At 41.6% G+C, this 288,358-nt stretch overlaps 1 protein-coding gene and 1 long non-coding RNA gene across 2 annotated transcripts; both read right to left on the bottom strand.

Moving 5' to 3' along the window:
• Nucleotides 1-27,701: 27,701 nt before the first annotated feature.
• LOC141171842 (uncharacterized) lies at nucleotides 27,702-195,868 on the bottom strand. The gene is made up of 3 exons (XR_012252381.1): nucleotides 195,684-195,868; nucleotides 61,363-61,397; nucleotides 27,702-27,896 (listed from the first exon to the last, which is right to left on the bottom strand). It is a non-coding gene; the product is annotated as an uncharacterized lncRNA (long non-coding RNA).
• Nucleotides 72,666-167,039, bottom strand: LOC141172891 (uncharacterized). The gene is made up of 2 exons (XM_073657512.1): nucleotides 166,289-167,039; nucleotides 72,666-75,192 (listed from the first exon to the last, which is right to left on the bottom strand). Exons 1-2 carry the CDS (start codon nucleotides 167,037-167,039, stop codon nucleotides 75,104-75,106), a joined length of 840 nt encoding a protein of 279 aa, XP_073513613.1. The 3' UTR covers nucleotides 72,666-75,103.
• Nucleotides 195,869-288,358: the final 92,490 nt, after the last annotated feature.

The raw sequence follows: 288,358 nt of genomic DNA on the forward strand, positions 1-288,358 counted from the left end.
TATATAGGGGCAGTATTATAGTAGTTATATTCTTGTACACAGGGGGCAGTATTATAATAGTTATATTCTTGTATATAGGGGCAGTATTATAGTAGTTATATTCTTGTACATAAGAGCAGTATTATAGTAGTTATATTCTTGTAGCTAGGGGCAGTATTATAGTAGTTATATTCTTGTACATAGGGGGCAGTATTATAATAGCTATATTCTTGTACATAGGAGCAGTATTATAGTAGTTATATTCTTGTACATAGAGGCAGTATTATAGTGGTTATATTCTTGTACATAGGGGGCAGTATTATAATAGTTATATTCTTGTACATAGGAGTAGTATTATAGTAGTTATATTCTTGTATATAGGGGCAGTATTATAGTAGTTATATTCTTGTACATAGAGGGCAGTATTATAGTGGTTATATTCTTGTACATAGGGGCAGTATTATAGTAGTTATATTCTTGTACATAGGAGCAGTGTTATAGTAGTTATATTCTTGTATATAGGAGCAGTATTATAGTAGTTATATTCTTGTACATAGGAGCAGTATTACAGTAGTTATATTCTTGTACATAGGGGTCAGTATTATAGTAGTTATATTCTTGTACATAGGAGCAGTGTTATAGTAGTTATATTCTTATACATAGGGGCAGTATTATAGTAGTTATATTCTTGTACATAGTGGCAGTATTATAGTAGTTATATTCTTGTACATAGGAGCAGTATTATAGTAGTTATATTCTTGTACATAGGGGTCAGTATTATAGTAGTTATATTCTTGTACATAGGGGACAGTATTATAGTAATTATATTCTTGTACATAGGAGCAGTATTATAGTAGTTATATTCTTGTACATAGGAGCAGTATTACAGTAGTTATATTCTTGTACATAGGGGTCAGTATTATAGTAGTTATATTCTTGTACATAGGAGCAGTGTTATAGTAGTTATATTCTTATACATAGGGGCAGTATTATAGTAGTTATATTCTTGTACATAGTGGCAGTATTATAGTAGTTATATTCTTGTACATAGGAGCAGTATTATAGTAGTTATATTCTTGTACATAGGGAGCAGTATTATAGTAGTTATATTCTTGTACATAGGAGCAGTATTATAGTAGTTATATTCTTGTACATAGGAGCAGTATTATAGTAGTTATATTCTTGTACATAGGAGCAGTATTATAGTAGTTATATTCTTGTACATAGGAGCAGTATTATTGTAGTTATATTCTTGTACATAGGGAGCAGTATTATAGTAGTTATATTCTTGTACATAGGAGCAGTATTATAGTAGTTATATTCTTGTACATAGGAGCAGTATTATAGTAGTTATATTCTTGTACATAGGGAGCAGTATTATAGTAGTTATATTCTTGTACATAGGAGCAGTATTATAGTTGTTATATTCTTGCACATAGGGGGCAGTATTATAGTAGTTATATTCTTGTACATAGGAGCAGTATTATAGTAGTTATATTCTTGTACATAGGAGCAGTATTATAGTAGTTATATTCTTGTACATAGGAGCAGTATTATAGTAGTTATATTCTTGTACATAGGAGCAGTATTATTGTAGTTATATTCTTGTACATAGGGAGCAGTATTATAGCAGTTATATTCTTGTACATAGGAGCAGTATTATAGTAGTTATATTCTTGTACATAGGGAGCAGTATTATAGTAGTTATATTCTTGTACATAGGGAGCAGTATTATAGTTGTTATATTCTTGCACATAGGGGGCAGTATTATAGTTGTTATATTCTTGCACATAGGGGGCAGTATTATAGCAGTTATATTCTTGTACATAGGAGCAGTATTATAGTAGTTATATTCTTGTACATAGGGGCAGTATTATAGTAGTTATATTCTTGTACATAGGGGCAGTATTATAGTAGTTATATTCTTGTACATAGGAGCAGTATTATAGTAGTTATATTCTTGTACATAGGAGCAGTATTATAGTTGTTATATTCTTGCACATAGGGGGCAGTATTATAGTAGTTATATTCTTGTACATAGGAGCAGTATTATAGTAGTTATATTCTTGTACATAGGAGCAGTATTATAGTAGTTATATTCTTGTACATAGGAGCAGTATTATAGTAGTTATATTCTTGTACATAGGGAGCAGTATTATAGTAGTTATATTCTTGTACATAGGAGCAGTATTATAGTTGTTATATTCTTGCACATAGGGGGTGTGATGAACCTGTAGCCGCCATCTTGGTAATGATAAATCATATCCAGGGATGGCCACACTTCAGCAGCCCCCACCCTTGGGACCTTCTGTTAAAACGTCAACTAGATAGTTTCCCCCCATCCAGGCTCCTGTAAGATAAGAAGCCTACTTAACACTTGAATGCTAGGAGCTTCAAAGACTTCGAGAGGAAACACAGCCAGCAGGGGGGGGTGCTTCGTCTATCTGTACCTGACCATTTGTCCCATAGGACTAGTTTCTTTGTCTGTCACAAGCATGGAGGCATAAGATATAGAAACATGAATAGTACACGCATGTTGCGTGGGATGGGCCAATAAAAAAATATCACGGCGTCCCGGAGCCATTGCGCACACAAGCCTCCGCGGTAGACGTTTGTACGTGCTCTGGAAGCCAAGATATAGCGCGGAGCCATTCCTGAGGACCGTATGGTATCATAATTGATATCAAAAGGTCGGTTACGGCGGCCCGAATCCATGGGAACCCCTGGGGGTATCATGAGACCATCCCAGAAGAAGTTATTGGGTTCCATAGAATTTGGGCTTCTGATCGAAGTTAGACCTGAGGGTGGAGACTGAGCCAGCTGACCTCACCAGCAGTGGGCGGGACGGGGCAGGTAAGATAGCAGGACAGACAAGAGATAAGTCAGTCTTGACCCAAGAGTGGTGTGCTGAACATCTGAGCACCAGCTGAGGCCACCAAGGGGAGGAGCAGTTTGACCATGCGGTGGTAGGCCTCAGCCTGTAACAAAGAACCGTGCCTGCGACCGCAGAATCCTCTCCCTGCGTCACAAGAAAATCAAGAAACCGGTAACTGATATGCTGTGGTGATTCTGTGTGTTGTATTCCATTGTTGTATAGTTTAGCCTGACCTTATACCTGTGTATATTTAGTTGTATATCGTGTATCTAGTGTATTATTATAATCAATTACCTCAAGTAATTGTGGGCCTGCCTTTTATTCTGCATAACGAACGCACGTCCGTGTGAGCTCGGCTCAAGCCAAAAACGCTACCCAGGGTTGGTTCCTGACCCGATATAGGCCCATTCACGGACTGGGCGTATATCTAAAATAGGGACTGGTGGCAGCATACCAACTGGGGATTGGGGAAGGCTGGTAGTGACGGTCGGAGGTTCAGATATATATATTCCTGGCGCGGCCAAGGAAGATATATATACCACCCTCACTACAGAGGGCCCCGATACCCAGTAGGTTACAGGACAGTCTCTCTGGCGACCGCTTATCCTAGGTGCAGTTCCTTGACTGACCTGAGGCTAAGAGGGCGCTAGCGAGTTGTGCTGTGTAGTGACGTTACGGTTTAGTGACGTTGAAGGGGAACACTCTACCGTGTTCCCTGCGCTGGTTGCAGCTTCCTGGCACTACTTTCTCTAGGTGCAGTACCTTGACTGACCTGAGAGGTAAGGGGGCGCCAGAGAGCTGCACCCACCGGCCGGCTTTCATCACATTGGTGGCAGAGCGGTGGGATTGCAGAATAATAGTGTTGTGGGACCCCTACTCCCAGGCACTAAAGACTGCCAGTGGTAACTTCCACTGCTGGAGTCTTAAGGTCAGCCCAACGTTAGACGGTCAGGCTAAAAGTATAACAAGGTGTGTGCAAACTCAGGGTTGCAGCGGTGTCGGTTGCCAAGATGGCAGACGGCACCAGGAGCAAGACCCTGCAGGAGGCTAATGCTACGGTCCGTGTGGCAGGAGGGGAGGACATTGTTACTCATGGCGAGGAGGAGTCCAGCCCGGGCACCTCAGGGAGCCAGTCCCCAGTATACGGTCCCGCAGTGGGCTGCCCACCACCTACCCAGCCCAGCCTGTCCAGATCACAAGCCCTTTTACAAGCGGCTATGGCAAGTCTCCAGTCTCATGGCGATGCCGTCTACAAAACCCTCCTGGCAGCATCAGAGAAGGCAGCGGAGGAGGAGCGCGAAGCTGCAGAGCGCCGGGAGGCTGCGGAGCGTGAAGCTGCAGAGCGCCGGGAGGCTGCGGTGCGTGCAGAGCGAGCTGCGGAGCGCCAGCACCAACTGGACCTGGCCCAGCGGGGGCTTCCGCTAGAGCAACCAACCCATCAGGAGACCAAGTCGTCCAAAGTCCGAGCTGAGGACTTCCCTCTACTGGAGAAGGATGGGGACCTGGACTCCTTTCTGGTGGCATTTGAACGGACCTGTCTTCAGCACCATCTGGCCCGGGATCAGTGGGCCAGATACCTGACCCCCCGTTTGAGGGGTAAGTCCCTGGATGCCTTGGGGGACTTACCTGCCGGGGAGGTACAGAACTACGACTGCATCAAGCGGGCCCTGATCCGGCAGTACAACCTCACTCCCGAGTCGTACCGCCAGAAGTTCCGGAGCCTGCTGCGTGGCCCCAAGGACACCTGGACCGATCATATGCGGGCGCTGTTGAGAGCCGCAGAGCACTGGACCTCGGGTCTAGCGCTTACTACCCGCCAGGAGGTCCAGGAACTGTTCGTCACGGAGCAGTTCTTGTGGAACTGCCCAGAGGACCTCCGACAGTTCCTCCGTGACCGAAAACCAACAGGGGCTTCTGCTACAGCCGCCCTGGCAGACGAGTATGCCAATAACAGGGCGCCTGAGCTGAAGAAGTCTGCCAGCAGCACCTGGAGAGGGGGTAAGCCCAATCATGCCCCTGTTTCCCCGGCCCCTAGAACACAAGGGGTGTATCCCCCTGTTGCCCTCTCCAGGCAAGGACCAGACGTAAGACGTTGTCATCTATGCAACAAACCAGGACACTTTAGGGCTGAGTGTCCCCAGCGCCAAAAGACCCCATCCCAGTCCCAGAGAGCGCCCAATGTTTTGTGTGTGGGAGGGGGTGGTGGTAGGTCCCTGGACAACATCCAACCCGTCACCATAGGCCGTTCTGCGGTCATGGGACTGCGGGACACGGGTGCTGAACGAACACTGGTACGGCCTGAGGTGGTGTCCCCCCAGGACTTGGTACCAGGAAAGACTCTTTCCGTCTCCGGGGTTGGAGGCGTGGAGCCGGCACTTCCCGTTGCCATGGTGTATTTGGACTGGGGTGCCGGAAGGGGGATGCGGGAGGTGGGAGTAACGCCAAATATTCCCGCAAATGTTTTATTAGGGACCGACTTGGGGCGTCTAGTATCGCAGTATGTACCCTCTGAACCCCCAAGTTCGGCCCCCCAAGAGTGTATTGATTTGTCTGCTGCTAATGCCAACCATGTTGTATGTAGTGTGTGTCCTGCTGAGGAGGAGGGAGTGAAACCTGAGGGTAACACCTGCACAGACACAACACAAACAGGGTTAGTGAAAGCAGGTGGGGAGTGTGGGGATGCCCGCAGAGGTGCTCAGCCGGCGTGCCGTGACCTCTTGTCCTCCGGTGAGGGAGGGGGCGGGCAGGATTCTGTAGAGGGAAGCTCAGGGATGGAGAGGGGGGCAGCTACCGGCAGTGTAGGGCTCCCAGGGGTATCCAGGCTGCTGAGTATAGGCCCACTGCAGGGGGAGGAACAGGCCATGGGAGGTGGGGGTGTCCCAAGAGAGGAGCCGCCAGGTAAGACCCCAGGGCAGGAGTTCCCCACATCCGAGATGTCCAAAGGCCTAGGAAGCCTGCCTGATCGGGCGGCTTGGTCAGAAACAGAGGGGAAGCAGGCACTACCCACGGTCACAGCGGTCATAGCCGCTGTCACCAGGAGTGGGAGCGCCGGAGCCCAAGGAGCCTTGCAGAGGTCCGACGGCTTCCCCACTTCTGACCAAGTGTCTGCCGGGTCAGACAGCGGCCAGGTGACATGCCCGGAGGGGCTGACAGAGGATGTGGCAGTTTCGTCGATTCTGGCCACATCAAGTCAGGAATTTCAGGCTGCGTTGGAAGCAGACGACAGCCTGAAAGCTCTCAAGGAACAGGCGGCACAGCCTCCCATGGAGTCAGACTGCGAGCGGGTGGTCTGGGACCAGGGACGGCTGTACCGGGTAACGGTCCAGCAGGGTTCACCGGAGGCGTGGCCCAGGGACCGACAGTTAGTGGTACCCTATCCGTTCAGGGCGGAATTGTTGCGGATCGCACACGAGATTCCGATGGCCGGACACCTAGGGATCGCTAAAACCAAGGCCAGGATAGCTCAGCATTTCTACTGGCCTGGGATGGGAGCCGCGGTGGGTGCCTACTGCCGTTCGTGTGACACCTGTCAGAGGGTGGGGAAGGCGGGGCCGCGCCCCAAAGCCCCACTGGTAACTCTGCCAATCATCGAAGAGCCTTTCTCGAGGGTTGCTGTGGATCTTATTGGACCTCTGTCCACTCCCAGCCACTCCGGGAAATGCTTCATACTCACGGTAGTGGACTATGCCACCCGGTACCCGGAAGCGGTAGCTTTGTCGTCCATTCGGGCCGACAAGGTGGCTACCGCCTTACTGGAGATCTTCTCCAGAGTGGGTTTCCCCCAAGAAATGCTCACCGACCGAGGGACCCAGTTCATGTCGCGGCTGATGGAGTCCCTCTGTAAGCAAATGCAGGTGCAACATCTGGTGGCCAGCCCGTATCACCCACAGACTAATGGCCTGTGTGAGCGGTTCAATGGCACCTTAAAGCAGATGCTTAAGATGTTGGTCGACTCCCACGGGAGAGACTGGGAGCGTTACCTCCCACACCTCCTATTTGCTTACCGGGAGGTTCCGCAGGCCTCAACGGGGTTCTCCCCCTTTGAGCTCCTGTACGGGCGACGGGTACGGGGCCCCCTGGCTCTGGTGAAGGAAGCATGGGAAGGGGATTTGGCCACCCCCGAGGTGTCGGTCATCGAGTATGTCGTGCGCCACCGGGACAGGATGATGGCCTTGGCAAAGCTGGTGCAGGACAATATGGCCCAGGCCCAGGCCGACCAGAAGCGGTGGTACGACCAGAATGCTTGTGAGAGGACCTACCAGGTGGGTCAAAAGGTGTGGGTACTGGTCCCCGTACCACAGAACAAGCTTCAGGCAGCCTGGGAAGGTCCCTACTTCGTGCACCAGAAACTCAATGCCGTCACCTATCTGGTCACCCTGGATCACGCCCGTGGAAGGAGGAAGGCCTTCCACGTGAACATGATGAAGGCTCATCATGAGCGGGAAGCGACTGCCCACCCAGTGTGCAACCTTCCCGAGGAAGGAGAGGTAGAAACCCTCCTGGATCTGCTCACCCAAGCCAAGGCGGGTGGGTCCATCGAGGATGTGGGGGTTGGCCACCAGCTCACGGAGGACCAACGGTCCCAGCTGGGGACCACCCTGCACCCCTTCCGGGGGCTGTTCAGCAGCCTGCCCGGAAGGACTGAGATGGCTGTCCACGACGTGGACACTGGCGATCACCCGCCGATCCGGCGTTCAGCATATCGGGTCTCTTTCGAGGTGCAGGGAAACATGCGCCAAGAGATAGACGAGATGCTGAAGCTGGGGGTGATCCAGGCATCCAGCAGCGCGTGGGCCTCGCCTGTAGTCCTCGTACCAAAGAAGGACCGAACTACACGGTTCTGCGTGGACTACCGGGGGCTCAACGCTGTAACGGCCACCGATGCGTTCCCCATACCACGCATCGATGACCTGCTCGATCGGATGGCCGGGGCTAAGTACCTGACCATCATGGATCTGAGCCGGGGGTACTGGCAGATTCCTCTGACCCCCGCGGCAAGGGAACGCTCTGCCTTTATCACCCCTTTTGGACTGTACGAGTCCACAGTGATGCTATTCGGCATGAAGAATGCCCCTGCCACTTTTCAGCGGATGGTCAATACGCTGCTTGAGGGACTTGAAGGGTACGCGGCTGCGTACTTGGACGATATTGCAGTCTTCAGTCCCACTTGGGAGGATCACCTAGAGCACCTGCGGCAGGTGCTCGGTCGGATCCACCGGGCAGGCTTGACCATCAAGCCGGAAAAGTGCCAGCTGGGCATGAGTGAGGTCCTCTACCTGGGTCACCGGGTAGGCGGGGGGGTTCTGAAGCCAGAACCTGGGAAAGTGGATGCCATCGCATCCTGGCCCACTCCTAGGACCAAAAAGCAGGTGATGTCCTTCTTGGGGACCGCCGGGTACTATAGGAGGTTCGTCCCACACTATAGCACCCTGGCCAAGCCCCTGACGGACCTCACCAAGAAGAAGCTGCCCGTCGCAGTCGACTGGACAGTCGCCTGCGAGACAGCTTTCGGGGCACTCAAAGCCGCCCTAAGTAGCTCCCCTGTACTGCAAGCTGCCGACTTCGACCGGCCGTTTGTGGTACAGACCGACGCCAGTGACTTTGGCCTCGGTGCTGTGCTAAGTCAGGTCAACACGACAGGCCAGGAACATCCTGTCTTGTACCTGAGCAGGAAGCTACTGCCCCGGGAGGTGGCTTACTCCACGGTGGAAAAAGAATGCCTGGCAATTGTATGGGCCCTGCAGCGTCTGCAGCCCTACTTGTACGGGAGCCATTTCACCGTGGAGACGGACCACAACCCCCTCAGCTGGTTACACACGGTCTCTGGGTCGAATGGCAGGTTGCTACGCTGGAGCCTCGCTCTCCAGCAGTACCACTTCTCCATTCGCCACAGAAGAGGCCGTGACCACGGTAACGCTGACGGGTTATCCCGGCAAGGGGAGGGTGCAGAAGGACGCACGGGGGAACACAGGAATGTGCTACCCCCTCGCGCCCTCGTATAGGGGGAGGTGTGATGAACCTGTAGCCGCCATCTTGGTAATGATAAATCATATCCAGGGATGGCCACACTTCAGCAGCCCCCACCCTTGGGACCTTCTGTTAAAACGTCAACTAGATAGTTTCCCCCCATCCAGGCTCCTGTAAGATAAGAAGCCTACTTAACACTTGAATGCTAGGAGCTTCAAAGACTTCGAGAGGAAACACAGCCAGCAGGGGGGGGTGCTTCGTCTATCTGTACCTGACCATTTGTCCCATAGGACTAGTTTCTTTGTCTGTCACAAGCATGGAGGCATAAGATATAGAAACATGAATAGTACACGCATGTTGCGTGGGATGGGCCAATAAAAAAATATCACGGCGTCCCGGAGCCATTGCGCACACAAGCCTCCGCGGTAGACGTTTGTACGTGCTCTGGAAGCCAAGATATAGCGCGGAGCCATTCCTGAGGACCGTATGGTATCATAATTGATATCAAAAGGTCGGTTACGGCGGCCCGAATCCATGGGAACCCCTGGGGGTATCATGAGACCATCCCAGAAGAAGTTATTGGGTTCCATAGAATTTGGGCTTCTGATCGAAGTTAGACCTGAGGGTGGAGACTGAGCCAGCTGACCTCACCAGCAGTGGGCGGGACGGGGCAGGTAAGATAGCAGGACAGACAAGAGATAAGTCAGTCTTGACCCAAGAGTGGTGTGCTGAACATCTGAGCACCAGCTGAGGCCACCAAGGGGAGGAGCAGTTTGACCATGCGGTGGTAGGCCTCAGCCTGTAACAAAGAACCGTGCCTGCGATCGCAGAATCCTCTCCCTGCGTCACAAGAAAATCAAGAAACCGGTAACTGATATGCTGTGGTGATTCTGTGTGTTGTATTCCATTGTTGTATAGTTTAGCCTGACCTTATACCTGTGTATATTTAGTTGTATATCGTGTATCTAGTGTATTATTATAATCAATTACCTCAAGTAATTGTGGGCCTGCCTTTTATTCTGCATAACGAACGCACGTCCGTGTGAGCTCGGCTCAAGCCAAAAACGCTACCCAGGGTTGGTTCCTGACCCGATATAGGCCCATTCACGGACTGGGCGTATATCTAAAATAGGGACTGGTGGCAGCATACCAACTGGGGATTGGGGAAGGCTGGTAGTGACGGTCGGAGGTTCAGATATATATATTCCTGGCGCGGCCAAGGAAGATATATATACCACCCTCACTACAGAGGGCCCCGATACCCAGTAGGTTACAGGACAGTCTCTCTGGCGACCGCTTATCCTAGGTGCAGTTCCTTGACTGACCTGAGGCTAAGAGGGCGCTAGCGAGTTGTGCTGTGTAGTGACGTTACGGTTTAGTGACGTTGAAGGGGAACACTCTACCGTGTTCCCTGCGCTGGTTGCAGCTTCCTGGCACTACTTTCTCTAGGTGCAGTACCTTGACTGACCTGAGAGGTAAGGGGGCGCCAGAGAGCTGCACCCACCGGCCGGCTTTCATCACAGGGGGCAGTATTATAGTAGTTATATTCTTGTACATAGGAGCAGTATTATAGTAGTTATATTCTTGTACATAGGAGCAGTATTATAGTAGTTATATTCTTGTACATAGGAGCAGTATTATAGTAGTTATATTCTTGTACATAGGAGCAGTATTATTGTAGTTATATTCTTGTACATAGGGAGCAGTATTATAGCAGTTATATTCTTGTACATAGGAGCAGTATTATAGTAGTTATATTCTTGTACATAGGGAGCAGTATTATAGTAGTTATATTCTTGTACATAGGGAGCAGTATTATAGTTGTTATATTCTTGCACATAGGGGGCAGTATTATAGTAGTTATATTCTTGTACATAGGAGCAGTATTATAGTTGTTATATTCTTGCACATAGGGGGCAGTATTATAGTAGTTATATTCTTGTACATAGGAGCAGTATTATAGTAGTTATATTCTTGTACATAGGGGGCAATTTTTATTATAAAAACCAAACAAGTACAAAAGATTAACAAAATTCCTGCATTAATACAAAACTAGAGTCACTTGAATTGTACATACATTCGTTACATCTCTAGATTATACAGATAAAGTCAATATAAAGAGTCCACACCTGTGGTTGGAAAAATGAAAAATAAACACTTTGTAAAAAGAAACCATCATATTTCAGCACAGTTACACGTCCTTCCATAACTTTACACTTTTCTGACTCTTCCTAGTAGTTTCTCATGATTTTATCTGGGCTCGGACAATATCTGGTTGACGGTTCATAGATCTGAGTCGGAGTCATCCTGTCCACCACCGGTCTCCATACCAGTCTCTACCTGAGTGCCCACAGGTAAGGGCTTCCGCTTTGGCGGGGGACAGTCCTCTACATCCCTATCACACTCTGCGTCTATTTTTTTAAGTTCATCCTCAAAATCCCCGTTAGACAGAACATCAAACCTATTAGACACGACCATTACTCCTGCAGAGCTCTGGACCTTCCTCCTGGCACTCTGGCCAGTGTCATGCTCCTCCTCAGGTTTACGGGAGGTCTTGTCCTTTTTCTTCCTTTTACTCTGATTCTGGCTATTTCCTTCAGATACAGATGGTAATACTGAAGTAGCGCCTTCCTGTGACTGCTGCTCCTGAGGGACGACCTCCATGCTCCCCTGTGCCCCCTCTGAGCGCTGCTGCTCTGGTGGTACCTGAGTGGACCCCTGGTGGACCTCTGACAATAAAGCCTCCTCTTCCAGAACCTCTGCCCCCGCCACCAAATCCTCATCAGGAAAGTCCTTACAGATGTTGTGCCAGGCGTCTGGACAGTCCCGGTGAGGGTGGCCGATCTTACCACAGAGGTTGCACCTGATGTTCTGACAGTCTGCAGCTACATGGCCGACTTCCCCGCACAGGCTGCACTTCACCACTGTACAGGTATTCGCCAGGTGACCCGCCTTGCCACATTTGAAGCACTTTCGGGGCTGGCCGGGGTAGAAACATACACCCTTCTCCCTCCCAATAAAGAAGGAGTTGGGTAGGTGGGCAGTGATGTTATTACACTGGCGCAGCTTCACCTGGACCTTCCACCCACCCGTCCAGATACCATCGTTATCTCTGCTTCTGGTGAGGTCAGAGACGAGGTCGCAATGCCTCCGGAGCCACACCACAATGTCCTGCGGGGGAACAGACTCATTCCAGAAGATGACATTAACCGTAACCGTATCTGGCTTAGAGATGGGAATAAAGCTGAACTTACTCCAGCCCTCAGCGTCTCTGAACTTGGGGAAATTGGCCCAGAATCTGTCCAGATCAGACATGAGCTTAAAGCTGACATCATAGCCCTGCCTGTCTGGTAGATTAATTACCGCCCAGATGTTAACTGGCGCAAACCCCATCTGGTGGCACAGGAGCTCCCTGACCACAAACCTCCTGTCGGGCCGATCCTCCTTGGCACCTCTGTGCCTGAAACGCATGACGTTCCTCCGTTTAAACGCCTGGTCGGTATAATTAGCGCCAGAGGTAAAGGACGGAGCACCACGGCTCCAGGCATTACTGGGGGGAACTTGCGGGGTCACACTGGGCTGACTAACAGGATGAGGGTCTGCTGCAGGGGAACCCTGTGTGCTTGGAATCAAAGGAGGAAAATCACAGACATTATCATGCACATTATTATCATCATCATCAATGTCATTATCAGACTATGCCATGTCCACCACAGATTCTGTGCTCCCTCCAGCCCCCGACCCCACAGATACAGTATGATTATCCCCAGCATGAGAGCCCTGCTGGGCACCAACAGAAACTAATGACACATGTCCACTGTCTGGCTGCTGTGCTGGGCATCCTGGGACTTGTGGTACCACCGTTGTACCCTGCACTCCATGCTCCTGCTTGGGACCTGCCGCAGACTGTTGCGGCTCCTGGAGCAGCCCCTTTTGGAACAAGAAGCTTGCGGGTTGCAGCACTGGCTGCACCGGCTTCTGGGGCCCACCTGGAACAATGTCTGACTGTGAATCAGCAGAGTACGGCAGATTGAACATAAACGGTTTCTGGTTCCTGTAAGTCTCTGCCAGGGGCCCCATCCTCTCAAACACACAGTCTATGTCCTTCACCACATTTGCCAGCTCTACCCCCATTGAGTTCAGCTTCCGGTCATACACGGTGTGATCCCCGGGATCCTCAGCCTTTACTTTATATACACAGTCTATTGATACCTGTATTAGCTGTTCCTGCTGCTGTAACTCACCCAACCTCTCCACCAGTCCTGGGATGTCCTCTGCAATCTGCAGCCCTGCTGCACATAGAGTCTCCTGGGATCCTGCCTTCAGCGAGCTCTCTGGCTGCTTGGACCTAGATGCCTCCTTGGTTTTCACCACCGCTGGTTTCATGGCTCCAGGCTCCACAGCACTATTACTGCAGCCACCTGACTGCGACCTCGTGCGTCCAGAGCCCGCCATGCTGGTCACCACGTGCTTCTGCTGCAGGTTCTCCTGGAGGGTCTGTCTCTCCAGAGATGTCCTCCTCTGCCGGCTTGGAGTGAGCTGCACACCTGAGGCTGGTGATGGGATCTGCCTCACCTCCTGGCCAACAAGCTGCTTTCCTCCATTCAGCTTCCCAGCAGTAGATTCCTTCTGGATCTTTCCTAATTGCACTTCACTCTGCTTGCCTTGGCTGGCCGACTGCTTTACTGCGACCTTCTTACGTATGACCACGGCTTTTCCTTCTTCCTTTACTTTACTCACTTTCACAACTTCATCTTTCTTCTTGCTGCTGCTGCTACTTCCATTCGGAGCTTTCTTCTCCTCAGAGATCGCTTTGGGATTTGCATCCACATTAGAAAGAGCTTGGGAGTTTCCTCCCAGTGTAGGCCTGGAAGCCTGGGCCTAGCTTGGAGAGCTTACCCGCCCAGGGAGGCCCCTCCCCGGGCTTGCTCCACACATCAGGAGAACCACTGACACACGTCCTAACAGCTAGGAGGCAGTATTATAGTAGTTATATTCTTGAACATAGGGGGCAGTATTATAGTAGTTATATTCTTGTACATAGGGAGCAGTATTATAGTAGTTATATTCTTATACATAGGAGCAGTATTATAGTAGTTATATTCTTATACATAGGAGCAGTATTATAGTAGTTATATTCTTGTACATAGGGAGCAGTATTATAGTAGTTATATTCTTGTACATAGGAGCAGTATTATAGTAGTTATATTCTTGTACATAGGAGCAGTATTATAGTAGTTATATTCTTGTACATAGGGAGCAGTATTATAGCAGTTATATTCTTGTACATAGGAGCAGTATTATAGTAGTTATATTCTTGTACATAGGAGCAGTATTATAGTAGTTATATTCCTGTACATAGGAGCAGTATTATAGTAGTTATATTCTTGTACATAGGAGCAGTATTATAGTAGTTATATTCTTGTACATAGGAGCAGTATTATAGTAGTTATATTCTTGTACATAGGAGCTGTATTATAGTAGTTATATTCTTGTACATAGGAGCAGTATTATAGTAGTTATAGTCTTGAACATAGGGGCAGTATTATAGTAGTTATATTCTTGAACATAGGGGCAGTATTATAGTAGTTATATTCTTGTACATAGAGGCAGTATTATAGTAGTTATATTCTTGTACATAGGGGCAGTATTATAGTAGTTATATTCTTGTACATAGGAGCAGCATTATAGTAGTTATATTCTTGTACATAGGGAGCAGTATTATAGCAGATATATTCTTGTACATAGGGGGCAGTATTATAGTAGTTATATTCTTGTACATAGGGGCAGTATTATAGTAGTTATATTCTTGTACATAGGGGGCAGTATTATAGTAGTTATATTCTTGTACATAGGGGGCAGTATTATAGTAGTTATATTCTTGTACATAGGGGCAGTATTATAGTATAGCCCCCTAAAAAAATAACTTTTAATAGTAAATTCTAAAAAGGACTGTAGGCAATCCATAGACAAACAACAAAGATACTCATAATATTAAGACCTCAAAGATAAGGTAATACACCAAAAAAGGTGGGAATACAGATTATTTCTGTCCCTATTCTGTCCCTAATTTCTTTCCTTTCCTAGCAGCGGAGGTTGGCACCCTAATTTGTACTTCGTAGCTCCCCCGCTCAACGTCAGTGTCCCTAAAAGTACCTACAAAAAACCTTACTTAAATTAACCAAAACTACAATGGTGAAAAAGGGTAAGAAAAGAAGTGAACGTATAGATAAAGAAGCAGATAAGCCTCATTCCCCAGTTATAGATGGTCAAATACATATAGTAGAATATATATCAGTGCTCATAAATTTAGGAGTACAATCTATTCCCTGCCACAGCCAGATCCCTTAATTTATAGCCAGAACAGTTAATCAGTTTGTAGACACGTACTTAACATACTTGTACTTAGCATTGGCTGTCTAGCTAAATATGGTACCACATGTACAAGACCTCGCATCTATAACATAATGTCAAAACTACATTTTCTGACAAAGACATGGCAATCAAACATAGATACTCATTAGTAGATATTCATTAGTAAGTAGAAAATGACACTCATTATCGATAATCCCTGGTCCCTTACAGACAAATAGAGATAACACTCACAAATAAATATTCATTCATAAATAGAAAGTAACACTTATCGTTAGTAGTCCCTAGTCCCAACGAGTTTCCCCCTAGTTTCCACAAGGGTTCATCAGGGGACCTGGGGAGGACATCAATCCCTCTCCCCAGATTGCCAGTCAATGCTGCATGTATAAGAATTTGACCGTATACCCCCCTTATATCAAAGAAACATGACCCCCACAGGTGTTATTAATTAAAATAGCACATGTCCTGCTGCCATAGTATACATATCTGGCGTCTACAACCGGATACAGGTCCGTGAACCGCATGTGGAACGCACAGATCCGGAAGTGACAATACACTAAAGACACCTACCGGAAGTGACGTTGCCGGAATCCATACAGACCGGTGGAACGCACATGGAACGCAACACATGGAAGTGACGATGCACTAGTGACGCCAACCGGAAATTACGTCGCCAAAATAACGCAGCACATAGCTAAAGAGCAGAATTAACGCCCATGCACACACAATTGAAGATAATTATCGCGATAGCCAGTTAATGTTCACATCAGCCCAAGAAGTCCGTCCCACATCAGGATGCATCACACATTACATGCCACATGCTAAAAAAAATTGACAGTTGTTCAGAGCAAATGAATATAGATGCTGTGTATCAAGGAGGTGATGAAGATAGTAAGGGGGAATTGAGTATCCGATTATAGTATAACTAAAGTGTTATCCACATAATTCAGTGTCATTCACAGAGCATTCAAAGCTGTTTAGAATAGGGATTAGAAAGTCCCCAAAAAAAAACAAATATGCAGTTTTACACAATGGGCATATATGCATGGTGGTCCATACACCAGTACCATAAAAGGCTGGATCTAATTTGGCCCTTAATATCACATTATGGATTCAGACGAAGCTCGAGAAGCTCAACTGTTCATTAATGCCCCCAGGGGCCATTGATTCCATCCAAAAGATCCACCGGCCTTCCCGATGGAGTATTTTTTTATTCCAGTCCCCCTGTCTAACTGACTGTGCCACCACTTCCAGGACCCTAAAAGACATGCATCCCACGTCTCCTCCATGTTTAGATAATATGTGCCACATATTATCTAAACATGGAGGAGACGTGGGATGCATGTCTTTTTTAACTACTATAATACTGCTCCTATGTACAAGAATATAACTACTATAATACTGCCCCCTATGTACAAGAATATAACTACTATAATACTGCCCCCTATGTACAAGAATATAACTACTATAATACTGCCCCCTATGTACAAGAATATAACTACTATAATACTGCTCCTATGTACAAGAATATAACTACTATAATACTGCTCCTATGTACAAGAATATAACTACTATAATACTGCCCCCTATGTACAAGAATATAGCTACTATAATACTGCCCCCTATGTACAAGAATATAACTACTATAATACTGCTCTTATGTACAAGAATATAACTACTATAATACTGCCCCCTATGTACAAAAATATAACTACTATAATACTGCCCCCTATGTACAAGAATATAGCTACTATAATACTGCCCCCTATGTACAAGAATATAACTACTATAATACTGCTCCTATGTACAAGAATATAACTACTATAATACTGCCCCCTGTGTACAAGAATATAACTACTATAATACTGCCCCCTAGGGCAGCAGTATAGGGAGCAGTATTATAGTAGTTATATTCTTGTACATAGGGTGCAGTATTATAGTAGTTATATTCTTGTACATAGGGGGCAGTATTATAGTAGTTATATTCTTGTACATAGGAGCAGTATTATAGTAGTTATATTCTTGTACATAGGGGCAGTATTATAGTAGTTATATTCTTGTACATAGGGGGCAGTATTATAGTAGTTATATTCTTGTACATAGGGGCAGTATTATAGTAGATATATTCTTCTACATAGAGGCAGTATTATAGTAGTTATATTATTGTACATAGGGGACAGTATTATAGTAGTTATATTATTGTACATAGGGGGCAGTATTATAGTAGTTATATTCTTGTATATAGGGGACAGTATTATAGTAGTTATATTATTGTACATAGGGGACAGTATTATAGTAGTTATATTATTGTACATAGGGGGCAGTATTATAGTAGTTATATTCTTGTACATAGGGGGCAGTATTATAGTAGTTATATTCTTGTACATAGGGGCAGTATTATAGTAGTTATATTCTTGTACATAGGGGCAGTATTATAGTAGCTATATTCTTGTACATAGGGGACAGTATTATAGTAGTTATATTCTTGTACATAGGAGCAGTATTATAGTAGTTATATTCTTGTACATAGGGAGTAGTATTATAGTAGTTATATTCTTGTACATAGGGGGCAGTATTATAGTAGTTATATTCTTGTACATAGGAGCAGTATTATAGTAGTTATATTCTTGTATATAGGGGCAGTATTATAGTAGTTATATTCTTGTACATAGGAGCAGTATTATAGTAGTTATATTCATGTACATAGGGGGCAGTATTATATTTGTTATATTCTTGTACATAGAGGCAGTATTATAGTAGTTATATTCTTGTATATAGGGGCAGTATTATAGTAGTTATATTCTTGTAGGTAGGGGACAGTATTATAGTAGTTATATTCTTGTACATAGGAGCAGTATTATAGTAGTTATATTCTTGTACATAGGAGCAGTATTATAGTAGTTATATTCATGTACATAGGGGACAGTATTATATTTGTTATATTCTTGTACATAGGAGCAGTATTATAGTAGTTATATTCTTGTACATAGCGGGCAGTATTATAGTAGTTATATTCTTGTACATAGGAGCAGTATTATAGTAGTTATATTCTTGTACATAGGAGCAGTATTATAGTAGTTATATTCTTGTACATAGAAGTAGTATTATAGTAGTTATATTCTTGTACATAGGGTGCAGTATTATATTAGTTATATTCTTGTACATAGGGGGCAGTATTATAGTAGTTATATTCTTGTACATAGGAGCAGTATTATAGTAGTTATATTCTTATACATAGGGGACAGTATTATAGTAGTTATATTCTTGTACATAGGGTGCAGTATTATAGTAGTTATATTCTTGTACATAGGGGGCAGTATTATAGTAGTTATATTCTTGTACATAGGAGCAGTATTATAGTAGTTATATTCTTATACATAGGGGACAGTATTATAGTAGTTATATTCTTATACATAGGGGACAGTATTATAGTAGTTATATTCTTGTACATAGGGGGCAGTATTATAGTAGTTATATTCTTGTACATAGGAGCAGTATTATAGTAGTTATATTCTTATACATAGGGGGCAGTATTATAGTAGTTATATTCTTGTACATAGGGAGCAGTATTATAGTAGTTATATTCTTGTACATAGGAGCAGTATTACAGTAGTTATATTCTTGTACATAGGGGGCAGTATTATAGTAGTTATATTATTGTACATAGGGGACAGTATTATAGTAGCTATAGGCTTATACATGACAGGTAGTATTATTGTAATTTTTTGTCAACTTCTTTTGCATTTGTTTTTATCATAAGATTTTCATCACTTTTAGTAAAGAATAGATTTTTTCCATTTCATTTGTCTGTTATTCGGGTTTTATATATTTTTTCACTTTTTCTCGTTCCCGTTTTGTGGTGATGGGTGGACTCCCCGGATTTATAGGATGCTGATGCAGTAAATGTCTCCACACGAGTCTTTGAAATTGAAATGAATTATTTAGCAGAGCACAAAACTTAGCATTAAAAAGCGATCAAGCTTTCCCTGTCTGCACAACGCTTTATGAGGCTCGTTAATTAGGGTAACTGCCCCCACGAAAGAAGAAATTAGTAGTTAATTAAAAGCCTCTCATACTCTCCGACTAACAACTGGTTAACATGGAGCAACAAAGAGACTGCCATTTGTTCACCAAAATCAATGCTACACGGCTCAAATTAAATCGCTGCCTTTGGGCATGGTGAGCCGCTGAATGGAGCAATGCCAAGGTCTGCTGAATTACCAGCGGCCGGTATTCATCCTCAGCTGGCAACTAACTGGCTGACAACTGGTGCAGAATGTATTTCCCCTCCCAACAAGAAAAACCCTGGAAATGTAAATATGCGTTTAACGTAGATTGATGATCGATCAATATAACAGAGATCCAACGTGATGATATTACTACTATATCAGTGATGTCACCACCAGGGGGCAGATCTGACAACCTCTCACACATGTATACAGGCAGGTTGTCAGCAGTGATAGATGAGGAGCTGGTGCTGTAGTATAAGGGGTGTGGTCTCCTATTACTGATGTCACCACCAGGGGGCAGTTCTGACAACCTCTCATACATGTATACAGGCAGGTTGTCAGCAGTGATAGATGAGGAGCTGGTGCTGTAGTATAAGGGGTGTGACCTCCTGTTACTGATGTCACCACCAGGGGGCAGATCTGACAACCTCTCACACATGTATACAGGCAGGTTGTCAGCAGTGATAGATGCGGAGCTGGTGCTGTAGTATAAGGGGTGTGGTCTCCTATTACTGATGTCACCACCAGGGGGCAGTTCTGACAACCTCTCACACATGTATACAGGCTGGTTGTCAGCAGTGATAGATGAGCTGGTGCTGTAGTATAAGGGGTGTGGGCTCCTGTTACTAATGTCACCACCAGGGGGCAGAGCTGACAACCTCTCACTCATGTATACAGGCAGGTTGTCAGCAGTGATAGATGCGGAGCTGGTGCTGTAGTATAAGGGGTGTGGGCTCCTGTTACTAATGTCACCACCAGGGGGCAGAGCTGACAACCTCTCACTCATGTATACAGGCAGGTTGTCAGCAGGATCAGATGAGGAGCTGGTGCTGTAGTATAAGGAGTGTGGTCTCCTGTTACTAATGTCACCACCAGGGGGCAGATCTGACAACCTCTCACACATGTATACAGGCAGGTTGTCAGCAGTGATAGATGAGGAGCTGGTGCAGTAGTATAAGGGGTGTGGGCTCCTGTTACTGATGTCACCACCAGGGGGCAGAGCTGACAACCTCTCACACATGTATACAGGCAGGTTGTCAGCAGTATCAGATGAGGAGCTGGTGCTGTAGTATAAGGGGTGTGGGCTCCTGTTACTAATGTCACCACCAGGGGGCAGAGCTGACAACCTCTCACACATGTATACAGGCAGGTTGTCAGCAGTATCAGATGAGGAGCTGGTGCTGTAGTATAAGGGGTGTGGTCTCCTGTTACTGATGTCACCACCAGGGGGCAGATCTGACAACCTCTCACACACGTATACAGGCAGGTTGTCAGCAGTAATAGATGAGGAGCAGGTGCTGTAGTATAAGGGGTGTGGTCTCCTGTTACTGATGTCACCACCAGGGGGCAGATCTGACAACCTCTCACACATGTATACAGGCAGGTTGTCAGCAGTATCAGATGAGGAGCTGGTGCTGTAGTATAAGGGGTGTGGTCTCCTGTTACTGATGTCACCACCAGGGGGCAGATCTGACAACCTCTCACACACGTATACAGGCAGGTTGTCAGCAGTGATAGATGAGGAGCTGGTGCTGTAGTATAAGGGGTGTGGTCTCCTGTTACTGATGTCACCACCAGGGGGCAGATCTGACAACCTCTCATACATGTATACAGGCTGGTTGTCAGCAGTGATAGATGAGGAGCTGGTGCTGTCGTATAAGGGGTGTGGTCTCCTGTTACTGATGTCACCACCAGGGGGCAGATCTGACAACCTCTCACACATGTATACAGGCAGGTTGTCAGCAGTGATAGATGAGGAGCTGGTGCTGTAGTATAAGGGGTGTGGTCTCCTGTTACTGATGTCACCACCAGGGGGCAGATCTGACAACCTCTCATACATGTATACAGGCTGGTTGTCAGCAGTGATAGATGAGGAGCTGGTGCTGTCGTATAAGGGGTGTGGTCTCCTGTTACCGATGTCACCACCAGGGGGCAGATCTGACAACCTCTCATACATGTATACAGGCAGGTTGTCAGCAGTATCAGATGAGGAGCTGGTGCTGTAGTATAAGGGGTGTGGTCTCCTGTTACTGATGTCACCACCAGGGGGCAGATCTGACAACCTCTCACACATGTATACAGGCAGGTTGTCAGCAGTGATAGATGAGGAGCTGGTGCTGTAGTATAAGGGGTGTGGTCTCCTGTTACTGATGTCACCACCAGGGGGCAGATCTGACAACCTCTCACACATGTATACAGGCTGGTTGTCAGCAGTGATAGATGAGGAGCTGGTGCTGTAGTATAAGGGATGTGGTCTCCTGTTACTGATATCACCACCAGGGGGCAGATCTGACAACCTCTCACACATGTATACAGGCTGGTTGTCAGCAGTGATAGATGAGGAGCTGGTGCTGTAGTATAAGGGATGTGGTCTCCTGTTACTGATGTCACCACCAGGGGGCAAATCTGACAACCTCTCACACATGTATACAGGCTGGTTGTCAGCAGTGATAGATGAGGAGCTGTAGCATAAGCTGCACAGTGATAAGTATGGTGTAGGAGAGGTTTGAGTGTCGTGGTTGGATACATTTGGTTACTTTGCCTTTAATGATTCTGATAATGATTCTTTTCACTTTGTTACTTTGTTGCAGTCGTCGGATCTCACAATGGGAAAACTTCTCTCATTTCTACTTCCCGCTCATACAATTCTCGCAGAGGTGGAAAGATGGCGGTTTGTGCAGTCTCCATTGTGTGAAATCTGAAAACTTCACACGAGGATCCATCATTCTATCAATCGCCAACAAAACGTCCTGTGATTCTTGTGGATTTGGTGCGGGAGCTGCTGCTCAGGACCCGGCCGCCCTTTTGTGGTCTTATCCTCGCCAGTCTCTCGTGAAAAGAATCTATTGTTCCACATAATATCAGCCCGGATCTGCGCTCCGCTGCGCTGAGAAAATGGCAGTTGATTTAAAAAAAAAAATAAATAAAACCATCTTGTCTGGAGCCGGGATTAGCAGATTAAGAGAGAATGTCATTTTCTTTCTAATGTCACTTTACCTCTGCCCAAAAGAAACAAGAGGAAAATCTTATAACACAAACTTATAGCAACTGATCAAACAAAAATTGCTACATCTGCGCTCAACAACTGCTCCGCAAACTCCAGATGAAATCTACCCAATCAGAAACGTAGATTGAGATGATTCACGGGCGTACAAAGGTGTACTGTCACTTTAATTAGTGTTCAGCGTTCTACATCTAAAAAGTTCTTACGAAACGCCTAAATGTTCGCTGTCGCTTCAATAAACTTTCCATAAATCCGCAGCACGAGTGTTTAGAAAAAACTTCATCTTGTCAGAGAAATCTGCTCCTTTCTCCAGTTAGGAGCCACTTCTTCATCTCCTCCTGCCCCAGAACTCATCCGTCACTCTGAAAAATGATGAAATCTGTCCTTCTTGAGATAAGTGGGACTGCCAGCTCACTGAGGGATCAGATCACAGCTACCTAATGAAGTCTATAGGGGGGGGGGGGGAGGGGAAGTGGGAGGAGTGGTCTAAATAAAACAGAGGTACTCAAAAGTTTACATACTCCGGCAGAATTTTTCCTTTCTTGGCCTTGTTTCAGAAAATATGAATGATAACAAATAAACTTTTTCTCCACTCATGGTTATTGGTTGGATGAAGCCATTTTATTGTCAAACTACTGTGTTTTCTCTTTTTAAATCTTAATGACAACCAAAAAACATCCAAATGACCCTGATCAAAAGTTCACATACCCTGGTGATTTTGGCCTGATAACGTGCTCAGAATTTGTAACAAATGGGTTTGAATGGCTACTAATGGTAACATCCTCACCTGTGACCTGTTTGCTTGTAATCAGTGTGTGTACATAAAAGCTGAGTGAGTTTTTGGGATCCAGACAGACTCTTGCATCTTTCATCCAGCCACTGATGTTTCTGGATTGTGAGTCATGGGGAAAGCAAAAGAATTGTCAATGGATCTATGGGAAAAGGAACTGTATAACACAGGAAAGGGAAACAAAAAAATATCCAAGGAATTGATAATGCCAGTCAGCAGCGTTCAAACTGTGATTAACAAATGGAAAATCAGGGGTTCTGTAAAAACCAAACCACGGTCAGGTAGATGAACAAAAAATTTCGGCCACAACTGCCAGGAAAATTGTTCGGGATGCAAAGAAAAACCTACAAATAACATCAGCTGAAATTCAGGACTCTCTGAAAACTAGCGGTGTGACTGTTTCAAGATGCACAATAAGGAGGCAGTTGAAGAAAAATGGGCTGCATGGTCGAGTCGCCAGAAGAAAGCCATTACTGCGCAAATGCTACAAAGTATCTCTCCTACAATACGCCAAACAGCACAGAGACAAGCCTGAAAACCTCTGGAACAAGGTAATTTGGAGCGATGAGACCAAAATTGAAATTTTTGGCCACAATCATAAACGTTACATTTGGAGACGGGTCAACAAGGCCTATGATGAAAGGAACACCATTCCTACAGTAAAGCACGGAGGTGGATCGCTGATGTTTTGGGGATGTGTGAGCTACAAAGGCACAGGAACCTTCGTAGAAGTTGAAGGAAAGATGAATGCAGCACGTTATCAGCAAATACTGGAGGCAAGTTTGCAGTCATCAGCCCGGAAGCTGCGCATGGGACGTACTTGGACGTTCCAACATGACAACAATCCAAAACACAAGGCCAAGTCGACCTGTCATTGGCTACAGCAGAACAAAGTGAAGGTTCTGGAGTGGCCATCTCAGTCTCCTGACCTCAATATCATTGAGCCACTCTGGGGAGATCTCGAGCGCGCAGTTCATGCTGGACAGCCCAGGAATTTACAGGAGCTGGAGGCTTTTTGCCAAGAAGAATGGGCAGCTTTACCATCTGAGAAAATAAAGAACCTCATCCACAACTACCACAAAAGACTTCAAGCTGTCATTGATGTTAGAGGGGGCAATACACGGTATTAAGAGCTGGGGTATGTGAACTTTTGATCAGGGTCATTTGGATGTTTTTGGTCATCATTAAGATGTAAAAACAGAAAACACAGTAGTTTGACAATAAATGGCTTCACCCAATCAATAACCATGAGTGGAGAAAACGTTTATTTGTCATCATTCATATTCTCTGAAACAAAGTCAAGAAAGGATAAATTCTGCCGGGGTGTGTAAACTTTTGAGCACAACTGTATAAACACAAACCATTGCTGCTGTTTCATCTCACCTCAGAGCTGAATTCTGAGTTACTCTCTTCTACTGCTGTATAATGTCCTCCATGCTCCTGCTTTCCACTAAGTGTTTTATCTCTTCACAGAACTGACATCACAGCTACACTGCTCCATACTAATGAAAATGTCATCTATGCTGCTTTATAGTAATGGTTTTATCTCACCCCAGGGCTGGATTTAGAGCTACACTGCTGAGTACTGCTGTATATTGTCCTTCTTGCTGCTGCAGTTTTCTAAGAAGTTTTTTTTTATCTCATTCCAGAGCTCAATTCACAACTACTCTGCTCAGTGCTGGAGTATAATGTCCTCCATGCTGATGTTGTCTAGTAAGTGTTTTATCTGAACCTGGAGCTGGATTTCCTCCTATTCTTCTTGACACCACTTTATATTATCCTTCATGCTGCTGCATTCTAGAAAGTGTTTTATCTCACTCTCGAGATGGATTCTTGGCTACGCTGCTCAGTATTTTCTTATAATCTCCAGCATGCTGTTGTCTGGAAAGTTTTTTTTTAGCTCACTCTTGAAATGGATTCACAGCTAGATAGCTCAGTACTGATGTATAATGTCCTCCCTTCTGCTTCTTCTACCCATGTGCTGCACAGAGACAGGAGAGCAGGAGTCCCCCACCTCTGTATGTGCTGAGTATGGGAGACATCATTGTAGCTACACTCCACCCACTAGCTCAGAGACAACTGAAAATCAGAAATAAACCTGCAGAGGGGAAAACTGATGAAAATGCAGAATACAAGTCATCTAATGGCCAGAAATAATGATATTCCTCATGTGCACATAGGACGGCTTATTCTAAAGTCCCCTTTACAGATGTGGTATGACGGTGTTGTATGGACAGGAGTTGCTTTCCTGTCCGCTGTGCTTTGGTCAATGCTGTGTCTCCACCGATGTATATAATGTACAGGGTGGGCTGCTCTTCTCTCAGGTTCTTGTATACCACATTCCTGTGCAGGGAGATCACCGCAGGCAGCCGCAGCTTGATGAAGCGTATACCATTAGTCTGTACAGAGACATGCAGACAGTATACAGACCTCACTGCCTCCTGCTGTCAGCCCAGTAATACACAATATGTGCTGTGCAGCGCCCCCTGGCTGTATGCACGTGACTGGTGCTGCATCTTCTGTATAGGACGGATCTGCTGTTCTACATTTCATCCATATTTTAGGGGGTCTATTACGTGATAAGGCTCATTCAGACGTCCGTGCAAATCGGTCGGAGATCAGACCGCAGTGCACGGACTGCATTCTATGGGGTCTGGACAGCCGTGGCCAGTCCGTGCACTGCGATCTGATCTCCGACCGATATGCACGGCCGTCTGAATGAGCCCTAAGGGAGATGGTCTAGACGTGAGCTGTCTCATGTCCTGCCGAGCGCTCTGAGTGTCTGAGCAGTCTCATTCTGTAGCTGACAGGTGCGAGGTCTGTACGGATCTCTCACTGTCAGGCTATGTTCACACAAGCCTATGTTCTGTCCGGCTACTGAATGTCCTCGCAGCCTGGGGTCGGATGAGACTCGCCCACTCAATCTATGGGTTCTAAGATCCCAAACTGAGCCCCGAATTACAGCATCTGAAAGTTACCAAATACTGATAGTGGGGCCGTGGCCTAAGAAACAGGTAGAGCCACGAGTGCCCGTCTGTGCAGGATCGCCGCCCTGGAGGAGACAATGATCTTCTTGTTTTCTTTTGTTTTAAAGTTAAACATTAAAGAAAAAAAAGCAAATTTGTTAAATTCAGCGAACGTTTCCTGATACTCTTCGCCTTTAAGCTCGTGTCCTCCTTAGGACTGAAGGTTAATTAGATTTTGGAGGATGACGGGATCGCTAATTATCTGCTTTCATGGGCCTCGGACTGAAATACCTTCTTCACCCCCTTTATTCTGAAGACTTTCCCAGGTCTCTCTTGGCCGCAGTAGTTCGCTGTTGGCCGCGCTCCATCCTGCAACAAAGAGCCGGCATTCCTGCTGTCTGCATCTAATCTCCAGTGTCAGCCCTTGTTAATGTTTCAGCGTGAAATCAGCGGCTGAGGCTGACGAATATTAAAAGCAAATCACCATTCTAATGGTCCGGACATTCCGAGAGCAGCGTGATACAATGTATCGTACCTGAGCAAACCGGCCAATCAGAGACCGGCATGCGCAGTAATACAGCTCAGCCAATGGTGCTCAACACCCATCTCTCCAAATATCCATAGGAAAAATACTACAGAATGGCGCCAATATTTACCGCATCTTGATGGCAATTTGTTCACGTTTTCCGCATGCCAAAAAGTTTTCCGTTTGAGACTGTAGTTTAAAGAGGTTGTCCACCTATGGACGTTTCTTGTATTTTATTGAATGTATTTGGGGCTAAAAAAATCATTTTTGTTATTGGGTTTAATTAAAAATGTAGCACCGTTTGGCTTTTACAGGCTCTTTGTTTCCTGCACATTATACTTTGATGTGATCTGTGGTCAGGAGTTCAGAAAAAGAGAGAAAAGAGTCACAAACTTTCCTGTTAAGGCTGTCAAAACTAGCTCGCTGACAGATCCTCAGTTAACTCATTCTGCAGCCAGCAATAGACATTGCAAACCAAAGGCTATGGAAGGCAAATGGCGCAACATATTTAATGAAGCCCAATGGCAAAAATGATTTCTAGCTAAAAATATATGCATTTAAGTGAGAAAAATTAAAGAACCCCTTTAATTTGCTACCAATTTCCGCCCATTATGCAGCATCTATCCCCGAGCAGGCTGGATTTCTATCTTTGGTTGCATCATTTAATGATTTTTCCTTCTCTACAGCGTCCGCGCTATATAAAATGCCACCACTGCGTCACCAAGAAATGCTAATCTCTGTATAATGGGAAGTCGACAACTTTGAGTGAACTTTGGGAGGAGAATCCATTTGTTTTGCACCAGAATAGTTTGTAGCCACATTTATTGAAGGTTTGCGCCATTTATGAAGAATTTTGCACCAAGTCGGTCATTTTTATTTTGTGTTCGTCAATAGTGACGTGCTCCCCGGGACATTGTAACAGCTTAGCCGTATTTATGACGTGCAACTTTTTAAAGAATATATTGCACAAAATACTGCAAACTCTCTGAAGTCAAGGGGTGGAGAAAAAAAAGTGGCAAATCAGTTTTAGACAGAAGTTTTACATAAAGATGCGTCAACCGTATCAGATATTGTGCTTGGATGCAAATAACGACAACCAGAAGCAAAACGTGATAAATTCTCCCCTTTGTGTTTCAGTTCCTCTCCCGATCTCTTTGCTGTCAGTGATTGAAGACATTCTTGTCACATCTGCGGGGAGAAATGTTACCCCTTAGATACCGGTCTGACGCCTCTCATCCAGCCAAACCAGAGCTCACACATTGCACTGACGAGGGGCAGTACCCCGAAACACAGTGTCTGCAAATCGAGTTTCTGGTTCTGGCTTATATCCTAAGTCATGTGACAAGGCTCGTTATAGGGTCACTATTGACCTTTAGGATTGCTACTTCCTGTAGGTGACACTAGAGTTCTGGTCCTCTTCCTCTCTGAAGAGACAATTTGCATATTTCCCAGAGGAGCATTGTGGCTTTAAAAGTCTCCTCACCATGACATCCCTAACATGTACCTCTAGCTCTCTGCAAGGAGAAATGTTACCCCTTAAATACTTGTCACATCCAGAAAATTCACACTTTGCAATTTGCTACAATTATAGAGTAGACTCTTCCTGGACTCCAGATGACACTTTTTACCTGCACTGATACATTGCAGCACAGTGGCTCAGTGGTTAGCACTGTACTGTATATAGGGCAGCATGGTGGCTCAGTGGTTAGCACTGTACTATATACAGGGCAGCACAGTGGCTCAGTGATTAGCACTGTACTATATACAGGGCAGCACAGTGGCTCAGTGGTTAGCACTGTACTGTATATAGGGCAGCACAGTGGCTCAGTGGTTAGCACTGTACTACATATAAGACAGCAAAGTGGCTCAGTGGTGAGCACTGCAGCCTTGCAGCGCTGGGGTCCTGGGTTCAAATCCCACCACGGACGACATCTGCAAGGAGTTTGTATGTTCTCCCCGTGTTTGGGGGATTTCCTCTGGGTTCTCCGGTTTCCTCCCACACTCCAAAGACTGATAGGGAATGTAGATTGTGAGCCCCAATGGGGACAGTGCCCATAAGGTCTGTAAATTGTTACGTGCTGCAGAATATGTTGGCGCTATATAAATAAAAAGATTATTATTGTAACAAACTATCATAACAGGAGAGGAATCTGTGCTGCTGTGTTTAGCTGGCAAAGGATTATCTGGACTGGATACAAATGTAGCAAACCCTCAGCTGTTTCAAGTGTTGGTCAGGACAGGTTGTCAGCCTCTGGATGTAAACAAGTCGGGGTGGACATCTCATTGGTGCAACTGGTGCAGACGCACAGGGGCCCGGGAGGTCAGGGGCCAATAACACCTCCAAAGCAGGAGAAATTGTGCATTATGTTGATGGACTGCAGGGGCCCCTATACAGGTCTCTCATAGGGGCCCCTATACAGGTCTCTCATAGGGGGACCTATACAGTTCTATCACAGGGGCCCTTATAAAGCTCTATCACAGGGGCCCCTATACAGCTCTATCACAGGGGCCCCTATACAGCACAGCTCCATCACAGGGGCCCCTATACAGCACTATCACAGGGGCCCTTATACAGCTCTATCACAGGGGCCCATATACAGTTCTATCACAGAGGCCCCTATACAGCTCTATCACAGGGGTCCTTACACAGCTCTATCACAGAGGCCCCTATAAAGTTCTATCACAGAGGCCCCTATACAGTTCTATCACAGGGGCCCCTATACAGCTCTATCACAGAGGTCCCTATACAGTTCTATCACAGAGACCCCTATACAGTTCTATCACAGGGGCCCCTATACAGCTCTATCACAGGGGCCCCTATACAGCTCTATCACAAAGGCCCCTATGCAGCTCTATCAAAGGGGCCCCTATACAGCTCTATCACAGGGGTCCTTACACAGCTCTATCACAGGTTCCCCTATACAGCTCTATCACAGGGGCCCCTATACAGCTCTATCACAGGGGCCCCTATACAGCTCTATCACAGAGGCCCCTATACATCTCTATCACAGGGGTCCTTACACAGCTCTATCACAGGTTCCCCTATACAGCTCTATCACAGGGGTCCTTACACAGCTCTATCACAGGTTCCCCTATACAGCTCTATCGCAGGGGCCCCAACACAGCTATATCACAGGGGCCCCTATACAGTTCTATCACAGAGACCCCTATACAGTTCTATCACAAAGGCCCCTATACAGCTCTATCACAGAGGCCCCTATACAGCTCTATCACAGGGTCCCCTATACAGCTCTATCACAGAGGCCCTTACACAGCTCTATCACAGGGGCCCCTATGCAGTTCTATCACAGAGACCCCTATACAGCTCTATCACAGAGGCCCCTATACAGTTCTATCACAGGGTCCCCTATACAGCTCTATCACAGAGGCCCTTATACAGCTCTATCACAGGGGCCCCTATACAGCTCTATCACAGAGGCCCCTATACAGCTCTATCACAGGGGTCCTTACACAGCTCTATCATACAGGCCCCTATACAGTTCTATCACAGGGGCCCCTATACAGCTCTATCACAGAGACCCCTATACAGCTCTATCACAGGGGCCCCTATACAGCTCTATCACAGGGGCCCCTATACAGTTCTATCACAGAGGCCCCTATACCGCTCTATCACAGAGGCCCCTATACCGCTCTATCACAGAGGCCCCTATACAGCTCTATCACAGAGACCCCTATACAGCTCTATCACAGGGGCCCCGATACAGCTCTATCACAGAGGCCCCTATACAGCTCTATCACAGGGGTCCTTACACAGCTCTATCACAGGGGCCTATATACAGTTCTATCACAGTGGCCCCTATACAGATCTATCACAGAGGCCCCTATACAGCTCAATCATAGGGGCCCCCATACAGCTCTATCACAGGGGCCCCTATACAGCTGTATCACAGGGGCCCCTATACAGCTCTATCACAGAGGCCCCTATACAGCTCTATCATAGGGGCCCTTACACAGCTCTATGACAGGGGCCCCTATACAGCTCTATCACAGAGGCCCCTATACAGCTCTATCACAGGGGCCCCTATACAGCTCTATCACAGGGGCCCCTATACAGCTCTATCACAGAGGCCCCTATTCAGCTCTATCATAGGGGCCCTTACACAGCTCTATCACAGGGGCCCCAATACAGTTCTATCACAGGGGCCCTATACAGCTCTATCATAGGGGCAAAATACAGCTCTATCACAGGGGCCCAGAGACAGCTCTATCACAGGGGCCCCTATACAGTTCTATCACAGTGGCCCCTATACATCTCTATCACAGGGGCCCTATACAGCTCTATCACAGGTTCCCCTATACAGCTCTATCACTGAGGCCCCTATACAGCTCTATCACAGGGGCCCCTATACAGTTCTATCACAGGGGCCCCTATACAGTTCTATCACAGGGGCCCCTATACAGCTCTATCACAGAGGCCCCTATACAGATCTATCACAGAGGCCCCTATACAGCTCTATCACAAAGGCCTCTATACAGCTCTATCACTGGGGCCCCTATACAGCTGTATCATAGAGGCCCCTATACAGTTCTATCACAGGGTCCCCTATACAGTTCTATCACAGGGTCCCCTATACAGCTCTATCACAGGGGCCCCTATACAGCTCTATCACAGATGCCCCTATACAGCACAGCTCCATCACAGGGGCCCCTATACAGCTCTATCACAGGGGCCCTTATACAGCTCTATCACAGGAGCCCCTATACAGTTCTATCAGAGGCCCATATACAGCTCTATCACAGGGGTCCTTACACAGCTCTATCACAGGAGCCCCTATGCAACTCTATCACAGAGGCCCCTATACAGTTCTATCACAGGGTCCCCTATACAGTTCTACCACAGAGGCCCCTATACAGCTCTATCACAGGGGCCCCTATACAGCTCTATCACAGGGGCCCCTATACAGCTCTATCACAGGGGCCCCTATACAGTTCTATCACAGAGACCCCTATACAGTTCTATCACAGGGGCCCCTATACAGCTCTATCACAGGGACCCCTATACAGCTCTATCACAGAGGCCTCTATACAGTTCTATCAGAGAGGCCCCTATGCAGCTCTATCACAGGGGCCCCTATACAGCTCTATCACAGGGGTCCTTACACAGCTCTATCACAGGTTCCCCTATACAGCTCTATCACAGGGGCCCCTATACAGCTCTATCACAGGGGCCCCTATACAGTTCTATCACAGAGGCCCCTATACAGCTCTATCACAGAGACCCCTATACAGCTCTATCACAGGGGCCCCTATACAGCTCTATCACAGGGGCCCCTATACAGCTCTATCACAGAGGCCCCTATACAGTTCCATCACAGAGGCCCCTATACATCTCTATCACAGAGACCCCTATACAGATCTATCACAGAGGCCCCTATACAGCTCTATCACAGGGGTCCTTACACAGCTCTATCACAGGGGCCCCTATGCAGTTCTATCACAGAGACCCCTATACAGTTCTATCACAGAGGCCCCTATACAGCTCTATCACAGAGACCCTTATACAGCTCTATCACAGGGGCCCCTATACAGCTCTATCACAGGGGCCCCTATACAGCTCTATCAGAGGCCCCTATACAGTTCCATCACAGGAGGCCCTATACAGCTCTATCACAGGGGCCCCTATACAGTTCTATCACAGGGGCCCCTATACAGCTCTATCACAGGGGCCCCTATACAGTTCTATCACAGGGGTCCCTATACAGCTCTATCACAGAGGCCCCTATACAGCTCTATCACATGGGCCCCTACAGCTCTATCACATGGGCCCCTATACAGCTCTATCACTGGGGCCCCTATACAGCTCTATCACAGAGGCCCCTATACAGTTCCATCACAGAGGCCCCTATACAGCTCTATCACAGGGGCCCCTATACAGCTCTATCACAGAGGCCCCTATACAGTTCTATCACAGAGGCCCCTATACAGCTCTATCACAGGGACCCCTATACAGTTCTATCACAGAGGCCCCTATACAGCTCTATCACAGGGGCCCCTATACAGTTATATCACAGAGGCCCCTATACAGCTCTATCACAGGGGCCCCTATACAGGTCTATCAGAGGCCCCCAAACAGCTCTATCACAGGGGCCCCTATACAGCTGTATCACAGAGGCCCCTATACAGTTCTATCACAGAGGCCCCTATACAGCTCTATCACAGGGGCCCCTATAGAGTTCTATCACAGAGGCCCCTATACAGCTCTATCACAGAGGCCCCTATACAGCTCTATCAGAGGCCCCCAAACAGCTCTATGACAGGGGCCCCTATACAGCTGTATCACAGAGGCCCCTATACAGTTCTATCACAGAAGCCCCTATACAGCTCTATCACAGGGGCCCCTATACAGCTCTATCACAGAGGCCCCCAAACAGCTCTATCACAGGGGACCCTATGCAGCTGTATCAAAGAGGCCCCTATACAGTTCTATCACAGAGGCCCCTATACAGCTCTATCACAGGGGCCCCTATACAGATCTATCACAGAGGCCCCTTTACAGCTATATCACAGGGGCCCCTATACAGCTCTATCACAGGGACCCCTATACATTTCTATCACAGAGGCCCCTATACAGCTCTATCACAGAGACCCCTATAGAGCTCTATCACAGAGGCCCCTATACAGCTCTATCACAGGTTCCCCTATACAGCTCTATCGCAGGGGCCCCTATGCAGCTCTATCACAGAGGCCCCTATACAAGCTCTATCACAGATGCCCCTATACAGCTCTATCACAGGGGTTTTTACACAACTCTATCACAGGGGCCCCTATGCAGTTCTATCACAGAGACCCCTATACAGCTCTATCACAGAGGCACCTATACAGCTCTATCACAGAGGCCCCTATACAGCTCTATCACAGAGGCCCCTATACAGCTCTATCACAGGGGCCCCTATACAGTTCTATCACAGAGGCCCCTATACAGCTCAATCATAGAGGCCCCTATACAGCTCTATCACAAGGGCCCCTATACAGCTCAAACACAGAGGCCCCTATACAGCTCTATCACAGGGGCCCCTATACAGCTCTATCGCAGAGGCCCCTATACAGCTCTATCACAGGGGTCCTTACACAGCTCTATCACAGGGGCCCCTATACAGTTTTATCACAGGGGCCCCTATACAGCTCTATCACAGGGCCCCTATACAGCTCAATCACAGGGGCCCCTATACAACTCTATCACAGGGGCCCCTATACAGCTCTATCACAGGGGCCCCTATACAGCTCTATCACAGGGACCCCTATACAGTTCTATCACAGGGTCCCCTATACAGTTCTATCACAGGGTCCCCTATACAGCTCTATCACAGGGGCCCCTATACAGCTCTATCACAGATGCCCCATATAGCACAGCTCAGTCACAGGGGCCCCTATACAGCTCTATCACAGGGGCCCCTATACAGTTCTATCACAGAAGCTCCTATACAGCTTTATCACAGGGGTCCTTACACAGCTCTATCACAGGAGCCCCTATGCAGCTCTATCACAGAGGCCCCTATACAGTTCTATCACAGAGGTCCCTATACAGTTCTATCACATGGGTCCTTATACAGCTCTATCACAGGTTCCCCTATATAGCTCTATCACAGGGGCCCCTATACAGCTCTATCACAGGGGCCCCTATACGGTTCTATCACAGAGACCCCTATACAGTTCTATCACAGGGGCCCCTATACAGCTCTATCACAGGGGCCCCTATACAGCTCTATCACAGGGGCCCCTATACAGCTCTATCACAGAGGCCCCTATACAGTTCTATCACAGAGGCCCCTATGCAGCTCTATCACAGGGGCCCCTATACAGCTCTATCACAGGGGCCCCGATACAGCTCTATCACAGGGGCCCCTATACAGTTCTATTACAGGGGCCCCTATACATCTCTATCACAGGGGCCCTATACAGCTCTATCACAGGTTCCCCTATACAGCTCTATCACTGAGGCCCCTATACAGCTCTATCACAGGGGCCACTATACAGTTCTATCACAGGGGCCCCTATACAGTTCTATCACAGGGGCCCCTATACAGCTCTATCACAGAGGCCCCTATACAGCTCTATCACAGGGTCCCCTATACAGCTCTATCACAGGGGCCCCTATACAGCTCTATCACAGATGCCCCATACAGCACAGCTCCATCACAGGGGCCCCTATACAGCTCTATCACAGGGGCCCTTATACAGCTCTATCACAGGGGCCCCTATACAGTTCTATCACAGAGGCCCCTATACAGCTCTATCACAGGGGCACTTATACAGCTCTATCACAGGGGCCCCTATACAGTTCTATCACAGAGGCCCCTATACAGCTCTATCACAGGAGCCCCTATGCAGCTCTATCACAGAGGCCCCTATACAGTTCTATCAGAGGCCCCTATACAGTTCTATCACAGGGGTCCTTATACAGTTCTATCACAGAGACCCCTATACAGTTCTATCACAGGGGCCCCTATACAGCTATATCACAGGGGCCCCTATACAGCTATATCACAGAGGCCCCTATACAGTTCTATCACAGAGGCCCCTATGCAGCTCTATCACAGGGGTCCCTATACAGCTCTATCACAGAGGCCCCCAAACAGCTCTATCACAGGGGACCCTATGCAGCTGTATCAAAGAGGCCCCTATACAGTTCTATCACAGAGGCCCCTATACAGCTCTATCACAGGGGCCCCTATACAGATCTATCACAGAGGCCCCTTTACAGCTATATCACAGGGGCCCCTATACAGCTCTATCACAGGGACCCCTATACATTTCTATCACAGAGGCCCCTATACAGCTCTATCACAGAGACCCCTATAGAGCTCTATCACAGAGGCCCCTATACAGCTCTATCACAGGTTCCCCTATACAGCTCTATCGCAGGGGCCCCTATGCAGCTCTATCACAGAGGCCCCTATACAAGCTCTATCACAGATGCCCCTATACAGCTCTATCACAGGGGTCCTTACACAGCTCTATCACAGGGGCCCCTATACAGTTTTATCACAGGGGCCCCTATACAGCTCTATCACAGGGGCCCCTATACAGCTCAATCACAGGGGCCCCTATACAACTCTATCACAGGGGCCCCTATACAGCTCTATCACAGGGGCCCCTATACAGCTCTATCACAGGGACCCCTATACAGTTCTATCACAGGGTCCCCTATACAGTTCTATCACAGGGTCCCCTATACAGCTCTATCACAGGGGCCCCTATACAGCTCTATCACAGATGCCCCATATAGCACAGCTCAGTCACAGGGGCCCCTATACAGCTCTATCACAGGGGCCCCTATACAGTTCTATCACAGAAGCTCCTATACAGCTTTATCACAGGGGTCCTTACACAGCTCTATCACAGGAGCCCCTATGCAGCTCTATCACAGAGGCCCCTATACAGTTCTATCACAGAGGCCCCTATACAGTTCTATCACATGGGTCCTTATACAGCTCTATCACAGGTTCCCCTATATAGCTCTATCACAGGGGCCCCTATACAGCTCTATCACAGGGGCCCCTATACAGTTCTATCACAGAGACCCCTATACAGTTCTATCACAGGGGCCCCTATACAGCTCTATCACAGGGGCCCCTATACAGCTCTATCACAGGTTCCCCTATACAGCTCTATCACAGGGGCCCCTATACAGTTCTATCACAGAGACCCCTATACAGTTCTATCACAGAGGCCCCTATACAGCTCTATCACAGAGACCCTTATACAGCTCTATCACAGGGGCCCCTATACAAATCTATCACAGGGGCCCCTATACAGCTCTATCAGAGGCCCCTATACAGTTCCATCACAGAGGCCCCTATACAGTTCCATCACAGAGGCCCCTATACATCTCTATCACAGGTTCCCCTATACAGCTCTATCGCAGGGGCCCCTATACAGCTCTATCACAGGGGCCCCTATGCAGCTCTATCACAGAGGCCCCTATACAGCTCTATCACAGATGCCCCTATACAGCTCTATCACAGGGGTCCTTACACAGCTCTATCACAGGGGCCCCTATGCAGTTCTATCACAGAGACCCCTATACAGCTCTATCACAGAGGCCCCTATACAGTTCTATCACAGGGTCCCCTATACAGCTCTATCACAGAGGCCCCTATACAGCTCTATCACAGGGGCCCCTATACAGCTCTATCACAGAGGCCCCTATACAGCTCTATCACAGAGGCCCCTATACGGCTCTATCACAGAGGCCCCTATACAGCTCTATCACAGGGGTCCTTACACAGCTCTATAATACGGGCCTCTATACAGTTCTATCACAGGTGCCCCTATACAGCTCTATCACAGGGGCCCCTATACAGCTCTATCACAGGGGCCCCTATACAGTTCCATCATAGAGGCCCCTATACAGCTATATCACAAGGGCCCCTATACAGCTTAATCACAGAGGCCCCTATACAGCTCTATCACAGGGGACCCTATACAGCTCTATCACAGGGGCCCCTATACAGCTCTATCACAGGGGCCCCTATACAGCTCTATCACAGATGCCCCATATAGCACAGCTCAGTCACAGGGGCCCCTATACAGCTCTATCACAGGGGCCCCTATACAGTTCTATCACAGAAGCTCGTATACAGCTTTATCACAGGGGTCCTTACACAGCTCTATCACAGGAGCCCCTATGCAGCTCTATCACAGAGGCCCCTATACAGTTCTATCACAGAGGCCCCTATACAGTTCTATCACATGGGTCCTTATACAGCTCTATCACAGGTTCCCCTATATAGCTCTATCACAGGGGCCCCTATACAGCTCTATCACAGGGGCCCCTATACAGTTCTATCACAGAGACCCCTATACAGTTCTATCACAGGGGCCCCTATACAGCTCTATCACAGGGGCCCCTATACAGCTCTATCACAGGTTCCCCTATACAGCTCTATCACAGGGGCCCCTATACAGTTCTATCACAGAGACCCCTATACAGTTCTATCACAGAGGCCCCTATACAGCTCTATCACAGAGACCCTTATACAGCTCTATCACAGGGGCCCCTATACAGCTCTATCACAGGGGCCCCTATACAGCTCTATCAGAGGCCCCTATACAGTTCCATCACAGAGGCCCCTATACAGTTCCATCACAGAGGCCCCTATACATCTCTATCACAGGTTCCCCTATACAGCTCTATCGCAGGGGCCCCTATACAGCTCTATCACAGGGGCCCCTATGCAGCTCTATCACAGAGGCCCCTATACAGCTCTATCACAGATGCCCCTATACAGCTCTATCACAGGGGTCCTTACACAGCTCTATCACAGGGGCCCCTATGCAGTCCTATCACAGAGACCCCTATAAAGCTCTATCACAGAGGCCCCTATACAGTTCTATCACAGGGTCCCCTATACAGCTCTATCACAGAGGCCCCTATACAGCTCTATCACAGGGGCCCCTATACAGCTCTATCACAGAGGCCCCTATACAGCTCTATCACAGAGGCCCCTATACGGCTCTATCACAGAGGCCCCTATACAGCTCTATCACAGGGGTCCTTACACAGCTCTATAATACGGGCCTCTATACAGTTCTATCACAGGTGCCCCTATACAGCTCTATCACAGGGGCCCCTATACAGTTCCATCATAGAGGCCCCTATACAGCTATATCACAAGGGCCCCTATACAGCTTAATCACAGAGGCCCCTATACAGCTCTATCACAGGGGCCCCTATACAGCTCTATCACAGGTTCCCCTATACAGCTCTATCACAGGGGCCCCTATACAGTTCTATCACAGAGACCCCTATACAGTTCTATCACAGAGGCCCCTATACAGCTCTATCACAGAGACCCTTATACAGCTCTATCACAGGGGCCCCTATACAGCTCTATCACAGGGGCCCCTATACAGCTCTATCAGAGGCCCCTATACAGTTCCATCACAGAGGCCCCTATACAGTTCCATCACAGAGGCCCCTATACATCTCTATCACAGGTTCCCCTATACAGCTCTATCGCAGGGGCCCCTATACAGCTCTATCACAGGGGCCCCTATGCAGCTCTATCACAGAGGCCCCTATACAGCTCTATCACAGATGCCCCTATACAGCTCTATCACAGGGGTCCTTACACAGCTCTATCACAGGGGCCCCTATGCAGTTCTATCACAGAGACCCCTATAAAGCTCTATCACAGAGGCCCCTATACAGTTCTATCACAGGGTCCCCTATACAGCTCTATCACAGAGGCCCCTATACAGCTCTATCACAGGGGCCCCTATACAGCTCTATCACAGAGGCCCCTATACAGCTCTATCACAGAGGCCCCTATACGGCTCTATCACAGAGGCCCCTATACAGCTCTATCACAGGGGTCCTTACACAGCTCTATAATACGTTCCTCTATACAGTTCTATCACAGGTGCCCCTATACAGCTCTATCACAGGGGTCCTTACACAGCTCTATCACAGGGGTCCTTACACAGCTCTATCACAGGGGCCCCTATACAGTTCTATCACAGAGGCCCCTATACAGCTCAATCACAGGGGCCCCTATACAACTCTATCACAGGGGCCCCTATACAGCTCTATCACAGGGGCCCCTATACAGCTCTATCACAGGGGCCCCTATACAGCTCTATCACAGGGCCCCCTATACAATTCTATCACAGGGGCCCCTATACAGCTCTATCACAGAGGCCCCTGTACAGATCTATCACAGAGGCCCCTATACAGCTCTATCACAGAGGCCCCTATACAGCTCTATCACAGGGGCCCCTATACAGCTGTATCATAGAGGCCCCTATACAGTTCTATCACAAAGGCCCCTATACAGCTCTATCACAGGGGCCCCTATACAGTTCTATCACAGGGGCCCCTATACAGCTCTATCACAGAGGCCCCTGTACAGATCTATCACAGAGGCCCCTATGCAGCTCTATCACAGAGACCCCTATACAGTTCTATCACAGAGGCCCCTATACAGCTCTATCACAGGGGCCCCTATACAGTTCTATCACAGAGGCCCCTATACAGCTCTATCACAGGGGCCCCTATACAGTTCTATCACAGGGGCCCCTATACAGTTCTATCACAGGGGTCCCTATACAGCTCTATCACAGAGGCCCCTATATAGCTCTATCACATGGGCCCCTACAGCTCTATCACATGGGCCCCTATACAGCTCTATCACAGGGGCCCCTATACAGCTCTATCACAGAGGCCCCTATACAGTTCCATCACAGAGGCCCCTATACAGCTCTATCACAGGGGCCCCTATACAGCTCTATCACAGAGGCCCCTATACAGTTCTATCACAGAGGCCCCTATACAGCTATATCACAGAGGCCCCTATACAGCTCTATCACAGGGACCCCTATACAGCTCTATCACAGGGACCCCTATACAGTTCTATCACAGAGGCCCCTATACAGCTCTATCACAGGGGCCCCTATACAGTTATATCACAGAGGCCCCTATACAGCTCTATCACAGGGGCCCCTATACAGCTCTATCAGAGGCCCCCAAACAGCTCTATCACAGGGGCCCCTATACAGCTGTATCACAGAGGCCCCTATACAGTTCTATCACAGAGGCCCCTATACAGCTCTATCACAGGTGCCCCTATACAGATCTATCACAGAGGCCCCTTTACAGCTATATCACAGGGGCCCCTATACAGCTCTATCACAGGGGCCCCTATGCAGCTCTATCACAGGGGCCCCTATACAGTTCTATCACAGAGGCCCCTATACAGCTCTATCACAGGGGCCCCTATAGAGTTCTATCACAGGGGCCCCTATACAGCTCTATCACAGAGGCCCCCAAACAGCTCTATCACAGGGGACCCTATGCAGCCGTATCAAAGAGGCCCCTATACAGTTCTATCACAGAGGCCCCTATACAGCTCTATCACAGAGGCCCCTTTACAGCTATATCACAGGGTCCCCTATACAGCTCTATCACAGGGGCCCCTATGCAGCTCTATCACAGGGGCCCCTATACAGTTCTATCACAGAGGCCCCTATACAGCTCTATCCCAGGGGCCCCTATACAGTTCTATCACAGAGGCCCCTATACAGCTCTATCACAGGGGCCCCTATACAGCTCTATCACAGGGGCCCCTATACAGTTTTATCACAGGGGCCCCTATACAGTTCTATCACAGGGGCCCCTATACAGCTCTATCACAGAGGCCCCTATACAGCTCTATCACAGGGGCCCCTATACAGCTCTATCACAGAGGCCCCTATACAGTTTTATCACAGAGGCCCCTATACAGCTCTATCACAGGGGCCCCTATACAGCTCTATCACAGGGGTGCTTACACAGCTCTATCACAGAGGCCCCTATACAGCTCTATCACAGGGGCCCCTATACAGTTCTATCACAGGGGCCCCTATACAGCTCTATCACAGAGGCCCCTATACAGCTCTATCACAGGGGCCCCTATACAGCTCTATCACAGGGGCCCCTATACAGCTCTATCACAGGGGCCCCTATACAGCTCTATCACAGAGGCCTCTATACAGTTCCATCACAGAGGCCCCTATACAGTTCTATCACAGGGGCCCCTATACAGCTCTATCACAGGGGCCCCTATACAGCTCTGTCACAGAGGCCCCTATACAGTTCTATCACAGAGGCCCCTATACAGTTCTATCACAGAGGCCCCTATACAGCTCTATCACAGGGGCCCCTATACAGCTCTATCACAGAGGCCCCTATACAGCTCTATCACAGGGGCCCCTATACAGTTATATCACAGAGGCCCCTATACAGCTCTATCACAGGGGCCCCTATACAGCTCTGTCACAGAGGCCCCTATACAGTTCTATCACAGACGCCCCTATACAGCTCTATCACAGGGGCCCCTATACAGTTATATCACAGAGGCCCCTATACAGCTCTATCACAGGGGCCCCTATACAGCTCTGTCACAGGTGCCCCTATACAGTTATATCACAGAGGCCCCTATACAGCTCTATCACAGGGGCCCCTATACAGCTCTATCAGAGGCCCCCAAACAGCTCTATCACAGGGGCCCCTATACAGCTGTATCACAGAGGCCCCTATACAGTTCTATCACAGAGGCCCCTATACAGCTCTATCACAGGGGCCCCTATACAGCTCTATCACAGAGGCCCCCAAACAGCTCTATCACAGGGGACCCTATACAGCTGTATCAAAGAGGCCCCTATACAGTTCTATCACAGAGGCCCCTATACAGCTCTATCACTGGGGCCCCTATACAGATCTATCACAGAGGCCCCTTTACAGCTATATCACAGGGGCCCCTATACAGCTCTATCACAGGGGCCCCTATACAGCTCTATCACAGGGGCCCCTATGCAGCTCAATCACAGGGGCTCCAATACAGCTCTATCACAGGGGCCCCTATACAGCTCTATCACAGAGCCCCCTATACAGCTCTATCACAGATGCCCCTATACAGCTCTATCACAGAGGCCCCCAAACAGCTCTATCACAGGGGCCCCTATACAGCTGTATCACAGAAGCCCCTATACAGATCTATCACAGAGGCCCCTATACATCTCTATCACAGAGGCCCCTATACAGATCTATCACAGAGGCCCCTATACATCTCTATCACAGGGGCCCCTATACAGCTGTATCACAGAGGCCCCTATACAGCTCTATCACAGAGGCCCCCAAATAGCTCTATCACAGGGGCCCCTAAACAGCTCTATCACAGGGGGCCTATACAGCTCTGTCACAGAGGCCCCTATACAGTTCTATCACAGAGGCCCCTATACAGTTCTACCACATAGGCCCCTATACAGCTCTATCACAGGGGCCCTATACAGCTCTATCACAGGGGCCCCTATACAGCTCTATCACAGGGGCCCCTATACAGTTATATCACAGAGGCCCCTATACAGCTCTATCACAGGGGCCCCTATACAGTTATATCACAGAGGCCCCTATACAGTTATATCACAGAGGCCCCTATACAGCTCTATCACAGGGGCCCCTATACAGTTATATCACAGAGGCCCCTATACAGCTCTGTCAAAGAGGCCCCTATACAGCTCTATCACAGGGGCCCCGATACAGTTCTATCACAGAGGCCCCTATACAGCTCTATCACAGGGGCCCCTATACAGTTATATCACAGAGGCCCCTATACAGCTCTATCACAGGGGCCCCTATACAGCTCTATCAGAGGCCCCTATACAACTCTATCACAGAGGCCCCTATACAGCTCTATCACAGGGGCCCCTATACAGCTCTATCACAGAGGCCCCTATACAGTTCTATCACAGAGGCCCCTATACAGCTCTATCACAGGGGCCCCTATACAGATCTATCACAGAGGCCCCTTTACAGCTATATCACAGGGGCCCCTATACAGTTCTATCACAGAGCCCCCTATACAGCTGTATCACAGAGGCCCCTATACAGATCTATCACAGAGGCCCCTATACAGATCTATCACAGAGGCCCCTATACATCTCTTTCACAGGGGCCCCTATACAGCTGTATCACAGAGGCCCCTATACAGCTGTATCACAGAGGCCCCCAAACAGCTCTATCACAGGGGCCCCTATACAGCTCTATCACAGATGCCCCTATACAGCTCTATCACAGGGGCCCCTATAAATCTCTATCACAGAGGCCCCTATACAGCTCTATCACAGGGGCCCCTATACAGCTCTATCACAGGGGCCCCTACACAGTTCTATCACAGACACCCCTATACAGCTCTATCACAGAGGCCCCTACACAGCTCTATCACAGGGGCCCCTATACAGCTCTATCACAGAGGCCCCTACACAGCTCTATCACAGGGGCCCCTATACAGCTCTATCACAGAGGCCCCTACACAGCTCTATCACAGGGGCCCCTATACAGCTCTATCACAGGGGCCCCTATACAGCTCTATCACAGAGGCCCCTTTACAGCTATATCACAGGGGCCCCTATACAGATCTATCACAGAGGCCCCTTTACAGCTATATCACAGGGGCCCCTATACAGCTCTATCACAGGGGCCCCTATGCAGCTCTATCACAGGGGCCCCTATACAGTTCTATCACAGAGGCCCCTATACAGCTCTATCACAGGGGCCCCTATACAGTTCTATCACAGAGGCCCCTATACAGCTCTATCACAGGGACCCCTATACAGCTCTATCACAGGGGCCCCTATACAGTTTTATCACAGGGGCCCCTATACAGTTCTATCACAGGGGCCCCTATACAGCTCTATCACAGAGGCCCCTATACAGCTCTATCACAGAGGCCCCTATACAGTTCCATCACAGAGGCCCCTATACAGCTATATCACAGGGGCCCCTATACAGCTCTATCACAGAGGCCCCTATACAGTTTTATCACAGAGGCCCCTATACAGCTCTATCACAGGGGCCCCTATACAGCTCTATCACAGGGGTCCTTACACAGCTCTATCACAGAGGCCCCTATACAGCTCTATCACAGGGGCCCCTATACAGTTCTATCACAGGGGCCCCTATACAGCTCTATCACAGAGGCCCCTATACAGCTCTATCACAGGGGCCCCTATACAGCTCTATCACAGGGGCCCCTATACAGCTCTATCACAGGGGCCCCTATACAGCTCTGTCACAGAGGCCCCTATACAGTGCTATCACAGAGGCCCCTATACAGTTCTATCACAGAGGCCCCTATTCAGCTCTATCACAGGGGCCCCTATACAGCTCTATCACAGAGGCCCCTATACAGCTCTATCACAGGGGCCCCTATACAGTTCTATCACAGAGGCCCCTATACAGCTCTATCACAGGGGCCCCTATACAGCTGTATCACAGAGGCCCCTATACAGTTCCATCACAGAGGCCCCTATACAGTTCTATCACAGACGCCCCTATACAGCTCTATCACAGGGGCCCCTATACAGTTCTATCACAGAGGCCTCTATACAGCTCTATGACAGGGGCCCCTATACAGCTCTATCACAGGGGCCCCTATACAGCTCTATCAGAGGCCCCCAAACAGCTCTTTCACAGGGGCCCCTATACAGCTGTATCACCGAGGCCCCTATACAGCTCTATCACAGGGGCCCCTATACAGCTCTATCAAAGAGGCCCCCAAACAGCTCTATCACAGGGGCCCCTATACAGCTGTATCAAAGAGGCCCCTATACAGCTCTATCACAGGGCCCCCTATACAGATCTATCACAGAGGCCCCTTTACAGCTATATCACAGGGGCCCCTATACAGCTCTATCACAGGGGCCCCTATGCAGCTCTATCACAGGGGCCCCTATACAGCTCTATCACAGGGGCCCCTATGCAGCTCAATCACAGGGGCTCCAATACAGCTCTATCACAGGGGCCCCTATACAGCTCTATCACAGAGCCCCCTATACAGCTCTATCACAGAGGCCCCTATACAGCTCTATGACAGAGGCCCCCAAACAGCTCTATCACAGGGGCCCCTATACAGATCTATCACAGAGGCCCCTATACAGATCTATCACAGAGGCCCCTATACATCTCTATCACAGGGGCCCCTATACAGCTCTATCAGAGGCCCCCAAACAGCTCTATCACAGGGGCCCCTATACAACTCTATCACAGAGGCCCCTATACAGCTCTATCACAGGGGCCCCTATACAGTTCTATCACAGAGGCCCCTATACAGCTCTATCACAGGGGCCCCTATACAGCTCTATCACAGAGGCCCCTATACAGTTCTATCACAGAGGCCCCTATACAGCTCTATCACAGGGGCCCCTATACAGATCTATCACAGAGGCCCCTTTACAGCTATATCACAGGGGCCCCTATACAGCTCTATCACAGGGGCCCCTATGCAGCTCTATCACAGGGGCCCCTATACAGCTTTATCACAGGGGCCCCTATGCAGCTCTATCACAGGGGCTCCAATACAGCTCTATCACAGGGGACCCTATACAGCTCTATCACAGGGGCCCCTATACAGTTCTATCACAGAGCCCCCTATACAGCTCTATCACAGAGGCCCCTATACAGCTCTATCACAGAGGCCCCCAAACAGCTCTATCACAGGGGCCCCTCTACAGCTGTATCACAGAGGCCCCTATACAGATCTATCACAGAGGCCCCTATACAGCTCTATCACAGGGGCCCCTATACAGATCTATCACAGGGGCCCCTCTACAGCTGTATCACAGAGGCCCCTATACAGCTCAATCACAGAGGCTCCTATACAGCTCTATCACAGGGGCCCCTATACATCTCTATCACAGAGGCCCCTATACAGATCTATCACAGAGGCCCCTATACAGCTCTATCACAGGGGCCCCTATACAGTTCTATCACAGGGGCCCCTATACAGCTATATCACAAGGGCCCCTATACAGTTCTATCACAGAGGCCCCTATACAGCTCTATCACAGGGGCCCCTATACAGCTCTATCACAGGGGCCCCTATACATTTCTATCACAGGGGCCCCTACACAGTTCTATCACAGAGACCCCTATACGGCTCTATCACAGAGGCTCCTATACAGCTCTATCACAGGGGCCCCTATACAGCTCTATCTCAGAGGCCCCTACACAGCTCTATCACAGGGGCCCCTATACAGCTCTATCACAGGGGCCCCTATACAGCTCTATCACAGGGGCCCCTATACAGCTCTATCACAGAGGCTCCTATACAGCTCTATCACAGGGGACCCTATACAGCTCTATCACAGGGGCCGCTATACAGCTCTATCACAGGGGCCCCTATACAGTTCTGTCACAGGGGCCCCTATACAGCTCTATCACAGAGGCTCCTATACAGCTCTATCACAGGGGCCCCTATACAGCTCTATCACAGAGGCCCCTATACAGCTCTATCACAGGGGCCCCTATACAGCTCTATCACAGAGGCCCCTATACAGCTCTATCACAGGGGCCCCTGCACAGTTCTATCACAGGGGCCCCTATACAGCTCTATCACAGAGGCTCCTATACAGCTCTATCACAGGGGCCCCTGCACAGTTCTATCACAGGGGCCCCTGTACAGCTCTATCACGCCATGACTGACGCTGTGTATTTCTGGACCATGGCGGTGGTACCGGAAGGCGCAGAGCGGCACTGGGGGTCCCATCCCCCCGCACAGAGCCGCCGTCAGGTGCTCGGGTCCCACCTGATCCTTAGTTTCTTTCTCTTCGTAGATGAGAATCTCACTCATAAAATCAATTCTGAGGAGTAAAACGTCAGTAATGGGATAATTCTGCGCGTCCCCCTCCTCCCGGGGAGAATGGAGGAGCCGCCGGTGTTATCGCTGCCGACTGCAGGCTGTGCACTCTGTCAAGAGGGATCCTGTCCTGATGAATGACAAGGTGGAAGACTAGGCCGCGGTTCCCATGGTAACAGACAGCCGGGCCGCCGTATCCGCCATGTATCCGCCATGTATCCACCATGTATCCATCATGTATCTACCATGTATCTACCATGTATCCACCATGTATCTACAATGTATCCACCATGTATCCGTCATGTATCCGCCATGTATCCGCCATGTATCCACCATGTATCTACAATGTATCCACCATGTATCCATCATGTATCCATCATGTATCCACCATGTATCTACCATGTATCCACCATGTATCTACAATGTACCCACCATGTATCTACAATGTATCCACCATGTATCCGCCATGTATCCGTCATGTATCTACAATGTATCCACCATGTATCCGCCATGTATCCGCCATGTATCCACCATGTATCTACAATGTATCCGCCATGTATCCGCCATGTATCCACCATGTATCTACAATGTATCCGCCATGTATCCGCCATGTATCCGCCATGTATCCGCCATGTATCTACCATGTATCCATCATGTATCCATCATGTATCCGCCATGTATCCGCCATGTATCCACCATGTATCCACCATGTATCCGCCATGTATCCACCATGTATCTACAATGTATCCACCATGTATCCGCCATGTATCCACCATGTATCCACCATGTATCCCCCATGTATCCGCCATGTATCTACAATGTATTCGCCATGTATCCACCATGTATCCGCCATGTATCCGCCATGTATCCGCCATGTATCCATCATGTATCTACAATGTATTCACCATGTATCCGCCATGTATCCATCATGTATCTACAATGTATCCATCATGTATCTACCATGTATCCGCCATGTATCCGCCATGTATCCACCATGTATCCATCATGTATCCACCATGTATCCACCATGTATCCACCATGTATCTACAATTTATCCATCATGTATCGATCATGTATCCACCATGTATCCACCATGTATCCATCATGTATCCACCATGTATCCGCCATGTATCCACCATTTATCCATCATGTATCCACCATGTATCCACCATGTATCCATCATGTATCTACAATGTATCCATCATGTATCCACCATGTATCCGCCATGTATCAACCATGTATCCACTATGTATCCACTATGTATCTACCATGTATCCATCATGTATCCACCATGTATCCACCATGTATCCATCATGTATCCACCATGTATCTACAATGTATCCACCATGTATCCACCATGTATCCACCATGTATCCGCCATGTATCCACCATGTATCTACAATGTATCCATCATGTATCCACCATGTATCCACCATGTATCCATCATGTATCCACCATGTATCCACCATGTATCCGCCATGTATCCGCCATGTATCCGCCATGTATCCACCATGTATCCATCATGTATCTACAATGTATCCACCATGTATCCACCATGTATCCATCATGTATCTACAATGTATCCACCATGTATCCACCATGTATCTACAATGTATCCACCATGTATCCACCATGTATCCACCATGTATCTACAATGTATCCACAATGTATCCACCATGTATCTACAATGTATCCACCATGTATCCACCATGTATCTACAATGTATCCACCATGTATCTACAATGTATCTACAATGTATCCACCATGTATCCACCATGTATCTACAATGTATCCACCATGTATCTACAATGTATCTACAATGTATCTACCATGTATCCACCATGTATCCATCATGTATCCACCATGTATCCACCATGTATCCATCATGTATCCATCATGTATCCACCATGTATCCACCATTTATCCACCATGTATCCATCATGTATCTACCATGTATTCACCATGTATCCACAATGTATCCACCATGTATCCACCATGTATCCACCATGTATCCACAATGTATCCACCATGTATCCATCATGTATCTACAATGTATCCACCATGTATCCACCATGTATCCACCATGTATCCATCATGTATCTACAATGTATCTACAATGTATCTACCATGTATCCACCATGTATCCATCATGTATCCACCATGTATCCGCAATGTATCCACCATGTATCCGCAATGTATCCGCAATGTATCTACAATGCATCCACCATGTATCCACCATGTATCCACCATGTATCCACAATGTATCCACAATGTATCCACAATGTATCCACCATGTATCTACAATGTATCCACCATGTATCTACAATGCATCCATCATGTATCCACAATGTATCCACCATGTATCCACCATGTATCCATCGTGTATCCACCGTGTATCCACCGTGTATCCATCATGTATCCACCGTGTATCCACCATGTATCCATCATATATCCACCATGTATCCACAATGTATCCACCATGTATCCACCATGTATCCATCATGTATCCACCATGTATCCACCATGTATCCATCATGTATCCATCATGTATCCACCATGTATCCACCATTTATCCACCATGTATCCATCATGTATCTACCATGTATTCACCATGTATCCACAATGTATCCACCATGTATCCATTATGTATCCACCATGTATCTACAATGTATCCACCATGAATCCACCATATATCCGCAATGTATCCACAATGTATCCATCATGTATCTACCATGTATTCACCATGTATTCACCATGTATCCACAATGTATCCACAATGTATCCATCATATATCTACCATGTATCCGTAATGTATCCACAATGTATCCACCATGTATCTACAATGTATCCACAATGTATCCATCATGTATCCACCATGTATCTACAATGTATCCATCATGTATCCACCATGTATCCACCATGTATCTACAATGTATCCACCATGTATCTACAATGTATCCATCATGTATCCACCATGTATCTACAATGTATCCATCATGTATCCACCATGTATCCACCATGTATCCATCATGTATCCACCATGTATCCACCATGTATCTACAATGTATCCACCATGTATCTACAATGTATCCATCATGTATCCACCATGTATCTGCAATGTATCCACAATGTATTCATCATGTATCTACAATGCATCCATCATGTATCCACCATGTATCCACCATGTATCTACAATGTATCCAACATGTATCCGCAATGTATCCACCATGTATCCACGATGTATCCACCATGTATCCGCAATGTATCCGCAATGTATCCATCATGTATCCAACATGTATCCACCATGTATCTACAATATATCCACCATGTATCCACCATGTATCTACAATATATCCAACATGTATCCACCATGTATCCACAATGTATCCGCCATGTATCCACCATGTATCTACAATGTATCCACCATGTATCCACCATGTATCTACAATGTATCCACCATGTATCTGCAATGTATCCACAATGTATCCATCATGTATCTACCATGTATCCACAATGTATCCACAATGTATCCATCATGTATCCACAATGTATCCACCATGTATCTACAATGTATCCACAATGTATCCATCATGTATCCATCATGTATCCACCATGTATCTACAATGTATCCACCATGTATCCACAATGTATCCATCAAGTATCCACCATGTATCTACAATGTATCCATCATGTATCCACCATGTATCCATCATGTATCCACCATGTATCTACAGTGCATCCATCATGTATCTACAATGTATCCATCATGTATCCACCATGTATCTACAATGTATCCACCAAGTATCCGCCATGTATCCACCATGTATCTACAATGCATCCATCATGTAACCACCATGTATCCATCATGTATCTACAATGTATCCACCATGTATCTACAATGTATCCACCATGTATCCACCATGTATCTACAATGTATCCACCATGTATCCACCATGTATCCACAATGTATCCACCATGTATCCACCATGTATCCACAATATATCCACCATGTATCTGCAATGTATTCGCAATGTATCTACAATGCATCCACCATGTATCCACAATGTATCCACCATGTATCCACAATGTATCCACAATGTATCCACCATGTATCTACAATGTATCCACCATGTATCCACCATGTATCCACCATGTATCTACAATGTATCCACCATGTATCTACAATGTATCCACCATGTATCCACCATGTATCCACCATGTATCTACAATGTATCCACCATGTATCCACAATGTATCCACCATGTATCCATCATGTATCCATCATGTATCCACCATGTATCTACAATGTATCCACCATGTATCCACCATGTATCCATCATGTATCCACCATGTATCTACAATGCATCCACCATGTATCCACCATGTATCCACCATGTATCCATCATGTATCCATCATGTATCCACCATGTATCCACCATGTATCCACAATGTATCCACCATGTATCCACCATGTATCTACAATGCATCCATCATGTATCCACAATGTATCCACCATGTATCCATCGTGTATCCACCATGTATCCACCGTGTATCCATCATGTATCCACCGTGTATCCACCATGTATCCATCATATATCCACCATGTATCCACCATGTATCCATCATGTATCCACCATGTATCCACCATGTATCCACAATGTATCCACCATTTATCCACCATGTATCCATCATGTATCCATCATGTATCTACCATGTATTCACCATGTATCCACATGTATCCACCATGTATCCATTATGTATCCACCATGTATCTACAATGTATCCACCATGAATCCACCATATATCCGCAATGTATCCACAATGTATCCATCATGTATCTACCATGTATTCACCATGTATTCACCATGTATCCACAATGTATCCATCATGTATCTACCATGTATTCGTAATGTATCCACAATGTATCCACCATGTATCTACAATGTATCCATCATGTATCCACCATGTATCTACAATTTATCCATCATGTATCCACCATGTATCCACCATGTATCTACAATGTATCCACCATGTATCTACAATGTATCCATCATGTATCCACCATGTATCCACCATGTATCCATCATGTATCCACCATGTATCCACCATGTATCTACAATGTATCCACCATGTATCTACAATGTATCCATCATGTATCCACCATGTATCCGCAATGTATCCACAATGTATCCATCATGTATCTACAATGCATCCATCATGTATCCACCATGTATCCACCATGTATCTACAATGTATCCAACATGTATCCGCAATGTATCCACCATGTATCCACGATGTATCCACCATGTATCCGCAATGTATCCGCAATGTATCCATCATGTATCCACCATGTATCCACCATGTATCTACAATATATCCACCATGTATCCACCATGTATCTACAATATATCCAACATGTATCCACCATGTATCCACAATGTATCCGCCATGTATCCACCATGTATCTACAATGTATCCACCATGTATCCACCATGTATCTACAATGTATCCATCATGTATCTGCAATGTATCCACAATGTATCCATCATGTATCTACCATGTATCCACAATGTATCCACAATGTATCCATCATGTATCCACCATGTATCCACAATGCATCCACCATGTATCTACAATGTATCCACAATGTATCCATCATGTATCCATCATGTATCCACCATGTATCCACCATGTATCTACAATATATCCAACATGTATCCACCATGTATCCACAATGTATCCGCCATGTATCCACCATGTATCTACAATGTATCCACCATGTATCCACCATGTATCTACAATGTATCCATCATGTATCTGCAATGTATCCACAATGTATCCATCATGTATCTACCATGTATCCACAATGTATCCACAATGTATCCATCATGTATCCACCATGTATCCACAATGCATCCACCATGTATCTACAATGTATCCACAATGTATCCATCATGTATCCATCATGTATCCACCATGTATCCACCATGTATCTACAATGTATCCACCATGTATCCACAATGTATCCATCAAGTATCCACCATGTATCTACAATGTATCCATCATGTATCCACCATGTATCTACAGTGCATCCATCATGTATCTACAATGTATCCATCATGTATCCACCATGTATCTACAATGTATCCACCAAGTATCCGCCATGTATCTACAATGTATCCATCATGTAACCACCATGTATCCATCATGTATCTACAATGTATCCACCATGTATCTACAATGTATCCACCATGTATCCACCATGTATCTACAATGTATCCACCATGTATCCACCATGTATCCACAATGTATCCACCATGTATCCACCATGTATCCACCATGTATCCACCATGTATCCACAATGTATCCACCATGTATACACAATGTATCCACCATGTATCTACAATGTATCCACCATGTATCCACCATGTATCCATCATGTATCCACCATGTATCCATCATGTATCCACCATGTATCTACAATGTATCCACCATGTATCCACAATGTATCCACCATGTATCCATCATGTATCCACCATGTATCCGCAATGTATCCACCATGTATCTGCAATGTATCCGCAATGTATCTACAATGCATCCACCATGTATCCACAATGTATCCACCATGTATCCACCATGTATCCACCATGTATCTACAATGTATCCACCATGTATCCACCATGTATCTACAATGTATCCACCATGTATCCACAATGTATCCACCATGTATCCATCATGTATCCACCATGTATCTACAATGTATCCACCATGTATCCACCATGTATCCATCATGTATCCACCATGTATCTACAATGCATCCATCATGTATCCACCATGTATCCACCATGTATCCATCATGTATCCATCATGTATCCACCATGTATCCACCATGTATCCACAATGTATCCACCATGTATCCACCATGTATCCACCATGTATCTACAATGCATCCATCATGTATCCACAATGTATCCACCATGTATCCACCATGTATCCATCATGTATCCATCGTGTATCCACCATGTATCCATCATGTATCCACCGTGTATCCACCATGTATCCACCATGTATCCATCATGTATCCACCATGTATCCACCATGTATCCACCATTTATCCACCATGTATCCATCATGTATCTACCATGTATTCACCATGTATCCACAATGTATCCACCATGTATCCACCATGTATCCATTATGTATCCACCATGTATCTACAATGTATCCACCATGAATCCACCATATATGCGCAATGTATCCACAATGTATCCATCATGTATCTACCATGTATTCACCATGTATTCACCATGTATCCACAATGTATCCACAATGTATCCATCATGTATCTACCATGTATCCGTAATGTATCCACAATGTATCCACCATGTATTCACCATGTATCTACAATGTATTCATCATGTATCCACCATGTATCCACCATGTATCTACAATGTATCCACCATGTATCTACAATGTATCCATCATGTATCCACCATGTATCCACCATGTATCCACCATGTATCTACAATGTATCTACAATGTATCCACCATGTATCTACAATGTATCCATCATGTATCCACCATGTATCCGCAATGTATCCACAATGTATCCATCATGTATCTACAATGCATCCATCATGTATCCACCATGTATCCACCATGTATCTACAATGTATCCACCATGTATCCGCAATGTATCCACCATGTATCCACGATGTATCCACCATGTATCCATCATGTATCCACCATGTATCTACAATATATCCACCATGTATCCACCATGTATCTACAATATATCCAACATGTATCCACCATGTATCCACAATGTATCCGCCATGTATGCACCATGTATCTACAATGTATCCACCATGTATCTACAATGTATCCACCATGTATCCGCAATGTATCCACAATGTATCCATCATGTATCTACCATGTATCCACAATGTATCCACAATGTATCCATCATGTATCCACCATGTATCCACAATGTATCCACCATGTATCTACAATGTATCTACAATGTATCTACAATGTATCCACCATGTATCCATCATGTATCCATCATGTATCCACCATGTATCCACAATGTATCCATCAAGTATCCACCATGTATCTACAATGTATCCATCATGTATCCACCATGTATCCATCATGTATCCACCATGTATCTACAGTGCATCCATCATGTATCTACAATGTATCCATCATGTATCCACCATGTATCTACAATGTATCCACCATGTATCCGCCATGTATCCACCATGTATCTACAATGTATCCATCATGTAACCACCATGTATCCGCCATGTATCCATCATGTAACCACCATGTATCTACAATATATCCACTTTTTTTTTATCAAAAATAGTTCACTAAGTACCCTATATTTAATATGCAACTTTGCTTTACATTTATATATAATAATGGTAGGGTATGAGATATATTTTTTGTCTTTTGTATGTTTTGCTTCTTTTTGCTAGTGTGAACATGCTCCTATTTCTTGCATGTCTACCATCTTAGACCTCAGTTCACATTGCTTGGTAATATATCCACCATGTATCCACCATGTAACCACAATGTATCCGCCATGTATCCACCATGTATTCACCATGTATCTACAATGTATCCACCATGTATCCGCAATGTATCCATCATGTATCCATCATGTATCTACCATGTATCCACAATGTATCCACAATGTATCCATCATGTATCCACCATGTATCTACCATGCATCTACCATGCATCTACCATGCATCTGCCATGCATCTGCCATGTATCTGCCATGTATCTGCCATGTATCTGCCATGTATCTGCCATGTATCTGCCATGTATCTGCCATGTATCCGCCATGTATCCACATAGGATCGGTTACTCTTTATCACACAGGAGCTGCCTCTGCATCACTATAGTGCTCAGATACATTGTAACGCAGCTGCTACAGTGAGGTCACAAGATACCAGCCAGAAATACCCTGTACAGAAACAAACCTACATAAGCCAACAGCTTTCTCCACTGACCGTCCCATACACCGGCAGCTCGGACCAGTGTTCATGAGTTCCCAGTGGGGAGATTAGAAAGATTCCTCTGTCCTCCTCCAGACTATGTCCCCACTTCTCTCCAATCTCCCCTGTTCTTCTGCAGACACCTCTGGCCTCCTCCAGACTTCTTACTTCCTCCAGACTCCTCTGTCCTCCTGCTCCAGACTCCTCTGTCCTCCCCTCCCAACTCCACGGTCCTCCTCCTCCAGACTCCTCTGTCCTCCTCCTCCAGACTCATCTATCTTCCCTACTCCATTTTCCTCTGTCCTCCTCCATATATCTCTCTTCCTGCAGACTCCTCTGTCCTCCTCCTCTTCCAGACTTCTCTCTCCTCCTCCAAACACCTCTGTCCTCCCTCATCCTCTAGACTCCTCTGTCCTTCCTCATTCTCTGTTCTCTTCTGTCCTCCTCCTCCAGACTCCTCCCTCCTCTCATCCTCTAGTTTCCTCCGTCCTCCACCTCCTTCAGACTCCTCTCTTTCCTCCTCTTCCAGACTCCTCTGTTCTTACTCCTCCTCCAGACTCCTCTGTCCCCCTCCTCCAGACATCTCTGTCCTTTTCCTCCAGACTCTGTGCTCCTCTAGATTAGTTGGTTCTCCGGATCAAGTCCCCTCTGGCCTCCCCACTCCTTCAGACTCCTCTTTCCTCCCTCCTCTAGACTCCTCTGTCCTCCTTCTCCAGACTCCTCTGTTCTCCTTCTCCTGCAGACTCCTTTGTCCCTTTGTCCTTCTCCAGACTGCTCTGTCCTCTAGACTCCTCCATCCTCCTCTATCCTTGCTTTTCTAGACTCCTCTATCCGCCTCCTCTAGACTCCTCTGTCCTCTCCTTTTATCCTCCGCTGTCTGTTCTCATAACCAGAAAGATCAGACATGCTGAATTTCAGTCAGCCTGATCCTTATTTCTCCATGTCACATGTGATCGACGTGTGTTTGGCCTCCTGTAGCTTCTATGCACATTTTGACCATGTTCATATATATGGAGCTAAGCCCCCCAGGACGACATTGCTGCACATCGAGAAGACGCCATTGCCCCCCCCCCCCCCCTGCGGTTCTTCTTTATTCCGTCTGTACACATGGGTGACTTGTGCTACCCCCACTCTCCGGGATGGCCCCTTTACATAGCTGGTTACTTTACCTTTAAGTAGGGGCCCCCATGTCTATCGGCCCCTGTGCAGCTGCACACTTGGTAAGTCCTCCCCTAATAATGACTACATATATTATTGCAATCATGTAGCACCAACTTATTCTGTAGCGCTGTACAGAGGATACATTGTTTCCATCTCTCCAGAGCTGACAATCTAATCCTGCTCCATGCAGACACCACAGTCATAAGAGCCGAAGGAAGAGGTCGCAGCCGGCTCCTGATATCCTCCATATAATGTACAGGCAGCTATTATAAGCTGCAGATATTGCGGCAGTCGTGGGGCCGCGGCAGGGAGCTGATAACGGAAACGTGCGCGGTTTTCTCTAATAATACCGGCTGTGTTGTCATGTCAACCATCGCACTGGACACAGACCCTGAATTCATTACAGCAAAGTGTGGGGGAGGGGAGGACGGAGATGTTCGTAATAACACCTCTTATTACAGCTCCCCGGGATCTCAGGGAGCATCAGAAGGAAAACATCACCGGCATGCGGTCCACGCCGCCCTCGGTCCACGCCGCTCTCGGTCCACGCCGCTCTCGGTCCACGCCGCCCTCGGTCCACGCCGCCCTCGGTACACGCCGCCCACGGTCCACGCCGCCCTCGGTCCACGCCGTCCTCGGTACACGCCGCCCACGGTCCACGCCGCCCTCGATCCACGCCGCCCACGGTCCACGCCGCCCTCGGTACACGTCGCCCTCGGTCCACGTCGCCCTCGGTCCACGTCTCCCTCGGTCCACGCCGCCATCGGTCCACGCCACCCTCGGTCCTCGCCACCCTCGGTACACGTCTCCCTCGGTCCACACCTCCCTCGGTACACGCCGCTCTCGGTACACGCCGCCCACGGTCCACGTCGCCCTCGGTACACGCCGCCCTCGGTACACGCCGCCCACGGTCCACGTCGCCCTCGGTACACGTCGCCCTCGGTACACGTCTCCCTCGGTCCACGCCGCCCTCGGTCCACGCCACCCTCGGTCCACGTCTCCCTCGGTCCTCGCCACCCTCGGTCCACGTCTCCCTCGGTCCTCGCCACCCTCGGTACACGCCGCCCTCGGTACACGCCTCCCTCGGTACACGCCGCCCTCGGTCCACGCCACCCTCGGTCCACGTCACCCTCGGTCCTCGCCACCCTCGGTCCACGTCTCCCTCGGTCCACGCCTCCCTCGGTACACGCCGCCCTCGGTACACGCCTCCCTCGGTACACGCCGCCCTCGGTACACGTCGCCCTCGGTACACGTCTCCCTCGGTACACGCCACCCTCCGTACACGTCTCCCTCGGTACACGCCACCCTCGGTCCACGTCTCCCTCGGTACACGCCGCCCTCGGTACACGTCTCCCTCGGTCCACGCCGCCCTCGGTCCACACCTCCCTCGGTACACGCCGCCCTCGGTACACATCTCCCTTGGTACACGCCGCCCTCGGTACACGTCTCCCTCGGTACACGCCACCCTCCGTACACGTCTCCCTCGGTACACGCCACCCTCGGTCCACGTCTCCCTCGGTACACGCCGCCCTCGGTCCACGTCTCCCTCGGTCCACGCCGCCCTCGGTCCACACCTCCCTCGGTACACGCCGCCCTCGGTACACATCTCCCTCGGTACACGCCACCCTCGGAACACGTCTCCCTCGGTACACGCCACCCTCGGTACACGTCTCCCTCGGTACACGCCGCTCTCGTTACACGTCTCCTTCGGTCAACGCCGCCCTCGGTACACGTCTCCCTCGGTACACGCCGCCCTCGGTACACGTCTCCTTCGGTACACGCCACCCTCGGTACACGTCTCCCTCGGTACACGCCTCCCTCGGTACACGCCGCCCTCGGTACACGTCTCCCTCGGTACACGTCGCCCTCGGTACACATCTCCCTCGGTACACGCCGCCCTCGGTACACGTCTCCCTCGGTACACGTCTCCCTCGGTACACGTCTCCCTCGGTACACGCCACCCTCGGTACACGCCTCCCTCGGTACACGCCGCCCTCGGTACACGTCTCCCTCGGTACACGCCGCCCTCGGTACACGCCGCCCTCGGTACACGCCTCCCTCGGTACACGTCGCCCTCGGTACACGCCTCCCTCGGTACACGTCTCCCTCGGTACACGTCTCCCTCGGTACACGCCACCCTCGGTACACGTCTCCCTCGGTACACGTCTCCCTCGGTACACGCCACCCTCGGTACACGCCTCCCTCGGTACACGTCTCCCTCGGTACACGCCGCCCTCGGTACACGTCTCCCTCGGTACACGTCTCCCTCGGTACACGCCACCCTCGGTACACGTCTCCCTCGGTACACGTCTCCCTCGGTACACGTCTCCCTCGGTACACGCCACCCTCGGTACACGTCTCCCTCGGTACACGCCTCCCTCGGTACACGTCTCCCTCGGTACACGTCTCCCTCGGTACACGCCTCCCTCGGTACACGCTGCCCTCGGTACACGCCACCCTCGGTCCACGTCTCCCTCGGTCCACGTCTCCCTCGGTCCACGCCGCCCTCGGTACACGTCTCCCTCGGTTCACGTCTTTCTCGGTCCACGTCTCCCTCGGTCCACGTCTCCCTCGGTCCACGCCGCCCTCGGTACACGTCTCCCTCGGTCCACGTCTTTCTCGGTCCACGCCGCCCTCGGTACACGTCGCCTTGGGTAGTATCCACACTATCTGGGCAGAATCCACCAGTTCTGTGACGTCACTGGATGGATATCACCTGCAGTTCCCAAATGTGCGTATATAACACTGAGCTGACATTATATAAGGTCACAGGAGACCGGAAACTTGCAAGTGATCATTGGAATATTTTGTGTGATGTAATAACCCCCCCAGGCGCATTTACTGAAACCTCCATCTAAGAATATAACTTAACCTTATCCCAAACCCTAACCCTAGTCTTATCCACAGCCTTATCCTTAACCCTATCCCTAACTCTATCCGTAGCCTTATCCCTAATCCTATCTATAGCTTTTTCCCTAACCCTGTCCCTAGCTTTATCCCTAACCCTATCCAGAGCTGTATCCCTAACCCTATCCACAGCCATATCCCTAACCCTATCCACAGCCTTATTCCTAACCCTATCCACAGACTTATCCCTATACCTAGCTTTATGCCTAACTCTATCCTCAGCACTATCCTTAACCCTATCCAAAGCCTTATCTCTAACCCTATCCTTAACCTTATCCACAACTTTATCCCCAATCCTATCCACAGCCTTATCCCTAATTCAAGCCTTATCCCTTACACTATCCAGAACCTTATCCCTAACACTATCCTTAGCCTTATGCCTAATCCTATCTATAGCTTTTTCCCTAACCCTGTCCCTAGCTTTATCCCTAACCCTATCCAGAGCTGTATCCCTAACCCTATCCACAGCCATATCCCTAACCCTATCCACAGCCTTATTCCTAACCCTATCCACAGACTTATCCCTATACCTAGCTTTATGCCTAACTCTATCCTCAGCACTATCCTTAACCCTATCCAAAGCCTTATCTCTAACCCTATCCTTAACCTTATCCACAACTTTATCCCCAATCCTATCCACAGCCTTATCCCTAATTCAAGCCTTATCCCTTACACTATCCAGAACCTTATCCCTAACACTATCCTTAGCCTTATGCCTAATCCTATCTATAGCTTTATCCCTAACCCAAGCTTTATCCCTAACCCTATCCACAGTCATATCCCTAACCCTATCCACAGTCTTATTCCTAACCCTATCTGCAGACTTATCCCCATACCTAACTTTATCCTTAACTCTATCCACTGCACTATCCTTAACCCTATCCAAAGCCTTATCTGTAGCCCTATCCTTAACCTTATTCACAGCCTTATCCCTAACCCTATCCACAGCCTTATCCCTAACCCTATTCATAGCCTTATCCCTAACCCTATCCACAGCCTTATCCCTAACCCTATTCACAGCCTTATCCCTAACCCTATCCACAGCCTTATCCCTAACCCTATTCATAGCCTTATCCCTAACCCTATCCACAGCCTTATCTGTAACCCTATTCACAGCCTTATCCCTAACCCTATCCATAGCCTTATCCCTAACCCTATTCATAGCCTTATCCCTAACCCTATCCCTAGCTTTCATCTGGTAATAAATTTAGTTATCTAATTGATTTTTACGAGCGGTATATAGATGACATAATCACTATATGGAAAGGACCAGACAGTGAAATTAATCATTTAATATATTAATAATAATACATTTAATCTATCCTTTACATATAAATCATAATACACATAATAAGACGCCTAATAATAGCGGGACTATTACTTTTACTACCCAGTACTGTCCCCAATACCCGATTATTGTTGATATTATAAAAAAGTACTTACCTTTGCTAAATGACGATCCCAAGCTTACAGAAATCCTGAAAAAAAAAATGAAATTAGAAATGCAGCAAAGACGGCTCCTACTTTAGGAAATTTTCTTTCACCCAGCTTGTTTAATACACGTAAGCAAACTCCCTCAGCTACACGGCTTTCCCTGCCGGGATTTTATAAATGTGAACATCGCCCTTGTAAAGAATGTTTGCAAGCGGAAAATAAAAAAAAATGAAATTTAAATCTTTGGTTACAAACAGAGAATTTGCAATTAATACTTGCAGTTTTATTAATTGCAATACTACAGGTGTCATATACCTTGTAGAATGCACGCAGTGTGCGTTACAATATGACCCCTGAAGAAACGTATTCGTAGACATTTATCAGATACAATTAATCCCACAGCTGCAACATGTCAGCGGTATTTAAACATTTCTCCCATACGCACAGGGGAGATGTCAGTGCAATGAAGTTTTCAGGTATAGAGAAAGTTTTCAGACCAGTAAGAGGTGGGGATTTAAGGAGAAAGGTATTAAATAGAGAAACTTTTTGGATTTTTTAAGTTACATATTAGAGTACCGCAAGGTATGAATACCTGCCAGGATCTTATACTACAATATAATTAAAGGGATTCTTAATCTTCGCTGTAGATTTGTACTTCACATGGTAATTAATGTTTATGTTTTTGCTTGATTTTTAATCTCACTTTTTTTTCTCTCTCTGTCTATATCTATGGGCATTATGAGACCTTCTTGGAACCAATACACATAGAGTTAATTCTCAGGTGATATTCACTAATTTATTGACCTCATACCCTTGGAGCTTTTTGGATGTGTGCTTATTTAAGGAAACACCGAGGTCTCATTCACACACCATGAATAAGGCATCTCGATGAAACGCGTTGGTTTTTGTACCTTTGGATACTCCATGTGAACCGGTATATACAGATGTGAATATTTCTACAATAAAGATGGATTTTTAACTGTTCGTCATCGCTGGAAAACCCTTTTTTTTTCTTTTTGCATTTGTCTTCGCGTCCAAGGCTAGGACGACTCCTTGCGAGGCTTTACACCTGCTGGCAAACTTCAATGTGGTGAGCTGACATCCCTTCCCTACTCCCCTCCTTATATATCCCTAGCTTTATCCCTAACCCTATCCGCAGCCATATCCCTAACCCTATCTGCAGCCATATCCCTAACCCTATCCACAGCCATATCCCTAACCCTATCCACAGCCATATCCCTAACCCTATCTGCAGACTTATCCCAATAAGTAGCTTTAACCCTAACTCTATCCATAGCACTATCCTTAACCCTATCCAAAGCCTTGTATCTAACCCTATCTCTAACCCTATCCACAGCCTTATCTTTAACCTTATCCATAGCCTTATCCTTAACCCAATCTCTATCCACAGCCTTATCCCTTACCCTATCCACAGCCTTATCCCTAACCCTATCCACAGCCTTATCCCTAACCCTATCCACAGCCTTATCCCTAACCCTATCCACAGCCTTATCCCTAACCCTATCCACAGCCTTAACCCTATCCCTATCTTTATCCCTAACCTTATCCACAGCCGTATACCTAACCCTATCCATGGCATTTTCCCTAACCCTATCCATAGCGATATCCCTAACCCTATCCACAGCCATATCCCTAACCCTATCTGCAGACTTATCCCAATAAGTAGCTTTAACCCTAACTCTATCCACAGCACTATCCTTTACCCTATCCAAAACCTTGTATCTAACCCTATCCACAGCCTTATTCCTAATCCTAGCCTTATTCCTAACACTATCCATAGCCTTCTCCCTAACACTATCCCTAGCCTTATCCCTATCCACAGCCTTATCCCTAATCCTATCCACAGCCGTAACCCTATCCCTAGCTTTATACCTAACCCTAATCCTAGCTTTATCCCTAACCCTATCCACAGCCTTATCCCTAACCCTATCCACAGCCTTATCCCTAACCCTATCCACAGCCTTATCCCTAACCCTATCCACAGTCTTATCCCTAACCCTATCCACAGCCGTATCCCTAACCCTATCCACAGCCATATCCCTAACCCTATCTGCAGACTTATCCCTAACCCTATCCACAGCCTTATCCGTAACCCTATCCACAGCCTTATCCCTAACCCTATCCACAGCCTTATCCCTAACCCTATCCACAGCCGTATCCCTAACCCTATCCACAGTCTTATCCCTAACCCTATCCACAGCCGTATCCCTAACCCTATCCACAGCCGTATCCCTAACCCTATCCACAGCCATATCCCTAATCCTAGCCTTATTCCTAACACTATCCATAGCCTTCTCCCTAACACTATCCCTAGCCTTATCCCTATCCACAGCCTTATCCCTAATCCTATCCACAGCCGTAACCCTATCCCTAGCTTTATACCTAACCCTAATCCTAGCTTTATCCCTAACCCTATCCACAGCCTTATCCCTAACCCTATCCACAGCCTTATCCCTAACCCTATCCACAGCCTTATCCCTAACCCTATCCACAGTCTTATCCCTAATCCTATCCACAGCCGTATCCCTAACCCTATCCACAGCCATATCCCTAACCCTATCTGCAGACTTATCCCTAACCCTATCCACAGCCTTATCCGTAACCCTATCCACAGCCTTATCCCTAACCCTATCCACAGCCTTATCCCTAACCCTATCCACAGCCGTATCCCTAACCCTATCCACAGTCTTATCCCTAACCCTATCCACAGCCGTATCCCTAACCCTATCCACAGCCGTATCCCTAACCCTATCCACAGCCATATCCCTAATCCTAGCCTTATTCCTAACACTATCCATAGCCTTCTCCCTAACACTATCCCTAGCCTTATCCCTATCCACAGCCTTATCCCTAATCCTATCCACAGCCGTAACCCTATCCCTAGCTTTATACCTAACCCTAATCCTAGCTTTATCCCTAACCCTATCCACAGCCGTATCCCTAACCCTATCCACAGCCGTATCCCTAACCCTACCCACAGTCTTATCCCTAACTCTAGCCCTAAACATTTATTATAATGTTTGCGTTTTTCATTTTAGAATGGACAATGTGTTACACTTCGGACATGTCACTACCAGTTCTCTGTTTCTCCTTTCACAAAATGAGAAGTGAGAGAAGAGGCCGAAAACTGCAGAAGAGAAAAGTGTAGCACATGCGTATTGCACGTGATTCAGCTGTTTCGCTCAGCCTCTGTAATCTCTCTTGCTGTCTATGCAGAGTGCAGCAGTCGAGAGGAGGTTTTTTTCAACTGCTGCACTCTGCTCGGGCACTTTACTCGCATAGCTTACCCGCTATTGGGCAGGCACTTGCTGCGCCCATGTGCTGTGTATTTAATCGTATGTGATACTATGTACTGCGCCGATGTATCCAAGCCTGCTGTGTGTGGTACAGACTCATAGAACTACACTGGACTACAATCCCCAACATTCATACAGGTTTATTGAATATAAGAAAACCTCTTTATTGGGGTCCTTTTCCATCTCCGGCGTTCTCCTCGAGGTCGCCCCTCCGGGCATACTTGAATCATTTGCAGTGTTTCCTCTATGTCTTCTAAGTCTCAGAATATTCCACTCCTCTAAGTACGACTCAGCCCCAAAACCAACCTCAATATGAGTGTGAGTCAGGGTCAGAGAGAGTTTGATCTCGCTGACACGAGGCAGAGGGCCCCAGCCCTTTATGACGTGCCGCTATGAGACAGCCACAGGGAATAATGGCCCATTAGTCTTTATGGTTATATAGTTACAGCCTCAGCTTTCTCTGCTGTTCTGCATCTGTGTGTCAGTCTTCACTGAGTCTGGCATTCTGTTCATGACTCCGGTGGCTCAGGATGAACAAAGAAATGACAAGATGCTTCAAAAGTGGTGGGAACACTGTATCTGAGCCGACAGTGTCCTTCCTTCCAGGGTAGATAACAACATTTCTTCATCTGCAACTTCCAAAGCCAAAGATGTAGTGGGGAGAAGTCAGGAAGGGCGAGCGGAGGACGCAGCTTCTGAGTCATGGACCATTCATGGATGAATTCTGAACAAGACACAAGTGACTAGGTCAAAAGGTGCCTGTGGTCTCCAACCTGCAGCTCACAGGAAATGCTGAGGGTTGTAGTATCACACCTCTGAACATAGGACAGAGCAAGTATGGTGAGAAATGCCAGGAACAGGCCGCGGCTGCCCCCAGGGTGTACACTGCCACTGCCAGCAGCTGAGCATGACCGCCCTGTGATTGACAGCTCGTCTCCCCTTCAGCGCAGATACAGAGGTATATACGGACTTCTCGCCATAATTGTCTCCATGTCACAAAGTGAAAAATCGCTGCAGATCTGGAGCACAATGTGCATAAGAGCCATGGGATCTTCAATCTACCCCCGTGCAAGAGACTTTAGTAAAGCATCCTTAAAGGGAGTGTGTCAGCCCAAACCGGCAGTATACACTAAGCACATTGCCTTGTGGAGTATATCACTCATACAAAAATCCCACCCGTAGTGTCCTAATTGCTGCCTCCGTTCTGCAGAAACTGAAGATTAACTGAATATGTTAATTAGACTGATCTGTGCACCCTGGGCGTGGCCAAGAGGCTCAATGCACTGCTCCGCTCACTGGATTTGCATGCCCCGCCTTCCTCAATGGTGATTGACACTGACAACTTGTCTGGAGTGCACACTGTCTGCAGAGAGCGCTGTCAATCACCAGTGAGGGAGGCGAGGCATGCAAATCCAGTGGGTGGATGAGCCTCTTGGCCACACCCAGGGTCCATACATCATCCTAATTAACATATTTGAAAAAAACTTCAGTTTCTGCAGAACAGAGGCAGCAATTAGATCACTACAGGTGGGATTTCCATACAGTCAATATCCCCTACAAGGGGATGTGCTTAGTGTATATGATGCGCCCCCTGGGCCAGTGTTGTTGGGGATACCCGGAGCCGGATCAGATGGGGGTTGTAGTCTCCGAGTGGCTGTGACCCGGTCCGTGCCCAGGGTGTCAAGCTCAGTGTGTGGCAGTCCTTACTGATGTTACTAAAGTTCTTTATGTCGACTACGCCACCCGTTGAATTGCGGTCACTTCGGCCGCCGCTGCAGCAGGGTCCGCTGAGGCTGATGGTGTTTGTGCAGCTTAGGTAGTATAACCCCCAACGGGAGGGGTATAGCCTCAGGGGGTCAGGTGCAGAGGATGGTGGTTGTGGAAGTGCAGGGATGATGGTAATGAGAGTCAGAGTCGGGTTGTGCAGTTCAGGGTTCTTTACTTACTGCTGTTCTTGTACTGGTCACTCCGGCCTTGAGTGACCACCCGAGCCGTGCTGCGTCCACCAGGTCCTGGACTCGGCCAACCCCCAGGTGATTCTGGAGCGTGGTCCTGAGCTCCCTTTCTGTCCTGTCCTCGTCTCTGGCCTTCCCCACCAGGGATCCACCTATGTCCGGCTCCCTCGGGCCTCTTGTTGGCGAACCCTTGCCTCTGGGTTCCCTGACCCTATGCGTGGTCTGCCTTCCGGGTGGATTTGGTGGGTGGCCGTGGCAGATGCTGCCCACGGCCTCCGGTCTCTGGCTGAGGTATGCTGTAGCCCCCACCAGTTTGGGATCCGGTACCCTGTTGCCAACTCTTCACCCTGTGGTTGTATTTGGGCTCTCAGAGTTCCTTCTTTCTCCCCCTCTGGGTCTTTCAAACTTCTCTCTCACTCTGGGCCTGGGGCTGCTCTGCTCCTCTGCTTTCTTCCACTGCTCTGCAAAGTCTTCACTACAACAGGCTGACTTCTCACAGACTGACTGACTGACTGACCCTGATCTAAGATGGTTCCCACCTTATATACTCCCTCTATGTGTGAGCTCAGGTGACCAGCACCCAATGAGCTCCTAGCACTACCCAGACTGCTCCCCCTATCTGCCCCTACACTACTGGGATGTACCACCCCCCTCCCACTCCAGCCAAGGACAGACTCGGTCGTACCTGCACATTTCTAAGTGGGAGTACCGTTGGTCTGCCCTCCGGAAATGGGATGTGTGTAGTGCATGCAGCCTTCTGAGCTCAGTTCCACACGCCATCCTTACCCGGGAGTGGAATACCACACCTCTGGGTTGAGGTGCAATACCCCTGTAGCAGCCGAATCCTCAGGGTGCTACATTCCCCCCTGGTAAATCACAGCACGTCCTCGGGCTGTAAGATATAAACATCCACAAACATACATTTTTTTCATAAAACATAAACATAGAAAACATATAAAACATCATCAACAGCAATAAACTTTTCATATAAACATTCTTGTTTCTGGTTCCTCCGATCACGGTGCAACTTGTGACCGGGTAAAGTGCTACAGTCTCTTGAAGAAAACAGTTTCCTATAAAACCGGTAGGGGGCGCTTTAGGAAGCGCAACTATATACAAGGGGATATGGCCGCTCTCAGTCCTCGGCCAGGTATTAGGGAGGAATGACCGCTCTCAGTCCTCGGTCAGTGGGAATAGGGACACACGGGGTTAACAGTTCACTCTTGGCTGGTCCCAACGGGGACTATATTAGCAGCAACAGTTTTTGGTACCCTTACGGGTAACTATATACAGTCTCTTCACTACCGTACTCAACGACGGCGTCCTCCTGCTCTTTCTTGTTGGTTGGTTTCAGTTTCAGACCCGTCCGGGCCCTCTTGCTCCTCCTCACACCGCAGCTCCTCCTCCGTCAGGCGATGCACATGGAGGGCGTAGGGTCCTTTGGCACACTTGTGCCGGGTGAAGGTGACCTCGTCCCCTAAATACAGGTCACGACCTCTGTGTCCCTCCGGTAGGTGGGACTCAACGTCTCTCCTGGTCACGAAGACGTCGCCTGGGGTGCGGTGATCCCTGATGAAACCCCACCCATGCTGCATGTTGAATTTTATCACAGTCCCGGTGGAAGGGGGACCATGAGCTGCACGGGGATTCCTCCTGGTCCGGCTCTTCTGCTCCGCGCTCCTTATCTGCGCTTGTTGTTCCCGGACCCGCCTCTCTCTCCGCTCCCTCTCAAAGACCTCGAGCTGCTGGCGGCAGCACTCTGCACGCTCCGCTGCGGCTGCCCGAGTCTCCTGAGTGAACCCCATGAGGTCTTCTCCGGTGGGATCCCACTCAAACTGGGTCTCTTCTAGCGGGGGCGAGATCCTCTTCATGGGCTTTGGAGCCGGGATCAGGGGTTCGCACATGGCCCTTGCTTTTTGCAGCTCCAGCTGGATGTATTCCTGGGGCCATACGAAGGGCTGCCCATCCGGGCACGTATGCTGGGCGAACAGGTCCTCACCCAGGTGCGGCACTCTAGAGGTTGAGGGCGCGTTGATGGTAGCTGCGCCCGGGTCGACCAGGCCTTGCGACCAGGCTTGGGGCACCTTAAAGGCAAAGGGCACCGTAAGAACGGCGGCGCCCGTGGTTACTCGGTCCTGCGACCAGGCTGGTGGCTCCGCGGAGGTAGGGGGCGCTGTTGGAATTGCGGCGCCCGGGGGTACTAGACCTTGCGACCAGGCCGGTGGTATTTCCTGCTTGGCCACGCTCGAGGTCGAGGCGTGTGACGTCACAGGGGTCGCGGCCGCGGTTTCCGTTTGAGGCCTAGTCTGCGGCGGTGACGTTGCAGCGACGGGCACGGCAGGGGGAACTTCGGGCTCTGCGACGGGGAGCTGGGGCAGGCACGCGGTTTCCCAGCTCGGGGTAGTGACGTCCCCTTTACCTGCCTCCATTCGTTCGGCTCCCTTCTCGGCGCCGTCTCCGGCCTTCAGTCCTCCTGCGCCATCCTCAGAGGCGGTCTGTCTCCTCGTCTCGGGTGGCGTGCTCCGCTGACGAGTCTCGGTCTGCTGGGCCATCTCTCGGCTCCACTCCGCCAACGTCTCTCGCTGTACCCGGGCCATCCTCCGTGCGAGGCCCTCCAGCGCAGTCTGTGCACACTCCCGGTCTCGGGGGAGCTGTGCAAGGATCTCCAGCAGGCCTTCTGGAGTGGCGACCTGCAACAGGCTCCTGACCACTGGGTCGGTGCTGCCTGGAGTGGCGGCCCGCATCAGGCTCCTGACCGCTGGGTCGGTGCTGCCTGGCTCTCCCTCCATCTCCGGGTGGGCTCTCTCTGGACTCTCTTCCAGACGTCTTGTCTCCGGGTGCGCTCTCTCCAGACTCCTCCAGGCGACACCCATCTTTGTTCTCTTCTTCTGTCTCCGCCCACATCGAGGGTGGTCCCGGGGCAACTTGGTGCTTGTCAGTTCCAGGGGCAGTTCTCTCACGCTGATGGACACTTCCAGCATCACAGTCTCTGTTGGTGGGCGCGGTTTCCGCTTTTGGCGCCATTCTTCGACCTGGCCCACGATGGGAGGTGGCCTCTTGCCACCCTCTGGCACGCCCATAATGGCGTCCGCTCTTCCAAGGCGGGAAATCTTCAGAAATGGCGGGAATCGTCTCCCAGTGGCGGGAAACTCCATGGATGGCGGGAAAAAGCTGCAAATGGCGGACAACCGGCGGGAAACGACCTGTGATGGGGCCCGATGGCGGGGACCCTCCGGAACCGGCAGGAGACTTCTTTTTGAGGTAACGGTGAACTTTTCTTCAGGCACGCAGTACCCGGTTGTTGCGGGCACGTTATCCTGCCGACTACGCCAAAGTTGACGCGCCCCTGGGCCAGTGTTGTTTGGGGGATACCCGGAGCCGGATCAGATGGGGGTTGTAGTCTCCGAGTGGCTGTGACCCGGTCCGTGCCCAGGGTGTCAAACTCAGTGTGTGGCAGTCCTTATGATGTTACTAGATGTTCTTTTGTGTCGACTACGCCACCCGTTGAATTGCGGTCAGTACGGCCGCCGCTGCAGCAGGGTCCGCTGAGGCTGGTGGTGTATGTGCAGCTCAGGTAGTATAACCCCCAACGGGAGGGGTATAGCCTCAGGGGGTCAGGTGCAGAGGATGGTGGTTGTGGAAGTGCAGGGAAGATGGTAATGAGAGTCAGAGTCGGGTTGTGCAGTTCAGGGTTCTTTACTTACTGCTGTTCTTGTACTGGTCACTCCGGCCTTGAGTGACCACCCGAGCCGTGCTGCGTCCACCAGGTCCTGGACTCGGCCAATCCCCAAGTAGTTCTGGAGCGTGGTTCTGAGCTCCCTTTCTGTCCTGTCCTCGTCTCTGGCCTTCCCCACCAGGGATCCACCTATGTCCGGCTCCCTCGGGCCTCTTGTTGGCGAACCCTTGCCTCTGGGTTCCCTGACCCTATGCGTGGTCTGCCTTCCGGGTGGATTTGGTGGGTGGCCGTGGCAGATGCTGCCCACGGCCTCCGGTCTCTGGCTGAGGTATGCTGTAGCCCCCACCAGTTTGGGATCCGGTACCCTGTTGCCAACTCTTCACCCTGTGGTTGTATTTGGGCTCTCAGAGTTCCTTCTTTCTCCCCCTCTGGGTCTTTCAAACTCCTCTCTCACTCTGGGCCTGGGGCTGCTCTGCTCCTCTGCTTTCTTCCACTGCTCTGCAAAGTCTTCACTACAACAGGCTGACTTCTCACAGACTGACTGACTGACTGACCCTGATCTAAGATGGTTCCCACCTTATATACTCCCTCTATGTGTGAGCTCAGGTGACCAGCACCCAATGAGCTCCTAGCACTACTCAGACTGCTCCCCCTATCTGCCCCTACACTACTGAGATGTACCACCCCCCTCCCACTCCAGCCAAGGACAGACTCGGTCGTACCTGCACATTTCTAAGTGGGAGTACCGTTGGTCTGCCCTCCGGAAATGGGATGTGTGTAGTGCATGCAGCCTTCTGAGCTCAGTTCCACACTCCATCCTTACCCGGGAGTGGAATACCACACCTCTGGGTTGAGGTGCAATACCCCTGTAGCAGCCGAATCCTCAGGGTGCTACATATACTGTCAGTTTGGCATTGCCTTTAATTACTGTAAAGTGAAAACATCAACAAGGAAGAAGAGGAGGTGGAGGAGGAAGAGGCGGCGGAGGAGGAAGAGGTGGAGGAAGAGGAGGCGGAGGAGGAAGAGGAGGCGGAGGAGGAAGAGGTGGAGGAAGAGGAGGCGGAGGAGGAAGAGGCAGAGGAGGAGGCGGAGGAGGAAGAGGAGGCGGAAAAGGAGGCGGAGGAGGAAGAGGAGGAGGAAGAGGAGGCGGAGGAAGAGGAGGCGGAGGAGGAAGAGGAGGAGGAAAAGGAGGCGGAGGAGGAAGAGGAGGTGGAGGAGGAGGAAGAGGAGGCGGAGGAGGAAGAGGAGGTGGAGGAGGAAGAGGCGAAGGAGGAGGAAGAGGAGGAAGAGGAGTGATTTAATTTTCCCAAGGGGCCACATGAGAGGCTGTGACTGTTGTGGAGGCCAAACCAATAGGCTGAAATTATTTCTGCTGAATATTATCATATTATTATTTTTTATTAATTTTGTTGCTTATTATTAAGCAGATCAAAAATGTTAGTTTATAAGAACTAGTAAGTAATCTGCTCCAGTTACTCAGCTCTGGTACTATGATCAACAGCTCCCCCAAAAACAGTATAATATGCTCACAGCCCCCACACAGTATGACCCCCACACAGTATGACCCCCACACAGGCCACAAACACATAATGATGGCCACTGCTTCCAGCCCTTCTGCGGTCCCACTCCGCCGGCCACAGTTTGCCCAGGTCTGCTCCAGGACTTTACTAGTGGAAAATCAGGGGCCACTTTATCTTCACATACATTGAAATATCACGTGCACTTTTAGTCATTTCTTTTTTTCTTTAATGAAGTTCTATTCCTTTTTTTTCCCATTCGCACAAAGCAAGCAGAGATCTTATCAACATAGGAGCTCCCAGAGATCAGAATTGACAATTAGTAGGTTAGACACTCTCAGCCTGACACTCTGCACCGTCTACTTTACTTACAATATCCCTTTAGCTAATGGTGACACACTGTATAAAAGCAGCTTGGGAGATCAGCGGTGCCTCTGGCTTTATGAGACGCTTGTAGATAAATCTTGTGAATGATTTTATGGGAGTTTATTGTGATATCAGCTTTCCATGGGGCCTTGAATGGCACATACTTATGTAATGTACACTGCTACTCACCATTATTGGTACGCCTTCATTTTTTTCAGAGACTGTATAATATCTTCAGAAATAAATGGAAATGCACCAAAGTTATATCCTCAGGATTTTTTTACTTTTACCAAAGTAATACAACAATAAAACATTGTTTATCAACTTTCATGTTGCAATTTCAAAGAGAAAACAGAATAAACAGCATGTGCAGCAATAAAGGCCCCTAATTAATACTTGGTTGCCCACCCTAATTAATACTTGGTTGCCCCCCTAATTAATACTTGGTTGCCCCCCTAATTAATACTTGGTTGCCCCCTAATTAATACTTGGTTGCCCCCCTAATTAATACTTGGCTGCCCCCCTAATTAATACTTGGTTGCCCCCTAATTAATACTTGGTTGCCCACCCTTTGGCATTGCTGACGGCCTCCACATGTTTCTTGTAGCAGTCTATAAGCTTCTTGCTCTTCTCAGCTGGAGTTTTCTCCCATCATCCTTTGCAGTTTGTTCAGGCTCTTGAAAGTTTGCAGGTTCTTTTTCCCAATGGCAGATTTCTGCTCACCCCAAAGATTTTCAATGGGATTGAGGTCAGGACTCATTGTGGCCATTTTAAAACAGTCCATTTTTCTTTTTCAACCATTCCTGTGTACTTTTGGATGTGTGCTTTGGGTCATTGTCTTGCGGGAGGACCCATGATCTTCGACTCAAACCACGTTTTCTTACACTGGGTAGGACATTTTGCTCTAAAATCTCTTGATAATTCTCAGATTTCATGATTCCTATGATCAAGGCCTCCATTACCTGTTGCAACCCCACAGCATTATGGATCCTTCACCATGCTTAACTGTTGGTAAGGTGTTCTTTTCCTTATAAGCTTCATTGCGTCATCTATAAACAAACTGTTGCTTTGCATTGCCAAAAAGCTCTATTTTTGTTTCATCTGTCCACAGAACATTTTCTCAGAAGGATTTTGGTTTGTTAAGGTACTTTTCGGCAAAGATCAGTCGTTCCTTTTTATGTCTTTTCTTCAGCAATGGTTTCTTCATTGGCCTTCGCCCATAAAACACTGGTTTAGTGTGCGGCGTATGGTACTTGTTGAAACCATGACACCAGACTGTTCCACGTTGGCCTTTAGGTCTTTGGATGTTTGACGTGGTGTTTTTTTCCACCATTCGAACCAACCTTCGAAGACCTCTCGTCAGTTTTTCTCTTTCCCCCACGTCCAGGGAGGTTCTTGACGGTTCCATGCTTGGCAAATTTCTTAATAACATTGTGCACTGTTGAAACTGGGATACCAAGGTCTTTGGAGATGGCCTTATACCCTTCGGAAGTCTTGTGTTTGCTAATAATAGCAGTTCTGATGTCCTCAGACAGCTCCTTTGTCTTCACCATTGTGACAAAGGAACAGGACCTACCATGTGGCTTTTTAAAACACTGAAGTCATCATTCATTGGCTAATTCATGTCACATGGGCACCGTCAATTTATCACAGGTAAATCTCTTTTGTGATTTATCACAGGAGAGTCAAAATGTGTTTCCATACTAAATTAATGTGAAGGAGCCAATACCAGTGACAGCAGCTTTAGGGTTTTCTATTTTTCCCTCCCATTGTTTTTGGTTTTAAATTATTGTTTCTCATTTGCTCTTTTGTATTTAACACGAGTCTCTAAACAAAAAACTGTTTCACTGGATTCATTTTTTTCAGTAGATATTCCACATTATGTACTTACACTTCATGGGGCCAATAACGATGAGTAGGACTGTAGCAAACACGTCTTCTCTTCTATATGTGTCAGTCTTTACTGTAGTTTTTTTTTATGGTATTCATGAACCAGGAGGCTCAGGATAACTTTTCCTAACAATGGGGGACATGAGTTTATAGACTTGAGGGAGGATGCAAACAATTAATCCAAGAAGTTGGGTATATTTATCTACTTATTATCTGTAACTTATGGGGGCTCCATGTGGGTTGTGGGGGGTTCCTCAATGTAAATATCTGCATGCGTGCATCTCGCTGTGTGTTTTCTGTCATGTCACGCGCGCCATGACTTTCATGCATGTCACTTCAGGATATCGCTCCTTGTCCCCCCCATAAATCGTGGCCTCTTTGTGAACCGCGTGTGGAATTTCATGTGCTCGGCTCCCGGACTCCTTTGAAATCCTCACAGACATTTTTGGCCGCAGAGACCTTGTCACACAGATAGAGGAGGGAGCACTTTGGGGCGCAGAGACGTCCGGAGGTTGCTGCGGCCGGTACGTTCATGTGATCCGCAGAGGAAACAATGACGACACATGAGGAAAGCGATACATTTATGTACAATGTAACCAGTAAACATACAGACAGATGCACCGCCAGTAACGATGTACGCAGCCTCTTTCTGCGTCAACACTTCCGTAACCAATTCATCTGGAAAGAAAAACGAGGCGAATTTACAAACTCTTAATTAAAGATCTCCTATCGTTTTGTGTCTTCAGCTCCAATGCAGACTAATGTGTCTCCATGGTGACAGGCTTTAGGCAAATTCTGCAGTCAAGCATGACTCCATCTTTCTCCACTACTTTATATCTTATGATTCAAGACTAACAGATCAGATTCTGACCACACAGGAGACGTTTGTAGTCTGTAACCATGGAGACGGGGGAAGACGAGAGAAGAGACCACCATAAAATCAATCCAGATCCAACGACTCCAGAGTCTCATGGAGCGTTCAGTACGACACGTGATGTCACTTCCTGTCTGCATTGTGGCTGCGTGATGTCACTTCCTGTCTGCATTGTGGTTGTGTGATGTCACTTCCTTTCTCTCCTCCGTAATCAGGAGGCGACAGACCATTCTGATAACGCAATCTAATAATAGAAAGGATACAAAACGTTCATTAATAGTTAAACAGTTAGAGTTCTAAATACTTTACATATTAGCCTAAAATATAATTCACACCATAGAAATTACTACTGCATCTAAAGTTTCTGCTACAACCATGAATCTACACAAAAAGTAACATGAAGACATGTACTCACAGAATAGTGAGTGCAGCTCTGGAGTATAATACAGGAGGTAACTCAGGATCAGTAATGTAATGTATGTACACAGTGACTGCACCAGCAGAATAGTGAGTGCAGCTCTGGAGTATAATACAGGATGTAACTCATGATCAGTAATGTAATGTATGTATACAGTGACTGCACCAGCAGAATAGTGAGTGCTGCTCTGGAGTATAATACAGGAGGTAACTCAGGATCAGTAATGTAATGTATGTACACAGTGACTGCACCAGCAGAATAGTGAGTGCAGCTCTGGAGTATAATACAGGATGTAACTCATGATCAGTAATGTAATGTATGTACACAGTGACTGCACCAGCAGAATAGTGAGTGCAGCTCTGGAGTATAATACAGAATGTAACTCAGGATCAGTAATGTAATGTATGTACACAGTGACTGCACCAGCAGAATAGTGAGAGCAGCTCTGGAGTATAATACAGGATATAACTCAGGATCAGTAATGTAATGTATGTACACAGTGACTGCACCAGCAGAATAGTGAGTGCAGCTCTGGAGTATAATACAGGAGGTAACTCAGGATCAGTAATGTAATGTATGTACACAGTGACTGCACCAGCAGAATAGTGAGTGCAGCTCTGGAGTATAATACAGGAGGTAACTCAGGATCAGTAATGTAATGTATGTACACAGTGACTGCACCAGCAGAATAGTGAGTGCAGCTCTGGAGTATAATACAGGATGTAACTCAGGATCAGTAATGTAATGTATGTACACAGTGACTGCACCAGCAGAATAGTGAGTGCAGCTCTGGAGTATAATACAGGATATAACTCAGGATCAGTAATGTAATGTATGTACACAGTGACTGCACCAGCAGAATAGTGAGAGCAGCTCTGGAGTATAATACAGGAGGTAACTCAGGATCAGTAATGTAATGTGTGTACACAGTGACTGCACCAGCAGAATCGTGAGTGCAGCTCTGGAGTATAATACAGGAGGTAACTCAGGATCAGTAATGTAATGTATGCACACAGTGACTGCACCAGCAGAATAGTGAGTGCAGCTCTGGAGTATAATACAGGAGGTAACTCAGGATCAGTAATGTAATGTATGTACACAGTGACTGCACCAGCAGAATAGTGAGTGCAGCTCTGGAGTATAATACAGGAGGTAACTCAGGATCAGTAATGTAATGTATGCACACAGTGACTGCACCAGCAGAATAGTGAGTGCAGCTCTGGAGGATAATACAGGATGTAACTCAGGATCAGTAATGTAATGTATGTACACAGTGACTGCACCAGCAGAATAGTGAGTGCAGCTCTGGAGTATAATACAGGATGTAACTCAGGATCAGTAATGTAATGTATGTACACAGTGACTGCAGCAGCAGAATAGTGAGTGCAGCTCTGGAGTATAATACAGGATGTAACTCAGGATCAGTAATGTAATGTATGTACACAGTGACTGCACCAGCAGAATAGTGAGTGCAGCTCTGGAGTATAATACAGGATGTAACTCAGGATCAGTAATGTAATGTATGCACACAGTGACTGCACCAGCAGAATAGTGAGGGCAGCTCTGGAGCATAATACAGGAGGTAACTCAGGATCAGTAATGTAATGTATGTACACAGTGACTGCACCAGCAGAATAGTGAGTGCAGCTCTGGAGTATAATACAGGATGTAACTCAGTATCAGTAATGTAATGTATGTACACAGTGACTGCACCAGCAGAATAGTGAGTGCAGCTCTGGAATATAATACAGGAGGTAACTCAGGATCAGTAATGTAATGTTTGTACACCGTGACTGCATCAGCAGAATAGTGAGTGCAGCTCTGGAGTATAATACAGGATGTAACTCAGGATCAGTAATGTAATGTATGTGCACAGTCACTGCACCAGCAGAATAGTGAGTGCAGCTCTGGAGTATAATACAGGATATAACTCAGGATCAGTAATGTAATGTATGTACACAGTGACTGCACCAGCAGAATAGTGAGTGCAGCTCTGGAGTATAATACATGAGGTAACTCAGGATCAGTAATGTAATGTATGTACACAGTAACTGCACCAGCAGAATAGTGAGTGCAGCTCTGGAGTATAATACAGGAGGTAACTCAGGATCAGTAATGTAATGTATGTACATAGTGGCAGTGTAATTAATTATGTAAACTGTTTGATGGAGTCAAATGTCACAGTTTTTATCAGTATAAATCCTATTCCTGTAGCAGGCAGTCATACTTGCTTTAACTGTAAACACTTCTCCATTATTGTCTCAAAACATAAAGTTTCTATAATGACACATATAATATCATACATACAAATAACAATACAATTGTTGCAATTTTTCACACATGACTATTCTGATCCTGGACAATTTGCCGGGCTCTTGGTTTATATGAACATGGATTTTGATACTTCAATAAAATGAAGATAATAAAATCTTAACTTTCAGCTATTCAGAACCTGATCAGTCACAGATTTATGGGTTTTCTTAAAAGGGTTTTCTGATCTTCTTTCTTGAGGAGCACAGTGCTTTTCTGACTCCTGGTTTCTGCTTGACAAGGCAATGAGCTCCTGATGAGTAACCGTTTGCACCAGTCGCATGGTCGGCAGTGCCGCTGTTCTATTCTGAACTGTGCACTTTCTCATGCTGCAAGCAGAGGCAACTTTACCTTTGTAATACCGTATATAGGAAACCTAAGGGCACTGAAGCTGGTCGCATCCAGTAATGGAGAAACCAGGGGGCACTGAAGCTGGTCGCATCCAGTAATGGAGAAACCAGGGGGCACTGAAGCTGGTCGCATCCAGTAATGGAGAAACCAGGGGGCACTGAAGCTGGTCGCATCCAGTAATAGAGAAACCAGGGGGCACTGAAGCTGGTCGCATCCAGTAATGGAGAAACCAGGGGGCACTGAAGTTGGTCGCATCCAGTAATGGAGAAACCAGGGGGCACTGAAGCTGGTCGCATCCAGTAATAGAGAAACCAGGTGGCACTGAAGCTGGTCGCATCCAGTAATGGAGAAACCAGGGGGCACTGAAGTTGGTCGCATCCAGTAATGGAGAAACCAGGTGGCACTGAAGCTGGTCGCATCCAGTAATGGAGAAACCAGGCGGCACTGAAGCTGGTCGCATCCAGTAATAGAGAAACCAGGTGGCACTGAAGCTGGTCGCATCCAGTAATAGAGAAACCAGGTGGCACTGAAGCTGGTCACATCCAGTAATGGAGAAACCAGGGGGCACTGAAGCTGGTCGCATCCAGTAATGAAGAAACCAGGAGGCACTGAAGCTGGTCGCATCCAGTAATGGAGAAACCAGGGGGCACTGAAGTTGGTCACATCCAGTAATGGAGAAACCAGGGGGCACTGAAGCTGGTCGCATCCAGTAATAGAGAAACCAGGTGGCACTGAAGCTGGTCGCATCCAGTAATGGAGAAACCAGGGGGCACTGAAGTTGGTCGCATCCAGTAATGGAGAAACCAGGTGGCACTGAAGCTGGTCGCATCCAGTAATGGAGAAACCAGGCGGCACTGAAGCTGGTCGCATCCAGTAATGGAGAAACCAGGTGGCACTGAAGCTGGTCGCATCCAGTAATAGAGAAACCAGGTGGCACTGAAGCTGGTCGCATCCAGTAATGGAGAAACCAGGGGGCACTGAAGTTGGTCGCATCCAGTAATGGAGAAACCAGGTGGCACTGAAGCTGGTCGCATCCAGTAATGGAGAAACCAGGCGGCACTGAAGCTGGTCGCATCCAGTAATAGAGAAACCAGGTGGCACTGAAGCTGGTCGCATCCAGTAATGGAGAAACCAGGTGGCACTGAAGTTGGTTGCATCCAGTAATAGAGAAACCAGGTGGCACTGAAGCTGGTCGCATCCAGTAATGGAGAAACCAGGTGGCACTGAAGTTGGTCGCATCCAGTAATGGAGAAACCGGGGGGCACTGAAGCTGGTCGCATCCAGTAATGGAGAAACCAGGGGGCACTGAAGTTGGTCGCATCCAGTAATGGAGAAACCAGGGGGTACTGAAGCTGGTCGCATCCAGTAATGGAGAAACCAGGGGGCACTGAAGCTGGTCGCATCCAGTAATGAAGAAACCAGGAGGCACTGAAGCTGGTCGCATCCAGTAATGGAGAAACCAGGCGGCACTGAAGCTGGTCGCATCCAGTAATAGAGAAACCAGGTGGCACTGAAGCTGGTCGCATCCAGTAATAGAGAAACCAGGTGGCACTGAAGCTGGTCGCATCCAGTAATGGAGAAACCAGGGGGCACTGAAGTTGGTCGCATCCAGTAATAGAGAAACCAGGTGGCACTGAAGCTGGTCGCATCCAGTAATGGAGAAACCAGGTGGCACTGAAGCTGGTCGCATCCAGTAATGGAGAAACCAGGCGGCACTGAAGCTGGTCGCATCCAGTAATAGAGAAACCGGGTGGCACTGAAGCTGGTCGCATCCAGTAATAGAGAAACCGGGTGGCACTGAAGCTGGTCGCATCCAGTAATGGAGAAACCAGGTGGCACTGAAGCCGGTCGCATCCAGTAATAGAGAAACCAGGTGGCACTGAAGCTGGTCGCATCCAGTAATGGAGAAACCAGGGGGCACTGAAGCTGGTCGCATCCAGTAATAGAGAAACCAGGTGGCACTGAAGCTGGTCGCATCCAGTAATGGAGAAACCAGGTGGCACTGAAGCTGGTCGCATCCAGTAATGGAGAAACCAGGTGGCACTGAAGCTGGTCGCATCCAGTAATGGAGAAACCAGGGGGCACTGAAGTTGGTCGCATCCAGTAATAGAGAAACCAGGTGGCACTGAAGCTGGTCGCATCCAGTAATGGAGAAACCAGGTGGCACTGAAGTTGGTCGCATCCAGTAATGGAGAAACCGGGAGGCACTGAAGCTGGTCGCATCCAGTAATGGAGAAACCAGGGGGCACTGAAGTTGGTCGCATCCAGTAATGGAGAAACCAGGGGGCACTGAAGCCGGTCGCATCCAGTAATGGAGAAACCAGGGGGCACTGAAGCTGGTCGCATCCAGTAATGGAGAAACCAGGGGGCACTGAAGTTGGTCGCATCCAGTAATGGAGAAACCAGGGGGCACTGAAGCTGGTCGCATCCAGTAATGGAGAAACCAGGGGGCACTGAAGCTGGTCGCATCCAGTAATGGAGAAACCAGGCGGCACTGAAGCTGGTCGCATCCAGTAATGGAGAAACCAGGGGGCACTGAAGCTGGTCGCATCCAGTAATGGAGAAACCAGGCGGCACTGAAGCTGGTCGCATCCAGTAATGGAGAAACCAGGGGGCACTGAAGCTGGTCGCATCCAGTAATGGAGAAACCAGGGGGCACTGAAGCTGGTCGCATCCAGTAATAGAGAAACCAGGGGGCACTGAAGCTGGTCGCATCCAGTAATGGAGAAACCAGGGGGCACTGAAGTTGGTCGCATCCAGTAATGGAGAAACCAGGGGGCACTGAAGCTGGTCGCATCCAGTAATGGAGAAACCAGGGGGCACTGAAGCCGGTCGCATCCAGTAATAAGGCCAGCTTCAGAGCAGTGTTAGCTATAGTAAACAGTTCTTACTCCCTGTTTAGGACATCGACTACCTCTGATAGACCGCAGTGGTGGTAAGTATCTAGATACCGAGCACTGCACGCTAGAATTCAAAATCCTCCATTGCTGAGAATAGAGTGGATTTTTAATAACAGGTAAGTTGGAAAGTTCATTGCTTTTGACGCGCCCCCTGGGGCCGTGGAGTACTCGGCGCCGTGCTGGTCGGTTCTTTTGGGATAGTCACGGTGGCGTGACCTGGTCCGTGGCCCTGGGTGGTCAATAAGAGAGGGGAATAAAATTTTGGGGATAAAGTTTTGTGACACCACCCGTGGTATGCGGCTATAGGTGGCCGCCGCTGCTGTTCAAATCCACTGGGGCTGTTGGTGACGCAGCAGAGATAGTTCAGCTTTCCACGGGTAGAGCTAGGCCTCAGGGCAGTTAAAGAGGTAGCTTTGTTGTTGGTGTAGTGCAAGGCAGGTGGCGCAGCAATTAAGTCAAGGACACAGCGGGGTGCAGTCTTCAAGTTTTTACTCACAGTTCTTATGATGTTCCAGGTTACAACTGCCAGCAGGTTATAACAGCCCACCGAGTCCTGTGTCCTCCGGGGAAGTGATCCAGCCAACTCTCAGATAACTCGGGTGCACTTGATCGGACCCCCTTCTTGTGCATCTTCCTGGGTCGTCTCCCCGCGCTGGCTCTCGCCCTCCGGCCCTGGGCCTCACACACAGTGTCCCGAGCCAGTGGCCGCGGGCCTTGTCGGGCGACGTCCTCTCTGTCCCCCTGGTCCTATATGGGCACCTTTTCTGTGAATGTGTGTGGTTTTGGCTACGGCACATGAAGATACCGCAGCCTCCGGTTTGCTAGCTGAGTCTTGCAGTCCTCCACTAGTCTGGGGCCGGTCCCCTACTGCAACCTGATCCCTTCTCCCGACTACGGTCGGCGTGAATTCGGGCGCACGGGTGGACTCCGCACTTCCCGTGCCCCTAGGATCCCTTCTCTGACTCCCTCGCTCCTCTTGTTCTCTCTCCTACTGGGCCCCCCTGACTGGGCCCTCACTCTGTCTGGACCCTACTCCCCAATGGTCCTCACTCACTGGGCGCTTCTAGATGTTTCTACCTGTCTTTTTATACTGTCTGTCATGTGACCCACGTCACTAACTGTCACTCTACGTGGTCTCCTCTACCTTCAGTCCTTCCTTGTGTGCTCCCCTAAACTACTTCCTCCACCCACCTCGTCTAACTAGTTCCCTCCTCCAGACAGGGACAGGGACTGTGCTCTCCCTCAGGAGCAATCTCGCCCTTCCCTACTGGAGTGAAGTGGTGTTGGATGTGGGTGTGTGGGTCCCGGGTAGTGCTCCTTCCTTACCCGAGAGTGGGGTACCACACCTCTGGCTGAGATGCAGTACCTCTGTGGCAACTGGACCTGCAGGGGCGCCACACTTTCATAAACACTTTGCAATTGAACCCGCTTACACAGATGAGACAACACTTTTAGGCTGTGTGCCCACTATGTGTTTTTTAAGCGTTTCCGCAGCGGCAATGCTGCTGCAGAAACGCTTAAAAAACGCTTGGTAGAAGGTCTGCCATGTTCCCCAATGATAATCCGCATGTGCTGTGCACATGCTGCGGAGATTTCCGCTGCGGATTATCATTGCGGGAAAATCCGCAGCACTACCAATTATATTGCGGAAGCGCTGCGTTTTCGCCGCCATTGACTTGCATTGGAACGCATGTAATCCGCATCACTGCATCTGCGGATACCATGCGTTTCAATTGTGCGGATGGTACCTCGGTGTGGAGGACTGGAGACTCTCCTCCGGACCTGGGTACCATAGAACCTGTAAAAAAAAAGAATAAAATAAAAAATATACATTATACTCACTTTCTGGTGGCCCCCAGTGTCCTCAGCGATACCTCCTGGCTCCCCGGCAGCTCGCGATGGTCTAAGAAGGACCTTCCATGATGTCATTTAGTCATGTGACGGGTCATGCGACTGCTGACATCGGCGGTCGTGTGACCCGTCACATGACTAAATTACGTCACCACAGGTCCTTTTAGTCTACCGCGAGCTGCTGGCAAGCCAGGACGCATCGGAGAAGGACACCGGGGACCATCAGAAGGTGAGTATAGATTTATTTTTTATTTTTTACCATTCTTTCGGTCACTCTATATATGCTGGTTGCCGGTTGCATGGATTTATACAGTGTGACCGAGTTGTCAAGCACTTTCCAAGTGATGCTAAAATCGCTTGTCAACCCGCATGCGGAAATGCATGTGAAGAACGCTTCACATCCGCATGTCCCTGGCAGGAAAAACGCATGTACAATCCGCATGTACAATCCGCATGTACAATCCGCATGTACAATCCGCATGTACAATCAGCATGCACAATCCCCATGCACAATCCGCATGCACAATCCGCATGCACAATCCCCATGCACAATCCGCATGTACAATCCGCATGTACAATCCGCATGTACAATCCGCATGCACAATCCCCATGCACAATCCGCATGTACAATCCGCATGCACAATCCGCATGCACAATCCGCATGTACAATCCGCATGTACAATCCGCATGCACAATCCGCATGTACAATCCGCATGTACAATCCGCATGTACAATCCGCATGTACAATCCGCATGCACAATCCGCATGTACAATCCGCATGTACAATCCGCATGTACAATCCCCATGTACAATCTCCATGTACAATCCGCATGTACAATCCGCATGTACAATCCGCATGCACAATCCGCATGTATAATCCGCATGCACAATCCGCATGCGTTTTTTTCTGCCAGGGAGATGCAGAAACGCTCAGGAAAAAATCCAGAGCATTTCTGCATCGTGGGCACACAGCCTAAAGCTCATTTTTACTGTTCACCCGTCTCACACAAGTCAATCATTCCATCCAGGTACTAATGCTTTTGTGGCATGAGGTTGAAAGACTTTAAATTGAGGATTTTCCCAGCTGAGAATTAGGGGTTGGATATTTTCTTTATTGCAAACTATGGAGAGCATGGATGGCGCTGATTTCAGAAGGCATCGGGAGTGGAATTACCAATACTAGAGAAGGTTGTCACATGCAGAAAGCCCCTTTAAGCGTGATATAAGTATCTGCCTTGTGTTTCCAGCAGCAAAAGACAATGCAGGAACAATACAAGAACCTTTCTATGTATGTGTCCATTTATCAACAAATTGGAAAGTCGCTAAACTGCAGACAACATGGCGGGAACAGAGCATGGCAGATGTCGCAGACTCACGTAGGATGAAATAGGAGACTCGATATGATATTTTCCACACAATGTTGCAATATACTGTATTTATCAGCAACTTTTGCAAGGATTTACTTTCTATACCAGTATCATCAGGATCTCACAAATCAATAACTGGCATTCAGAGCAAAAAGGGCACAAAATCCATAAAAGAAATTTAACTAGCTAGTGGGAGAAACGTAAAACTACAAAAAAAAATATAAATTCAAGATATCTCTCCCATCATGCATCACGTGCCCAAAATTTCCCCTGCTGAGTAATTCAATTTGCCAAGCGGACGAAAGAAAGGGAAATAATATACAGTCTAAGCACGGTCCTAAATACCTGAATACTACTCCCATATCAATGGATATAACTACTACAATACTGCCCCCTATGTACAACAATATAACTACTATAATACTGCCCCTATGTACAAGAATATAACTACTATAATACTGCCCCTATGTACAAGAATATAACTACTATAATGCTGCTCCTATGTACAAGAATATAACTACTATAATGCTGCTCCTATGTGCAAGAATATAAGTACTATAATACTACTCCTATATACAAGAATATAACTACTATAATACTGCGCCCTATGTACAAGAATATAACTACTATAATACTACTCCTATACACAAGAATGTAACTACTATAATACTGCTCCTATGTACAAGAATATAACTACTATAATACTGCTCTCTATGTGCAAGAATATAGCTACTATAATACTGCGCCCTATGTACAAGAATATAACTACTATAATACTACTCCTATACACAAGAATGTAACTACTATAATACTGCTCCTATATACAAGAATATAACTACTATAATACTGCCCCCTATATACAAGAATATAACTACTATAATACTGCCCCCTATGTACCAGAATATAACTACTATACTACTGCTCCTATGTACAAGAATATAACTACTATAATACTGCCCCTATGTACAAGAATATAACTACTATAATACAGCCCCCTATGTACAAGAATATAACTACTATAATACTGCTCCTATGTACAAGAATATAACTACTATAATACTGCTCCCTATGTACAAAGAATGTAACTACTATAATACTGCTCCTATGTACAAGAATATAACACCTATAATACTGCTCCTATGTACAAGAATATAACTACTATAATACTGCCCCCTATGTACAAGAATGTAACTACTATAATAATGCTCCCTATGTACAAAGAATGTAAGTACTATAATACTGCTCCTATGTACAAGAATATAACTACTCCAAAACTGCTCCTATGAACAAGAATATAACTACTATAATACTGCTCCTATCTACAAGAATATATCTACTATAATACTGCCCCTATGTACAAGAATATAACTACTATAATACTGCCCCTTTGTACAATAATATAGCTACTATAATACTGCCCCTTTGTGCAAGAGTATAACTACCACAATACTGCTCCTATGTACAAGAATATAACTACTATAACACTGCCCCCTATGTACAAGAATATAACTACTATAATACTGCCCCCTATGTACAAGAATAAAACTACCACAATACTGCTCCTATGTACAAGAATATAACTACTATAATACTGCCCCCTATGTTCAAGAATATAACTGCTATAATACTGCTCCTATGTACAAGAATATAACTAGTATAATACTGCCCCCTATGTACAAGAATATCACTACTATAATACTGCTCCTATGTACAAGAATATAATTACTATAATACTGCCCCCTATGTAACAGAATATAACTATTATAATATTACCCCCTATATACAACAATATACCTACTACAATACTGCTCCCCATGTGCAAAAATATAACTCCTATAATACTGCTCCTATGTACAAGAATATAACTCCTAAAATACTGTTCCTATGTACAAGAATATGACTGCTATAATACTGCCCCTATGTACAAGAATATAACTACTATAATACTGCCCCCTATGTACAAGAATATAGCTACTATAATTCTGCCCCCATGTACACAAATATAACTACTATAATACTGCTCCTATGTAGAAGAATATAACTACTATAATACTGCTCCTATGTACAAGAATATAACTACTATAATACTGCTCCCTATGTACAAGAATATAACTACTGTAATACTGCTCCCTATGTACAAGAATATAACTGCTATAATACTGCTCGTACGTACAAGAATATAACTACTATAATACTGTCCCTATGTACAAGAATATAACTACTATAATACTGCTCCTATGTAGAAGAATATAACTACTATAATACTGCTCCTATGTACAAGAATATAACTACTATAATACTGCTCCCTATGTACAAGAATATAACTACTATAATACTGCTCCCTATGTACAAGAATATAACTGCTATAATACTGCTCGTACGTACAAGAATATAACTACTATAATACTGCCCCCTATGTAACAGAATATAACTCCTATAATACTGCTCCTATGTACAAGAATATAACTGCTACAATACTGCCCCTATGTACAAGAATATAACTACTATAATACTGCCCCCTATGTACAAGAATATAGCTACTATAATTCTGCCCCCATGTACACAAATATAACTACTATAATACTGCTCCTATGTAGAAGAATATAACTACTATAATACTGCTCCTATGTACAAGAATATAACTACTATAATACTGCTCCCTATGTACAAGAATATAACTACTATAATACTGCTCCCTATGTACAAGAATATAACTGCTATAATACTGCTCGTACGTACAAGAATATAACTACTATAATACTGTCCCTATGTACAAGAATATAACTACTATAATACTGCTCCTATGTACAAGAATATAACTACTATAATACTGCTCCTATGTACAAGAATATAAATACTATATTACTGCCCCCTATGTACCAGAATATAACTACTGTAATACTGCCCCCTATGTACAAGAATATAACTACTATAATACTGCCCCCTATGTACAAGAATATAACTACTATAATACCGCTCCTATGTACAAGAATATAACTACTATAATACTGCTCCCATGTACAAGAATAGAACTACTTTAATACTGCCCCCTATGTAACAGAATATAACTATTATAATATTACTCCCTATGTACAACAATATACCTACTACAATACTGCTCCCCATGTGCAAAAATATAACTCCTATAATACTGCTCCTATGTACAAGGATATAACTCCTATAATACTGTTCCTATGTACAAGAATATAACTGCTATAATACTGCCCCTATGTACAAGAATATAACTACTATAATACTGCCCCCTATGTAATAGAATATAACTCCTATAATACTGCTCCTATGTACAAAGATATAACTCCTATAATACTGTTCCTGTGTACAAGAATATAACTACTATAATACTGCCCCCTATGTACAAGAATATAACTACTATAATACTGCTCCTATGTACAAGAATATAACTACTATAATACTGCTCCTATGTACAAGAATATAACTACTATAATACTGCCCCCTATGTAACAGAATATAACTATTATAATATTACCCCCTATGTACAACAATATACCTACTACAATACTGCTCCCCATGTGCAAAAAAATAACTCCTATAATACTGCTCCTATGTACAAGGATATAACTCCTATAATACTGCTCCTATGTACAAGAATATAACTACTATAATACTGCTCCTATGTACAAGAATATAACTACTATAATACTGCCCCCTATGTAACAGAATATAACTATTATATTACCCCCTATGTACAACAATATACCTACTTCAATACTGCTCCACATGTGCAAAAATATAACTCCTATAATACTGCTCCTATGTACAAGAATATAGCTCCTATAATACTGCTCCTATGTGCAAGAATATAACTACTATAATACTGCTCCCTATGTACAAGAATATAACTACTATAATACTGCTGCCTATGTACAAGAATATAACTACTATAATACTGCTCCTATGTACAAGAATATAACTACTATAATACTGCTCCCTATATACAAGAATATAACTACTATAATACTGCCCCTATGTACAAGAATATAACTACTATAATACTGCTCCCTATATACAAGAATATAACTACTATAATACTGCTCCTATGTACAAGAATATAAATACTATATTACTGCGCCCTATGTTACAGAATATAACTACTGTAATACTGCCCCCTATGTACAAGAATATAACTACTGTAATACTGCCCCCTATGTACAAGAATATAACTACTATAATACTGCCCCCTATGTACAAGAATATAACTACTATAATACTGCTCCTATGTACAAGAATATAACTACTATAATACTGCCCCTATGTACAAGAATATAACTACTATAATACTGCTCCTATGTACAAGAATATATCTACTATAATACTGCTCCTATGTACAAGAATATAACTACTATAATACTGCCCCCTATGTAACAGAATATAACTATTATAATATTACCCCCTATGTACAACAATATACCTACTACAATACTGCTCCCCATGTGCAAAAATATAACTCCTATAATACTGCTCCTATGTACAAGGATATAACTCCTATAATACTGCTCCTATGTACAAGAATATAACTACTATAATACTGCTCCTATGTACAAGAATATAACTACTATAATACTGCCCACTATGTAACAGAATATAACTATTATAATATTACCCCCTATGTACAACAATATACCTACTACAATACTGCTCCACATGTGCAAAAATATAACTCCTATAATACTGCTCCTATGTACAAGAATATAGCTCCTATAATACTGCTCCTATGTACAAGAATATAATTACTATAATACTGCTCCCTATGTACAAGAATATAACTACTATAATACTGCTGCCTATGTACAAGAATATAACTACTATAATACTGCTGCTATGTACAAGAATATAGCTCCTATAATACTGCTCCTATGTACAAGATTATAACTACTATAATACTGCTCCTATGTACAAGAATATAACTACTATAATACTGCTCCTATGTACAAGAATATACATACTATATTACTGCCCCCTATGTTACAGAATATAACTACTGTAATACTGCCCCTATGTACAAGAATATAACTACTGTAATACTGCCCCCTATGTACAAGAATATAACTACTATAATACTGCCCCCTATGTACAAGAATATAACTACTATAATACTGCTCATATGTACAAGAATATAACAACTATAATACTGTCCCTATGTACAAGAATATAACTAATAAAATACTGCTCCTATGTACAAGAATATAACTACTGTAATACTGCTCCTATGTACAAGAATATAACTACTATAATACTGCCCCCTATGTGCAAGAATATAACTACTATAATACTGCCCCCTATGTGCAAGAATATAACTACCACAATACTGCTCCTATGTACAAGAATATAACTACTATAATACTGCCCCTATGTACAAGAATATAACTACTATAATACTGCCTCTATGCACAAGAATATAACTACTATAATACTGCCTCTATGTACAAGAATATAACTACTATAATACTGCCCCCTATGTACGAGAATATAACTACTATAATACTGCCCCTATGTACAAGAATATAACTACTATAATAATGCCTCTATGTACAAGAATATAACTACTATAATACTGCCCCCTATGTACAAGAATATAACTATTATAATACTGCCTCTATGTAGAAGAATATAACTGCTATAATTCTGCCCCCTATATACAAGAATATAACTACTGTAATACTGCCCCTGTGTACAAGAATATAACTATAATACTGCCTCTATGTACAGGAATATAATTACTATAATAATGCCCACTATATACAAGAATATAACTACTATAATACTGCCTCTATGTACAAGAATATAACTACTATAATACTGCCCCTATGTACAAGAATATAACTACTATAATACTGCTCCAATATGCAAGAATATAACTACTATAATACTGCTCCTATGTACAAGAATGAAACTACTATGATACTGCTCCTATGTACAAGAATATAACTGCTATAATACTTCTCCTATGTACAAGAATATAACTACTATAATACTGCTCCTATGTACGAGAATATAACTCCTATAATACTGTCCCCTATGTACAAGAATATAACTACTATAATACTGCTCCTATGTACAAGAATGTAACTACTATGATACTGCTCCTATGTACAAGAATATAACTGCTATAATACTTCTCCTATGTACAAGAATATAACTACTATAATACTGCCCCTATGTAAAAGAATATAGCTATTATAATACTGCCACTATGTACAGGAATATAACTACTATAATACTGGTCCTATGTACAAGAATATAACTACTATAATACTGCCTCTATTAACCAGAATATAAGTACTATAATACTGCTCCTATGCACAAGAATATAACTACTATAATACTGCCACCTATGTACAAGAATATAAATACTATAATACTGCTCCTATGTACAAGAATAACACTACTATAATACTGCTCCTATGTACAAGAATATAACTACTATAATACTGCTCCCTATGTACAAGAATATAACTACTATAATACTGCTGCCTATGTACAAGAATATAACTACTATAATACTGCTCCTATGTACAAGAATATAACTACTATAATACTGCTCCTATGTACAAGAATATAAATACTATATTACTGCCCCCTATGTACCAGAATATAACTACTATGATACTGCTCCTATGTACAAGAATATAACTGCTATAATACTTCTCCTATGTACAAGAATATAACTACTATAATACTGCTCCTGTGTACAAGAATATAACTACTATAATACTGCTCCTATGCACAAGAATATAACTACTATAATACTGCCACCTATGTACAAGAATATAAATACTATAATACTGCTCCTATGTACAAGAATAACACTACTATAATACTGCTCCTATGTACAAGAATATAACTACTATAATACTGCTCCCTATGTACAAGAATATAACTACTATAACACTGCTGCCTATGTACAAGAATATAACTACTATAATACTGCTCCTATGTACAAGAATATAACTACTATAATACTGCTCCTATGTACAAGAATATAAATACTATATTACTGCCCCCTATGTACCAGAATATAACTACTATGATACTGCTCCTATGTACAAGAATATAACTGCTATAATACTTCTCCTATGTTCAAGAATATAACTACTATGATACTGCTCCTATATACAAGAATATAACTACTATGATACTGCTCCTATGTACAAGAATATAACTACTATGATACTGCTCCTATGTACAAGAATGTAACTACTATAATACTGCCCCCCTATGTACAAGAATATAACTACTATGATACTGCTCCCATGTACAAGAATATAACTGCTATAATACTTCTCCTATGTACAAGAATATAACTACTATAATACTGCTCCTATGTTCAAGAATATAACTACTATGATACTGCTCCTATATACAAGAATATAACTAGTATAATACTGCCCCTATGTACAAGAATATAACTACTATAATACTGCTCCATTATGCAAGAATATAACTACTATGATACTGCTCCTATGTTCAAGAATATAACTGCTATAATACTTCTCCTATGTACAAGAATATAACTGCTATAATACTGCTCCTATGTTCAAGAATATAACTACTATGATACTGCCCCCTATGAACAAGAATATAACTGCTATAATACTTCTCCTATGTACAAGAATATAACTGCTATAATACTTCTCCTATGTACAAGAATATAACTGCTATAATACTGCTCCTATATACAAGAATATAACTACTATGATACTGCTCCTATGAACAAGAATATAACTGCTATAATACTTCTCCTATGTACAAGAATATAACTGCTATAATACTTCTCCTATGTACAAGAATATAACTACTATAATACTGCTCCTATGTTCAAGAATATAACTACTATCATACTGCTCCTATATACAAGAATATAACTACTATCATACTGCTCCTATATACAAGAATATAACTACTATGATACTGCTGCTATGTACAAGAATGTAACTACTATGATACTGCTCCTATATACAAGAATATAACTACTATAATACTGCCCCTATGTACAAGAATATAACTACTATAATACTGCTCCATTATGCAAGGATATAACTACTATGATACTGCTCCATTATGCAAGGATATAACTACTATGATACTGCTCCTATGTACAAGAATATAACTGCTATAATACTTCTCCTATGTACAAGAATATAACTACTATAATACTGCTCCTATGTTCAAGAATATAACTACTATGATACTGCTCCTATATACAAGAATATAACTACTATGATACTGCTCCTATGTACAAGAATATAACTACTATGATACTGCTCCTATGTACAAGAATGTAACTACTATGATACTGCTCCTATATACAAGAATATAACTAGTATAATACTGCTCCTATGTACAAGAATATATCTACTATAATACTGCTCCTATCTACAAGAATATAACTACTATAATACTGTTCCTATGTACAAGAATATAACTACTATAATACTGCTCCTATGTATAAGAATATAACTACTATAATACTGCTCCTATGTACAAAAATATAACTACTATAATACTGCTCCTATGTACAAGAATATAACTACTATAATACTGCCCCCTATGTACACGAATATAACTACTATAATACTGCCCCTATGTACACGAATATAACCAATATAATACTGTTCCTATGTACAAGAATATAACTACTATAATACTGTCCCTATGTACAAGAATATAACTACTATAATACTGCTCCTATGTATAAGAATATAACTACTATAATACTCCTCCCTATGTACAAGAATATAACTACTATAATACTGCTCCCTATGTACAAGAATATAACTAGTATAATACTGCTCCTATGTACAAGAATATAACTACTATGATTCTGCTCCAATATACAAGAATATAACTACTATAATACTGCTCGTATGTACAAGAATATAACTACTATGATACTGCTCCTATGTACAAGAATATATCTACTATAATACTGCTCCCTACGTACAAGAATATAACTACTATAATACTGCTCCCTATGTACAAGAATATAACTAGTATAATACTGCTCCTATGTACAAGAATATAACTACTATAATACTGCCCCTATATACAAGAATATAACTACTATAATACTGCCCCTATGTACAAGAATATAACAGCTATAATACTGCTCCTATGTACAAGAATATAACGACTGTAATACTGTCTCCTATGTACAAGAATATAACTACTATAATACTGCTCCTATGTACAAGAATATAACTACTATAATACTGCCGTCTATGTACAAGAATATAACTGCTATAATACTGCTCCTATGTACAAGAATATAACGACTGTAATACTGTCTCCTATGTACAAGAATATAACTACTATAATACTGCTCCTATGTACAAGAATATAACTACTATGATACTGCTCCTATGTACAAGATTATAACTACTATAATACTGCTCCTATGTACAAGAATATAACTACTATAATACTGCTCCCTAAGTACAAGAATATAACTACTATAATGCTGCTCCCTATGTACAAGAATATAACTAGTATAATACTGCCCCCTATGTACAAGAATATAACTACTATAATACTGCCCCTATGTACAAGAATATAACTACTATAATACTGCCCCTATGTACAAGAATATAACTACTATAGTACTGCCCCTTATGTACAAGAATATAACTACTATAATACTGTCCCTATGTACAAGAATATAACCACTATAATACTGCTCCTATGTACAAGAATATAACTACTATAATACTGCTCCTATGTACAAGAATATAACTACTATAATACTGCTCCTATGTACAAGAATATAACTACTGTAATACTGCTCCTATGTACAAGAATATAACTACTATAATACTGCTCATATGTACAAGAATATAACAACTATAATACTGTCCCTATGTACAAGAATATAACTAATAAAATACTGCTCCTATGTACAAGAATATAACTACTGTAATACTGCTCCTATGTACAAGAATATAACTACTATAATACTGCCCCCTATGTGCAAGAATATAACTACTATAATACTGCCCCCTATGTGCAAGAATATAACTACTATAATACTGCTCCTATGTACAAGAATATAACTACTATAATACTGCCCCCTATGTGCAAGAATATAACTACTATAATACTGCCCCCTATGTGCAAGAATATAACTAATAAAATACTGCTCCTATGTACAAGAATATAACTACCACAATACTGCTCCTATGTACAAGAATATAACTACAATAATACTGCCCCTATGTACAAGAATATAACTACTATAATACTGCCTCTATGCACAAGAATATAACTACTATAATACTGCCTCTATGTACAAGAATATAACTACTATAATACTGCCCCCTATGTACAAGAATATAACTACTATAATACTACTCCTATGTAGAAGAATATAACTGCTATAATACTGCCCCCTATGTACAAGAATATAACTACTATAACACTGCTCCTATGTACAAGAATATAACTACTATAATAATGCCTCTATGTACAAGAATATAACTACTATAATACTGCCCCCTATGTACAAGAATATAACTATTATAATACTGCCTCTATGTAGATGAATATAACTGCTATAATTCTGCCCCCTATGTACAAGAATATAACTACTGTGATACCACCCCTATATACAAGAATATAACTACTGTAATACTGCCCCTGTGTACAAGAATATAACTATAATACTGCCTCTATGTACAGGAATATAATTACTATAATAATGCCCACTATATACAAGAATATAACTACTATAATACTGCCTCTATGTACAAGAATATAACTACTATAATACTGCCCCTATGTACAAGAATATAACTACTATAATACTGCTCCAATATGCAAGAATATAACTACTATAATACTGCTCCTATGTACAAGAATATAACTATTATGATACTGCTCCTATGTACAAGAATATAACTACTATGATACTGCTCCTATGTACAAGAATATAACTGCTATAATATTTCTCCTATGTACAAGAATATAACTACTATAATACTGCTCCTATGTACAAGAATATAACTACTATAATACTGCCCCTATGTACAAGAATATAACTACTATAATACTGCTCCTATGTACAAGAATATAACTGCTATAATATTTCTCCTATGTACGAGAATATAACTACTATGATATTGCTCCTATGTACAAGAATGTAACTACTATGATACTGCTCCTATGTACAAGAATATAACTGCTATAATACTTCTCCTATGTACAAGAATATAACTACTATAATACTGCCCCTATGTAAAAGAATATAGCTATTATAATACTGCCACTATGAACAGGAATATAACTACTATAATACTGCTCCTATGTACAAGAATATAACTACTATAATACTGCCCCTATGTACAAGAATATAACTACTATAATACTGCCTCTATTAACCAGAATATAACTACTATAATACTGCTCCTATGCACAAGAATATAACTACTATAATACTGCCACCTATGTACAAGAATATAAATACTATAATACTGCTCCTATGTACAACAATGACACTACTATAATACTGCTCCTATGTACAAGAATATAACTACTATAATACTGCTCCCTATGTACAAGAATATAACTACTATAATACTGCTGCCTATGTACAAGAATATAACTACTATAATACTGCTCCTATGTACAAGAATATAACTACTATAATACTGCTCCTATGTACAAGAATATAACTACTATAATACTGCTCCTGTGTACAAGAATATAACTACTATAATACTGCTCCTATGCACAAGAATATAACTACTATAATACTGCCACCTATGTACAAGAATATAAATACTATAATACTGCTCCTATGTACAAGAATAACACTACTATAATACTGCTCCTATGTACAAGAATATAACTACTATAATACTGCTCCCTATGTACAAGAATATAACTACTATAATACTGCTCCTATGTACAAGAATATAACTGCTATAATACTTCTCCTATGTACAAGAATATAACTACTATAATACTGCTCCTGTGTACAAGAATATAACTACTATAATACTGCTCCTATGCACAAGAATATAACTACTATAATACTGCCACCTATGTAGAAGAATATAAATAATATAATACTGCTCCTATGTACAAGAATAACACTACTATAATACTGCTCCTATGTACAAGAATATAACTACTATAATACTGCTCCTATGTACAAGAATATAACTGCTATAATACTTCTCCTATGTACAAGAATATAACTACTATAATACTGCTCCTATGTACAAGAATATAACTACTATAATACTGCTCCTATGTACAAGAATATAAATACTATATTACTGCCCCCTATGTACCAGAATATAACTACTATAATACTGCCCCCCTATGTACAAGAATATAACTGCTATAATACTTCTCCTATGTTCAAGAATATAGCTACTATGATACTGCTCCTATGTACAAGAATATAACTACTATGATACTGCTCCTATGTACAAGAATGTAACTACTATAATACTGCCCCCCTATGTACAAGAATATAACTACTATGATACTGCTCCTATATACAAGAATATAACTAGTATAATACTGCCCCTATGTACAAGAATATAACTACTATAATACTGCTCCATTATGCAAGAATATAACTACTATGATACTGCTCCTATGTTCAAGAATATAACTGCTATAATACTTCTCCTATGTACAAGAATATAACTGCTATAATACTGCTCCTATGTTCAAGAATATAACTTCTATGATACTGCTCCTATATACAAGAATATAACTACTATGATACTGCTCCTATATACAAGAATATAACTACTATGATACTGCTGCTATGTACAAGAATGTAACTACTATGATACTGCTCCTATATACAAGAATATAACTACTATAATACTGCCCCTATGTACAAGAATATAACTACTATAATACTGCTCCATTATGCAAGGATATAACTACTATGATACTGCTCCATTATGCAAGGATATAACTACTATGATACTGCTCCTATGTACAAGAATATAACTGCTATAATACTTCTCCTATGTACAAGAATATAACTACTATAATACTGCTCCTATGTTCAAGAATATAACTACTATGATACTGCTCCTATATACAAGAATATAACTAGTATAATACTGCTCCTATGTACAAGAATATATCTACTATAATACTGCTCCTATCTACAAGAATATAACTACTATAATACTGCACCCTATGCACAAGAATATAACTACTATAATACTGCCCCTATGTACAGGAATATAGCTACTATAATACTGCTCCTATGTCCAAGAATATAACTACTATAATACTGCCCCCTATGTACAAGAATATAACTGCTATAATACTGCTCCTATGTACAAGAATATAACGACTATAATACTGCTCCTATGTACAAGAATATAACTGCTATGATACTGCTCCTATGTACAAGATTATAACTACTATAATACTGCTCCTATGTACAAGAATATAACTACTATAATACTGCTCCCTAAGTACAAGAATATAACTACTATAATACTGCTCCCTATGTACAAGAATATAACTAGTATAATACTGCCCCCTATGTACAAGAATATAACTACTATAATACTGCCCCTATGTACAAGAATATAACTACTATAATACTGCCCCTATGTACAAGAATATAACTACTATAATACTGCCCCTATGTCAAGAATATAACTACTATAATACTGCTCCTATGTACAAGAATATAACTACTATAATACTGCTCCTATGTACAAGAATATAAATACTATAATACTGCTCCTATGTACAAGAATAACACTACTATAATACTGCTCCTATGTACAAGAATATAACTACTATAATACTGCTCCCTATGTACAAGAATATAACTACTATAATACTGCTCCTATGTACAAGAATATAACTACTATAATACTGCTCCTATGTACAAGAATATAATTGCTATAATACTTCTCCTATGTACAAGAATATAACTACTATAATACTGCTCCTATGTACAAGAATATAACTACTATAATACTGCTCCTATGTACAAGAATATAAATACTATATTACTGCCCCCTATGTACCAGAATATAACTACTATAATACTGCTCCTATGTACAAGAATATAACTGCTATAATACTTCTCCTATGTTCAAGAATATAACTACTATGATACTGCTCCTATATACAAGAATATAACTACTATGATACTGCTCCTATGTACAAGAATGTAACTACTATAATACTGCTCCTATGTACAAGAATGTAACTACTATAATACTGCCCCCCTATGTACAAGAATATAACTGCTATAATACTTCTCCTATGTTCAAGAATATAACTACTATGATACTGCTCCTATGTACAAGAATATAACTACTATGATACTGCTCCTATGTACAAGAATGTAACTACTATAATACTGCCCCCCTATGTACAAGAATATAACTACTATGATACTGCTCCTATATACAAGAATATAACTACTATGATACTGCTCCTATGTTCAAGAATATAACTTCTATGATACTGCTCCTATATACAAGAATATAACTACTATGATACTGCTCCTATGTACAAGAATATAACTGCTATAATACTTCTCCTATGTACAAGAATATAACTGCTATAATACTTCTCCTATGTACAAGAATATAACTACTATAATACTGCTCCTATGTTCAAGAATATAACTACTATCATACTGCTCCTATATACAAGAATATAACTACTATCATACTGCTCCTATATACAAGAATATAACTACTATGATACTGCTGCTATGTACAAGAATGTAACTACTATGATACTGCCCCTATGTACAAGAATATAACTACTATAATACTGCTCCATTATGCAAGGATATAACTACTATGATACTGCTCCATTATGCAAGGATATAACTACTATGATACTGCTCCTATGTACAAGAATATAACTGCTATAATACTTCTCCTATGTACAAGAATATAACTACTATAATACTGCTCCTATGTTCAAGAATATAACTACTATGATACTGCTCCTATATACAAGAATATAACTAGTAAAATACTGCTCCTATGTACAAGAATATATCTACTATAATACTGCTCCTATCTACAAGAATATAACTACTATAATACTGCACCCTATGCACAAGAATATAACTACTATAATACTGCCCCTATGTACAGGAATATAGCTACTATAATACTGCTCCTATGTCCAAGAATATAACTACTATAATACTGCCCCCTATGTACAAGAATATAACTGCTATAATACTGCTCCTATGTACAAGAATATAACGACTATAATACTGGTCCTATGTACAGGAATATAACTACTATGATACTGCTCCTATGTACAAGATTATAACTACTATAATACTGCTCCTATGTACAAGAATATAACTACTATAATACTGCTCCCTAAGTACAAGAATATAACTACTATAATAGTGCCCCTATGTACAAGAATATAACTACTATAATACTGCCCCTATGTACAAGAATATAACTACTATAATACTGCCCCTATGTCAAGAATATAACTACTATAATACTGCTCCTATGTACAAGAATATAACTACTATAATACTGCTCCTATGTACAAGAATATAACTACTATAATACTGCCCCTATGTACAAGAATATAACTACTATAATACTGCTCCTATGTACAAGAATATAACTACTATAATACTGCTCCTATGTACAAGAATATAACTACTATAATACTGCCCCTATGTACAAGAATATAACTACTATAATACTGCCCCTATGTACAAGAATATAACTACTATAATACTGCTCCTATGTACAAGAATATAACTACTATAATACTGCTCCTATGTACAAGAATATAACTGCTATAATACTGCTCCTATGTACAAGAATATAACTACTATAATACTGGGCCATTTTGAAGAATTTGCTGAAAAAAGAGTTCAATGAATAGCACAAGACAAAAAAAGAAAAGTGATTTAAAAAAGTGCTGAGTCAGCCCAAAATACCTTACAGCGTAGTAGATACTGGAGAAATTTACTATATACAGTATAGACCAAAAGTTTGGACACATTCTCATTTAAAGATTTTTCTGTATTTTCATGACTATGAAAATTGTACATTCACACTGAAGGCATCAAAACTATGAATTACCACATGTGGAATTATATACTTAACAAAATAGTGTGAAACAACTGAAAATATGTCTTATATTCTAGGTTCTTTAAAGTAGCCACCTTTTGCTTTGATGACTGCTTTGCACACTCTTGGCATTCTCTTGATGAGCTTCTAGAGGTAGTCACCGGAAATGGTCTTCACTTCACAGGTGTGCCCTGTCAGGTTTAATAAGTGGGATTTCTTGCCTTATAAATGGGGTTGGGACCATCAGTTGTGTTGTGCAGAAGTCTGGTGGATACACAGCTGATAGTCCTACTGAATAGACTGTTAGAATTTGTATTTTGGCAAGTAAAAAGCAGCTAAGTAAAGAAAAATGAGTGGCCATCATTACTTTAAGAAATGAAGGTCAGTCAGTCCGAAAAATTGGGAAAACTTTGAAAGTGTCCCCAAGTGCAGTTGCAAAAACCATCAAGTGCTACAAAGAAACTGGCTCACATGAGGACCGCCCCAGGAAAGGAAGACCAAGAGTCACCTCTGCTTCTGAGGATAAGTTTATCCGAGTCACCAGCCTCAGAAATCGCAGGTTAACAGCAGCTCAGATTAGAGACCAGGTCAATGCCACACAGAGTTCTAGCAGCAGACACATCTCTTCAACAACTGTTAAGAGGAGACTTTGTGCAGCAGGCCTTCATGGTAAAATAGCTGCTAGGAAACCACTGCTAAGGACAGGCAACAAGCAGAAGAGACTTGTTTGGGCTAAAGAACACAAGGAATGGACATTAGACCAGTGGAAATCTGTGCTTTGGTCTGATGAGTCCAAATTTGAGATCTTTGGTTCCAACCACCGTGTCTTTGTGCGACGCAGAAAAGGTGAACGGATGGACTCTACATGCCTGGTTCCCACCGTGAAGCATGGAGGAGGAGGTGTGATGGTGTGGGGGGGCTTTGCTGGTGACACTGTTGGGGGTTTATTCAAAATTGAAGGCATACTGAACCAGCATGGCTACCACAGCATCTTGCAGCGGCATGCTATTCCATCCGGTTTGCGTTTAGTTGGATCATCATTTATTTTTCAACAGGACAATGACCCCAAACACCTCCAGGCTGTGTAAGGGCTATTTGACCAAGAAGGAGAGTGATGGGGGGCTACACCAGATGACCTGGCCTCCACAGTCACCAGACCTGAACCCAATCGAGATGGTTTGGGGTGAGCTGGACCGCAGAGTGAAGGCAAAAGGGCCAACAAGTGCTAAGCATCTCTGGGAACTCCTTCAAGATTGTTGGAAGACCATTTCCGGTGACTACCTCTTGAAGCTCATCAAGAGAATGCCAAGAGTGTGCAAAGCAGTCATCAAAGCAAAAGGTGGCTACTGTGAAGAACCTAGAATATAAGACATATTTTCAGTTGTTTCACACTTTTTTGGTAAGTATATAATTCCACATGTGGTAATTCATAGTTTTGATGCCTTCTGTGTGAATGTACAATTTTCATAGTCAAGAAAATACAGAAAAATCTTTAAATGAGAAGGTGTGTCCAAACTTTTGGTCTGTACTGTATGTCATAGGAAAGTATTGAAGTTGTAAATGACAGAATATGGAAAGGAAAACAAGGTACAAAAAAAAGCTAAAAGAAAAATAGTTTCCCTGATTTGAATTTTTAAGCAATTTTTTTGTCTTTTTAGAGCAGAAAGCAACTTGAATCTTTAAAATGTCGCCCGTGATTCTTCAAGTGCAGAGAAATAATACTGAGACAGTTGTTTTTTTACTTTCCATGGATACCTGTGTACAACTGTGCAAAATGTTTGTGACATTTCAAAAAGTCGGGAATGCTGAATTAAGTGAAAGCATCTGAATAACTCTGAACATGCCACATTGTCAAAACAAAAACACAGCTGAAACCAAATAAAAGGACCTTGAAAGTCGCAAATTAAATAATGAATGAGGTGCTAATAAAAAAAAAAAACAGTATTAGATCCATTTTTACTCCAGAATCAATGCCAAATGTTTCCAACGATGTTGGTCTGAAATTGAACTCTCAGCTCATCAGAAGCTCAAGCTACTGATCGCTATACTTTACACTGCATCTCTGCACATTATTTAGACGAGCCATTGTGCCTCTCGATTCAGGAGCAGCCATTCCATTGGTGCAACCTGTGCAGCCGCACAGGGGCCCAAGAGGTTAAGGGGCCCCATCCAAAATTGTGCGTCATGATGAGCTCATGTTCTTGCACAGGGACCCTTTTCTGTCTATGTCTCGATTCATACATATGTGGCTATTTCACTGGAAGCTGGGATTTAGGATAATTTTACATGGGGCTGCACCTTATTGTGGTCTCAATAATATCTGGAGATTCCCAACTATTTATGTGTGGGAAATATTATTACTTTGGCCGCCCCGACCCCTAAACACATTGGGGTCTGTGCGAAACAGGAGATATTATGTAACATCCACACCCGACCCTACAAATGTTATCTGCAAATAAATCCACAGAAGTGACCCCCTCAGCGCCAGAAATTCTCAAAATATTTAGCAGGAACCCTCCCCTCCCAGGTCAACTATTAAAGGGCAAGTCCAGTCTTTTGTAAATAAAGCACAACGAAAAGTCTAAGGAAAAGTTTTGCGACTTTCTAACAAACTTTGTGGTTCACTTCCTCAATATTTCCAAGATCTATGCTTGTTGTCAATGAATTGAGACGTTCTTGTTTATGTCTACAAGGTAAAAACCTGTGCTGACATTACGCTGCCAGTGCGGCACTTTCATAGTATGATTCTACTTACAGTCAAAAACATTCATTAATTGGACCAATAAACCTTTCTCCATTGGACAAAATGAGTGACTCCAAGTGTGAAATGATTGCTAAGCAGATTTCTGTATCATGGATATATAGGTATAAAGTACCAAATCCTTCAGTTGTAACCTAAGATTTTAGAAATGTTCCTTCTCTATCTGCCTCAATATTGCATGTGCTTTAGCAGCAGCTGCTTGACATTGATTGTACAGCTCTGTATATTAGAAAAAGGAGTAACCGAGGGGCACTGTCAAATACCTCGGGATCAGCCAAACATATACTTAAGAAAATGCAAATGTAGCACCCTGAGGATTCGGCTGCTACAGGGGTATTGCACCTCAACCCAGAGGTGTGATATTCCACTCCCGGGTAAGGATGGAGTGTGGATCTGAGCTCGGTAGGCTGCATGCACTACACACATCCCATTTCCGAGGAACAGGCCGACGGTACTCCCACTTAGAAATGTGCAGGTACGACCGAGTCTGTTCCTGGCTGGAGTGGGAGGGGGGTGGTACATCCCAAGTAGTGTAGGGGCAGATAGGGGGAGCAGCCTGGGTAAAGATAGGAGCTCATTGGGTGCTGGTCACCTGAGCTCACACATAGAGGGAGTATATAAGGTGGGCACCATCAGAGAACAGGGTCAGTCAGTCTTTGCAGAGAAGTAAGAAGCAGAGGAGCAGAGCGGCCCCAGAGAGAGAGAGAGAGGAGAAAGCAAGAGAGACCCAGAGGGGGAAACAGAAGAGAGGACTCTGAGACCCCAAATCCAATCCACGGGTGAAGAGTCGGCATCAGGGTACCGGAACCCAAGCTGGTGGGGGCAAAAACACACCCCAGCCAGAGACCGGAGGCCGTGGGCAGCGTCTGCCACGGCCACCCACCACATCCACCCCGAAGGCATACCACGTGGAGGGTCAGGGAACCCAAGGCCAAGGGTGTCCCAACAGAAGGCCCGAGGGAGCTGGACCTGGGTGGATCACTAGTGGGGACGGCCAGAGAAAGGACAGAAGGAGAGCTCAGGGTCACGCTCCGGACTCGCTTGGGGGTTGGCTGGATCCAGGACCTGGTGGATGCAGCACGGCTCGGGTGGTCACTTGAAGCTGGAGTGACCGGAACATCAGCAGTGAGTAAATACCCTAAACTGCACAACCCGACTCTGTCTTCATTTTACATCTACGCTGCACCACCACAACCCCCATCCTCTGCACCTGACCCCCTGAGGCTATACCCCACCCGTTGGGGGTTATACCATCACAAGCTGCACCTACACCATCAGCCTCAGCGGACCCTGCTGCAGCGGCGGCCATAGTGACCGCAATACAACGGGTGGCGTAGTCGACAATAAAGAACTTAATAACATCTGTAGGACTGCCACATACAACTGAGTTTGACACCCTGGGCACGGACCGGGTCACAGCCACTCGGAAGACTACAACCCCCGTCTGATCCGGCTCCGGATATTCCCCCTAAAAGAATATGGCCCAGGGGGTGCGTCAACTTTGGCGTAGTCGGCAGGATTACGTGCCCACAACAACCGGGTACTGCGTGCCTGAAGAAAAGAATGAGTTTACCTCAAAAAGAAGTCTCCTGCCGGTTCCGGAGGGTCCCCGCCATCGGACCCCATCACCAGTCGATTCCAGCCGGTTGTCCGCCATTAACAGCGTTTTCCCGCCATCTGCAGAGTTTCCCGCCAAGGGGAAGCGATTCCCGCCATTTCCAAAGGTTTCCCGCCTTGGAAGAGCGGACGCCATTATGGGCGTGCCAGAGGGTGGCGAGAGGCCACCTCCCATCGTGGGCCAGGACCGAAAATGGCGCCAAAAGTGGAAACCGCCCCCACCAACAGAGACTGTGATGCTAGAGGTGTCTGTCAGCGTGAAAGAACAGCCCCTGGAGCTGACAGTCACCAAGTGGCCCCGGGACCGCCCTCGAGGTGGGAGGAGACGAAAGGAGAGAACAAAGATGGGTGCCGCTTGGAGCAGTCTAGAGCGAGCGCACCCGGAGGCAAGAAGCCTGGAGAAGAATATCGGAGGAGCTTACCCGGAGATGGCGAGAGAGCAGAGCAGCACCGGCCCGCTGGCCAGGAGCCTGCTGGAGACAACTGTAGGAGAGCAGAGCAGCACCGACCCGTTGGTCAGGAGCCTGCTGGAAACAACGACCCCACTAGGACTAGTGGAGGTCCTAGCACAGCTCCCCCGAGACCGGGAGTGTGCACAGACCGCTCTGGAGGGCCTCGCAAGGAGGATGGCCCGGGTGCAGCGAGAGACGTTGGCGGAGTGGAGCCGTGAGATGGCCCAGCAGACCGAGACCTGTCAGCGGAGCACGCCACCCGAGACGAGGAGACAGACCGCCTCTGAGGATGGCGCGGGAGGATTGAAGGCCGGAGACGGCGCCGAGAAGGGAGCCGAACGAGTGGAGGCAGGTAAAGGGGACGTCTATACCCCAAACCGGGAAACCGCGTACCTGCCCCAGCTCCCCGTCGCAGAGCCCGAAGTCTATCCTGCCGTGCCCGTCGCTGCAACGTCACCGCCGCAGACTAGGCCTCAAACGGGAGCCGCGACCCCTGTGACGTCACACGCCTCGACCCCGAGCGTGACCAAGCAGGAAGTACCACCAGCCTGGTCGCAAGGCCTAGTACCCCCGGGCGCCGCAATACCAACAGCGCCCCCTACCTCCGCGGAGCCACCGGCCTGGTCGCAGGGCCAAGTAGCCCAGGGCGCCGCCGTCCTTACGGTGCCCTTCACTTTCCAGGTGCCCCAGGCCTGGCCGCAAGGCCTGGGCAACCCGGGCGCCACCACCACCGCGCCCATAAAACCAAGAGTGCCGCATCTGGGAGAAAATCTATTTGCCCAGCATACGTGCCCGAACGGGTCTGAAGCCAAAGGTAACCATAAAGCAAGAGCAGGAGGACGCCGTCGTTAAGTACAGCAGAGTACAAGCTGTATATAGTTGCCCGTCGGGGCACAGTGAACTGTTGCTAATATAGTCCCCGTTGGGACCAGCAAGTGTGAACTGTTACCCGTATTTCCTTAAATCCCACTGACCGAGGACTGAGAGCGGTCATCCCTTTCCTAAATACCTGGCCGAGGACTGAGAGCGGCCACATCCCTTGTAAATAGTTGCGCGTCCTAAAGCGCCCCCTACCGGTTTTATAGGAAAGCCACGAGTTCCAAAGACTGTCGCACTTTACCCGGTCACACGTTGCACAGTGACCGGAGGAGGAGCCAGAGGCGACGAGAATGTTTTATAAGAATGTTTTGCTGCTAATGTATGTTATTTTATATGTTTATACGATGTTGTTGATATGAAAAAAATTTTTGTATGTTTTGGTGTTGTTTATGTCTTACAGCCCGAGGACGTGCTGTGATTTACCAGGGGGGAATGTAGCACCCTGAGGATTCGGCTGCTACAGGGGTATTGCACCTCAACCCAGAGGTGTGATATTCCACTCCCGGGTAAGGATGGAGTGTGGACCTGAGCTCGGTAGGCTGCATGCACTACACACATCCCATTTCCGAGGAGCAGACCGACGGTACTCCCACTTAGAAATGTGCAGGTACGACCGAGTCTGTTCCTGGCTGGAGTGGGAGGGGGGTGGTACATCCCAAGTAGTGTAGGGGCAGATAGGGGGAGCAGCCTGGGTAAAGATAGGAGCTCATTGGGTGCTGGTCACCTGAGCTCACACATAGAGGGAGTATATAAGGTGGGCACCATCAGAGAACAGGGTCAGTCAGTCTTTGCAGAGAAGTAAGAAGCAGAGGAGCAGAGCAGCCCCAGAGAGAGAGAGAGAGGAGAAAGCAAGAGAGACCCAGAGGGGGAAACAGAAGAGAGGACTCTGAGACCCCAAATCCAATCCACGGGTGAAGAGTCGGCATCAGGGTACCGGAACCCAAGCTGGTGGGGGCAAAAACACACCCCAGCCAGAGACCGGAGGCCGTGGGCAGCGTCTGCCACGGCCACCCACCACATCCACCCCGAAGGCATACCACGTGGAGGGTCAGGGAACCCAAGGCCAAGGGTGTCCCAACAGAAGGCCCGAGGGAGCTGGACCTGGGTGGATCACTAGTGGGGACGGCCAGAGAAAGGACAGAAGGAGAGCTCAGGGTCACGCTCCGGACTCGCTTGGGGGTTGGCTGGATCCAGGACCTGGTGGATGCAGCACGGCTCGGGTGGTCACTTGAAGCTGGAGTGACCGGAACATCAGCAGTGAGTAAATACCCTAAACTGCACAACCCGACTCTGTCTTCATTTTACATCTACGCTGCACCACCACAACCCCCATCCTCTGCACCTGACCCCCTGAGGCTATACCCCACCCGTTGGGGGTTATACCATCACAAGCTGCACCTACACCATCAGCCTCAGCGGACCCTGCTGCAGCGGCGGCCATAGTGACCGCAATACAACGGGTGGCGTAGTCGACAATAAAGAACTTAATAACATCTGTAGGACTGCCACATACAACTGAGTTTGACACCCTGGGCACGGACCGGGTCACAGCCACTCGGAAGACTACAACCCCCATCTGATCCGGCTCCGGATATTCCCCCTAAAAGAATATGGCCCAGGGGGTGCGTCAACTTTGGCGTAGTCGGCAGGATTACGTGCCCACAACAACCGGGTACTGCGTGCCTGAAGAAAAGAATGAGTTTACCTCAAAAAGAAGTCTCCTGCCGGTTCCGGAGGGTCCCCGCCATCGGACCCCATCACCAGTCGATTCCAGCCGGTTGTCCGCCATTAACAGCGTTTTCCCGCCATCTGCAGAGTTTCCCGCCAAGGGGAAGCGATTCCCGCCATTTCCAAAGGTTTCCCGCCTTGGAAGAGCGGACGCCATTATGGGCGTGCCAGAGGGTGGCGAGAGGCCACCTCCCATCGTGGGCCAGGACCGAAAATGGCGCCAAAAGTGGAAACCGCCCCCACCAACAGAGACTGTGATGCTAGAGGTGTCTGTCAGCGTGAAAGAACAGCCCCTGGAGCTGACAGTCACCAAGTGGCCCCGGGACCGCCCTCGAGGTGGGAGGAGACGAAAGGAGAGAACAAAGATGGGTGCCGCTTGGAGCAGTCTAGAGCGAGCGCACCCGGAGGCAAGAAGCCTGGAGAAGAATATCGGAGGAGCTTACCCGGAGATGGCGAGAGAGCAGAGCAGCACCGGCCCGCTGGCCAGGAGCCTGCTGGAGACAACTGTAGGAGAGCAGAGCAGCACCGACCCGTTGGTCAGGAGCCTGCTGGAAACAACGACCCCACTAGGACTAGTGGAGGTCCTAGCACAGCTCCCCCGAGACCGGGAGTGTGCACAGACCGCTCTGGAGGGCCTCGCAAGGAGGATGGCCCGGGTGCAGCGAGAGACGTTGGCGGAGTGGAGCCGTGAGATGGCCCAGCAGACCGAGACCTGTCAGCGGAGCACGCCACCCGAGACGAGGAGACAGACCGCCTCTGAGGATGGCGCGGGAGGATTGAAGGCCGGAGACGGCGCCGAGAAGGGAGCCGAACGAGTGGAGGCAGGTAAAGGGGACGTCTATACCCCAAACCGGGAAACCGCGTACCTGCCCCAGCTCCCCGTCGCAGAGCCCGAAGTCTATCCTGCCGTGCCCGTCGCTGCAACGTCACCGCCGCAGACTAGGCCTCAAACGGGAGCCGCGACCCCTGTGACGTCACACGCCTCGACCCCGAGCGTGACCAAGCAGGAAGTACCACCAGCCTGGTCGCAAGGCCTAGTACCCCCGGGCGCCGCAATACCAACAGCGCCCCCTACCTCCGCGGAGCCACCGGCCTGGTCGCAGGGCCAAGTAGCCCAGGGCGCCGCCGTCCTTACGGTGCCCTTCACTTTCCAGGTGCCCCAGGCCTGGCCGCAAGGCCTGGGCAACCCGGGCGCCACCACCACCGCGCCCATAAAACCAAGAGTGCCGCATCTGGGAGAAAATCTATTTGCCCAGCATACGTGCCCGAACGGGTCTGAAGCCAAAGGTAACCATAAAGCAAGAGCAGGAGGACGCCGTCGTTAAGTACAGCAGAGTACAAGCTGTATATAGTTGCCCGTCGGGGCACAGTGAACTGTTGCTAATATAGTCCCCGTTGGGACCAGCAAGTGTGAACTGTTACCCGTATTTCCTTAAATCCCACTGACCGAGGACTGAGAGCGGTCATCCCTTTCCTAAATACCTGGCCGAGGACTGAGAGCGGCCACATCCCTTGTAAATAGTTGCGCGTCCTAAAGCGCCCCCTACCGGTTTTATAGGAAAGCCACGAGTTCCAAAGACTGTCGCACTTTACCCGGTCACACGTTGCACAGTGACCGGAGGAGGAGCCAGAGGCGACGAGAATGTTTTATAAGAATGTTTTGCTGCTAATGTATGTTATTTTATATGTTTATACGATGTTGTTGATATGAAAAAAATTTTTGTATGTTTTGGTGTTGTTTATGTCTTACAGCCCGAGGACGTGCTGTGATTTACCAGGGGGGAATGTAGCACCCTGAGGATTCGGCTGCTACAGGGGTATTGCACCTCAACCCAGAGGTGTGATATTCCACTCCCGGGTAAGGATGGAGTGTGGACCTGAGCTCGGTAGGCTGCATGCACTACACACATCCCATTTCCGAGGAGCAGACCGACGGTACTCCCACTTAGAAATGTGCAGGTACGACCGAGTCTGTTCCTGGCTGGAGTGGGAGGGGGGTGGTACATCCCAAGTAGTGTAGGGGCAGATAGGGGGAGCAGCCTGGGTAAAGATAGGAGCTCATTGGGTGCTGGTCACCTGAGCTCACACATAGAGGGAGTATATAAGGTGGGCACCATCAGAGAACAGGGTCAGTCAGTCTTTGCAGAGAAGTAAGAAGCAGAGGAGCAGAGCAGCCCCAGAGAGAGAGAGAGAGGAGAAAGCAAGAGAGACCCAGAGGGGGAAACAGAAGAGAGGACTCTGAGACCCCAAATCCAATCCACGGGTGAAGAGTCGGCATCAGGGTACCGGAACCCAAGCTGGTGGGGGCAAAAACACACCCCAGCCAGAGACCGGAGGCCGTGGGCAGCGTCTGCCACGGCCACCCACCACATCCACCCCGAAGGCATACCACGTGGAGGGTCAGGGAACCCAAGGCCAAGGGTGTCCCAACAGAAGGCCCGAGGGAGCTGGACCTGGGTGGATCACTAGTGGGGACGGCCAGAGAAAGGACAGAAGGAGAGCTCAGGGTCACGCTCCGGACTCGCTTGGGGGTTGGCTGGATCCAGGACCTGGTGGATGCAGCACGGCTCGGGTGGTCACTTGAAGCTGGAGTGACCGGAACATCAGCAGTGAGTAAATACCCTAAACTGCACAACCCGACTCTGTCTTCATTTTACATCTACGCTGCACCACCACAACCCCCATCCTCTGCACCTGACCCCCTGAGGCTATACCCCACCCGTTGGGGGTTATACCATCACAAGCTGCACCTACACCATCAGCCTCAGCGGACCCTGCTGCAGCGGCGGCCATAGTGACCGCAATACAACGGGTGGCGTAGTCGACAATAAAGAACTTAATAACATCTGTAGGACTGCCACATACAACTGAGTTTGACACCCTGGGCACGGACCGGGTCACAGCCACTCGGAAGACTACAACCCCCATCTGATCCGGCTCCGGATATTCCCCCTAAAAGAATATGGCCCAGGGGGTGCGTCACAAACATCAAAGAAAAAGAAGTAGGTGAATGGACTGGGATCGCTATATAGCTTTGTACCGTGTTCGCCAGTAGATAGAAAAATATTAAGATTTGAGAGTCCTCAGTGGTTGATACCTTTAATGGCGAATTGAAAAGATGGTAACAAATTGTAAGCTTTGGAGACTACTGAGGTCTCTTCATCAGGCATAGTATAAGACATAGAACAGATTTTGTGTTATACTATGTCTCCAAAGCTGCAATTTGTTACCATCTTTTCAATTCGCCATTAAAAGGTATCAACCTCTACCCGGGTGACCTGGTGTCCTACACCCGCCACCATGGGGAGCATGGGTGGTACGCCCTGGATGTCCACAGGGTGTTTAAAGAGGATGCCCCCACACATCTGCCAACAGAGGATCGGTCAGGCTCTGTCGGCAAAAATGAGCCTTTTCCCCGGTGGGGATACTTTGGGTGAAGGTGGAGGACACACTTTTAGGCAACACTTATTCTTTCATATATAACCTACGGCCATCTTAAGTTCAAGGTCTTTTGATTGTGATCTTCATCTCTGATTGTGGTCCTCTGCTAGAGTCTGCAGCTGACTGAAGATACACGGTCCTCAATCTCTGGCCTTGAGACGAGGAGCGGGTCAGAGTTAACCACTGTCTTTACCCGGTCAAGGTCCTGACCTAAGAAGGCCTGGAGGGGAGCGGAGGAGACAAGCTCCACAGGCAAAAGGATCCCAGGGGGATACGGACGGAGCGGAGTCGCCACCTGTATTTCTTACTCTGGCCTAGTCAGAGGGATTCCTGCTGCAAGAGGGGTGACCGGATATCTGACTTTGTCACTTCACGTCTCAGTCAGAAAAGCCCGGAGGCTTACTGGATCCCAGGAGAGATACGGACGGAGCGGCCTACGCCACCTGTATCTCTCACACTGTGTTCATCCAGTGGGACCCGGCCTTACACCTTGTTCTAACCACATACAGTCAGGAGAAGACTTAGTGGGGAAAACTCAGCAAGGAGAGGAACACACACCAGAGGGGTCTCGACAGGTGCTCCTGATCTACCTGGAAAGTGCTGGACCCCCTTCCTGGTGGCCACAGTGTGCCGCGAGGAACAGAGGGAAGCTTTGCGGCTAAAGTACATCTGAATGTGAGTAAAAAAAAACCCTGGATGACTTCACACCCCACCTGAGCCTGTTATTTCCTGCGCGGCACTGCACCCACCATTCCTCCTCACACTGCCCTGAGGCCTGCTCCGCCTGCGGGGAGCCGTCCCATCTTAGCTGCCTGTAACACCGGCCTCAGTGGACTGAAGCAGCGCTGGTGTCCATCACCGGAAACCGTAGGTGGCGTAGTCGAAAAATACCACTCAACCCTGAAAGCCCATTAAACATCTTTTATGTGCCCGCCCTGGGCACGGACCGGGTCCAGGCCACGACTGCATCCCCCGCTATCCCTCACACCGACCCGGCTCCGAGTAAACCCATTTCCCAGGGAGGGCCTCACACTTGTGCTTTTGGTTGGTAACCAGGTTCTGTAATATTGCAGTGGGCTACAGGGAGCTTCCATATTTGGGGGTTATTTCAGCGGTCAACTGACCATAAAAATGAAAGAAAGCACCTAAAGATTGAGGTCCATAATTCCGCTTATGGAACGAAGGTGCTCAGCTGTGGACCCCAGGAGACTGCCCGACCCCCCGCAGCTCAGTAGACCCCAGTGCTGGTTCCCCACAGACCAGGCCTGTCTAAATTTGCAGTGATACATTTCCTGGGAATTCTAGAGACATAAGGAATATTGTAGCGGGTTTACGGTTTGTAAGGTGCCTCCCTCCTCCCCGGCTGCCGTGTTCAGGTGGCGGTTTTCATTTAATACGTAATAGTGGTAGAGTTCAGTCAGTGTTTTATCGCACCATTTGCTGCATTCAGGGAGCTTTGCTGCAAGGAGATATCAAACGGAGACGCTCAGCGAGCGAGAGATTCAGACAACCAATGTCCTCAGTGAACTCGAGGGGAAGAAGGAGACGCATTCTTGTCTCTGCTCCCCGCAGGCTCCAGGACAGGTTTTATTCCCCGGCCATTGCTACATGTCGATGTTAGACGATTGGGCACAGGGACCGGATTATGTCTCCCACAATTATCATGTGTTAGGAATAAATAATAATACGGAGCCCCCTTTAATTGGTGAGACCCAGCCAAGGCGACGTGCTCTGATGGAAGCCGCTGCTAATTATTCATTTCATGGAGCTCCACTGAAAAACAACTCACAGCAGAAAGCGAGCCGAGAGCAGGGGGGGAAGGGAAGGGATGGCGGTACTATATGTAATCTGCCCTCCACTGACAGTAATAAAAGACAGGGAGGTGAAGAGAACAGGGGCAGCACAGGGCAAAAGTCACATGGACCGAAGGCCAGAGTGTAGCGCACCAACACAGAAGAAAGAGGGCGGAGGAGAGCAACTGCATCACCACACTGACCGAATACAGAATATCTACTTATATACATATGGGGCAGTAATATAGTAGCTATATTCTTGTACATAGGAGCAGTATTATAGTAGTTATATTCTTGTACATAGGGGGCAGTAATATAGTAGTTATATTCTTGTACATAGGAGCAGTATTATAGTAGTTATATTCTTGTACATACGGGGCAGTATTATAGTAGTTATATTCTTGTACATAGGAGCAGTATTATAGTAGTTATATTCTTGTACATATGGGGCAGTAATATAGTAGATATATTCTTGTACATAGGAGCAGTATTATAGTAGTTATATTCTTGTACATACGGGGCAGTATTATAGTAGTTATATTCTTGTACATAGGAGCAGTATTATAGTAGTTATATTCTTGTACATAGGAGCAGTATTATAGTAGTTATATTCTTGTACATGGGGGGCAGTATTATAGTAGTTATATTCTTGTACATAGGGGGCAGTAATATAGTAGTTATATTCTTGTACATAGGAGCAGTATTATAGTAGTTATATTCTTGTACATAGGAGCAGTATTATAGTAGTTATATTCTTGTAAATAGGGAGCAGTATTATAGTAGTTATATTCTTGTACATAGGGGGCAGTATTATAGTAGTTATATTCTTGTACATAGGAGCAGTATTATAGTAGTTATATTCTTGTACATACGGGGCAGTATTATAGTAGTTATATTCTTGTACATAGGAGCAGTATTATAGTAGTTATATTCTTGTACATAGGAGCAGTATTATAGTAGTTATATTCTTGTACATAGGAGCAGTATTATAGTAGATATATTCTTATACATAGGAGCAGTATTATAGTAGTTATATTCTTGTACATAGGGGCAGTATTATAGTAGTTATATTCTTGTACATAGGGAGCAGTATTATAGTAGTTATATTCTTGTACATAGGGGCAGTATTATAGTAGTTATATTCTTGTACATGGGGGCAGTATTATAGTAGTTATATTCTTGTACATAGGGGGCAGTAATATAGTAGTTATATTCTTGTACATAGGAGCAGTATTATAGTAGTTATATTCTTGTACATAGGAGCAGTATTATAGTAGTTATATTCTTGTAAATAGGGAGCAGTATTATAGTAGTTATATTCTTGTACATAGGGGGCAGTATTATAGTAGTTATATTCTTGTACATAGGAGCAGTATTATAGTAGTTATATTATTGTGCATAGGGGCAGTATTATAGTAGTTATATTCTTGTACATAGGGGCAGTATTATAGTAGTTATATTCTTGTACATAGGAGCTGTATTATAGTAGTTATATTCTTGTACATAGGGAGCAGTATTATAGTAGTTATATTCCTGTACATAGGGGTAGTATTATAGTAGTTATATTCTTGTACTTAGGAGCAGTATTATAATATTTATATTCTTGTACATAGAGGGCAGTATTATAGTAGTTATATTCTTGTACATAGGGGCAGTATTATAGTAGTTATATTCTTGTACATAGGGGGCAGTATTATAGTAGTTATATTCTTGCACATAGGAGCAGTATTATAGTAGTTATATTCTTGTATATAGGAGCAGTATTATAGTAGTTAGATTCTTGTACATAGGGGGCAGTATTATAGTAGTTATATTTTTGTACATAGGGAGCAGTATTATAGTAGTTATATTCTTGTACATAGGAGCAGTATTATAGTAGTTATATTCTTGTACATAGGGGGCAGAATTATAGTAGTTATATTCTTGTACATAGGGGCAGAATTATAGTAGTTATATTCTTGTACATAGGGGACAGAATTATAGTAGTTATATTCTTGTACATAGGAGCAGTATTATAGTAATTATATTCTTGTACATAGGGGCAGTATTACAGTAATTATATTCTTGTACATAGGAGCAGTATTATAGTAGTTATATTCTTGTACATAGGAGCAGTATTATAGTAGTTATATTCTTGTGCATAGGGGGCAGAATTATAGTAGTTATATTCTTGTACATAGGAGCAGTATTATAGTAGTTATATTCTTGTACATAGGAGCAGTATTATAGTAGTTATATTCTTGTACATAGGAGCAGTATTATAGTAGTTATATTCTTGTACATAGAAGCAGTATTATAGTAGTTATATTCTTGTACATAGGGGCAGTATTATAGTAGTTATATTATTGTACATAGGGGGCAGTATTATAGTAGTTATATTCTTGTACATAGGGAGCAGTATTATAGTAGTTATATTCTTGTCCACAGGAGCAATATTATAGTAGTTATATTCTTGTACATAGGGGCAGTATTATAGTAGTTATATTCTTGCACATAGGGGACAGAATTATAGTAGTTATATTCTTGCACATAGGAGCAGTATTATAGAAGTTATATTCTTGTATATAGGGGGCAGAATTATAGTAGTTATATTCTTATACATAGGAGCAGTATTATAGTAGTTATATTCTTGTACATAGGGGCAGTATTATAGTAGTTATATTCTTGTACATAGGGGACAGAATTATAGTAGTTATATTCTTGTACATAGGAGCAGTATTATAGTAATTATATTCTTGTACATAGGGGCAGTATTATAGTAGTTATATTCTTGTACTTAGGAGCAGTATTATAGTAGTTTTATTCTTGTACATAGGAGAAGTATTATAGTATTTATATTCTTGTACATAGGAGCAGTATTATACTAGTTATATTCTTGTACATAGGGGGCAGTATTATAGTAGTTATATTCTTGTACATAGGAGCAGTATTATAGTAGTTATATTCTTGTACATAGGGGGCAGTGTTATAGTAGTTATAATCTTGTACATAGGGGCAGTATTATAGTAGTTATATTCTTGTATATAGGGGCAGTATTATAGTAGTTACATTCTTGTACGTAGGGGGCAGTATTATAGCAGTTATATTCTTGTACATAGGAGCAGTATTATAGTAGTTATATTCTTGTACATAGGGGGCAGTATTATAGTAGTTATATTCTTGTACATAGGGGCAGTATTATAGTAGTTATATTCTTGTATATAGGGGCAGTATTATAGTAGTTATATTCTCGTACATAGGGGGCAGTATTAAAGTAGCTCAATTCTTGTATATAGGGGGCAGTATTATAGTACTTATATTCTTGTACATAGGAGAAGTATTATAATAGTTATATTCTTGTACATAGGGAGCAGTATTATAATAGTTATATTCTTGTACATAGGAGCAGTATTATAGTACTTATATTCTTGTACATAGGGGGCAGTATTATAGTAGTTATATTCTTGTACATAGGGGGCAGTATTATAGTATTATATTCTTCTACGTAGGAGCAGTATTATAGTAGGTAAGTTCTTGTACATAGGGGCAGTATTATATTAGTTATATTCTTGTACATATGAGAAGTATTATAATAGTTATATTCTTGTACATAGGGAGCAGTATTATAGTAGTTATATTCTTGTACATAGGAGCAGTATTATAGTACTTATATTCTTGTACATAGGGGGCAGTATTATAGTAGTTATATTCTTGTACATAGAAGTATTATCGTAGTTATATTCTTGTACATAGGGGGCAGTATTATAGTAGTTATATTCTTGTACATAGGAGCAGTATTATAGTAGTTATATTCTTGTACATAGGGGGCAGTATTATAGTAGTTATATTCTTGTACATAGAAATATTATCGTAGTTATATTCTTGTATATAGGGGGCAGTATTATAGTAGTTATATTCTTGTACATAGGAGAAGTATTATAGTAGTTATATTCTTGTACATAGGGGCAGTATTATAGTAGTTATATTCTTGTACATAGGAGCAGTATTATAGTAGATATATTCTTGTACATAGGAGCGGTATTATAGTGGTTATATTCTTGTACATAGGGGGCAGTATTATAGTAGTTATATTCTTGTATATAGGAGCAGTATTATAGTAGATATATTCTTGTACATAGGGGCAGTATTATAGTAGTTATATTCTTTTATATAGGGGGCAGTATTATAGTAGTTATATTCTTGTACATAGAAGTATTATAGTAGTTATATTATTGTACATAGGAGCAGTATTATAGTAGTTATATTCTTGTACATAGGAGAACTATTATAGTAGTTATATTCTTGTACATAGGGGCAGTATTATCGTCGTTATATTCTTGTACATAGGGGCAGTATTATAGTAGTTATATTCTTGTACATAGGGGCAGTATTATAGTAGTTATATTCTTGTACATAGGGAGCAGTATTATAGTAGTTATATTCTTGTATATAGGAGCAGTATTATAGTAGTTAGATTCTTGTACATAGGGGGCAGTATTATAGTAGTTATATTCTTGTACATAGGAGCAGTATTATAGTAGTTATATTCTTGTACATAGGGGGCAGAATTATAGTAGTTATATTCTTGTACATAGGAGCAGCATTATAGTAGTTATATTCTTGTACATAGGGGCAGTATTACAGTAATTATATTCTTGTACATAGGAGCAGTATTATAGTAGTTATATTCTTGTACATAGGAGCAGTATTATAGTAGTTATATTCTTGTGCATAGGGGGCAGAATTATAGTAGTTATATTCTTGTACATAGGAGCAGTATTATAGTAGTTATATTCTTGTACATAGGAGCAGTATTATAGTAGTTATATTCTTGTACATAGGAGCAGTATTATAGTAGTTATATTCTTGTACATAGAAGCAGTATTATAGTAGTTATATTCTTGTACAAAGGGGCAGTATTATAGTAGTTATATTATTGTACATAGGGGGCAGTATTATAGTAGTTATATTCTTGTACATAGGGAGCAGTATTATAGTAGTTATATTCTTGTCCACAGGAGCAATATTATAGTAGTTATATTCTTGTACATAGGGGCAGTATTATAGTAGTTATATTCTTGCACATAGGGGACAGAATTATAGTAGTTATATTCTTGTACATAGGAGCAGTATTATAGAAGTTATATTCTTGTACATAGGGGGCAGAATTATAGTAGTTATATTCTTATACATAGGAGCAGTATTATAGTAGTTATATTCTTGTACATAGGGGCAGTATTATAGTAGTTATATTCTTGTACATAGGGGACAGAATTATAGTAGTTATATTCTTGTACATAGGAGCAGTATTATAGTAATTATATTCTTGTACATAGGGGCAGTATTATAGTAGTTATATTCTTGTACTTTGGAGCAGTATTATAGTAGTTTTATTCTTGTACATAGGAGAAGTATTATACTAGTTATATTCTTGTACATAGGGGGCAGTATTATAGTAGTTATATTCTTGTACATAGGAGCAGTATTATAGTAGTTATATTCTTGTACATAGGGGGCAGTGTTATAGTAGTTATAATCTTGTACATAGGGGCAGTATTATAATAGTTATATTCTTGTATATAGGGGCAGTATTATAGTAGTTACATTCTTGTACGTAGGGGGCAGTATTATAGCAGTTATATTCTTGTACATAGGAGCAGTATTATAGTAGTTATATTCTTGTACGTAGGGGGCAGTATTATAGTAGTTATATTCTTGTACATAGGGGCAGTATTATAGTAGTTATATTCTTGTATATAGGGGCAGTATTATAGTAGTTATATTCTCGTACATAGGGGGCAGTATTAAAGTAGCTCAATTCTTGTACATAGGGGGCAGTATTATAGTACTTATATTCTTGTACATAGAAGTATTATAATAGTTATATTCTTGTACATAGGGAGCAGTATTATAATAGTTATATTCTTTTACATAGGAGCAGTATTATAGTACTTATATTCTTGTACATAGGGGGCAGTTTTATAGTAGTTATATTCTTGTACATAGGGGGCAGTATTATAGTATTATATTCTTCTACGTAGGAGCAGTGTTATAGTAGGTAAATTCTTGTACATAGGGGCAGTATTATATTAGTTATATTCTTGTACATATGAGAAGTATTATAATAGTTATATTCTTGTACATAGGGAGCAGTATTATAGTAGTTATATTCTTGTACATAGGAGCAGTATTATAGTACTTATATTCTTGTACATAGGGGGCAGTATTATAGTAGTTATATTCTTGTACATAGAAGTATTATCGTAGTTATATTCTTGTACATAGGGGGCAGTATTATAGTAGTTATATTCTTGTACATAGGAGCAGTATTATAGTAGTTATATTCTTGTACATAGGGGGCAGTATTATAGTAGTTATATTCTTGTACATAGAAATATTATCGTAGTTATATTCTTGTATATAGGGGGCAGTATTATAGTAGTTATATTCTTGTACATAGGAGAAGTATTATAGTAGTTATATTCTTGTACATAGGGGCAGTATTATAGTAGTTATATTCTTGTACATAGGAGCAGTATTATAGTAGATATATTCTTGTACATAGGAGCGGTATTATAGTGGTTATATTCTTGTACATAGGGGGCAGTATTATAGTAGTTATATTCTTGTATATAGGAGCAGTATTATAGTAGTTATATTCTTGTACATAGGGGCAGTATTATAGTAGTTATATTCTTTTATATAGCGGGCAGTATTATAGTAGCTATATTCTTGTACATAGAAGTATTATAGTAGTTATATTATTGTACATAGGAGCAGTATTATAGTAGTTATATTCTTGTACATAGGAGAACTATTATAGTAGTTATATTCTTGTACATAGGGGCAGTATTATCGTCGTTATATTCTTGTACATAGGGGCAGTATTATAGTAGTTATATTCTTGTACATAGGGGCAGTATTATAGTAGTTATATTCTTGTACATAGGGAGCAGTATTATAGTAGTTACAGTTATATGAAAAAGTTTGGGCACCCCTATTAATCTTAAGCTTAATGTTTTATAAAAATTGGTGTTTTTGCAACAGCTATTTCAGTTTGATATATGTAATAACTGTTGGACACAGTAATGTTTCTGCCTTGAAATGAGGTTTATTGTACTAACAGAAAATGTGCAATCTGCATTCAAACAAAATTTGACAGGTGCATAAGTATGGGCACCCTTATCATTTTCTTGTTTTAAATACTCCTACCTACTTTTTGCTGACTTACTAAAGCACTTTTTTTGGTTTTGTAACCTCATTGAGCTTTGAACTTCATAGCCAGGTGTCTGCAATCATGAGAAAAGCTACTTAAAGTGGCCACTTGCAAGTTGTTCTCCTGTTTGAATCTCCTCTGAAGAGTGGCATCATGGGCTCCTCAAAACAACTGTCAAATGATCTGAAAACAAAGATTATTCAACATAGTTGTTCAGGGGAAGGATACAAAAAGCTGTCTCAGAGATTTAACCTGTCAGTTTCCACTGTGAGGAACATAGTAAGGAAATGGAAGAACACAGGGACAGTTTTTGTTAAGGCCAGAAGTAGCAGGCCAAGAAAAACATCAGAAAGGCAGAGAAGAAGAATGGTGAGATCAGTCAAGGACAATCCTCAGACCACCTCCAGAGAGGTGCAGCATCAACTTGCTGCAGATGGTGTCACTGTGCATCAGTCAACTATACAATGCACTTTGCACAAGGAGAAGTTGTATGGGAGAGTGATGCGAAAGAAGCCGTTTCTGCAAGCACGCCACAAACAGAGTCGGCTGAGGTATGCAAAAGCACATTTGCAGAAGCCAATTTCTTTTTGGAAGAAGGTCCTGTGGACTGGTGAAACCAAGATTGAGTTGTTTGGTCATACGAAAAGGCGTTATGCATGGCGGCAAAAAACACAGCATTCCAAGAAAAACAATTGCTACCCACAGTAAAATTTGGTGGAGGTTCCATCATGCTTTGGGGCTGTGTGGCCAATGCCGGCACCGGGAATCTTGTTAAAGTTGAGAGACGCATGGATTCCACTCAGTATCAGCAGATTCTTGACAATAATGTTCAAGAATCAGTGATAAAGTTGAAGTTAAGCAGGGGATGGATCTTTCAGCAAGACAATGATCCAAAACACCGCTCCAAATCTACTCAGGCATTCATGCAGAGGAACAATTACAAAGTTCTGGAATGGCCATCCCAGTCCCCAGACCTGAATATCATTGATCATCTGTGGGATCATTTGAAGAGGGCTGTCCATGCTCGGCGACCATCAAACTTACAGGAACTGGAATTGTTTTGTAAAGAGGAATGGTCAAAAATACCTTCATCCAGGATCCAGGAACTCATTAAAAGCTACAGGAAGCGACTAGAGGCTGTTATTTTTGCAAAAGGAGGATCTACTAAATATTAATGTCACTTTTCTGGTGAGGTGCCCATACTTATGCACCTGTCAAATTTTGTTTGAATGCAGATTGCACATTTTCTGTTAGTACAATAAACCTCATTTCAAGGCAGAAACATTACTGTGTCCAACAGTTATTACATATATCAAACTGAAATAGCTGTTGCAAAAACACCAATTTTTATAAAACATTAAGCTTAAGATTAATAGGGGTGCCCAAACTTTTTCATATAACTGCATATTCTTGTATATAGGAGCAGTATTATAGTAGTTAGATTCTTGTACATAGGGGGCAGTATTATAGTAGTTATATTCTTGTACATAGGGAGCAGTATTATAGTAGTTATATTCTTGTACATAGGAGCAGTATTATAGTAGTTATATTCTTGTACATAGGGGGCAGAATTATAGTAGTTATATTCTTGTACATAGGAGCAGCATTATAGTAGTTATATTCTTGTACATAGGGGCAGAATTATAGTAGTTATATTCTTGTACATAGGGGACAGAATTATAGTAGTTATATTCTTGTACATAGGAGCAGTATTATAGTAATTATATTCTTGTACATAGGGGCAGTATTACAGTAATTATATTCTTGTACATAGGAGCAGTATTATAGTAGTTATATTCTTGTACATAGGAGCAGTATTATAGTAGTTATATTCTTGTGCATAGGGGGCAGAATTATAGTAGTTATATTCTTGTACATAGGAGCAGTATTATAGTAGTTATATTCTTGTACATAGGAGCAGTATTATAGTAGTTATATTCTTGTACATAGGAGCAGTATTATAGTAGTTATATTCTTGTACATAGAAGCAGTATTATAGTAGTTATATTCTTGTACATAGGGGCAGTATTATAGTAGTTATATTATTGTACATAGGGGGCAGTATTATAGTAGTTATATTCTTGTACATAGGGAGCAGTATTATAGTAGTTATATTCTTGTCCACAGGAGCAATATTATAGTAGTTATATTCTTGTACATAGGGGCAGTATTATAGTAGTTATATTCTTGCACAGAGGGGACAGAATTATAGTAGTTATATTCTTGTACATAGGAGCAGTATTATAGAAGTTATATTCTTGTACATAGGGGGCAGAATTATAGTAGTTATATTCTTATACATAGGAGCAGTATTATAGTAGTTATATTCTTGTACATAGGGGCAGTATTATAGTAGTTATATTCTTGTACATAGGGGACAGAATTATAGTAGTTATATTCTTGTACATAGGAGCAGTATTATAGTAATTATATTCTTGTACATAGGGGCAGTATTATAGTAGTTATATTCTTGTACTTAGGAGCAGTATTATAGTAGTTTTATTCTTGTACATAGGAGAAGTATTATAGTATTTATATTCTTGTACATAGGAGCAGTATTATATTAGTTATATTCTTGTACATAGGGGGCAGTATTATAGTAGTTATATTCTTGTACATAGGAGCAGTATTATAGTAGTTATATTCTTGTACATAGGGGGCAGTGTTATAGTAGTTATAATCTTGTACATAGGGGCAGTATTATAGTAGTTATATTCTTGTATATAGGGGCAGTATTATAGTAGTTACATTCTTGTACGTAGGGGGCAGTATTATAGCAGTTATATTCTTGTACATAGGAGCAGTATTATAGTAGTTATATTCTTGTACGTAGGGGGCAGTATTATAGTAGTTATATTCTTGTACATAGGGGCAGTATTATAGTAGTTATATTCTTGTATATAGGGGCAGTATTATAGTAGTTATATTCTCGTACATAGGGGGCAGTATTAAAGTAGCTCAATTCTTGTACATAGGGGGCAGTATTATAGTACTTATATTCTTGTACATAGGAGAAGTATTATAATAGTTATATTCTTGTACATAGGGAGCAGTATTATAATAGTTATATTCTTCTACATAGGAGCAGTATTATAGTACTTATATTCTTGTACATAGGGGGCAGTATTATAGTAGTTATATTCTTGTACATAGGGGGCAGTATTATAGTATTATATTCTTCTACGTAGGAGCAGTATTATAGTAGGTAAATTCTTGTACATAGGGGCAGTATTATATTAGTTATATTCTTGTACATATGAGAAGTATTATAATAGTTATATTCTTGTACATAGGGAGCAGTATTATAGTAGTTATATTCTTGTACATAGGAGCAGTATTATAGTACTTATATTCTTGTACATAGGGGGCAGTATTATAGTAGTTATATTCTTGTACATAGAAGTATTATCGTAGTTATATTCTTGTACATAGGGGGCAGTATTATAGTAGTTATATTCTTGTACATAGGAGCAGTATTATAGTAGTTATATTCTTGTACATAGGGGGCAGTATTATAGTAGTTATATTCTTGTACATAGAAATATTATCGTAGTTATATTCTTGTATATAGGGGGCAGTATTATAGTAGTTATATTCTTGTACATAGGAGAAGTATTATAGTAGTTATATTCTTGTACATAGGGGCAGTATTATAGTAGTTATATTCTTGTACATAGGAGCAGTATTATAGTAGATATATTCTTGTACATAGGAGCGGTATTATAGTGGTTATATTCTTGTACATAGGGGGCAGTATTATAGTAGTTATATTCTTGTATATAGGAGCAGTATTATAGTAGATATATTCTTGTACATAGGGGCAGTATTATAGTAGTTATATTCTTTTATATAGGGGGCAGTATTATAGTAGTTATATTCTTGTACATAGAAGTATTATAGTAGTTATATTATTGTACATAGGAGCAGTATTATAGTAGTTATATTCTTGTACATAGGAGAACTATTATAGTAGTTATATTCTTGTACATAGGGGCAGTATTATCGTCGTTATATTCTTGTACATAGGGGCAGTATTATAGTAGTTATATTCTTGTACATAGGGGCAGTATTATAGTAGTTATATTCTTGTACATAGGGAGCAGTATTATAGTAGTTATATTCTTGTATATAGGAGCAGTATTATAGTAGTTAGATTCTTGTACATAGGGGGCAGTATTATAGTAGTTATATTCTTGTACATAGGAGCAGTATTATAGTAGTTATATTCTTGTACATAGGGGGCAGAATTATAGTAGTTATATTCTTGTACATAGGAGCAGCATTATAGTAGTTATATTCTTGTACATAGGGGCAGTATTACAGTAATTATATTTGTGATGAAAGCCGGCCGGTGGGTGCAGCTCTCTGGCGCCCCCTTACCTCTCAGGTCAGTCAAGGTACTGCACCTAGAGAAAGTAGTGCCAGGAAGCTGCAACCAGCGCAGGGAACACGGTAGTGTGTTATCCCTTCAACGTCACTACACAGCACAACTCGCTAGCGCCCTCTTAGCCTCAGGTCAGTCAAGGAACTGCACCTAGGATAAGCGGTCGCCAGGGAGACTGTCCTGTAACCTACTGGGTATCGGGGCCCTCTGTAGTGAGGGCGGTATATATATCTTCCTTGGCCGCGCCAGGAATATATATATCTGAACCTCCGACCGTCACTACCAGCCTTCCCCAATCCCCAGTTGGTATGCTGCCACCAGTCCCTATTTTAGATATACGCCCAGTCCGTGAATGGGCCTATATCGGGTCAGGAACCAACCCTGGGTAGCGTTTTTGGCTTGAGCCGAGCTCACACGGACGTGCGTTCGTTATGCAGAATAAAAGGCGGGCCCACAATTACTTGAGGTAATTGATTATAATAATACACTAGATACACGATATACAACTAAATATACACAGGTATAAGGTCAGGCTAAACTATACAACAATGGAATACAACACACAGAATCACCACAGCATATCAGTTACCGGTTTCTTGATTTTCTTGTGACGCAGGGAGAGGATTCTGCGATCGCAGGCACGGTTCTTTGTTACAGGCTGAGGCCTACCACCGCATGGTCAAACTGCTCCTCCCCTTGGTGGCCTCAGCTGGTGCTCAGATGTTCAGCACACCACTCTTGGGTCAAGACTGACTTGTCTCTTGTCTGTCCTGCTATCTTACCTGCCCCGTCCCGCCCACTGCTGGTGAGGTCAGCTGGCTCAGTCTCCACCCTCAGGTCTAACTTCGATCAGAAGCCCAAATTCTATGGAACCCAATAACTTCTTCTGGGATGGTCTCATGATACCCCCAGGGGTTCCCATGGATTCGGGCCGCCGTAACCGACCTTTTGATATCAATTATGATACCATACGGTCCTCAGGAATGGCTCCGCGCTATATCTTGGCTTCCAGAGCACGTACAAACGTCTACCGCGGAGGCTTGTGTGCGCAATGGCTCCGGGACGCCGTGATATTTTTTTATTGGCCCATCCCACGCAACATGCGTGTACTATTCATGTTTCTATATCTTATGCCTCCATGCTTGTGACAGACAAAGAAACTAGTCCTATGGGACAAATGGTCAGGTACAGATAGACGAAGCACCCCCCCCTGCTGGCTGTGTTTCCTCTCGAAGTCTTTGAAGCTCCTAGCATTCAAGTGTTAAGTAGGCTTCTTATCTTACAGGAGCCTGGATGGGGGGAAACTATCTAGTTGACGTTTTAACAGAAGGTCCCAAGGGTGGGGGCTGCTGAAGTGTGGCCATCCCTGGATATGATTTATCATTACCAAGATGGCGGCTACAGGTTCATCACACCTCCCCCTATACGAGGGCGCGAGGGGGTAGCACATTCCTGTGTTCCCCCGTGCGTCCTTCTGCACCCTCCCCTTGCCGGGATAACCCGTCAGCGTTACCGTGGTCACGGCCTCTTCTGTGGCGAATGGAGAAGTGGTACTGCTGGAGAGCGAGGCTCCAGCGTAGCAACCTGCCATTCGACCCAGAGACCGTGTGTAACCAGCTGAGGGGGTTGTGGTCCGTCTCCACGGTGAAATGGCTCCCGTACAAGTAGGGCTGCAGACGCTGCAGGGCCCATACAATTGCCAGGCATTCTTTTTCCACCGTGGAGTAAGCCACCTCCCGGGGCAGTAGCTTCCTGCTCAGGTACAAGACAGGATGTTCCTGGCCTGTCGTGTTGACCTGATTTAGCACAGCACCGAGGCCAAAGTCACTGGCGTCGGTCTGTACCACAAACGGCCGGTCGAAGTCGGCAGCTTGCAGTACAGGGGAGCTACTTAGGGCGGCTTTGAGTGCCCCGAAAGCTGTCTCGCAGGCGACTGTCCAGTCGACTGCGACGGGCAGCTTCTTCTTGGTGAGGTCCGTCAGGGGCTTGGCCAGGGTGCTATAGTGTGGGACGAACCTCCTATAGTACCCGGCGGTCCCCAAGAAGGACATCACCTGCTTTTTGGTCCTAGGAGTGGGCCAGGATGCGATGGCATCCACTTTCCCAGGTTCTGGCTTCAGAACCCCCCCGCCTACCCAGTGACCCAGGTAGAGGACCTCACTCATGCCCAGCTGGCACTTTTCCGGCTTGATGGTCAAGCCTGCCCGGTGGATCCGACCGAGCACCTGCCGCAGGTGCTCTAGGTGATCCTCCCAAGTGGGACTGAAGACTGCAATATCGTCCAAGTACGCAGCCGCGTACCCTTCAAGTCCCTCAAGCAGCGTATTGACCATCCGTTGAAAAGTGGCAGGGGCATTCTTCATGCCGAATGGCATCACTGTGGACTCGTACAGTCCAAAAGGGGTGATAAAGGCAGAGTGTTCCCTTGCCGCGGGGGTCAGAGGAATCTGCCAGTACCCCCGGCTCAGATCCATGATGGTCAGGTACTTAGCCCCGGCCATCCGATCGAGCAGGTCATCGATGCGTGGTATGGGGAACGCATCGGTGGCCGTTACAGCGTTGAGCCCCCGGTAGTCCACGCAGAACCGTGTAGTTCGGTCCTTCTTTGGTACGAGGACTACAGGCGAGGCCCACACGCTGCTGGATGCCTGGATCACCCCCAGCTTCAGCATCTCGTCTATCTCTTGGCGCATGTTTCCCTGCACCTCGAAAGAGACCCGATATGCTGAACGCCGGATCGGCGGGTGATCGCCAGTGTCCACGTCGTGGACAGCCATCTCAGTCCTTCCGGGCAGGCTGCTGAACAGCCCCCGGAAGGGGTGCAGGGTGGTCCCCAGCTGGGACCGTTGGTCCTCCGTGAGCTGGTGGCCAACCCCCACATCCTCGATGGACCCACCCGCCTTGGCTTGGGTGAGCAGATCCAGGAGGGTTTCTACCTCTCCTTCCTCGGGAAGGTTGCACACTGGGTGGGCAGTCGCTTCCCGCTCATGATGAGCCTTCATCATGTTCACGTGGAAGGTCTTCCTCCTTCCACGGGCGTGATCCAGGGTGACCAGATAGGTGACGGCGTTGAGTTTCTGGTGCACGAAGTAGGGACCTTCCCAGGCTGCCTGAAGCTTGTTCTGTGGTACGGGGACCAGTACCCACACCTTTTGACCCACCTGGTAGGTCCTCTCACAAGCATTCTGGTCGTACCACCGCTTCTGGTCGGCCTGGGCCTGGGCCATATTGTCCTGCACCAGCTTTGCCAAGGCCATCATCCTGTCCCGGTGGCGCACGACATACTCGATGACCGACACCTCGGGGGTGGCCAAATCCCCTTCCCATGCTTCCTTCACCAGAGCCAGGGGGCCCCGTACCCGTCGCCCGTACAGGAGCTCAAAGGGGGAGAACCCCGTTGAGGCCTGCGGAACCTCCCGGTAAGCAAATAGGAGGTGTGGGAGGTAACGCTCCCAGTCTCTCCCGTGGGAGTCGACCAACATCTTAAGCATCTGCTTTAAGGTGCCATTGAACCGCTCACACAGGCCATTAGTCTGTGGGTGATACGGGCTGGCCACCAGATGTTGCACCTGCATTTGCTTACAGAGGGACTCCATCAGCCGCGACATGAACTGGGTCCCTCGGTCGGTGAGCATTTCTTGGGGGAAACCCACTCTGGAGAAGATCTCCAGTAAGGCGGTAGCCACCTTGTCGGCCCGAATGGACGACAAAGCTACCGCTTCCGGGTACCGGGTGGCATAGTCCACTACCGTGAGTATGAAGCATTTCCCGGAGTGGCTGGGAGTGGACAGAGGTCCAATAAGATCCACAGCGACCCTCGAGAAAGGCTCTTCGATGATTGGCAGAGTTACCAGTGGGGCTTTGGGGCGCGGCCCCGCCTTCCCCACCCTCTGACAGGTGTCACACGAACGGCAGTAGGCACCCACCGCGGCTCCCATCCCAGGCCAGTAGAAATGCTGAGCTATCCTGGCCTTGGTTTTAGCGATCCCTAGGTGTCCGGCCATCGGAATCTCGTGTGCGATCCGCAACAATTCCGCCCTGAACGGATAGGGTACCACTAACTGTCGGTCCCTGGGCCACGCCTCCGGTGAACCCTGCTGGACCGTTACCCGGTACAGCCGTCCCTGGTCCCACACCACCCGCTCGCAGTCTGACTCCATGGGAGGCTGTGCCGCCTGTTCCTTGAGAGCTTTCAGGCTGTCGTCTGCTTCCAACGCAGCCTGAAATTCCTGACTTGATGTGGCCAGAATCGACGAAACTGCCACATCCTCTGTCAGCCCCTCCGGGCATGTCACCTGGCCGCTGTCTGACCCGGCAGACACTTGGTCAGAAGTGGGGAAGCCGTCGGACCTCTGCAAGGCTCCTTGGGCTCCGGCGCTCCCACTCCTGGTGACAGCGGCTATGACCGCTGTGACCGTGGGTAGTGCCTGCTTCCCCTCTGTTTCTGACCAAGCCGCCCGATCAGGCAGGCTTCCTAGGCCTTTGGACATCTCGGATGTGGGGAACTCCTGCCCTGGGGTCTTACCTGGCGGCTCCTCTCTTGGGACACCCCCACCTCCCATGGCCTGTTCCTCCCCCTGCAGTGGGCCTATACTCAGCAGCCTGGATACCCCTGGGAGCCCTACACTGCCGGTAGCTGCCCCCCTCTCCATCCCTGAGCTTCCCTCTACAGAATCCTGCCCGCCCCCTCCCTCACCGGAGGACAAGAGGTCACGGCACGCCGGCTGAGCACCTCTGCGGGCATCCCCACACTCCCCACCTGCTTTCACTAACCCTGTTTGTGTTGTGTCTGTGCAGGTGTTACCCTCAGGTTTCACTCCCTCCTCCTCAGCAGGACACACACTACATACAACATGGTTGGCATTAGCAGCAGACAAATCAATACACTCTTGGGGGGCCGAACTTGGGGGTTCAGAGGGTACATACTGCGATACTAGACGCCCCAAGTCGGTCCCTAATAAAACATTTGCGGGAATATTTGGCGTTACTCCCACCTCCCGCATCCCCCTTCCGGCACCCCAGTCCAAATACACCATGGCAACGGGAAGTGCCGGCTCCACGCCTCCAACCCCGGAGACGGAAAGAGTCTTTCCTGGTACCAAGTCCTGGGGGGACACCACCTCAGGCCGTACCAGTGTTCGTTCAGCGCCCGTGTCCCGCAGTCCCATGACCGCAGAACGGCCTATGGTGACGGGTTGGATGTTGTCCAGGGACCTACCACCACCCCCTCCCACACACAAAACATTGGGCGCTCTCTGGGACTGGGATGGGGTCTTTTGGCGCTGGGGACACTCAGCCCTAAAGTGTCCTGGTTTGTTGCATAGATGACAACGTCTTACGTCTGGTCCTTGCCTGGAGAGGGCAACAGGGGGATACACCCCTTGTGTTCTAGGGGCCGGGGAAACAGGGGCATGACTGGGCTTACCCCCTCTCCAGGTGCTGCTGGCAGTCTTCTTCAGCTCAGGCGCCCTGTTATTGGCATACTCGTCTGCCAGGGCGGCTGTAGCAGAAGCCCCTGTTGGTTTTCGGTCACGGAGGAACTGTCGGAGGTCCTCTGGGCAGTTCCACAAAAACTGCTCCGTGACGAACAGTTCCTGGACCTCCTGGCGGGTAGTAAGCGCTAGACCCGAGGTCCAGTGCTCTGCGGCTCTCAACAGCGCCCGCATATGATCGGTCCAGGTGTCCTTGGGGCCACGCAGCAGGCTCCGGAACTTCTGGCGGTACGACTCGGGAGTGAGGTTGTACTGCCGGATCAGGGCCCGCTTGATGCAGTCGTAGTTCTGTACCTCCCCGGCAGGTAAGTCCCCCAAGGCATCCAGGGACTTACCCCTCAAACGGGGGGTCAGGTATCTGGCCCACTGATCCCGGGCCAGATGGTGCTGAAGACAGGTCCGTTCAAATGCCACCAGAAAGGAGTCCAGGTCCCCATCCTTCTCCAGTAGAGGGAAGTCCTCAGCTCGGACTTTGGACGACTTGGTCTCCTGATGGGTTGGTTGCTCTAGCGGAAGCCCCCGCTGGGCCAGGTCCAGTTGGTGCTGGCGCTCCGCAGCTCGCTCTGCACGCTCCGCAGCCTCCCGGCGCTCTGCAGCTTCACGCTCCGCAGCCTCCCGGCGCTCTGCAGCTTCGCGCTCCTCCTCCGCTGCCTTCTCTGATGCTGCCAGGAGGGTTTTGTAGACGGCATCGCCATGAGACTGGAGACTTGCCATAGCCGCTTGTAAAAGGGCTTGTGATCTGGACAGGCTGGGCTGGGTAGGTGGTGGGCAGCCCACTGCGGGACCGTATACTGGGGACTGGCTCCCTGAGGTGCCCGGGCTGGACTCCTCCTCGCCATGAGTAACAATGTCCTCCCCTCCTGCCACACGGACCGTAGCATTAGCCTCCTGCAGGGTCTTGCTCCTGGTGCCGTCTGCCATCTTGGTAACCGACACCGCTGCAACCCTGAGTTTGCACACACCTTGTTATACTTTTAGCCTGACCGTCTAACGTTGGGCTGACCTTAAGACTCCAGCAGTGGAAGTTACCACTGGCAGTCTTTAGTGCCTGGGAGTAGGGGTCCCACAACACTATTATTCTGCAATCCCACCGCTCTGCCACCAATGTGATGAAAGCCGGCCGGTGGGTGCAGCTCTCTGGCGCCCCCTTACCTCTCAGGTCAGTCAAGGTACTGCACCTAGAGAAAGTAGTGCCAGGAAGCTGCAACCAGCGCAGGGAACACGGTAGTGTGTTATCCCTTCAACGTCACTACACAGCACAACTCGCTAGCGCCCTCTTAGCCTCAGGTCAGTCAAGGAACTGCACCTAGGATAAGCGGTCGCCAGGGAGACTGTCCTGTAACCTACTGGGTATCGGGGCCCTCTGTAGTGAGGGCGGTATATATATCTTCCTTGGCCGCGCCAGGAATATATATATCTGAACCTCCGACCGTCACTACCAGCCTTCCCCAATCCCCAGTTGGTATGCTGCCACCAGTCCCTATTTTAGATATACGCCCAGTCCGTGAATGGGCCTATATCGGGTCAGGAACCAACCCTGGGTAGCGTTTTTGGCTTGAGCCGAGCTCACACGGACGTGCGTTCGTTATGCAGAATAAAAGGCGGGCCCACAATTACTTGAGGTAATTGATTATAATAATACACTAGATACACGATATACAACTAAATATACACAGGTATAAGGTCAGGCTAAACTATACAACAATGGAATACAACACACAGAATCACCACAGCATATCAGTTACCGGTTTCTTGATTTTCTTGTGACGCAGGGAGAGGATTCTGCGGTCGCAGGCACGGTTCTTTGTTACAGGCTGAGGCCTACCACCGCATGGTCAAACTGCTCCTCCCCTTGGTGGCCTCAGCTGGTGCTCAGATGTTCAGCACACCACTCTTGGGTCAAGACTGACTTGTCTCTTGTCTGTCCTGCTATCTTACCTGCCCCGTCCCGCCCACTGCTGGTGAGGTCAGCTGGCTCAGTCTCCACCCTCAGGTCTAACTTCGATCAGAAGCCCAAATTCTATGGAACCCAATAACTTCTTCTGGGATGGTCTCATGATACCCCCAGGGGTTCCCATGGATTCGGGCCGCCGTAACCGACCTTTTGATATCAATTATGATACCATACGGTCCTCAGGAATGGCTCCGCGCTATATCTTGGCTTCCAGAGCACGTACAAACGTCTACCGCGGAGGCTTGTGTGCGCAATGGCTCCGGGACGCCGTGATATTTTTTTATTGGCCCATCCCACGCAACATGCGTGTACTATTCATGTTTCTATATCTTATGCCTCCATGCTTGTGACAGACAAAGAAACTAGTCCTATGGGACAAATGGTCAGGTACAGATAGACGAAGCACCCCCCCCTGCTGGCTGTGTTTCCTCTCGAAGTCTTTGAAGCTCCTAGCATTCAAGTGTTAAGTAGGCTTCTTATCTTACAGGAGCCTGGATGGGGGGAAACTATCTAGTTGACGTTTTAACAGAAGGTCCCAAGGGTGGGTGCTGCTGAAGTGTGGCCATCCCTGGATATGATTTATCATTACCAAGATGGCGGCTACAGGTTCATCACAATATTCTTGTACATAGGAGCAGTATTATAGTAGTTATATTCTTGTACATAGGAGCAGTATTATAGTAGTTATATTCTTGTGCATAGGGGGCAGAATTATAGTAGTTATATTCTTGTACATAGGAGCAGTATTATAGTAGTTATATTCTTGTACATAGGAGCAGTATTATAGTAGTTATATTCTTGTACATAGGAGCAGTACTATAGTAGTTATATTCTTGTACATAGAAGCAGTATTATAGTAGTTATATTCTTGTACATAGGGGCAGTATTATAGTAGTTATATTATTGTACATAGGGGGCAGTATTATAGTAGTTATATTCTTGTACATAGGGAGCAGTATTATAGTAGTTATATTCTTGCCCACAGGAGCAATATTATAGTAGTTATATTCTTGTACATAGGGGCAGTATTATAGTAGTTATATTCTTGCACATAGGGGACAGAATTATAGTAGTTATATTCTTGTACATAGGAGCAGTATTATAGAAGTTATATTCTTGTACATAGGGGGCAGAATTATAGTAGTTATATTCTTATACATAGGAGCAGTATTATAGTAGTTATATTCTTGTACATAGGGGCAGTATTATAGTAGTTATATTCTTGTACATAGGGGACAGAATTATAGTAGTTATATTCTTGTACATAGGAGCAGTATTATAGTAATTATATTCTTGTACATAGGGGCAGTATTATAGTAGTTATATTCTTGTACTTAGGAGCAGTATTATAGTAGTTTTATTCTTGTACATAGGAGAAGTATTATACTAGTTATATTCTTGTACATAGGGGGCAGTATTATAGTAGTTATATTCTTGTACATAGGAGCAGTATTATAGTAGTTATATTCTTGTACATAGGGGGCAGTGTTATAGTAGTTATAATCTTGTACATAGGGGCAGTATTATAGTAGTTATATTCTTGTATATAGGGGCAGTATTATAGTAGTTACATTCTTGTACGTAGGGGGCAGTATTATAGCAGTTATATTCTTGTACATAGGAGCAGTATTATAGTACTTATATTCTTGTACATAGGGGGCAGTATTATAGTAGTTATATTCTTGTACATAGAAGTATTATCGTAGTTATATTCTTGTACATAGGGGGCAGTATTATAGTAGTTATATTCTTGTACATAGGAGCAGTATTATAGTAGTTATATTCTTGTACATAGGGGGCAGTATTATAGTAGTTATATTCTTGTACATAGAAATATTATCGTAGTTATATTCTTGTATATAGGGGGCAGTATTATAGTAGTTATATTCTTGTACATAGGAGAAGTATTATAGTAGTTATATTCTTGTACATAGGGGCAGTATTATAGTAGTTATATTCTTGTACATAGGAGCAGTATTATAGTAGATATATTCTTGTACATAGGAGCGGTATTATAGTGGTTATATTCTTGTACATAGGGGGCAGTATTATAGTAGTTATATTCTTGTATATAGGAGCAGTATTATAGTAGATATATTCTTGTACATAGGGGCAGTATTATAGTAGTTATATTCTTTTATATAGGGGGCAGTATTATAGTAGTTATATTCTTGTACATAGAAGTATTATAGTAGTTATATTATTGTACATAGGAGCAGTATTATAGTAGTTATATTCTTGTACATAGGAGAACTATTATAGTAGTTATATTCTTGTACATAGGGGCAGTATTATCGTCGTTATATTCTTGTACATAGGGGCAGTATTATAGTAGTTATATTCTTGTACATAGGGGCAGTATTATAGTAGTTATATTCTTGTACATAGGGAGCAGTATTATAGTAGTTATATTCTTGTATATAGGAGCAGTATTATAGTAGTTAGATTCTTGTACATAGGGGGCAGTATTATAGTAGTTATATTCTTGTACATAGGAGCAGTATTATAGTAGTTATATTCTTGTACATAGGGGGCAGAATTATAGTAGTTATATTCTTGTACATAGGAGCAGCATTATAGTAGTTATATTCTTGTACATAGGGGCAGTATTACAGTAATTATATTCTTGTACATAGGAGCAGTATTATAGTAGTTATATTCTTGTACATAGGAGCAGTATTATAGTAGTTATATTCTTGTGCATAGGGGGCAGAATTATAGTAGTTATATTCTTGTACATAGGAGCAGTATTATAGTAGTTATATTCTTGTACATAGGAGCAGTATTATAGTAGTTATATTCTTGTACATAGGAGCAGTATTATAGTAGTTATATTCTTGTACATAGAAGCAGTATTATAGTAGTTATATTCTTGTACATAGGGGCAGTATTATAGTAGTTATATTATTGTACATAGGGGGCAGTATTATAGTAGTTATATTCTTGTACATAGGGAGCAGTATTATAGTAGTTATATTCTTGCCCACAGGAGCAATATTATAGTAGTTATATTCTTGTACATAGGGGCAGTATTATAGTAGTTATATTCTTGCACATAGGGGACAGAATTATAGTAGTTATATTCTTGTACATAGGAGCAGTATTATAGAAGTTATATTCTTGTACATAGGGGGCAGAATTATAGTAGTTATATTCTTATACATAGGAGCAGTATTATAGTAGTTATATTCTTGTACATAGGGGCAGTATTATAGTAGTTATATTCTTGTACATAGGGGACAGAATTATAGTAGTTATATTCTTGTACATAGGAGCAGTATTATAGTAATTATATTCTTGTACATAGGGGCAGTATTATAGTAGTTATATTCTTGTACTTAGGAGCAGTATTATAGTAGTTTTATTCTTGTACATAGGAGAAGTATTATACTAGTTATATTCTTGTACATAGGGGGCAGTATTATAGTAGTTATATTCTTGTACATAGGAGCAGTATTATAGTAGTTATATTCTTGTACATAGGGGGCAGTGTTATAGTAGTTATAATCTTGTACATAGGGGCAGTATTATAGTAGTTATATTCTTGTATATAGGGGCAGTATTATAGTAGTTACATTCTTGTACGTAGGGGGCAGTATTATAGCAGTTATATTCTTGTACATAGGAGCAGTATTATAGTAGTTATATTCTTGTACGTAGGGGGCAGTATTATAGTAGTTATATTCTTGTACATAGGGGCAGTATTATAGTAGTTATATTCTTGTATATAGGGGCAGTATTATAGTAGTTATATTCTCGTACATAGGGGGCAGTATTAAAGTAGCTCAATTCTTGTACATAGGGGGCAGTATTATAGTACTTATATTCTTGTACATAGAAGTATTATAATAGTTATATTCTTGTACATAGGGAGCAGTATTATAATAGTTATATTCTTGTACATAGGAGCAGTATTATAGTACTTATATTCTTGTACATAGGGGGCAGTTTTATAGTAGTTATATTCTTGTACATAGGGGGCAGTATTATAGTATTATATTCTTCTACGTAGGAGCAGTGTTATAGTAGGTAAATTCTTGTACATAGGGGCAGTATTATATTAGTTATATTCTTGTACATATGAGAAGTATTATAATAGTTATATTCTTGTACATAGGGAGCAGTATTATAGTAGTTATATTCTTGTACATAGGAGCAGTATTATAGTACTTATATTCTTGTACATAGGGGGCAGTATTATAGTAGTTATATTCTTGTACATAGAAGTATTATCGTAGTTATATTCTTGTACATAGGGGGCAGTATTATAGTAGTTATATTCTTGTACATAGGAGCAGTATTATAGTAGTTATATTCTTGTACATAGGGGGCAGTGTTATAGTAGTTATATTCTTGTACATAGAAATATTATCGTAGTTATATTCTTGTATATAGGGGGCAGTATTATAGTAGTTATATTCTTGTACATAGGAGAAGTATTATAGTAGTTATATTCTTGTACATAGGGGCAGTATTATAGTAGTTATATTCTTGTACATAGGAGCAGTATTATAGTAGATATATTCTTGGACATAGGAGCGGTATTATAGTGGTTATATTCTTGTACATAGGGGGCAGTATTATAGTAGTTATATTCTTGTATATAGGAGCAGTATTATAGTAGTTATATTCTTGTACATAGGGGCAGTATTATAGTAGTTATATTCTTTTATATAGCGGGCAGTATTATAGTAGCTATATTCTTGTACATAGAAGTATTATAGTAGTTATATTATTGTACATAGGAGCAGTATTATAGTAGTTATATTCTTGTACATAGGAGAACTATTATAGTAGTTATATTCTTGTACATAGGGGCAGTATTATCGTCGTTATATTCTTGTACATAGGGAGCAGTATTATAGTAGTTACAGTTATATGAAATAGTTTGGGCACCCCTATTAATCTTAAGCTTAATGTTTTATAAAAATTGGTGTTTTTGCAACAGCTATTTCAGTTTGATATATGTAATAACTGTTGGACACAGTAATGTTTCTGCCTTGAAATGAGGTTTATTGTACTAACAGAAAATGTGCAATCTGCATTCAAACAAAATTTGACAGGTGCATAAGTATGGGCACCCTTATCATTTTCTTGTTTTAAATACTCCTACCTACTTTTTGCTGACTTACTAAAGCACTTTTTTTGGTTTTGTAACCTCATTGAGCTTTGAACTTCATAGCCAGGTGTCTGCAATCATGAGAAAAGCTACTTAAAGTGGCCACTTGCAAGTTGTTCTCCTGTTTGAATCTCCTCTGAAGAGTGGCATCATGGGCTCCTCAAAACAACTGTCAAATGATCTGAAAACAAAGATTATTCAACATAGTTGTTCAGGGGAAGGATACAAAAAGCTGTCTCAGAGATTTAACCTGTCAGTTTCCACTGTGAGGAACATAGTAAGGAAATGGAAGAACACAGGGACAGTTTTTGTTAAGGCCAGAAGTGGCAGGCCAAGAAAAACATCAGAAAGGCAGAGAAGAAGAATGGTGAGATCAGTCAAGGACAATCCTCAGACCACCTCCAGAGAGCTGCAGCATCAACTTGCTGCAGATGGTGTCACTGTGCATCGGTCAACTATACAATGCACTTTGCACAAGGAGAAGTTGTATGGGAGAGTGATGCGAAAGAAGCCGTTTCTGCAAGCACGCCACAAACAGAGTCGGCTGAGGTATGCAAAAGCACATTTGCAGAAGCCAATTTCTTTTTGGAAGAAGGTCCTGTGGACTGGTGAAACCAAGATTGAGTTGTTTGGTCATACGAAAAGGCGTTATGCATGGCGGCAAAAAACACAGCATTCCAAGAAAAACAATTGCTACCCACAGTAAAATTTGGTGGAGGTTCCATCATGCTTTGGGGCTGTGTGGCCAATGCCGGCACCGGGAATCTTGTTAAAGTTGAGAGACGCATGGATTCCACTCAGTATCAGCAGATTCTTGACAATAATGTTCAAGAATCAGTGATAAAGTTGAAGTTACGCAGGGGATGGATCTTTCAGCAAGACAATGATCCAAAACACCGCTCCAAATCTACTCAGGCATTCATGCAGAGGAACAATTACAAAGTTCTGGAATGGCCATCCCAGTCCCCAGACCTGAATATCATTGAACATCTGTGGGATCATTTGAAGAGGGCTGTCCATGCTCGGCGACCATCAAACTTTACTGAACTGGAATTGTTTTGTAAAGAGGAATGGTCAAAAATACCTTCATCCAGGATCCAGGAACTCATTAAAAGCTACAGGAAGCGACTAGAGGCTGTTATTTTTGCAAAAGGAGGATCTACTAAATATTAATGTCACTTTTCTGGTGAGGTGCCCATACTTATGCACCTGTCAAATTTTGTTTGAATGCAGATTGCACATTTTCTGTTAGTACAATAAACCTCATTTCAAGGCAGAAACATTACTGTGTCCAACAGTTATTACATATATCAAACTGAAATAGCTGTTGCAAAAACACCAATTTTTATAAAACATTAAGCTTAAGATTAATAGGGGTGCCCAAACTTTTTCATATAACTGTATATTCTTGTATATAGGAGCAGTATTATAGTAGTTAGATTCTTGTACATAGGGGGCAGTATTATAGTAGTTATATTCTTGTACATAGGGAGCAGTATTATAGTAGTTATATTCTTGTACATAGGGGCAGTATTATAGTAGTTATATTCTTGTACATAGGAGCAGTATTATAGTAGTTATATTCTTGTACATAGGGGGCAGAATTATAGTAGTTATATTCTTGTACATAGGAGCAGCATTATAGTAGTTATATTCTTGTACATAGGGGCAGAATTATAGTAGTTATATTCTTGTACATAGGGGACAGAATTATAGTAGTTATATTCTTGTACATAGGAGCAGTATTATAGTAATTATATTCTTGTACATAGGGGCAGTATTACAGTAATTATATTCTTGTACATAGGAGCAGTATTATAGTAGTTATATTCTTGTACATAGGAGCAGTATTATAGTAGTTATATTCTTGTGCATAGGGGGCAGAATTATAGTAGTTATATTCTTGTACATAGGAGCAGTATTATAGTAGTTATATTCTTGTACATAGGAGCAGTATTATAGTAGTTATATTCTTGTACATAGGAGCAGTATTATAGTAGTTATATTCTTGTACATAGAAGCAGTATTATAGTAGTTATATTCTTGTACATAGGGGCAGTATTATAGTAGTTATATTATTGTACATAGGGGGCAGTATTATAGTAGTTATATTCTTGTACATAGGGAGCAGTATTATAGTAGTTATATTCTTGTCCACAGGAGCAATATTATAGTAGTTATATTCTTGTACATAGGGGCAGTATTATAGTAGTTATATTCTTGCACATAGGGGACAGAATTATAGTAGTTATATTCTTGTACATAGGAGCAGTATTATAGAAGTTATATTCTTGTACATAGGGGGCAGAATTATAGTAGTTATATTCTTATACATAGGAGCAGTATTATAGTAGTTATATTCTTGTACATAGGGGCAGTATTATAGTAGTTATATTCTTGTACATAGGGGCAGTATTATAGTAGTTATATTCTTGTACATAGGGGCAGTATTATAGTAGTTATATTCTTGTACTTAGGAGCAGTATTATAGTAGTTTTATTCTTGTACATAGGAGAAGTATTATAGTATTTATATTCTTGTACATAGGAGCAGTATTATAGAAGTTATATTCTTGTACATAGGGGGCAGAATTATAGTAGTTATATTCTTATACATAGGAGCAGTATTATAGTAGTTATATTCTTGTACATAGGGGCAGTATTATAGTAGTTATATTCTTGTACATAGGGGCAGTATTATAGTAGTTATATTCTTGTACATAGGGGCAGTATTATAGTAGTTATATTCTTGTACTTAGGAGCAGTATTATAGTAGTTTTATTCTTGTACATAGGAGAAGTATTATAGTATTTATATTCTTGTACATAGGAGCAGTATTATACTAGTTATATTCTTGTACATAGGGGGCAGTATTATAGTAGTTATATTCTTGTACATAGGAGCAGTATTATAGTAGTTATATTCTTGTACATAGGGGGCAGTGTTATAGTAGTTATAATCTTGTACATAGGGGCAGTATTATATTAGTTATATTCTTGTATATAGGGGCAGTATTATAGTAGTTACATTCTTGTACGTAGGGGGCAGTATTATAGTAGTTATATTCTTGTACATAGGGGCAGTATTATAGTAGTTATATTCTTGTATATAGGGGCAGTATTATAGTAGTTATATTCTCGTACATAGGGGGCAGTATTAAAGTAGCTCAATTCTTGTACATAGGGGGCAGTATTATAGTACTTATATTCTTGTACATAGAAGTATTATAATAGTTATATTCTTGTACATAGGGAGCAGTATTATAATAGTTATATTCTTGTACATAGGAGCAGTATTATAGTACTTATATTCTTCTACGTAGGAGCAGTATTATAGTAGGTAAATTCTTGTACATAGGGGCAGTATTATATTAGTTATATTCTTGTACATATGAGAAGTATTATAATAGTTATATTCTTGTACATAGGGAGCAGTATTATAGTAGTTATATTCTTGTACATAGGAGCAGTATTATAGTACTTATATTCTTGTACATAGGGGGCAGTATTATAGTAGTTATATTCTTGTACATAGAAGTATTATCGTAGTTATATTCTTGTACATAGGGGGCAGTATTATAGTAGTTATATTCTTGTACATAGGAGCAGTATTATAGTAGTTATATTCTTGTACATAGGGGGCAGTATTATAGTAGTTATATTCTTGTGCATAGAAATATTATCGTAGTTATATTCTTGTATATAGGGGGCAGTATTATAGTAGTTATATTCTTGTACATAGGAGAAGTATTATAGTAGTTATATTCTTGTACATAGGGGCAGTATTATAGTAGTTATATTCTTGTACATAGGAGCAGTATTATAGTAGTTATATTCTTGTACATAGGGGCAGTATTATAGTAGATATATTCTTGTACATAGGAGCGGTATTATAGTGGTTATATTCTTGTACATAGGGGGCAGTATTATAGTAGTTATATTCTTGTATATAGGAGCAGTATTATAGTAGTTATATTCTTGTACATAGGGGCAGTATTATAGTAGTTATATTCTTTTATATAGGGGGCAGTATTATAGTAGTTATATTCTTGTACATAGAAGTATTATAGTAGTTATATTATTGTACATAGGAGCAGTATTATAGTAGTTATATTCTTGTACATAGGGAGCAGTATTATAGTAGTTATATTCTTGTACATAGGGGCAGTATTATAGTAGTTATATTCTTGTACATAGGGGGCAGTATTATAGTAGTTATATTCTTGTACATAGGGGCAGTATTATGGTAGTTATATTCTTGTACATAGGGGCAGTATGATAGTAGTTATATTCTTGTACATAGGGGGGCAGTATTATGGTAGTTATATTCTTGTACATAGGGGGCAGTATTATAGTAGCTCAATTCTTGTACATAGGGGGCAGTATGATAGTAGTTATATTCTTATACATAGGGGGGCAGTATTATAGTAGTTATATTCTTGTACATAGGAGCAGTATTATAGTAGTCATATTCTTGTACATAGGGGCAGTATTATAGTAGCTCAATTCTTGTACATAGGGGGACGTATTAGAGTAGTTATATTCTTGTACATAGGCAGCAGCATTATAGTAGTTATATTCTTTTACATAGGGGCAGTATTATAGTAGTTATATTCTTGTACATAGGGAGCAGTATTATAGTAATTATATTCTTGCACATAGGAGCAGTATTATAGTAGTAAAATTCTTGTACATAGGGGCAGTATTATAGTAGTTATATTCTTGTACATAGGAGCAGTATTATAGTGGTTATATTCTTGTACATAGGGGTAGTATTATAGTAGTTATATTCTGTACATAGGGGCAGTATTATAGTAGTTATATTCTTGTACATAGGGGCAGTATTATAGTAGTTATATTCTTGTACATAGGAGCAGTATTATAGTAGTTATATTCTTGTACATAGGGGCAGTATTATAGTAGATATATTCTTGTACATAGGAGCGGTATTATAGTGGTTATATTCTTGTACATAGGGGGCAGTATTATAGTAGTTATATTCTTGTATATAGGAGCAGTATTATAGTAGTTATATTCTTGTACATAGGGGCAGTATTATAGTAGTTATATTCTTTTATATAGGGGGCAGTATTATAGTAGTTATATTCTTGTACATAGAAGTATTATAGTAGTTATATTATTGTACATAGGAGCAGTATTATAGTAGTTATATTCTTGTACATAGGAGAACTATTATAGTAGTTATATTCTTGTACATAGGGGCAGTATTATCGTAGTTATATTCTTGTACATAGGGGCAGTATTATAGTAGTTATATTCTTTTATATAGGGGGCAGTATTATAGTAGTTATATTCTTGTACATAGAAGTATTATAGTAGTTATATTATTGTACATAGGAGCAGTATTATAGTAGTTATATTCTTGTACATAGGAGAACTATTATAGTAGTTATATTCTTGTACATAGGGGCAATATTATCGTAGTTATATTCTTGTACATAGGGGCAGTATTATAGTAGTTATATTCTTTTATATAGGGGGCAGTATTATAGTAGTTATATTCTTGTACATAGAAGTATTATAGTAGTTATATTATTGTATATAGGAGCAGTATTATAGTAGTTATATTCTTGTACATAGGAGAACTATTATAGTAGTTATATTCTTGTACATAGGGGCAGTATTATCGTAGTTATATTCTTGTACATAGGGGCAGTATTATAGTAGTTATATTCTTGTATATAGGGGCAGTATTATAGTAGTTATATTCTTGTACATAGGGAGCAGTATTATAGTAGTTATATTGTTGTACATAGGAGCAGTATTATAGTAGTTATATTCTTGTACATAGGGAGCAGTATTATAGTAGTTATATTCTTGTACATAGGGGGCAGTATTATAGTAGTTATATTCTTGTACATAGGGTCAGTATTATCTATATATATAATCGTCTTATCCCGTCTGTCTGTCTGTCTTTCTGTCTGTCTGTCTATCTGTCCAGGAAATCCCGCATCGCAGATTGGTCAGGCAGCGGCCAATCAGCAACGCGGGATTTCAGAAAAAAGATGGCAGTCGTTAGCGGCTCATCTGCGGGACGGAGCTCAGCGGCGATGCAGCCGGGAGATGACCGGCGCAAGGCGCTCATCTCCCGGCCGCTAGCAGCAGAAGTATCCCGACCGCCGGCGCCGCTGACCTCCATGCGGCTAGGGTGTGAAGGGAGGACAGGGGAGCGGCGCTGCGGGTCGGGATACTTCTGCTGCGAGAAGCCGCTCATCTCCCGGCTTCTTGCAGCGGAAGTAGCCGCACAGGCAGCGGCGCTCCCCGGTCTTCACCAATACAATTCCGCACCCCGGTCTTCACCAATATGATTCGCTGATTGGTCGCGGTCTCCGCCCACGACCAATCAGTGATCTTGGCGCAAAACTTAAACATCGCTGTGCTGATTGGTCACGGCCGCTGCCCACGACCAATCACCGATTTGGGCGCCACATTTAAATAGCGGCCGCGACCAATCACCGATCTTGGCGCCACATTTAAACACTGCTGTGTTGATTGGTCGCGGACGCTGCCCGCGACCAATCAGCGATTTTGGCGCCACATTTAAACCCCGCTCTGCAGATTGGTTGCGGCTGGAGTCCGCGACCAATCAGCGAGACTGGCACCAAATTTAAACAACGCTCTGCTGATTGGTCGCGGACGCCAGCCGCGACCAATTAGCGAGATTGCCGCCAAATTGAAACCCCGCTCTGCTGATTGGTCGCGACCGCCATCCGCGACCAATCAGCGATTTTGGTGCCAAATGTAAACCCCGCTCTGCTGATTGGTCGCGATCTCCGGCCGCAACCAATCAGAATTATTGGCGCCAAATTTAAACCCCGCTCTGCTGATTGGTCGCGATGGCCGGCCGAGACCAATCAGCGATTTTGGCGCCAAATTTAAACACCGCTCTGCTGATTAGTCGCGGTCGCCGGCCGCGACCATTCAGCAGTATTGGCGCCAAATTTAAACCTTGCTCTGCTGATTAGTCGCAACCACCGGCCGTGACCAATCAGCGATATTGGCGCCAAATTTAAACACCGCTTCGCTGATTGGTCGCGATTGCCGTCCGCGACTAATCAGCATTATTGGCGCCAAATTTAAAACCGCTTTACTGATTTGTCGCAGTGGCTGGCCGCGACCAATCGGCGATATTGGCGCAAAATTTAAACACCGCTCTGCTGATTGGTCGCGGTTACCGGTCGCGAATAATCAGCATTATTGGCGCCAAATTTAAACACCACTCTGCTGATTGGTCGCGGCCGTGACCAATCACCATTATTGGCGCCAAATTTAAACACCGCTCTGCTGATTAGTCGCGACCGCCTGCCGTGACCAATCTGCGACATAGGCGCCAAATTTTAACACCGCTTTGCTGATTGGTCACGGTTTCCGGCCTCGACCAATCAGCGATTTTGGCGCCAAATTTAAACACCGCTCTGCTGATTGCGCCCGGTCGGCCGCATACCTATTCTAGAACACCCGATGCATTAGAATCGGGCCACCATCTAGTAGTAGTTATATTCTTGTACATAGGAGCAGTATTATAATACTTATATTCTTGTACATAGGAGCAGTAATATAGTAGTTATATTCTTGTACATAGGGGCAGTATTATAGTAGTTATATTCTTGTACATAGGGAGCAGTATTATAGTAGTTATATTCTTGTACATAGGAGCAGTATTATAGTAGTTATATTCTTGTACATAGTTTACAGTATTATAGTAGTTATATTCTTGTACATAGGGGCAGTATTATAATAGTTATATTCTTGTACATAGGGGGCAGTATTATAGTAGTTATATTCTTGTACATAGGAGCAGTATTATAGTAGTTATATTCTTGTACATAGGGGCAGTATTATAGTAGTTATATTCTTGTACATAGGGGGCAGTATTATAGTAGTTATATTCTTGTACATAGGAGCAGTATTATAGTAGTTGTATTCTTGTACATAGGGAGCAGTATTATAGTAGTTATATTCTTGTACATAGGGGGCAGTATTATAGTAGTTATATTCTTGTACATAGGGAGCAGTATTATAGTAGTTATATTCTTGTACATAGGGGCAGTATTATAGTAGCTCAATTCTTGTATATAGGGGGCTGTATGATAGTAGTTATATTCTTGTACATAGGGGCAGTATTATAGTAGTTATATTCTTGTACATAGGGGGCAGTATTATAGTAGTTATATTCTTGTACATAGGGGCAGTATTATGGTAGTTATATTCTTGTACATAGGGGCAGTATGATAGTAGTTATATTCTTGTACATAGGGGGGCAGTATTATGGTAGTTATATTCTTGTACATAGGGGGCAGTATTATAGTAGCTCAATTCTTGTACATAGGGGGCAGTATGATAGTAGTTATATTCTTATACATAGGGGGGCAGTATTATAGTAGTTATATTCTTGTACATAGGAGCAGTATTATAGTAGTCATATTCTTGTACATAGGGGCAGTATTATAGTAGCTCAATTCTTGTACATAGGGGGACATATTAGAGTAGTTATATTCTTGTACATAGGCAGCAGCATTATAGTAGTTATATTCTTTTACATAGGGGCAGTATTATAGTAGTTATATTCTTGTACATAGGGAGCAGTATTATAGTAATTATATTCTTGCACATAGGAGCAGTATTATAGTAGTAAAATTCTTGTACATAGGGGCAGTATTATAGTAGTTATATTCTTGTACATAGGAGCAGTATTATAGTGGTTATATTCTTGTACATAGGGGTAGTATTATAGTAGTTATATTCTGTACATAGGGGCAGTATTATAGTAGTTATATTCTTGTACATAGGGGCAGTATTATAATAGTTATATTCTTGTACATAGGGGGCAGTATTATAGTAGTTATATTATTGTACATGGGGGCAGTATTCTAATAGTTATATTCTTGTACATAGGGGCAGTATTATAGTTGTTATATTCTTGTACATAGGGAGCAGTATTATAGTAGTTATATTCTTGTACATAGAGGGCAGTATTATAGTAGCGCAATTCTTGTACATAGGGGCAGTATTATAGTAGTTATATTCTTGTACATAGGGAGCAGTATTATAGTAGTTATATTCCTGTACATAGGGAGCAGTATTATAGTATTTATATTCTTGCACATAAGGGGCAGTATTATAGTAGTTATATTCTTGTACATAGGGTGCAGTATTATAGTATTTATATTCTTGTACATAGGAGCAGTATTATAGTAGTTATATTCTTGTACATAAGGAGCAGTATTATAGTAGCTCAATTCTTGTACATAGGGGGCAGTATTTTAGTAGTTATATTCTGTATATAAGGGCAGTATCATAGTTATTATATTGTTGTACATAGGGGCAGTATTATAGTAGTTATATTCTTTTACATAGGTGCAGTATTATAGTAGTTATATTCTTGTACATTGGGAGCAGTATTATAGTAGTTATATTCTTGTACATAGGGGCAGTAAGATAGTAGTTATATTCTTGTACATGGGGGGCAGTATTATAGTAGTTATATTCTTGTACATAGGGGGCAGTATTATGGTAGTTATATTCTTGTACATAGGGGAAGTATTATAGTAGTTATATTCTTGTACATAGGAGCAGTATTATAGCAGTTTTATTCTTGTACATAGTGGCATTATTATAGTAGTTATATTCTTGTACATAGGGGGCAGTATTATAGTAGTTATATTCGTGTACATAGGTGCAGTATTATAGTAGTTATATTTTTCTAAATAGGGGGCAGTATAATAGTAGTTATATTTTTTTATATAGGAGCAGTATTATAGTAGTTTTATTGTTGTACATAGGGGCAGTATTATGGTAGATATATTCTTGTACATAGGTGCAGTATTATAGTTGTTATATTCTTGTACATAGGGAGCAGTATTATAGTAGTTATATTCTTGTACATAGGGGGCAGTATTATAGTAGTTATATTCTTGTACATAGGGGCAGTATTATAGTAGTTATATTCTTGTACATAGGAGCAGTATTATAGTAGTTATATTATTGTACATAGGAGCAGTATTATAGTAGTTATATTATTGTACATGGGGGCAGTATTCTAATAGTTATATTCTTGTACATAGGGGCAGTATTATAGTAGTTATATTCTTGTATACAGGGGGCAGTATTATAGTAGTTATATTCTTGTACATAGGGGGCAGTATTATAGTAGTTATATTCTTGTACATAGGGGTAGTATTATAGTAGTTATATTCTTTCACATAAGGGGCAGTATTATAGTAGTTATATTCTTGTACATAGGGGCAGTATTATAGTAGTTATATTCTTGTTCATAGCGGCAGTATTATAGTAGTTATATTCCTGTACATAGGAGCAGCATTACAGTAGTTATATTCTTGTACATAGGGGCAGTATTATAGTAGCTCAATTCTTGTACATAGGGGCAGTATTATAGTAGTTATATTCTTGTACATAGGGGGCAGCATTATAGTAGTTATATTCTTGTACATAGGGGCAGTATTATAGTAGTTATATTCTTGTACATAGGGGCAGTATTATCGTAGCTATATTGTTATACATAGTGGGCAGTAATACAGTAGTTATATTCTTGTACATAGGGGCAGTATTATAGTAGTTATATTCTTGTACATAGGGGCAGTATTATAGTAGTTATATTCTTGTACATAGGGGGCAGTATTATAGTAGCTCAATTCTTGTACATAGGGGCAGTATTATAGTAGTTATATTCTTGTACATAGGGGGCAGTATTATAGTAGTTATATTCTTGCACATAGGGGCAGTATTATAGTAGTTATATTCTTGTACATAGGAGCAGTATTATAATAGTTATATTATTGTACATGGGGGCAGTATTATAGTAGTTATATTCTTGTACATAGGGGCAGTATTATAGGAGTTATATTCTTGTACATAGGAACAGTATTATAGTAGTTATATTCTTGTACATAGGGGGCAGTATTATAGTAGTTATATTCTTGTACATAGGGGGCAGTATTATAGTAGTTATATTCTTGTACATAGGAGCAGTATTATAGTAGTTATATTCTTGTATACAGGGGCAGTATAATAATACTTATATTCTGTACATAGGGGCAGTATTATAGTAGCTATATTCTTGTACATAGGGTCAGTATTATAATAGTTATATTATTGTACATGGGGGCAGTATTCTAATAGTTATATTCTTGTACATAGGGGCAGTATTATAGTTGTTATATTCTTGTACATAGGGAGCAGTATTATAGTAGTTATATTCTTGTACATAGGGAGTAGTATTATAGTAGCGCAATTCTTGTACATAGGGGCAGTATTATAGTAGTTATATTCTTGTATACAGGGGGCAGTATTATAGTAGTTATATTCTTGTACATAGGGGGCAGTATTATAGTAGTTATATTCTTGTACATAGGGGTAGTATTATAGTAGTTATATTCTTTCACATAAGGGGCAGTATTATAGTAGTTATATTCTTGTACATAGGGGCAGTATTATAGTAGTTATATTCTTGTTCATAGCGGCAGTAATATAGTAGTTATATTCGTATACATAGGAGCAGTATTACAGTAGTTATATTCTTGTACATAGGGGGTAGTATTATAGTAGCTCAATTCTTGTACAAAGGGGCAGTATTATAGTAGTTATATTCTTGTACATAGGGAGCAGTATTATAGTAGCTCAATTCTTGTACATAGGGGCAGTATTATAGTAGTTATATTCTTGTACATGGGGGCAGTATTATAGTAGTTATATTCATGTACATAGGGGCAGTATTATAGTAGTTCTATTCTTGTACATAGGGGCAGTATTATCGTAGCTATATTCTTATACATAGGGGGCAGTAATACAGTAGTTATATTCTTGTACATAGGGGCTGTATTATAGTAGTTATATTCTTGCACATAGGGGCAGTATTATAGTAGTTATATTCTTGTACATAGGGGCAGTATTATAGTAGCTCAATTCTTGTATATAGGGGCAGTATTATAGTAGTTATATTCTTGTACATAGGGGGCAGTATTATAGCAGCTATATTCTTGTACATAGGGGCAGTATTATAGTAGTTATATTCTTGTACATAGGAGCAGTATTATAGTAGTTATATTATTGTACATGGGGGCAGTATTATAGTAGTTATATTCTTGTACATAGGAGCAGTATTATAGTAGTTATATTCTTGTATACAGGGGCAGTATAATAGTACTTATATTCTGTACATAGGGGCAGTATTGTAGTAGTTACATTCTTGTACATAGGGGGCAGTATTATAGTAGTTATATTATTGTACATGGGGGCAGTATTCTAATAGTTATATTCTTGTGCATAGGGGCAGTATTATAGTTGTTATATTCTTGTAAATAGGGAGCAGTATTATAGTAGTTATATTCTTGTACATAGGGGGCAGTATTATAGTAGCGCAATTCTTGTACATAGGGGCAGTATTATAGTAGTTATATTCTTGTACATAGGAGCGGTATTATAGTAGTTATATTCTTGTACATAGGGGGCAGTATTATAGTAGTTATATTCTCGTATATAGGGGCAGTATTATAGTAGTTATATTCTCGTATATAGGGGCAGTATTATAGTAGTTATATTCTTGTACATAGGATAAGTATTATAGTAGTTATATTCTTGTACATAGGGGGCAGTATTATAGTAGTTATATTCTCGTATATAGGGGCAGTATTATAGTAGTTATATTCTTGTACATAGGAGCAGTATTATAGTAGTTATATTCTTGTACATAGGGGGCAGTATTATAGTAGTTATATTCTTGTACATAGGAGCAGTATTATAGTAGTTATATTCTTGTACATAGGGGCAGTATTATAGTAGTTATATTCTTGTATATAGGGGGGCAGTATTATAGTAGTTATATTCTTGCACATAGGGGGCAGTATTATAGTAGTTATATTCTTGTAGATAGGGAGCAGTATTATAGTAGTTATATTCTTGTACATAGGAGCAGTATTATAGTAGTTATATTCTTGTACATAGGGGCAGTATTATAGTAGTTATATTCTTGTACATAGGAGCAGTATTATAGTAGTTATATTCTTGTACATAGGGGGCAGTATTATAGTAGTTATATTCTTGTACATAGGGGCAGTATTATAGTAGTTATATTCTTGTACATAAGGGCAGTATTATAGTAGTTATATTCTTGTACATAGGAGCAGTATTATAGTAGTTATATTCTTGTACATAGGGACAGTATTATAGTAGTTATATTCTTGTAAATAGGGGGCAGTATTATAGTAGCTATATTCTTGTACTTAGGGGGCAGTATTATAGTAATCATATTCTTGTACTTAGGGGGCAGTATTATAGTAATCATATTCTTGTACATAGGAGCAGTATTATAGTAGTTATATTCTTGTACATAGGTGCAGCATTATAGTAGTTATATTCTTGTACATAGGGAGCAGTATTATAGTAGTTATATTCTTGTACATAGGAGCAGTATTATAGTAGTTATGTTCTTGTACATAGGGGCAGTATTATATTAGTTATATTCTTGTACATAGGAGCAGTATTATAGTAGTTATATGCTTGTACACAGGAGCAGTATTATAGTAGTTATATTCTTGTATATAGGGGGCAGTATTATAGTAGTTATATTCTTGTATATAGGGGGCAGTATTATAGTAGTTATATTCTTGTACATAGGGGCAGTATTATAGTAGTTATATTCTTGAACATAAGGGCAGTATTATAGTAGTTATATTCTTGTACATAGGAGCAGTATTATAGTAGTTATATTCTTGTACATAGGGGCAGTATTATAGGAGTTATATTCTTGTACATAGGGGCAGTATTATAGTAGTTATATTCTTGTACTTAGGGGCAGTATTATAGTAGTTATATTCTTGTACATAGGGGCAGTATTATAGTATTTATATTCTTGTACACAGGAGCAGTATTATAGTAGGTATATTCTTGTATATAGGGGGGCAGTTCTATAGTAGTTATATTCTTGTACATGGGTGGCAGTATTATAGTAGTTATATTCTTGTACATAGGAGTAGTATTATAGTAGTTATATTCTTGTACATAGGAGTAGTATTATAGTAGTTATATTCTTGTACATAGGAGCAGTATTATAGTAGTTATATTCTTGTACATAGGGGCAGTATTATAGTAGTTATATTCTTGTACATAGGGGGCAGTATTATAGTAGTTATATTCTTGTATATAGGGGGCAGTATTATAGTAGTTATATTCTTGTACATAGGAGCAGCATTATAGTAGTTATATTCTTCTACATAGGGGCAGTATTATAGTAGTTATATTCTTGTACATAGGGAGCAGCATTATAGTAGTTATATTCTTGTACATAGGAGCAGTATTATAGTAGTTTTGTTCTTGTACATAGGGGCAGTATTATAGCAGTTATATTCTTGTACATAGGAGCAGTGTTATAGTAGTTATATTCTTGTACAAAAGGGCAGTATTATAGTAGTTATATTCTTGTACATAGGAGCAGTATTATAGTAGTTATATTCTTGTACATAGGGGCAGTATTATAGTAGTTATATTCTTGTACATAGGGGCAGTATTATAGTAGTTATATTCTTGTACATAGGAGCAGTATTATAGTAGTTATATTCTTGTACTTAGGGGCAGTATTATAGTAGTTATATTCTTGTACATGGGACAGTATTATAGTAGTTATATTCTTGTACATAGGGGCAGTATTATAGTATTTATATTCTTGTACACAGGAGCAGTATTATAGTAGTTATATTCTTGTATATAGGGGGGCAGTATTATAGTAGTTATATTCTTGTACATGGGTGGCAGTATTATAGTAGTTATATTCTTGTACACAGGAGCAGTATTATAGCAGTTATATTCTTGTATTTAGGGGGGCAGTATTATAGTGGTTATATTCTTTACATAGGTGCAGTATTATAGTAGTTATATTCTTGTATATAGGGGGGCAGTATTATAGTAATTATATTCTTGTACATAGGGGGCAGTATTATAGTAGTTATATTCTTGTACATAGGGGCAGTATTATACTAGTTATATTCTTGCACATGGGGGCAGTATTATAGTAGTTATATTCTTGTACATAGGGGGCAGTATTATAGTAGCTCAATTCTTGTACATAGGGGCAGTATTATAGTAGTTATATTCATGTACATAGGGGGCAGTATTATAGTAGTTATATTCTTGTACATATGAGCAGTATTATTGTAGTTATATTCTTGTACATAGGGACAGAATTATAATAGTTATATTTTTGTACATGGGTGGCAGTATTATAGTAGTTATATTCTTGTACATAGGGGGCAGTATTATAGTAGTTATGTTCTTGTACATAGGAGCAGTATTATAGTAATTATATTCTTGTACATAGGGGCAGTATTATAGTAGTTATATTCTTGTACATAGGGGGCAGTATTATAGTATATTCTTGTACATAGGGGCCAGTATTATAGTAGTTATATTCTTGTACATAGGAGCAGTATTATAGTAGTTATATTCTTGTACATAGGAGCAGTATTATAGTAGTTATATTCTTGTACGTAGGAGCAGTATTATAGTATATTCTTGTACATAGGGGCCAGTATTATAGTAGTTATATTCTTGTGCATAGGAGCAGTATTATAGTAGTTATATTCTTGTACATGGGGGCAGTATTATAGTAGTTATATTCTGGTACATAGGGGGCAGTATTATAGTAGTTATATTCTTGTAGATAGGTGGCAGTATTATAGTAGTTATATTCTTGTACATAGGGGGCAGTATTATAGTAGTTATATTCTTGTACATAGGGGGCAGTATTATAGTAGTTATATTCTTGTACATAGGGGGCAGTATTATAGTAGTTATATTCTTGTACATAGAGGGCAGTATTATCGTAGTTATATTTTTGTACATAGGGGCAGTATTATAGTAGTTATATTCTTGTACATAGGAGCAGTATTTTAGTAGTTATATTCTTGTACATAGGGGCAGTATTATAGTAGTTATATTCTTGTACATAAGGGCAGTATTATAGTAGTTATATTCTTGTACATAAGTGCAGTATTATAGTAGTTATATTCTTTTACATAGGAGCAGTATTATAGTAGTTATATTCTTGTATATAGGGGGCAGTATTATAGTAGTTATATTCTTGTATATAGGGAGCAGTATTATAGTAATTATATTCTTGTACATAGGGGCAGCATTATAGTAGTTATATTCTTGTACATAGGAGCAGTATTATAGTAGTTATATTCTTATACATAGGGGCAGTATTATAGTAGTTATAATCTTGTACATAGGGGGCAGTATTATAGTAGTTATATTCTTGTACATGGGTGGCAGTATTATAATAGTTATATTCTTGTACATAGGGGGCAGTATTATAATAGTTATATTCTTGTACATAGGGGGCAGTATTATAGTAGTTATATTCTTGTACATAGGGCAGTATTATAGTAGTTATATTCTTGTACATAGAGGTCAGTATTATAGTAGTTATGTTTTTCACATAGGGGCAGTATGATAGTAGTTATATTCTTATACATAGGAGCAGTATTATAGTAGTTATATTCTTGTACATAGGAGCAGTATTATAGTAGTTATATTCTTGTATATAAGGGCAGTATTTTAGTAGTTATTTTCTTGTACATAAGGGCAGTATTATAGTAGTTATATTCTTTTACATAGGAGCAGTATTATAGTAGTTATATTCTTGTATATAGGGGGCAGTATTATAGTAGTTATATTCTTGTATATAGGGGGCAGTATTATAGTAGTCATATTCTTGTACATAGGGGCAGTATTATAGTAGTTATATTCTTGTACATAAGGGCAGTATTATAGTAGTTATATTCTTGAACATAGGAGCAGTATTATAGTAGTTATATTTTTGTACATAGGGGCAGTATTATAGTAGTTATACTCTTGTACATAGGGGCAGTATTATAGTAGTTATATTTTTGTACATAGGGGCAGTATTATAGTAGTTATATTCTTGTACATAGGGGCAGTATTATAGTAGATATATTCTTGTACATAGGGGCAGTATTATAGTAGTTGTATTCTTGTACATGGGACATTATTATAGTAGTTATATTCTTGTACATAGGAGCAGTATTATAGTAGTTATATGCTTGTACATAGGGGCAGTATTATAGTAGTTATATTCTTGTACATAGAGGGCAGTATTATAGTAGTTATATTCTTGTACATAGGAGCAGTATTATAGTAGTTATATGCTTGTACATAGGGGCAGTATTATAGTATTTATATTCTTGTACACAGGAGCACTATTATAGTAGTTATATTCTTGTATATAGGGGGCAGTATTATAGTAGTTATATTCTTGTACATGGGTGGCAGTATTATAGTAGTTATATTCTTTACATAGGAGCAGTATTATAGTAGTTATATTCTTGTACACAGGAGCAGTATTATAGTAGTTATATTCTTGTATTTAGGGGGGCAGTATTATAGTGGTTATATTCTTTACATAGGTGCAGTATTATAGTAGTTATATTCTTGTATATAGGGGGCAGTATTATAGTAATTATATTCTTGTACATAGGGGGCAGTATTATAGTAGTTATATTCTTGTACATAGGGGCAGTATTATACTAGTTATATTCTTGCACATAGGGAGCATTATTATAGTAATTATATTCTTGTCCACAGGAGCAGTATTACAGTAGTTATATTCTTGTACATAGGAGCAGTATTATAGTAGTTATATTCTTTACATAGGTGCAGTATTATAGTAGTTATATTCTTGTATATAGGGGGGCAGTATTATAGTAATTATATTCTTGTACATAGGGGGCAGTATTATAGTAATTATATTCTTGTACATAGGGGCAGTATTATACTAGTTATATTCTTGCACATAGGGGGCAGTATTATAGTAGTTATATTCTTGTACATAGGTGCAGTATTATACTAGTTATATTCTTGCACATAGGGGGCAGTATTATAGTAGTTATATTCTTGTACATAGGGGGCAGTATTATAGTAGCTCAATTCTTGTACATAGGGGCAGTATTATAGTAGTTATATTCATGTACATAGGGGGCAGTATTATAGTAGTTATATTCTTGCACATAGGAGCAGTATTATAGTAGTTATATTCTTGCACATAGGGGGCAGTATTATAGTAGTTATATTCTTGTACATAGGAGCAGTATTATAGTAGTTATATTCTTGTACATAGGGGCAGTATTATAGTAGTTATATTCTTGTACATAGGGACAGAATTATAATAGTTATATTCTTGTACATGGGTGGCAGTATTATAGTAGTTATATTCTTGTACATAGGGGGCAGTATTATAGTAGTTATGTTCTTGTACATAGGAGCAGTATTATAGTAATTATATTCTTGTACATAGGGGCAGTATTATAGTAGTTATATTCTTGTACATAGGGGGCAGTATTATAGTATATTCTTGTACAAAGGGGCCAGTATTATAGTAGTTATATTCTTGTACATAGGAGCAGTATTATAGTAGTTATATTCTTGTACATAGGAGCAGTATTATAGTAGTTATATTCTTGTACATAGGGGCAGTATTATAGGAGTTATATTCTTGTACATAGGTTATAGTAGTTATATTCTTGTACATAGGGGGCAGTATTATAGTAGTTATATTCTTGTACATAGGGGGCAGTATTATAGTAGTTATATTCTTGTACATAGGAGCAGTATTATAGTAGTTATATTCTTGTATACAGGGGCAGTATAATAGTACTTATATTCTGTACATAGGGGCAGTATTATAGTAGTTATTTTCTTGTACATAGGAGCAGTATTATAGTAGTTATATTCTTGTATACAGGGGCAGTATAATAGTACTTATATTCTGTACATAGGGGCAGTATTATAGTAGTTATTTTCTTGTACATAGGGGCAGTATTATAATAGTTATATTATTGTACATGGGGGCAGTATTCTAGTAGTTATATTCTTGTACATAGGGGCAGTATTATAGTTGTTATATTCTTGTACATAGGGAGCAGTATTATAGTAGTTATATTCTTGTACATAGGGGGCAGTATTATAGTAGCGCAATTCTTGTACATAGGGGCAGTATTATAGTAGTTATATTCTTGTACATAGGGAGCAGTATTATAGTAGTTATATTCCTGTACATAGGGAGCAGTATTATAGTATTTATATTCTTGCACATAAGGGGCAGTATTATAGTAGTTATGTTCTTGTACATAGGGAGCAGTATTATAGTATTTATACTCTTGTACATAGGAGCAGTATTATAGTAGTTATATTCTTGTACATAAGGAGCAGTATTATAGTAGCTCAATTGTTGTACATAGGGGGTAGTATTATAGTAGCTCAATTCTTGTACATAGGGGGCAGTATTTTAGTAGTTATATTCTGTATATAAGGGTAGTATTATAGTTGTTATATTGTTGTACATAGGGGCAGTATTATAGTAGTTATGTTCTTGTACATAGGAGCAGTATTATAGTAATTATATTCTTGTACATAGGGGCAGTATTATAGTAGTTATATTCTTGTACATAGGGGGCAGTATTATAGTATATTCTTGTACATAGGGGCCAGTATTATAGTAGTTATATTCTTGTACATAGGAGCAGTATTATAGTAGTTATATTCTTGTACATAGGAGCAGTATTATAGTAGTTATATTCTTGTACATAGGTTATAGTAGTTATATTCTTGTACATAGGGGGCAGTATTATAGTAGTTATATTCTTGTACATAGGGGGCAGTATTATAGTAGTTATATTCTTGTACATAGGAGCAGTATTATAGTAGTTATATTCTTGTATACAGGGGCAGTATAATAGTACTTATATTCTGTACATAGGGGCAGTATTATAGTAGTTATATTCTTGTACATAGGGGCAGTATTATAATAGTTATATTATTGTACATGGGGGCAGTATTCTAATAGTTATATTCTTGTACATAGGGGCAGTATTATAGTAGTTATATTCTTGTACATAGGGAGCAGTATTATAGTATTTATATTCTTGCACATAAGGGGCAGTATTATAGTATTTATGTTCTTGTACATAGGGAGCAGTATTATAGTATTTATACTCTTGTACATAGGAGCAGTATTATAGTAGTTATATTCTTGTACATAAGGAGCAGTATTATAGTAGCTCAATTCTTGTACATAGGGGCAGTATTATAGTAGTTATATTCTTGTACATAGGGAGCAGTATTATAGTAGTTATATTCCTGTACATAGGGAGCAGTATTATAGTATTTATATTCTTGCACATAAGGGGCAGTATTATAGTAGTTATGTTCTTGTACATAGGGAGCAGTATTATAGTATTTATACTCTTGTACATAGGAGCAGTATTATAGTAGTTATATTCTTGTACATAAGGAGCAGTATTATAGTAGCTCAATTGTTGTACATAGGGGGTAGTATTATAGTAGCTCAATTCTTGTACATAGGGGGCAGTATTTTAGTAGTTATATTCTGTATATAAGGGTAGTATTATAGTTGTTATATTGTTGTACATAGGGGCAGTATTATAGTAGTTATGTTCTTGTACATAGGAGCAGTATTATAGTAATTATATTCTTGTACATAGGGGCAGTATTATAGTAGTTATATTCTTGTACATAGGGGGCAGTATTATAGTATATTCTTGTACATAGGGGCCAGTATTATAGTAGTTATATTCTTGTACATAGGAGCAGTATTATAGTAGTTATATTCTTGTACATAGGAGCAGTATTATAGTAGTTATATTCTTGTACATAGGTTATAGTAGTTATATTCTTGTACATAGGGGGCAGTATTATAGTAGTTATATTCTTGTACATAGGGGGCAGTATTATAGTAGTTATATTCTTGTACATAGGAGCAGTATTATAGTAGTTATATTCTTGTATACAGGGGCAGTATAATAGTACTTATATTCTGTACATAGGGGCAGTATTATAGTAGTTATATTCTTGTACATAGGGGCAGTATTATAATAGTTATATTATTGTACATGGGGGCAGTATTCTAATAGTTATATTCTTGTACATAGGGGCAGTATTATAGTAGTTATATTCTTGTACATAGGGAGCAGTATTATAGTAGTTATATTCCTGTACATAGGGAGCAGTATTATAGTATTTATATTCTTGCACATAAGGGGCAGTATTATAGTATTTATGTTCTTGTACATAGGGAGCAGTATTATAGTATTTATACTCTTGTATATAGGAGCAGTATTATAGTAGTTATATTCTTGTACATAAGGAGCAGTATTATAGTAGCTCAATTCTTGTACATAGGGGGCAGTATTTTAGTAGTTATATTCTGTATATAAGGGTAGTATTATAGTTGTTATATTGTTGTACATAGGGGCAGTATTATAGTAGTTATATTCTTTTACATAGGTGCATTATTATAGTAGTTATATTCTTGTACATTGGGAGCAGTATTATAGTAGTTATATTCTTGTACATAGGAGGCAGTATTATAGTAGCTCAATTCTTGTACATAGGGGGCAGTAAGATAGTAGTTATATTCTTGTACATGGGGGGCAGTATTATAGTAGTTATATTCTTGTACATAGGGGGCAGTATTATAGTAGTTATATTCTTGTACATAGGGGAAGTATTATAGTAGTTATATTCTTGTACATAGGAGCAGTATTATAGTAGTTTTATTCTTGTACATAGGGGCATTATTATAGTAGTTATATTCTTGTACATAGGGGGCAGTATTATAGTAGTTATATTCGTGTATATAGGTGCAGTATTATAGTAGTCATATTTTTCTAAATAGGGGGCAGTATGATAGTAGTTATATTCTTTTATATAGGAGCAGTATTATAGTAGTTTTATTGTTGTACGTAGGGGCAGTATTATGGTAGATATATTCTTGTACATAGGTGCAGTATTATAGTTGTTATATTCTTGTACATAGGGAGCAGTATTATAGTAGTTATATTCTTGTACATAGGGGCAGTATTATAGTAGTTATATTCTTGTATACAGGGGGCAGTATTATAGTAGTTATATTCTTGTACATAGGGGCAGTATTATCGTAGTTATATTCTTGTACATAGGAGCAGTATTATAGTAGTTATATTCTTGTACATAGGAGCAGTATTATAGTAGTTATATTATTGTACATGGGGGCAGTATTCTAATAGTTATATTCTTGTACATAGGGGCAGTATTATAGTTGTTATATTCTTGTACATAGGGAGCAGTATTATAGTAGTTATATTCTTGTACATAGGGGGCAGTATTATAGTAGTTATATTCTTGTACATAGGGGTAGTATAGTAGTTATATTCTTTCACATAAGGGGCAGTATTATAGTAGTTATATTCTTGTACATAGGGGCAGTATTATAGTAGTTATATTCTTGTTCATAGCGGCAGTATTATAGTAGTTATATTCGTATACATAGGAGCAGTATTACAGTAGTTATATTCTTGTACATAGGGGGCAGTATTATAGTAGCTCAATTCTTGTACAAAGGGGCAGTATTATAGTAGTTATATTCTTGTACATAGGGAGCAGTATTATAGTAGCTCAATTCTTGTACATAGGGGCAGTATTATAGTAGTTATATTCTTGTACATAGGGGGCAGCATTATAGTAGTTACATTCTTGTACATGGGGGCAGTATTATAGTAGTTATATTCTTGTACATAGGGGCAGTATTATAGTAGTTATATTCTTGTACATAGGGGCAGTATTATCGTAGCTATATTCTTATACATAGGGGGCAGTAATACAGTAGTTATATTCTTGTACATCGGGGCAGTATTATAGTAGTTATATTCTTGTACATAGGGGCAGTATTATAGTAGTTATATTCTTGTACATAGGGGGCAGTATTATAGTAGCTCAATTCTTGTATATAGGGGCAGTATTATAGTAGTTATATTCTTGTACATAGGGGGCAGTATTATAGCAGTTATATTCTTGTACATAGGGGCAGTATTATAGTAGTTATATTCTTGTACATAGGAGCAGTATTATAGTAGTTATATTATTGTACATAGGAGCAGTATTATAGTAGTTATATTCTTGTATACAGGGGCAGTATAATAGTACTTATATTCTGTACATAGGGGCAGTATTATAGTAGTTATATTCTTGTACATAGGGGCAGTATTATAATAGTTACATTCTTGTACATAGGGGGCAGTATTATAGTAGTTATATTATTGTACATGGGGGCAGTATTCTAATAGTTATATTCTTGTGCATAGGGGCAGTATTATAGTTGTTATATTCTTGTAAATAGGGAGCAGTATTATAGTAGTTATATTCTTGTACATAGGGGGCAGTATTATAGTAGCGCAATTCTTGTACATAGGGGCAGTATTATAGTAGTTATATTCTTGTACATAGGAGCGGTATTATAGTAGTTATATTCTTGTACATAGGGGGCAGTATTATAGTAGTTATATTCGTGTACATAGGAGCAGTTTTACAGTAGTTATATTCTTGTACATAGGGGGCAGTATTATAGTAGTTATATTCTTGAACATAGGAGCAGTATTATAGTAGCTCAATTCTTGTACATAGGATAAGTATTATAGTAGTTATATTCTTGTACATAGGGGGCAGTATTATAGTAGTTATATTCTCGTATATAGGGGCAATTTTTATTAGTAAAAAACAAACAGTACATATTACAATACAATCCGATCAAAAAAACAAAAGCAAAACCATAATCATTCAACAGAAACAAAAACAATAAAAATCTAATAACATAAAAATATTACAGTAAATTTAGCTCAAGTCCATTGCTTTCGAAATCGGGCGAGAGGAAAAAAAAAAAAAAAAATGAAACGATTAACCAATAAAAATTGATTTGTTATTGTATATCAACATTAATCCATGTGTACATTCCTCCATAATGTTTTGTTTTTACCATTTTTCCTGATCTCTAGACATTTTATACACCTCAATTCAGACAGGATCAGGCTCACGGCTGCGGTATGATGGAAGGGTTCACTGCTGATGGAGACGCGGGTTCTCGTAGGCCAGTGATAGTATTTTATGACTGTTATTATCAGATACATGGTCCCCCGGTCAATGTTACTTACAGGAGATGGGACACCATAGATGATATCTGGGTATTTTAGGGTCAGCAATCTTGGGACTTTTAACTTACAAGATATTTCCTCCCATATTTTCCTCCCGCCCCAGCACTCCATTATAAAATGTGCCATTGTCTCTTCTTGCTGACAGCCCAGGGGACACATTCGATCTGACACACTAAGGTACTTAAGGTTACCCCGAACATATAGTCTTCCATGTAGCGACAGCCAGGCGTTGTCAAAAAACTTAGCTGGGAGTCTCGCTGCATTGAGAAACCTCAGACTTTCCAGCAAGGTGGTAGTTGTGCCGTCTCTCAGTGCAGGCTGCACACAAAAGAAAGTCCGGCATATCCTGACATACAGGTCCTTCCTGGTCTTATTCTCAATTTCATACTTTTCTGCTCCCCACTTCTTCAGACACCTGAGACCATATTCCAGATACTGGGGGAGGTGGTCACCTGTCCATCTCCTCCTCTTGAGACTGCCGCCTCGCACCCAAGACTCTGCAAAAGGCAATATCCAATCCCTGATACTATTTACCCACAGGGCACTTGAATCCAGGTTACCAAAATTAACTTTCAGAAACATGGAGTCAAAGAAGACCCTCGGATTTAGCATATCCAGCCCACCCTCTCTCCGCTGCAGGTAAGTAATCCCTCTTTTTACTGGGTTCAACCTATTCCCCCACAAGAGTTGGAAGAACAGGCTGAGGAGCCTCGCCGAGAAAGATTCTGGCAAAGGAAAAATGACAGAGACGTACAAGAAGACGGGAACCAAGTAAGTCTTCAACATAGCGACCCTATCTCTGTAGGTCAGCCTCCAGTTCTTCCATCGCTGAACCTTTGCATTTCCGGTTTCCAATTTCTCTTCCCAATTTAGCTTGCCATTATCATCCCTCCCAAATTTAACCCCTAGGATCTTAATATGGGTGGAGGCTTTGGCAAACTGTGGCAGATCAAAGCCTGGTTCAGAATCCAATGTCCACAGAGCTTGACTCTTTTCAAGATTGACCAGAGACCCAGAGGCCTCCGAGTAGCTTCTGATTGCCGCCGATAACATCCGCACCTCATGAGGATCAGATATCACCAACGTCACATCATCCGCGTAGGCGACAACAGTCAGAGGCAAGCAGTGGGGGACCGGCACCCCCTGAAAGTCACACTCCTGTAGTGACCTCAAAAACGGGTCTATGGCAAAAACATACAGGAGCGGACTGAGCGGGCAGCCCTGTCTCACCCCTGCCTCAACTCCAAAAGTATCACCCTGCCAACCATTAATCAGAGGAAAGCTCACCGCCTCTCTATACAAAGTCTTCAGCCAATCCACGAATTGTCCCGGAACACCGTACTTTGACAAAGTGGCCCACAGATAATCGTGATCAACCCTGTCAAAGGCTTTAGCCTGGTCCAGACTGACAACATATCTCCCACACCGCAGAACTTTACATCTCTCAAACATCTCCCGTATCGAGATGACTGCTCCAGAGATATTCCGCCCTTTTACTGTGCCAAACTGAGAGCCTGCCAACAATGCCGGGGACAAACAAACTAACCTAGAAAACAGGATCTTTGCCAGAATCTTCCTGTCCACATTCAAGAGGGCAATCGGCCTCCAGTTCTTGATGTCGCTTGGCTCTTTACCTTTAGACAGGAGAATTAACGAAGACACTCTCATGGATGGAGGCATCAGGTGATTTTTCTAGACAATTTTTGTAAACATCCACAAGAATTGGAGCCAGGAGGTCTCTGAATTTCTTATAGAATTCTGCTGTTAAACCATCTGGACCTGGTGCCTTCTTCAGATGTAACTTATTAATGGCCTCCTTAACTTCCTGCACCGTTAATTCTGCCGTCAAAGGAGAAAAGTCCAGATCGTTAGTGTCAGGCATTGGAGTTGCCTCCAAGAATTGAGCCATCTTGTCTTTATCCAAAACTTTCCTCTGAAACAAGTCAGTATAATAAGATCTCACAACCCCCAGGATACCCTCCCGAGATTCCAGCAATACGCCCTGGGAGTTGGTGAGACCTGTGACCAATTTATTAGCCACCCGCTCCCGGCAATTCTCAAAGGGATCAGGTGCCCCCAAGGTCCCATAATCCCGCTCAAGAACCAGGGAGGTATACCTGCTGTACTGATACTGCCTTATCTCAGATTTCAGCCGGTCAATCCTCTCTTTGTCATCCCCGCCCGCCGAATAGAGTGACTCCAATTCCTTACGCAGTCTTAGGTACTGGCTGTACTTGTTCCTCCCTTTATTAACTGACAGTCTCTTCAAGAGGGATCTGATATCATCCTTGACGTCCTCCCACCAGTCGGCCATGTTGTCATAGAAATCTACCCTCTGTAAATGACCCTGAAAAAGGAAGTGGACACAACTCCGAACATGCATGTCATCCAGGAGGCTGGAGTTTAGCTTCCACAACCCTCTACCGATGTCAGGACGGTTAGTGGCCCCCAGGCAGAAACACAAGGCAAGGTGATCAGAGAAAGGAACGGTTTTCTCACTGATGGCACTGACAACTTCAGTAGGACTCACAAAAGCCAAATCTATCCTACTACTTCTGTTGGAACATGAGTAAGTAAATTTTGGCGTCCGACCTCTTTGCGTAAAAGCGTCAGTCAGTCCAGTCTGCAAAATTATGTTTTTTAAGACTTTGCCATCCCTGGTCACTGTCCTGCCTGAGATACTGTCACCAGATGTCATTATGGCATTAAAGTCACCCGCCATCACCACCGGGAGAGAGGTGAAGAGATATGGCTTCACATTATTGAACAGCTGGATCCTGTCAGTCACTGTCTGAGGCCCATAGATGTTAATAAGCCGGAGCCGTCTACCCTGAACAGTGGCTTCCAGGACCAGACACCTTCCCATAACCACCTCCGTCATTCTATGTAAAGTCACATTATTGGTGTTAAACAGGATAGCGACCCCGGCATAAGGCTCCACAGCCAGTGACCAGAATGACGGACCAGATCTCCATTCCCTCTCAGCCTCTCTCATAAGCCCCAGAGATGTCAATCTTGTTTCCTGTAGGAAAAAGACATCTGCATCAAGGTATCTCAGATGGTCATACACCGCATGTCTCGTCCTCCTCACCTTAATGCTGTTCACATTACTTGATGTAAATTTTAGGGAAAATCCGGCCATAAGAACACAGTATAAGAGGAGCAGAGAAGTAGAACCCGTCATCATAACTCAGAGGTGTTCTGTCCACTACTGGTCTCCATGTCTGACGCTACATTAGAGTCTATAGGTAAGGGTTTCCGCTTTGTAGGCGGAGGGTCCTCTGTTTCCCTCTCACACTCGGCCTCTATTCTTTTCAATTCCTGATCAAAATCTCCATCTGACTCAGATAGAACTTCATATCTGTTAGATACGACCATCACACCAACACCACTGCTGACTTTTTTCTTGGCTTTATGGTCAGCATCATATTGTTCCTCGGGTTTACGGGAGGACGTGTCTTTTTTCCTCCTTTTGGTCTGCTTGCTGTTACTATTATCAGGTAGAGATGCTGATACAGATGTGCAGGCCTCTTGGGGCGGCTGGCCTTGAAGGACAACCTCCATGCTCCCCTGTGCACCCTCTTCACACTGCTGCTCTGGTGTTACATGGTCTGACCCTTGGTGGACCTCTGATCTAGTGAGTATCTCCCCTGACATTAAGGCCTCCTCCTCCTGAGCCTCTGCTCCTACCACCAAATCCTCATCAGGAAAGTCCCTGCAGATGTTATGCCAAGCATCGGGACAGTCCTTGTGAGGGTGGCCGATCTTCCCACACAGGTTACACCTTATATTCTGGCAGTCTGCAGCTACATGGCCGACTTCCCCACACAGACTGCACTTGACCACAGTACAGGAATTTGCCAGGTGACCCGCTTTGCCACATTTAAAACACTTACGAGGCTGCCCAGGATAGAAGCAAACACCTTTCTCCCGCCCAATGAAGAAGAAGTTGGGTAAGTGGGCAGTGACATTGTTACACTGGCGCAGCTTCACCAGGACCTTCCACCCTCCCGTCCAGATACCATCAACGTCACGATTCTTGGTGAGGTCAGAGACGAGGTCACAATGCCTCCGGAGCCACACCACAATGTCCTGCGGGGGAACAGCCTCATTCCAGAAGATGATATTTACAGTGACTGTATCTTGCCTGGAAATGGGAACAAAGATAAATTTGTTCCATCCATCCGTGTCCCTGAACTTAGGGAAATTAGCCCAGAATCTGTCCAGATCAGGCATGATTTTAAAACTGACATCATATCCCTGTCTGTCTGGAAGATTAATCACTGCCAAGATATTTAATGGCGCAAACCCCATCTGACGACACAGTAGCTCCCTGACCACAAACCTCCTGTCCGGCAGATCCTCCTTGAGACCTCTATGCTTAAATCGCACCACGTTCCTTCTTTTGAAGGCCTGGCCGGTATAGTTGGTGCCAGAGGTGAAGGACGGAGCACCACGGCTCCAGGCATTACTGTGGGGTACCTGTGGGGTCACACTGGGCTGACTAACAGGGGGAGGGTCCGCTGCAGGGGGACCTGTCACCTCTTGTGCATTAGGTATCAAAGGGGGAAAATCACACACATTATTATCAACCACAATATCTTTATGAGGCAATGTGACATCCACCGCAGACTGCGAGCCCCCTCCAGCCTCAGAGCCCCTGGGTACAGCGGGGTCATCCCCAGCCTGTGCATCAGCATTAGGGCTGTGCTGTGCACCATCAATACACACAGTCATACATGCAATGTCCTGCTCTTGTGTTGAGCATTCTGGGACTTGTGGTGCCTCTACTGGATTCTGAGGTACATGTTGCTGCTCAGGCTCAGCTACAGTCTGCTGCTGCTGCAGTATTTGTCCCTCCTGGAAACAGAAACGTGCAGCTTGTAACACAGGTCGTGTCTGCTGCTTCAGGGGTTCATCCTGTACAGTCTCTGACCCTAATCCAGCATCAGAGGTCCTGGACTCCACAACAAAGTCCTGCTTATGAGAGGTGAACCGCTCCCGGTTTCTGTAGGTCTCTGCCAGGGGCCCCATCCTCTCCAGGATACAGTCTATGTCCCTGACCTCATTCGCCAGCTCCACACCCAGTGAGTAAAGTCTCTGGTCACACATAGCATTACTGTCAGGATTAGCAGCCTTCAGTTTATAGATAACATCAATCTCCATTTGCAGCATTTGTCTTTGCTGCTGTAACTCACCCATCTTCTTTACCAGGCCAGGTATCTCCTCTGCCAGCTGCAGCTCGGGTGCACGCGCCGTCTCCTTCTGAGGCTTGGACAATGGCTCTGGGTTTTTGAACACAGAGGTCTCCTTTGGTTTTACCACAGATGACTTTATGGTACCACTGCTGGCTCCGGGCTCCACAGCACTCTTACTGCTGCCACTCGCCTGTGCCCTTGTGCGTCCTGAGCGCGCCATGCCGGTCACCGTGTCTTGCTGCTGCAGGTTTTCTTGCAATCTCTGCCTCTCCAGAGATGTCCGTCTCTGCCTGTGTGGGGGAGTGAGCTGCACACCTGAGGCCGGTGATGGGAGCTGCACACCTGAGGCCGGTGATGGGAGCTGCACACCTGAGGCCGGTGATGGGAGCTGCCTCACCTTCTCTGCACCAGGCTGCCTCTGTTTGCTGACAGAAGATTCCTTTGGTGAATTACTTGGTTTTGGACTTTGCTGCATTTCTTTACTTACTGACAGTTTCACTTCAGGTTTCTTTGCTGTAACTGGAGCTGCTGTTCCTTCCATAACTTTACTCACATTCACTCGGCTTTCTTCCTTCTTGGAAACAGTGGAGCTTTGGCTTGTTGCTTTGCATTGCTTAACGATGACTCTGGGATTTGTATTCCCATTAGAAGAAGCCTGGGTGTTGTCTCCCAGTGTAGGCCGGGAAGCCTGGGCCTTGCTTGGGGAGCTTCCCCACCCAGGGTGGCCCCTCCCCGGGCTTGCTCCAGACATCAGGAAAACCACTGACTCACAGCTAGGAGGCAGTATTATAGTAGTTATATTCTTGTACATAGGGGGCAGTATTATAGTAGTTATATTCTTGTATATAGGAGCAGTATTATAGTAGTTATATTCTTGTACATAGGAGCAGTATTATAGTAGTTATATTCTTGTATGTAGGAGCAGTATTATAGTAGTTATATTCTTGTATATAGGAGCAGTATTATAGTAGTTATATTCTTGTACATGGGGCAGTATTATAGTAGTTATATTCTTGTACATAGGGGCAGTATTATAGTAGTTAAATTCTTGTACACAGGAGCAGTATTATAGTAGTTATATTTTTGTATATAGGGGGGCAGTATTATAGTAGTTATATTCTTGTACATAGGAGCAGTATTATAGTAGTTATATTCTTGTACACAGGAGCAGTATTATAGTAGTTATATTCTTGTTTATAGGGGGGCAGTATTATAGTAGTTATATTCTTGTACATAGAGGGCAGCATTATAGTAGTTATATTCTTGTACATAGGAGCAGTATTATAGTAGTTATATTCTTGTATATAGGAGCAGTATTATAGTAGTTAGATTCTTGTACATAGGGGCAGTATTATAGTAGTTATATTCTTGTACATAGGGAGCATTATTATAGTAGTTATATTCTTGTCCACAGGAGCAGTATTACAGTAGTTATATTCTTGTACATAGGAGCAGTGTTATAGTAGTTATATTCTTTACATAGGTGCAGTATTATAGTAGTTATATTCTTGTATATAGGGGGGCAGTATTATAGTAATTATATTCTTGTACATAGGGGGCAGTATTATAGTAGTTATATTCTTGTACATAGGGGCAGTATTATACTAGTTATATTCTTGCACAAAGGGGGCAGTATTATAGTAGTTATATTCTTGTACATGGGTGGCAGTATTATAGTAGTTATATTCTTGTACATGGGGGCAGTATTATAGTAGTTATATTCTTGTACATAGTGGGCAGTATTATAGTAGTTATATTCTTGTACATAGGGAGCAGTATTATAGCAGCTCAATTCTTGTACATAGGGGCAGTATTATAGTAGTTATATTCATGTATATAGGGGGCAGTATTATATTTGTTATATTCTTGTACATAGGAGCAGTATTATAGTAGTTATATTCTTGTACATAGGGGCAGTATTATAGTAGTTATATTCTTGTACATAGGGGCAGAATTATAATAGTTATATTCTTGTACATGGGTGGCAGTATTATAGTAGTTATATTCTTGCACATAGGGGGCAGTATTATAGTAGTTATATTCTTGTACATAGGAGCAGTATTATAGTAATTATATTCTTGTACATAGGGGCAGTATTATAGTAGTTATATTCTTGTACATAGGAGCAGTATTATAGTAGTTATATTCTTGTACATAGGGGCAGTATTATAGTAGTTATATTCTTCTACATAGGGGGCAGTATTATAGTAGTTATATTCTTGTACATGGGTGGCAGTATTATAGTAGTTATATTTTTGTACATAGGGGCTGTATTATAGTAGTTATATTCTTGTACATAGGAGCAGTATTATAGTAGTTATATTCATGTACATAGGGGACAGTATTATATTTGTTATATTCTTGTACATAGGAGCAGTATTATAGTAGTTATATTCTTGTACATAGGGGCAGTATTATAGTAGTTATATTCTTGTACATAGGAGCAGTATTATAGTAGTTATATTCTTGTACATAGGGGCAGAATTATAATAGTTATATTCTTGTACATGGGTGGCAGTATTATAGTAGTTATATTCTTGCACATAGGGGGCAGTATTATAGTAGTTATATTCTTGTACATAGGAGCAGTATTATAGTAGTTATATTCATGTACATAGGGGGCAGTATTATAGTAGTTATATTCTTGTACATAGGGGCAATATTATAGTAGTTATATTCTTGTACATAGGGGAAGTATTATAGTAGTTATATTCTTGTACATGGGTAGCAGTATTATAGTAGTTATATTCTTGTACATAGGAGCAGTATTATAGTAGTTATGTTCTTGTACATAGGGGCAGTATTATAGTAGTTATATTCTTGTACATAGGGGTAGTATTATAGTAGTTATATTCTTGTACATGGGTGGCAATATTATAGTAGTTATATTCTTGCACATAGGGGGCAGTATTATAGTAGTTATATTCTTGTACATAGGAGCAGTATTATAGTAGTTATATTCTTGTACACAGGAGCAGTATTATAGTAGTTATATTCTTGTACATAGGAGCAGTATTATAGTAATTATATTCTTGTACATAGGGGCAGTATTATAGTAGTTATATTCTTGTACATAGGAGCAATATTATAGTAGTTATATTCTTGTACATAGGGGCAGTATTATAGTAGTTATATTCTTGTACATAGGGGGCAGTATTATAGTAGTTATATTCTTGTACATGGGTGGCAGTATTATAGTAGTTATATTTTTGTACATGGGGCAGTATTATAGTGGTTATATTCTTGTACATAGGAGCAGTATTATAGTAGTTATATTCTTGTACATAGGGGAAGTATTATAGTAGTTATATTCTTGTACATAAGGGCAGTATTATAGTAGTTATATTCTTGTACATAAGGGCAGTATTATAGTAGTTATATTCTTTTACATAGGAGCAGTATTATAGTAGTTATATTCTTGTATATAGGGGGCAGTATTATAGTAGTTATATTCTTGTATATAGGGAGCAGTATTATAGTAATTATATTCTTGTACATAGGGGCAGTATTATAGTAGTTATATTCTTGTACATAGGAGCAGTATTATAGTAGTTATATTCTTGTACATAGGGGCAGTATTATAGTAGTTATATTCTTGTACATAGGGGGCAGTATTATAGTAGTTATATTCTTGTACATGGGTGGCAGTATTATAGTAGTTATTTTCTTGTACATAGGGGGCAGTATTATAGTAGTTATATTCTTGTACATAGGGGGCAGTATTATATTAGTTATATTCTTGTACATAGGGGCAGTATTATAGTAGTTATATTCTTGTACATAGGGGCAGTATTATAGTAGTTATATTCTTTTACATAGGAGCAGTATTATAGTAGTTATATTCTTGTATGTAGGAGCAGTATTATAGTAGTTATATTCTTGTATATAGGAGCAGTATTATAGTAGTTATATTCTTGTACATAGGAGCAGTATTATAGTAGTTATATTCTTGTATGTAGGAGCAGTATTATAGTAGTTATATTCTTGTATATAGGAGCAGTATTATAGTAGTTATATTCTTGTACATGGGGCAGTATTATAGTAGTTATATTCTTGTACATAGGGGCAGTATTATAGTAGTTATATTCTTGTACACAGGAGCAGTATTATAGTAGTTATATTTTTGTATATAGGGGGGCAGTATTATAGTAGTTATATTCTTGTACATGGGTGGCAGTATTATAGTATTTATATTCTTGTACATAGGAGCAGTATTATAGTAGTTATATTCTTGTACACAGGAGCAGTATTATAGTAGTTATATTCTTGTTTATAGGGGGCAGTATTATAGTAGTTATATTCTTGTACATAGAGGGCAGCATTATAGTAGTTATATTCTTGTACATAGGAGCAGTATTATAGTAGTTATATTCTTGTATATAGGAGCAGTATTATAGTAGTTAGATTCTCGTACATAGGGGCAGTATTATAGTAGTTATATTCTTGTACATAGGGGCAGTATTATAGTAGTTATATTCTTGTACATAAGGGCAGTATTATAGTAGTTCTATTCTTGTACATAGGAGCAGTATTATAGTAGTTATATTCTTGTACATAGCTTCAGTATTATAGTAGTTATATTCTTTTACATAGGGGAAGTATTATAGTAGTTATATTCTTGTACATGGGGCAGTATTATAGTAGTTATATTCTTGTACATAGGGGCAGTATTATAGTAGTTATATTCTTGTACACAGGAGCAGTATTATAGTAGTTATATTTTTGTATATAGGGGGGCAGTATTATAGTAGTTATATTCTTGTACATGGGTGGCAGTATTATAGTAGTTATATTCTTGTACATAGGAGCAGTATTATAGTAGTTATATTCTTGTACACAGGAGCAGTATTATAGTAGTTATATTCTTGTTTATAGGGGGGCAGTATTATAGTAGTTATATTCTTGTACATAGAGGGCAGCATTATAGTAGTTATATTCTTGTACATAGGAGCAGTATTATAGTAGTTATATTCTTGTATATAGGAGCAGTATTATAGTAGTTATATTCTTGTACATAGGGGCAGTATTACAGTAGTTATATTCTTGTACATAAGAGCAGTGTTATAGTAGTTATATTCTTTACATAGGTGCAGTATTATAGTAGTTATATTCTTGTATATAGGGGGGCAGTATTATAGTAATTATATTCTTGTACATAGGGGGCAGTATTATAGTAGTTATATTCTTGTACATAGGGGCAGTATTATACTAGTTATATTCTTGCACATAGGGGGCAGTATTATAGTAGTTATATTCTTGTACATGGGTGGCAGTATTATAGTAGTTATATTCTTGTACATGGGGGCAGTATTATAGTAGTTATATTCTTGTACATAGTGGGCAGTATTATAGTAGTTATATTCTTGTACATAGGGAGCAGTATTATAGCAGCTCAATTCTTGTACATAGGGGCAGTATTATAGTAGTTATATTCATGTATATAGGGGGCAGTATTATATTTGTTATATTCTTGTACATATGGAGCAGTATTAAAGTAGTTATATTCTTGTACATAGGGGCAGTATTATAGTAGTTATATTCTTGTACATAGGGGCAGAATTATAATAGTTATATTCTTGTACATGGGTGGCAGTATTATAGTAGTTATATTCTTGCACATAGGGGGCAGTATTATAGTAGTTATATTCTTGTACATAGGAGCAGTATTATAGTAATTATATTCTTGTACATAGGGGCAGTATTATAGTAGTTATATTCTTGTACATAGGAGCAGTATTATAGTAATTATATTCTTGTACATAGGGGCAGTATTATAGTAGTTATATTCTTGTACATAGGAGCAGTATTATAGTAGTTATATTCTTGTACATAGGGGCAGTATTATAGTAGTTATATTCTTGTACATAGGGGCAGTATTATAGTAGTTATATTCTTGTACATGGGTGGCAGTATTATAGTAGTTATATTTTTGTACATAGGGGCTGTATTATAGTAGTTATATTCTTGTACATAGGAGCAGTATTATAGTAGTTATATTCATGTACATAGGGGACAGTATTATATTTGTTATATTCTTGTACATAGGAGCAGTATTATAGTAGTTATATTCTTGTACATAGGGGCAGTATTATAGTAGTTATATTCTTGTACATAGGAGCAGTATTATAGTAGTTATATTCTTGTACATAGGGGCAGAATTATAATAGTTATATTCTTGTACATGGGTGGCAGTATTATAGTAGTTATATTCTTGCACATAGGGGGCAGTATTATAGTAGTTATATTCTTGTACATAGGAGCAGTATTATAGTAGTTATATTCATGTACATAGGGGGCAGTATTATAGTAGTTATATTCTTGTACATAGGGGCAGTATTATAGTAGTTATATTCTTGTACATAGGGGAAGTATTATAGTAGTTATATTCTTGTACATGGGTAGCAGTATTATAGTAGTTATATTCTTGTATATAGGAGCAGTATTATAGTAGTTATGTTCTTGTACATAGGGGCAGTATTATAGTAGTTATATTCTTGTACATAGGGGTAGTATTATAGTAGTTATATTCTTGTACATGGGTGGCAATATTATAGTAGTTATATTCTTGCACATAGGGGGCAGTATTATAGTAGTTATATTCTTGTACATAGGAGCAGTATTATAGTAGTTATATTCTTGTACACAGGAGCAGTATTATAGTAGTTATATTCTTGTACATAGGAGCAGTATTATAGTAGTTATATTCTTGTACATAGGGGCAGTATTATAGTAGTTATATTCTTGTACATAGGAGCAATATTATAGTAGTTATATTCTTGTACATAGGGGCAGTATTATAGTAGTTATATTCTTGTACATAGGGGGCAGTATTATAGTAGTTATATTCTTGTACATGGGTGGCAGTATTATAGTAGTTATATTTTTGTACATGGGGCAGTATTATAGTGGTTATATTCTTGTACATAGGAGCAGTATTATAGTAGTTATATTCTTGTACATAGGGGAAGTATTATAGTAGTTATATTCTTGTACATAAGGGCAGTATTATAGTAGTTATATTCTTGTACATAAGGGCAGTATTATAGTAGTTATATTCTTGTACATAGGAGCAGTATTATAGTAGTTATATTCTTGTACATAGGGGCAGTATTATAGTAGTTATATTCTTGTACATAGGGGGCAGTATTATAGTAGTTATATTCTTGTACATGGGTGGCAGTATTATAGTAGTTATTTTCTTGTACATAGGGGGCAGTATTATAGTAGTTATATTCTTGTACATAGGGGGCAGTATTATATTAGTTATATTCTTGTACATAGGGGCAGTATTATAGTAGTTATATTCTTGTAAATAGGGGCAGTATTATAGTAGTTATATTCTTGTACACAGGAGCAGTATTATAGTAGTTATATTCTTGTACATAGGGGGCAGTATTATAGTAGTTATATTCTTGTACATAGGAGCAGTATTATAGTATTTATATTCTTGTACATAGGAGCAGTATTATAGTAGTTATATTCTTGTACATAGGGGACAGTATTATAGTAGTTATATTCTTGTACATAGGAGCAGTATTATAGTAGTTATATAGTTATATTCTTGTACATAGGGGGCAGTATTATAGTAGTTATATTCTTGTACATAGGGGGCAGTATTATAGTAGTTATATTCTTGTACATAGGAGCAGTATTATAGTAGTTATATTCTTGTACATAGTAGCAGTATTATAATAGTTATATTCTTGTATATAGGGGGGCAGTATTATAGTAGTTATATTCTTGTACATGGGTGGCAGTATTATAGTAGTTATATTCTTGTACGTAGGAGCTGTATTATAGTAGTTATATTCTTGTACATAGGGGCAGTATTATAGTAGTTATATTCTTGTACACAGGAGCAGTATTATAGTAGTTATATTCTTGTACATAGGGGGCAGTATTATAGTAGTTATATTCCTGTATATAGGGGGGCAGTATTATAGTAGTTATATTCTTGTACATAGGGGCAGTATTATAGTAGTTATATTCTTGTACATAGGAGGCAGTATTATAGTAGTTATATTCTTGTACATAGGGGCAGTATTATAGTAGTTATATTCTTGTACATAGGGGGCAGTATTATAGTAGTTATATTCTTGCACATAGGGAGCAGTATTATAGTAGTTATATTCTTGTACATAGGAGCAGTATTATAGTAGTTATATTCTTGTACATAGGAGCAGTATTATAGTAGTTATAGTCTTGTACATGGGTGACAGTATTATATTAGTTATATTCTTGTACATAGGAGCAGTATTATAGTAGTTATATTCTTGTAAATAGGAGCAGTATTATAGTAGTTATATTCTTGTACATAGGGGCAGTATTTTAGTAGTTATATTCTTGTACATAGGGGCAGTATTATAGTAGTTATATTCTTGTACATATGGGCAGTATTATAGTAGTTATGTTCTTGTACATAGGGGCAGTATTATAGTAGTTATATTCTTGTACATGGGGCAGTATTATAGTAGTTATATTCTAGTACATAGCGGCAGTATTATAGTAGTTATATTCTTGTACAGAGGAGCAGTATTATAGTAGTTATATTCTTGTACATAGGAGCAGTATTATAGTAGTTATATTCTTGTATATAGGGGGCAGTATTATAGTAGTTATATTCTTGTATATAGGGGGCAGTATTATAGTATTATAGAAGTTATATTCTTGTACATAGGGGCAGTATTATAGTAGTTATATTCTTGTACATAAGGGCAGTATTATAGTAGTTATATTCTTGTACATAGGAGCAGTATTATAGTAGTTATGTTCTTGTACATAGGGGCAGTATTATAGTAGTTATATTCTTGTACATGGGTGGCAGTATTATAGTAGTTATATTCTTGTACATAGGAGCAGTATTATAGTAGTTATATTCTTGTACACAGGAGCAGTATTATAGTAGTTATATTCTTGTATATAGGGGGGCAGTATTATAGTAGTTATATTCTTGTACGTAGAGGGCAGCATTATAGTAGTTATATTCTTGTACATAGGAGCAGTATTATAGTAGTTATATTCTTGTATATTGGAGCAGTATTATAGTAGTTAGATTCTTGTACATAGGGGCAGTATTATAGTAGTTATATTCTTGTACATAAGGGCAGTATTATAGTAGTTATATTCTTGTACATAGGAGCAGTATTATAGTAGTTATATTCTTGTACATAGGTTCAGTATTATAGTAGTTATATTCTTTTACATAGGGGAAGTATTATAGTAGTTATATTCTTGTACATGGGGCAGTATTATAGTAGTTATATTCTTGTACATAGGGGCAGTATTATAGTAGTTATATTCTTGTACACAGGAGCAGTATTATAGTAGTTATATTCTTGTATATAGGGGGGCAGTATTATAGTAGTTATATTCTTGTACATGGGTGGCAGTATTATAGTAGTTATATTCTTGAACATAGGAGCAGTATTATAGTAGTTATATTCTTGTACACAGGAGCAGTATTATAGTAGTTATATTCTTGTATATAGGGGGGCAGTATTATAGTAGTTATATTCTTGTACATAGAGGGCAGCATTATAGTAGTTATATTCTTGTACATAGGAGCAGTATTATAGTAGTTACATTCTTGTATATAGGAGCAGTATTATAGTAGTTAGATTCTTGTACATAGGGGCAGTATTATAGTAGTTATATTCTTGTACATAGGGGCAGTATTATAGTAGTTATATTCTTGTACATAGGGAGCAGTATTATAGTAGTTATATTCTTGTATATAGTGGGGCAGTATTATAGTAGTTATATTCTTGTACATAGAGGGCAGCATTATAGTAGTTATATTCTTGTATATAGGAGAAGTATTATAGTAGTTATATTCTTGTATATAGGAGCAGTATTATAGTAGTTAGATTCTTGTACATAGGGGTAGTATTATAGTAGTTATATTCTTGTACTTAGGGGCAGTATTATAGTAGTTATATTCTTGTACATAGGGAGCAGTATTATAGTAGTTATATTCTTGTCCACAGGAGCAGTATTACAGTAGTTATATTCTTGTACATAGGAGCAGTGTTATAGTAGTTATATTCTTTACATAGGTGCAGTATTATAGTAGTTATATTCTTGTATATAGGGGGGCAGTATTATAGTAATTATATTCTTGTACATAGGGGGCAGTATTATAGTAGTTATATTCTTGTACATAGGGGCAGTATTATACTAGTTATATTCTTGCACATAGGGGGCAGTATTATAGTAGTAATATTCTTGTACATGGGTGGCAGTATTATAGTAGTTATATTCTTGTACATGGGGGCAGTATTATAGTAGTTATATTCTTGTACATAGGGGCAGTATTATAGTAGTTATATTCTTGTACATAGGGAGCAGTATTATAGCAGCTCAATTCTTGTACATAGGGGCAGTATTATAGTAGTTATATTCATGTACATAGGGGGCAGTATTACATTTGTTATATTCTTGTACATAGGAGCAGTATTATAGTAGTTATATTCTTGTACATAGGGGCAGTATTATAGTAGTTATATTCTTATACATAGGGGCAGAATTATAATAGTTATATTCTTGTACATGGGTGGCAGTATTATAGTAGTTATATTCTTGCACATAGGGGGCAGTATTATAGTAGTTATATTCTTGTACATAGGAGCAGTATTATAGTAATTATATTCTTGTACATAGGGGCAGTATTATAGTAGTTATATTTTTGTACATAGGAGCAGTATTATAGTAATTATATTCTTGTACATAGGGGCAGTATTATAGTAGTTATATTCTTGTACATAGGAGCAGTATTATAGTAGTTATATTCTTGTACATAGGGGCAGTATTATAGTAGTTATATTCTTGTACATAGGGGGCAGTATTATAGTAGTTATATTCTTGTACATGGGTGGCAGTATTATAGTAGTTATATTTTTGTACATAGGGGCAGTATTATAGTAGTTATATTCTTGTACATAGGAGCAGTATTATAGTAGTTATATTCATGTACATAGGGGACAGTATTATATTTGTTATATTCTTGTACATAGGAGCAGTATTATAGTAGTTATATTCTTGTACATAGGGGCAATATTATAGTAGTTATATTCTTGTACATAGGGGCAGAATTATAATAGTTATATTCTTGTACATGGGTGGCAGTATTATAGTAGTTATATTCTTGCACATAGGGGGCAGTATTATAGTAGTTATATTCTTGTACATAGGAGCAGTATTATAGTAGTTATATTCATGTACATAGGGGGCAGTATTATATATGTTATATTCTTGTACATAGGAGCAGTATTATAGAAGTTATATTCTTGTACATAGGAGCAGTATTATAGTAGTTATATTCTTGTACATAGGAGCAGTATTATAGTATTTATATTCTTGTACATAGGAGCAGTATTATAGTAGTTATATTCATGTACATAGGGGGCAGTATTATATTTGTTATATTCTTGTACATAGGAGCAGTATTATAGTAGTTATATTCTTGTACATAGGGGGCAGTATTATAGTAGTTATATTCTTGTACATAGAAATATTATCATAGTTATATTCTTGTGTATAGGGGGCAGTATTATAGTAGTTATATTCTTGTACATAGGGGCAGTATTATAGTAGTTATATTCTTGTACACAGGAGCAGTATTATAGTAGTTATATTCTTGTACATAGGGGCAGAATTATAATAGTTATATTCTTGTACATGGGTGGCAGTATTATAGTAGTTATATTCTTGCACATAGGGGGCAGTATTATAGTAGTTATATTCTTGTACATAGGAGCAGTATTTTAGTAGTTATATTCATGTACATAGGGGGCAGTATTATATTTGTTATATTCTTGTACATAGGAGCAGTATTATAGTAGTTATATTCTTGTACATAGGAGCAGTATTATAGTAGTTATATTCTTGTACATAGGAGCAGTATTATAGTATTTATATTCTTGTACATAGGAGCAGTATTATAGTAGTTATATTCATGTACATAGGGGGCAGTATTATATTTGTTATATTCTTGTACATAGGAGCAGTATTATAGTAGTTATATTCTTGTACATAGGGGCAGTATTATAGTAGTTATATTCTTGTACATAGGGGTAGTATTATAGTAGTTATATTCTTATACATGGGTGGCAGTATTATAGTACTTATATTCCTGCACATAGGGGGCAGTATTATAGTAGTTATATTCTTGTACATAGGAGCAGTATTATAGTAGTTATATTCTTGTACATAGGAGCAGTATTATAGTAGTTATATTCTTGTACATAGGAGCAGTATTATAGTAGTTATATTCTTGTACATAGGAGCAGTATTATAGTATTTATATTCTTGTACATAGGAGCAGTATTATAGTAGTTATATTCATGTACATAGGGGGCAGTATTATAGTAGTTATATTCTTGTACATAGGAGCAGTATTATAGTAGTTATATTCTTGTACATAGGGGCAGTATTATAGTAGTTATATTGTTGTACATAGGGGTAGTATTATAGTAGTTATATTCTTGTACATGGGTGGCAGTATTATAGTAGTTATATTCTTGCACATAGGGGGCAGTATTATAGTAGTTATATTCTTGTACATAGGAGCAGTATTATAGTAGTTATATTCTTGTACATAGGAGCAGTATTATAGTAGTTATATTCTTGTACATAGGAGCAGTATTATAGTAATTATATTCTTGTACATAGGGGCAGTATTATAGTAGTTATATTCTTGTACATATTAGCAATATTATAGTAGTTATATTCTTGTACATAGGGGCAGTATTATAGTAGTTATATTCTTGTACATAGGGGGCAGTATTATAGTAGTTATATTCTTGTACATGGGTGGCAGTATTATAGTAGTTATATTTTTGTACATAGGGGCAGTATTATAGTGGTTATATTCTTGTACATAGGAGCAGTATTATAGTAGTTATATTCTTGTACATAGGGGCAGTATTATAGTAGTTATATTCTTGTACATAAGGGCAGTATTATAGTAGTTATATTCTTGTACATAAGGGCAGTATTATAGTAGTTATATTCTTTTACATAGGAGCAGTATTATAGTAGTTATATTCTTGTATATAGGGGGCAGTATTATAGTAGTTATATTCTTGTATATAGGGAGCAGTATTATAGTAATTATATTCTTGTACATAGGGGCAGTATTATAGTAGTTATATTCTTGTACATAGGAGCAGTATTATAGTAGTTATATTCTTGTACATAGGGGCAGTATTATAGTAGTTATATTCTTGTACATAGGGGGCAGTATTATAGTAGTTATATTCTTGTACATGGGTGGCAGTATTATAGTAGTTATTTTCTTGTACATAGGGGGCAGTATTATAGTAGTTATATTCTTGTACATAGGGGGCAGTATTATAGTAGTTATATTCTTGTACATAGGGGCAGTATTATAGTAGTTATATTCTTGTACATAGGGGCAGTATTATAGTAGTTATATTCTTGTACATAGGAGCAGTATTATAGTAGTTATATTCTTGTACATAGGCGGCAGTATTATAGTAGTTATATTCTTGTACATAGGAGCAGTGTTATAGTAGTTATATTCTTGTACATAGGAGCAGTATTATAGTAGTTATATTCTTGTACATAGGGGACAGTATTATAGTAGTTATATTCTTGTACATAGGCGGCAGTATTATAGTAGTTATATTCTTGTACATAGGAGCAGTGTTATAGTAGTTATATTCTTGTACATAGGAGCAGTATTATAGTAGTTATATTCTTGTACATAGGGGACAGTATTATAGTAGTTATATTCTTGTACATAGGAGCAGTATTATAGTAGTTATATTCTTGTACATAGGGGGCAGTATTATAGTAGTTATATTCTTGTACATAGGAGCAGTATTATAATAGTTATATTCTTGTATATAGGGGGGCAGTATTATAGTAGTTATATTCTTGTACATGGGTGGCAGTATTATAGTAGCTATATTCTTGTACATAGGAGCTGTATTATAGTAGTTATATTCTTGTACATAGGGGCAGTATTATAGTAGTTATATTCTTGTACACAGGAGCAGTATTATAGTAGTTATATTCTTGTACATAAGGGGCAGTATTATAGTAGTTATATTCTTGTATATAGGGGGGCAGTATTATAGTAGTTATATTCTTGTACATAGGGGCAGTGTTATAGTAGTTATATTCTTGTACATAGGAGGCAGTATTATAGTAGTTATATTCTTGTACATAGTGGGCAGTATTATAGTAGTTATAGTCTTGTACATGGGTGACAGTATTATAGTAGTTATATTCTTGTACATAGGAGCAGTATTATAGTAGTTATAGTCTTGTACATGGGTGACAGTATTATAGTAGTTATATTCTTGTACATAGGAGCAGTATTATAGTAGTTATATTCTTGTACATAGGAGCAGTATTATAGTAGTTATATTCTTGTACATAGGGGCAGTATTTTAGTAGTTATATTCTTGTACATAGGGGCAGTATTATAGTAGTTATATTCTTGTACATATGGGCAGTATTATAGTAGTTATGTTCTTGTACATAGGGGCAGTATTATAGTAGTTATATTCTTGTACATGGGGCAGTATTATAGTAGTTATATTCTTGTACATAGCGGCAGTATTATAGTAGTTATATTCTTGTACAGAGGAGCAGTATTATAGTAGTTATATTCTTGTACATAGGAGCAGTATTATAGTAGTTATATTCTTGTATATAGGGGGCAGTATTATAGTAGTTATATTCTTGTATATAGGGGGCAGTATTATAGTATTATAGAAGTTATATTCTTGTACATAGGGGCAGTATTATAGTAGTTATATTCTTGTACATAAGGGCAGTATTATAGTAGTTATATTCTTGTACATAGGAGCAGTATTATAGTAGTTATGTTCTTGTACATAGGGGCAGTATTATAGTAGTTATATTATTGTAGATGGGGCAGTATTATAGTAGTTATATTCTTGTACATAGGGGCAGTATTATAGTAGTTATATTCTTGTACATAAGGGCAGTATTATAGTAGTTATATTCTTGTACATAGGAGCAGTATTATAGTAGTTATATTCTTGTACATAGGGGCAGTATTATAGTAGTTATATTATTGTAGATGGGGCAGTATTATAGTAGTTATATTCTTGTACATAGGGGCAGTATTATAGTAGTTATATTCTTGTACACAGGAGCAGTATTATAGTAGTTATATTCTTGTATATAGGGGGCAGTATTATAGTAGTTATATTCATGTACATGGGTGGCAGTATTATATTAGTTATATTCTTGTACATAGGAGCAGTATTATAGTAGTTATATTCTTGTACACAGGAGCAGTATTATAGTAGTTATATTCTTGTATATAGGGGGGCAGTATTATAGTAGTTATATTCTTGTACATAGAGGGCAGCATTATAGTAGTTATATTCTTGTACATAGGAGCAGTATTATAGTAGTTATATTCTTGTATATAGGAGCAGTATTATAGTAGTTAGATTCTTGTACATAGGGGCAGTATTATAGTAGTTATATTCTTGTACATAGGGGCAGTATTATAATAGTTATATTCTTGTACATAGGAGCAGTATTATAGTAGTTATATTCTTGTACATAGGGACAGTATTATAGTAGTTATATTCTTGTACATAGGAGCAGTATTATAGTAGTTATATTTTTGTACATAGGGACAGTATTATAGTAGTTATATTCTTGTACATAGAGGGCAGCATTATAGTAGTTATATTCTTGTACATAGGGACAGTATTATAGTAGTTATAATCTTGTACATAGGGAGCAGTATTATAGTAGTTATATTCTTGTACATAGGGGCAGTATTATAGTAGTTATATTCTTGTACATAGGAGCAGTATTATAGTAGTTATATTCTTGTACATAGGGACAGTATTATAGTAGTTATATTCTTGTACATAGAGGGCAGCATTATAGTAGTTATATTCTTGTACATAGGAGCAGTATTATAGTAGTTATATTCTTGTATATAGGAGCAGTATTATAGTAGTTAGATTCTTGTACATAGGGGCAGTATTATAGTAGTTATATTCTTGTACATAAGGGCAGTAATATAGTAGTTATATTCTTGTACATAGGAGCAGTATTATAGTAGTTATATTCTTGTACATAGGTTCAGTATTATAGTAGTTATATTCTTTTACATAGGGGAAGTATTATAGTAGTTATATTCTTGTAGATGGGGCAGTATTATAGTAGTTATATTCTTGTACATAGGGGCAGTATTATAGTAGTTATATTCTTGTACACAGGAGCAGTATTATAGTAGTTATATTCTTGTATCTAGGGGGGCAGTATTGTAGTAGTTATATTCTTGTACATGGGTGGCAGTATTATAGTAGTTATATTCTTGTACATAGGAGCAGTATTATAGTAGTTATATTCTTGTACACAGGAGCAGTATTATAGTAGTTATATTCTTGTATATAGGGGGCAGTATTATAGTAGTTATATTCTTGTACATAGAGGGCAGCATTATAGTAGTTATATTCTTGTACATAGGAGCAGTATTATAGTAGTTATATTCTTGTACATAGGGGCAGTATTATAGTAGTTATATTCTTGTACATAGGGGCAGTATTATAGTAGTTATATTCTTGTACATAGGGAGCATTATTATAGTAGTTATATTCTTGTCCACAGGAGCAGTATTACAGTAGTTATATTCTTGTACATAGGAGCAGTGTTATAGTAGTTATATTCTTTACATAGGTGCAGTATTATAGTAGTTATATTCTTGTATATAGGGGGGCAGTGTTATAGTAATTATATTCTTGTACATAGGGGGCAGTATTATAGTAGTTATATTCTTGTACATAGGGGCAGTATTATACTAGTTATATTCTTGCACATAGGGGGCAGTATTATAGTAGTTATATTCTTGTACATGGGTGGCAGTATTATAGTAGTTATATTCTTGTACATGGGGGCAGTATTATAATAGTTATATTCTTGTACATACGGGGCAGTATTATAGTAGTTATATTCTTGTACATAGGGAGCAGTATTATAGCAGCTCAATTCTTGTACATAGGGGCAGTATTATAGTAGTTATATTCATGTACATAGGGGGCAGTATTATATTTGTTATATTCTTGTACATAGGAGCAGTATTATAGTAGTTATATTCTTGTACATAGGGGCAGTATTATAGTAGTTATATTCTTGTACATAGGGGCAGAATTATAATAGTTATATTCTTGTAAATGGGTGGCAGTATTATAGTAGTTATATTCTTGCACATAGGGGCAGTATTATAGTAGTTATATTCTTGTACATAATGGGCAGTATTATAGTAGTTATATTCTTGTACATAGGGGCAGTATTATAGTAGTTATATTCTTGTACCTAGGAGCAGTATTATAGTAGTTAAATTCTTGTACATAGGGGCAGTATTATAGTAGTTACATTCTTGTACATAGGAGCAGTATTATAGGAGTTATATTCTTGTATATAGGGAGCAGTATTATAGTAGTTATATTCTTGTACATAGGAGCAGTATTATAGGAGTTATATTCTTGTACATAGGGAGCAGTATTATAGTAGTTATATTGTCGTACATAGGGAGCAGTATTATAGTAGTTATATTTTTGTACATAGGGGGCAGTATTATAGTAGTTATATTCTTGTACATAGGGGGCAGTGTTATTGTAGTTATATTTTTGTACATAGGGGGCAGTATTATAGTAGTTATATTTTTGTACATAGGGGGCAGTATTATAGTAGTTATATTCTCGTATATAGGAGCAGTATTATAGTAGTTATATTGTTGTACATAGGGGGCAGTATTATAGTAGTTATATTCTTGTACATAGGGGCAGTATTATAGTAGTTATATTCTTTTACATAGGGGCAGTATTATAGTAGTTATATTCTTGTACATAGGAGCAGTATTATAGTAGTTATATTTTCTACATAGGAGAAGTATTATAGTAGTTATATTTTTGTACATAGGGAGCAGTATTATAGTAGTTATATTTTTGTACATAGGGGCAGTATTATAGTAGTTATATTCTTGTACATATGGTGCAGTGTTATTGTAGTAATATTTGTGTACATAGGGGCAGTATTATAGTAGTTATATTTTTGTACATAGGGGGCAGTATTATAGTAGTTATATTTTTGTACATAGGGAGCAGTATTATAGTAGTTATATTCTTGTATATGGTGGCAGTATTATAGTAGTTTTATTCTTGTACACAGGAGCAGTATTATAGTAGTTATATTCTTGTACTTAGGGGCAGTATTATAATAGTTATATTCTTGTACATAGGACCAGTATTATAGTAGTTATATTCTTGTACAAAGGAGCAGTATTATAGTAGTTATATTCTTGTAGATAGGGGGCAGTAAGATAGTAGTTATATTCTTGTACATGGGGGGCAGTATTATAGTAGTTATATTCTTGTACATAGAGAGCAGCATTATAGTAGTTATATTCTTGTACATAGTGGGCAGTATTATAGTAGTTATATTCTTGTACATAGGGGCAGTATTATAGTAGTTATATTCTTGTACATAGGAGCAGTATTATAGTAGTTAAATTCTTGTACATAGGGGCAGTATTATAGTAGTTACATTCTTGTACATAGGAGCAGTATTATAGGAGTTATATTCTTGTATATAGGGAGCAGTATTATAGTAGTTATATTCTTGTACATAGGAGCAGTATTATAGAAGTTATATTCTTGTACATAGGGAGCAGTATTATAGTAGTTATATTGTCGTACATAGGGAGCAGTATTATAGTAGTTATATTTTTGTACATAGGAGCAGTATTATAGTAGTTATATTCTTGTACATAGGGGGCAGTGTTATTGTAGTTATATTTTTGTACATAGGGGGTAGTATTATAGTAGTTATATTTTTGTACATAGGGGCAGTATTATAGTAGTTATATTCTCGTATATAGGAGCAGTATTATAGTAGTTATATTCTTGTACATAGGGGGCAGTATTATAATAGTTATATTCATGTACATAGGGAGCAGTATTATAGTAGTTATATTCTTGTACATAGGGTGCAGTATTATAGTAGTTATATTCTTGTATATAGGAGCAGTATTATAGTAGTTATATTCTTGTACATAGGGGGCAGTATTATAGTAGTTATATTCATGTACATAGGGAGCAGTATTATAGTAGTTATATTCTTGTACATAGGGAGCAGTATTATAGTAGTTATATTATTGTACATAGGAGCAGTATTATAGTAGTTATATTCTTGTACATAGGGGGCAGTATTATAGTAGTTATATTCTTGTACATAGGGGGCAGTATTATAGTAGTTATATTCCTGTACATAGGAGCAGTATTATAGTAGTTATATTCTTGTACATAGGGGGCAGTTTTATTGTAGGTATATTTTTGTACATAGGGGGCAGTATTATAGTAGTAATATTCTTGTACATAGAGGGCAGTTTTATTGTAGTTATATTTTTGTACATAGGGGGCAGTATTATAGTAGTTATATTCTTGTACATAGGGGGCAGTATTATAGTAGTTATATTCTTGTACATAGGGGGCAGTATTATAGTAGTTATATTCTTGTACATAGGGGGCAGTATTATAGTAGTTATATTCTTGTACATAGGGGGCAGTTTTATTGTAGTTATATTTTTGTACATAGGGGGCAGTATTATAGTAGTAATATTCTTGTACATAGAGGGCAGTTTTATTGTAGTTATATTTTTGTACATAGGGGGCAGTATTATAGTAGTTATATTCTTGTACATAGGGGGCAGTATTATAGTAGTTATATTCTTGTACATAGGGGGCAGTATTATAGTAGTTATATTCTTGTACATAGGAGCAGTATTATAGTAGTTATATTCTTGTACATAGGGAGCAGTATTATAGTAGTTATATTCTTGTACATAGGGAGCAGTATTATAGTAGTTATATTCTTGTACATAGGGGTCAGTATTATAGTAGTTATCATTGATAATTCTGTTCTCTTTTTTGACAGAAGGGACTTTGCAGTACAATCTATCATTTCGCCTGTAGTTTGGGGGTATCTGAGGAGGGTTCTTCCGTGTTTGGTGAATAATGTACAGGTGAACTGACATTAGCACACAGTTCACATTCACATACTGTCTGAGGGGGATGTATTTTATCCTACATTTCTTCTTATTCTTAGCTGTTCACAATGGAGCAGTTCTATTCTATTGCAGTGAATGACATGGGACAATTAACATGTGGGGGCTTCGTGCTGCGTTCTCATCCAGCCTCATAATTGCCCCTTATATAAAAGCTGCATCAATGGAAACTCCTAACTTGTCCTGAGATTTCTCACAATTACGTGATATTCACCCGACCACCGAGCTCGGATGCGGAGGCCTCTGCACACAGTCGCTGCCTTTTACAAGAATCGTCTGTATTTAACCCTTGTGCTTCCTGGATTTTAAGGACGTGAATTATATTAAAATCAAAATCCTGGGAACCCATCATTATCAGACCTGGGGGGCTACATCATCTCTAGAACTGTATATGATCACCCTATATATATACTGGAGGGCAGCCACTTACACCCCCTCCCCCAAATAGGAAAATACCCCGAGTGTCAGTGTCATTATCATGTTCCCCGAGTGTCATTATCCTGTACCCCGAGTGTCATTATCCTGTGCCCCGAGTGTCAGCGTCATTATCCTGTACCCCGAGTGTCAGTGTCATTATCCTGTACCCCGAGTGTCAGTGTCATTTTCCTGTTCCCCAAGTGTCAGCATCATTATCCTGTACCCCGAGTGTCATTATTCCGTACCCGAGTGTCAGTGTCATTATCCTGCACCCCGAGTGTCATTATCCTGTACCCCGAGTGTCATTATCCTGCACCCCGAGTGTCAGTGTCCTTATCCTGTACCCCGACTGTCATTATCCTGTATCCCCGAGTGTCAGCGTCATTATCCTGTACCCCGAGTGTCAGCGTCATTATCCTGTACCCCGAGTGTCAGCATCATTATCCTGTATCCCGAGTGTCATTATCCTGTACCCCGAGTGTCAGCGTCATTTGTCTGTACCCCGAGTGTCAGTGTCATTATCCTGTATCCCGAGTGTCATTATCCTGTACCCCGAGTGTCAGTGTCATTATCCTGTACCCCGAGTGTCAGTGTCATTATCCTGTATCCCGAGTGTCAGTGTCATTTGTCTGTACTCCGAGTGTCAGTGTCATAATCCTGTACCCCGAGTGTCATTATCCTGTACCCCGAGTGTCAGTGTCATTATCCTGTACCCCGAGTGTCAGTGTCATTTTCCTGTTCCCCAAGTGTCAGCATCACTATCCTGTACCCCAAGTGTCATTATTCCGTACCCGAGTGTCAGTGTCATTATCCTGCACCCCGAGTGTCATTATCCTGTATCCCGAGTATCAGTGTCATTTGTCTGTACTCCGAGTGTCAGTGTCATTATCCTGTACCCCGAGTGTCAGTGTCATTATCCCCTGTACCCCGAGTGTCAGGGTCATTATCCTGTACCCCGAGTGTCGGCGTCATTATCCTGTATCCCGAGTATCAGTGTCATTTGTCTGTACTCCGAGTGTCAGTGTCATAATCCTGTACCCCGAGTGTCATTATCCTGTACCCCGAGTGTCAGTGTCATTACCCTGTATCCCGAGTGTTAGTGTCATTATCCTGTATCCCGAGTGTCAGTGTCATTTGTCTGTACTCCGAGTGTCAGTGTCATTATCCTGTACCCCGAGTGTCAGTGTCATTATCCCCTGTACCCCGAGTGTCAGGGTCATTATCCTGTACCCTGAGTGTCTGTGTCATTATCCTGTTCCCTGAGTGTCAGTGTCATTATCCTGTATCCCGAGTGTCAGTGTCATTTGTCTGTACTCCGAGTGTCAGTGTCATAATCCTGTACCCCGAGTGTCATTATCCTGTACCCCGAGTGTCAGTGTCATTACCCTGTATCCCGAGTGTCAGTGTCATTATCCTGTATCCCGAGTGTCAGTGTCATTTGTCTGTACTCCGAGTGTCAGTGTCATAATCCTGTACCCCGAGTGTCATTATCCTGTACCCCGAGTGTCAGTGTCATTACCCTGTATCCCGAGTGTCAGTGTCATTATCCTGTATCCCGAGTGTCAGTGTCATTTGTCTGTACTCCGAGTGTCAGTGTCATTATCCTGTACCCCGAGTGTCAGTGTCATTATCCTGTACCCCGAGTGTCAGGGTCATTATCCTGTACCCCGAGTGTCGGCGTCATTATCCTGTATCCCGAGTATCAGTGTCATTTGTCTGTACTCCGAGTGTCAGTGTCATAATCCTGTACCCCGAGTGTCATTATCCTGTACCCCGAGTGTCAGTGTCATTACCCTGTATCCCGAGTGTTAGTGTCATTATCCTGTATCCCGAGTGTCAGTGTCATTTGTCTGTACTCCGAGTGTCAGTGTCATTATCCTGTACCCCGAGTGTCAGTGTCATTATCCCCTGTACCCCGAGTGTCAGGGTCATTATCCTGTACCCTGAGTGTCTGTGTCATTATCCTGTTCCCTGAGTGTCAGTGTCATTATCCTGTATCCCGAGTGTCAGTGTCATTTGTCTGTACTCCGAGTGTCAGTGTCATAATCCTGTACCCCGAGTGTCATTATCCTGTACCCCGAGTGTCAGTGTCATTACCCTGTATCCCGAGTGTCAGTGTCATTATCCTGTATCCCGAGTGTCAGTGTCATTTGTCTGTACTCCGAGTGTCAGTGTCATAATCCTGTACCCCGAGTGTCATTATCCTGTACCCCGAGTGTCAGTGTCATTACCCTGTATCCCGAGTGTCAGTGTCATTATCCTGTATCCCGAGTGTCAGTGTCATTTGTCTGTACTCCGAGTGTCAGTGTCATTATCCTGTACCCCGAGTGTCAGTGTCATAATCCTGTACCCCGAGTGTCATTATCCTGTACCCCGAGTGTCAGTGTCATTATCCTGTACTCCGAGTGTCAGTGTCATTATCCTGTATCCCGAGTGTCAGTGTCATTTGTCTGTACTCCGAGTGTCAGTGTCATTATCCTGTACCCCGAGTGTCATTATCCTGTACCCCGAGTGTCACTGTCATTATCCTGTACCCCGAGTGTCAGCGTCATTATCCTGTACCCCGAGTGTCAGTGTCATTATCCTGTACCCCGAGAGTCAGCGTCATTATCCTGTACCCCGAGTGTCAGTGTCATTATCCTGTACCCCGAGTGTCAGTGTCATTATCCTGTACCCCGAGTGTCAGCGTCATTAGCCTGTACCCCCAGTGTCAGTGTCATAATCCTGTACCCCGAGTGTCAGTGTCATTATCCTGTACCCCGAGTGTCAGTGTCATTATCCTGTACCCCGAGTGTCATTATCCCGTACCCCGAGTGTCAGTGTCATTATTCTGTACCCCGAGTGTCAGTGTCATTATCCTGTACCCCGAGTGTCATTATCCCGTACCCCGAGTGTCAGTGTCATTATCCTGTACCCCGAGGGTCATTATCCTGTACCCCGAGTGTCAGTGTCATTATCCTGTACCCCGAGTGTCATTATCCCGTACCCCGAGTGTCAGTGTCATTATCCTGCACCCCGAGTGTCAGTGTCATTATCCTGTACCCCGAGTGTCAGTGTCATTATCCTGTACCCCGAGTGTCATTATCCCGTACCCCGAGTGTCAGTGTCATTATCCTGCACCCCGAGTGTCAGTGTCATTATCCTGTACCCCGAGTTTTAGTGTCATTATTCTCTACCCCGAGTGTCAGTGTCATTATCCTGTACCCCGAGGGTCAGTGTCATTCTCCTGTACCCCGAGTGTCATTATCCCGTACCCTGAGTGTCAGTGTCATTATCCTGTACCCCGAGTGTCATTATCCCGTACCCCGAGTGTCAGTGTCATTATCCTGTACTCCGAGTGTCAGTGTCATTATCCTGTATCCCGAGTGTCAGTGTCATTTGTCTGTACTCCGAGTGTCAGTGTCATTATCCTGTACCCCGAGTGTCATTATCCTGTACCCCGAGAGTCAGCGTCATTATCCTGTACCCCGAGTGTCAGCGTCATTATCCTGTACCCCGAGTGTCAGTGTCATTATCCTGTACCCCGAGAGTCAGCGTCATTATCCTGTACCCCGAGTGTCAGCGTCATTATCCTGTACCCCGAGTGTCAGTGTCATTATCCTGTACCCCGAGTGTCAGCGTCATTAGCCTGTACCCCCAGTGTCAGTGTCATAATCCTGTACCCCGAGTGTCAGTGTCATTATCCTGTACCCCGAGTGTCAGTGTCATTATCCTGTACCCCGAGTGTCATTATCCCGTACCCCGAGTGTCAGTGTCATTATTCTGTACCCCGAGTGTCAGTGTCATTATCCTGTACCCCGAGTGTCATTATCCCATACCCCGAGTGTCAGTGTCATTATCCTGTACCCCGAGTGTCATTATCCCGTACCCCGAGTGTCAGTGTCATTATCCTGCACCCCGAGTGTCAGTGTCATTATCCTGTACCCCGAGTGTCAGTGTCATTATCCTGTACCCCCAGTGTCAGCGTCATTAGCCTGTACCCCCAGTGTCAGTGTCATAATCCTGTACCCCGAGTGTCAGTGTCATTATCCTGTACCCCGAGTGTCAGTGTCATTATCCTGTACCCCGAGTGTCATTATCCCGTACCCCGAGTGTCAGTGTCATTATTCTGTACCCCGAGTGTCAGTGTCATTATCCTGTACCCCGAGTGTCATTATCCCGTACCCCGAGTGTCAGTGTCATTATCCTGTACCCCGAGTGTCATTATCCCGTACCCCGAGTGTCAGTGTCATTATCCTGCACCCCGAGTGTCAGTGTCATTATCCTGTACCCCGAGTGTCAGTGTCATTATCCTGTACCCCGAGTGTCAGCGTCATTAGCCTGTACCCCCAGTGTCAGTGTCATAATCCTGTACCCCGAGTGTCAGTGTCATTATCCTGTACCCCGAGTGTCAGTGTCATTATCCTGTACCCCGAGTGTCATTATCCCATACCCCGAGTGTCAGTGTCATTATTCTGTACCCCGAGTGTCAGTGTCATTATCCTGTACCCCGAGTGTCATTATCCCGTACCCCGAGTGTCAGTGTCATTATCCTGTACCCCGAGTGTCATTATCCCGTACCCCGAGTGTCAGTGTCATTATCCTGCACCCCGAGTGTCAGTGTCATTATTCTGTACCCCGAGTGTCAGTGTCATTATCCTGTACCCCGAGTGTCATTATCCTGTACCCCGAGTGTCAGTGTCATTATCCTGTACCCCGAGTGTCATTATCCCGTACCCCGAGTGTCAGTGTCATTATCCTGCACCCCAAGTGTCAGCGTCATTATCCTGTACCCCGAGTGTCAGTGTCATTATCCTGTACCCCGAGTGTCAGTGTCATTATCCTGTACCCCGAGTGTCATTATCCCGTACCCTGAGTGTCAGTGTCATTATCCTGCACCCCGAGTGTCAGTGTCATTATCCTGTACCCCGAGTGTCAGTGTCATTATCCTGTACCCCGAGTGTCAGTGTCATTATCCTGCACCCCGAGTGTCAGTGTCATTATCCTGTACCCCGAGTGTCAGTGTCATTATCCTGCACCCCGAGTGTCAGTGTCATTATCCTGTACCCCGAGTTTTAGTGTCATTATTCTCTACCCCGAGTGTCAGTGTCATTATCCTGTACCCCGAGTTTTAGTGTCATTATTCTCTACCCCGAGTGTCAGTGTCATTATCCTGTACCCCGAGTGTCAGTGTCATTATCCTGCACCCCGAGTGTCAGTGTCATTATCCTGTACCCCGAGTTTTAGTGTCATTATTCTCTACCCCGAGTGTCAGTGTCATTATTCTGTACCCCGAGTGTCAGTGTCATTATCCTGTACCCCGAGTGTCATTATCCCGTACCCCGAGTGTCAGTGTCATTATCCTGTACCCCGAGTGTCATTATCCCGTACCCCGAGTGTCAGCGTCATTATCCTGTACCCCGAGTGTCAGTGTCATTATCCTGTACCCCGAGTGTCAGTGTCATTATCCTGTACCCCGAGTGTCATTATCCCGTACCCCGAGTGTCAGTGTCATTATCCTGCACCCCGAGTGTCAGTGTCATTATCCTGTACCCCGAGTGTCAGTGTCATTATCCTGTACCCCGAGTGTCAGTGTCATTATCCTGCACCCCGAGTGTCAGTGTCATTATCCTGTACCCCGAGTTTTAGTGTCATTATTCTCTACCCCGAGTGTCAGTGTCATTATCCTGTACCCCGAGTGTCAGTGTCATTATCCTGCACCCCGAGTGTCAGTGTCAGTATCCTGTACCCCGAGTGTCAGTGTCATTATCCTGCACCCCGAGTGTCAGTGTCATTATCCTGTACCCCGAGTTTTAGTGTCATTATTCTCTATCCCGAGTGTCAGTGTCATTATTCTCTACCCCGAGTGTCAGTGTCATTATTCTCTACCCCGAGTGTCAGTGTCATTATCCTGTACCCCGAGTGTCAGTGTCATTATCCTGCACCCCGAGTGTCAGTGTCATTATCCTGTACCCCGAGTTTTAGTGTCATTATTCTCTACCCCGAGTGTCAGTGTCATTATCCTGTACCCCGAGTGTCAGTGTCATTATCCTGCACCCCGAGTGTCAGTGTCATTATCCTGTACCCCGAGTTTTAGTGTCATTATTCTCTACCCCGAGTGTCAGTGTCATTATTCTGTACCCCGAGTGTCAGTGTCATTATCCTGTACCCCGAGTGTCATTATCCCGTACCCCGAGTGTCAGTGTCATTATCCTGTACCCCGAGTGTCATTATCCCGTACCCCGAGTGTCAGCGTCATTATCCTGTACCCCGAGTGTCAGTGTCATTATCCTGTACCCCGAGTGTCAGTGTCATTATCCTGTACCCCGAGTGTCATTATCCCGTACCCCGAGTGTCAGTGTCATTATCCTGCACCCCGAGTGTCAGTGTCATTATCCTGTACCCCGAGTGTCAGTGTCATTATCCTGTACCCCGAGTGTCAGTGTCATTATCCTGCACCCCGAGTGTCAGTGTCATTATCCTGTACCCCGAGTTTTAGTGTCATTATTCTCTACCCCGAGTGTCAGTGTCATTATCCTGTACCCCGAGTGTCAGTGTCATTATCCTGCACCCCGAGTGTCAGTGTCAGTATCCTGTACCCCGAGTGTCAGTGTCATTATCCTGCACCCCGAGTGTCAGTGTCATTATCCTGTACCCCGAGTTTTAGTGTCATTATTCTCTACCCCGAGTGTCAGTGTCATTATTCTCTACCCCGAGTGTCAGTGTCATTATTCTCTACCCCGAGTGTCAGTGTCATTATCCTGTACCCCGAGTGTCAGTGTCATTATCCTGCACCCCGAGTGTCAGTGTCATTATCCTGTACCCCGAGTTTTAGTGTCATTATTCTCTACCCCGAGTGTCAGTGTCATTATCCTGCACCCCGAGTGTCAGTGTCATTATCCTGTACCCCGAGTGTCAGTGTCATTATCCTGTATGAGAAGTGAGTATATTTCTATATACTGTGTATATATATAGCAGAAGGGGGTGTAGAGCAGGTATATACCTGTGTTTACTTATAGGTATATATCTATTTAGGTATATATATATATACAGAGCTCCGTGGTATACGGGGTCCCCTACGTCCAGCCTCTATAGACCACCCATATAATATCCCGTTGCAGGCGTCCTCTATCCCCCCATGACCGGAGTATACGGGGGTCCGCTGCTGTACCCTCCTGTCTAGACGGCCCCCAATACCCAGCGGCTCTGTATTCTCCATTCTGCTCCGTGTATTAAGGGACAAGTACAAGCAGAAGACGTGGAATATTAAAGGGACGGAGCACAGACAGAGGATCGGCCGATGGCCTCGTCTTATGGAACAAAGAGCGGCCGCATCGTTCAGCAATGCAATCAGACGATTAATAAGCGGAGACAAAGGAGGATGCGGGCCCGCACCGGCCGCGCACGCCTCTCCAGCTGCAGGTAGCATTGCCGGCGACCGGCACCACACCGCTGGATTCTTAAACATGAGGCAGGAGGCATGCTGGGAATCTAGATGAGACGCTATGAGGTCAGGCTGCAATGTACTGAGCTGCTTTTGATACGCCCCGGGGTACTCTGCGCTGCTCTCAAAGGAAGAAAGGTTTAAAAAAAAAAAGAAAGAAAGGAGGAAAAGGAAATATATTCACTGATCATTGTCTGCACGATCCTGCCATCGTCAGCCTAAATTATTCAGCCTCGCTCTGTCCCTTTAATTGTATGAAAGAGGGAGGAGCTCCGACAAGTACCATGCAAATGAATGCAAGTATTAATCCTCTGCAAAGTGCACAGGAGGTTAGGGTGCAGCAGAGCCCTGCGCCCCCTGTGCTGGCAGCCCACCCGGCTGGCACATACCGGGGGGCCGCCAGAGGTGAGGAGGGGTCCTCCTTGATACCTTTTAATGGCTGACTGAAATAGATTGTGTCCTGGAGCCTATGACAGATGCAGAAAGCACAACTCCCAGCTCCCGAGAGCCCAACCCGTGGATATCACAAGCAAAACATCACAAGTTAGGGTCTCAGGGAATGCGAGGGGTGCAGAGAGGAACAAGACAGTAAATCACCCCCCCCCCTGGGCTGCAGCAATGCAGGGGTTAAGGATGGAGCCACTCAGAGATGCTGAAGAACTAGACATGGGGTGCAGCCCCCGCATTCACCAGTGTGGGGGGATGGGAGGACCAAATGGTGGTCCGGCTCGCCCCCGAGAAGGTCCAGTCTGGAGCCTCAGCCCCATTCATTGTCATCGCTGCTTGCGGGTGTGAAGAAAATGGCAGTGGGTCCAGAGCCGCTGACATCCATGGCCTGGACACTGGGCCGCACGCCTCCTTGGCTGCTCGTCAAGGGGAATGATCAGAGCATCTGTATCCACTAAACTCAAAAGAAGAAATAGGGGGGAGGGTGAAAGCTCGCATCCCACCCTCCATGTACAGGCACCTCCATCCTTAGTGCCCGGCGGTGGGTGCATGCCCACCACCTCTCCTGGCCCCTTACACATAGGGAGGTAGCTCTTCTTTCATGCTGTCTCGGGGGGCCCCTGTGTGGGGCGTCTTCCTACCTGGAACTATAAGGGGCAAAAGTGGAAAACAAGAGGGAAACTAGATAATAAAGGCAGCGGCGGCGGCAGAAAAGTCATTTGTGTGGACAGGTTACAGCGAGGTGCGCATGGGGACAGTACGGTATCATACGGCATCATAGGGTGCCGTGTGTGCGGCTCCTCCGGGGCCGGTGCCACCGTCTCGCAGTTCCTCCGGGGCCGGTGCCACCGTCTCGCAGTTCCTCCGGGGCCGGTGCCACCGTCTCTCGGGGAATTGGAAAGTCTCAGTAGGAGAAACAAAATAATAATCTTGTAGATATGATACCTTTTAATATTCAATAAATGGTAACAGTCGGCGAGACCTGCCCGGGTGGTTTTCCCTGTCCGCAGCCCCTTCCTTACCTTGAGCATCCCCCTCTTGTTCCATCCATGGCACCTGAGCGCTCCCCACTATTCTCCGCGCCCCGGCTTTATGTGGGTCCCCCTTATTCTGGCTCCTGTAGACATTAGCACCAGTCCCTTGCCTTGCAGAAAGAACATTTAATCTTCAATGCCTCCCTTATGCTCCAGCAGAAAGAGGTAGAGAGGGTGGTGGGGGGGGGGGGGAGAGGCGACGAAAAATAAGGGGGCTGCCGAAGGACAGCGAAATAAAGCACAAATCAACGACAAGTTGAAATTTCGCAGCCTGCACTGCCCCCTCTTCTGCTCCTGGAAGGCTCCAGGCTCTGGTTACACTGCATCTATTGCCAGTCAGATTCCAGGCATGCCTCCTGATCTCCAATGATCCTGCGCCTCTTCCTGAGACCCCAGCTGCACCCCCTTCTCCATTGTCATTTATCAATTTCTTTTTCTTTTGCAAATGCTGTAGGGATGTGATTGCAGGGTGCAGGGGGCTCAGCAGGCTCCATATCAATGGTGCAATTCATGGCCATGGCTGCGGAGACCAGGTGGTCAGATACAAGTGTAATTAAAAATACTTGCAGAGCAGACACCGATCAGGTGTCCAGAACCAGGGGCTGTTATATAAAGAAACGGAACACCGAGTCCCTCGTCTCGTGGTGAGACGCCGCCACCGCCGCCAATCTCACTCTTTCCACCGATAGTTCATAACACAAGCTCAGAGGTTTACCCAATATGAAGCCCCCGACGACCCTAGGACTCCGCTTATTCCACTGCTATGGGCATTTGGTTGGCACAGTGCAGTCATCTCTTCCGCTAGGGGGCGCTTTAGTTTGGGATGTGAAGGGACCCATTCACCATCATGTCTATGAATTGCCAACCTGACTTGGGTTACAAAGGGTGACGCTGATCAGAGATAGGGAGTCGGTGTCGGTTACATGGGGACGACATTGAAACCTTGTTCCGAGCTCATCTGTCCTGAGAGACCTGCCATAACCAGGGAACATGCCGGAGAAGGAATTCCAGAGATACGGATGACACGGGAAGCAGCGATGTAACAATGTATCAATTATCGCTCAGTGGTTACATGTTTGTAGCAGGAAGTTGTAACAATCTGGCTACAAGATTCTCTACAAAGAGGAGATTACCAGAAAGCTCTCCAGAAGACCCCCTCGACACGGGGACGTCCCCCCTACTCCAGAACAGACTTTCAGTTCCACCATACATGTTACATACTGATCATCTTTGACAAGAGCACTAGAACTGATATAAATGGAATAAATGGCGCCATAATAATAAATAATAATATTTTCAGGCCATGGCTGGAGGAGCCCTACACACGTGCCGGCGGCATCCCCGGCTCCTCTTCTGTTTAGTAGGCCCAGCGTGATGTCATTATTGCAGCACTATGGTTGTATGGCGCCGCACCGGTCCAGGATGCTGGTAGGTGGGGGCAGGTTGTAGGGTCCTGTAACCATGGACTAGCAATATGACCACTGACTGGACCAGGGTCCTGGAATCTATGCTCAACTCTAAAGTCCATTCCCTAGAAGATCGATCAACGCAATTTTGGATGGTTGTTTCCAAGAGGTTTCAGTCAATTAGGTTTACTGTTTAACCCCCTCCATCCCATCTTCATGGTGGGGCAAAAAAAGGTAATGGACCTTAACATGGAAAAAATCTTGGTCATAACCCAAACACAGGTGAGACCATTAGTGCGTTTACAGTTCACGGGCAAAATGTGGGGTTTTATTTATTTTGCTGTAATTGCAGCAAAAATGCAATTTAATTGCAATGTGTAAAGCACCATATTTATGGAGAACCTTGAGGAATAGAAGTGGATGTTCTTCATAACCAGATTTTGAATAAAATAAATAACATTTGTTACAAAGTCAGGTAGGAGAGCGTTTAAATCCTAGAACTGCAGGCCTTAATGAGATGCACCTGGCTGGCTTTGACTAAGAACCAGGAAATGGATTCACCTTGGTGTGTCATTCTGCTGGATGTTGAGCAGAGTCGAGAGTTCTGAAGCTGGTAAGTGACCAGCCAAAATGTGATCTGTAGCTGAGTGAGAGACATGCTGGGGTCTCCCTCTGAAAAGAGACTGACGGGAGTCAGCAAGGAAAGCTGAGCAGTCTGTGTGTTGGACCTGCAGAGTAACATGTAGAAGCTGCAGCCTGTTCAGTGTGAACTGTGCCCGGACTTGAAGACTTCTGTTTGGCGCGTGAAGCTGCTGGAGCTCAGACTGAAGGGGATACCAAAAATGGTAGGGCCATACCTCTTCTATATATGAAGTTTGCTCTGGGAGAAAGGACTGTAATCTGTTGGGGTGAGCCACACTGACATATATGTGCCGGAGGAATTAACTGGTTATTTGGTGTGATACCTTTGTGCACTGAAGAGGCTACTTTTAGTTTTGAATCCCTTGAAATTTTATGAATAAAACTGCACCTGTTTGGACCAAACCACATTGCCTGTGTGAATGCTGCCTAATGCCTACCTGAGAGCGTGAATCCCTGCAATAGGTGGAGTATGAGGGCAGAAGTCCCAGAGATCACAGGCAATTGCAGTCCTGGGTAAAGGCAGCTACAGCATTGTGAACACTGTCTGAAAGCATGGAGGAGCTGTCCTGCCAGAAGATAAGATTGCTGCGGTGTCATGGCGTCACTGGTGCTGCACTGAGAGCTGGGGGCTGTCTCGTTAGTGGAGTTGTGCAGAGGAGAACGGGGGTCCGCAATGTCGGGGGGGTGGAGGGCAAGGTTCACATAGCACCTCAGTACAAACAGATGGGGGAACTGACCGAGTCCCAGAACCAATGGACTGCAGTGATGGCCGGCGCTGCTACTGCTTCACCTGCTCTCCCTGCAGCGCTGCTCCTCAAAATGTGTTTTCACTCAAACTACAATATTTCTGTCCATTTGCTTTATTATTTTCTAGATAAAAACCCCACAGAGAGTTACAATACGACCAGAGTTACAGTCAATATCATCTGATACATCAACATCATAGGTATATAAGTATACACTGTGTGCAGAATTATTAGGCAAGTTGTATTTTAGAGGATTATTTTTATTATTGATCAACAACTATGTTCTCAATCAACCCAAAAGACTCATAAATATCCAAGCTTAATATTTTTGGAAGTTGGAGTGGTTTTTTTTTTAGATTTGGCTATCTTAGGAGGATATCTGTTTGTGCAGGTAACTATTACTGTGCTAAATTATTAGGCAACTTAATAAAAACCAAGTATAATCCCATCTCACTTGTTTATTTTCACCAGGTAAACCAATATCTGCACAAAATTTAGAAATAAACATTTCAGACATGCAAAAACAAAAACCAAAAAAATTAGTGATGAATATATCCACCTTTCTTTATGATGACACTCAGCAGCCTCCATCCATAGATTCTGTCAGTTGCTTGATCTGTTTTCGATCAGCATTGCGTGCAGCAGCCACCACAGCCTCCCAGACACTGCTCCCAGAGGTGTACTGTTTTCCCTCCCTGTAGATCTCACCACAGCCTCCCAGACACTGTTCCCAGAGGTATACTGTTTTCCCTCCCTGTAGATCTCACATTTTATGATGGACCACAGGTTCTCTATCGGGTTCAGATCAGGTGAACAAGGGGGCCATGTCATTATTTTTTCTTCTTTTAGACCTTTACTAGCCAGCCACGCAGTGGAGTAGTTGGATGCATGCGATGGAGCATTCTCCTGCATGAAAATCATGTTTTTCTTGAACGATACCGACTTCTTCCTGTACCACTGCTTGAAGAAGTTGTCTTCCAGAAACTGGCAGTAGGTCTGGGAGTTGAGCTTCACTCCATCCTCAACCCGAAAAGGTCCCACAAGTTCATCTTTGATGATACCAGCCCATACCAGTACCCCACCTCCACCTTGCTGGCGTCTGAGTCGGAGTGGAGCTCTCTGCCCTTTACTGATCCAGCCTCTTGCCCATCCATCTGCCCCATCAAGAGTCACTCTCATTTCATCAGTCCATAAAACCTTTGAAAAATCAGTCTTAATATATTTCTTGGCCCATTCTTGACGTTTTATCTTATGTTTCTTGTTCATAGGTGGTGGTTTTTCAGCCTTCCTTACCTCGGCCATATCCCTGAGTGTCGCACACCTTGTGCTTTTTGATACTCCAGTAACGTTGCAGCTCTGATATATGGCAAAACTGGTGGCGAATGGCATCTTGGCAGCTTCACGCTTGATTTTCCTCAATTCATGGGCAATTATTTTGCGCCTTTTTTGGCCAACACGCTTCTTGCGACCCTGTTGGCTATTTGCCATGAAACGCTTGAATGTTCGGTGATCACGCTTCAAAAGTTTGGAAATTTCAAGACTGCTGCTTCCCTCTGCAAGACATCTCACAATTTTGGACTTTTCAGAGCCGTCAAATCTCTCTGCTGACCCATTTTGCCAAAGGAAAGGAAGTTGCCTAATAATTAAGCGCACCTTATATAGGGTGCCGATGTCATTAGTCAACACCCCTCCTCATTACAGAGATGCAATCACCAGATTTACTTCATTGGTAGTTGGCTCTCAAGACTATGCAGCTTGGAGTAGGACGACATGTACAAAAAGTATCATGTGATCAAAATACGCATCTGCCTAATAATTCTGCACACGGTGTACAATATACCAACAAATGGCTAAAGTGGGCTAGCCACTAAGACACTACCAAAGCAGATACATCGTATAAGAGCCATGGAGTCATAAGTCCGTAATAGTAAAAATGTCAAAATTTATTGAGTGCATTTACTGAACAGACATTTCAGATTTTAAAAAACATTTTTCAAGCTGTTGTTATAAAGTATTCTAATTTACTGAGATAATAACCTTTGTGTTTTCATTGGCTGTAAGCCATAATCATCAACATTAACAAAAATAAACACGTGAAATAGATCCCTCTGTGTGTAATGACTCTATATAATAGATCCTTCTGCGTGTAATGACTCTATATAATAGATCCCTCTGTGTGTAATGACTCTATATAATAGATCCCTCTGCGTGTAATGACTCTATATAATAGATCCCTCTGTGTGTAATGACTCTATATAATAGATCCCTCTGCGTGTAATGACTCTATATAATAGATCCCTCTGCGTGTAATGTCTCTATATAATAGATCCCTCTGCGTGTAATGACTCTATATAATAGATCCCTCTGCGTGTAATGTCTCTATATAATAGATCCCTCTGCGTGTAATGACTCTATATAATAGATCCCTCTGTGTGTAATGTCTCTATATAATAGATCCCTCTGTGTGTAATGACTCTATATAATAGATCCCTCTGTGTGTAATGTCTCTATATAATAGATCCCTCTGCGTGTAATGACTCTATATAATAGATCCTTCTGCGTGTAATGACTCTATATAATAGATCCCTCTGCGTGTAATGACTCTATATAATAGATCCCTCTGCGTGTAATGACTCTGTATAATAGATCCCTCGGTGTGTAATGACTCTGTATAATAGATCCCTCTGTGTGTAATGACTCTGTATAATAGATCCCTCTGCGTGTAATGACTCTATATAATAGATCCCTCTGTGTGTAATGACTCTCTATAATAGATCCCTCAGCGTATAATGACTCTATATAATAGATCCCTCTGCGTGTAATGACTCTCTATAGTAGATCCCTCTGCGTGTAATGACTCTATGTAATAGATCCCTCTGCGTGTAATGACTCTCTATAGTAGATCCCTCAGCGTGTAATGACTCTATATAATAGATCCCTCTGCGTGTAATGACTCTCTATAGTAGATCCCTCTGCGTGTAATGACTCTATATAATAGATCCCTCTGCGTGTAATGACTCTCTATAGTAGATCCCTCTGCGTGTAATGACTCTATATAGTAGATCCCTCTGCGTGTAAGGACTCTATATAATAGATCCCTCTGCGTGTAATGACTCTATATAGTAGATCCCTCTGCCTGTAATGACTCTATATAATAGATCCCTCTGCGTGTAATGACTCTATATAGTAGATCCCTCTGCCTGTAATGACTCTATATAATAGATCCCTCTGCGTGTAATGACTCTATATAGTAGATCCCTCTGCCTGTAAGGACTCTATATAATAGATCCCTCTGCGTGTAATGACTCTATATAGTAGATCCCTCTGCCTGTAAGGACTCTATATAATAGATCCCTCTGCGTGTAATGACTCTATATAGTAGACCCCTCTGCCTGTAAGGACTCTATATAATAGATCCCTCTGCGTGTAATGACTCTATATAGTAGACCCCTCTGCCTGTAATGACTCTATATAATAGATCCCTCTGCGTGTAATGACTCTATATAATAGACCCCTCTGCCTGTAATGACTCTATATAATAGATCCCTCTGCGTGTAATGACTCTATATAATAGACCCCTCTGCCTGTAATGACTCTATATAATAGATCCCTCTGCGTGTAATGACTCTATATAATAGATCTCTCTGCCTGTAATGACTCTATATAATAGATCCCTCTGCCTGTAATGACTCTATATAATAGATCCCTCTGCGTGTAATGACTCTATATAATAGATCCCTCTGCCTGTAATGACTCTATATAATAGATTCCTCTGCCTGTAATGACTCTATGTAATAGATCCCTCTGCCTGTAATGACTCTATATAATAGATCCCTCTGCCTGTAATGACTCTATGTAATAGATCCCTCTGCCTGTAATGACTCTATGTAATAGATCCCTCTGCCTGTAATGACTCTATGTAATAGATCCCTCTGCCTGTAATGACTATGTAATAGATCCCTCTGCCTGTAATGACTCTATGTAATAGATCGCTCTGCCTGTAATGACTCTATATAATAGATCCCTCTGCCTGTAATGACTCTATGTAATAGATCGCTCTGCCTGTAATGACTCTATATAATAGATCCCTCTGCCTGTAATGTTTCTATGTAATAGATCCCTCTGCCTGTAATGACTCTATATAGTAGATCCCTCTGCCTGTAATGACTCTATATAATAGATCCCTCTGCGTGTAATGACTCTATATAGTAGATCCCTCTGCGTGTAATTACTCTATATAATAGATCCCTCTGCGTGTAATGACTCTATATAGTAGATCCCTCTGCGTGTAATGACTCTATATAATAGATCCCTCTGCGTGTAATGACTCTATATAATAGATCCCTCTGCGTGTAATGACTGTATAATAGATCCCTCTGCCTGTAATGACTCTATATAATAGATCCCTCTGCGTGTAATGACTCTATATAATAGATCCCTCTGCGTGTAATGACTCTATATAGTAGATCCCTCTGCCTGTAATGACTCTATGTAATAGATCTCTCTGCCTGTAATGACTCTATGTAATAGATCCCTCTGCCTGTAATGACTCTATGTAATAGATCCCTCTGCCTGTAATGACTCTATATAATAGATCCCTCTGCCTGTAATGACTCTATATAATAGATCCCTCTGCCTGTAATGACTCTATATAATAGATCCCTCTGCGTGTAATGACTCTATATAGTAGATCCCTCTGCCTGTAATGACTCTATATAATAGATCCCTCTGCGTGTAATGACTCTATATAGTAGATCCGTCTGCGTGTAATGACTCTGTATAATAGATCCCTCTGCGTGTATTGACTCTATATAGTAGATCCCTCTGCATGTAATGACTCTATATAATAGATCCCTCTGCGTGTAATGACTCTATATAATAGATCCCTCTGCCTGTAATGACTCTATATAATAGATCCCTCTGCGTGTAATGACTATATAATAGATCCCTCTGCCTGTAATGACTCTATATAATAGATCCCTCTGCGTGTAATGACTCTATATAATAGATCCCTCTGCCTGTAATGACTCTATATAATAGATCCCTCTGCGTGTAATGACTCTATATAATAGATCCCTCTGCCTGTAATGACTCTATATAATAGATCCCTCTGCGTGTAATGACTCTATATAATAGATCCCTCTGCCTGTAATGACTCTATATAATAGATCCCTCTGCGTGTAATGACTCCATATAATAGATCCCTCTGCCTGTAATGACTCTATATAATAGATCCCTCTGCGTGTAATGACTCCATATAATAGATCCCTCTGCCTGTAATGACTCTATATAATAGATCCCTCTGCCTGTAATGACTCTATATAATAGATCCCTCTGCGTGTAATGACTCTATGTAATAGATCCCTCTGCCTGTAATGACTCTATATAATAGATCCCTCTGCCTGTAATGACTCTATGTAATAGATCCCTCTACCTGTAATGACTCTATGTAATAGATCCCACTGCCTGTAATGACTCTATGTAATAGATCCCTCTGCCTGTAATGACTCTATGTAATAGATCCCTCTGCCTGTAATGACTCTATATAATAGATCCCTCTGCCTGTAATGACTCTATGTAAAAGATCCCTCTGCCTGTAATGACTCTATGTAATAGATCCCTCTGCCTGTAATGACTCTATGTAATAGATCCCTCTGCCTGTAATGACTCTATGTAATAGATCCCTCTGCCTGTAATGACTCTATGTAATAGATCCCTCTGCCTGTAATGACTCTTTATAATAGATCCCTCTGCCTGTAATGACTCTATATAGCAGATCCCTCTGCGTGTAATGACTCTATATAATAGATCCCTCTGCGTGTAATGACTCTATATAGTAGATCCCTCTGCGTGTAATGACTCTATATAATAGATCCCTCTGCGTGTAATGACTCTATATAGTAGATCCCTCTGCGTGTAATGACTCTATATAATAGATACCTCTGCGTGTAATGACTCTATATAGTAGATCCCTCTGCGTGTAATGACTCTGTATAATAGATCCCTCTGCGTGTAATGACTCTATATAGTAGATCCCTCTGCGTGTAATGACTCTATATAATAGATCCCTCTGCGTGTAATGACTCTATATAATAGATCCCTCTGCGTGTAATGAGTCTATATAATAGATCCCTCTGCGTGTAATGACTCTATATAATAGATCCCTCTGCGTGTAATGACTCTATATAATAGATCCCTCTGCCTGTAATGACTCTATATAATAGATCCCTCTGCGTGTAATGACTCTATATAATAGATCCCTCTGCCTGTAATGACTCTATATAATAGATCCCTCTGCGTGTAATGTCTCTATATAATAGATCCCTCTGCGTGTAATGACTCTATATAATAGATCCCTCTGTGTGTAATGTCTCTATATAATAGATCCCTCTGTGTGTAATGACTCTATATAATAGATCCCTCTGTGTGTAATGTCTCTATATAATAGATCCCTCTGCGTGTAATGACTCTATATAATAGATCCCTCTGCGTGTAATGACTCTATATAATAGATCCCTCTGCGTGTAATGACTCTATATAATAGATCCCTCTGCGTGTAATGACTCTGTATAATAGATCCCTCGGTGTGTAATGACTCTGTATAATAGATCCCTCTGTGTGTAATGACTCTGTATAATAGATCCCTCTGCGTGTAATGACTCTATATAATAGATCCCTCTGTGTGTAATGACTCTCTATAATAGATCCCTCAGCGTATAATGACTCTATATAATAGATCCCTCTGCGTGTAATGACTCTCTATAGTAGATCCCTCTGCGTGTAATGACTCTATGTAATAGATCCCTCTGCGTGTAATGACTCTCTATAGTAGATCCCTCAGCGTGTAATGACTCTATATAATAGATCCCTCTGCGTGTAATGACTCTCTATAGTAGATCCCTCTGCGTGTAATGACTCTATATAATAGATCCCTCTGCGTGTAATGACTCTCTATAGTAGATCCCTCTGCGTGTAATGACTCTATATAGTAGATCCCTCTGCGTGTAAGGACTCTATATAATAGATCCCTCTGCGTGTAATGACTCTATATAGTAGATCCCTCTGCCTGTAATGACTCTATATAATAGATCCCTCTGCGTGTAATGACTCTATATAGTAGATCCCTCTGCCTGTAATGACTCTATATAATAGATCCCTCTGCGTGTAATGACTCTATATAGTAGATCCCTCTGCCTGTAAGGACTCTATATAATAGATCCCTCTGCGTGTAATGACTCTATATAGTAGATCCCTCTGCCTGTAAGGACTCTATATAATAGATCCCTCTGCGTGTAATGACTCTATATAGTAGACCCCTCTGCCTGTAAGGACTCTATATAATAGATCCCTCTGCGTGTAATGACTCTATATAGTAGACCCCTCTGCCTGTAATGACTCTATATAATAGATCCCTCTGCGTGTAATGACTCTATATAATAGACCCCTCTGCCTGTAATGACTCTATATAATAGATCCCTCTGCGTGTAATGACTCTATATAATAGACCCCTCTGCCTGTAATGACTCTATATAATAGATCCCTCTGCGTGTAATGACTCTATATAATAGATCTCTCTGCCTGTAATGACTCTATATAATAGATCCCTCTGCCTGTAATGACTCTATATAATAGATCCCTCTGCGTGTAATGACTCTATATAATAGATCCCTCTGCCTGTAATGACTCTATATAATAGATTCCTCTGCCTGTAATGACTCTATGTAATAGATCCCTCTGCCTGTAATGACTCTATATAATAGATCCCTCTGCCTGTAATGACTCTATGTAATAGATCCCTCTGCCTGTAATGACTCTATGTAATAGATCCCTCTGCCTGTAATGACTCTATGTAATAGATCCCTCTGCCTGTAATGACTATGTAATAGATCCCTCTGCCTGTAATGACTCTATGTAATAGATCGCTCTGCCTGTAATGACTCTATATAATAGATCCCTCTGCCTGTAATGACTCTATGTAATAGATCGCTCTGCCTGTAATGACTCTATATAATAGATCCCTCTGCCTGTAATGTTTCTATGTAATAGATCCCTCTGCCTGTAATGACTCTATATAGTAGATCCCTCTGCCTGTAATGACTCTATATAATAGATCCCTCTGCGTGTAATGACTCTATATAGTAGATCCCTCTGCGTGTAATTACTCTATATAATAGATCCCTCTGCGTGTAATGACTCTATATAGTAGATCCCTCTGCGTGTAATGACTCTATATAATAGATCCCTCTGCGTGTAATGACTCTATATAATAGATCCCTCTGCGTGTAATGACTGTATAATAGATCCCTCTGCCTGTAATGACTCTATATAATAGATCCCTCTGCGTGTAATGACTCTATATAATAGATCCCTCTGCGTGTAATGACTCTATATAGTAGATCCCTCTGCCTGTAATGACTCTATGTAATAGATCTCTCTGCCTGTAATGACTCTATGTAATAGATCCCTCTGCCTGTAATGACTCTATGTAATAGATCCCTCTGCCTGTAATGACTCTATATAATAGATCCCTCTGCCTGTAATGACTCTATATAATAGATCCCTCTGCCTGTAATGACTCTATATAATAGATCCCTCTGCGTGTAATGACTCTATATAGTAGATCCCTCTGCCTGTAATGACTCTATATAATAGATCCCTCTGCGTGTAATGACTCTATATAGTAGATCCGTCTGCGTGTAATGACTCTGTATAATAGATCCCTCTGCGTGTATTGACTCTATATAGTAGATCCCTCTGCATGTAATGACTCTATATAATAGATCCCTCTGCGTGTAATGACTCTATATAATAGATCCCTCTGCCTGTAATGACTCTATATAATAGATCCCTCTGCGTGTAATGACTATATAATAGATCCCTCTGCCTGTAATGACTCTATATAATAGATCCCTCTGCGTGTAATGACTCTATATAATAGATCCCTCTGCCTGTAATGACTCTATATAATAGATCCCTCTGCGTGTAATGACTCTATATAATAGATCCCTCTGCCTGTAATGACTCTATATAATAGATCCCTCTGCGTGTAATGACTCTATATAATAGATCCCTCTGCCTGTAATGACTCTATATAATAGATCCCTCTGCGTGTAATGACTCCATATAATAGATCCCTCTGCCTGTAATGACTCTATATAATAGATCCCTCTGCGTGTAATGACTCCATATAATAGATCCCTCTGCCTGTAATGACTCTATATAATAGATCCCTCTGCCTGTAATGACTCTATATAATAGATCCCTCTGCGTGTAATGACTCTATGTAATAGATCCCTCTGCCTGTAATGACTCTATATAATAGATCCCTCTGCCTGTAATGACTCTATGTAATAGATCCCTCTACCTGTAATGACTCTATGTAATAGATCCCACTGCCTGTAATGACTCTATGTAATAGATCCCTCTGCCTGTAATGACTCTATGTAATAGATCCCTCTGCCTGTAATGACTCTATATAATAGATCCCTCTGCCTGTAATGACTCTATGTAAAAGATCCCTCTGCCTGTAATGACTCTATGTAATAGATCCCTCTGCCTGTAATGACTCTATGTAATAGATCCCTCTGCCTGTAATGACTCTATGTAATAGATCCCTCTGCCTGTAATGACTCTATGTAATAGATCCCTCTGCCTGTAATGACTCTTTATAATAGATCCCTCTGCCTGTAATGACTCTATATAGCAGATCCCTCTGCGTGTAATGACTCTATATAATAGATCCCTCTGCGTGTAATGACTCTATATAGTAGATCCCTCTGCGTGTAATGACTCTATATAATAGATCCCTCTGCGTGTAATGACTCTATATAGTAGATCCCTCTGCGTGTAATGACTCTATATAATAGATACCTCTGCGTGTAATGACTCTATATAGTAGATCCCTCTGCGTGTAATGACTCTGTATAATAGATCCCTCTGCGTGTAATGACTCTATATAGTAGATCCCTCTGCGTGTAATGACTCTATATAATAGATCCCTCTGCGTGTAATGACTCTATATAATAGATCCCTCTGCGTGTAATGAGTCTATATAATAGATCCCTCTGCGTGTAATGACTCTATATAATAGATCCCTCTGCGTGTAATGACTCTATATAATAGATCCCTCTGCCTGTAATGACTCTATATAATAGATCCCTCTGCGTGTAATGACTCTATATAATAGATCCCTCTGCCTGTAATGACTCTATATAATAGATCCCTCTGCGTGTAATGTCTCTATATAATAGATCCCTCTGCGTGTAATGACTCTATATAATAGATCCCTCTGTGTGTAATGTCTCTATATAATAGATCCCTCTGTGTGTAATGACTCTATATAATAGATCCCTCTGTGTGTAATGTCTCTATATAATAGATCCCTCTGCGTGTAATGACTCTATATAATAGATCCCTCTGCGTGTAATGACTCTATATAATAGATCCCTCTGCGTGTAATGACTCTATATAATAGATCCCTCTGCGTGTAATGACTCTGTATAATAGATCCCTCGGTGTGTAATGACTCTGTATAATAGATCCCTCGGTGTGTAATGACTCTGTATAATAGATCCCTCTGCGTGTAATGACTCTATATAATAGATCCCTCTGTGTGTAATGACTCTCTATAATAGATCCCTCAGCGTGTAATGACTCTATATAATAGATCCCTCTGTGTGTAATGACTCTCTATAGTAGATCCCTCTGCGTGTAATGACTCTATGTAATAGATCCCTCTGCGTGTAATGACTCTCTATAGTAGATCCCTCAGCGTGTAATGACTCTATATAATAGATCCCTCTGCGTGTAATGACTCTCTATAGTAGATCCCTCTGCGTGTAATGACTCTATATAATAGATCCCTCTGCGTGTAATGACTCTCTATAGTAGATCCCTCTGCGTGTAATGACTCTATATAGTAGATCCCTCTGCGTGTAAGGACTCTATATAATAGATCCCTCTGCGTGTAATGACTCTATATAGTAGATCCCTCTGCCTGTAATGACTCTATATAATAGATCCCTCTGCGTGTAATGACTCTATATAGTAGATCCCTCTGCCTGTAAGGACTCTATATAATAGATCCCTCTACGTGTAACGACTCTATATAGTAGATCCCTCTGCCTGTAAGGACTCTATATAATAGATCCCTCTGCGTGTAATGACTCTATATAGTAGACCCCTCTGCCTGTAAGGACTCTATATAATAGATCCCTCTGCGTGTAATGACTCTATATAGTAGACCCCTCTGCCTGTAATGACTCTATATAATAGATCCCTCTGCGTGTAATGACTCTATATAATAGACCCCTCTGCCTGTAATGACTCTATATAATAGATCCCTCTGCGTGTAATGACTCTATATAATAGACCCCTCTGCCTGTAATGACTCTATATAATAGATCCCTCTGCGTGTAATGACTCTATATAATAGATCTCTCTGCCTGTAATGACTCTATATAATAGATCCCTCTGCCTGTAATGACTCTATATAATAGATCCCTCTGCGTGTAATGACTCTATATAATAGATCCCTCTGCCTGTAATGACTCTATATAATAGATTCCTCTGCCTGTAATGACTCTATGTAATAGATCCCTCTGCCTGTAATGACTCTATATAATAGATCCCTCTGCCTGTAATGACTCTATGTAATAGATCCCTCTGCCTGTAATGACTCTATGTAATAGATCCCTCTGCCTGTAATGACTCTATGTAATAGATCCCTCTGCCTGTAATGACTATGTAATAGATCCCTCTGCCTGTAATGACTCTATGTAATAGATCGCTCTGCCTGTAATGACTCTATATAATAGATCCCTCTGCCTGTAATGACTCTATGTAATAGATCGCTCTGCCTGTAATGACTCTATATAATAGATCCCTCTGCCTGTAATGTTTCTATGTAATAGATCCCTCTGCCTGTAATGACTCTATATAGTAGATCCCTCTGCCTGTAATGACTCTATATAATAGATCCCTCTGCGTGTAATGACTCTATATAGTAGATCCCTCTGCGTGTAATTACTCTATATAATAGATCCCTCTGCGTGTAATGACTGTATAATAGATCCCTCTGCCTGTAATGACTTTATATAATAGATCCCTCTGCGTGTAATGACTCTATATAATAGATCCCTCTGCGTGTAATGACTCTATATAATAGATCCCTCTGCGTGTAATGACTCTTATAATAGATCCCTCTGCCTGTAATGACTCTATATAATAGATCCCTCTGCGTGTAATGACTATATAATAGATCCCTCTGCCTGTAATGACTCTATATAATAGATCCCTCTGCGTGTAATGACTCTATATAATAGATCCCTCTGCCTGTAATGACTCTATATAATAGATCCCTCTGCGTGTAATGACTCTATATAGTAGATCCCTCTGCCTGTAAGGACTCTATATAATAGATCCCTCTGCGTGTAATGACTCTATATAATAGATCCCTCTGCCTGTAATGACTATGTAATAGATCCCTCTGCCTGTAATGACTCTATGTAATAGATCGCTCTGCCTGTAATGACTCTATATAATAGATCCCTGTGCCTGTAATGACTCTATGTAATAGATCGCTCTGCCTGTAATGACTCTATATAATAGATCCCTCTGCCTGTAATGTTTCTATGTAATAGATCCCTCTGCCTGTAATGACTCTATATAGTAGATCCCTCTGCCTGTAATGACTCTATATAATAGATCCCTCTGCGTGTAATGACTCTATATAGTAGATCCCTCTGCGTGTAATTACTCTATATAATAGATCCCTCTGCGTGTAATGACTCTATATAGTAGATCCCTCTGCGTGTAATGACTCTATATAATAGATCCCTCTGCGTGTAATGACTCTATATAATAGATCCCTCTGCGTGTAATGACTGTATAATAGATCCCTCTGCCTGTAATGACTTTATATAATAGATCCCTCTGCGTGTAATGACTCTATATAATAGATCCCTCTGCGTGTAATGACTCTATATAATAGATCCCTCTGCGTGTAATGACTCTATATAATAGATCCCTCTGCCTGTAATGACTCTATATAATAGATCCCTCTGCGTGTAATGACTATATAATAGATCCCTCTGCCTGTAATGACTCTATATAATAGATCCCTCTGCGTGTAATGACTCTATATAATAGATCCCTCTGCCTGTAATGACTCTATATAATAGATCCCTCTGCGTGTAATGACTCTATATAGTAGATCCCTCTGCCTGTAATGACTCTATATAATAGATCCCTCTGCGTGTAATGACTCTATATAATAGATCCCTCTGCCTGTAATGACTCTATATAATAGATCCCTCTGCGTGTAATGACTCTATATAATAGATCCCTCTGCCTGTAATGACTCTATATAATAGATACCTCTGCGTGTAATGACTCTATATAATAGATCCCTCTGCCTGTAATGACTCTATATAATAGATCCCTCTGCGTGTAATGACTCTATATAGTAGATCCCTCTGCCTGTAATGACTCTATATAATAGATCCCTCTGCCTGTAATGACTCTATATAATAGATCCCTCTGCGTGTAATGACTCTATATAATAGATCCCTCTGCCTGTAATGACTCTATATAATAGATTCCTCTGCCTGTAATGACTCTATGTAATAGATCCCTCTGCCTGTAATGACTCTATATAATAGATCCCTCTGCCTGTAATGACTCTATGTAATAGATCCCTCTGCCTGTAATGACTCTATGTAATAGATCCCTCTGCCTGTAATGACTCTATGTAATAGATCCCTCTGCCTGTAATGACTATGTAATAGATCCCTCTGCCTGTAATGACTCTATGTAATAGATCGCTCTGCCTGTAATGACTCTATATAATAGATCCCTCTGCCTGTAATGACTCTATGTAATAGATCGCTCTGCCTGTAATGACTCTATATAATAGATCCCTCTGCCTGTAATGTTTCTATGTAATAGATCCCTCTGCCTGTAATGACTCTATATAGTAGATCCCTCTGCCTGTAATGACTCTATATAATAGATCCCTCTGCGTGTAATGACTCTATATAGTAGATCCCTCTGCGTGTAATTACTCTATATAATAGATCCCTCTGCGTGTAATGACTCTATATAGTAGATCCCTCTGCGTGTAATGACTCTATATAATAGATCCCTCTGCGTGTAATGACTCTATATAATAGATCCCTCTGCGTGTAATGACTGTATAATAGATCCCTCTGCCTGTAATGACTCTATATAATAGATCCCTCTGCGTGTAATGACTCTATATAATAGATCCCTCTGCGTGTAATGACTCTATATAATAGATCCCTCTGCCTGTAATGACTTTATATAATAGATCCCTCTGCGTGTAATGACTCTATATAATAGATCCCTCTGCCTGTAATGACTCTATATAATAGATCCCTCTGCGTGTAATGACTCTATATAATAGATCCCTCTGCCTGTAATGACTCTATATAATAGATCCCTCTGCGTGTAATGACTCTATATAGTAGATCCCTCTGCCTGTAAGGACTCTATATAATAGATCCCTCTGCCTGTAATGACTGTATATAATAGATCCCTCTGCGTGTAATGACTCTATATAATAGATCCCTCTGCCTGTAATGACTCTATATAATAGATACCTCTGCGTGTAATGACTCTATATAATAGATCCCTCTGCCTGTAATGACTCTATATAATAGATCCCTCTGCGTGTAATGACTCTATATAGTAGATCCCTCTGCCTGTAATGACTCTATATAATAGATCCCTCTGCCTGTAATGACTCTATATAATAGATCCCTCTGCGTGTAATGACTCTATATAATAGATCCCTCTGCCTGTAATGACTCTATATAATAGATTCCTCTGCCTGTAATGACTCTATGTAATAGATCCCTCTGCCTGTAATGACTCTATATAATAGATCCCTCTGCCTGTAATGACTCTATGTAATAGATCCCTCTGCCTGTAATGACTCTATGTAATAGATCCCTCTGCCTGTAATGACTCTATGTAATAGATCCCTCTGCCTGTAATGACTATGTAATAGATCCCTCTGCCTGTAATGACTCTATGTAATAGATCGCTCTGCCTGTAATGACTCTATATAATAGATCCCTCTGCCTGTAATGACTCTATGTAATAGATCGCTCTGCCTGTAATGACTCTATATAATAGATCCCTCTGCCTGTAATGTTTCTATGTAATAGATCCCTCTGCCTGTAATGACTCTATATAGTAGATCCCTCTGCCTGTAATGACTCTATATAATAGATCCCTCTGCGTGTAATGACTCTATATAGTAGATCCCTCTGCGTGTAATTACTCTATATAATAGATCCCTCTGCGTGTAATGACTCTATATAGTAGATCCCTCTGCGTGTAATGACTCTATATAATAGATCCCTCTGCGTGTAATGACTCTATATAATAGATCCCTCTGCGTGTAATGACTGTATAATAGATCCCTCTGCCTGTAATGACTCTATATAATAGATCCCTCTGCGTGTAATGACTCTATATAATAGATCCCTCTGCGTGTAATGACTCTATATAATAGATCCCTCTGCCTGTAATGACTTTATATAATAGATCCCTCTGCGTGTAATGACTCTATATAATAGATCCCTCTGCCTGTAATGACTCTATATAATAGATCCCTCTGCGTGTAATGACTCTATATAATAGATCCCTCTGCCTGTAATGACTCTATATAATAGATCCCTCTGCGTGTAATGACTCTATATAGTAGATCCCTCTGCCTGTAAGGACTCTATATAATAGATCCCTCTGCGTGTAATGACTCTATATAATATATCCCTCTGCCTGTAATGACTCTATATAATAGATCCCTCTGCGTGTAATGACTCTATATAATAGATCCCTCTGCCTGTAATGACTCTATGTAATAGATCCCTCTGCGTGTAATGACTCTATATAATAGATCCCTCTGCCTGTAATGACTCTATATAATAGATCCCTCTGCGTGTAATGACTCTATATAGTAGATCCCTCTGCCTGTAATGACTCTATATAATAGATCCCTCTGCGTGTAATGACTCTATATAGTAGATCCCTCTGCCTGTAAGGACTCTATATAATAGATCCCTCTGCGTGTAATGACTCTATATAGTAGATCCCTCTGCCTGTAATGACTCTATATAATAGATCCCTCTGCCTGTAATGACTCTATGTAATAGATCCCTCTGCCTGTAATGACTCTATGTAATAGATCCCTCTGCCTGTAATGACTCTATATAATAGATCCCTCTGCCTGTAATGACTCTATATAATAGATCCCTCTGCCTGTAATGACTCTATATAATAGATCCCTCTGCCTGTAATGACTCTATATAGTAGATCCCTCTGCCTGTAATTACTCTATATAATAGATCCCTCTGCGTGTAATGACTCTATATAGTAGATCCGTCTGCGTGTAATGACTCTGTATAATAGATCCCTCTGCGTGTATTGACTCTATATAGTAGATCCCTCTGCGTGTAATGACTCTATATAATAGATCCCTCTGCGTGTAATGTCTCTATATAATAGATCCCTCTGCCTGTAATGACTCTATATAATAGATCCCTCTGCGTGTAATGACTATATAATAGATCCCTCTGCCTGTAATGACTCTATATAATAGATCCCTCTGCGTGTAATGACTCTATATAATAGATCCCTCTGCCTGTAATGACTCTATATAATAGATCCCTCTGCGTGTAATGACTCTATATAATAGATCCCTCTGCCTGTAATGACTCTATATAATAGATCCCTCTGCGTGTAATGACTCTATATAATAGATCCCTCTGCCTGTAATGACTCTATATAATAGATCCCTCTGCGTGTAATGACTCCATATAATAGATCCCTCTGCCTGTAATGACTCTATATAATAGATCCCTCTGCGTGTAATGACTCCATATAATAGATCCCTCTGCCTGTAATGATTCTATATAATAGATCCCTCTGCCTGTAATGACTCTATATAATAGATCCCTCTGCGTGTAATGACTCTATGTAATAGATCCCTCTGCCTGTAATGACTCTATATAATAGATCCCTCTGCCTGTAATGACTCTATGTAATAGATCCCTCTACCTGTAATGACTCTATGTAATAGATCCCTCTGCCTGTAATGACTCTATGTAATAGATCCCTCTGCCTGTAATGACTCTATGTAATAGATCCCTCTGCCTGTAATGACTCTGTATAATAGATCCCTCTGCCTGTAATGACTCTATTTAAAAGATCCCTCTGCCTGTAATGACTCTATGTAATAGATCCCTCTGCCTGTAATGACTCTATGTAATAGATCCCTCTGCCTGTAATGACTCTATGTAATAGATCCCTCTGCCTGTAATGACTCTATGTAATAGATCCCTCTGCCTGTAATGACTCTTTATAATAGATCCCTCTGCCTGTAATGACTCTATATAATAGATCCCTCTGCGTGTAATGACTCTATATAGTAGATCCCTCTGCGTGTAATGACTCTATATAATAGATCCCTCTGCGTGTAATGACTCTATATAGTAGATCCCTCTGCGTGTAATGACTCTATATAATTGATACCTCTGCGTGTAATGACTCTATATAGTAGATCCCTCTGCGTGTAATGACTCTGTATAATAGATCCCTCTGCGTGTAATGACTCTATATAGTAGATCCCTCTGCGTGTAATGACTCTATATAATAGATCCCTCTGCGTGTAATGACTCTATATAATAGATCCCTCTGCGTGTAATGAGTCTATATAATAGATCCCTCTGCGTGTAATGACTCTATATAATAGATCCCTCTGCGTGTAATGACTCTATATAATAGATCCCTCTTCCTGTAATGACTCTATATAATAGATCCCTCTGCGTGTAATGACTCTATATAATAGATCCCTCTGCCTGTAATGACTCTATATAATAGATCCCTCTGCGTGTAATGTCTCTATATAATAGTTCCCTCTGCGTGTAATGACTCTATATAATAGATCCCTCTGTGTGTAATGTCTCTATATAATAGATCCCTCTGTGTGTAATGACTCTATATAATAGATCCCTCTGTGTGTAATGTCTCTATATAATAGATCCCTCTGCGTGTAATGACTCTATATAATAGATCCCTCTGCGTGTAATGACTCTATATAATAGATCCCTCTGCGTGTAATGACTCTATATAATAGATCCCTCTGCGTGTAATGACTCTGTATAATAGATCCCTCGGTGTGTAATGACTCTGTATAATAGATCCCTCTGTGTGTAATGACTCTGTATAATAGATCCCTCTGCGTGTAATGACTCTATATAATAGATCCCTCTGTGTGTAATGACTCTCTATAATAGATCCCTCAGCGTGTAATGACTCTATATAATAGATCCCTCTGCGTGTAATAACTCTCTATAGTAGATCCCTCTGCGTGTAATGACTCTATGTAATAGATCCCTCTGCGTGTAATGACTCTCTATAGTAGATCCCTCAGCGTGTAATGACTCTATATAATAGATCCCTCTGCGTGTAATGACTCTCTATAGTAGATCCCTCTGCGTGTAATGACTCTATATAATAGATCCCTCTGCGTGTAATGACTCTCTATAGTAGATCCCTCTGCGTGTAATGACTCTATATAGTAGATCCCTCTGCGTGTAAGGACTCTATATAATAGATCCCTCTGTGTGTAATGACTCTATATAGTAGATCCCTCTGCCTGTAATGACTCTATATAATAGATCCCTCTGCGTGTAATGACTCTATATAGTAGATCCCTCTGCCTGTAATGACTCTATATAATAGATCCCTCTGCGTGTAATGACTCTATATAGTAGATCCCTCTGCCTGTAAGGACTCTATATAATAGATCCCTCTGCGTGTAATGACTCTATATAGTAGATCCCTCTGCCTGTAAGGACTCTATATAATAGATCCCTCTGCGTGTAATGACTCTATATAGTAGACCCCTCTGCCTGTAAGGACTCTATATAATAGATCCCTCTGCGTGTAATGACTCTATATAGTAGACCCCTCTGCCTGTAATGACTCTATATAATAGATCCCTCTGCGTGTAATGACTCTATATAATAGACCCCTCTGCCTGTAATGACTCTATATAATAGATCCCTCTGCGTGTAATGACTCTATATAATAGACCCCTCTGCCTGTAATGACTCTATATAATAGATCCCTCTGCGTGTAATGACTCTATATAATAGATCTCTCTGCCTGTAATGACTCTATATAATAGATCCCTCTGCCTGTAATGACTCTATATAATAGATCCCTCTGCGTGTAATGACTCTATATAATAGATCCCTCTGCCTGTAATGACTCTATATAATAGATTCCTCTGCCTGTAATGACTCTATGTAATAGATCCCTCTGCCTGTAATGACTCTATGTAATAGATCTCTCTGCCTGTAATGACTCTATATAATAGATCCCTCTGCCTGTAATGACTCTATGTAATAGATCGCTCTGCCTGTAATGACTCTATATAATAGATCCCTCTGCCTGTAATGTTTCTATGTAATAGATCCCTCTGCCTGTAATGACTCTATATAGTAGATCCCTCTGCCTGTAATGACTCTATATAATAGATCCCTCTGCGTGTAATGACTCTATATAGTAGATCCCTCTGCGTGTAATTACTCTATATAATAGATCCCTCTGCGTGTAATGACTCTATATAGTAGATCCCTCTGCGTGTAATGACTCTATATAATAGATCCCTCTGCGTGTAATGACTCTATATAATAGATCCCTCTGCGTGTAATGACTGTATAATAGATCCCTCTGCCTGTAATGACTCTATATAATAGATCCCTCTGCGTGTAATGACTCTATATAATAGATCCCTCTGCGTGTAATGACTCTATATAATAGATCCCTCTGCGTGTAATGACTCTATATAATAGATCCCTCTGCCTGTAATGACTCTATATAATAGATCCCTCTGCGTGTAATGACTCTATATAATAGATCCCTCTGCCTGTAATGACTCTATATAATAGATCCCTCTGCGTGTAATGACTCTATATAATAGATCCCTCTGCCTGTAATGACTCTATATAATAGATCCCTCTGCGTGTAATGACTCTATATAGTAGATCCCTCTGCCTGTAAGGACTCTATATAATAGATCCCTCTGCGTGTAATGACTCTATATAATAGATCCCTCTGCCTGTAATGACTCTATATAATAGATCCCTCTGCGTGTAATGACTCTATATAATAGATCCCTCTGCCTGTAATGACTCTATATAATAGATACCTCTGCGTGTAATGACTCTATATAATAGATCCCTCTGCCTGTAATGACTCTATATAATAGATCCCTCTGCGTGTAATGACTCTATATAGTAGATCCCTATGCCTGTAATGACTCTATATAATAGATCCCTCTGCGTGTAATGACTCTATATAGTAGATCCCTCTGCCTGTAATGACTCTATATAATAGATCCCTCTGCGTGTAATGACTCTATATAGTAGATCCCTCTGCCTGTAATGACTCTATATAATAGATCCCTCTGCGTGTAATGACTCTATATAGTAGATCCCTCTGCGTGTAATGACTCTATAGTAGATCCCTCTGTGTGTAATGACTCTATATAGTAGATCCCTCTGCCTGTAATGACTCTATGTAATAGATCTCTCTGCCTGTAATGACTCTATGTAATAGATCCCTCTGCCTGTAATGACTCTATGTAATAGATCCCTCTGCCTGTAATGACTCTATATAATAGATCCCTCTGCCTGTAATGACTCTGTATAATAGATCCCTCTGCCTGTAATGACTCTATATAATAGATCCCTCTGCGTGTAATGACTCTATATAGTAGATCCCTCTGCCTGTAATGACTCTATATAATAGATCCCTCTGCGTGTAATGACTCTATATAGTAGATCCGTCTGCGTGTAATGACTCTGTATAATAGATCCCTCTGCGTGTATTGACTCTATATAGTAGATCCCTCTGCGTGTAATGACTCTAAATAATAGATCCCTCTGCCTGTAATGACTCTATATAATAGATCCCTCTGCGTGTAATGACTATATAATAGATCCCTCTGCCTGTAATGACTCTATATAATAGATCCCTCTGCGTGTAATGACTCTATATAATAGATCCCTCTGCCTGTAATGACTCTATATAATAGATCCCTCTGCGTGTAATGACTCTATATAATAGATCCCTCTGCCTGTAATGACTCTATATAATAGATCCCTCTGCGTGTAATGACTCTATATAATAGATCCCTCTGCCTGTAATGACTCTATATAATAGATCCCTCTGCGTGTAATGACTCCATATAATAGATCCCTCTGCCTGTAATGACTCTATATAATAGATCCCTCTGCGTGTAATGACTCCATATAATAGATCCCTCTGCCTGTAATGACTCTATATAATAGATCCCTCTGCCTGTAATGACTCTATATAATAGATCCCTCTGCGTGTAATGACTATGTAATAGATCCCTCTGCCTGTAATGACTCTATATAATAGATCCCTCTGCCTGTAATGACTCTATGTAATAGATCCCTCTACCTGTAATGACTCTATGTAATAGATCCCTCTGCCTGTAATGACTCTATGTAATAGATCCCTCTGCCTGTAATGACTCTATGTAATAGATCCCTCTGCCTGTAATGACTCTATATAATAGATCCCTCTGCCTGTAATGACTCTATGTAAAAGATCCCTCTGCCTGTAATGACTCTATGTAATAGATCCCTCTGCCTGTAATGACTCTATGTAATAGATCCCTCTGCCTGTAATGACTCTATGTAATAGATCCGTCTGCCTGTAATGACTCTATGTAATAGATCCCTCTGCCTGTAATGACTCTTTATAATAGATCCCTCTGCCTGTAATGACTCTATATAATAGATCCCTCTGCTTGTAATGACTCTATATAGTAGATCCCTCTGCGTGTAATGACTCTATATAATAGATCCCTCTGCGTGTAATGACTCTATATAGTAGATCCCTCTGCGTGTATTGACTCTATATAATAGATACCTCTGCGTGTAATGACTCTATATAGTAGATCCCTCTGCGTGTAATGACTCTGTATAATAGATCCCTCTGCGTGTAATGACTCTATATAGTAGATCCCTCTGCGTGTAATGACTCTATATAATAGATCCCTCTGCGTGTAATGACTCTATATAATAGATCCCTCTGCGTGTAATGACTCTATATAATAGATCCCTCTGCGTGTAATGACTCTATATAATAGATCCCTCTGCGTGTAATGAGTCTATATAATAGATCCCTCTGCCTGTAATGACTCTATATAATAGATCCCTCTGCGTGTAATGACTCTATATAATAGATCCCTCTGCCTGTAATGACTCTATATAATAGATCCCTCTGCGTGTAATGACTCTATATAATAGATCCCTCTGCCTGTAATGACTCTATATAGTAGATCCCTCTGCCTGTAATGACTCTATATAATAGATCCCTCTGCGTGTAATGACTCTATATAGTAGATCCGTCTGCGTGTAATGACTCTGTATAATAGATCCCTCTGCGTGTATTGACTCTATATAGTAGATCCCTCTGCGTGTAATGACTCTATATAATAGATCCCTCTGCCTGTAATGACTCTATATAATAGATCCCTCTGCGTGTAATGACTATATAATAGATCCCTCTGCCTGTAATGACTCTATATAATAGATCCCTCTGCGTGTAATGACTCTATATAATAGATCCCTCTGCCTGTAATGACTCTATATAATAGATCCCTCTGCGTGTAATGACTATATAATAGATCCCTCTGCCTGTAATGACTCTATATAATAGATCCCTCTGCGTGTAATGACTCTATATAATAGATCCCTCTGCCTGTAATGACTCTATATAATAGATCCCTCTGCGTGTAATGACTCCATATAATAGATCCCTCTGCCTGTAATGACTCTATATAATAGATCCCTCTGCGTGTAATGACTCCATATAATAGATCCCTCTGCCTGTAATGACTCTATATAATAGATCCCTCTGCCTGTAATGACTCTATATAATAGATCCCTCTGCGTGTAATGACTCTATGTAATAGATCCCTCTGCCTGTAATGACTCTATATAATAGATCCCTCTGCCTGTAATGACTCTATGTAATAGATCCCTCTACCTGTAATGACTCTATGTAATAGATCCCTCTGCCTGTAATGACTCTATGTAATAGATCCCTCTGCCTGTAATGACTCTATGTAATAGATCCCTCTGCCTGTAATGACTCTATATAATAGATCCCTCTGCCTGTAATGACTCTATGTAAAAGATCCCTCTGCCTGTAATGACTCTATGTAATAGATCCCTCTGCCTGTAATGACTCTATGTAATAGATCCCTCTGCCTGTAATGACTCTATGTAATAGATCCCTCTGCCTGTAATGACTCTATGTAATAGATCCCTCTGCCTGTAATGACTCTTTATAATAGATCCCTCTGCCTGTAATGACTCTATATAATAGATCCCTCTGCTTGTAATGACTCTATATAGTAGATCCCTCTGCGTGTAATGACTCTATATAATAGATCCCTCTGCGTGTAATGACTCTATATAGTAGATCCCTCTGCGTGTAATGACTCTATATAATAGATACCTCTGCGTGTAATGACTCTATATAGTAGATCCCTCTGCGTGTAATGACTCTGTATAATAGATCCCTCTGCGTGTAATGACTCTATATAGTAGATCCCTCTGCGTGTAATGACTCTATATAATAGATCCCTCTGCGTGTAATGACTCTATATAATAGATCCCTCTGCGTGTAATGACTCTATATAATAGATCCCTCTGCGTGTAATGACTCTATATAATAGATCCCTCTGCGTGTAATGAGTCTATATAATAGATCCCTCTGCCGGTAATGACTCTATATAATAGATCCCTCTGCGTGTAATGACTCTATATAATAGATCCCTCTGCCTGTAATGACTCTATATAATAGATCCCTCTGCGTGTAATGACTCTATATAATAGATCCCTCTGCCTGTAATGACTCTATATAATAGATCCCTCTGCGTGTAATGATTCTATATAATAGATCCCTCTGCCTGTAATGACTCTATATAATAGATCCCTCTGCGTGTAATGACTCTATATAATAGATCCCTCTGCGTGTAATGATTCTATATAATAGATCCCTCTGCCTGTAATGACTCTAAATAATACATCCCTCTGCGTGTAATGACTCTATATAATAGATCCCTCTGCGTGTAATGACTCTATATAGTAGATCCCTCTGCGTGTAATGACTCTATATAATAGATCCCTCTGCCTGTAATGACTCTATATAATAGATCCCTCTGCCTGTAATGACTCTATATAATAGATCCCTCTGCGTGTAATGACTCTATATAGTAGATCCCTCTGCCTGTAATGACTCTATATAATAGATCCCTCTGCGTGTAATGACTCTATATAGTAGATCCCTCTGCGTGTAATGACTCTATATAATAGATCCCTCTGCGTGTAATGACTATATAGTAGATCCCTCTGCATGTAATGACTCTGTATAATAGATCCCTCTGCGTGTAATGACTCTATATAGTAGATCCCTCTGCGTGTAATGACTCTATATAATAGATCCCTCTGCCTGTAATGACTCTATATAATAGATCCCTCTGCGTGTAATGACTCTATATAATGGATCCCTCTGCCTGTAATGACTCTATATAATAGATCCCTCTGCGTGTAATGACTTTATATAATAGATCCCTCTGCCTGTAATGACTCTATATAATAGATCCCTCTGCGTGTAATGATTCTATATAATAGATCCCTCTGCCTGTAATGACTCTATATAATAGATCCCTATGCGTGTAATGACTCTATATAATAGATCCCTCTGCCTGTAATGACTCTATATAATAGATCCCTCTGCGTGTAATGACTCTATATAATAGATCCCTCTGCCTGTAATGACTCTATATAATAGATCCCTCTGCCTGTAATGACTCTATATAATAGATCCCTCTGCGTATAATGACTCTATATAGTAGATCCCTCTGCCTGTAATAACTCTATATAATAGATCCCTCTGCGTGTGATGACTCTATATAGTAGATCCCTCTGCCTGTAATGACTCTATATAATAGATCCCTCTGCGTGTAATGACTCTATATAGTAGATCCCTCTGCCTGTAATGACTCTATATAATAGATCCCTCTGCGTGTAATGACTCTATATAGTAGATCCCTCTGCCTGTAATGACTCTATATAATAGATCCCTCTGCCTGTAATGACTCTATATAGTAGATCCCTCTGCCTGTAATGACTCTATATAATAGATCCCTCTGCCTGTAATGACTCTATATAGTAGATCCCTCTGCCTGTAATGACTCTATGTAATAGATCCCTCTGCCTGTAATGACTCTATGTAATAGATCCCTCTGCCTGTAATGACTCTATATAATAGATCCCTCTGCCTGTAATGACTCTATGTAATAGATCCCTCTGCCTGTAATGACTCTATATAATAGATCCCTCTGCCTGTAATGACTCTATGTAATAGATCCCTCTGCCTGTAATGACTCTATATAGTAGATCCCTCTGCCTGTAATGACTCTATATAATAGATCCCTCTGCCTGTAATGACTCTATATAGTAGATCCCTCTGCCTGTAATGACTCTATATAATAGATCCCTCTGCGTGTAATGACTCTATATAGTAGATCCCTCTGCGTGTAATGACTCTATATAATAGATCCCTCTGCGTGTAATGACTCTATATAGTAGATCCCTCTGCGTGTAATGACTCTATATAATAGATCCCTCTACCTGTAATGACTCTATGTAATAGATCCCTCTGCCTGTAATGACTCTATGTAATAGATCCCTCTGCCTGTAATGACTCTATATAATAGATCCCTCTGCCTGTAATGAGTCTATGTAATAGATCCCTCTGCCTGTAATGACTCTATGTAATAGATCCCTCTGCCTTTAATGACTCTATGTAATAGATCCCTCTGCCTGTAATGACTCTATGTAATAGATCCCTCTGCCTGTAATGACTCTATGTAATAGATCCCTCTGCCTGTAATGACTCTTTATAATAGATCCCTCTGCCTGTAATGACTCTATATAATAGATCCCTCTGCGTGTAATGACTCTATATAGTAGATCCCTCTGTGTGTAATGACTCTGTATAATAGATCCCTCTGCGTGTAATGACTCTATATAGTAGATCCCTCTGCGTGTAATGACTCTATATAATAGATCCCTCTGCGTGTAATGACTCTATATAATAGATCCCTCTGCGTGTAATGAGTCTATATAATAGATCCCTCTGCGTGTAATGACTCTATATAATAGATCCCTCTGCGTGTAATGAGTCTATATAATAGATCCCTCTGCCTGTAATGACTCTATATAATAGATCCCTCTGCGTGTAATGACTCTATATAATAGATCCCTCTGCGTGTAATGACTCTATATAATAGATCCCTCTGCCTGTAATGACTCTATATAATAGATCCCTCTGCGTGTAATGATTCTATATAATAGATCCCTCTCCCTGTAATGACTCTATATAATAGATCCCTCTGCGTGTAATGACTCTATATAATAGATCCCTCTGCGTGTAATGACTCTATATAATAGATCCCTCTGCGTGTAATGATTCTATATAATAGATCCCTCTGCCTGTAATGACTCTAAATAATAGATCCCTCTGCGTGTAATGACTCTATATAATAGATCCCTCTGCGTGTAATGACTCTATATAGTAGATCCCTCTGCGTGTAATGACTCTATATAATAGATCCCTCTGCCTATAATGACTCTATATAATAGATCCCTCTGCCTGTAATGACTCTAAATAATAGATCCCTCTGCGTGTAATGACTCTATATAGTAGATCCCTCTGCCTGTAATGACTCTATATAATAGATCCCTCTGCGTGTAATGACTCTATATAATAGATCCCTCTGCGTGTAATGACTCTATATAGTAGATCCCTCTGCGTGTAATGACTCTGTATAATAGATCCCTCTGCGTGTAATGACTCTATATAGTAGATCCCTCTGCGTGTAATGACTCTATATAATAGATCCCTCTGCCTGTAATGACTCTATATAATAGATCCCTCTGCGTGTAATGACTCTATATAATAGATCCCTCTGCCTGTAATGACTCTATATAATAGATCCCTCTGCGTGTAATGACTTTATATAATAGATCCCTCTGCCTGTAATGACTCTATATAATAGATCCCTCTGCGTGTAATGATTCTATATAATAGATCCCTCTGCCTGTAATGACTCTATGTAATAGATCCCTCTGCGTGTAATGACTCTATATAATAGATCCCTCTGCCTGTAATGACTCTATATAATAGATCCCTCTGCGTGTAATGACTCAATATAATAAATCCCTCTGCCTGTAATGACTCTATATAATAGATCCCTCTGCCTGTAATGACTCTATATAATAGATCCCTCTGCGTGTAATGACTCTATATAGTAGATCCCTCTGCCTGTAATGACTCTATATAATAGATCCCTCTGCGTGTGATGACTCTATATAGTAGATCCCTCTGCCTGTAATGACTCTATATAATAGATCCCTCTGCGTGTAATGACTCTATGTAGTAGATCCCTCTGCCTGTAATGACTCTATATAATAGATCCCTCTGCGTGTAATGACTCTATATAGTAGATCCCTCTGCCTGTAATGACTCTATATAATAGATCCCTCTGCCTGTAATGACTCTATATAGTAGATCCCTCTGCCTGTAATGACTCTATATAATAGATCCCTCTGCCTGTAATGACTCTATATAGTATATCCCTCTGCCTGTAATGACTCTATGTAATAGATCCCTCTGCCTGTAATGACTCTATATAATAGATCCCTCTGCCTGTAATGACTCTATGTAATAGATCCCTCTGCCTGTAATGACTCTATATAATAGATCCCTCTGCCTGTAATGACTCTATGTAATAGATCCCTCTGCCTGTAATGACTCTATATAGTAGATCCCTCTGCCTGTAATGACTCTATATAATAGATCCCTCTGCCTGTAATGACTCTATATAGTAGATCCCTCTGCCTGTAATGACTCTATATAATAGATCCCTCTGCGTGTAATGACTCTATATAGTAGATCCCTCTGCGTGTAATGACTCTATATAATAGATCCCTCTGCGTGTAATGACTCTATATAGTAGATCCCTCTGCGTGTAATGACTCTATATAATAGATCCCTCTACCTGTAATGACTCTATGTAATAGATCGCTCTGCCTGTAATGACTCTATGTAATAGATCCCTCTGACTGTAATGACTCTATGTAATAGATCCCTCTGCCTGTAATGACTCTATATAATAGATCCCTCTGCCTGTAATGACTCTCTGTAATAGATCCCTCTGCCTGTAATGACTCTATGTAATAGATCCCTCTGCCTGTAATGACTCTATGTAATAGATCCCTCTGCCTGTAATGACTCTATGTAATAGATCCCTCTGCCTGTAATGACTCTATGTAATAGATCCCTCTGCCTGTAATGACTCTTTATAATAGATCCCTCTGCCTGTAATGACTCTATATAATAGATCCCTCTGCGTGTAATGACTCTATATAGTAGATCCCTCTGCGTGTAATGACTCTATATAATAGATCCCTCTGCGTGTAATGACTCTATATAGTAGATCCCTCTGCGTGTAATGACTCTATATAATTGATACCTCTGCTTGTAATGACTCTATATAGTAGATCCCTCTGCGTGTAATGACTCTGTATAATAGATCCCTCTGCGTGTAATGACTCTATATAGTAGATCCCTCTGCGTGTAATGACTCTATATAATAGATCCCTCTGCGTGTAATGACTCTATATAATAGATCCCTCTGCGTGTAATGACTCTATATAATAGATCCCTCTGCCTGTAATGACTCTATATAATAGATCCCTCTGCGTGTAATGATTCTATATAATAGATCACTCTGCCTGTAATGACTCTATATAATAGATCCCTCTGCGTGTAATGACTCTATATAATAGATCCCTCTGCCTGTAATGACTCTATATAATAGATCCCTCTGCGTGTAATGACTCTATATAGTAGATCCCTCTGCCTGTAATGACTCTATATAATAGATCCCTCTGTGTGTAATGACTCTATATAGTAGATCCCTCTGCCTGTAATGACTCTATATAATAGATCCCTCTGCGTGTAATGACTCTATATAGTAGAACCCTCTGCCTGTAATTACTCTATATAATAGATCCCTCTGCCTGTAATGACTCTATATAATAGATCCCTCTGCCTGTAATGACTCTATGTAATAGATCCCTCTGCCTGTAATGACTCTATGTAATAGATCCCTCTGCCTGTAATGACTCTATATAATAGATCCCTCTGCCTGTAATTTCTCTATGTAATAGATCCCTCTGCCTGTAATGACTCTATATAATAGATCCCTCTGCCTGTAATGACTCTATGTAATAGATCCCTCTGCCTGTAATGACTCTATATAATAGATCCCTCTGCCTGTAATGACTCTATATAATAGATCCCTCTGCCTGTAATGACTCTATATAGTAGATCCCTCTGCCTGTAATGACTCTATATAATAGATCCCTCTGCATGTAATGACTCTATATAGTAGATCCCTCTGCGTGTAATGACTCTATATAATAGATCCCTCTGCGTGTAATGACTCTATATAGTAGATCCCTCTGCGTGTAATGACTCTGTATAATAGATCCCTCTGCGTGTAATAACTCTATATAATAGATCCCTCTGCCTGTAATGACTCTATATAATAGATCCCTCTGCGTGTAATGACTCTATATAATAGATCCCTCTGCCTGTAATGACTCTATATAATAGATCCCTCTGCCTGTAATGACTCCATATAATAGATCCCTCTGCCTGTAATGACTCTATATAATAGATCCCTCTGCCTGTAATGACTCCATATAATAGATCCCTCTGCCTGTAATGACTCTATATAATAGATCCCTCTGCCTGTAATGTCTCCATATAATAGATCCCTCTGCCTGTAATGACTCTATATAATAGATCCCTCTGCCTGTAATGACTCCATATAATAGATCCCTCTGCCTGTAATGACTCTATATAATAGATCCCTCTGCCTGTAATGTCTCCATATAATAGATCCCTCTTCCTGTAATGACTCTATATAATAGATCACTCTGCCTGTAATGACTCTATATAATAGATCCCTCTGCCTGTAATGACTCTATATAATAGATCCCTCTGCCTGTAATGACTCTATATAATAGATCCCTCTGCCTGTAATGACTCTATATAATAGATCACTCTGCCTGTAATGACTCTATATAATAGATCCCTCTGCCTGTAATGACTCTATATAATAGATCACTCTGCCTGTAATGACTCTATATAATAGATCCCTCTGCCTGTAATGACTCTATATAATAGATCCCTCTGTCTGTAATGACTCTATATAGTAGATCCCTCTGCGTGTAATGACTCTATATAATAGATCCCTCTGCGTGTAATGACTCTATATAGTAGATCCCTCTGCCTGTAATGACTCTATATAATAGATCCCTCTGCGTGTAATGACTCTATATAATAGATCCCTCTGCGTGTAATGACTCTATATAATAGATCCCTCTGCGTGTAATGACTCTATATAATAGATCCCTCTGCGTGTAATGACTCTCTATAATAGATCCCTCTGCGTGTAATGACTCTATATAATAGATCCCTCTGCGTGTAATGACTCTCTATAATAGATCCCTCTGCGTGTAATGACTCTATATAATAGATCCCTCTGCGTGTAATGACTCTCTATAATAGATCCCTCTGCGTGTAATGACTCTCTGTAGTAGATCCCTCTGCGTGTAATGACTCTCTATAATAGATCCCTCTGCGTGTAATGACTCTCTATAGTAGATCCATCTGCGTGTAATGACTCTCTATAATAGATCCCTCTGCGTGTAATGACTCTCTGTAGTAGATCCCTCTGCGTGTAATGACTCTCTATAATAGATCCCTCTGCGTGTAACGACTCTCTATAGTAGATCCCTCTGCGTGTAATGACTCTCTATAATAGATCCCTCTACGTGTAATGACTCTATAGTAGATCCCTCTGCCTGTAATGACTCTCTATAATAAATCCCTCTGCGTGTAATGACTCTATATAATAGATCCCTCTGCCTGTAATGACTCTATATAATAGATCCCTCTGCGTGTAATGACTCTATATAATAGATCCCTCTGCCTGTAATGACTCTATATAATAGATCCCTCTGCGTGTAATGACTCTATATAATAGATCCCTCTGCCTCTAGTGACTCTACATAATAGATCCCTGTGCGTGTAATGACTCTATATAATAGATCCCTCTGCCTGTAGTGACTCTATATAATAGATCCCTCTGCGTGTAATGACTCTATATAATAGATCCCTCTGCCTGTAGTGACTCTATATAATAGATCCCTCTGCGTGTAATGACTCTATATAATAGATCCCTCTGCCTGTAATGACTCTATATAATAGATCCATCTGCGTGTAATGACTCTATATAATAGATCCCTCTGCCTGTAATGACTCTATATAATAGATCCCTCTGCCTGTAATGACTCTATATAATAGATCCCTCTGCGTGTAATGACTCTATATAATAGATCCCTCTGCGTGTAATGACTCTATATAATAGATCCCTCTGTGTGTAATGACTCTATATAATAGATCCCTCTGTGTGTAATGACTCTATAATTGATCCCTCTGCGTGTAATGACTCTATATAATAGATCCCTCTGTGTGTAATGACTCTATAATAGATCCCTCTGCGTGTAATGACTCTATATAATAGATCCCTCTGTGTGTAATGACTCTATGTAATAGATGGCTCTGTGTGTAATGACTCTCTATAATAGATCCCTCAGCGTGTAATGACTCTATATAATAGATCCCTCTGCGTGTAATGACTCTCTATAATAGATCCCTCTGCGTGTAATGACTCTCTATAATAGATCCCTCTGCGTGTAATGACTCTCTATAATAGATCCCTCTGCGTGTAATGACTCTCTATAATAGATCCCTCTGCGTGTAATGACTCTTTATAATAGATTGCTCTGCGTGTAATGACTCTATATAATAGATCCCTCTGCGTGTAATGACTCTATATAATAGATCGCTCTGCGTGTAATGATTCTATATAATAGATCCCTCTGCGTGTAATGACTCTATATAATAGATCGTTCTGCGTGTAATGACTCTATATAATAGATCCCTCTGTGTGTAATGACTCTATATAATAGATCCCTCTGTGTGAAATGACTCTATATAATAGATCCCTCTGTGTGTAATGACTCTAAATAATAGATCCCTCTGTGTGTAGTGACTCTATATAATAGATCACTCTGCGTGTAATGACTCTCTATAATAGATCCCTCTGCGTGTAATGACTCTATATAATATATCCCTCTGCGTGTAATGACTCTCTATAATAGATCCCTCTGCGTGTAATGACTCTATATAGTAGATCCCTCTGCGTGTAATGACTCTCTATAATAGATCCCTCTGCGTGTAATGACTCTATATAGTAGATCCCTCTGCGTGTAATGACTCTATATAATAGATCCCTCTGCGTGTAATGACTCTATATAGTAGATCCCTCTGCGTGTAATGACTCTATATAATAGATCCCTCTGCGTGTAATGACTATATAATAGATCCCTCTGCGTGTAATGACTCTATATAATAGATCCCTCTGCGTGTAATGACTCTATATAATAGATCCCTCTGCGTGTAATGACTCTATATAATAGATTCCTCTGTGTGTAATGACTCTATATAATAGATCCCTCTGTGTGTAATGACTCTATATAATAGATCCCTCTGTGTGTAATGCCTCTATATAATAGATCCCTCTGCGTGTAATGACTCTATATAATAGATCCCTCTGCCTGTAATGACTCTATATAATAGATCCCTCTGCGTGTAATGACTCTATGTAGTAGATCCCTCTGCCTGTAATGACTCTATATAATAGATCCCTCTGCGTGTAATGACTCTATATAGTAGATCCCTCTGCCTGTAATGACTCTATATAATAGATCCCTCTGCCTGTAATGACTCTATATAGTAGATCCCTCTGCCTGTAATGACTCTATATAATAGATCCCTCTGCCTGTAATGACTCTATATAGTATATCCCTCTGCCTGTAATGACTCTATGTAATAGATCCCTCTGCCTGTAATGACTCTATATAATAGATCCCTCTGCCTGTAATGACTCTATGTAATAGATCCCTCTGCCTGTAATGACTCTATATAATAGATCCCTCTGCCTGTAATGACTCTATGTAATAGATCCCTCTGCCTGTAATGACTCTATATAGTAGATCCCTCTGCCTGTAATGACTCTATATAATAGATCCCTCTGCCTGTAATGACTCTATATAGTAGATCCCTCTGCCTGTAATGACTCTATATAATAGATCCCTCTGCGTGTAATGACTCTATATAGTAGATCCCTCTGCGTGTAATGACTCTATATAATAGATCCCTCTGCGTGTAATGACTCTATATAGTAGATCCCTCTGCGTGTAATGACTCTATATAATAGATCCCTCTACCTGTAATGACTCTATGTAATAGATCGCTCTGCCTGTAATGACTCTATGTAATAGATCCCTCTGACTGTAATGACTCTATGTAATAGATCCCTCTGCCTGTAATGACTCTATATAATAGATCCCTCTGCCTGTAATGACTCTCTGTAATAGATCCCTCTGCCTGTAATGACTCTATGTAATAGATCCCTCTGCCTGTAATGACTCTATGTAATAGATCCCTCTGCCTGTAATGACTCTATGTAATAGATCCCTCTGCCTGTAATGACTCTATGTAATAGATCCCTCTGCCTGTAATGACTCTTTATAATAGATCCCTCTGCCTGTAATGACTCTATATAATAGATCCCTCTGCGTGTAATGACTCTATATAGTAGATCCCTCTGCGTGTAATGACTCTATATAATAGATCCCTCTGCGTGTAATGACTCTATAAAGTAGATCCCTCTGCGTGTAATGACTCTATATAATTGATACCTCTGCTTGTAATGACTCTATATAGTAGATCCCTCTGCGTGTAATGACTCTGTATAATAGATCCCTCTGCGTGTAATGACTCTATATAGTAGATCCCTCTGCGTGTAATGACTCTATATAATAGATCCCTCTGCGTGTAATGACTCTATATAATAGATCCCTCTGCGTGTAATGACTCTATATAATAGATCCCTCTGCCTGTAATGACTCTATATAATAGATCCCTCTGCGTGTAATGATTCTATATAATAGATCACTCTGCCTGTAATGACTCTATATAATAGATCCCTCTGCGTGTAATGACTCTATATAATAGATCCCTCTGCCTGTAATGACTCTATATAATAGATCCCTCTGCGTGTAATGACTCTATATAGTAGATCCCTCTGCCTGTAATGACTCTATATAATAGATCCCTCTGTGTGTAATGACTCTATATAGTAGATCCCTCTGCCTGTAATGACTCTATATAATAGATCCCTCTGCGTGTAATGACTCTATATAGTAGAACCCTCTGCCTGTAATTACTCTATATAATAGATCCCTCTGCCTGTAATGACTCTATATAATAGATCCCTCTGCCTGTAATGACTCTATGTAATAGATCCCTCTGCCTGTAATGACTCTATGTAATAGATCCCTCTGCCTGTAATGACTCTATATAATAGATCCCTCTGCCTGTAATTTCTCTATGTAATAGATCCCTCTGCCTGTAATGACTCTATATAATAGATCCCTCTGCCTGTAATGACTCTATGTAATAGATCCCTCTGCCTGTAATGACTCTATATAATAGATCCCTCTGCCTGTAATGACTCTATATAATAGATCCCTCTGCCTGTAATGACTCTATATAGTAGATCCCTCTGCCTGTAATGACTCTATATAATAGATCCCTCTGCATGTAATGACTCTATATAGTAGATCCCTCTGCGTGTAATGACTCTATATAATAGATCCCTCTGCGTGTAATGACTCTATATAGTAGATCCCTCTGCGTGTAATGACTCTGTATAATAGATCCCTCTGCGTGTAATAACTCTATATAATAGATCCCTCTGCCTGTAATGACTCTATATAATAGATCCCTCTGCGTGTAATGACTCTATATAATAGATCCCTCTGCCTGTAATGACTCTATATAATAGATCCCTCTGCCTGTAATGACTCCATATAATAGATCCCTCTGCCTGTAATGACTCTATATAATAGATCCCTCTGCCTGTAATGACTCCATATAATAGATCCCTCTGCCTGTAATGACTCTATATAATAGATCCCTCTGCCTGTAATGTCTCCATATAATAGATCCCTCTGCCTGTAATGACTCTATATAATAGATCCCTCTGCCTGTAATGACTCCATATAATAGATCCCTCTGCCTGTAATGACTCTATATAATAGATCCCTCTGCCTGTAATGTCTCCATATAATAGATCCCTCTTCCTGTAATGACTCTATATAATAGATCACTCTGCCTGTAATGACTCTATATAATAGATCCCTCTGCCTGTAATGACTCTATATAATAGATCCCTCTGCCTGTAATGACTCTATATAATAGATCCCTCTGCCTGTAATGACTCTATATAATAGATCACTCTGCCTGTAATGACTCTATATAATAGATCCCTCTGCCTGTAATGACTCTATATAATAGATCACTCTGCCTGTAATGACTCTATATAATAGATCCCTCTGCCTGTAATGACTCTATATAATAGATCCCTCTGTCTGTAATGACTCTATATAGTAGATCCCTCTGCGTGTAATGACTCTATATAATAGATCCCTCTGCGTGTAATGACTCTATATAGTAGATCCCTCTGCCTGTAATGACTCTATATAATAGATCCCTCTGCGTGTAATGACTCTATATAATAGATCCCTCTGCGTGTAATGACTCTATATAATAGATCCCTCTGCGTGTAATGACTCTATATAATAGATCCCTCTGCGTGTAATGACTCTCTATAATAGATCCCTCTGCGTGTAATGACTCTATATAATAGATCCCTCTGCGTGTAATGACTCTCTATAATAGATCCCTCTGCGTGTAATGACTCTATATAATAGATCCCTCTGCGTGTAATGACTCTCTATAATAGATCCCTCTGCGTGTAATGACTCTCTGTAGTAGATCCCTCTGCGTGTAATGACTCTCTATAATAGATCCCTCTGCGTGTAATGACTCTCTATAGTAGATCCATCTGCGTGTAATGACTCTCTATAATAGATCCCTCTGCGTGTAATGACTCTCTGTAGTAGATCCCTCTGCGTGTAATGACTCTCTATAATAGATCCCTCTGCGTGTAACGACTCTCTATAGTAGATCCCTCTGCGTGTAATGACTCTCTATAATAGATCCCTCTACGTGTAATGACTCTATAGTAGATCCCTCTGCCTGTAATGACTCTCTATAATAAATCCCTCTGCGTGTAATGACTCTATATAATAGATCCCTCTGCCTGTAATGACTCTATATAATAGATCCCTCTGCGTGTAATGACTCTATATAATAGATCCCTCTGCCTGTAATGACTCTATATAATAGATCCCTCTGCGTGTAATGACTCTATATAATAGATCCCTCTGCCTCTAGTGACTCTACATAATAGATCCCTGTGCGTGTAATGACTCTATATAATAGATCCCTCTGCCTGTAGTGACTCTATATAATAGATCCCTCTGCGTGTAATGACTCTATATAATAGATCCCTCTGCCTGTAGTGACTCTATATAATAGATCCCTCTGCGTGTAATGACTCTATATAATAGATCCCTCTGCCTGTAATGACTCTATATAATAGATCCATCTGCGTGTAATGACTCTATATAATAGATCCCTCTGCCTGTAATGACTCTATATAATAGATCCCTCTGCCTGTAATGACTCTATATAATAGATCCCTCTGCGTGTAATGACTCTATATAATAGATCCCTCTGCGTGTAATGACTCTATATAATAGATCCCTCTGTGTGTAATGACTCTATATAATAGATCCCTCTGTGTGTAATGACTCTATAATTGATCCCTCTGCGTGTAATGACTCTATATAATAGATCCCTCTGTGTGTAATGACTCTATAATAGATCCCTCTGCGTGTAATGACTCTATATAATAGATCCCTCTGTGTGTAATGACTCTATGTAATAGATGGCTCTGTGTGTAATGACTCTCTATAATAGATCCCTCAGCGTGTAATGACTCTATATAATAGATCCCTCTGCGTGTAATGACTCTCTATAATAGATCCCTCTGCGTGTAATGACTCTCTATAATAGATCCCTCTGCGTGTAATGACTCTCTATAATAGATCCCTCTGCGTGTAATGACTCTCTATAATAGATCCCTCTGCGTGTAATGACTCTTTATAATAGATTGCTCTGCGTGTAATGACTCTATATAATAGATCCCTCTGCGTGTAATGACTCTATATAATAGATCGCTCTGCGTGTAATGATTCTATATAATAGATCCCTCTGCGTGTAATGACTCTATATAATAGATCGTTCTGCGTGTAATGACTCTATATAATAGATCCCTCTGTGTGTAATGACTCTATATAATAGATCCCTCTGTGTGAAATGACTCTATATAATAGATCCCTCTGTGTGTAATGACTCTAAATAATAGATCCCTCTGTGTGTAGTGACTCTATATAATAGATCACTCTGCGTGTAATGACTCTCTATAATAGATCCCTCTGCGTGTAATGACTCTATATAATATATCCCTCTGCGTGTAATGACTCTCTATAATAGATCCCTCTGCGTGTAATGACTCTATATAGTAGATCCCTCTGCGTGTAATGACTCTCTATAATAGATCCCTCTGCGTGTAATGACTCTATATAGTAGATCCCTCTGCGTGTAATGACTCTATATAATAGATCCCTCTGCGTGTAATGACTCTATATAGTAGATCCCTCTGCGTGTAATGACTCTATATAATAGATCCCTCTGCGTGTAATGACTATATAATAGATCCCTCTGCGTGTAATGACTCTATATAATAGATCCCTCTGCGTGTAATGACTCTATATAATAGATCCCTCTGCGTGTAATGACTCTATATAATAGATTCCTCTGTGTGTAATGACTCTATATAATAGATCCCTCTGTGTGTAATGACTCTATATAATAGATCCCTCTGTGTGTAATGCCTCTATATAATAGATCCCTCTGCGTGTAATGACTCTATATAATAGATCCCTCTGCCTGTAATGACTATATAATAGATCCCTCTGTGTTTAATGACTCTATATAATAGATCCCTCTGCGTGTAATGACTCTATATAATAGATCCCTCTGCGTGTAATGACTCTATATAGTAGATCCCTCTGCCTGTAATGACTCTATATAATAGGTCCCTCTGTCTGTAATGACTCTATATAATAGATCCCTCTGCCTGTAATGACTCTATATAATAGATCCCTTTGTCTGTAATGACTCTATATAATAGATCCCTCTGTGTTTAATGACTCTATATAATAGATCCCTCTGCGTGTAATGACTCTATATAATAGATCCCTCTGCGTGTAATGACTTTATATAATAGATCCCTCTGCTCTTAATGACTCTCTATAATATATCCCTCTGCGTGTAATGACTCTATATAATAGATCCCTCTGCGTGTAATGACTCTCTATAATAGATCCCTCTGCGTGTAATGACTCTCTATAGTAGATCCCTCTGCGTGTAATGACTCTCTATAATAGATCCCTCTTCGTGTAATGACTCTCTATAATAGATCGCTCTGCGTGTAATGACTCTATAGTAGATCCCTCTGCCTGTAATGACTCTCTATAATAGATCCCTCTGCGTGTAATGACTCTATTAGATCCCTCTGCCTGTAATGACTCTATATAATAGATCCCTCTGCGTGTAATGACTCTATAATAGATCCCTCTGCCTGTAATGACTCTCTATAATAGATCCCTCTGCGTGTAATGACTCTATATAATAGATCCCTCTGCCTGTAATGACTCTATATAATAGATCCCTCTGCCTGTAATGACTCTATATAATAGATCCCTCTGCGTGTAATGACTCTATATAATAGATCCCTCTGCCTGTAATGACTCTATATAATAGATCCCTCTGCGTGTAATGACTCTATATAATAGATCCCTCTGCCTGTAATGACTCTATATAATAGATCGCTCTGCGTGTAATGACTCCATATAATAGATCCCTCTGCCTGTAATGACTCTATATAATAGATCCCTCTGCGTGTAATGACTCCATGTAATAGATCCCTCTGCCTGTAATGACTCTATATAATAGATCCCTCTGCCTGTAATGACTCTATATAATAGATCCCTCTGCCTGTAATGACTCTATATAATAGATCCCTCTGCCTGTAATGACTCTATATAATAGATCCCTCTGCCTGTAATGACTCTATATAATAGATCCCTCTGCCTGTAATGACTCTATATAATAGATCCCTCTGCCTGTAATGACGCTATATAATAGATCACTCTGCCTGTAATGACTCTATATAATAGATCCCTCTGTCTGTAATGACTCTATATAATAGATCACTCTGCCTGTAATGACTCTATATAATAGATCCCTCTGCCTATAATGACTCTATATAATAGATCCCTCTGTCTGTAATGACTCTATATAATAGATCCCTCTGCCTGTAATGACTCTATATAATAGATCCCTCTGTCTGTAATGACTCTATATAATAGATCCCTCTGCGTGTAATGACTCTATATAATAGATCCCTCTGCCTGTAATGACTCTATATAATAGATCCCTCTGCGTGTAATGACTCTATATAATAGATCCCTCTGCCTGTAATGACTCTATATAATAGATCCCTCTGCCTGTAATGACTCTATATAATAGATCCCTCTGCGTGTAATGACTCTATATAATAGATCCCTCTGCGTGTAATGACTCTCTATAATAGATCCCTCTGCGTGTAATGACTCTCTATAATAGATCCCTCTGCGTGTAATGACTCTCTATAATAGATCCCTCTGCGTGTAATGACTCTCTATAATAGATCCCTCTGCGTGTAATGACTCTATATAATAGATCGCTCTGCGTGTAATGACTCTATATTATAGATCCCTCTGTGTGTAATGACTCTATACAATAGATCGTTCTGCATGTAATGACTCTATATAATAGATCCCTCTGTGTGTAATGACTCTATATAATAGATCCCTCTGTGTGTAATGACTCTATATAATTGATCCCTCTGTGTGTAATGAGTCTAAATAATAGATCCCTCTGTGTGTAATGACTCTATATAATAGATCACTCTGCATGTAATGACTCTCTATAATAGATCCCTCTGCGTGTAATGACTCTATATAATAGATCCCTCTGCGTGTAATGACTCTCTATAATAGATCCCTCTGCGTGTAATGACTCTATATAATAGATCCCTCTGCGTGTAATGACTCTCTATAATAGATCCCTCTGCGTGTAATGACTCTATATAGTAGATCCCTCTGCGTGTAATGACTCTATATAATAGATCCCTCTGCGTGTAATTACTCTATATAGTAGATTCCTCTGCCTGTAATGACTCTACATAATAGATCCCTCTGCCTGTAATGACTCTATATAATAGATCCCTCTGCCTGTATTGACTCTATATAATAGATCCCTCTGTCTGTAATGACTCTATATAATAGATCCCTCTGCGTGAAATGACTCTATATAATAGATCCCTCTGCGTGTAATGACTCTATATAATAGATCCCTCTGCATGTAATGACTCTATATAATAGATCCCTCTGCTCTTAATGACTCTCTATAATAGATACCTCTGCGTGTAATGACTCTATATAATAGATCCCTGTGCGTGTAATGACTCTCTATAGTAGATCCCTCTGCGTGTAACGACTCTCTATAGTAGATCCCTCTGCGTGTAATGGCTCTCTATAATAGATCCCTCTGCGTGTAATGACTCTCTATAGTAGATCCATCTGCGTAATGACTCTCTATAATAGATTCCTCTGCGTGTAATGACTCTCTGTAGTAGATCCCTCTGCGTGTAATGACTCTCTATAATAGATCCCTCTGCGTGTAATGACTCTCTATAGTAGATCCCTCTGCGTGTAATGACTCTCTATAATAGATCCCTCTACGTGTAATGACTCTATAGTAGATCCCTCGGCGTGTAATGACTCTCTATAATAGATCCCTCTGCGTGTAATGACTCTCTATAATAGATCCCTCTGCCTGTAATGACTCTGTATAATAGATCCCTCTGCGTGTAATGACTCTATATATTAGATCCCTCTGCCTGTAATGACTCTATATAATAGATCCCTCTGCATGTAATGACTCTATATAATAGATCCCTCTGCCTGTAATGACTCTATATAATAGATCCCTCTGCGTGTAATGACTCTATATAATAGATCCCTCTGCCTGTAATGACTCTATATAATAGATCCCTCTGCGTGTAATGACTCTATATAATAGATCCCTCTGTGTGTAATGACTCTATAATAGATCCCTCTGCGTGTAATGACTCTCTATAATAGATCCCTCTGTGTGTAATGACTCTATATAATAGATCCCTCTGCGTGCAATGACTCTCTATAATAGATCCCTCTGCGTGTAATGACTCTCTATAATAGATCCCTATGCGTGTAATGACTCTCTATAATAGATCCCTCTGCGTGTAATGACTCTATATAATAGATCCCTCTGCGTGTAATGACTCTCTATAATAGATCCCTCTGCGTGTAATGACTCTATATAATAGATCCCTCTGCATGTAATGACTCTCTAATAGATCCCTCTGCGTGTAATGACTCTCTATAATAGATCCCTCTGCGTGTAATGACTCTCTATAATAGATCCCTCTGCGTGTAATGACTCTATAATAGATCCCTCTGCGTGTAATGACTCTCTATAATAGATCCCTTTGCGTGTAATGACTCTCTATAATAGATCCCTCTGCGTGTAATGACTCTCTATAATAGATACCTCTGCGTGTAATGACTCTCTATAATAGATCCCTCTGCGTGTAATGACTCTCTATAATAGATCCCTCTGCGTGTAATGACTCTCTATAATAGATCGCTCTGCGTGTAATGACTCTATATAATAGATCCCTCTGCGTGTAATGACTCTATATACTAGATCGCTCTGCGTGTAATGACTCTATATAATACATCCCTCTGACTGTAATGACTCTATATAATAGATCCCTCTGCGTGTAATGACTCTATATAATAGATCCCTCTGCCTGTAATGACTCTATATAATAGATCCCTCTGCGTGTAATGACTCTATATAATAGATCCCTCTGCGTGTAATGACTCTATATAATAGATCCCTCTGCGTGTAATGACTCTATATAATAGATCCCTCTGCGTGTAATGACTCTATATAATAGATCCCTCTGCCTGTAATGACTCTATATAATAGATCCCTCTGCGTGTAATGACTCTATATAATAGATCCCTCTGCCTGTAATGACTCTATATAATAGATCCCTCTGCGTGTAATGACTCTATATAATAGATCCCTCTGCGTGTAATGACTCTATATAATAGATCCCTCTGCGTGTAATGACTCTCTATAATAGATCCCTCTGCGTGTAATGACTCTATATAATAGATCGCTCTGCGTGTAATGACTCTATATAATAGATCCCTCTGCGTGTAATGACTCTATATAATAGATCGCTCTGCGTGTAATGACTCTATATAATAGATCCCTCTGCGTGTAATGACTCTATATAATAGATCGTTCTGCGTGTAATGACTCTATATAATAGATCCCTCTGTGTGTAATGACTCTATATAATAGATCCCTCTGCGTGTAATGACTCTATATAATAGATGCCTCTGCCTGTAATGACTCTATATAATAGATCCCTCGGCGTGTAATGACTCTATATAGTAGATCCCTCTGCCGGTAATGACTCTATATAATAGATCCCTCTGCATGTAATGACTCTATATAGTAGATCCCTCTGCCTGTAATGACTCTATATAATAGATCCTTCTGCGTGTAATGACTCTATATAGTAGATCCCTCTGCCTGTATTGACTATATAATAGATCCCTCTGCGTGTAATGACTCTATATAGTAGATCCCTCTGCCTGTAATGACTCTATATAATAGATCCCTCTGCGTGTAATGGCTCTATATAATAGATCCCTCTGCCTGTAATGACTCTATATAATAGATCCCTCTGCGTGTAATGAGTCTATGTAGTAGACCCCTCTGCCTGTAATGACTCTATATAATAGATCCCTCTGCGTGTAATGACTCTATATAATAGACCCCTCTGCCTGTAATGACTCTATATAATAGATCCCTCTGCGTGTAATGACTCTATATAATAGAACCCTCTGCCTGTAATGACTCTATATAATAGATCCCTCTGCCTTTAATGACTCTATATAATAGATCCCTCTGCGTGTAATGACTCTATATAATAGATCCCTCTGCTTGTAATGACTCTATATAATAGATCCCTCTGCGTGTAATGACTCTATATAATAGATCCCTCTGCCTGTAATGACTCTATATAATAGATCGCTCTGCGTGTAATGACTCCATATAATAGATCCCTCTGCCTGTAATGACTCTATATAATAGATCCCTCTGCGTGTAATGACTCCATGTAATAGATCCCTCTGCCTGTAATGACTCTATATAATAGATCCCTCTGCCTGTAATGACTCCATATAATAGATCCCTCTGCCTGTAATGACTCCATATAATAGATCCCTCTGCCTGTAATGACTCTATATAATAGATCCCTCTGCCTGTAATGACTCTATATAATAGATCCCTCTGCCTGTAATGACTCTATATAATAGATCCCTCTGCCTGTAATGACTCTATATAATAGATCCCTCTGCCTGTAATGACTCTATATAATAGATCACTCTGCCTGTAATGACTCTATATAATAGATCCCTCTGTCTGTAATGACTCTATATAATAGATCCCTCTGCCTGTAATTACTCTATATAATAGATCCCTCTGTCTGTAATGACTCTATATAATAGATCCCTCTGCCTGTAATGACTCTATATAATAGATCCCTCTGTCTGTAATGACTCTATATAATAGATCCCTCTGCGTGTAATGACTCTATATAATAGATCCCTCTGCGTGTAATGACTCTATATAATAGATCCCTCTGCGTGTAATGACTCTCTATAATAGATCCCTCTGCATGTAATGACTCTATAGTAGATCCCTCTGCGTGTAATGACTCTCTATAATAGATCCCTCTGCGTGTAATGACTCTCTATAGTAGATCCCTCTGCGTGTAATGACTCTCTATAATAGATCCCTCTGCGTGTAATGACTCTCTGTAGTAGATCCCTCTGCGTGTAATGACTCTCTATAATAGATCCCTCTGTGTGTAATGACTCTATAGTAGATCCCTCTGCCTGTAATGACTCTCTATAATAGATCCCTCTGCGTGTAATGACTCTAATAGATCCCTCTGCCTGTAATGACTCTATATAATAGATCCCTCTGCGTGTAATGACTCTATAATAGATCCCTCTGCCTGTAATGACTCTCTATAATAGATCCCTCTGCGTGTAATGACTCTTTATAATAGATCCCTCTGCCTGTAATGACTCTATATAATAGATCCCTCTGCCTGTAATGACTCTATATAATAGATCCCTCTGCGTGTAATGACTCTATATAATAGATCCCTCTGCCTGTAATGACTCTATATAATAGATCCCTCTGGGTGTAATGACTCTATATAATAGATCCCTCTGCCTGTAATGACTCTATATAATAGATCGCTCTGCGTGTAATGACTCCATATAATAGATCCCTCTGCCTGTAATGACTCTATATAATAGATCCCTCTGCGTGTAATGACTCCATGTAATAGATCCCTCTGCCTGTAATGACTCTATATAATAGATCCCACTGCCTGTAATGACTCTATATAATAGATCCCTCTGTCTGTAATGACTCTATATAATAGATCCCTCTGCGTGTAATGACTCTATATAATAGATCCCTCTGCCTGTAATGACTCTATATAATAGATCCCTCTGCGTGTAATGACTCTATATAATAGATCCCTCTGCCTGTAATGACTCTATATAATAGATCCCTCTGCCTGTAATGACTCTATATAATAGATCCCTCTGCGTGTAATGACTCTATATAATAGATCCCTCTGCGTGTAATGACTCTCTATAATAGATCCCTCTGCGTGTAATGACTCTCTATAATAGATCCCTCTGCGTGTAATGACTCTCTATAATAGATCCCTCTGCGTGTAATGACTCTCTATAATAGATCCCTCTGCGTGTAATGACTCTATATAATAGATCGCTCTGCGTGTAATGACTCTATATAATAGATCCCTCTGTGTGTAATGACTCTATACAATAGATCGTTCTGCATGTAATGACTCTATATAATAGATCCCTCTGTGTGTAATGACTCTATATAATAGATCCCTCTGTGTGTAATGACTCTATATAATTGATCCCTCTGTGTGTAATGAGTCTAAATAATAGATCCCTCTGTGTGTAATGACTCTATATAATAGATCACTCTGCATGTAATGACTCTCTATAATAGATCCCTCTGCGTGTAATGACTCTATATAATAGATCCCTCTGCGTGTAATGACTCTCTATAATAGATCCCTCTGCGTGTAATGACTCTATATAATAGATCCCTCTGCGTGTAATGACTCTCTATAATAGATCCCTCTGCGTGTAATGACTCTATATAGTAGATCCCTCTGCGTGTAATGACTCTATATAATAGATCCCTCTGCTTGTAATTACTCTATATAGTAGATTCCTCTGCCTGTAATGACTCTACATAATAGATCCCTCTGCCTGTAATGACTCTATATAATAGATCCCTCTGCCTGTATTGACTCTATATAATAGATCCCTCTGTCTGTAATGACTCTATATAATAGATCCCTCTGCGTGAAATGACTCTATATAATAGATCCCTCTGCGTGTAATGACTCTATATAATAGATCCCTCTGCATGTAATGACTCTATATAATAGATCCCTCTGCTCTTAATGACTCTCTATAATAGATACCTCTGCGTGTAATGACTCTATATAATAGATCCCTGTGCGTGTAATGACTCTCTATAGTAGATCCCTCTGCGTGTAACGACTCTCTATAGTAGATCCCTCTGCGTGTAATGGCTCTCTATAATAGATCCCTCTGCGTGTAATGACTCTCTATAGTAGATCCATCTGCGTAATGACTCTCTATAATAGATTCCTCTGCGTGTAATGACTCTCTGTAGTAGATCCCTCTGCGTGTAATGACTCTCTATAATAGATCCCTCTGCGTGTAATGACTCTCTATAGTAGATCCCTCTGCGTGTAATGACTCTCTATAATAGATCCCTCTACGTGTAATGACTCTATAGTAGATCCCTCGGCGTGTAATGACTCTCTATAATAGATCCCTCTGCGTGTAATGACTCTCTATAATAGATCCCTCTGCCTGTAATGACTCTGTATAATAGATCCCTCTGCGTGTAATGACTCTATATATTAGATCCCTCTGCCTGTAATGACTCTATATAATAGATCCCTCTGCATGTAATGACTCTATATAATAGATCCCTCTGCCTGTAATGACTCTATATAATAGATCCCTCTGCGTGTAATGACTCTATATAATAGATCCCTCTGCCTGTAATGACTCTATATAATAGATCCCTCTGCGTGTAATGACTCTATATAATAGATCCCTCTGTGTGTAATGACTCTATAATAGATCCCTCTGCGTGTAATGACTCTCTATAATAGATCCCTCTGTGTGTAATGACTCTATATAATAGATCCCTCTGCGTGCAATGACTCTCTATAATAGATCCCTCTGCGTGTAATGACTCTCTATAATAGATCCCTATGCGTGTAATGACTCTCTATAATAGATCCCTCTGCGTGTAATGACTCTATATAATAGATCCCTCTGCGTGTAATGACTCTCTATAATAGATCCCTCTGCGTGTAATGACTCTATATAATAGATCCCTCTGCATGTAATGACTCTCTAATAGATCCCTCTGCGTGTAATGACTCTCTATAATAGATCCCTCTGCGTGTAATGACTCTCTATAATAGATCCCTCTGCGTGTAATGACTCTATAATAGATCCCTCTGCGTGTAATGACTCTCTATAATAGATCCCTTTGCGTGTAATGACTCTCTATAATAGATCCCTCTGCGTGTAATGACTCTCTATAATAGATACCTCTGCGTGTAATGACTCTCTATAATAGATCCCTCTGCGTGTAATGACTCTCTATAATAGATCCCTCTGCGTGTAATGACTCTCTATAATAGATCGCTCTGCGTGTAATGACTCTATATAATAGATCCCTCTGCGTGTAATGACTCTATATACTAGATCGCTCTGCGTGTAATGACTCTATATAATACATCCCTCTGACTGTAATGACTCTATATAATAGATCCCTCTGCGTGTAATGACTCTATATAATAGATCCCTCTGCCTGTAATGACTCTATATAATAGATCCCTCTGCGTGTAATGACTCTATATAATAGATCCCTCTGCGTGTAATGACTCTATATAATAGATCCCTCTGCGTGTAATGACTCTATATAATAGATCCCTCTGCGTGTAATGACTCTATATAATAGATCCCTCTGCCTGTAATGACTCTATATAATAGATCCCTCTGCGTGTAATGACTCTATATAATAGATCCCTCTGCCTGTAATGACTCTATATAATAGATCCCTCTGCGTGTAATGACTCTATATAATAGATCCCTCTGCGTGTAATGACTCTATATAATAGATCCCTCTGCGTGTAATGACTCTCTATAATAGATCCCTCTGCGTGTAATGACTCTATATAATAGATCGCTCTGCGTGTAATGACTCTATATAATAGATCCCTCTGCGTGTAATGACTCTATATAATAGATCGCTCTGCGTGTAATGGCTCTATATAATAGATCCCTCTGCGTGTAATGACTCTATATAATAGATCGTTCTGCGTGTAATGACTCTATATAATAGATCCCTCTGTGTGTAATGACTCTATATAATAGATCCCTCTGCGTGTAATGACTCTATATAATAGATGCCTCTGCCTGTAATGACTCTATATAATAGATCCCTCGGCGTGTAATGACTCTATATAGTAGATCCCTCTGCCGGTAATGACTCTATATAATAGATCCCTCTGCATGTAATGACTCTATATAGTAGATCCCTCTGCCTGTAATGACTCTATATAATAGATCCTTCTGCGTGTAATGACTCTATATAGTAGATCCCTCTGCCTGTATTGACTATATAATAGATCCCTCTGCGTGTAATGACTCTATATAGTAGATCCCTCTGCCTGTAATGACTCTATATAATAGATCCCTCTGCGTGTAATGACTCTATATAGTAGATCCCTCTGCCTGTAATGACTCTATATAATAGATCCCTCTGCGTGTAATGGCTCTATATAATAGATCCCTCTGCCTGTAATGACTCTATATAATAGATCCCTCTGCGTGTAATGAGTCTATGTAGTAGACCCCTCTGCCTGTAATGACTCTATATAATAGATCCCTCTGCGTGTAATGACTCTATATAATAGACCCCTCTGCCTGTAATGACTCTATATAATAGATCCCTCTGCGTGTAATGACTCTATATAATAGAACCCTCTGCCTGTAATGACTCTATATAATAGATCCCTCTGCCTGTAATGACTCTATATAATAGATCCCTCTGCGTGTAATGACTCTATATAATAGATCCCTCTGCTTGTAATGACTCTATATAATAGATCCCTCTGCGTGTAATGACTCTATATAATAGATCCCTCTGCGTGTAATGACTCTATATAATAGATCGCTCTGCGTGTAATGACTCTATATAATAGATCCCTCTGTGTGTAATGACTCTATACAATAGATCGTTCTGCATGTAATGACTCTATATAATAGATCCCTCTGTGTGTAATGACTCTATATAATAGATCCCTCTGTGTGTAATGACTCTATATAATTGATCCCTCTGTGTGTAATGAGTCTAAATAATAGATCCCTCTGTGTGTAATGACTCTATATAATAGATCACTCTGCATGTAATGACTCTCTATAATAGATCCCTCTGCGTGTAATGACTCTATATAATAGATCCCTCTGCGTGTAATGACTCTCTATAATAGATCCCTCTGCGTGTAATGACTCTATATAATAGATCCCTCTGCGTGTAATGACTCTCTATAATAGATCCCTCTGCGTGTAATGACTCTATATAGTAGATCCCTCTGCGTGTAATGACTCTATATAATAGATCCCTCTGCGTGTAATTACTCTATATAGTAGATTCCTCTGCCTGTAATGACTCTACATAATAGATCCCTCTGCCTGTAATGACTCTATATAATAGATCCCTCTGCCTGTATTGACTCTATATAATAGATCCCTCTGTCTGTAATGACTCTATATAATAGATCCCTCTGCGTGAAATGACTCTATATAATAGATCCCTCTGCGTGTAATGACTCTATATAATAGATCCCTCTGCATGTAATGACTCTATATAATAGATCCCTCTGCTCTTAATGACTCTCTATAATAGATACCTCTGCGTGTAATGACTCTATATAATAGATCCCTGTGCGTGTAATGACTCTCTATAGTAGATCCCTCTGCGTGTAACGACTCTCTATAGTAGATCCCTCTGCGTGTAATGGCTCTCTATAATAGATCCCTCTGCGTGTAATGACTCTCTATAGTAGATCCATCTGCGTAATGACTCTCTATAATAGATTCCTCTGCGTGTAATGACTCTCTGTAGTAGATCCCTCTGCGTGTAATGACTCTCTATAATAGATCCCTCTGCGTGTAATGACTCTCTATAGTAGATCCCTCTGCGTGTAATGACTCTCTATAATAGATCCCTCTACGTGTAATGACTCTATAGTAGATCCCTCGGCGTGTAATGACTCTCTATAATAGATCCCTCTGCGTGTAATGACTCTCTATAATAGATCCCTCTGCCTGTAATGACTCTGTATAATAGATCCCTCTGCGTGTAATGACTCTATATATTAGATCCCTCTGCCTGTAATGACTCTATATAATAGATCCCTCTGCATGTAATGACTCTATATAATAGATCCCTCTGCCTGTAATGACTCTATATAATAGATCCCTCTGCGTGTAATGACTCTATATAATAGATCCCTCTGCCTGTAATGACTCTATATAATAGATCCCTCTGCGTGTAATGACTCTATATAATAGATCCCTCTGTGTGTAATGACTCTATAATAGATCCCTCTGCGTGTAATGACTCTCTATAATAGATCCCTCTGTGTGTAATGACTCTATATAATAGATCCCTCTGCGTGCAATGACTCTCTATAATAGATCCCTCTGCGTGTAATGACTCTCTATAATAGATCCCTATGCGTGTAATGACTCTCTATAATAGATCCCTCTGCGTGTAATGACTCTATATAATAGATCCCTCTGCGTGTAATGACTCTCTATAATAGATCCCTCTGCGTGTAATGACTTTATATAATAGATCCCTCTGCATGTAATGACTCTCTAATAGATCCCTCTGCGTGTAATGACTCTCTATAATAGATCCCTCTGCGTGTAATGACTCTCTATAATAGATCCCTCTGCGTGTAATGACTCTATAATAGATCCCTCTGCGTGTAATGACTCTCTATAATAGATCCCTTTGCGTGTAATGACTCTCTATAATAGATCCCTCTGCGTGTAATGACTCTCTATAATAGATACCTCTGCGTGTAATGACTCTCTATAATAGATCCCTCTGCGTGTAATGACTCTCTATAATAGATCCCTCTGCGTGTAATGACTCTCTATAATAGATCGCTCTGCGTGTAATGACTCTATATAATAGATCCCTCTGCGTGTAATGACTCTATATACTAGATCGCTCTGCGTGTAATGACTCTATATAATACATCCCTCTGACTGTAATGACTCTATATAATAGATCCCTCTGCGTGTAATGACTCTATATAATAGATCCCTCTGCCTGTAATGACTCTATATAATAGATCCCTCTGCGTGTAATGACTCTATATAATAGATCCCTCTGCGTGTAATGACTCTATATAATAGATCCCTCTGCGTGTAATGACTCTATATAATAGATCCCTCTGCGTGTAATGACTCTATATAATAGATCCCTCTGCCTGTAATGACTCTATATAATAGATCCCTCTGCGTGTAATGACTCTATATAATAGATCCCTCTGCCTGTAATGACTCTATATAATAGATCCCTCTGCGTGTAATGACTCTATATAATAGATCCCTCTGCGTGTAATGACTCTATATAATAGATCCCTCTGCGTGTAATGACTCTCTATAATAGATCCCTCTGCGTGTAATGACTCTATATAATAGATCGCTCTGCGTGTAATGACTCTATATAATAGATCCCTCTGCGTGTAATGACTCTATATAATAGATCGCTCTGCGTGTAATGACTCTATATAATAGATCCCTCTGCGTGTAATGACTCTATATAATAGATCGTTCTGCGTGTAATGACTCTATATAATAGATCCCTCTGTGTGTAATGACTCTATATAATAGATCCCTCTGCGTGTAATGACTCTATATAATAGATGCCTCTGCCTGTAATGACTCTATATAATAGATCCCTCGGCGTGTAATGACTCTATATAGTAGATCCCTCTGCCGGTAATGACTCTATATAATAGATCCCTCTGCATGTAATGACTCTATATAGTAGATCCCTCTGCCTGTAATGACTCTATATAATAGATCCTTCTGCGTGTAATGACTCTATATAGTAGATCCCTCTGCCTGTATTGACTATATAATAGATCCCTCTGCGTGTAATGACTCTATATAGTAGATCCCTCTGCCTGTAATGACTCTATATAATAGATCCCTCTGCGTGTAATGGCTCTATATAATAGATCCCTCTGCCTGTAATGACTCTATATAATAGATCCCTCTGCGTGTAATGAGTCTATGTAGTAGACCCCTCTGCCTGTAATGACTCTATATAATAGATCCCTCTGCGTGTAATGACTCTATATAATAGACCCCTCTGCCTGTAATGACTCTATATAATAGATCCCTCTGCGTGTAATGACTCTATATAATAGAACCCTCTGCCTGTAATGACTCTATATAATAGATCCCTCTGCCTGTAATGACTCTATATAATAGATCCCTCTGCGTGTAATGACTCTATATAATAGATCCCTCTGCTTGTAATGACTCTATATAATAGATCCCTCTGCGTGTAATGACTCTATATAATAGATCCCTCTGCCTGTAATGACTCTATATAATAGATCGCTCTGCGTGTAATGACTCCATATAATAGATCCCTCTGCCTGTAATGACTCTATATAATAGATCCTTCTGCGTGTAATGACTCCATGTAATAGATCCCTCTGCCTGTAATGACTCTATATAATAGATCCCTCTGCCTGTAATGACTCCATATAATAGATCCCTCTGCCTGTAATGACTCCATATAATAGATCCCTCTGCCTGTAATGACTCTATATAATAGATCCCTCTGCCTGTAATGACTCTATATAATAGATCCCTCTGCCTGTAATGACTCTATATAATAGATCCCTCTGCCTGTAATGACTCTATATAATAGATCCCTCTGCCTGTAATGACTCTATATAATAGATCACTCTGCCTGTAATGACTCTATATAATAGATCCCTCTGTCTGTAATGACTCTATATAATAGATCCCTCTGCCTGTAATTACTCTATATAATAGATCCCTCTGTCTGTAATGACTCTATATAATAGATCCCTCTGCCTGTAATGACTCTATATAATAGATCCCTCTGTCTGTAATGACTCTATATAATAGATCCCTCTGCGTGTAATGACTCTATATAATAGATCCCTCTGCGTGTAATGACTCTATATAATAGATCCCTCTGCGTGTAATGACTCTCTATAATAGATCCCTCTGCATGTAATGACTCTATAGTAGATCCCTCTGCGTGTAATGACTCTCTATAATAGATCCCTCTGCGTGTAATGACTCTCTATAGTAGATCCCTCTGCGTGTAATGACTCTCTATAATAGATCCCTCTGCGTGTAATGACTCTCTGTAGTAGATCCCTCTGCGTGTAATGACTCTCTATAATAGATCCCTCTGTGTGTAATGACTCTATAGTAGATCCCTCTGCCTGTAATGACTCTCTATAATAGATCCCTCTGCGTGTAATGACTCTAATAGATCCCTCTGCCTGTAATGACTCTATATAATAGATCCCTCTGCGTGTAATGACTCTATAATAGATCCCTCTGCCTGTAATGACTCTCTATAATAGATCCCTCTGCGTGTAATGACTCTTTATAATAGATCCCTCTGCCTGTAATGACTCTATATAATAGATCCCTCTGCCTGTAATGACTCTATATAATAGATCCCTCTGCGTGTAATGACTCTATATAATAGATCCCTCTGCCTGTAATGACTCTATATAATAGATCCCTCTGGGTGTAATGACTCTATATAATAGATCCCTCTGCCTGTAATGACTCTATATAATAGATCGCTCTGCGTGTAATGACTCCATATAATAGATCCCTCTGCCTGTAATGACTCTATATAATAGATCCCTCTGCGTGTAATGACTCCATGTAATAGATCCCTCTGCCTGTAATGACTCTATATAATAGATCCCTCTGCCTGTAATGACTCCATATAATAGATCCCTCTGCCTGTAATGACTCTATATAATAGATCCCTCTGCCTGTAATGACTCAATATAATAGATCCCTCTGCCTGTAATGACTCTATATAATAGATCCCTCTGCCTGTAATGACTCTATATAATAGATCCCTCTGCCTGTAATGACTCTATATAATAGATCACTCTGCCTGTAATGACTCTATATAATAGATCCCTCTGTCTGTAATGACTCTATATAATAGATCACTCTGCCTGTAATGACTCTATATAATAGATCCCTCTGCCTGTAATGACTCTATATAATAGATCCCTCTGTCTGTAATGACTCTATATAATAGATCCCTCTGCCTGTAATGACTCTATATAATAGATCCCTCTGTCTGTAATGACTCTATATAATAGATCCCTCTGCGTGTAATGACTCTATATAATAGATCCCTCTGCGTGTAATGACTCTATATAATAGATCCCTCTGCGTGTAATGACTCTATATAATAGATCCCTCTGCCTGTAATGACTCTATATAATAGATCCCTCTGCATGTAATGACTCTATATAATAGATCCCTCTGCCTGTAATGACTCTATATAATAGATCCCTCTGCGTGTAATGACTCTATATAATAGATCCCTCTGCCTGTAATGACTCTATATAATAGATCCCTCTGCGTGTAATGACTCTATATAATAGATCTCTCTGCCTGTAATGACTCTATATAATAGATCCCCCTGCGTGTAATGACTCTATATAATAGATCCCTCTGCCTGTAATGACTCTGTATAATAGATCCCTCTGCGTGTAATGATGCTATATAATAGATCCCTCTGCCTGTAATGACTCTGTATAATAGATCCCTCTGCGTGTAATGACTCTATATATTAGATCCCTCTGCCTGTAATGACTCTATATAATAGATCCCTCTGCGTGTAATGACTCTATATAATAGATCCCTCTGCCTGTAATGACTCTATATAATAGATCCCTCTGCGTGTAATGACTCTATATAATAGATCCCTCTGCCTGTAATGACTCTATATAATAGATCCCTCTGCGTGTAAAGACTCTATATAATAGATCCCTCTGCCTGTAATGACTCTATATAATAGATCCCTCTGCATGTAATGACTCTATATAATAGATCCCTCTGCCTGTAATGACTCTATATAATAGATCCCTCTGCGTGTAATGACTCTATATAATAGATCCCTCTGCGTGTAATGACTCTATATAATAGATCCCTCTGTGTGTAATGACTCTATATAATAGATCCCTCTGTGTGTAATGACTCTATATAATAGATCCCTCTGCGTGTAATTACTCTATATAATAGATCCCTCTGTGTGTAATGACTCTATAATTGATCCCTCTGCGTGTAATGACTCTCTATAATAGATCCCTCTGTGTGTAATGACTCTATATAATAGATCCCTCTGCATGTAATGACTCTCTATAATAGATCCCTCTGCATGTAATGACTCTCTATAATAGATCCCTATGCGTGTAATGACTCTCTATAATAGATCCCTCTGCGTGTAATGACTCTATATAATAGATCCCTCTGCGTGTAATGACTCTCTATAATAGATCCCTCTGCGTGTAATGACTCTATATAATAGATCCCTCTGCATGTAATGACTCTCTAATAGATCCCTCTGCGTGTAATGACTCTCTATAATAGATCCCTCTGCGTGTAATGACTCTCTATAATAGATCCCTCTGCGTGTAATGACTCTATAATAGATCCCTCTGCGTGTAATGACTCTCTATAATAGATCCCTTTGCGTTTAATGACTCTCTATAATAGATCCCTCTGCGTGTAATGACTCTCTATAATAGATACCTCTGCGTGTAATGACTCTCTATAATAGATCCCTCTGCGTGTAATGACTCTCTATAATAGATCCCTCTGCGTGTAATGACTCTCTATAATAGATCGCTCTGCGTGTAATGACTCTATATAATAGATCCCTCTGCGTGTAATGACTCTATATACTAGATCGCTCTGCGTGTAATGACTCTATATAATAGATCCCTCTGACTGTAATGACTCTATATAATAGATCCCTTTGCGTGTAATGACTCTATATAATAGATCCCTCTGCCTGTAATGACTATATAATAGATCCCTCTGCGTGTAATGACTCTATATAATAGATCCCTCTGCGTGTAATGACTCTATATAATAGATCCCTCTGCGTGTAATGACTCTATATAATAGATCCCTCTGCCTGTAATGACTCTATATAATAGATCCCTCTGCGTGTAATGACTCTATATAATAGATCCCTCTGCCTGTAATGACTCTATATAATAGATCCCTCTGCGTGTAATGACTCTATATAATAGATCCCTCTGCGTGTAATGACTCTATATAATAGATCCCTCTGCGTGTAATGACTCTCTATAATAGATCCCTCTGCGTGTAATGACTCTATATAATAGATCGCTCTGCGTGTAATGACTCTATATAATAGATCCCTCTGCGTGTAATGACTCTATATAATAGATCGCTCTGCGTGTAATGACTCTATATAATAGATCCCTCTGCGTGTAGTGACTCTATATAATAGATCGTTCTGCGTGTAATGACTCTGTATAATAGATCCCTCTGTGTGTAATGACTCTATATAATAGATCCCTCTGCGTGTAATGACTCTATATAATAGATGCCTCTGCCTGTAATGACTCTATATAATAGATCCCTCGGCTTGTAATGACTCTATATAGTAGATCCCTCTGCCGGTAATGACTCTATATAATAGATCCCTCTGCATGTAATGACTCTATATAGTAGATCCCTCTGCCTGTAATGACTCTATATAATAGATCCTTCTGCGTGTAATGACTCTATATAGTAGATCCCTCTGCCTGTATTGACTATATAATAGATCCCTCTGCGTGTAATGACTCTATATAGTAGATCCCTCTGCCTGTAATGACTCTATATAATAGATCCCTCTGCGTGTAATGACTCTATATAATAGATCCCTCTGCCTGTAATGACTCTATATAATAGATCCCTCTGCGTGTAATGAGTCTATGTAGTAGACCCCTCTGCCTGTAATGACTCTATATAATAGATCCCTCTGCGTGTAATGACTCTATATAATAGATCCCTCTGCGTGTAATGACTCTATATAATAGATCCCTCTGCGTGTAATGACTCTCTATAATAGATCCCTCTGCGTGTAATGACTCTATATAATAGATCGCTCTGCGTGTAATGACTCTATATAATAGATCCCTCTGCGTGTAATGACTCTATATAATAGATCGCTCTGCGTGTAATGACTCTATATAATAGATCCCTCTGCGTGTAGTGACTCTATATAATAGATCGTTCTGCGTGTAATGACTCTATATAATAGATCCCTCTGCGTGTAATGACTCTATATAATAGATCCCTCTGCGTGTAATGACTCTATATAATAGATGCCTCTGCCTGTAATGACTCTATATAATAGATCCCTCGGCTTGTAATGACTCTATATAGTAGATCCCTCTGCCGGTAATGACTCTATATAATAGATCCCTCTGCATGTAATGACTCTATATAGTAGATCCCTCTGCCTGTAATGACTCTATATAATAGATCCTTCTGCGTGTAATGACTCTATATAGTAGATCCCTCTGCCTGTATTGACTATATAATAGATCCCTCTGCGTGTAATGACTCTATATAGTAGATCCCTCTGCCTGTAATGACTCTATATAATAGATCCCTCTGCGTGTAATGACTCTATATAATAGATCCCTCTGCCTGTAATGACTCTATATAATAGATCCCTCTGCGTGTAATGAGTCTATGTAGTAGACCCCTCTGCCTGTAATGACTCTATATAATAGATCCCTCTGCGTGTAATGACTCTATATAATAGACCCCTCTGCCTGTAATGACTCTATATAATAGATCCCTCTGCGTGTAATGACTCTATATAATAGATCCCTCTGCCTGTAATGACTCTATATAATAGATCCCTCTGCCTGTAATGACTCTATATAATAGATCCCTCTGCGTGTAATGACTCTATATAATAGATCCCTCTGCCTGTAATGACTCTATATAATAGATCCCTCTGCGTGTAATGACTCTATATAATAGATCCCTCTGCCTGTAATGACTCTATATAATAGATCGCTCTGCGTGTAATGACTCAATATAATAGATCCCTCTGCCTGTAATGACTCTATATAATAGATCCCTCTGCGTGTAATGACTCCATGTAATAGATCCCTCTGCCTGTAATGACTCTATATAATAGATCCCTCTGCCTGTAATGACTCCATATAATAGATCCCTCTGCCTGTAATGACTCTATATAATAGATCCCTCTGCCTGTAATGACTCTATATAATAGATCCCTCTGCCTGTAATGACTCTATATAATAGATCCCTCTGCCTGTAATGACTCTATATAATAGATCCCTCTGCCTGTAATGACTCTATATAATAGATCACTCTACCTGTAATGACTCTATATAATAGATCCCTCTGTCTGTAATGACTCTATATAATAGATCCCTCTGCCTGTAATTACTCTATATAATAGATCCCTCTGTCTGTAATGACTCTATATAATAGATCCCTCTGCCTGTAATGACTCTATATAATAGATCCCTCTGTCTGTAATGACTCTATATAATAGATCCCTCTGCGTGTAATGACTCTATATAATAGATCCCTCTGCGTGTAATGACTCTATATAATAGATCCCTCTGCGTGTAATGACTCTCTATAGTAGATCCCTCTGCATGTAATGACTCTCTATAATAGATCCCTCTGCGTGTAATGACTCTCTATAGTAGATCCCTCTGCGTGTAATGACTCTCTATAATAGATCCCTCTGCGTGTAATGACTCTCTGTAGTAGATCCCTTTGCGTGTAATGACTCTCTATAGTAGATCCCTCTGCATGTAATGACTCTCTATAATAGATCCCTCTGCGTGTAATGACTCTATAGTAGATCCCTCTGCCTGTAATGACTCTCTATAATAGATCCCTCTGCGTGTAATGACTCTAATAGATCCCTCTGCCTGTAATGACTCTATATAATAGATCCCTCTGCGTGTAATGACTCTATAATAGATCCCTCTGCCTGTAATGACTATCTATAATAGATCCCTCTGCGTGTAATGACTCTTTATAATAGATCCCTCTGCCTGTAATGACTCTATATAATAGATCCCTCTGCCTGTAATGACTCTATATAATAGATCCCTCTGCATGTAATGACTCTATATAATAGATCCCTCTGCCTGTAATGACTCTATATAATAGATCCCTCTGCGTGTAATGACTCTATATAATAGATCCCTCTGCCTGTAATGACTCTATATAATAGATCGCTCTGCGTGTAATGACTCCATATAATAGATCCCTCTGCCTGTAATGACTCTATATAATAGATCCCTCTGCGTGTAATGACTCCATGTAATAGATCCCTCTGCCTGTAATGACTCTATATAATAGATCCCTCTGCCTGTAATGACTCCATATAATAGATCCCTCTGCCTGTAATGACTCAATATAATAGATCCCTCTGCCTGTAATGACTCTATATAATAGATCCCTCTGCCTATAATGACTCTATATAATAGATCCCTCTGCCTGTAATGACTCTATATAATAGATCACTCTGCCTGTAATGACTCTATATAATAGATCCCTCTGTCTGTAATGACTCTATATAATAGATCCCTCTGCCTGTAATGACTCTATATAATAGATCCCTCTGTCTGTAATGACTCTATATAATAGATCCCTCTGCGTGTAATGACTCTATATAATAGATCCCTCTGCGTGTAATGACTCTATATAATAGATCCCTCTGCATGTAATGACTCTATATAATAGATCCCTCTGCCTGTAATGACTCTATATAATAGATCCCTCTGCATGTAATGACTCTATATAATAGATCCCTCTGCCTGTAATGACTCTATATAATAGATCCCTCTGCGTGTAATGACTCTATATAATAGATCCCTCTGCCTGTAATGACTCTATATAATAGATCCCTCTGCGTGTAATGACTCTATATAATAGATCTCTCTGCCTGTAATGACTCTATATAATAGATCCCTCTGCGTGTAATGACTCTATATAATAGATCCCTCTGCCTGTAATGACTCTGTATAATAGATCCCTCTGCGTGTAATGACGCTATATAATAGATCCCTCTGCCTGTAATGACTCTATATAATAGATCCCTCTGCATGTAATGACTCTATATAATAGATCCCTCTGCCTGTAATGACTCTATATAATAGATCCCTCTGCGTGTAATGACTCTATATAATAGATCCCTCTGTGTGTAATGACTCTATATAATAGATCCCTCTGCGTGTAATGACGCTATATAATAGATCCCTCTGTGTGTAATGACTCTATAATTGATCCCTCTGCGTGTAATGACTCTATATAATAGATCCCTCTGTGTGTAATGACTCTCTATAATAGATCCCTCTGTGTGTAATGACTCTATATAATAGATCCCTCTGCGTGTAATGACTCTCTATAATAGATCCCTCTGCGTGTAATGACTCTATATAATAGATCCCTCTGCGTGTAATGACTCTCTATAATAGATCCCTCTGCGTGTAATGACTCTCTATAATAGATCCCTGTGCGTGTAATGACTCTCTATAATAGATCCCTCTGCGTGTAATGACTCTATATAATAGATCCCTCTGCGTGTAATGACTCTCTATAATAGATCCCTCTGCGTGTAATGACTCTATATAATAGATCGCTCTGCGTGTAATGACTCTATATAATAGATCCCTCTGCGTGTAATGACTCTATATAATAGATCGCTCTGCGTGTAATGACTCTATATAATAGATCCCTCCGTGTGTAATGACTATATAATAGATTGTTCTGCGTGTAATGACTCTTTATAATAGATCCCTCTGTGTGTAATGACTCTATATAATAGATCCCTCTGTGTGTAATGACTCTATATAATAGATCCCTCTGTGTGTAATGACTCTAAATAATAGATCCCTCTGTGTGTAATGACTCTATATAATAGATCACTCTGCGTGTAATGACTCTCTATAATAGATCCCTCTGCGTGTAATAACTCTATATAATAGATCCCTCTGAGTGTAATGACTCTCTATAATAGATCCCTCTGCGTGTAATGACTCTATATAATAGATCCCTCTGCGTGTAATGACTCTATATAGTAGATCCCTCTGCGTGTAATGACTCTATATAATAGATCCCTCTGCGTGTAATGACTCTATATAGTAGATCCCTCTATGTGTAATGACGCTATATAATAGATCCCTCTGCGTGTAATGACTCTATATAGTAGATCCCTCTGCGTGTAATGACTCTATATAATAGATCCCTCTGCGTGTAATGACTCTATATAATAGATCCCTCTGCGTGTAATGACTCTATATAATAGATCCCTCTGTGTGTAATGAATCTATATAATAGATCCCTCTGCGTGTAATGACTCTATATAATAGATCCCTCTGTGTGTAATGACTCTATATAATAGATCCCTCTGCGTGTAATGACTCTATATAATATATCCCTCTGTGTGTAATGACTCTATATAATAGATCCCTCTGCGTGTAATGTCTCTATATAATAGACCCCTCTGCGTGTAATGACTCTATATAATAGATCCCTCTGTGTGTAATGACTCTATATAATAGATCCCTCTGCGTGTAATGACTCTATATAATAGATCCCTCTGTGTGTAATGACTCTATATAATAGATCCCCCTGCGTGTATTGACTCTATATAATAGATCGCTCTGTGTGTAATGACTCTATATAATAGATCCCTCTGTGTGTAATGACTCTATATAATAAATCCCTGTGTGTAATGACTCTATATAATAGATCCCTCTGCGTGTAATGACTCTATATAATAGATCCCTCTGTGTGTAATGACTCTATATAATAGATCCCTCTGTGTGTAATGACTCTATATAATAGATCCCTCTGCGTGTAATGACTCTATATAATAGATCCCTCTGTGTGTAATGACTCTATATAATAGATCCCTCTGCGTGTAATGACTCTATATAATAGATCCCTGTGTGTAATGATTCTATGTAATAGATCCCTCTGCGTGTAATGACTCTATATAATAGATCCCTCTGTGTGTAATGACTCTATATAATAGATCCCTCTGTGTGTAATGACTCTATATAATAGATCACTCTGTGTGTAATGACTCTATATAATAGATCCCTCTGTGTATAATGACTCTATATAATAGATCCCTCTGTGTGTAATGACTCTATATAATAGATCCCTCTGTGTGTAATGACTCTATATAATAGATCGCTCTGTGTGTAATGACTCTATATAATAGATCCCTCTGTGTGTAATGACTCTATATAATAGATCGCTCTGTGTGTAATGACTCTATATAATAGATCCCTCTGTGTGTAATGACTCTATATAATAGATCGCTCTGTGTGTAATGACTCTATATAATAGATCCCTCTGTGTGTAATGACTCTATATAATAGATCCCTCTGTGTGTAATGACTCTATATAATAGATCCCTCTGCGTGTAATGACTCTATATAATAGATCCCTCTGTGTGTAATGACTCTATATAATAGATCCCTCTGCGTGTAATGACTCTATATAATAGATCGCTCTGCGTGTAATGACTCTATATAATAGATCCCTCTGTGTGTAATGACTCTATATAATAGATCCCTCTGTGTGTAATGACTCTATATAATAGATCCCTCTGCGTGTAATGACTCTATTTAATGTAGGAGGTTCTCTTTTTGGATTGCTGGTACAGTAATGAGAATGCAGATCTATTTCTCAGTAATGAGCTCCACATATTTGAATGATTTTCTTATCATTTGCGCTGTCGGTGCCGCCATCGATCCCGTGCGGCCGCTCAGACGTCTCATCACATTTCCGCTTTGTAAGTTCTGATATTCTTTCTTATCTCCTTTTCTGTTTGACAAGGAAGTGAACTTCATGTACTTTACGTGACTGGCGGCTTCATACCAGACGCACGTCCGATAATAAGAATAGAATCTAGAAACATAATAATATTTGTAAATAGCGGAGAATAATATATTCCTAATAACGATGACATGGAATAATAGAGGCGTAATGATAAAGGAATTATATAACCTTTATTTCTGGGGAGCAAAAAAAGCCTAAAATAAAGTCCAAAGTCAGGAGCGAGGATGGAAACTGGACATCGCTGCAGACCGAGGTGAGAGATGTAGGAGTTTACAGCATGGTGGAGAGATTCATGACATGCAAACCTTGGAAGAGTTGGAAGGAGACCCTGTGAGAATGGACCTGGGACTTCAGGAGGATGTTTGGGTGCGACTTCTCAGTCTGGTCTTTGGTGTTCTTTGAGCGCATTGTTTTGTGGCATAGAAGAAACTCTAGCGGCCATTGTTATGGGGTCCTGCGGCTGTAATTGTTAGGTAATTGCTGGTGGTTTCCGGTCTGACGCCTCTCATCCAGCCAAACCAGAGCTCACGCTTTGCACTGACGAGGGGCAGTACCCCGAAACACAGCGTCTGCAAATCGAGTTTCTGGTTCTGGATAATATCCTAAGTCATGTGACAAGGCTCGTTATAGGGTCACTATTGACCTTTAGGATTGCTACTTCCTGTAGGTGGCGCTAGAGTTCTGGTCCTCGTCCTCTATGAAGAGACAATTTATCTGTAAAAGTAGTAATATTTGTGGTCGTAATTCTGCTAGAACTAATAGTGTTTGTGGTGGTAGTAATAGTAGGAGTGTTTGTAAATGTAGCAGTATTTGTGACAGTATGTAAAGTATTAGTTTCTGTAGTATTTATATCAGAAGCGTTTGTAGTAGTTGTTGAAGTGATAGTATATGTGGTAGTATTTGTACTGGAGCTAGTAGGATTTGTAGGAGAAGAATTTGGATTAAAATTAGCATTTGTATAAGTAGTCTTAGGCTACGTTCACACATCCACGGCTTTAGTATTTGTAGTAGAATCCTAGAATGTTCTCGTTGGAGGGGACCTCCGGGGTCCTCGTGTCCAACCCCCCGCTCAATGATGGAGTCACTAAACCATCTCAGACAGATGTCTGTCCGGCCTCTGAAGACGTCCATTGAAGGGGAACTCACCACCTCTCGTGGCCGCCTGTACCCCTCATTGATCTCCTCACTGCCAGAAAGTTTTTTTTCTAATATCTAATCTGTGTCTCCTCCCATTTAGTTTCATCCCATTGCTTCTAGTCTTTCTTTGTGTAAATGAGAATAAAGATGATCCTTCTACAATGTGACAGCCCTTCAGATATTTGTAGACAGCTATTAAGTCTCCTCTCAGTCTTCTGTTTTACAAGCTAAACATTCCCAGATCCTGTAAGGACATGGTTTGCAGACCAGTCACCATTCTGGTCGCTCTTCTCTGAACTTGCTCCAGTTTTTCGATGTCTTTTTTAAAATGTGGTGCCCAAAACTGTACACAGTATTCCAGATGAGGTCTGACCAAAGAGGAGTAAAGACCGATAATGACTTCACGTGATCTAGACTGTATGCTTCTGTTAATACATCCCAGAATTGTATTTGCCTTTTTTGCTGCTGCATCACACTGTTGACTCCTGTGCAGTCTGTGATCTATTAGTATACCTAAGTCTTTTTCACACCTGCTGTTGCTTAGTTCTATTCCTCCCATTCATCTTGCATTTCTCCCTGTCAAATACTATTCTATTAGTCGCTGCCCATACTAGCATTTCTATTAGTTGTAGTATTTACAGTACTATTTAGAACTAGTATAATTATTTGCAGTAGTATTAGTATTTGTAGTAGTGTTTCTAATAGGCCACATTCACACGTTCAGTATTTGGTCAGGATTTTACCTCTGTAATGGTAAGCGAAAATCAGGAGTGGGTGATAAATGCAGAAGTGGTGATGAGTTTCTATTATACTTTTCCTCTGATTGTTTCTCTCCTGGTTTTGGTTTACAAATACTGATGTAAAATACTGACCAAATACTGAGCATGTGAACGTGGCCTTGGTAGCAGTATTTGCAGTATTGGTAGTATTTCTATTATTTGCAGTATTTGCAGTATTGGTAGTATTTCTATTATTTGCAGTATTGGTAGTATTTCTATTATTTGCAGTATTGGTAGTATTTCTATTATTTGCAGTATTGGTAGTATTTCTATTATTTGCAGTATTTGCAGTATTTCTATTATTTGCAGTATTTGCAGTATTGGTAGTATTTCTATTATTTGCAGTATTGGTAGTATTTCTATTATTTGCAGTATTTGCAGTATTGGTAGTATTTCTATTATTTGCAGTATTGGTAGTATTTCTATTATTTGCAGTATTTGCAGTATTTCTATTATTTGCAGTATTTCTCATGGTAACAATGCTATAGAAGTTTACAGAACGCTTTCTGCTGATAGCATGAGATAGCTGGTTGTTTGCTTCCATCTGCTGGACACTTGTATGTACTGCACCCCATGATCTGACACTAATAGAAGGGTCCTTCCTGAATTCCCCTCTATATTATTCCTATATTGTACCCCTGGGGGTCAGGCACAGATTCACATCTTCCAATACATTACTATACTCTGGAGCGGATCTGCAGGTAGGAACCAGATGGTTATTACCTGGAGAAATGTAATCATTTAGGATTTTCAACCTATTGATCCGTTCTTAAAAGGGGCTGCCCAGTGAAATCTACTTATCCTGTATAATCAGGCAGGTGATAACTTGCTGATCAGTGGGGGTCCGACCGCTGGGACTCGCACCAATTGTCAGAACATGGAATTTTTAACCCTGATGGGCAACTTTTATCCCCGGATGCCAGACCACCACTCTAGTCATTCTGTAGGGGGCGCCTGGAAGAAGCCGCTCAGCAGCTCCATGGGGAGTGAATGCAGTGGGGGGTCACACTTGTGCCACTCCATTCTCAGGGGCATAAAAGTTCCCTGTTCTGCTTAATGTGCAGGTCTCAGCGGTCGGACCCCCAGCAATCAACAAGTTACCACTTATCCTTTGGACAGATTATAGCCTGTTTTGACCAGACATCCAATTTAAAGGAAGACATTTAAAGGGATTGTTCAAAACTAAAAACGTTACTGCTACTCTCCAGAAACAGCGCCGCACCCGTCCGTAGGTTATCTGTGGTATTGCAGCTCAGCCCCATGCATTTCCATAAAGCTGTCATCATTTCCATAACCCATGAATAGGTGCAGTGCTGCTTTAAGAAGAAATTTCCATGTTTTTAGGGGTTATCTAGGACTGCAATATTGATAATCTGTCCTACATTTGGTTATGCACCCCCACCCAGCAGTGGATTCCACAGATCGGGGGCGACGGTGTCGCATCTCCATCACATTCACTGAATTACAGGTGCGTCTCACTAAATTAGAATATCATCCAAAAGTTAATTTATTTCAGTTCTTCAATACAAAAACTGAAACTCCTATATTATATAGAGTCATTACACACAGAGGGATCTATTATATAGTCATTACACACAGAGGGATCTATTATATAGAGTCATTACACACAGAGGGATCTATTATATAGAGTCATTACACGCAGAGCGATCTATTATATAGAGTCATTACACACAGAGCGATCTATTATATAGAGTTATTACACACAGAGCGATCTATTATATAGAGTCATTACACACAGAGGGATCTATTATATAGAGTCATTACACGCAGAGCGATCTATTATATAGAGTCATTACACACAGAGCGATCTATTATATAGAGTCATTACACACAGAGAGATCTATTATATAGAGTCATTACACACAGAGGGATCTATTATATAGAGACATTACACACAGAGGGATCTATTATATAGAGTCATTACACACAGAGGGATCTATTATATAGAGTCATTACACACAGAGCGATCTATTATATAGAGTCATTACACACAGAGGGATCTATTATATAGAGACATTACACACAGAGGGATCTATTATATAGAGTCATTACACACAGAGGGATCTATTATATAGAGTCATTACACACAGTGATCTATTATATAGAGTCATTACACGCAGAGCGATCTATTATATAGAGTCATTACACACAGAGCGATCTATTATATAGAGTCATTACACACAGAGGGATCTATTATATAGAGTCATTACACAAAGAGGGATCTATTATATAGAGTCATTACACACAGAGGGATCTATTATATAGAGTCATTACACGCAGAGGGATCTATTATATAGAGTCATTATACACAGAGGGATCTATTATATAGAGTCATTACACACAGAGGAATCTATTATATAGAGTCATTACACGCAGAGCGATCTATTATATAGAGTCATTACACACAGAGCGATCTATTATATAGAGTCATTACACACAGAGGGATCTATTATATAGAGTCATTACACACAGAGGGATCTATTATATAGAGTCATTACACGCAGAGCGATCTATTATATAGAGTCATTACACACAGAGCGATCTCTTATATAGAGTCATTACACACAGAGCGATCTATTATATAGAGTCATTACACACAGAGGGATCTATTATATAGAGACATTACACACAGAGAGATCTATTATATAGAGTCATTATACACAGAGGGATCTATTATATAGAGTCATTACACACAGTGATCTATTATATAGAGTCATTACACGCAGAGGGATCTATTATATAGAGTCATTACATGCAGAGGGATCTATTATATAGAGTCATTACACGCAGAGCGATCTATTATATAGAGTCACTACACGCAGAGGGATCTATTATATAGAGTCATTACACGCAGAAGGATCTATTATATAGAGTCATTACACGCAGAACGATCTATTATATAGAGTCATTACACACAGAGGGATTTATTATATAGAGTCATTACACACAGGGATCTATTATATAGAGTCATTACACGCAGAGAGATCTATTATATAGAGTCATTACACGCAGAGGGATCTATTATATAGAGTCATTACACGCAGAGGGATCTATTATATAGAGTCATTACACGCAGAGGAATCTATTATATAGAGTCATTACACGCAGAGAGATCTATTATATAGAGTCATTACACGCAGAGGGATCTATTATATAGAGTCATTACACGCAGAGGGATCTATTAGATAGAGTCATTACACACAGAGGGATCTATTATATAGAGTCATTACACACAGAGGGGTCTATTATATAGAGTCATTATACACAGAGTGATCTATTATATAGAGTCATTACACGCAGAGGGATCTATTATATAGAGTCATTACACGCAGAGCGATCTATTATATAGAGTCATTACACACTGAGCGATCTATTATATAGAGTCATTACACACAGAGGGATCTATTATATAGAGTCATTACACACAGAGGGATCTATTATATAGAGTCATTACACGCAGAGCGATCTATTATATAGAGTCATTACACACAGAGCGATCTATTATATAGAGTCATTACACGCAGAGGGATCTATTATATAGAGTCATTACACGCAGAGGGATCTATTATATAGAGTCATTACACACAGAGGGATCTATTATATAGAGTCATTACACGCAGAGGGATCTATTATATAGAGTCATTACACACAGAGGGATCTATTATATAGAGTCATTACACACAGAGGGATCTATTATATAGAGTCATTACACACAGAGCGATCTATTATATAGAGTCATTACACACAGAGGGATCTATTATATAGAGACATTACACACAGAGGGATCTATTATATAGAGTCATTATACACAGAGGGATCTATTATATAGAGTCATTACACACAGAGAGATCTATTATATAGAGTCATTACACACAGAGGGATCTATTATATAGAGTCATTACACGCAGAGGGATCTATTATATAGAGTCATTATACACAGAGGGATCTATTATATAGAGTTATAACACACAGAGCGATCTATTATATAGAGTCATTACACACAGAGGGATCTATTATATAGAGTCATTACACGCAGAGGGATCTATTATATAGAGTGATTATACACAGAGGGATCTATTATATAGAGTCATTACACACAGAGCGATCTATTATATAGAGTCATTACACGCAGAGCGATCTATTATATAGAGTCATTACACACAGAGCGATCTATTATATAGAGTCATTACACACAGAGGGATCTATTACATAGAGTCATTACACACAGAGGGATCTATTATATAGAGTCATTACACACAGAGGGATCTATTATATAGAGTCATTACACACAGAGGGATCTATTATATAGAGTCATTACACACAGAGGGATCTATTATATAGAGTCATTACACGCAGAGGGATCTATTATATAGAGTCATTATATAGAGTCATTACACACAGAGGGATCTATTATATAGAGTCCTTACACACAGAGGGATTTATTATATAGAGTCATTACACACAGAGGGATCTATTATATAGAGTCATTACACACAGAGGGATCTATTATATAGAGTCATTACACACAGAGGGATTTATTATATAGAGTCATTACACGCAGAGGGATCTATTATATAGAGTCATTACACGCAGAGGGATCTATTATATAGAGTCATTACACGCAGAGGGATCTATTATATAGAGTCATTATACACAGAGGGATCTATTATATAGAGTCATTACACACAGAGGGATCTATTATATAGAGTCATTACACGCAGAGCGATCTATTATATAGTCATTACACGCAGAGCGATCTATTATATAGAGTCATTACACACAGAGGGATCTATTATATAGAGTCATTACACACAGAGGGATCTATTATATAGAGTCATTACACACAGAGGGATCTATTATATAGAGTCATTACACACAGAGGGATCTATTATATAGAGTCATTACACGCAGAGCGATCTATTATATAGAGCCAATACACACAGAGCGATCTATTATATAGAGTCATTACACACAGAGGGATCTATTATATAGAGTCATTACACGCAGAGTGATCTATTATATAGAGTCATTACACACAGAGGGATCTATTATATAGAGTCATTACACACAGAGCGATCTATTATATAGAGTCATTACACACAGAGGGATCTATTATATAGAGACATTACACACAGAGGGATCTATTATATAGAGTCATTACACGCAGAGGGATCTATTATATAGAGACATTACACGCAGAGAGATGTATTATATAGAGTCATTACACGCAGAGGGATCTATTATATAGAGTCATTACACGCAGAGGGATCTATTATATAGAGTCATTACACGCAGAGCGATCTATTATATAGAGTCATTACACACAGAGGGATCTATTATATAGAGTCATTACACACAGAGGGATCTATTATATAGAGTCATTACACACAGAGGGGTCTATTATATAGAGTCATTACACACAGAGGGATCTATTATATAGAGTCATTACACACAGAGGGATCTATTATATAGAGTCATTACACGCAGAGGGATCTATTATATAGAGTCATTACACGCAGAGGGATCTATTATATAGAGTCATTACACACAGAGGGATCTATTATATAAAGTCATTACACACAGAGGGATCTATTATATAGAGTCATTACACGCAGAGGGATCTATTATATAGAGTCATTACACGCAGAGGGATCTATTATATAGAGTCATTACACGCAGAGGGATCTATTATATAGAGTCATTACACGCAGAGGGATCTATTATATAGAGTCATTACTCACAGAGGGATTTATTATATAGAGTCATTACACACAGAGGGATCTATTATATAGAGTCATTACACACAGAGGGATCTATTATATAAAGTCATTACACACAGAGGGATCTATTATGTAGAGTCATTACACGCAGAGGGATCTATTATATAGAGTCATTACACGCAGAGGGATCTATTATATAGAGTCATTACACGCAGAGGGATCTATTATATAGAGTCATTACATGCAGAGCGATCTATTATATAGAGTCATTACATGCAGAGGAATCTATTATATAGAGTCATTACACGGAGAGGGATCTATTATATAGAGTCATTACACGGAGAGGGATCTATTATATAGAGTCATTACACACAGAGGGATCTATGATATAGAGTCATTACACACAGTGGGATCTATTATATAGAGTCATTACACGCACAGAGATCTATTATATAGAGTCATTACACATAGAGGGATCTATTATATAGAGTCATTACACACAGAGGGATCTATTATATAGAGTCATTACACACAGAGCGATCTATTATATAGAGTCATTACACACAGAGCGATCTATTATATAGAGTCATTACACACAGATGGATCTATTATATAGAGTCATTACACACAGAGGGATCTATTATATAGAGTCATTACACACAGAGGGGTCTATTATATAGAGTCATTACACACAGAGGGATCTATTATATAGAGTCATTACACACAGAGGGATCTATTATATAGAGTCATTTCACGCAGAGGGATCTATTATATAGAGTCATTACACGCAGAGGGATCTATTATATAGAGTCATTACATGCAGAGCGATCTATTTTATAGAGCCATTACACACAGAGGGATCTATTATATAGAGTCATTACACGCAGAGGGATCTATTATATAGAGTAATTACACGCAGAGGGATCTATTATATAGAGTCATTACATGCAGAGCGATCTATTTTATAGAGCCATTACACGCAGAGGGATCTATTATATAGAGTAATTACACGCAGAGGGATCTATTATATAGAGTAATTACACGCAGAGGGATCTATTATATAGAGTCATTACACGCAGAGGGATCTATTATATAGAGTCATTACATGCAGAGCGATCTATTTTATAGAGCCATTACACGCAGAGGGATCTATTATATAGAGTAATTACACGCAGAGGGATCTATTATATAGAGTAATTACACGCAGAGGGATCTATTATATAGAGTCATTACACGCAGAGGGATCTATTATATAGAGTCATTACACACAGAGGGATCTATTATATAGAGTCATTACACGCAGAGGGATCTACTATATAGAGTCATTACACGCAGTGGGATCTATTATAGAGAGTCATTACACGCAGAGGGATCTATTATAGAGAGTCATTACACACAGAGGGATCTATTTCACGTGGTTATTTCTGTTACTGTTGATGATTATGGCTTACAGCCAATGAGAACACAAAAGTCATTATCTCAGTAAATTAGAATACTTTATAACAACAGCTGGAAAAATGTTTTTAGAATCTGAAATGTCTGTTCAGTAAATGCCTCAATACTTGGTCGGCTCCTTGTGCATCAATGCGGCAATGTGGCATGGAGGGATCAGCCTGTGGCATGGAGGGATCAGCCTGTGGCATGGAGGGATCAGCCTGTGGCATGGAGGGATCAGCCTGTGGCATGGAGGTGATCAGCCTGTGGCATGGAGGGATCAGCCTGTGGCATGGAGGGATCAGCCTGTGGCTGCTGAGGGGTTATGGAACCCAGGTGGCTTTGATAGCCGCCTTCAGCTCGTCTGCATTGTTGGCTCTGGGGTCTCTCATCTTCCTCTTGACAATACCCCATAGATTCTCTATAATAGATCCTCTATGGGGTTAAGGTCAGGCGAGTTTGCTGCCAATCAAGCACAGTGATACTGTTGTGTGTAAACCAGGTATTGGTACTTTTGGCCGTGTGGACAGGGGCCAAGTCCTGCTGGAGAATGACATTTCCATCTCCATAAAGCTTGTCGGCAGAGGGAAGCATGAAGTGCTCTAAAATTTCCTGATAGGCGGCTGCGCTGACTTTGGTCTTGATAAAACACAGTGGACCTCCACCAGCAGATGACATGGCCCCCAAACCATCACTGATTGTGGAGACTTCACACTAGACCTCCAGCAGCTTGGATTGTGGCCTCTCCACTCTTCCTCCAGACTCTGGGACCTTGTGGAGTGTGTCAATGACTGCCTTCTGGACATCTGTCAAGTCAGCAGTCTTCCCCATGATTGTGGAGCCTACTGAAACAGACTACGGGACCCTTTTAAATGCGTAGGAAGCCTTTTAGGTGTTTTTAGTTAATTATTCTAATTTACTGAGATAATGAGTTTTGTGTTTTAATTGGCTGTAAGCCGTAATCATTAACATTAACAGAAATAAACACTTGAAATAGATCCCTCTGTGTGTAATGACTCTATATAATAGATCCCTCTGTGTGTAATGACTCTATATAATAGACCCCTCTGTGTGTAATGACTCTATATAATAGATCCCTCTGTGTGTAATGACTCTATATAATAGATCACTCTTCGTGTAATGACTCTATATAATAGATCCCTCTGTGTGTAATGACTCTATATAATAGATCCCTCTGTGTGTAATGACTCTATATAATAGATCCCTCTGTGTGTAATGACTCTATATAATAGATCCCTCTGCGTGTAATGACTCTATATAATAGATCCCTCTGTGTGTAATGACTCTATATAATAGATCCCTCTGCGTGTAATGACTCTATATAATAGATCCCTCTGCGTTTAATGACTCTATATAATAGATCCCTCTGCGTGTAATGGCTCTATATAATAGATCCCTCTGTGTGTAATGGCTCTATATAATAGATCCCTCTGTGTGTAATGACTTTATATAATAGATCCCTCTGCGTGTAATGACTCTATATAATAGATCCCTCTGCGTGTAATGACTCTATATAATAGATCCCTCTGTGTGTAATGACTCTATATAATAGATCCCTCTGTGTGTAATGACTCTATATAATAGATCCCTCTGCGTGTAATGACTCTATATAATAGATCCCTCTGTGTGTAATGACTCTATATAATAGATTCCTCTGTGTGTAATGACTCTATATAATAGATCCCTCTGTGTGTAATGACTCTATATAATAGATCCCTCTGTGTGTAATGACTCTATATAATAGATCACTCTGTGTGTAATGACTCTATATAATAGATCCCTCTGTGTGTAATGACTCTATATAATAGATCACTCTGCGTGTAATGACTCTATATAATAGATGCCTCTGCGTGTAATGACTCTATATAATAGATCCCTCTGCGTGTAATGACTCTATATAATAGATCCCTCTGCGTGTAATGACTCTATATAATAGATCCCTCTGCGTGTAATGACTCTATATAATAGATCCCTCTGAGTGTAATGACTCTATATAATAGATCCTTCTGCATGTAATGACTCTATATAATAGATCCCTCTGTGTGTAATGACTCTATATAATAGATCCCTCTGCGTGTAATGACTCTATATAATATATCTGTCAGGCAAAAGGTATTTTTGCCCGAGTTTTAAAAAATGAGAGATGTTTTTAAAAAAGAAAAAAAAAAAACCACCCCCTATCTGTTTGTAAGTGAAGACATAGAACTCACTTTTGCTTTTCCCCAAACCAGGAATTTTTATGACCCGCCATAAAACCTCAGTCCAGGGCAAGCGCTAGTACAAAGCGGAAAATCCCTCCAAAAAATCCCATTGTTTAATTGTACAAACGTTTTATGCCAATTTTAATCACGCACAGGTCTGACAGAAACATCGGAACCACGTTTTTTGAATGCTTACCTTTTTCCCATTACAATAGTATAACTTGCATAACTGAGGAATGACCGGGAACTGAGATAATGGATTCTGAGCTTCTGAGCGTCATAGAGGTTTCATATTTAATATCTATCTTCATGAATATTGGTGACGGTCAAGATGATGTCTCCCTCTTGGATGTGGGACCCCCCCACACCAAGATATGGAATCTGAAGGATCTGTTAGGTCTTCTGCAGCTGGGTGGGCTCGCAAAGCCGAGCCCCCCTTGTAAGGTAAATAAGGGGTGTTCCCCAGAGTTTTGGCTGCTTACTAAAAAGCAAATCGGCCATTTTCAGGTCATTCTTCTCAGGGACGTCGAACGCACGCACTTCACACGGCGTAAGAAGAATCACCTCTAATTTCCGGGGAGCCGTCCCTCCCACAGAATCTGAGACCATCACCTTGTGAAGCAGGTTTTGCTATTACTTATCCCTTTTATTTTAATAACTGTTTATGCATACATGTAAATTGTCTCCTTTATAATATCTTGTATATATTTTGTAAACACTGCCCACCTTTTGGGAGTAAATCATTAATTATTTACCAGTTTCTTTCTTCTTGTCCTATGTCGAGCAAACACGTTCCTCACCCGCTAATTCACGTTACCTACCAGGTACCCGATCCACCTGTTAAGCGATCGGTGGTGGCAGTATACCAGTATTTATGTGATATTGTGGTTTGAGGGTGGCTGGTCGGAGGTATATATACGTTCCTGGAAGGAACTGGTGGTATATATACGTCCTGTCACATCACGTGCCGCAATAGTCGACATAAATGAGAGCAGCTGCACCCGTGCTTATCCTCTGTCAATACCGTGTTTGACCAGCAGGATAAGGGGGCGCCAGAGAGCTGCAAGGTCTGACCCAAGAGTGGGTGTTGTTTTCGTGACAAATTGGTGGCAGCGGTGGGATCATAGGACATTAGTGATCTGGTTTGAGCAATCATTCCTCTCACTAAAAACTTGCACAAAAGTTTTGAAGATCGAACTCAGTGTTTATTAGATCTGAGACAATACTGTATGTGTAGCAGTTACCCCTACCCTTCTTCGCTTTTTCTTTTCTATTTTTATTTTGGTGATCATGGTCGTAGTTGGGGAGTCCTGGTATCACCAGCAGAAAAAGGACACTCTTACTGGAATATGTATAATCAAAGGCATTGACCCCCACGGCAAAAGCAAAGAACAAATGATTTCTGAACTGTTACAAGGTGCTGCAGAGCCCGTCCGACAGCAGAGCCCTGATGAGGGGGCGGCCAGCCAAGGCCCGGATGGCGCTGCTGCCGGGGTCCAACCAGTGATTGCCAGCCATACCCGCAACCAGGGTAGTGTGGACCCCCACCTGCAGATGGCCTTGGAGGAGCTCGCCACAGACAATCATGATGGACGACTGGAGCTGATCCTGAAATTCCAGGAGCGGGCTGAGCGACAAGCTGACCGAGAGGCTGCTGAGCGACAAGCTGACCGACAACACCAGCTGGAGCTAGCCCGGATTCAGAAGGAGTCGCCCTCTACGCAGACCCGTGAGTCCAACAGTGCCAGCTGCTTTAAACCTCGTCCTGAGCACTTCCCTGTGATGGAAAAGGATGGGGACTTGGACACATTTCTGCGAGGCTTTGAAAAGGCCTGCAGGCAGTATCAGCTGCCCATCGACCAATGGGCAAGATATTTGACTCCAGGGCTCAGAGGAAAAGCTTTAGAGGTGTTTGCTTCCCTCCCTCGAGAGCAGGATGGAGACTATGGGGCCGTCAAGCAGGCCCTGATAAAAAAGTACCAGCTGACTCCGGAGGTTTACCGGAAAAAATTCAGAACCCTCCAACGTGGACCACATGACACCTACAGCGATGTGTTAGACGGGCTCAGAACCAACTTTGAGCAGTGGATCCAAGGACTGTCAGCGACCACCTTTGAGCAGCTAAAGGACCTGATGGTGAAAGACCAGTTCCTGCATCTGTGTCCGACTGAGGTACGGCAGTTCGTGATGGATCGGGAGCCACCTGATGCCAATAAAGCAGCGCAGATCGCAGACACCTACGAGGCCAACCGGAGACCAGAGGTGCGGAAGCCGGTCGTCGCCAGCTGGAAAGGGGGTAAGCCATCAACCACCATCCCTGCCCCTGCCAGCCGACCTTCCGGAGGCCTTTTTCCCGTTGCCAAGGCCCTGCCTGCATCCGATGCCCGCAGGTGTTATTCCTGCAACCAGACTGGTCATCTCAGCGCCACTTGCCCAGAGAAGCAGAGGAAGAACCCCCCATCCAAGGCCCCAGGGCCTAATGCTTCAGTTCTTTTGGTGGGTGGGCCGGTTGGGGGGGCCTGTGAAAACTTTCAGTCTGTCAGGGTGGGGGACACTCTCACTGTAGGCCTCAAGGACACTGGGGCCGAACGAACCCTCATCCGACCCGAACTGGTGTCCCCTGAAGCGCTTATTCCAGGAAAGACCCTGACTGTCACTGGGATTGGGGGCGTCCGATGCCCCTTGCCCATGGCCCGGGTTTTTATTGATTGGGGTGCGGGGAGTGGGGTGAAGGAAGTGGGAGTATCCAAAAACCTACCTGCAAATGTTTTGTTGGGAACTGATTTGGGGAGGATGTTTGCTTATTATGTCCCTGACACCCCTCCCCGATCTGATACGGTTGGTAAGGTTAATGCTAATAATGTGAATGTCAATGCTTTACATGATGATGGTGATGATGATGATGATGATGATGTTGTTGTATTGGAAGGTGCAGGAGAACTCAGCCATGTCACTCTGCGGGGTGATGTTGCTGAGGATCCCCTAGCAGGAGCAAATGTCAGTGCCAAGGGTAATGGGGAGAGGCACGAGGACCATGAAGCAGGTGGTGCTGTGCCAGTGACCAGTGTCACAACAGAAGGTGACCTGGCTGATGGTAGCTGCCGCATACGTAGCACTGTGCCTGAGGTAATGGAGGATGATGGAGAAGTAGTTCTCATGGCCTCTCAGGCTAATGAGACGGTGTTATTCCCCGGGGAGACGGCCTATATAGCCGCTGTTACCCGCAGTCAGAGTGCCCAGAATGCAAGTAACGCCCTGCCTTCTGGACCCTCCTCGGACAGAGGAATAACAGGATCAGGTATGGACCCAGAGCCGGTCCCAGAGGGTCCCAGTGAGGACGTGGCCTTAACCTCACTTCTGGCTTCCTCCAGCCAGGAGTTTCAGGCAGCTCTGCACTCAGATGATAGTCTGGAGACGTTAAGGAGCCTCGCGGAGAAACCCACCTCCGAGTCGGATAAGGAGAGGGTATTCTGGGACCAAGGGAGGTTGTACCGGGAGACAGTTCCCTGTACACCCCAACAGGAGTGGCTGAGGGAAAGACAGCTGGTCGTCCCCTACCAATTCAGGGACGAGTTGTTGCGGATCGCCCATGAAATTCCACTCGCTGGACACTTGGGGGTTAGCAAAACCAAGGCCCGGCTGTCTCATCACTTTTATTGGCCCAAAATGAGGACAGATGTGGTGAACTACTGTCGCTCCTGTACCACGTGTCAAAGAGTGGGAAAGTCAGGGCCGGCCCCCAAAGCCCCCCTGATCTCTTTGCCAGTGATAGAGGAGCCTTTCCAGAGGATTGCTGTGGACATTGTGGGACCACTGGCCATACCCAGCAGCTCTGGAAAACGATTCATCCTTACCGTGGTAGACTATGCTACCCGGTATCCGGAGGCAGTAGCCCTGTCCTCAATTAGGGCGGATAAGGTGGCGGACGCCCTCTTGGCCATCTTTTCGCGAGTAGGATTTCCCAGGGAGATGCTTACCGACCAGGGGACTCAGTTCATGTCACGCTTAATGGAGGCCCTATGTAAGAAAATGCAGGTGCAGCATCTGGTATCGAGTGCGTATCACCCACAGACCAATGGTTTGTGTGAGCGATTCAACGGTACCCTCAAACAGATGTTAAAAATGCTGGTTGAGACCCAGGGTCGCGACTGGGAGCGTTACCTCCCACACCTGCTATTTGCTTACAGAGAGGTTCCACAGGCCTCAACGGGGTTCTCCCCCTTTGAGCTCCTGTATGGCAGGCGTGTCCGAGGACCCCTTGGGTTGATAAGGGAATTCTGGGAAGAAGAGCCGAGCTCCCCAGGAGTGTCCATCGTGGAGTATGTCATGCGCTTCCGTGACAAGATGCAGACCTTGACGCAGTTGGTGCATGACAACATGGCGCAAGCCCAGGCTGACCAGAAGCATTGGTACGACCAGAACGCCCGAGAACGGACCTACCAGGTGGGTCAGAAGGTGTGGGTGCTGGTCCCCGTACCAAAGGACAAGCTTCAGGCGGCCTGGGAAGGCCCGTACGTCATTCACCATCAGCTCAACCCGGTCACCTACGTGATCACCCTTGACCACGAGCGGGGTAGGCGGAAGGCGTTTCACGTTAATATGATGAAGGCTCATCAAGAACGTGGAACCTGCGTCCTACCGGTCTGCAACCTGCCCGAGGATGGGGAGGATGACCCCCTCTTGGACATGCTCGCCCAAGCAAAGGCCAGCGGGTCCCTAGAGGATGTAGAGCTAAGCGACTTGCTATCCGCAGACCAGAGGTCTCAGATGCAAGCAGTGCTGAAACCATTCCAAGCAGTGTTCACCAACCTGCCTGGCAGGACTGAAGTGGCGGTCCATGAAGTGGACACCGGGAATCATGCCCCACTCCGGCGGACAGCCTATCGAATCTCCGACGAGGTGCAGCATGTCATGCGCCAGGAGGTCGAGGAGATGCTGCAGTTGGGGGTGATTAAGCGGTCCAAGAGCGCGTGGGCCTCACCTGTAGTCCTGGTGCCTAAGAAGGACCGGACCACCCGGTTCTGTGTGGACTACAGGGGGCTCAACGCTATCACCGCCTCTGACGCACAACCAATGCCACGCATTGAGGAGCTGCTGGAGCGGTTAGCCAGCGCGAGCTATCTCTCCATTATGGATTTGAGTCGGGGATATTGGCAGATTCCCTTGAGCACCGGGGCTCAGGAGAAGTCCGCCTTTATCACCCCCTTCGGATTGTATGAATCCACGGTCATGCCCTTCGGCATGAAAAATGCCCCTGCCACGTTCCAGCGAATGGTCAACCACCTGCTCCAGGGACTGGAGAGGTACGCAGTAGCGTACCTGGATGACATTGCCATCTTCAGTCCCACCTGGGAGGATCACCTCGAGCATCTGCAGCAGGTGCTCGGGCGCATTCACCAGGCGGGCTTGACCATCAAGCCGGGAAAGTGCCAGATGGGCATGAACGAGGTCCACTACCTGGGGCACCGGGTAGGTGGGGGTACTCTGAAGCCAGAGCCTGGGAAGGTGGACGCTATCGTGTCCTGGCCCACCCCCAGGACCAAGAAGCAGGTGCAGTCCTTCTTGGGCACCGCAGGGTACTATAGACGCTTTGTGCAGGACTATAGTAGCCTTGCGAAGCCCTTGACAGACCTCACCAGGAAGAGCCTACCCCATTCCGTCAAATGGACGGATGAATGCGAGGTGGCCTTTAGGGCTTTGAAGACTGCCCTGAGCAGCTCTCCTGTACTAAAGGCGGTCGACGGCACACGGCCACTCTTAGTACAGACCGACGCCAGTGAATTTGGCCTCGGTGCTGTACTCAGCCAGGTCGACTCGGGGAACCAAGAACACCCCGTGTTGTACCTAAGCCGGAAACTGCTGCCGAGGGAAGTGGCCTATTCCACCATAGAGAAGGAGTGCCTGGCCATTGTATGGGCCCTCAACCGCTTACAGCCTTACTTGTACGGGTGCCCCTTCACTGTCGTGACTGACCACAACCCCCTGAGTTGGCTGCACACCATGTCAGGTGCCAACGGAAGGTTGTTACGCTGGAGCCTCACCCTCCAGCAGTACGACTTTACCGTTCAACACCGCAGGGGCAGCGAGCATGGCAATGCCGATGGGTTGTCCCGGCGAGGGGAGCCTCCAGACATACGCTTGGAGGAGTACCAGAAGGTCCTACCTCCATAGCGCAGTCAAAAAGGGGGAGGTGTCAGGCAAAAGGTATTTTTGCCCGAGTTTTAAAAAATGAGAGATGTTTTTAAAAAAGAAAAAAAAAAAACCACCCCCTATCTGTTTGTAAGTGAAGACATAGAACTCACTTTTGCTTTTCCCCAAACCAGGAATTTTTATGACCCGCCATAAAACCTCAGTCCAGGGCAAGCGCTAGTACAAAGCGGAAAATCCCTCCAAAAAATCCCATTGTTTAATTGTACAAACGTTTTATGCCAATTTTAATCACGCACAGGTCTGACAGAAACATCGGAACCACGTTTTTTGAATGCTTACCTTTTTCCCATTACAATAGTATAACTTGCATAACTGAGGAATGACCGGGAACTGAGATAATGGATTCTGAGCTTCTGAGCGTCATAGAGGTTTCATATTTAATATCTATCTTCATGAATATTGGTGACGGTCAAGATGATGTCTCCCTCTTGGATGTGGGACCCCCCCACACCAAGATATGGAATCTGAAGGATCTGTTAGGTCTTCTGCAGCTGGGTGGGCTCGCAAAGCCGAGCCCCCCTTGTAAGGTAAATAAGGGGTGTTCCCCAGAGTTTTGGCTGCTTACTAAAAAGCAAATCGGCCATTTTCAGGTCATTCTTCTCAGGGACGTCGAACGCACGCACTTCACACGGCGTAAGAAGAATCACCTCTAATTTCCGGGGAGCCGTCCCTCCCACAGAATCTGAGACCATCACCTTGTGAAGCAGGTTTTGCTATTACTTATCCCTTTTATTTTAATAACTGTTTATGCATACATGTAAATTGTCTCCTTTATAATATCTTGTATATATTTTGTAAACACTGCCCACCTTTTGGGAGTAAATCATTAATTATTTACCAGTTTCTTTCTTCTTGTCCTATGTCGAGCAAACACGTTCCTCACCCGCTAATTCACGTTACCTACCAGGTACCCGATCCACCTGTTAAGCGATCGGTGGTGGCAGTATACCAGTATTTATGTGATATTGTGGTTTGAGGGTGGCTGGTCGGAGGTATATATACGTTCCTGGAAGGAACTGGTGGTATATATACGTCCTGTCACATCACGTGCCGCAATAGTCGACATAAATGAGAGCAGCTGCACCCGTGCTTATCCTCTGTCAATACCGTGTTTGACCAGCAGGATAAGGGGGCGCCAGAGAGCTGCAAGGTCTGACCCAAGAGTGGGTGTTGTTTTCATGACAATATCCCTCTCCGTTTAATGACTCTATATAATAGATCCCTCTGTGTGTAATGACTCTATATAATAGATCCCTCTGCGTGTAATGGCTCTGTATAATAGATCCCTCTGCGTGTAATGACTCTATATAATAGATCCCTCTGCGTGTAATGAGTCTATATAATAGATCCCTCTGCGTGTAATGACTCTATATAATAGATCCCTCTGTGTGTAATGACTCTATATAAAGATCCCTCTGTGTGTAATGACTCTATATAATAGATCCCTCTGCGTGTAATTACTCTATATAATAGATCCCTCTGTGTGTAATGACTCTATATAATAGATCCCTCTGCGTGTAATGACTCTATATAATAGATCCCCCTGTGTGTAATGACTCTATATAATAGATCACTCTGCGTGTAATGACTCTATATAATAGATCCCTCTGAGTGTAATGACTCTATATAATAGATCCCTCTGCGTGTAATGACTCTATATAATAGATCGCTCTGTGTGTAATGACTCTATATAATAGATCCCTCTGCGTGTAATGACTCTATATAATAGATCCCTCTGCGTGTAATGACACTATATAATAGATCCCTCTGTGTGTAATGACTCTATAATAGATCCCTCTGTGTGTAATGACTCTATATAATAGATCCCTCTGTGTGTAATGACTCTATGTAATAGATGGCTCTGTGTGTAATGACTCTATATAATAGATACCTCTGCGTCTAATGACTCTATATAATAGATCCCTCTGTGTGTAATGACTCTATATAATAGATCCCTCTGTATGTAATGACTCTATATAATAGATCCCTCTGTGTGTAATGACTCTATATAATAGACCCCTCTGTGTGTAATGACTCTATATAATAGATCCCTCTGTGTGTAATGACTCTATATAATAGATCACTCTGCGTGTAATGACTCTATATAATAGATCCCTCTGTGTGTAATGACTCTATATAATAGATCCCTCTGTGTGTAATGACTCTATATAATAGATCCCTCTGCGTGTAATGACTCTATATAATAGATCCCTCTGTGTGTAATGACTCTATATAATAGATCCCTCTGCGTGTAATGACTCTATATAATAGATCCCTCTGCGTTTAATGACTCTATATAATAGATCCCTCTGTGTGTAATGACTCTATATAATAGATCCCTCTGCGTGTAATGGCTCTATATAATAGATCCCTCTGTGTGTAATGACTTTATATAATAGATCCCTCTGCGTGTAATGACTCTATATAATAGATCCCTCTGCGTGTAATGACTCTATATAATAGATCCCTCTGTGTGTAATGACTCTATATAATAGATCCCTCTGTGTGTAATGACTCTATATAATAGATCCCTCTGCGTGTAATGACTCTATATAATAGATCCCCCTGTGTGTAATGACTCTATATAATAGATCACTCTGTGTGTAATGACTCTATATAATAGATCCCTCTGCGTGTAATGGCTCTGTATAATAGATCCCTCTGCGTATAATGACTCTATATAATAGATCCCTCTGCGTGTAATGAGTCTATATAATAGATCCCTCTGCGTGTAATGACTCTATATAATAGATCCCTCTGTGTGTAATGACTCTATATAATAGATCCCTCTGTGTGTAATGACTCTATATAATAGATCCCTCTGCGTGTAATTACTCTATATAATAGATCCCTCTGTGTGTAATGACTCTATATAATAGATCACTCTGCGTGTAATTACTCTATATAATAGATCCCCCTGTGTGTAATGACTCTATATAATAGATCACTCTGCGTGTAATGACTCTATATAATAGATCCCTCTGTGTGTAATGACTCTATATAATAGATCCCTCTACGTGTAATGACTCTATATAATAGATCGCTCTGTGTGTAATGACTTTATATATTAGATCCCTCTGTGTGTAATGACTCTATATAATAGATCGCACTGTGTGTAATGACTCTATATAATAGATCCCTCTGCGTGTAATGACTTTATATAATAGATCCCTCTGTGTGTAATGACTCTATATAATAGATCCTTCTGTGTGTAATGACTCTATATAATAGATCCCTCTGTGTGTAATGACTCTATATAATAGATCCCTCTGTGTGTAATGACTCTATATAATAGATGCCTCTGCGTGTAATGACTCTATATAATAGATCGCTCTGTGTGTAATGACTCTATATAATAGATCCCTCTGCGTGTAATGACTCTATATAATAGATCCCTCTGTGTGTAATGACTCTATATAATAGATCCCTCTGTGTGTAATGACTCTATATAATAGATGCCTCTGCGTGTAATGACTCTATATAATAGATCCCTCTGCGTGTAATGACTCTATATAATAGATCCCTCTGCGTGTAATGACTCTATATAATAGATCCCTCTGTGTGTAATGACTCTATATAATAGATCCCTCTGTGTGTAATGACTCTATATAATAGATCCCTCTGTGTGTAATGACTCTATATAATAGATCGCTCTGTGTGTAATGACTCTATATAATAGATCCCTCTGTGTGTAATGACTCTATATAATAGATCCCTCTGCGTGTAATGACTCTATATAATAGATGCGTCTGCGTGTAATGACTCTATATAATAGATCCCTCTGCGTGTAATGACTCTATATAATAGATCCCTCTGCGTGTAGTGACTCTATATAATAGATCCCTCTGCGTGTAGTGACTCTATATAATAGATCCCTCTGTGTGTAATGACTCTATATAATAGATCCCTCTGCGTGTAATGACTCTATATAATAGATCCCTCTGCGTGTAATGACTCTATATAATAGATCCCTCTGCGTGTAAAGACTCTATATAATAGATCCCTGTGCGTTTAATGACTCTATATAATAGATCCCTCTGCGTGTAATGACTCTATATAATAGATCCCTGTGCGTGTAATGGCTCTATATAATAGATCCCTCTGCGTGTAATGACTCTATATAATAGATCCCTCTGCGTGTAATTAGTCTATATAATAGATCCTTCTGCATGTAATGACTCTTTATAATAGATCCCTCTGTGTGTAATGACTCTATATAATAGATCCCTCTGTATGTAATGACTCTATATAATAGATCCTTCTGCGTGTAATGACTCTATATAATAGATCCCTCTGCGTGTAATGACTCTATATAATAGATCGCTCTGCGTGTAATGACTCTATATAATAGATCGCCCTGTGTGTAATGACTCTATATAATAGATCCCTCTGTGTTTAATGACTCTATATAATAGATCCCTCTGCGTGTAATGACTCTATATAATAGATCCCTCTGTGTGTAATGACTCTATATAATAGATCCCTCTGCGTGTAATGACTCTATATAATAGATCCCTCTGTGTGTAATGACTCTATATAATAGATCCCTCTGCGTGTATTGACTCTTTATAATAGATCCTTCTGCGTTTAATGACTCTATATAATAGATCCCTCTGCGTGTAATGACTCTTTATAATAGATCCTTCTGCGTTTAATGACTCTATATAATAGATCCCTCTGCGTGTAATGACTCTATATAATAGATCCCTGTGCGTGTAATGGCTGTATATAATAGATCCCTCTGCGTGTAATGACTCTATATAATAGATCCCTCTACGTGTAATTAGTCTATATAATAGATCCTTCTGCGTGTAATGACTCTATATAATAGATCCCTCTGTGTGTAATGACTCTATATAATAGATCCCTCTGTGTGTAATGACTCTATATAATAGATCCTTCTGCGTGTAATGACTCTATATAATAGATCCCTCTGTGTGTAATGACTCTATATAATAGATCGCTCTGCGTGTAATGACTCTATATAATAGATCGCCCTGTGTGTAATGACTCTATATAATAGATCCCTCTGTGTGTAATGACTCTATATAATAGATCACTCTGTGTGTAATGACTCTATATACTAGATCCCTCTGTGTGTAATGACTCTATATAATAGATCACTCTGCGTGTAATGACTCTATATAATAGATCACTCTGCGTGTAATGACTCTATATAATAGATCACTCTGCGTGTAATGACTATATAATAGATCACTCTGCGTGTAATGACTCTATATAATAGATCCCTCTGCGTGTATTGACTCTATATAATAGATCCCTCTGCGTGTAATGACTATATAATAGATCCCTCTGCGTGTAATGACTCTATATAATAGATCCCTCTGTGTGTAATGACTCTATATAATAGACCTCTCTGTGTGTAATGACTCTATATAATAGATCCCTCTGCGTGTAATGACTCTATATAATAGATCCCTCTGTGTATAATGACTCTATATAATAGATCGCCCTGTGTGTAATGACTCTATATAATAGATCCCTCTGTGTGTAATGACTATATAATAGATCACTCTGTGTGTAATGACTCTATATAATAGATCCCTCTGTGTGTAATGACTCTATATAATAGATCACTCTGCGTGTAATGACTCTATATAATAGATCACTCTGCGTGTAATGACTCTATATAATAGATCACTCTGCGTGTAATGACTATATAATAGATCACTCTGCGTGTAATGACTCTATATAATAGATCCCTCTGCGTGTATTGACTCTATATAATAGATCCCTCTGCGTGTAATGACTATATAATAGATCCCTCTGCGTGTAATGACTCTATATAATAGATCCCTCTGTGTGTAATGACTCTATATAATAGACCCCTCTGTGTGTAATGACTCTATATAATAGATCCCTCTGCGTGTAATGACTCTATATAATAGATCCCTCTGTGTGTAATGGCTCTATATAATAGATCCCTCTGTGTGTAATGACTCATGACTCTATATAATAGATCCCTCTGCGTGTAATGACTCTATATAATAGATCCCTCTGCGTGTAATGACTCTATATAATAGATCCCTCTGCGTGTAATGACTCTATAGAATAGATCCCTCTGCGTGTAATGACTCTATAGAATAGATCCCTCTGCGTGTAATGACTCTATATAATAGATCCCTCTACGTGTAATGACTCTATATAATAGATCCCTCTGTGTGTAATGACTCTATATAATAGATCACTCTGTGTGTAATGACTCTATATAATAGATCACTCTACGTGTAATGACTCTATATAATAGATCACTCTACGTGTAATGACTCTATATAATAGATCACTCTGCGTGTAATGACTCTATATAATAGATCACTCTGCGTGTAATGACTCTATATAATAGATCACTCTGCGTGTAATGACTCTATATAATAGATCCCTCTGTGTGTAATGACTCTATATAATAGATCACTCTGCGTGTAATGACTCTATATAATAGATCACTCTGCGTGTAATGACTCTATATAATAGATCACTCTGCGTGTAATGACTCTATATAATAGATCCCTCTGTGTGTATTGACTCTATATAATAGACCCCCCTGTGTGTAATGACTCTATATAATAGATCCCTCTGTGTGTAATGACTATATAATAGATCCCTCTGCGTGTAATGACTGTATATAATAGATCCCTCTGCATGTAATGACTCTATATAATAGATCCCTCTGCATGTAATGACTCTATATAATAGATCCTTCTGTGTGTAATGACTCTATATAATAGATCCCTCTGTGTGTAATGACTCTATATAATAGATCCCTCTGTGTGTAATGACTCTATATAATAGATGCCTCTGCGTGTAATGACTCTATATAATAGATCGCTCTGTGTGTAATGACTCTATATAATAGATCCCTCTGCGTGTAATGACTCTATATAATAGATCCCTCTGTGTGTAATGACTCTATGTAATAGATCCCTCTGTGTGTAATGACTCTATATAATAGATGCCTCTGCGTGTAATGACTCTATATAATAGATCCCTCTGCGTGTAATGACTCTATATAATAGATCCCTCTGCGTGTAATGACTCTATATAATAGATCCCTCTGTGTGTAATGACTCTATATAATAGATCCCTCTGTGTGTAATGACTCTATATAATAGATCCCTCTGTGTGTAATGACTCTATATAATAGATCGCTCTGTGTGTAATGACTCTATATAATAGATCCCTCTGTGTGTAATGACTCTATATAATAGATCGCTCTGTGTGTAATGACTCTATATAATAGATCGCCCTGTGTGTAATGACTCTATATAATAGATCACTCTGCGTGTAATGACTTTATATAGTAGATCCCTCTGTGTGTAATGACTCTATATAATAGGTCCCTCTGCGTGTAATGACTCTATATAATAGATCGCTCTGTGTGTAATGACTTTATATAATAGATCCCTCTGTGTGTAATGACTCTATATAATAGATCGCTCTGTGTGTAATGACTCTATATAAGAGATCCCTCTGCGTGTAATGACTCTATATAATAGATCCCTCTGTGTGTAATGACTCTATATAATAGATCACTCTGCGTGTAATGACTCTATATAATAGATCCCTCTGTGTGTAATGACTCTATATAATAGATTCCTCTGTGTGTAATGACTCTATATAATAGATGCCTCTGCGTGTAATGACTCTATATAATAGATCGCTCTGTGTGTAATGACTCTATATAATAGATCCCTCTGCGTGTAATGACTCTATATAATAGATCCCTCTGTGTGTAATGACTCTATATAATAGATCCCTCTGTGTGTAATGACTCTATATAATAGATCCCTCTGTGTGTAATGACTCTATATGATAGATCGCTCTGTGTGTAATGACTCTATATAATAGAACCCTCTGTGTGTAATGACTCTATATAATAGATCCCTCTGTGTGTAATGACTCTATATAATAGATCCCTCTGCGTGTAATGACTCTATATAATAGATCCCTCTGTGTGTAATGACTCTATATAATAGATCCCTCTGCGTGTAATGACTCTATATAATAGATCCCTCTGTGTGTAATGACTCTATATAATAGATCCCTCTGTGTGTAATGACTCTATATAATAGATCCCTCTGCGTGTAATGACTCTATATAATAGATCCCTCTGCGTGTAATGACTATATAATAGATCCCTCTGTGTGTAATGACTCTATATAATAGATCCCTCTGCGTGTAATGACTCTATATAATAGATCCCTCTGCGTGTAATGACTCTATATAATAGATCCCTCTGCGTGTATTGACTCTTTATAATAGATCCTTCTGCGTTTAATGACTCTATATAATAGATCCCTCTGCGTGTAATGACTCTTTATAATAGATCCTTCTGCGTTTAATGACTCTATATAATAGATCCCTCTGCGTGTAATGACTCTATATAATAGATCCCTGTGCGTGTAATGGCTCTATATAATAGATCCCTCTGCGTGTAATGACTCTATATAATAGATCCCTCTGCGTGTAATGACTCTATACAATAGATCCCTCTGTGTGTAATGACTCTATATAATAGATCCTTCTGCGTGTAATGACTCTATATAATAGATCCCTCTGTGTGTAATGACTCTATATAATAGATCGCTCTGCGTGTAATGACTCTATATAATAGATCGCCCTGTGTGTAATGACTCTATATAATAGATCCCTCTGTGTGTAATGACTCTATATAATAGATCACCCTGTGTGTAATGACTCTATATAATAGATCCCTCTGTGTGTAATGACTCTATATAATAGATCACTCTGCGTGTAATGACTCTATATAATAGATCACTCTGCGTGTAATGACTCTATATAATAGATCACTCTGCGTGTAATGACTATATAATAGATCACTCTGCGTGTAATGACTCTATATAATAGATCCCTCTGCGTGTATTGACTCTATATAATAGATCCCTCTGCGTGTAATGACTATATAATAGATCCCTCTGCGTGTAATGACTCTATATAATAGATCCCTGTGTGTGTAATGACTCTATATAATAGACCCCTCTGTGTGTAATGACTCTATATAATAGATCCCTCTGCGTGTAATGACTCTATATAATAGATCCCTCTGTGTATAATGACTCTATATAATAGATCGCCCTGTGTGTAATGACTCTATATAATAGATCCCTCTGTGTGTAATGACTCTATATAATAAATCACTCTGTGTGTAATGACTCTATATAATAGATCCCTCTGCGTGTAATGACTCTATATAATAGATCACTCTGCGTGTAATGACTCTATATAATAGATCACTCTGCGTGTAATGACTCTATATAATAGATCACTCTGCGTGTAATGACTATATAATAGATCACTCTGCGTGTAATGACTCTATATAATAGATCCCTCTGCGTGTATTGACTCTATATAATAGATCCCTCTGCGTGTAATGACTATATAATAGATCCCTCTGCGTGTAATGACTCTATATAATAGATCCCTCTGTGTGTAATGACTCTATATAATAGACCCCTCTGTGTGTAATGACTCTATATAATAGATCCCTCTGCGTGTAATGACTCTATATAATAGATCCCTCTGCGTGTAATGGCTCTATATAATAGATCCCTCTGTGTGTAATGACTCATGACTCTATATAA

This window comes from Phyllobates terribilis, unplaced genomic scaffold (assembly GCF_046119375.1).
Source record: "Phyllobates terribilis strain yellow unplaced genomic scaffold, ASM4611937v1 Scaffold_12__6_contigs__length_324123572, whole genome shotgun sequence".
Classification (NCBI taxonomy): Eukaryota; Metazoa; Chordata; class Amphibia; order Anura; family Dendrobatidae; genus Phyllobates; species Phyllobates terribilis.

What these genes read in the sequence shown, in the direction of transcription:
- LOC141172891 (XM_073657512.1), bottom strand. Translation starts at nt 167,039, where the DNA reads ATGTCTGGAGCAAGCCCGGGGAGGGGCCACCCTGGGTGGGGAAGCTCC. An exon ending in TGGCCTGGTAAAGAAGATGG is followed by an intron (nt 75,193 to 166,288) that starts GTGAGTTACAGC and finishes TTCTATTATTAG; the next exon opens with ATTGCGTTATCAGAATGGTC.